General features: G+C 45.0%; 11 protein-coding genes, 4 long non-coding RNA genes and 1 other non-coding gene across 62 annotated transcripts; 7 read left to right on the top strand and 9 right to left on the bottom strand.

Annotated features, from left to right (window-relative positions):
• Positions 1–1,855: 1,855 nt before the first annotated feature.
• Positions 1,856–26,197, top strand: tcf3b (transcription factor 3b). Of its 13 annotated transcripts, XM_057038336.1 has the most exons (23): positions 1,856–2,408; positions 5,551–5,647; positions 7,770–7,842; positions 11,827–11,900; positions 12,597–12,669; positions 13,131–13,171; positions 13,262–13,394; positions 13,832–13,878; positions 16,983–17,082; positions 17,168–17,268; positions 17,395–17,488; positions 17,575–17,633; positions 18,046–18,121; positions 18,410–18,471; positions 18,606–18,797; positions 19,163–19,271; positions 19,450–19,594; positions 19,836–19,889; positions 20,388–20,620; positions 20,708–20,859; positions 21,229–24,665; positions 25,321–25,483; positions 25,976–26,197. In XM_057038336.1, the coding sequence occupies exons 2-20, from the start codon at positions 5,573–5,575 to the stop codon at positions 20,851–20,853; spliced, it is 1,887 nt and encodes a 628-aa protein (XP_056894316.1). In that variant the 5' UTR covers positions 1,856–2,408; positions 5,551–5,572; the 3' UTR covers positions 20,854–20,859; positions 21,229–24,665; positions 25,321–25,483; positions 25,976–26,197. The 13 variants fall into 13 exon arrangements, with proteins under 13 accessions (XP_056894316.1, XP_056894318.1, XP_056894319.1 ...); XM_057038338.1 differs by lacking the exon at positions 5,551–5,647; XM_057038339.1 differs by lacking the exon at positions 19,836–19,889.
• A 306-nt stretch (positions 26,198–26,503) lies between these two features.
• mbd3b (methyl-CpG binding domain protein 3b) lies at positions 26,504–31,218 on the top strand. Of its 10 annotated transcripts, none has more exons than XM_057038356.1 (8): positions 26,541–26,652; positions 28,339–28,368; positions 28,921–29,080; positions 29,213–29,350; positions 29,472–29,562; positions 29,658–29,835; positions 30,022–30,174; positions 30,244–31,218. In XM_057038356.1, the coding sequence occupies exons 1-7, from the start codon at positions 26,639–26,641 to the stop codon at positions 30,167–30,169; spliced, it is 759 nt and encodes a 252-aa protein (XP_056894336.1). In that variant the 5' UTR covers positions 26,541–26,638; the 3' UTR covers positions 30,170–30,174; positions 30,244–31,218. The 10 variants fall into 10 exon arrangements, with proteins under 10 accessions (XP_056894338.1, XP_056894336.1, XP_056894333.1 ...); XM_057038353.1 differs by having other exon boundaries at positions 26,542–26,652; positions 28,339–28,407; XM_057038357.1 differs by having other exon boundaries at positions 26,565–26,652; positions 28,342–28,368.
• LOC130528690 (uncharacterized) lies at positions 27,383–28,925 on the bottom strand. Its single transcript, XR_008951354.1, has 2 exons — positions 28,179–28,925; positions 27,383–27,770 (listed from the first exon to the last, which is right to left on the bottom strand). It is a non-coding gene; the product is annotated as an uncharacterized LOC130528690 (long non-coding RNA).
• A 226-nt stretch (positions 31,219–31,444) lies between the features above and the next one.
• Positions 31,445–41,579, top strand: si:dkey-110c1.10 (unconventional myosin-Vb). Of its 4 annotated transcripts, none has more exons than XM_057038325.1 (35): positions 31,445–31,579; positions 32,038–32,148; positions 32,219–32,387; positions 32,577–32,721; positions 32,788–32,944; positions 33,021–33,164; positions 33,265–33,346; positions 33,425–33,532; positions 33,661–33,773; positions 33,856–34,124; positions 34,206–34,287; positions 35,023–35,163; positions 35,256–35,387; positions 35,473–35,556; positions 35,631–35,747; positions 35,818–35,915; positions 35,999–36,085; positions 36,228–36,548; positions 36,660–36,816; positions 36,958–37,197; positions 37,273–37,482; positions 37,566–37,659; positions 38,038–38,186; positions 38,272–38,481; positions 38,566–38,666; positions 38,740–38,854; positions 38,942–39,038; positions 39,139–39,267; positions 39,651–39,802; positions 40,017–40,106; positions 40,184–40,316; positions 40,394–40,691; positions 40,828–41,002; positions 41,082–41,162; positions 41,236–41,579. In XM_057038325.1, exons 1-35 carry the CDS (start codon positions 31,553–31,555, stop codon positions 41,395–41,397), a joined length of 4,980 nt encoding a protein of 1,659 aa, XP_056894305.1. In that variant the 5' UTR covers positions 31,445–31,552; the 3' UTR covers positions 41,398–41,579. The 4 variants fall into 4 exon arrangements, with proteins under 4 accessions (XP_056894305.1, XP_056894304.1, XP_056894303.1 ...); XM_057038324.1 differs by having other exon boundaries at positions 38,933–39,038; XM_057038323.1 differs by having other exon boundaries at positions 33,856–34,287.
• Positions 32,534–34,282, bottom strand: LOC130528691 (uncharacterized). 2 transcript variants are annotated; one of them, XR_008951356.1, is made up of 3 exons: positions 34,041–34,282; positions 33,655–33,943; positions 32,534–33,528 (listed from the first exon to the last, which is right to left on the bottom strand). It is a non-coding gene; the product is annotated as an uncharacterized LOC130528691 (long non-coding RNA). The 2 variants fall into 2 exon arrangements; XR_008951355.1 differs by having other exon boundaries at positions 32,534–33,943.
• unc13a (unc-13 homolog A (C. elegans)) lies at positions 41,580–71,118 on the bottom strand. Of its 14 annotated transcripts, none has more exons than XM_057038307.1 (43): positions 70,733–71,117; positions 67,477–67,506; positions 67,294–67,393; positions 66,164–66,281; positions 65,968–66,091; positions 65,710–65,780; positions 65,467–65,521; positions 65,014–65,043; positions 64,592–64,790; positions 63,701–63,820; positions 61,510–62,313; positions 61,233–61,326; positions 60,612–60,658; positions 60,353–60,431; positions 59,390–59,464; positions 59,078–59,297; positions 58,295–58,522; positions 57,918–58,059; positions 57,666–57,835; positions 57,454–57,569; positions 56,612–56,775; positions 56,386–56,539; positions 56,230–56,298; positions 55,927–56,016; positions 55,645–55,779; positions 54,672–54,805; positions 54,336–54,421; positions 53,930–54,056; positions 53,739–53,835; positions 52,950–53,093; positions 52,804–52,881; positions 52,619–52,696; positions 52,450–52,538; positions 52,233–52,379; positions 51,706–51,835; positions 49,259–49,288; positions 48,385–48,441; positions 48,219–48,299; positions 47,678–47,825; positions 46,911–46,967; positions 44,737–44,829; positions 44,481–44,640; positions 41,580–44,408 (listed from the first exon to the last, which is right to left on the bottom strand). In XM_057038307.1, the coding sequence occupies exons 1-43, from the start codon at positions 70,752–70,754 to the stop codon at positions 44,120–44,122; spliced, it is 5,481 nt and encodes a 1,826-aa protein (XP_056894287.1). In that variant the 5' UTR covers positions 70,755–71,117; the 3' UTR covers positions 41,580–44,119. The 14 variants fall into 14 exon arrangements, with proteins under 14 accessions (XP_056894287.1, XP_056894288.1, XP_056894289.1 ...); XM_057038308.1 differs by having other exon boundaries at positions 51,712–51,835; XM_057038309.1 differs by lacking the exon at positions 49,259–49,288.
• Positions 71,119–72,001: 883 nt separating this feature from the next.
• Positions 72,002–75,377, bottom strand: hmg20b (high mobility group 20B). The gene is given in 9 exon segments (XM_057038088.1): positions 72,002–72,927; positions 73,169–73,301; positions 73,572–73,787; positions 73,951–74,017; positions 74,099–74,142; positions 74,223–74,343; positions 74,449–74,649; positions 74,815–74,925; positions 75,222–75,377. Coding segments are annotated over 8 exon segments (876 nt in total). The 5' UTR covers positions 74,896–74,925; positions 75,222–75,377; the 3' UTR covers positions 72,002–72,914.
• Positions 75,378–75,894: 517 nt separating this feature from the next.
• On the bottom strand, positions 75,895–81,838 carry LOC130528563 (elongation factor 2). Its single transcript, XM_057038087.1, has 13 exons — positions 81,690–81,838; positions 80,363–80,577; positions 79,742–79,923; positions 79,366–79,577; positions 79,098–79,276; positions 78,911–79,016; positions 78,112–78,364; positions 77,830–78,025; positions 77,388–77,754; positions 76,937–77,290; positions 76,661–76,843; positions 76,359–76,491; positions 75,895–76,239 (listed from the first exon to the last, which is right to left on the bottom strand). Exons 1-13 carry the CDS (start codon positions 81,690–81,692, stop codon positions 76,046–76,048), a joined length of 2,577 nt encoding a protein of 858 aa, XP_056894067.1. The 5' UTR covers positions 81,693–81,838; the 3' UTR covers positions 75,895–76,045.
• On the bottom strand, positions 78,438–78,503 carry LOC130529375 (small nucleolar RNA SNORD37). The gene has a single exon (XR_008951570.1). It is a non-coding gene; the product is annotated as a small nucleolar RNA SNORD37 (small nucleolar RNA).
• Positions 81,839–86,655: 4,817 nt separating the features above from the next.
• Positions 86,656–88,858, top strand: LOC130529312 (uncharacterized). The gene is made up of 2 exons (XM_057039396.1): positions 86,656–86,720; positions 87,096–88,858. The coding sequence occupies exon 2, from the start codon at positions 87,911–87,913 to the stop codon at positions 88,823–88,825; it is 915 nt and encodes a 304-aa protein (XP_056895376.1). The 5' UTR covers positions 86,656–86,720; positions 87,096–87,910; the 3' UTR covers positions 88,826–88,858.
• Positions 88,859–102,679: 13,821 nt separating this feature from the next.
• rxfp3.2b (relaxin family peptide receptor 3.2b) lies at positions 102,680–105,226 on the bottom strand. The gene has a single exon (XM_057039279.1). The coding sequence runs from the start codon at positions 105,020–105,022 to the stop codon at positions 103,838–103,840; it is 1,185 nt and encodes a 394-aa protein (XP_056895259.1). The 5' UTR covers positions 105,023–105,226; the 3' UTR covers positions 102,680–103,837.
• Positions 105,227–109,600: 4,374 nt separating this feature from the next.
• On the bottom strand, positions 109,601–114,288 carry creb3l3a (cAMP responsive element binding protein 3-like 3a). 2 transcript variants are annotated; one of them, XM_057039291.1, is made up of 10 exons: positions 114,115–114,288; positions 113,680–113,835; positions 113,338–113,569; positions 112,784–112,905; positions 112,155–112,268; positions 111,973–112,079; positions 111,818–111,886; positions 111,586–111,670; positions 110,909–111,002; positions 109,601–110,340 (listed from the first exon to the last, which is right to left on the bottom strand). In XM_057039291.1, exons 1-10 carry the CDS (start codon positions 114,133–114,135, stop codon positions 110,024–110,026), a joined length of 1,317 nt encoding a protein of 438 aa, XP_056895271.1. In that variant the 5' UTR covers positions 114,136–114,288; the 3' UTR covers positions 109,601–110,023. The 2 variants fall into 2 exon arrangements, with proteins under 2 accessions (XP_056895271.1, XP_056895272.1); XM_057039292.1 differs by having other exon boundaries at positions 112,155–112,265.
• Positions 114,289–119,138: 4,850 nt separating this feature from the next.
• LOC130528724 (uncharacterized) lies at positions 119,139–122,830 on the top strand. The gene is made up of 3 exons (XR_008951377.1): positions 119,139–119,889; positions 119,980–120,197; positions 120,457–122,830. It is a non-coding gene; the product is annotated as an uncharacterized LOC130528724 (long non-coding RNA).
• Positions 122,831–123,925: 1,095 nt separating this feature from the next.
• On the top strand, positions 123,926–266,860 carry celf5a (cugbp, Elav-like family member 5a). Of its 8 annotated transcripts, none has more exons than XM_057038247.1 (12): positions 123,926–124,388; positions 135,069–135,151; positions 201,712–201,760; positions 235,922–236,050; positions 238,208–238,287; positions 244,186–244,332; positions 251,090–251,234; positions 258,743–258,955; positions 259,151–259,243; positions 260,268–260,411; positions 262,505–262,668; positions 262,983–266,860. In XM_057038247.1, exons 1-11 carry the CDS (start codon positions 123,986–123,988, stop codon positions 262,630–262,632), a joined length of 1,614 nt encoding a protein of 537 aa, XP_056894227.1. In that variant the 5' UTR covers positions 123,926–123,985; the 3' UTR covers positions 262,633–262,668; positions 262,983–266,860. The 8 variants fall into 8 exon arrangements, with proteins under 8 accessions (XP_056894227.1, XP_056894226.1, XP_056894220.1 ...); XM_057038246.1 differs by having other exon boundaries at positions 258,740–258,955; XM_057038240.1 differs by having other exon boundaries at positions 251,090–251,255; positions 258,740–258,955.
• A 285-nt stretch (positions 266,861–267,145) lies between these two features.
• LOC130528653 (uncharacterized) lies at positions 267,146–269,541 on the top strand. The gene is made up of 2 exons (XR_008951344.1): positions 267,146–267,468; positions 269,050–269,541. It is a non-coding gene; the product is annotated as an uncharacterized LOC130528653 (long non-coding RNA).
• Positions 269,542–270,162: 621 nt separating this feature from the next.
• rgmd (RGM domain family, member D) lies at positions 270,163–277,080 on the bottom strand. The gene is made up of 3 exons (XM_057038249.1): positions 276,816–277,080; positions 273,616–274,127; positions 270,163–271,713 (listed from the first exon to the last, which is right to left on the bottom strand). Exons 1-3 carry the CDS (start codon positions 276,907–276,909, stop codon positions 271,027–271,029), a joined length of 1,293 nt encoding a protein of 430 aa, XP_056894229.1. The 5' UTR covers positions 276,910–277,080; the 3' UTR covers positions 270,163–271,026.
• Between the last annotated feature and the right edge of the window lie 8,348 nt (positions 277,081–285,428).

Genomic DNA, 285,428 nt, shown 5'->3' with positions numbered 1-285,428 from the left:
TCTTTGATAGCTGTGATTAAGTTCTAAAGCCACAGCATTCTGGATTTTTTTAAATCCTAATTGGTGTGTGAGTGTGAGTGTGTGTGTGTGTGTGTGTGTGTGTGTGTGTGTGTACCTGAGCAGGGGCCTGCATACGTGCACATGTGACTGAATGTGAATGTGTGCATGGTATGTTTGTGGAGGTATTTATGGCCCATATGTGCGTTTGTTCTGAGCAGTAGCCCCATTACATTCCTTCGACGGTCCATGAGACTAATTAATGTTCTATGCTCAGGCTTTTCTTCACCCAGGGGATGCCCAATGGATTACTTACCTATGTGGTACCTATTGACAGCAAATACCCGTTTCCATTTGTTAGTTAACCTGCAAATACGAAGCCTGTATACTATCCATAGGCCACGATGGAGAATTCGCCATTCTAGACACACTCTGGGTATCCTGGCAACACGACTCAGTATAACAGCAAATAACGTCACTGTGTTCTCTGTATTGGTGATCCAAGTATATCTGAAGTATACTTTTTTTTTTTACTTGTCTCATATTTTAAACATACTAAAGGTCTGTATGACAAAACAGTTATTGTACACTGAAGACAAAGAGAGGTTATGTTAACTTCCTTCCTGCCCTCAGGTTAAAAACAACAGCTGTCTAACACCTATATACACATTTCAAGAGAGTGGTTCTCTGTGCGTGTGTGTGTCGATGTGTGTGTCTCCAGGCATATGTGTGTGTGGACACACCTTTCTTCTGTGTTAATCTAATATATCACAACAAAACCAATTATAACCTAACCAACTATACCCGAAGAGTATCAGTCCCTTAAATGTGAGGCTGAGGATGTCCTGATGCATTCTCCCATTCAGTCATGACTACATTTATCTCAAATGGACAATTTAGGTAAGCACCTATCATGATTTATGTATTTTAAAAGGAAAAAAAACATGTTGAATGCTACAAAAGTTTTAAGACTCCCATTTTAAAAAAAAATTAAATCTGCTTACTCTCTCTCTCTCTCATACTCTCACGCTCACACACGCACGCACACATCAAGCTTGCAATTCGTTCAGCTCTGGAGCAGTCAGTTACTAGGATGCGTTGATTTATGTTTCTCTGGCCATTTGGGGGAAAAAAGCTGTCCATATTTTTTTTTTTATTATTATTTTTAAAAATCCTGTAACAAATGTAGTTTTATTTTACCAGCCATTTTAATTGAGTCTCGCTGTAAGCAAACTAAGAAGTAAAACTTGTTAAATATATTCAGCAATTGAACGTTTTTTGACATGACTGGAATTGGACTGCAGATTAGGCTGTCACAATGGTCATTATTTATTATCATTTTCAATTGTACAACATAAACAACTATTTAACTAAAATTATAATAATAATTAAAACGGAAAAACGGAAATGTTTCATGACTACACTGGTGATCTACTCAAAACTGAGTATGCATATGGTTACAGTGTATTTTTAAACCCGTGTTTATAGGACTGATTCTGCTTACTTTTTTTTTTTTTTAAATTGCGATGTTTTATAAACAATCATTTATATAAGTGTCGTCCGTGAAAGTAAGCTTCGGTTTTAAAGATATGTTTCTTGGTAGGAAAAAAAAGAAAATAGAGCACAGCAACCGAAGTAATAAAATGATGTCAGCGGGCATGTTGGAGCCCCCATTAGCCAACCACCCTTAGCACACAGGGAAAGTGAACGTCAAGAAGAAGGCGGGGCCAAATTGAATCCCGCATTAACATTGGCTTTCATCGATGTCAATCACTCACATGCGCTTTCCCATTGGCCAGAGTCTTTCGCATTTATCGTGCCATCTCGTCAAGCTGCTGCTGTGTAATCGCAGGTAACTTTCTTACGATAGCCTTCCGCTGGACGATCTAGTACTCGCAGTGCTCCCGCAATTTGAGGATTACAGATACGCCGTACAAGACGGAGCTCCGCTCTTACGACGATTTATGAGTTGGCCTGCCGCTATACAGCGAGGTTGCATTTTCCCCTCCACATAAACGCCCAGCGTGGTAAAGGCGTTTGAAATCGGACACCGCTGGCATTGAGGCCCTCACTTTTGTGCGGAGGAATACGGTGTTGCGTCTGACAATGTGGACGGAGGTGGTAAAGATGTCTACGAGAAGAATGAAATCATCTCAGTTGTAACAACAAAAAAGGAAGACGCTAGATTACTTACTATAATAGATTTGTTTGCATACACACTTGTTACATTGAGGCAAACACGTGGGCGCTCCCTGGAAAAACAGGCTTACCGGAACAAAAGGAAGACATCTACGGTGCTCCAATGCGTTTCATGCACTGAGGTCGAAATTTTCTTGAAGTTTTATGTTTTTCTCCTCGCTGGTCTCCGCTTTTCTTTTTACTGTCGGATACCAAACACTTGAGGAGGAGAGGTAAAAACACCATCTTTCGCTTCGCCTTTCCGTGGAATTTTCACGAATTCGACGGCTTTCGCTGACAGCCTTTATTTGTCGCCTGCAATTTTGAAAAGTTTTTCGGGAATGTGTGGTTAAAGCTGCGGATGCAAGTTGTTGTTGTTGTTTTTTTCTTCCCCCCCCCCGTCTGGTTTAAGATGGCAAAGTGTGCGATGGGCTCCGCATCGAGCACGGAGAGGAGGAAATTACTTCTTTTGTTCTTCTGAGAGGAGAAAAAAACTCGACTATCGCTTAATGTTGGTGCTGCCGGGGGAACATGGGGTCTTTCCCCCCTCGCCGCGCCGCTACGGTAGCAGCTTTAGCTAGTATGTTTAAATTTATAAGCCAGCCTTGTGTGTTTGTTGGGGGGGCATTTTAGCTAACTTTGCTGCGGTGCTTTCGTGTCCCCCCTCCTCCAGATAGAAAAACAAAACTTTCCGTAATCCCCCCTCCCCATTTAGAAGACCTTTAAACATTCCTTTATGGATGTCTCCGGCCACCAGCAAGACTTTATTTTATTGCACATTTGGCAGGAAATTCCTCCTGCTCCCACCCCCACCGTCTCCTCCACTGACCTCCCTCATAATGCCAGAGTTGGACCCAAATATTTGAAAGAAAGAGCTCCGGCGTTTCTTGCGTGAAGTTTTTTTTTTTTAGGGGAGGGGGGGGTGATCTCCTTCCCCGGGACTGCCGCCGCCGCAGTTGGTTGAATCCACCACCGAAGCATCACTCGGTTGTTAATGCTTATTTATTCCCGTGGATGATGTCAGCACGGTTGGAAATAAATGGGGGGTGAATGGGCGAGTTGTGTGCGGCCGCTCGGCCCTGGATGTGGCCTAGCGGAGATGATCCAATAATGCGCGGCCCGCATCCTGTGGAGAGGGTTTCTGTCACCGTGAGCCCGAGTGTCATTGTTTATTGGGATATTGCTGCAGAATGCATTTGCATGCGTCTCTTTGGGGAGTGTTTAAATCGACTGTTAAACACGCACATCAGTGCTGCTGGTCCCGGGGTGATTCTGTGGAGTGCTGGCTGCCTCCTCCTCTCCTGGGTTTTTTAAAAGGATCAAAACGGCTCAAACTCAAATGTGTGCAGGTGGTTTTTAAAAATTGTTCCTGCCCCCTCTCTCATAATTTGACATCCCGCCTCCCAAAAAAAAAAGAAACTATTTTTCTGTTACACGTTTGTGTGATTAAAAACAGCGAGTTTGTGGTCAACATTTAATCCATTTGGGATTTGTGTGTGTTTTCTATGAAATTCTTGTTCTTAGCCACAGAATTGGCCTTAAAGCGTTAGTTTGGCTCCCTGGAGGCGCAGGCTCTCTTTAGGAGGGAAGACCTGCCTGTTTCTGCCCCGCGTGGGGTGACAAAGACCCCAGGTTCACTTGTTTAAAGTATTGATCAGGAGAAGTCCACGATGCCATTTTGTAGTTCTGGTCTTCTGCCGACCACCGTCTGCCCAGTGTAGATGCATCTTGGGTGTATTTGGAATTGGGGTTTGTGGATAATAAAAGTTGGGAACTCAACGATAGCCATCTTCCTAGTCTGTTTACAGGTTTTTCAGCTTCATTTATCTCTCTTTCCTATGGTTAGTTTGAGTTCAGTGGCTGTAAACAGACCTTCTTCCCTGTGTTTTTTCCACATATTTATCACGTTTCTCCATAATATAGGTGCTTTGATTGTTTTGCTTGAACTTCCGGTCACATTTTCCTTCTCTCCATTCTCAAATTTTTCTCCACTTCTTTAAAAAAAATAAATAAAAAAAAATCTTTGTATACGATTGCTTCCGTTGGGGTGAGGGTCTGCTGGCTGATACGTGGCTGTAAAAGCACACCACCTGTTGGTGTCCAAGTGCCTCTATTGCTCCAGTCGCTCCACTTACCACAGCTTCACAGCGAGGCTTGCGTAACTGGCGCTCGGCGTAAGAGAGCGGCCTCGGGCACGGAATGCAAAACACGGGGTAAATCCAGTATTCATGCTCACTGTGTCATTTGACAAGGTTCTTTCTGAGTTGACATATGGTAATTTGGTAATGATGTGTTTGCATACAGTCATTAGCTCTGCCTTTCACCCCCGTTTCCTTGGGCTAACAATAGTCCCAATTATGTCTGTAATTGTAAATGTATTACGTTCGCTTTCATGTCACAGCGATCGACACGTGCTTGCGTTGTTTTAAGTTTTCTCACGGAAAGTCAGATTTTAAGTAGTCACTTGATCGTATTTGGCTTGCAGCTTTTGTCCTTTCATAACGTGTCCCTTCATTTTTGGATGGGAAAACAGCGTCTGGCTAAAATGCATTTTTAAGACGGGCTGGTTTATGAAAATACTTGCTTAAAAAGCTTAAACTATAGACGGAATTCAATTCAAGTGAGTACAAACCCCTGTGTTCTTGCCAGCGAGACCTAAAACGCTGATTAAACCTTTTAAGTGTGTGTGGATGGGGAAACGGTCACGTAGTGGCCGGTTTTCAATGAAACCTTATAGGACATTTAGTCGGTAGGACGTCTTTCGAGGAGGGCTCTTGTTGTTGATGGATAATGACAAAACTCTGGCATGACAAGGATGAATGAGCTCCTGTTCACGCCTTTTAGGAGGCAATAACTGTCGGTATATGATCGACATGCTACAGACTTTTTAAAGAAAAGGGCTGTTTTATTTTAAGCCATCGCACTGGAAAATATGTTATCGGGTAATCGGTTACTTGTTGAGAAAACATGCAAACGACAGGAGTGAGGTGTTAAGGCGATATTTAAGTTATTAAAAGTGTTTCATTGTTTTCTTGTGTTCGTTGAGACGGATCATCGTAGCAGTTTGCAGGCTTCCTCTGGTCAGTTTTCACGTTGGTTCCGCTACACTAAAAGGGCGTTGAGTCCCGGTGCTCCATACCTGCATGAGTGACGTGCCATTTGTGTTTTTAATCGTGCCCAGCACCTAACTATGAAAGACACAGTCAGTGCCACCCCCTCCAGGGAGCAGAAAGAGCCTTTTAACCGAACATCATCGATCATTTTCTTAAATTTGCACCGAGGGAGTATCAGAGTAATTTTTGTTATTGTTTGATTGCCTGAACTTTTTGTCTGCTAGTGCTGTTAAAATCCGGTGTCTGCAAATTTCTCTTTTAGGGTTTATTAGAGACCGAAGGTTATGAGCGAACAGCAGCAAAGGATGGCTGCAGTGGAAACTGACAAGGAACTCAGCGACCTCCTGGATTTCAGTGCGGTAAGACAGTGGGGCAGCAGGCTGGGCGACTTCTGAGTGGCACTAGGAAGAAGCATTGCGGACGGTGTGTTTGGGGTCGGGGTGTGGGCAGGGTTTTGGAGGTCTGTACTGGGGAGAGCAGACCCATTTTGTATTTACTACGAGACCCTACCTGTTCAGGATATTTACGCCCTTTGCTTTTGATAGACCGTTTTGACGATATTACTCAAAACAAATGCAGGTTTACCCCAGGGTGTTTGAAATTTATTCCAACATTTTAATGGGATTAGAGGATGCTCAGTGATTTAATTGAGAGATCTCCAGTACGCATTGTAAGATGTAAAAAGTGAATTAGAAAGAGAAGCTTTCATCCCTGTTTTTCTTCTGCCTCTGCTTTTCTTTTGTCATATTTTCAAGTCTTATAGGAATATGCTTGCAGGCGTGTTTGAAAAGTAACCTCCAGGTATTAGCTACAAAGAGTATAGCGCCGTTCAGTTGTTGTGAATCAGTTTGTTTGAGCTTTAGTGACAGTTATATAAGCACAATATGCCTTGTTGGTTTTTTTTGTTCCCCCCTCCCATCTTAGTCGAATTGTTGTTAAAATTAAAATTTTAGCTCACGTTAATTGCCATGTATATTGTGGATAACAACTCAAAAATGTTGCTCCTTATAAACATTTATCCTCAGACTCCTTATGATTGCATGATTGTCGGCTTTTGTGTCACGTTGACCGATTGCCTTTGGGAGTAGTTGTATTTTTTTAGCCGTTTTCATTTCTATATTATTTGAACGTTATTAGTGTGGTATTACAGTGATCGTGTTTTTTTAGCTGCTGTTCTCTCACACTGTCAGCGTTTGAAATCAACCTTACCCCACGAAAGAAAAACACTCTGTGTTGTGACGATGGGGGTTGTGGGGGCTCTCATTAGACGGTTGGGTTTGTGTTAGAACCGCTCACATTGATCAGCTGCCAGTTTGCTTCAGCAGATGTTCTCCTTAAATATGACACTGATAATTGGGTGAAAAACTGTCAGACAAGGTAAAAACAAATTACTTCCTCTTTGTTTTCTGCCTGGGCAGAGAAAGCCATGCTAGTTTGGAGGCAGAATAAAGCTAATCTAAAAACGTCCGTGACCAGATGTAATAGACACGAAAAAGGTGTCCAGATCAGTTGTAAACAGAGAAGGCTCGTGGCAGATTGTGTTTTGGTGTCCCAGTTACAGAGGGGTTTGTTTTGTTTGGCGAAGAGAAATGCCACATGGGAAATATCAACGTTTAGTGTTGTCACAAAAAAAACAAAACCCAAATGCATACCTAAACCAATGTGGAACTTTACAAATTGATAACTTTAGTGCACGGTTTGCTATGACTACAGGAGTGAATCAGTGGCAGGATTTTAAAGGCCCCGTTTACACGACATTTTCAGAATTCAGTTCCATGGGCAGACGGCCACGTGTCAAAAACAATCTCTGCTCACGGACCACTGAGATCTGTAGTATGCATTCCAGGGCAGTAGGTGGCGGTAGTGAGTCTAGCATGGTACCAGTATAGAGGGAACATGATCACAATGCGAACATTGCGATTATGATGGTGAGCGCCAAGGTTTTCCAGTGGACAAATGAGGAAGTGGGGTTGCTTCTATTAGCAATTCTGAACTGTAAAACTTCAAGACTTGCAGAGAACGTGAATTGGGAGTCGGTCGCCGGTTTTCTTCTACTCTCAAAGTTCTTCTACGCCTGCGCATTGGACACGACTACGCGTGTAAGCTCAGTTGCCTACAGCTGTAGTGCATGCCCAAAACTGCTGACAACACTTGGTTTTGTGTTTGCGTCTTCTTAACACTCCAAACTGGACTAATTTTTGTATCGCTCCGTTATTCAGACATTTTAGAGTAATTGGACAGCAAAAAACAGAACCACAGTTTTGCGTTTCCACCCGAAACCGTTGTCGTGTAACCGGGGCCCGAGTCATCTGAAGCTCAATCTTGTCGGTACGAGACTGAAAAATCTTTTAAACGGGGGGGTCTTGCATCTATTTCACTGGCGCGTCGCACGTCGGTGCAATGTAATTATCTGTAGGATTGAGACTTGTGGAGTGTGCTGTCTTTTTCCTAGTTACTTATTGCATCGTTCTTCTTTTGTAGATGTTCTCACCTCCAGTAGCCAATGGCAAGAACAGGACAATGACGCTCGCCAGCAGCCAGTTTAGTGGAACAGGTACGTTACCTTCATAGTGTTTGCAAATATTTCCCCCATTTTTCTGTTGCTAAAACCAACCCATTTCCCCCTGTTTTCAACCAATGAGTGATTTAATACTGAGTGATTGTGCCTTACTAAACCTCAGTTGTCTTAAAAGTAGCAGTGATATGAAGCTCTTTGCTGTAGCTTAAAATGTTTGCTGATGTGCCAACGAGTTAAAATAGCATATTTACACCGGAGGTTTTGAATCTGCAATTTTCTGGCTTTTCAAAGTGAAAACTACCTGCACTTACTACCCCCCTCTTTACACCTCAAACCTGTGAGCTCTTCTCTCCTCCTGAACATTATTAGTAAGTCGTGTTACTTGCCGATGTCACCTTGCCAACCTGGCATGTGAAATCGAGTCACACTCCCCCAGTGTTCCCCGGAGTGAGAACTTGGCCACTGTGGAACAAAGGAAGAAAAAGGGGCTTATGGACTTGAAACGACTCCCCCACCCTGAAGTGTAAAACACTCCTCCCCCAACATGGCACAGGGCTCTTACCCCCACTGATCTGCAGGAAATGGCTCGAGTCCGAGACAATGTCCCTCACCCCCAGCCTGCAGCCTCTTAAACTGGCCCAGCATGCAGTGAGTGGCCAGAGTGGAAGAAAGTGCTTGTTGAATAGAGGGATCAGCCTGTAGAAGGCAGGTTTTTGTTTGTTTCTGTTACAACCAGCCATTACTAAGCAGTGAGGAGTTAATTCCACCCCCCTCCCCCCCAAAGTGTGGCTCGTGGTCATTGACACCTACTTTAATGTAGTAGTTCTCATTTGCTGGTGGGAGCTGGTACCCTGTAGCAGTAATTGTGACTAAAAATGCTAATATCTGTGAATTTGACCAGGTGAATATTTTAAACATCTGTGAGATGTTGTTAAAAATTACACTCTCCCGCCTCTTTAAACACAGGGGGGAAATGACAACTAAAGGTGGCTTTTGTAATCGACACCATCATTTGAGTCTTGGTCTTATAAACTGCTCAGAAATGTAAAATCACACATGGCTCCATGCCAAGAACCCCGATTTATGCTGCTGACCAATAACGAGCCCCATCTATCTATGACATCATTTAGGCAGCTTGTATATTCGGGGATCCAGCAGCGCGGGAACAGCAGCAAGCAGCCTGGTGGATCACCAGACCACCTCTATTCATCAACACAAAAGTGCTCAGAGGGGTGCTAATTGCATTAGGCGTCCTTTTCCCTTCCTCAGTGGCCTGTGTGTGCGTGTGTGTGTGTTGGAGGGTAGGTGGGTTGGGTGAAGTTGTGAGAGGAAAGAAGATTGGTTAAAAGTGTGGGATGTTGGAGAAGTACGGGATATGGAGTGTGACAGTGTGGTTTGGGAGCCGGCCAAGGCTTCAGGCAGGGATCCTCTTTTTCACCTCTGCAGCTGCTGAGACACAAACATACACACAAATACACAAAATGTGACAGGTTTGACATCCTTCAGATTGCTACAGATAGTATGGAAAATTAATTCTTGTGGTGTCAATGCAAACAAGAGCAGCGATACTCATATTTAGTGATGTGATGGAACTCAATATGTTGTTAAATAAAATAACGTGGGGGGGCTAAAGAAATGTCTTGATTATCAAATTTAAAAAAAACAATAATCTGGTGCTAGTATACGTGATATTATTGTTGTTATATGTATTTATATTTTTCCATCTAGAGCAGCTCTTGTTTCATTTTAAAGTGCTTTATAAAGACACAGACACACAAAACGTGCCTAACAATATTCTTTAGCCATATTTACCAGTGACCAAATTCAAGCTGTGTCCAGGCTGTACACAAATCACAGTAAAATAGGCCAAATTAGGTTTGCTAAATAGTATCTTGGTTAAGCTTTTGTACAAAAATAAACTTGTAAGCAAATGTTAAATTTAAAGTACATCAACATGTAAATCACTATAATTGGATTGGCTATGAAATTAGCGATAATCTTGTCTTGCCAACATTTATTTTCTCAAGTGCTACATGTTTGCTGAGTGTTGAACAGATCCACTTGTCTTTGGTTTTAAATATTTCTCGTAGTCCTCTGTATGGTTGTTGCAAGTGGTGGAGCCCATTTTGTTTTGTTGAACGGCTCTTCCATTTGTTTTCCTTTTGAAACGGTGTAAAGACTTAGTAATTTGAAATTGCGCTTTTATTTACGATATGTTTCGCCAGCCTCTAATAACAATATTTTAAGTTATTTCCAACCTTGGACGTGTTGACACCCTCAGGTATTAAGCAGACCGCTCTGTGCTGTGTTATTTTTGTACAGTAGTTTATGATGATTCTGTTCTAGCAGTGTTTTGCAGTGTAAGCTGATTGGTCCAAAAGTGTTCTACATTTGCAGTGAGGCTGCTAACAAAGCATAAAACTGGTACTACTCGCTTAAAAATGATGTAGGAGGTTCGGTGGCTCTATTTTGTGAAGAAGATTCTTCTGTTCTCAGAGAAAAGCGACTCTCCAGCAGTGGCTGGGTTCTTTGAGGCTGGCTGAGCATCAGTGTCACCTCAGCAGCACTCCACCTTGTTTTAATTGCCTGCGAGTTAATTACTCCAGTAAATGTGACACAGTGTTGTCAGATTTCTCCTGCACAGCCATGCTGTCACTCCATCCTCTGCACCCCCACTGGCCAAATGGAAGCTTGAGAAGTGTTAGTCTTGCACTGGAGAAAAAAAAAATACCGTTACACATGTTAATCTGTAATCTCTCTGCATTTTGTTTGTAGAAATATGTCTGAGAGGAATTCTGATGATTTGGATACTCTCCAGAACTCTTGAATTATGTAGAATGTTTGACGTGTCAATGTGGACGGACACCTACAAATCAAATACACAGCACTCGAAATGATGTTTGGAGCCACTCGGATGTTCCTGAAATGTCTCCTTACAAAGTCTGTCATCTTAATTTAGCCGCCCGCCTGTCACCGGTGTCCTGAGCCATTGGACACGGTTAGTGCTGAAGCAGGGCTTCATGATTGTTGCGGTGTTTGAGCAGGGCAGATCTGTCAGCCACAGAGGCTGGCCTTCTGAGGCACGCTCTCCTCCTGCTCGCCTGATTCTCCATGCCACTGGCATCATCTCCATAGATCACGGCTGTCGCAGCGTGTGTAGGTGGTTGCACCGCTCTGTTAGTCTCATCACTCATTCTTACTCCTCATCAGGCAGGCGCCTGCTCTCGCCCAGACCTCTCCGGCTCTGTCTCCCTCCTTGTTCCTCCCACTCTCTCGCTCTCTCTCTCCTGTCCCCTCGTTTGCTCTTTCCCATGCTCACTCTCCCATTTGCTTCTGCGCGCACATTTTTTAATTAGAGAAAAACCAAAGTCGAATATGAATATTCATAAGGAGAGCACATTAATATGCACAATTATGCAAATCAGCATGCAATTAAGGCCTGTGTCTCCAGAGAGCCTGGATGGCATTAGCGCATAAGACTGGGAGGAAAGGATGATGGGGGTATTTTGGAGTTTTCTGCTCCATTGGTCTTTTGGCTGCATTTTATTTTCTTTGTCACAAATCATTCTTTATCTGTAACATCCTCTCTCCTGGTTTGGCTTTATCTTTTTATTTCTCATATTTATAGACTGACCCAGTGCAATTTGATGGAGCCATTTTATGTTATGGTATCGATTTGCAGCGGGAATCTGGAGGGTTAATTTTCCGCCAGTCAGTCAGTGACCGTGGTAAACACTAATTGGTACATTGAGCTGCCTTTTTGTCTTTCCATGGAGAGTGTAATATTGCATTTGGAATGCTGACAGTGGTCTGTCTGATCAATAATCATGTTCTCTCCTGGGTTGCTTTTGACCGTTGTGGCCACTTTAAGTCTCCGAATGATTAAAATTAAAAACTTTCTCTAAGACATGACTGCACGTCTACAACCCTGCAGTCATGCAGGATGATTTTTGGATTTGGAGTTGAGAAATGTGTTCAGGTTTTATTTATTTATCCTTTTTTACTCCACCTATTTTTCAGCAATAGATGAGCGCAGTGGTTCTGGATCTTGGGGCTCGGCAGAACAGGACAGCCCCTCCTTCAGTCAGGGACGGGTAAGATTTACACACGCACACAATTTATAAAAATAAATAAATACAGTTAACTTGTGCTATTTTATATCAATGTTTTGTGTTAATTTATCAAAAGTACCTGTTAATATTGGGGACAGGCACATCATTTTATATCTGGAAAACCTGGCATTGACTCCAGGTGCCTTGATCTCATCACTTACTCGATTGTCAACATTGATCTTTCTGTCGTAGATCAACAGGCACCTCCTGTTACCGCCACCACAGCTCAGTTTTGTCGCGCCATGTGCGTTTTGATGCGGTAGTTTTGTCTTGTTACTGGTAAACTTGGCTCAGAATCCTGGGTTGGCAAGCCCCATGCTAGTGTAGAACCTCTGTGGTAGCCCATCAGTAATTGCAGCTTCACATCCGCTTTAACTGTCTTGGCACATCTCCTTGTATAAATACAAGGAACAGGGGGTGAAATACATGCAGCAGGCTTTGATTACCACAAGTCGATAATTAAAGTCAGATTAAATCCTCCAGCTAATGGAGGTTTGTTTGGCATTGGTGCTGTTGGAAAAGCAAAAGGAATGAGGGGGAATGTTGAGACCTATAGGTAGAATCATAAAAGGAAGGTATTTGCGGATGTGTGCGTATGGTTGAATTGTTTGTTTTTTTTGTGTTTTTTTTTTGTTTCCTTTTTCCTACAAATCTATTGTTTTTTACAATTCCCCACAGGGCTACCCAGAAGGATCCCACTACAGTGAGCATGAAAGCTTGTCCTCTCCGTTCATCAGTTCAGGGGTTGCAGGTAAGATGGTTTTAAAATTTACAGTAATCACAATTTTAAAGTTATGACAAAAATTACTTGGTCATTTCAAAAATATTTCTTTATTTTCATTGAAATGATGTATGGCCCCCGCTTTGGGAAAGTCATGTTGAAAAGTGGGCTGTTATGCTTGCTTTATGGCCAGTTGTTTTCTGTGAGGCAAAATGCGAATATGTCTAAACGCATGTGTGTGTCCGTGTTCATTCAGTGTTGGGGATGTTAGGGCAGCGAAGCAAAAACCCTCCCCAGGGTTTTGTCTGGCAGGCAGATTCATGCAGCTGAGCATACTGGAAAGAAGGGGAGGGGGGCATCTCTGGACTTTCAGTCCTTTAGAAACCTAGTTTTCATTTGTTTTGGTACACATGCTTGGCTCTTGTTATGCGTGCAGTTATCTCATGATTTCCTGTACATTAGGAAAATAATATTTGACTTTAAACTTGCAGGTAAAAATGAGAGGCCACCTTACCTTCCCTTTGGAAGCCAGGTATCTTGCTTTTTAACCTGTTGTCAGTTTTAATGGAAGTCTCGCTCGCTTTTCTTACCATTAATTTTTTTAAATTTTTGCATCCATTAGCCTGGGTTTCTTCCCAGTGAAATAGCAATGCCCAGCCCTGATGCGATGTCTCCCTCTGGCCTAAAATCTGGCTCCCAGTTTTACCCATCGTACCCCAGCAACCCCAGGAGAAGGCCCCCAGACAGTGGCGTAGGTTAGTTGACTCGACATGTGGGCTGTTTTGATTCAATTTTTTTTTTTTTTTTTTTTTTTTGCAGTACGTGTCGAGCTTAAATTGTCACGTTTTAAAGATGATATCATTAAGATTGTCCTGTTGAAAAACACTTCACCTCGGCAATAAATGGATTTCTTGGAACAAATTAAATTGCACCGATCTGCACTGATTCAACTAACTACATAATTTACGCTCCTGGTATACTTTAGACGCATCTCCTCAATCTCCAGTCATTCTGACAAATGTGCACGTACATCCGAGTGCTATGTGCTTCATTTTATTTAGTATTTTTCTCTTCTCTGCTCAGATGTTTAAATTATACCACATCAGTTGACAAAATAATGGCAGAACTGGTGTTTCGCACTAGTGTGTTTGTCTCTGACTTTTCCTTTCTGTTTCCCTCGGTCTGCCTACAGACACCCAGCCAAAGAAGATCCGGAAACCCCCTGGCCTGCCGTCCTCGGTGAGAGCTTATTTCTGCTCACCTTCCTCACACGCACACACGCTCACACGCACAATGGCGAGCACCGCTCTAGCTGCTCTGCTCCAGCAGTTTTGTGACGGACGCCAGTGAAGACCCTCTGCTCTGTCAAACTCCCTGTGAGTGAACTGACAGTCAGGCAACTCGGGGCCCCAATAAACATCATCACTGTGAAGCCTCTACACTCAAGTGGTTTCGAGTGGTGTTCATGGTCTGGTTGTCGTGTAGATGGGTGAATTTATAGGGTTTTTAGGTACTGTGATGTCTGGTAACTAACAATTGTGAGTCATACCTTGTATTACAGCAGTTATTCTGGATCTGGGGAATGAATGTGATGATGGGAACCTTACACACCTGGAAACACAATACTGATGAATGAAAACTGATGCAGGAAAATCGCAACACCTGCATGGTTCCGATATAGTTTCCTTTGTCCAATCAGCGTCTCCCTACAGGTATGAGTAGGCATTCTCTTGTTTGTAGATGTTGCAGAAATCTGGAAAGGTTTGTCTGAAATGGACTGTTCTGTTCTGAGTTTATGCTCAGTTGAAGTAAATTGAAAGGAATATTTTTCCGGCTCACTTGGTTCAGATCACAGAGCCATGGATGTGTAATCTGGCAGTGAATGAAGTCAGGCATTACTGGTGCTGTGCTCTGTTGTGCTCTCAGATTAAGCTGCAAAAGATGGAGCTAAATGTGTTGCATGTATTCACATCAGTGCCACTTTAAAAACAATCAAGAATGCTTGTCTACTCATTTCTTGAGACATCGATTGTTGCGATTGAAAAATAATTCTAATCCTGTCGGTCACCTTTAGGTGTTGAGCAAGTCAGATGGCAAATGGTCAGTGTCTTTAAATACATCGCCGCTAAGACTTTATGGACACTCGGGGAGGAACACTCAAGTCTTACTTTATTTTACTCTCCAAACCTCATAATTTCCCACTGTGTGAGTGATAACTGTGCGGTCTAAGCATGAATGATGAGTTGTTCAGTGTCTACATGTGCCCCCTCCCCCACCACCACCCATCCCTGTGTATACGCTCTACCACATGATGGCCTGGGTGGGCCTCCTCCTGTGAGTGACCCACTTGTGAGGCACAGCACTCGCGAGGCCTCTTAGCCCCGTGTCTGAGCCCAGATTAATGACTACTGATGATGATCCTGTGGTCTTTTCCTCCCTCCCTCTTTGCTTCGCTTCCCCACCCCTTCAATATAACTTTTCCCCCCCTTAACTGAATTTGTCACCATAATTGCATTGCTGTAAATCAGTAAAGAGACAAATAATAGGTACAGCACAAAGACCATTTACTCTCCATCTCAATGACATTGGTAACCCAGAAGGTCCTTGTCCTAAATCTTTTTGCACAGCGTGACATCAAACAGTTCACATGGACAAAGGCAGTTTGCTATGTCAGTTCTGTGCCAGCTTGGCTGCATCTATAAGCCCATTTCAGCATAGAACACCCTGCTCAGGGCTGGTTTATGGTTGTTTTTTTTTCTTATACCTCAGATTTCTTTATTGCTGGGATTTTTCAATAAAACGAATGGCCTGTTGGTGTGGTCGACACTTCTGCCCTCTGCAGTTATATGGTGAAAACCGTTTAAACCTCTGTGGTTGAAGTAGTTTGAGGGTGTCTCGTGTTAATCTTCATCTCCTCTCCACCCATCACAACAAACCGTTTTTTTTTCTTTTTTCGTTTTTTTGGTGTAGAGGCCTTTACACGGTCGTAACCTGAATTACGTTAAACCCCTATTAGTTGAGGATTTCACCCTAGAAATCCCCTTTCTTCCAGAGAATACAATTATCCAGCAGCAGCCATTGTGTAGTTTTCTGTTCCCATCTAGTGCAGCAGGATTCGCACGACATTGTTCCCCGTGAAAGAACAACTCAAAGCCTTTTGTTAAATAAAGCCATCTCCATCATGTTTTCCCCTGAATTAACCATGATCATTTTAAATCCCTTGTTTCCTTCATACTCCCTTGGCCATATCAAGCTTTGTTTAAGTCATTTAGATTACCTTCCTTGGTCCCCCCAACACCCCTTATCTCTCCACCCATTTCATAAATCATCATGGCCTTCATTTTCCCCCTTTCAGTCTTCCCCCTTGCCCCATCTCTACCCCTTACCCACTGTAATATCTTTCTCTCTTCCTCTCCATTGCTCCCTCATTTTCTCTTCTCTCCCTCTCTCTCGCTGGATCCCAGCCCCCATCTCTCTCCCTCTCTTTACTCCCTCTCCTCAACCCAGCTGCCTGTGGAGTTGGATGTGGTCCAGGAACAGGCAGATGGCTCTGTAATTAGAAGTGCATCTCTCCATTCCCTTTCCACTTCTCCCTGTTAAATCAAATTACAGAAAAAAATCCCTTCTCTGGATTAGCATTCTTTGCAGCATAGCTCCCATGCTCTTTTCTGTCTTCCTGTGTTGGCCACGTCCTCCTGACGAGGAGAGGAAAAGATGAGTTCCGTGGTTGATGAGGGCTTCTTGTGCCAGTCTATAGATCTGGAGTCGGGATCTGTGTCGCCCTCTGAGCCTGGCATCCATTTTGTTCTTAACAGGTAGACTGGATGTGATCGCGTCCATTACAAAAAATGGAAACGGAGTTATAGTTTTTCCAATTTTCATCAATACAGACCACGGCTGATGCCATATAGAACTGAAAGTGCTGGGTGTTGCTAGTCGACCGTTCACTGGTGTGTGGGTGTGTTGGCTCTCTAAATCCATGGTATGTGTGTGAGTTGATCCTGAATATGTACTAGGGAGGGGCTGCAGGCCAGTAATTGCGATGTCACTGGGGTCTGTACAGTTAGAGGAAGTGCTCGCTGTGCTGCGGGATTCATGCCGTCACTGTGCCCAGCATGGCATGGCCGCTGTGTTGTCCTCTACGGGCAATGAGCCGCCCTCTTTCCACAGCCAGCAGACTCCCTCTTGCCATCTTGTGGCCATGTAGAGCTAGTTTCGGAGCCAGTTTTCTTTTTCAAGCTGAGATAGTGTTGATTTGTGTGACCGTAAGTTTTAGGTTGTTCATTCAAAATCTGTAATTGACCAGTCAAAGAAAACCAGGTTAACTCAACCTATTCCCCCAGGTTTATGCCTCCACATCCAGTGATGACTTTGCCAGAGACAATGGAGGTTACCCCAGTGCAAAACCAGGAGCCGTTTACCCAGGCTCCTTTTATATGCAAGGTATGAATGATAATCATCAGTGACTCCGTGATGTCCTGTTTGGGAACGTATATTCAGAGTTTGCATATGTGTCCACGATCCTCAGAAGACCCCTGGTCATCTTCTGGCTACTCTGCCATGCTGGGACATTCTCCACACATCAGCCAGGCAGGCACCTTCTCTGCTATTAACCCCCAGGACAGGATGGTGTGTAGGAAATACTGTCACTTGTGTTTTAATTATATTTTTATGGAAATTCAGCATCTATTCCTCAGTTAAACATGTTTATGAGGAGGGGAAATTTGTATGATTGTCCCACTCGTGTCCCGACAGAATTATCCTCTTCACGGCAGCGAAGTGAATGGATTCCACTCAGCCCCCACTACTTACAATCACACATCTACCATCAACGGAGATGGCATCATGGGTAGGATGTCTGAGAAACCGAAGGCATAACACAGCAGATATGTTTACCTAATGAGTTAAATGCCTAATTACTCTTTCTCCCTGCAGCTAACCGAGGCACAACTGCTGGAAGTTCAGGGGATGAAATTGGAAAGGCTCTTGCATCTGTGAGTTCCTTTTGTTTTTCTGTGTTAAAGTGTCGTAAAAATGAAAATCTAACACAGACTGTGACTAATTCTGACTGTGGTATAATCGGTGGTTTAGCATTCTTTGTAGTGCAATTCAGGACAAATGAGTAATGCGAAAAACACTGGAGAACAAAGCAGTGCATAAAAAGAGCCTTATAATTATTTCATATGAAAATCTAGTTGCCGCACACATTTGACAGGAAATGGAAATCGACTCAAAATGCTGAAGTTAACGATCAATAACTATGTAGGTCAATTATTTAATAGAAAAACCTTTCCAGTAGAACCTGGCTGGTGGTATTGCCAAGGGACGTCGGTGAAATGTGTGTTTGTTTTTTCCTTTTGCTGTAATTTTCAGATTGTTCCTAATCATTTTTTTTTCTCTCCACAGATTTACCCATCGGACCACAACAGTAATAACTTCTCCTCAGCTCCATCTACTCCTGGTTCTCCTCACACGATTGCAGGTGCATCATACACAGACAATCCAAGTTTTTATTATAATGAATCCACACACAAGCATCTTGATTTGTTTAAAAAAAAAAAAAAAAAAAGTTGCTAAAACTCCTGTCACCCTAAACTGCAAGAAAGGAAATAAAAATCTGTCAACTTGACATGTTGGATAACCTTATTGGTTAATACTATAATATGTTGAGTGTGTGTGTGTTGGGGGGGTTCAGAAGTGTGATTATAGCTCCATCTGGTGTGAAAGGAAGAATTCTCAGTTTAAGAGCTTTTAATATTCCTCCCTACAGGAGCCCAGTCTCAGTGGCAACGACCAACCACACCCAACTATGAAGGACAACCACATGCACTGGTATGATTTAAATAAAAAAAATAAAATAAAACAATTCTCAATGTTGGAGTATTTTTAAGTGGGTTAGTGTTGGATAGATTGTCCAGTGAAACACGAGGAGGTTGCCTTATGTACACTCTTCTTCACTTATATAGCAGAGTAAAATGGAGGATCGTCTGGAGGAGGCCATCCATGTTCTGCGAAGTCACGCTGTGGGCCAAGGTCCTGGCCTAGAGGGTCCACACTCTGACAGCTTGTTGCCTTCGGTACACAACGGGGGTCTCGGCGGCCTCTCCCCAGCTTTTCCCAATGCTAGCCTTGCCCTCAGCAACAGACATCCTGCAATGGTGGGTGACCTTTAACCTCACTCACTTTGGGAGTTTTTAATGTTGTCGGAGGGAGAAATTGGTTTATCACATCTCCGATCCTCCAGTGCCAAAGGAATCTCATATCACACAGTAAATCAAACAACTTTAGTCACCTGTTCCAATTGGCCCGAAATATTGATTAATTGAACTTAGTCTGTTATTGGATCCTTTCTACCATCCCTTGGTCATGAATAGAGTTGCTGGTTTGAAACGGTACCTTTTTGTCTGTAGTAAGCGCGTTTGCACAGATCTGTTTTTGTTGACAACCAAAGAGAATATCATAAGCAACCGTATAAATTGTGTTGTGACATTTCTGGTCTTGACAAATGGGTTTTCACCACCAGGGAGAAAAACACGAGGAAGCCGCAGGTCTTCCTCCCAGCAGCACTCTACTGCACGGCCATCATGCATCTGGACCCACACCATCAGTTGGCCAACCAGAAGGCTTTACCAGTAAGTCTGATGTTTGTTACTTAAATGAGAATGTGCCCTTTATTTTGTGCATATTTGCATGTCATTTGCTTAGCTCTATAACTGGCTTTCATGACATTACAAGAGTTGTTTGCATTCACTTTATTCTCACCTGTTTTCTGAGTTTAGCTAAACCCGATGTGTGCCTTTGTGTCATGAGGTCTTCCAGGTGGTATAGCTCGCTCCACACACTCCTCTAGCAGCTCGGACATCAAAAGAGAAGATAAGGAGGATGATGATGATAACTTATCTGATAAGACGGATGATGAGAAGAAGGACCACAAGGCAGCACGCAATCGCGCAAGGTAAGGTGTTGTCTTTTCTTAGATTCTGAAATGCAAACACATTTTAAGTTTTGGATTTTTTTTATTTTTTTTATTTTTAACAATGAGCAGATGTTCCTGACAATTATCAAGCATGAGAATGTAACAGAGCCCAATTGGGGGGAAATGAAATTGCTGCAAGTGTATCCCACCAATTACCCAAGCTATGCTAGCAATTTAACACTGTTGAATTCCCCCCCTTTCCTTCATCTCACGTTTTCAGAAAGGAGGCGTTGACCCTCCAGATGCTCTCTAGCCTTTCAGACCCGAAAGATGAGTAAGTTTCTCCAATAGGGGATCAATTTCTTATGCTATATGGGCTCTGCAGGCATCACTGAAAGCAGATGTTTTACTATGCTGGTGTTATAAAAAAAAAATCTTTTCACAGATTAATCTCAGTAAAATTGTTCACGTTTGCAAAAACCAGTTTCCTACTTTGACATCATAATGAGACGCCATACTGTGAACAAAATCACACCTCGCACACAATCGGATCTTAAAATAATAATAACCGTAGAAGTGCAGGCCCGTGTTACAACATGTGGGATATGCAGCTGGTTGGATGTTCTTGAAAAATACAGCTTCATCTAATGTATTCTCACGTCTTCTTGTAATGCATCCGTACACCATGTTTGTTCTGTTCACTGGAGCTTATCTTAAGGGCACTAAATGCTACAGTTTAATGTGAAACTGATATTTAATGGTACATTCTTGGGAGCAGTTGGGTTTTTTTTGCTGCCTGTGGCTTCAATGTTTTATCTCCTTCTGTAATTAGTCCGTTGGAAGATGACGAGGACCTTCCCCCTGAGGTGAAGATGGAGCGCGAGAAGGAACGGCGAGTGGCCAACAATGCCCGCGAGCGTCTCAGAGTACGGGACATCAACGAGGCGTTCAAGGAGCTTGGAAGGATGTGCCAGCTGCACCTCAACCACGACAAACCTCAGACCAAACTCGTCATCCTGCACCAAGCCGTCAATGTCATCCTCAGTTTAGAACAACAAGTCAGAGGTGGGTCCCTCAGCAGCACATCCAGGACTGGAATAACATCGGGTGTAAAGTTTTTAGCTTTATACTAAGCTGGCGTTTCTCTGGTAGAACGCAACCTTAATCCCAAGGCGGCGTGTTTAAAGCGCCGTGAAGAGGAGAAGGTGTCTGGGGTGGTTGGCGAAGCACCCATGCAGCTCTCAGGGGGCCATCCTAGTATGGGAGGTGATGGCCACAACCCAGTTAGCCACATGTAACACCAGGTGGGTTTTAAAGGTAAAGGTCGCGGACGTAGCCTCGGTTCCAGTTGAGCCTTATGAAAGCGCTGTGGTTGATATAAAAACAACATAATCGGTTTTCAGGATAGGTCGCTGCGTTTCTCTTACTCACTGCAACATTTAATTTCCTGCCAGAAATTGTGTGATGGATTCATTGTGTTTCGATCTCAAAGCTGCTTCATATGGCCGTAGTTATATTCTTGTGACTGTAAGCGGTGTGTGTGGACCCAGTTATTTGCAACAACAGTAATTTCCTGTTAATATCTTGAAAATACCTCAGTTTTGTAACTATGTGGTGTTGTGTTCACATTTGAGTGCTAAAACTATTGTTCATTGTTTTTTTGTTTTTTTCAGGTCTGATGGTGTTTTCTCGGCCGTCAGAGGATGTGGCCTTACCTGATTTCTTCCACTCATTATTCTCAGTGTGTGTGTGTATACGTGGACATGTCTGTGTATTGTCCGTTCAAGTTTTAAGATGCACATTCACACACTTCTACACACATGCATACTGCCAAAACTGACTCGGCCTGTTTGTCACACTCCCAACCATGACTACAAGCTCAAATGTGAAGAACTTTTTTGTTTTTTGGTTTTTGCTTTGTTTTATACATGTACATTGACTTTCTTTATGGGTTTCCGCAAGATGTCGGAACACCAGAGTACTTTTTGTGTCCTGCCACAGATTGGGACTTCAAACACTGCCAAGAGGTGCTCTTGCGCATTAAAGGAGACCTAAACAAACACAAATTGAATCAAGGATTTGTGCCTGATTGTTTCATGTTTTCTATTTGACATTTAAGCAAATTGCTTTTCATGTGAGGAACATTTATTGTGAGGGATTGCTTATGTGTATGAGCAATTATTTTTAATGTATGTCATTCCCAGCGTGATGGTACAGTCTTACATATGTTATGTAACCGAGCCCAGAGTTGAAGTGGAATTGTCTAAATTCTGTAAAGTAACCCAGAGTTGAATTGTCTAAATTCATTGACCTTTTCTCTATCTTACAAGCAGCTGCAGTCGAAGGCAGCGAAAAGGTCGAGACAGTCCAATAGCGGAACGAGAAAGGCGGTAAGCTTGACCCAGAGAACTTCCTGCCTCTTTCCCCAAAGCATTTGAAGACTTGGACTTTTTGCCATAAAAATTACGAATAATCCAAATAGTAGTCTGTCAAACACAAAACTTGGCTATTTGATGACAGCAAATTAAAAAGTCCGGTACTTCCAGTTGATTGGTTCCATTTTTGTACTGCTTCATGTACCAAGGCACGCGCAGACGAGACAAAAGCACAGTTGTCTAGGTTCAGACTGGAAGTGACGTGTTGACCTACACAACGGGTCTCTCAACATCTTGTATTAAAGCCATTCGAGACACTCGCCAAGTGATCAGCACCGCTTAGTGCTCTTACTTGGAATGGTTTCCTGACAATGCCAGCAGACACCAGAGCTGAGGATTTCCCCCTTAATCCATTTCTTTTTCCTGTGGGTTTTTTTTCCTTCCATTTTTAAATGCATCCGTCTCATCAGTCAGCAGTTGTCCGAAGCCTTTGTGTAATGGAGATTTTCCAAAACGAGCATTCCCACCGAACTACAGCCCCTCACCTTCCTCCAGAGGAAGACGGTCACATTTTGTACTGACGGAAGTGTGGCATGTAAATTCACTTCATACATTACTGTTTCATTTTTAAAAAATTAAATATATATAAAATATATATTTTTGTTAGTCTATACATTGTAGATTTTTTACATAAATGGCAATATTAGTTTGAAGTTTAGAGTGTATTGTAGATGAGTTGAATAAGGGGATATTTGACATTTAACTGAAAATCTTCCGAAATTCAAATTTGAAACGGAAACGGGGCGACTATGGCGTCAATAGATGAAAATGTTGAAGCATTCTTTGTGTTCTTTATTTCAGGTTTAGATGTAAGGCGTATCATCAGCCAGTATGATGAGCTTTTTGGGTTTTTTTTTTTGTTCTCTCTCTACCATTTGCTGGTATGTGGACAGCGTTTTGACCACAGTCCTGCAGTGTTTCTACTGAGAAGTGCTGACGGGTCGCTGTGGGAAGGGATTATTTTTTGTTTCAAACAGTAATTATTATGCAACTGGTTTTTGAATGTAGCGGATACAAATGTCTACCACTTCAAGCTTGTGTTCCTGGTTTTCTTTACAGCATAATAGTTTTCACTTCATCTTTTTATTGATGTCTGCCCTCAAACAAGTGGCTCTCTGTGTGCAGCTCACTTGTTCGTATTCTGCGCATTTATTTTTTCGAGGCAGATTCGCGTTTGGTTGTTAAGGTGACGGATAATACGGAGAACAAAACAGTGTTATTGTGATGTTATTCCCATGTCATATCACGTGATGGATGTTTTTTTTTTTTTTTTTGCCAACATGTAATCACAAATGGGAGCTAGAGCATTTTGTGTGTTGAATTTCTAAGAAAAAGAGATGAAGAAAAATACCTATACAAATCAATAGTGTGGCCTTTTCATTCTCAAGACTTAACGAAGACATGATGGGAGAGTGATAACCTTATCAGTGCCTGAACTTGTATTTTCATTTAACAGTTTTATTTTGTGAACCATATCATTTCACTTATGGAGATTAAAGAGGTACTTGTGCATTCCCCCATCCTCCCTTCTCCTAATGCTTTTTTCAATTTTCAGGAAGAAGTATAAATGGTATAGTTTTTTTTTTTTCCTTTCGGCGTACCTAGTTAAATAAATAAATGTTACTTAGATCTTGTAAAGTTTTTTTTATTCCCTTATTTCTACCTATTCAACTGGATTATTATTGTCCATCTGCTGTTGACGTCATGGGTCATGACATGACTATCTGTCCTATATTGCTTAAGATATTTGATATTGCAGAGATGCATTGACATTGTCAGTGTATGTGCTTTTTTTTTTTCCTGTCTCAATTTTATTTTATATAGAAGTTGGAGCCTCTAATGCTAAATTTCTGTATACAGCATGCAACATCTTTGCTGCCATTGTTCTCAGTATAATCAGTCCTCACCAATAGAGTTCACCTACAAACCTTTTTATACCTTTTGAGTGCGCTGAAAGAACCTGGAAAAGTCTGAGCTTTTGTTACAGTATAGGATGGATACAAGGGAAATTAATTTGGTACAATTGGTATCCTGTGAAATTCTCACTAGTTAACAAGCTGCACACAGTTCTGAAAATGACTTGCTAATCTGCCGAAATTTAAAGAAAATTTGAAAAACAACCAAACCACTAAGGGAACATATTACTGCCCGATGTATAGATATTATGGAGAGCAATAATAAAATGTTTGCTTCCAACAACTTTGTCATTTTCTTGAATTAAAAGTTGTATTCAGTCACTTCTGCATCCTGAGAAAAACAGCTGAGGACTCTCGTGGATATAACATTGTAATGTACAGTTCTATGTCCAATTTTTAATTTAATACGCCTTTTCCCATTTCTGATATTTGGATATTGTATACGCGAAAAAGGGAAATAAATGAATGTATTGTAATAAAGGGTTTACTACTCTCCGAAAATGTGTAATTGTTGTGATAAATAGAAATAATTGTAACTATATTGTGCGATCCAGGATAAACGCAGGTTTGTTTCTGGTTAAATGGTAGAGTAGTCTTTAGCGTGTGGCTGATTTTTGTTCAGGCAGGAGAAGAGGCATCCCGGGGTCCTCAGCAGCCTGCTACTGAGAAAACAACATTGGACTAAGCTAAGGTCAGGATGGTGACGAAAATACTTAATACGTTTGTCGGCTCCAAGTACGTCGCTGTTGTGAGAGCGTGGTAAGTTAGGTTCAAAAGGTGTTCCGAAAATCAATTTAATAACAATTGTCATCTTAGAATTTACTGAAAAGCTGTGTCCTTCTACCTGACCCATTGGTACATGAGCTAATGTTAGCTTAGCATGCCTATTGATTTCCTTATAGTTGAGCTGCCCTAGTCGTCCTCAGGATAACCCTGGGTCGATATTTAGTACCGATAGATACTGTAAAGCTACTCCTAACTCCTTATTAAAGAACTATATCTAATGTCAGCAATGATCAAACTGCTCATCAGACCCAACATGTTTACTGCTACATGTACTACATACTTCAAAGGCATAGAATATTTAAATGTGTGTATATATATCAGTACAAATAAGTCATGGAAAATGTTATCAGCCACCAAAACCGCATAGTTTTGAGAATTAGCCACGCCAAATCGCAATTAACTCCCATTAATTCATTAATTTGGTTAAGTTTTATGACTGAGGGCATTTTATAAATCCAGATTTTTGTCAATTGAGCTGGAATTTGTTTTAATCTATTGTTTTGTCTACAGTATATATACAAAATCAAGACTTTTATTATTGAGCTCTTGCAGTTTTCTAAACCTCTCAGCTGTAGTTTCAAAACAATAATTCATTAACATTTGAATAATAACTTTTTTCCTCATTTAGGGTGCCAAATATGGTTGCCTGGGGGACAGTTGGAGGAGTGGCACTCGTCCACTTTACAGACTGGCGATTATTCCTAGACTACGTGCCCTACATTAAAGGAAAATTCGTCAAGGATGAATAGAGTCCCCCCTGCACAGGAATGTGAGTGCATCACAACCACAACGTGTGTGAGCAAACTTTATTTCCAAAGCTTGTCCATGTTGCTCATTAGCTCAAGGCCCACCCATGTAGTTGAGATAAGGTTCAGACAGGTGGAGACCGCAACAGGTGTCGCAACTGAGCCAAATAAACACACTCAGTGTTGTTTTAGTCACGGCGGTTTGTTGGAACCTTTGTGACACTTCTGCACTGCAATCTTTAAAAAAAAAAAAAAAGCCAATAATTTGAAGTGCTCAGCACAGCTGTGAAAATATCAAGGTGTACTGTTTTAGATTTGGTTTGAAACTAGACTCAGATACAGTTTGTATATGATTAAAATCTTTTTTAAATGTACCTTTGTTGTATGGTGGAGAGTTTGACTGGTTTCATATTAGATTAGAATTCTACACATCAATTTAATTTCAACATTATTTTGCTCCTGTAAATGTATATATATATATGTGTGTGTGTGTGTGTGTGTGTGTGTGTGTGTATGTGTGTGATTTTATTTTTCCAGATGCATTTTTATTTTAAGGTGTGTTCATTTCTTCCAATGACCCGGCTGTGTGTCTGCAAACAGTGCGAGCGCCTGGGTGGGTTTCAGAGCCGAAAGAGGATGCACTGGCTCAGCAATCTGCAGGCCGGGGAAGATTTTGGACCGCCAGATGCACTCTGTACAAACGCTGTTCTTCATGTCATTCTATTTAATATGAATAAATCCTTACCATTTACCAAAAAAGTGTACCTCAGATGTGTGTTCCTTCTGTGACATGCCAAAAAACATTGCATCAAACCTACATGATAATGATGGTGGTGGGTCGAAAAGTGATTGTTGTCAGGATATTGATTATTTTCCTCCTGATTGGCTTCTTCAGCTGCTCACTGTGAACCTGGTGCTTGACCAGTGCGCGTAATTTGTACTGTAACACTGTAAAAAATATTTTTTTTCATTAAAAACCTTTAATCTTTCATTAAAAACCGTCTCTGGCGATATAATTCCTGATCTTTATCTTGAAATACAAGCTGGGCGATGCTGTAGCGGGTTATTTCAGACAGACAGCGACATTTGCGTTGAATATTGTCTTCATTTCTCCCATTGAAGGGGGAGGAGACTCGGCTGAGGAGTGGGGAGAAGGGATTTAACACAGCGAGCGGGTCAGAACCTCATATTGTGTCCAAGATGGATAAAAACGAGTAAGTACATCGTTCACTGCCGAAAGAAACCGTCGAGAATCGTGTTTTTAATGCGGCGTTTGTTGCGCGATGTGTCGTTTTCATTCCGAAATGAGCAAGTGCACTCGGCGGACCCGCATTTTGCAAGGGAAAAAAAAAACCAACGCCGTGGCCTTCAGCTCCGTTTTACGTCTTTTTTATAGGAATTTGCCCCTCAAATTGTAATAAATGTATACGTCGCCGTTATAGCCGGGCTGATATGAAGTATATAGTCGCTGTCAGCCACTGCGACGGTGGGCTAGTCCACCGCAAATATTAATCGCACAAAAGTGTTTTTTTTCCCCCTTTTGCAATTTTGTTACATAAGAACCCATATCAACATCATAGCTATTCAAAAACGTCAGCGTGGATTTAGTGAGGTTTACTCTGCTCGGACATGAAAAGCCGGCTGCAGCTCTGAATGATGGACGTTGTGCTTAAACGGCTCAATTTCAGGGAGCTAGTTTACGCTAAAGTTGCATTAGTGTTGCAGGCAGAACAACACTTTTTTTTTGCAAATATCCCTCGTTTGTCTTGTTTTGCAAAACTAAATTATGTTACTTCATGTGTTGCCACTGAGCTCTTCGCGTATACATACCGGGCTCTATTTGTGACAGGAGGGTAATTTATGTTTCCCATAGGTTAACGCTGATGTAGTCCCGCTCAGTAGCATCAAGGGGGACGCAGACGAAACAAGACTTCCGGTTTAATATTTCGGATTACCACCAACATCTTCTTTTATTTTCTATCATTAACTTGATCCAATTTGGGGGGAAAATAGAATATTAAAATGACCCCCTTCAGATTGCTTGGAGACTTCAGGAAAGCTTGGTGAATTTGCAAAATAAATGTTTTATTTTCTGTTTTACCTTCGTGTTACATAATACAGATGTATTAGTAGGCTGAAATACGCCGGGCAATTCGAATTCCCGAAACAAACGTGTGCTTTTATTGTGACGTTCAGCACAGTCCACTTCCTGTCCTGTCCTCGTTGCCTCGCGGTGAACGTCCGTCGTCGAGCGTCCTCCTTGCGGATGTAGCCCTCGCGCCCCGCGCAGGCAGCCAGGTAGTGATATGGCTCAGGTCCGCGGCGGAGCGATCTGCGCGACGACAAAGAAATATGATTAGCAGAGAGCTCGTTAGCCAACACGCATGTTGCGATATGGTCCGAACAAAAGCGTAAGGCGACGGGCTTCCACCGCTTTAAAACCTCTACATTTTAAACTCTAGATATCTACTTTTAACGGTCTTAAATAGGTCACGCGTGGGAAATGGAGAAGAAAAGGTGGGATTGCACTGCTCTCCCCAAGGGCTGGAAAATGGAAGAAGTGACCAGAAAGTCGGGTTTGTCAGCTGGAAAAAGCGATGTCTATTACTTTAGGTACTGAACACACGGGGCGCTTGCGATAACTAGTATATGCACAAGACACCGGCACACAAAGGAGTGAGATGAGGAGGACGGGAGGACGCTATAAAGTTTGGGAGCCAGCCAGGCCAGCTGCACTCACCAGTGTCGGGATCAGGAGTTTGTCCGACCGCGCAGGCTAGTAGTAGCAGCGGCTCCCGCCTGACGCGGCCTGCGATGAATAAAAACTCTGATTTGTCCTCAGTCAATGCAATTTTCTGTCCTGTTGAAGTGAATCAACGCCAGACTTGTGTTTTATTTAGCAGAGGAGAAGAGCAAGATGAGGAACAGAGGCAAGAGAGGGGGGAGGCGGGTCGGTTGTATAGTCTGTGGTAGGCTAACTGTACCATCATACCGCTGTTACTGTGCTGTGTGCTAGATCAGACATTTGCATGAGTTACTGGCACGTATCCGCCCACGGTTCTTCCTTTTGTTGCTCATCGCTCAGGCTCAAACATTGTTGCTCCCGCACGTAGGGTTGCAATGGTTCCATGAGACATCTGGTGAAATGTTGGCACCGCCATGTTTACATCGTCTTCACTGTCCTCTTCGGGGGGTCTGGGTCAGGGTTTACGACTCGTACATGTGTGCAACCTGTCGTAGGGAGCAGGGCTGAAGTGGAGCATTCATCAAATACTGCATCCATTTCATGATGTGATTTTTGGTGTTATCGCCTATTTGGATGTGCACTGCTTCTGTTTGCTTCTGACTTGTTGCATGTTGTGGTCGCTGGTTTGTGTGTGTGTGTGTGTGTGTGTGTGTGTGTGTTTTGGTCCCCTGTGTCTGGGGGTTTTATCCCTTTTCATCAGGTGATAACAATAATACGGTTTCTTGCTACTTGTCAGTCCGTCTGGGAAGAAGTTTCGAAGCAAGCCCCAGCTGGCACGTTACCTTGGTAACCAGATGGACCTCAGCTCCTTTGACTTTCGCACAGGGAAGATGCTCATGAGCAAACTGAACAAGAACCGTCAGAGACTGCGCTATGACAACAACAACCAGAACAAGGTGAGACGAGGATGCTGCTGACCTCCTCACGCAGCAACTGTGTATCACCCCAGAAACCGATACCGTCAACTTGCTCAGCGTCCATCTTTTAATTTTCCTTTAATAAATCAAAAACTGTTTGAAATCTTCCAGGGCAAACCTGACTTGAACACATCACTGCCTGTCAGGCAGACGGCGTCCATCTTCAAGCAGCCCGTCACAAAGGTCACAAACCACCCCAACAACAAAGTGAAGTCGGACCCTCAGAAAGCCGTCGACCAGCCCAGACAGGTCAGCTTACAGCCGCTCGGGAGAGTTGCTCGTCTCTGTCGTCATCCAAAACCGGACCTGGACGTGATGTTTGTAGACCAGAGACCTTCTCGCAACTTCAGTGAAACTCTCTTTTCTGCAGCTGTTTTGGGAGAAGAAGCTCAGCGGTCTGAATGCCTACGACATCGCCGAGGAGCTGGTGAAAACAATGGAGCTGCCAAAAGGCCTTCAAGGTAACCACGTAGATGTTTAACGCTCATCTGTCACCCATAATTGCTAAAGGCCGAGAGAATCATGGACTGAATGTCTCATCGATCGTGTCCTTCAGGCGTCGGCCCAGGCTGCACTGATAAAACTCTCCTGTCGGCCATCGCGAGCGCTCTGCACACCAGCGCCGCCCCCATCACTGGTCAGCTGTCTGCGGCCGTGGAGAAGAACCCTGGAGTGTGGCTCAACACGGCCCAGCCGCTGTGCAAGGCCTTTATCGTCACGGACGAGGACATCAGGTGACGTGCAGAGCTGCAAATGATGATTATTCCAGCAAGAGCGATTCCACGCGATTAAAAACCTGTTACGAGACGACATCCTAGCTTCACACTCATTGATAAATTAAAAAAAAACAACCAACCTCTGACTGGTGGATTCGGCTGTAATTGCCCGCTGTAACGGCTCCTTGTGGTGTTGGTGTGTAGGAAACAGGAGGAGCTGGTGTACAGCGTCAGGAAGAGGCTGGAGGAGGCACTGATGGCTGATATGCTGGCCCATGTCGAGGAAGCCGCCAACGAAGGAGAAGCTCTGAAGGAGGAGGGCAACGGCAGCGAGGAGATGGAGAGCGTATAGCACAGGTGCGCGTCTCCGTTTCGCCATGTCAAGCAGCCTGAGAAGGTCTCCCCTGATTCTGGTTGGGTTTGCAGGGTTTCACATCCACGCGCCTGCACACACGTATGACCATGAGCAGCGGGAACCCCACAGAAGTCGAGCCCCGGAGAAGCCGTCCCCTCATACCTGACTCAAACTTTAACCCAACATCATGCACAAGCGGAAGCAGAGAAGCTTCAGTATCAGAGGTGTCCATTCATCATTGTCCACCGGAGTGGAACTCCAGCTGACCAACGCATTTCTGAGCTTTTTCAGTGTTCACCGTGACATTTTGGACTTTTTAAAACTGAGAAATGCAGCTCTTTGAAAGTGACTTGCTTACAGTTATATTCAGTGTTGGGCCAATGAGCCTGATTTTTTTACCTAAAGGCTTTGACTATGTTCTTATTTTTTTTGTGATCATCCTGTCAATTCTTCCATCACTGCAACACTAATCTGCTTAGGCCAATTGGAAATGAATGTTTTCCATTTTTGTTGTATCCTCCTTGATTTAAATCATACACTCCTTTTGCTAGTTGGACATAAAACACTGTGCTGGTGCCAACCTACAGACTGTTGGTCACGGATGGAGCAGCTTGAATTCCGTTTATATCCACTAGAGGGCGACAGAATCGCGTTTTCTTGCTGCAGCGTGAAGGAAAAGTTCTCGCCATGTCTGCTGTGAGTCAGTGCTGACCAAAGAGGGGACATTTTGAAGAGCATGGTTAGGTTGTGTGTAATTTAATGTCTCCTTTTTTATTGCGTTGTTCAGATAAAAATGGTACACATAATGGGGTCGAAGCCCCAGGGTCAGCCATGACGCATAAACCTTTATTGTATTGTTTTAAACTCATCACAGGTGCTCAGTGACTTGGTTAAAACATGTTTGTGTCAATTTTCAGTCACACCATCAACTTATTTTAAAATTTGTTGCCACACTAGCTGCCTCCTCGTTTTCCCACACAGGCAATCAGTGACGGCAAATTGTGTGTTTTATTGTCTTTGTATATTAAATGGAGATGGATGAATTATGTATGTGTATTGCGTATGTTCTTTTGAATGATTTTTTTTTAATGTGTGCTTCCAAATGTGAATATTCCTAAATGGCAGCAGGAAAAGCAGCTGAAACTAAATAAGTCAGTGAGTCAATGGGAGAAGATTAAAATGCCAACTAAGATAAATCCCTCCATCCTGCCGCTGCATCCCGTCACAGATTATTAACCCGGCTGTCCTCATGCCTCCCTGAGCCTGGACAAAGTGCAGCTGACTGTCTCAGACAAAAAGTGCTTCTCACACAGGTGTAGGGGGGACACTCAGCCTTCCTGTAGATGTCTGGGGGCACGTCTCGGCTTTGGGGCAGTTAAAATGTCTTCGCTGGAGCTGTACAGCAAGGTAAGACTTGACTTCAGAGCTGTGTTGGAGGAGGTAATGGACCCATTAACATCACCGCTGATGTCTTATTTAAAGAATTCTGATTTTAACATGAAGCTCATCACACCTCTAAACTGGTAGTTCTTTGTCACCTTTCTGTATTTTATGTTGTATCTGAGAACAAAACTAAGAATTGGATTAAAGTTTAAAAAAAGGGTTTAAAAGATGGTTTAGATATGTTAAAAGGCAATTATGGCTAATCTGTGCGTGTGTGATGACCAGTGTTAATTTTTAACACCGTTTAGGATCCTTTTATGCTGATGGGTGACAAATATCTTGCCTGGGAGAGGCCAGGAAGTGTTTCAAGAAAAGTCTTAAAACAGAAAATGGAATATTGCACAACACAGTCAGAGCTGCAGAATGTGCTGCGCCAGAAGGCTTTTCTGGGTTTGATATGTCATGATCTGCTCCTTTGTTAGGGCGCAAGCGTGTGGGTTCCAGACCCAGATGCAGTATGGGCGTCAGCCGTGATCCTTCAGGACTACCGTCCTGGGGGCAGGACGCTACGGCTGCAGCTCCCTGATGGAAAGGTGACAGTAGATCTAAAAACGGGAAGAAAAAGAAATCCCAGAAACTGCTAACCTCCATCACCACTGACAGGAGGTGGATTACCCTGTGGCGACCCCCTCTGACCTCCCACCCCTGGGCAACCCTGACATCCTGGAGGGTGAAAACGATCTGACGGCTCTCAGCTTCCTCCACGAACCCGCCGTTCTGCACAACCTCCGGGTTCGGTTCCTGGACTACAACAGCATTTACACCTACTGCGGTGAGCTCCCGTGTGCTTCTGTGCGTAATTGCAGCTCATAAACTGTGTTATATTGCTCTGTAGGTCAAAGGTTAAATCCGGGACACGACTCCAGCACTCAAAGGGCTCAACCACTGTGATATTTTAAATGAAAAATAAATAAATGATTTCTGCTGAGCAGACTGTGGTCACTTTATTCTTCTCCTTCAGGAATCGTGTTAGTGGCCATCAACCCGTATGACCAGCTCCCCATATATGGCGAGGAGGTGATTGACGCCTACAGCGGTCAGGACATGGCCGACATGGAACCGCACATCTTCTCTGTGGCTGAAGACGCCTACCGCACCATGACCAGGTCAGTGGTCCAACCCTGGGAGCTGGGTGAGGATTCGCTTCCTCCTTTCATTGTCTGTCTGTGCAGGGAGGAGAAGAACCAGTCCATCATCATCAGCGGAGAGTCTGGATCGGGGAAAACGGTCTCTGCCAAGTTCACCATGAGATACTTTGCTGTGGTGGGTGGAGCGGCGCAGCAGACCAGTGTGGAAGAGAAAGTCTTGGCCTCGAACCCAATAATGGAGGTGAGGGACGCTTGAGCAGAGTCATCCTTGAGGACTGAGTGAGCGGTTCTGGTGCCAATGGCGTGTCTGTCTGCAGTCTATCGGGAACGCCAAAACCACCCGAAACGACAACAGCAGTCGCTTTGGGAAGTATATCGAGATAGGCTTCGGAAGAAAAGGAGACATCATCGGGGCCAACATGAGGACGTACCTCCTGGAGAAGTCAAGGGTCGTCTTCCAAGTTAGTGCCTCAGCAAGGACGATGCTAAACTCTGGTCCTTCTGACCTTTGTTGGGTTGGTGAGGTGAGATGTTGATGTCATCCGTCTCCCTCTGCTTCAGGCTTCGGCAGAGAGAAACTACCACATCTTCTATCAGCTGTGCGCTTCCAGAGAACTTCCTGAAATGAGATCCTTGAAACTCGGTGAGACACGTCACGTCACCGGGACTCCTCTCGGTCTCCGGCCAGTCGTCCGATAACAGGTCAACGCCTTTCTTCCAGACGCCCCCCAACATTTCCGCTACACCAACCAAGGTGGAGAGATGCAGATCCCTGGCACCGATGATTTGTCAGACCTGGAACGCACCCGCAGTGCTTTCACCACTCTGGGTAGAGACAGTACAGACCCACAGACGTTTCAAAACTTTCAAAAACCTTCAAAGCCTACATTGGTTGATACAACTGGGGGATATTTTGGAGACTTTAATATCAGTCCGTTGTATTTGTTAAACCTGCAGGTGTTCAGCCCGACCAGCAAATGGAGCTCTTCAGGATCCTGGCGGCCATCCTGCACCTGGGAAACATCACCATCCACGCCAGCGGGAGGACTTCTGAGCGGAGCTCCATCGATGTCAGAGAAGCCTCAAGGTTCCTCCGAGACTCGGCCCCAGCGTCTGTAACACAGGCTAACCGAACCGTTTGTGCTTTCCCAGGCCGACGACCGCTCTCTAGCCGTCTTCTCCAAGCTGTTGGGAGTGGAGGGACCACAGATGGCCCACTGGCTGTGTCACCATAGGCTGGCTGTGGGAGGAGAGATGCTGGTTAAACCCATGTCTGCTCAGCAGGCCGTGGAAGCCAGAGACGCACTGGCTAAACACGTCTATGGTCAGCTGTTCACCTGGACCGTCCAGAGGCTCAACTCTGCCCTGCGCACCCAGAGAGGGAGGCCCAAGTCCTTCATAGGGGTGTTGGACATTTATGGGTTAGTCAGGAGCTTCGTTTCTTCTTTAGTAGTTGTTGAAATACGAGTCAATCTTACGCCAGGTCTTCTCTGTCGGAGCAGCTTCGAGACGTTTGAGCGGAACAGTTTCGAGCAGTTCTGCATCAACTACGCCAACGAAAAACTGCAGCAGCAGTTCAACAGGGTGAGTTACGTGATAGGCCGCCTGCCCGCCCGCCCGTCCGCGCGCTGGCGCGGCACCAGATTAGCGCCCACGCGCATCATCTGCTGGATTTTTAGGCGTCGTTTGTTACATCACAACCACTTTCAAACCTGTAGTCGGGTCTCTTACAGTAAATGCCAGAGTGATGGTTTTTTCCCAGTTTTTCTGGAGCTCAGGGGGGTTTTGGACTCATTCCAGCTCATTTCTAGTCTTGATGCACCCGCCTGTCACATCTGAAAAGCATCAGTTTACATGAGTCCATCTGGTTTAAGTCCAGTTTATTGGACAAACTCCAGCGTGTGTGTTAATAACGAATCCTCATGTGAACAAATGTCCTGCACGAGTCCGTGCTAGGTCTCTTTATATGCGCTTTGTTTACATATTGTCTCAAAAATAAAAACTGGACCAACACCAGTGATTTGCAGTTGAATTCAAACTAAAATAAAACTAACATTCTTGTCTGTCTCAGTTTTCCACTGTTAATTTGGCAACCATAGGTTGCTTTGTGATCGAGGAATCTTGGCTTTGGTCGTTGGAAGCTCAAAGGCCAAAGTCCCTCCAGAATCTGGAACTCTTCCTTGGTCCATTATCCACATTCCTGCAAAATTTCATTAAAATCGAATAACTTTTAAATTATTTTGCTAACACTCAGGCAGGCGATGACTTTGTCATCTCTGTGCTCTGGTCTCTGAGCGTCCTGTCGTGTGTTTCCTGCAGCACGTGTTCCACCTGGAGCAGGAGGAGTACGTCCGGGAGGAGCTGGCCTGGAACAGGATCGAGTTCAGCGACAACCAGCAGTGCATCGGTCTCATCGAAGGGCAGCTGGGCCTGTTTGATCTCTTAGATGAGGAGTGCAGGGTCAGTCCGCCACGCCCCTGCCTCTCTTCTCTTTCCTCCAACAAAGATGACTCCTATGATGGAGCGTCAACGCTCTCGTCTCTGACCCGCAGATGCCCAAAGGCTCGGATGAAAGCTGGGTGCAGAAGCTGTACGACCAGCACCTGAACGGCAAACCTCACCCTCACTTCCGTAAACCTCGCATGTCCAACAGCGCCTTCATCGTCCTGCACTTTGCCGACACAGTGAGACTCAAACACTAAACGTTACTCCGTACCCGAATCATCTGCTAGTAAAGCCAGTTCAACATTCAGAACCTGTATCCATCAGGTGCAGTACGAGTGTGACGGCTTTCTGCACAAGAACCGAGACACGGTCTTTGAGGAGCTGATCAACATCCTGAAAGCCAGTCAGGTAGCTTGTTTAACACTGGACTTCATTACTTCATCCGTGTTTTTAAGAGCGTGCGTTGTGTGTCCGTGTGTTAGTCTGAGCTGGTGGCCGAGCTGTTCCAGCAGCAGGGAAACCTGAGCTCGGGGGCTAACGGGAGCGTCCGCTCAGGGAAACGAGCCGCCAGAGAGCACAAACTGACCGTGGGCTTCCAGGTGAGCTCTCACGACCGCACTCATGTGCTTTACGGGCTGGATTTGCTCCTAACGGCGTGTGTTCTGGCAGTTCCGTCAGTCCCTCCAGATGCTGATGGACACCCTCAATAACACCACTCCTCACTACGTCCGCTGCATTAAGCCCAACGATCTCAAACAGGCTTTTTTGTACGTCTTTCTTCTTCTCTTTGTTATTTTGTGGTACCTCCGTAGGGGGAGGGGGGGTTAGCTGAAATCTGCTGCTTGTCCAGGTTTGACCCCAGGAGGACGGTGCAGCAGCTGAGGGCCTGTGGTGTGCTGGAGACGATCCGCATCAGTGCTGCAGGTTATCCATCCAGGTACTGACCTTCTGGGTTCTGACTCTTACCGATGTAGCTGATACAGAAGGAGTAGGTTTGTTGCCTGTTGCTATGCAACAAGGATGCTGCTGCACAAATATCTGGCTGTTAGAACAACAACTTCACTTTCTTTTTTCTCCAGATGGACGTACGAGGAGTTCTTCAGCAGGTATCGGCTTCTGCTCCGTGGACCTCAGAACCTGGATCGGGCCCAGGCCCTGTGCAGACAGGCCCTACCTGAGCTGATTCCGGACCCCGACCAGTACTGCTTTGGGAAGACTAAAGTGTTTTTCCGGGCCGGTCAGGTGGCTTTCCTGGAGAGGCTAAGAGCCGAGAGGTTGCGCGGCGCCGCGGTGATCATCCAGAGCCGAGTCAGAGGGTGGCTGGCCCGGATTAGATACACCAGGCTCCAACAGGCGGCCGTCACCATACAGAAGCACTGCAGAGGGGCCCTGGCCAGACGGTGAGTGGAGACACACGTCTAGCAGGGAGAAATTTCCACATTTCTGCATTTCCAATTAGTCAGTTTGAAGATGAACTTTTGCTTTTGACCCCTCGCTGGATTTGGATGCAGCCTGGCGCAAACTTTGCGCTACTCCAAGGCCGCTCTCGTGCTCCAGAAGAGCTACCGCATGGTTGTGGTCAGACAGCTGTTCCTCATGATCCGACAGGCCACCGTCACCATCCAGGCCTTCACCAGGGGTGCGCTGGACCGCCGCAGATACAGACAGGTCAGCGTTTAACCCCAGTGTCGGCCTCGCCATTAGCTGCTCGCGCTGGCTTTTCCGGCTTTGTGTTTGATCGTTGCTTCTCTGACAGTCTGAATATTGACATTATAAATCGGTAAAGAGCTGAAAACTCTCCCTCCGCAGTTGGTGGCAGAGCGGGCTGCCGTGTCGCTCCAGGCCAGGGTGCGTGGGTGGCTGGCGAGGCGCGCATACAAACAAGTACGTGCAGCGGTGGTGTTCATGCAGTGCTGCGCACGCCGCAGGGCCGCCAGGAGGGAGCTGCTGAAACTGAAGACTGAGGCACGCTCAGTGGAGAGGTTCAGAGAGCTCAACAAGGGCATGGAGGTCAAGCTGATGCAGCTGCAGCTGAAGGCCGACTATCAGGTGGGTGCAGGCGGCTGGAATCTGGGATGAGGTCAGCGGGAACATGATGGCGAAGCTGCGTTTCGATGTGTGCAGGCCAGAGAGAGCGCAGCTCTGAGAGAGACACTGCAGGTGGAGCGAGAGGCCTCCTCCGCTGAGCTGGAAGCCCTGAAGGCGATCATCCAGAAGCTAGAGGGGGAAATCCGCGAGAAGCCTCCGCCCTGCCCCGTCATCAGCGAGGATGAGGTGGAGGCGCGCAGGAGAGCGGAGGAGAAGGCCGCCCAGGAGATCCTTCAACTCAAAAAGGCACATTTCCCCATCCGACAAACGACAGTGGTTTCATTTCCCTGTTGTTGTTGTTTTTTATTGTCTTTTCTCTTGTATTTAAGGAGGTCCAGGGCCTGCAGAGAGAGAAGGAAGTCTTCTGCAAAGAGGCAGAAAACCTCTCAGCTCGCTTGCTTGAATCAGAGAAAGAAAAAGAAGGTAAAAGTCACACAAGGGATCCACAAGGGCCCGACTGATGCTTAACAGAGTGCAAATGCAACCCAATACTAGGCTCCATATTTAGATAAAGGAAAGAGAAAATAAAAAAGGACTGGACAAAAACAGGCAAATAAACCATCCTAGAATATAGATTTTTCAATAAAGACTTTCAATGTTAATAGATGAAACACTTGATTCAGATTTGAGTTCTTTCTCTTTCAGTCCCTGAGCCTGGACTAGAAGGACATGAATGAATTTTTGGTTGTCTCAGTTATCTTAATATATTGACCTGAAAAAGCCTAGTGTCCATCTGCTACCTAGAGTATTAATCAATGAGTGTGTGTGTGTGTGTGTGTGTGTGTGTGTGTGTGTCCTCAGAGCACATGCAGCAGGCTGTCTCCCAGGAGTGTGCTGCTCTGAGGGCAGAGCTGGATGAGGAGAGAAGGAAGTACCAGGGTCTCCTGAGAGAATTCAACAGGCTGGAACAGAGATACGACAATCTAAGGGACATGAGCCTGCTTACCGAGGTTCTCTCTGGCTCTCACACACACATGCGTGCACACACACACACACATAGAGTCTAAAAACCGTCTCCTTTTCTTCTAAAAAAAGGGCAACAGAGGTCACAGACGGACCGACTCTGCTCAGAGCCTGAGCATTGAGCCTCCGTCCCCCACTCTGCTGTCCCCCCAGTCCAACACCCCCCTCTCTCTCTCTCCCTTCCCCTCTGCCTTTCCCTCCCCTGAGGAGGTCCGCAGGGTCAGCGTGACCTCTGCCAATGATGAGAGAAGAGTTTCAGTGTGGCGGTCTGACGCACCAATGGTGAGTGAGTTCAGTGAAGAGAAAATTCCCTTGCTGAGACCTTTTGCTTCCTCCGACCTGTGACATCGTCTCATCGTGTGACAGAACCAACTGATGGAGAACCTGGATGTCTCCAGAGACCCAGCCGTGAAGCTGAAGGGGGAGGACCTGGCACTCGCTTACGATGCAGTCCGGGTGGCCAATAAGTCGGTCTTCTTCTTCTTTCACGTCTCCAGAACCTCAGTTTTGGTGTGTGGTGCTGTGATTTGTGCGTTCCAGGTTCCTGGAGAGTCAACTGCGTGGCCAGCGCTGCCAGCAGGAGGAACAGCTGAGGTCTCTGCAGCAGCAGCTCAGCCAGGCCATCTTCAGCTCCTCTGCTGGTGCACAGACGCAGGTATCAGCTGTACGGACAGGGATGACGTTACATATGCCAGGAGCTAATAGACTGTAATACATATGCGCATGTGACAAGCACCTACAGGAGCTGTTGGAGGCCAGGGAGCAAGAGTGCATCCGGCTAAGGAGGCAGCTGAAGGAGCTTAAAAGCGCAGCGTCGCTCCGACAACTCCTGACACACTGTGAGAACTCCACAGATCTGAAGCTGCGTCGGCCCATTTCTGCTGGGTCTATTTCTTCACCTCTGCATAGGTAACGTTGGGTTTATTCGTTGGGTTCCAGCTCTCCCATCCACTTCCAACCACGAGACGACCCCCTCTCTACCCCAGAGGAAGCCTGCAGCAGCAGCAGGTGGTTTACTGGAATGTAGGAAGAGAGACGAGAACAAGCTGATCAAGAACCTCATCACAGGTCGGACCGAAGCCTCCTTAGTTGTTAACATTCCACATGAGCTGTAACTTCTCCTTAATACTCCCAGTTTGGGCTCTTCTTAGTCTGCATGAGACACCTTCTCACTTGACCTTGTTGCTAAGGTTTTTAGCAAAACATTTACTGTGCTATTCACTTTTCAACAAAACCACAACACCAACAGCCAGAAATGGCATCCCTGAGATGCTTTCTGCTCCCTCTCGTGTTTTCCTTGTTTCTCTAAAATCGTTCCACTCGTTCACTCGCTAAATTCATGCTTTTTAAGCCTCGTTATGTCCGTGGCTCGTCAGAATCCTTTCCATCGCTCTTCCGATCTCTCCTCTCACTGTTTCCTGCGCTCCCCGACCTCCCCGTCTCTGCTCCAGACCTCCGTGTGGACAACGCCCTGGCTCTGCCGCCCGGCCTGCCCTCCAGCGTGCTCTTCCTGTGTGTCTGTCAGGCCGACTGCAGCGGAGACCGAGTCCAGGCTCGATCGCTGTGCAGCGCCGCTGTCACTGCTATGAAAGCAGCTGTGAAGGTAACCTCAATCTGCTCGAGGCGCCGTAGGACCAGAGTTTGGTAGCGTGAAGGCTCGTGCTGGGGAGGGCGGGAGGGTCTCACTGACAAGGATTCACTGACAAGTGACTTTAAAACCCTTTTTTTAACCTTAAATGTCCAATATTGTCTGAAAAGGATGCAGGCTGTTGCACGTTTCTATCTTTGCTGAAGCTTCACCTTCACCTCCCCGGCAGAAACATGGGAATGATTTGGACATGACTGCTCTGTGGCTGAAGAACGTCTACCTGTTGCACGACCTGTTGACGCAGCACTCCCTGAAGGAGGTGAGATGTGGAAATATTCACCATATTACCGACTGTAAACTGAATCTCTGTTGTGCTGGGGGGCCACGACTGTTCAGACCCTGGACTCAGATGACCTGGTTCCCCTGAGCATGGATGTGAGTGACCTGATCCGAGCCCTGAGTGACCTCTGCATCCAGGCCTATCAGCAGCTCCTCTCCATCACTGAGAAACGCCTGCAGAACATCATAGGTGCCGTGACACTGGCCGTGATGTCGGCGCTCTACCCTCTGCTTTTTGTCCAACTGCCTGTTTTGCCCTCCCCCCAGTTCCTGCCCTGCTGGAGAGCGAGAACATCCCGGGTCTGTCAGCATCTACAGTCAAGCTGGTGACATCCAGGAAGCGCTCTGGCTCAGACCCAAGGCTGGTTGCCGGCGAGGTTCCCACCATGGCGTCGGTGCTGAGGGAACTGGGAGCCCTCCACACGGCTTTGGCCCGTCAGGATCTGCCCAGGACGCAGATGGAGCAGGCCTTCCACCAGCTCACCCACCATATCTCTGCTTCTGCCCTGAACAGCCTGCTGCTGAGGAAGGACATGTGCTGCTGGAGCCGTGGCATCCAGATTCGGTAGTAAAACCTAGTGTGTATGATGAAAACACACACCCACACACACACGCCAGATTATCTGCGGGGGTCAGAGCCACGCATGCCACTGCAAATTTGGTAACCATTTATTATTCAGCCTCTTTTCCCTGACATGCAGATACAACGTGAGCCTGATGGAGGAGTGGCTGCGGAGCCGAGGCGTGCTGTCAGGGGGAGCTGTTGCAGCATTAGAGCCCCTCATCCAGGCGGTTCAACTGCTACAAACCGGGAAAAAGACCGAAGCGGATGCGCAGGCGCTCGTTCAGACCTGCACCGCCCTGTCCAGCCAGCAGGTGGCCCTCTGCTCATCTACGCTTACACTTGTGACTTCAGCGTGCTTGTCTCTCTAATGACCTCTGGTTGGTTGTACAGATTGTGAGGATTCTGACCCTGTACACCCCCCACAGTGACCTCGATGAGAGAGTCACGCTGAACTTCATCCGGACCATCCAGGTACGTTCACGATAGTCGCGTTTTGACCCGCGCTCGACTTTGTGCGCCTCACGTCAGCGGTCTGTCTCGGCAGGGTCTTCTGAAAGGACACTCTGATGGCCAGCCCCCGCAGCTCCTGATGGACGTCAGACGAGTGTTCCCCGTCACATTTCCCTACTCGCCTCCCCCCGCCCTCCACGCCGAGCAGTTAGTCATACCAGACTCCCTCAAGATCTCCTTTCTACGCAGAGTTTAGAACATCCTCTTCACCCTACAGCAAATATTAGCTCATTTAAATCCCAAACTATTTAATTTAGTCATCTCAAAGGTAAATTTATTTAAATTCCTCTCTCTCAGAGGAGTTTATAGCACCAATATGGCAACAAAACATGGAGAGTAACACCTTTTTGTTGTCAGAAATAAAGTTTTGACAAACTATGCAGGTTTTTCCCCATCATTTTATTGGAGGCAAAAAGACAGTCACACTGGAGACCCTGTAACCTTCAAGCCCCAATAAGAACAACCAGAATAAAAAACAACAACCCAAAATTAGAAACATCTCGTGTATAAAATAAAACTCATGCGAGTACTTTGTACCACTACACATCATCAGTAATACATATTTATATATTCACAAACATCTAAAAAATAGAAAACAACCATTAATGGAAATATCAAAAGAAAGGAGACAACACCTGGCATCAAACATCAAATAATTATGCGTGCTGGCACAATATACATATTTTTTGTTTGTTTCATTGTTCCTATCATGCACCTCATGCTGGAAGTAGCGGCCCAGCGTTGCAGTGCAGATGTCTGCGTGTCCTGGACAGAACATGCACGTCTGTCCACTCTGTGTTCGTGTGCTTTTCCTTGTGCTTCGAGCATCGATCCTTGTTTTTGGCGCCAGGGCGGCGTCCCGACGCGCTGACTGAGCAAACCGAGGGGCGAAAAACTCGCTCCACTGGGGTTTCATTGTCGACAGCAATTGATAAAGATGATTTTTCGTGGCATTCGGAGTTATGCGACAATTGTGCGCCTGCTATTTAAAGTTATTACAAGACTGTGCAGATAAACAAAAGCTTGTACGCACCAGAGTGACTCCACTTTACGTTCAACCGTCCATTTCTGCCTTGAAGAACTAGCTTCCATTTATTCACCTGCGGTGAGTACGCGACCTTCGTGTCCCGTCAACAATAGCTACATATCCCCACTGGGGCTCACGGGCACATAATTCCTGACTGCCCGGTCACCCAGAGTGGAATTCAAGTCTACAGAAGAGCAGCAAACTTCGCTCCTGCGTCCGTTCCACCCTGGAAACGACAGCTGACCCCCGTCCGAGCCAGATTATTTTAGGTGTTGTACAAACAGATGTCAGCTCAACCACAGCTGCAGTATTTGGCCCGTTACTATAGAGACGGCATTTACAACGTTATCAGACCAAACGGGTGTGCTGATATAAGAACAATCCACAATGTAAACATTATAAGACTGCTTGGAAGGACTCATCTACATGGATTTCTAGACATTAGATGCATAGAGTTCAGGTTATATACCATGTTCAAAGGGGGGAGGAGTGTGATTAATTTACCAATGGATTGTTGGGGGGGGGGGGGAGTCCTCAATAGTGGCTACTTCATTAAAAAAGGATACTTATCACTGTCACGCAACAAGTCTTTATCAAATGATATTGTGGAAGTTTTTAAAATCTTTAAGCTTTTATCCTTTTAGTAGAAAGGTTGAAGTAGACCTGTTATCAGGGCGTATTAAAAGCCCCGCGCTGTTAACCGTCGGAGTCTTCACTACACTACCCCTCTAGACCCTCTGTTAAATGTCAGGCCCAGACTTGGTGCTGTCTGGGTCTGCAGCCCTTAAACTGAGGTCTGAATTCTGGACCGTCAGAGTTCCAACCTCTGCAGCTGGATCCTCTGGGACCGGGGATCGTGGCTCGATGATTGGTGCCTTCTGAGGTCGGTGACCCTCACCGGCAGTGAACCTTAGAGAGGGTCGCTCCTGACACAGAAAGCTCCAGTTTTATGAGCACGTTTTGAGTTGGCAAATTGCTTTTAACAACGAAGTAGCAGCCTCACCGTTTCATAGAAGAACGGTGCCTCCAGCCACTCATAAATCGGTCCTTCTACCCACCCAACGGGATTTAAAATACAAAACTCTCACAACAAAAGACAAGTCTCTCAAAGTAATTCTGAAGTTAATTATGTGCACGGCTCATTTCTTGGTGATGGCTTCCTGTCTGCACATTTACAGGTAACAGGCAACACGGATGGCTACGATAGGAAATGTTACACCAGTAGAACCGCAGTCGCACTCAAATCACACACACCCAGACAGACACACAGAAGAATCTCTCGTTCAGGAGGGTCAACAAGACAAAGGCATTAAGGGTGTCAGGCAGTGTGCTGTTACAGGGTACAGACGGACAAGAACAATCTGAAGTCCTGCGTGTGTGTTCCCACTTCTATTATATCTATTTTCTATCATTTGAAAGAAACTAAATAGTGCTTTGTACCCAGTGCGTGTTTCCTACTGGATGTTTGGAATGTCTGAGGCCTTGCAGCTGCTGTGTTCTCAGTAATGGGTCAGTTGGACACTTGGTCCTGTTGCGTTGTGCTCTTGGCATTTTCTTTCAATATCTGTTGGCACTTGCGGTCCCTCCTCTGAGTGAGTGAGAGGATGTGGGAGCGCTAGCCAAAATCTTTAAGGCTACGAAGAAATCCTCACCCTGTGTGTGCGTGTGCGTGCTATGAATTGCTCACCAGCAGTGTGTACTCTGTAATCTCAACCTGTGGTGTGATGTGTGGTCAGTTTAGCTCTGAAAATATTTACAGCGCTGGACGTGTGGCGATTCTCGTCATCTCTGCTATGAAACACGGGCTCGTCAAGGCAGTGTTTAGCCGCGGCTCAGCGGGACCCCTGCGGCAGCCGTGTCTGATGTTACCCTTACGGAGGCGGTTGTTGTCTTAGCTGCGGCCCTCCTCTGCAGAGCGCTGGTCGGACTTGAGCTTGACGAACTCCTTGGCCACGTCGTCGTTGTTACGTTGGGACAGGATGCGCAGGACGGTCAGTCCGGTCTCGTCCATGTGGATGCGTTTGCCCAGCGGCAGCCAGCAGGCCACGCTGCCCTTGGAGGCCACATCCTTCAGCTGCAGGACAGCCATGCCCACCGTGCGGTCCTCCCGGGCGAAGCAGTAGTCCTTCACACACACCTGGAGCTCGTAGCACTCAGGACCCACCTCGTTGCTCAGGGTGCTGCGGAGGAGAGGTCAGTCGCTCACGCTCTGGCTTTGACGACAGCAAACCTAAATCAGCGTCATTACTCACAAGGTGAACGTTTCGTTGTATTTTGGGGCCCAGCTGTTGTTCTTGGACTTGGTGGCGTACTTCCTCTTCTTGTCGCTCAGGTGGGGGCCGATGATGAAGACCTCCACGAAAGGACGGAAAATCCCCTGAGTCTGCCAACGCAGGTCGTTGGCGGCCACCACTGCGAGAGACGGAGAGAAGAGAGAGTGGAAAGAGCAGAGCTACGATGCTGGACTGGACTCTAAGAAGAAACCCAAATATTCACCCCCCCTCCTACCTTTGACCGTAACCTTGTGCTCTCCAGTGTTGGGATGAGTGAAGATCTCCACATGAATGGACACCTCTCCCACAGCATCCTCCACCCCCGAGCCTGACAGGACAGAGACGGGTCACAGACGGGTCACAGACCACTACCCCACATTCCCCTCCTCCTGCTGCTAGTTCAACTCCCCATTGATAACCATCCAATGGATTTGTTTCCTCCACTCCACTAATTCCTGAATAATCACCAGGAGGAGCTGAAATGTGGCGCGCTGGCCTCTTTTAGGTTTGTTTCGTGGTCTGGAAGTGACAGACAAAGCTGCTATGAGGGGGTAACTAACAAACAGCATCAATTACATCTGTAATTTCACAAATTTAAAGATCATCCGAGGGGACAAAAACTGCTTTTTTTTATTTTCCAATGAAGAGGTCATTTGGAGAGGACAGTCTTTTATACCCCCTCATAGATGCACCGTGTCTGCTAGGATGTGGGGTGGTTAGTAAAGAGGAAGAGCCCCCCCTTCATCCCCGACATGCTTCAGATGGATCAGGGCAGGTGGACACACCCATTCCGGGGTAAATCCCAGCATGGCAAGAGGGAGGATGAGAACACACCAGCCTCTGAAGCAAAGCCTGTCTGAAAGGTGCCGTATTAATATTTTACAAAGATGACTAACATGCTGTAGTTGGAAAGTGTCATTTATAGACAGAAGATTTCTTCCTGACTGTTGTGGGCAAATGGGAGTTTATCCAAGGACATTTCCAGAAGGATCCAGAGACAGATGGACATTGGTTTTCAGCCTTTTAATGAGTGTCTTTGCTCTGTTGCCGGTGTCTTTGTGACCAGCAGCACGTGTGTGTTTTTAAAACAGCCTCCCACTGAACGCGGCGTCGGTGGGAGATTAGATGGCGGAGAGACGCTGGCACGCCGTTCTTCGTATCTCTCCAGGGAGCATTATGGGCTTGTTGGTCTGGTTGCCAGCGGGACCAAAGAGAGCAGCAGTCATCCATCTGGACTTTTCTGCTCGGAGGAGAACGCCCACGAGAGATCAGACAGAAACTTCGCCGACCTTTCTTCTTCTATCACAGGCGGCTTTCAAACCTTCAGCAGAGATAAAATCTTGACAAACTCGGAGTGGGGAAAAAAATGAGTTTGGACGCGAATAAAAGTCCAGGAAGCCTGAAATCTGTACGAGCAGCCGTGCGGCTAACGAGCATCATCGCTGCTTTTAGTCAGTGTTTTGCTGTGTTTGTCCAAATTTGACCGGGCGCAGGAACAGCCCAGTATTTGGATAGTTCACCCCTGCTGGAAGGAGTAAACGTGCGCCGCTGTTGGTGCTTCACTGTCAAAACACCGACCGTCTAAAGCCTCCGCGCTTTCCGGGGAGCACGATTTAAACCCTTTGATACTTATTTAAAGTGTCAGGAATCAGATCACCTGACCCGAGGGGCTGTTTTCCGATTGGCTCTGCCTGTGTGATGGATGGTGAGCTGAGCACCGTTGCTCATCGCCACTGCCGGGGGCTGCGCTGCACGTGGGAGCGGAACACGTGCGCGCGTCTGCATGTTATAATAGAGCACTCAAAGACGGGGCTGGGGGAGCCCAGACTGACATCATCGTCACTGCGGCCTCGTTCCTTCCAAACAGTGCAGGACGGTTGATGACGTCAGGGAAAATGACGTCCTGTTGGATTTCCAGAGTCGGAGCTACTACGGACCCACTCAGCCTCACACAAACATACAGGTTCTCGGCCCGGGGGGGCCTCTCTTGATGGTATCATGCTGGACTAGGGTTCCTCCATACTTTAATGCATTTCTGTCTCCATGGCTGATGTCAGCACGTCATGCTTTGGCGTCTGCTCATACATACGCTCCACCGCGTATGTATTCAGTGCAGCTCTGTTCATACAGACATCAGTGTGTGCATTACATGCATGAAGGCATAAAGTCTATGTCTTCACTGTCGCGGTGGGTATGTGGAAGAGGGCGTGTGCAAAGAAGATGCAGAGATAGAAGAGCAGTGGGAGTATCTGTGCATTGCATTTGTCTGTTGGAATGAGTCTGAACAGGCAGGGGGGAGTTTCAGGATGCACATGAGGGGTGTGGAGGGTGGAGGTAGTTGGGCATTGGTCTGGAGGGGTTTTTGGTGGTCCTGGAAGTCTCAGGTCCTGAAGCTGAGAGGCAACATACCCTTCTCTGGGTACACATCCTCACTAGTGGTGAATCTCACCCCCTTCCCGCCGAACACTGGCCCACAGATGGGACAGTAGGAGCGAGCAGACAGAGAAAGCAGAAACATGTAGAAAAATACAATGTTGGAAAGGTTGATTTGATGAATTAGAGTCACAAACCACTTTTAAGAGGATATTGATTTTCTAACACACATTTATCAACTCTCTTTCAAATTGAACAGATCTAACAGCTCTCCTCGTGGAACATGCACGCATGGCTTTTTTTTATAAAAGTGCAGCTAATTAAATTTTTATCTACCATCTACTAGATGATATTTCTAGCAGCGGTGCTCAGGGACAGGGAGGCAGCATCCCTGCTTCCACAAAGACGACGACTGTTACGCAGCCATGAAAAGCTGAGCAACAGAATCAAAGGACCGAGTGAAAAGTGGGGGCAGATATTTGTTTTGTTTTTTTCTTTCCCTCAGCAAATGGCTGTCAGATCATGTAAAGACCGGCCTTTGTGCGTCCAGAGACGGGCTAATGGTAGACTCATCATTTCAGAGCGAGTAGAATCTGCTGTGCAGCTGCAGCCTTGATGCTTGGAAGAACCGTCGGCTGGAACTGCTGAGCAGAATGCACATGGTGTACAGACGGGCGCAATTAGATAATCGTGGTGCCATATATTACATTTTCTAACGACACACCTGATAAATGAGAGTACTGGGAATGTAATTGTCTCCTAAAAGAGAGAGAAAAGGGAAGAGCGTCCGGTGAGGATATTACCTTGGGCGTTCTGCGACTGGACAAAGGTCTTAATGAGTTTATCTGTAGCCTGGGTGTAAAGCGACAGGGCGTAGTGCAGAGACAGCAGGTCAGGACTCTTCTCCAGGAAAGTCTTCTTCAATCCGACGCCGCCAGCATGGAAATATTGCTGTATAGATAAATATAAATCAACTTTCTCAGTCTCACAAACCTTTTGTAAATAGATGTACAAATAAAAATGACCCTTGATAAAGTGTTATGATTATCAATCGACCCCAAGTCTTGATCATTAAAAAATAACTCTTACACCACTTATTCCTAATCAGGATAGTGGGGTGTGCTGGAGTCTATCCCAGTGGTTTAGGAGACAGGAATCAGGTCTCCAGTTCATCACAGGACAAACAAACCACTCACACCCTCACATCTAGGAGCCATTCCTCAAATCACAATGTGTGTTAATGGGCCGTGGGAAGATAGGAAGCACCTGGGCACTGGGAGAGTCCCATAATAAGCTGCATTCACAAGATCTGCATCTGACTGAGGGTGCTGGTAAAATATGTACCTTGATAGTATCCAGCGCCAGCTCTATTACAGCGCACTGCTTAGGAGTGAGTGCTTTGGCCTCTTCACGAACCATGTGCTCCTGGAGGCCAAAAAAGAAACCACACATCAATGACCCGTCCACCTGGATGAAGTGATACCAGGCCCAGAGCCATGGGGTGCTGTACCTTCAGCTTGGACAGCTGTCCCAGCTCCTTTGCAGCATTAAAGATGAGCTGAGTGCCCTGGAAGAGACAGAGACAGTGGGGCAGATGGAAGAAAGGTGGAGAGAAGGGTGCTGTTGTTATTATCATGACAATAAAGGGCAGTAGTAAACAGCTTAGTGTCACACAGAAGACGGCGACATTTCTGACACACTCGTTTACAGTCACTCTGAGCCGCTTTACAGACGTCAAGGTGCTTTTTCCTTCAAGTGCTGCTATCACACTGATCTGGGTTTGATTTGTTCCAAAGAATCTCTCTCTCTCTCTCTCTCACACACACACACACACACACACAGAGTGAGACACTTCAGTGAAAGAGGAAAATGACTCAGCTCGCATTAAGGCAAACAGAAAAGACATCTCATGCCCCAGACACGGACGCACGCACGGACGCACGCACACAGCAGCAAGTTGCATGGTGGCATACAGGTGTTATTCCCCGTAATAATTCCAGCCTGATGTAATATTTTGACAAGTAATTTTATCATTAATTTCTGATCTTTGATCAGATTGCTACATGTCTGCAAATGATGATATTCTAATTCCTTGAGTCGCCCCATCAGGTGAGAATTGAAGTCCTGACAGGGTACATCTTTGCAAATAGCTGCCTAAGATTCTAAGCCGAATTTCGAGGCTGGGAAGCATAGGTGGTCACTGCGGCAACATTCCCCAGTATGTAAACAACATACACAGAGGGACGCCGTTATCTAAATACAAGTGGAAAATCAATACCTCCACTGCTTTATTTGACTGTCGAGCTGAGGAGGAGAGACGAGACAGAGAGAAAACATAGAGGAGAAAGACAGGACACACTGATCTTAAGGGGTTTAGTCCTTACATCACTGTGAGAAGCACTCTTCAGCCTCCCCTGGAAAGAGAGTGCGTGGTTAATACTTCAGTCCTTGCATTCTCACTTCACTTTCACTGGCTACATAAAAACCATCAAAAGTGTATATCCTAACTTGTGAAATATTAGGAAATGGAAAGAAGATTGTTATCACCACAGACACAGAGGTTTGGGCTGCTTTCATTTCACTAATTAGCGTGTTCACCAAAGCAAAGCTGATATTTGGTTCCTGCTGCTTTAATATAGGGCAAATAAAATACAGTTTAACAGCTGGTGTACAAAGACGCATCTTTCATGAGGGAGGAATGTTGTTGTACCTCTAATGATATTAAGAGTCACTTTTACTAAGCTTAAATGTTATTTACAGGGAAAACGTAGAAACAATGTAAGCACATATGATGATTATCATGAAAGATAACCCTGTAATAACTTCAATACACTCTTAATTTTATGTTTTTAGGAGTGAAAAAAAACAAGAAATTATATAATCCGTTAACTAAAGGACTTTTTGTCAACCTCACACCAGTGGTAGAAGGGCTATATGTCTAAAATATTAAATAAATCATTAATTACCATGAAATTAAGTATCTATATTTATGTTTTTACTTCTTTAACATGCATGAATACCTTCTCAATCCCCCTTCAGAACTGATACATGACATGACTCCCTTTACGCTGCCTATTCTAAATGGTGTTATGTTAGTAGAGAGCTGCTATAAGCTGTAAAGAGCATGAAGGGGATTTTTTTTTCATGGTACATTAAATGCATCCTCAGTCATAATTATCAGTTCAAACCAATGATGATTTTCTGTGCCATAATATAACACCATCAAAGTGACAAGAGAACATGAAATCAAACCAGGACAGACCAACAGGGTGGGTCTGCACAGACAAACAGCACGATGTTGTACAGTCTCCTGAGAGAAGACTGCAGGGTTCAAATAGATCAGATGCAAGCAATAAACCCACAGTGGGTAGTGCAGAACAGGTGGGACAGGAAGGGATAGCTGGAGGGGGGGCAGAAGTTTAGAACAAGAGCAGGACACCAGAGACCGAGCCACCAAGAGGTCAGAATCACCTCACCAGAGTCTGAATAAAAGAACACAATGCACGAGAAAAGACAAGGCAACACCGGGCGCAAGACAGGAATTCCACTTCCTGTTTGAGGAGAGTGTTCAGGTAGGGGGGGGGACTGTTGAGGGAACCTATCAGAAGCAGTCAGTAATGCACCATGCTTCTGTCTTCTCAGGCGAGAGACAGTGTTGGAGAGGAAGAGAAGAGAAGAAGAAATACAGGAGAGATGGGACAGTTCTGTGAGGTGAGGCTGTGAGGAGGGACAGGGGGAATGTTGGGCATCAACAGGGGGAATCACAGCCACATACAGAAGAGAACCAAACCACTGTTGACGAACAGACAGACACACACACAGGAGTGCTGTACTTACAATCATCTGTGGAGGGAGAGCGGTGGGAGCGGGATGTAATAGTAATCACAACAACAACCAGAGAAAAGGGTCAGTCAAGCTGCAAAGAGCCCCACATCAGTTAAAAAAAATCCAAATAAGCAAACTAGTCTGGGCCCGGAGCTGAGGCTGTGTGGACCAATTAAAACACCCAGCTAAAGCTAACATAAAAGGGTTTTGTCCTATACTTTTGTCTTATAGTGTATAAAATGTGAAAGTGAAATACACATTTTTCAGCTTTTCACAGCAACTCAAAAATAAGAAAGGTCAGAGTTCATTGTACCGCCTGATATCTGTTTTAGCCTTTTGCATGAGGGCTAAATGCAGACACAATCTGAACTGGTACACACAAAGCTCTTTGCTCGAAAAACCAAACACAAAAGGGCTGACAGATCAGAATCAAATAAAAATAAATAATGGCCTCTTTCCAAAAACGGGTGATTCTATTTGGGTCAGGTCCCCGGAGAAAAGACAGTAAATAAACATAAACAATATCCTGGCGGTCTGTGGAGCATTACTCATGTATGGAAATGAGGTATCTTTCTAAGTAATTCCAAAATGACAGCCATGGTGAACTCCTTTTATCACCCCCATCTTTGTCTCAAGTGTTTGAATAAATGTGATGTAAAAACCTCCTGTACGCCGTCATTAATGGGCCCATCTCCATTTGGACAAAACATTCCTTTGAGTCCCCTTATTCCCTCCTCCTCCTACTTTCTGCTCATGCTGCAGTCAGAGTGTGTATTGGTGCAACATATAGATTCGTCCAGCGGTCTACCTTATAGCTGCATTCCTTATGGAAATACAAAGTGAACCTCTTTGTAGCAACATTTACATATTTACGCGATGGGGAAGTAGAGCGGGCGCAGCGGCGACCGCCACCAGCTTCGCCCAAGTAGCTCGTCATTAAAATCTTGCACATTTTCAAAGGTGTGTGTGTGTGTGTGTGTGTGTGTGCGCGTGTGTGTGGCTATACTCTCACTGTTTGATCTGTGAGTGGCGGCAGGACGATGGTCTTTTCCATGGTGTTCATAACCAGCTTCCACAGCTCCTTCAGCACGCGCTTCAGCACAGTCTTCTCACAGATCTTGGCAAACAAGGACAAGCTGGTGGGTGAGACAGAAGGAAGACGCGATGAATAAGGCAGCAAGCGGAGGGAGCTTCGTCTTTCACGAAACGAAGGACTCACAGCTCAGAGAGGAGCTGTGCAGGAGGAACACAGTTTGTGTTAAGCCCTTCCCTGCCTGGGTGCCTTTCCAAGGTCTTTGTGACTGAGACTATAATATGATCATTAAAGCAATCCGCTGATAAAAGGTGGATTTAAAAATAAGACCCAAGACATCTCTGGTTGCTCACCAGTCTTTTCCACTTTTTTTGGAATCACTGTCCATTGCAGACACTATACAGAAATGTCGGTGCTGCTATAAGATTCATATATAAAAAAACAAGCACTACGACAGTCAGAGTGTGTTTGTGAGGTATGAAAACGAATGACTGTCTCACTTGCTATCCAGGAACTCCATGATTGGCTGCAGAACGTTGTCAGCATCCTGGGCTACGCTGCTGGCATTGCCCACGTTTGAGGTTCCCTTCACCTGAGCCAAGATGTCTCCCATCTGCTTCACATTCTCTTCTATGTGCGGCTGGAAGCTTTAGTGGAAAAGCACAGTAAAAGCCCTGTGCCTGTGTGCGACACGTGAATGACTAGGTGTGTTTGTACCTGACAGCAAAGACTCTGCTGAGATCATCCATGACGTTGTTGAGCTTCACCTGCAGGTCTTTCAGGATGTCGCTCGCCTCCACACACAGCTAAAGCACAGACACGGGAAATGCTTGAATGCTGAAATATGGATCATAAATAGAGCTGCTTAGAGCGTAAAATAGCGCACATCTTTCCCTCCCATGGCTTCAAACATCTTCTCCAGCTGAACCCTCAACTGCTGGATGTTGTTTATCAAGATGCAGGGCTGAGGACAGAGACAGAAATCAGCTCAGGAAATGGCACCACTGCAGCCTTTCACGTAGTAGCAATCTACAAACCTGCTGAGGAAATTTGTAATGTTTGGCCACTCACCACTTTCTCCATGCTGACATAGTTGGCGAACAATTTAGAGATGATGTCCGCATAAGACAAAAGGACATTGCTGATGGTCTGGAGGGGGGGAGGCAGTATTAACTCACTGGTTCCATTTCTACCTTTAGAAAATTGCGGTTTCTCACCTTAGCAAATCGCTTCATGTAGTGCCCCACGATCTGTGGATCGGGACACTCGAGCTTCCTGATAATCTCAAAGCTCTGGTTAAGCTGGGAGAACACATCCACGACGGAACAGGAGAACAGGGCGTGTTCTGATGTGACCTGGAACTGTGAGGCAAAAAAAAAGCAAAATGACTTAAAGTTCAAAGCGGCGTAGGAGTAATGGGCAATTGTGGAGTAGCGTAGAAGTAATAAGGCAAAACGAGCGGGGCTGTAGGCTTCAGAGAAGGCAGCAGCAGGTGTGAACTGTCAGTACCTCGGCCTATTAGAGGCTATATTAAACCTGAATCTGGATATCGTTCAGAACCCACACAGTTAGACAGCCGTCACGAACACGGTTGGAGCTTCCGTCTGTCAGCATGTAATTGGCTGCCGGTCACCGTCTGATTCCTAATTGGCCGGAGGTGAACAGGAAGGTGCTTCTCTGAATTCTTGGTAATGAGGTGGGGACAGCACACCTAAAAGCTCTGAAATGAAGTCACTGTCTTCCCCGTGTCACAAAGTTTTTCTTTCTTCCTTTAGAACAGAGAGGCCTTAAATTACTTTCTTTGAACTCCCAAAGAAAGACCACCTTTATTTAATGGGCTCCCTGCACCCGACCTTCTACCGTCGCCTTCAAAGGATCCAGGAGGTGTTATAAAACTTGCTAACTTTGATTAGGACAGAGGACCTACCAAGGATAGATGACAGGAATCATGACTGGACAACAACATTTCTACAGGAGTGAGGGGAGATGAGAGGAGAAACTTTTACCCCATCTTTTTTGTCTCTCTCCAAAGCGCCATGAAGGAAATCTCGAGACACTTCCTCGTTTTCGTCCAACCACTGAATGACAAAAGGCTCAAACCAACTGCGGAGGGAAGAAAAACGTGTCTGTTACAAATGCAGAGAGACAGTTTTGCTAAGGTTGCTGTAAAGCCGCTTGCGGGGGAGCTGTTACTCACGCAGGATATTCTGGCACTCTGCTCTTGAAGAAAGGTAAGTCTTTGCAGTACTCATTGTACAGCCACTTGACCTTGAAGTGTAGGTTCATGTAATCCGCACTCTTGCACAAACGATTTTTTTCATGCTCTAAAAGAAAAAAACAGTCATGCAGAAAAAATACACACTGGTGTAAAAATCAGACGTGCAGCGGTACAAACCAAACCCATGCACACTGGTGGAATATAATTGATGTTTATCTAATTCTAAAATTGTCTATTACCCTGTCTTATTTGAGGTAACTATATAAACTAAATCAGACAATTATTTAATGAAATAAAGTCTTATCGCATGATTATATATCTAAGATATATGATTATATATCTATAAGATCTAACATGTCTCAGCACATCGTTTACTAGGCCTCACCCTCCATTGCATATTTCATATCCTGAGCAAACAGGTTCCACATCACTTCAGCACTGATTTTCCCCACATTAAGCTCCTGAGGAAATCTGTGGGAAACAAAGAGGCTCGGCCATTAACCATGAATATAGACAGGATTTGTGATGTTGAACATTCGGCTATTTTCTATACGTTTGCCTCAGATGCCCTGATCCGCTTCAATAATTAGATATTTCATTTTTAATTTACCATGAGTGAATATAAAGCACCTCTTCTTTATTAAATTGAGGAATCAGATAAGCGTCACAATGAATTTTCACAGGTATTTACCAAATGATGATTAATAATTGAAAGACCTACTGGTTTAGACAGGGAGTATATGAGTTCTTGTCCTCCTCGATAATGGAGACGATAAGGGTGATGAGTTTGGACCAGAAATCCAGGTTCTTGATGCTTGGCCCCTGCTCCTCTGGAGGCACAGGGCCCTGTTTGGCCTGGAAAAGTGTTGCCACATTACAACTCCTGTAACCACAAGTGTACTATTCTCCTTTTGAGCTTTCAAAGCTAAAATGTCGTAACTCAGATTTTAACCGGTCCTACATCCAACGAGCCTCTAAGAATCTGTGTGACCGCTCGTTGCTTTTCAAGTCTGAGAGAGTCCAAAATCCTCCCTGCGTCCTTAACTCATTAACTCGTGCGACTCGGCGGGACGGCTGTTGGGGCAGCTGCTTTGAAACCACTGAATATATGCTGAATGAAAGGCTCTGCAGGGGTTGTAGAGCGAAGAATTATCTTGCAGAGACTTGAACAAAATATAGCAACATCCCCTCAGGACGGCCTGTTTTATTCAAAAGAATGAAAATGGCTATTTGAAATACTCAGGAGGGGTGGGGAGTGGTGAGGCTGCTGCTATAATGAGGACTAGAGGCAAGTTCTAGGGATCCCTGCTGAAATCCAACATGGGATGATGGACAGAGGAGCCCGGCTGGCCGACAATAACTGGATAACGATGACTCACCACAAGCAAAAACTGTCATTGTGCTGTTACATTAAGCAGATACAGAAATGAAGCCGAGAAGGTCCAATACCAGAACCGGGGAGTGTCTGTCTCTCTAATGATGGTTAATGATGAGAATAAAAAAAAAACCCTGGCTGGGATTTCAACGATTATCACTAACCTAATGGCCAGTGCTGCTTTTTCCTTAACAGAAAATGAGCCAGTGGCAAAGATGATAGTGAATACATAAATATTTAAAATAGTTTCTTGCACTGTCAGAAACGGGAATGGATCAGTTGTTAATCTGTTTATGAGAGAAAGACCAAGAAATCTTACGGGATTCGTCTGATACTCGCGGCTGTACAGCTCGTGACAGTTATTGAAGATGTACTCGTAGGTGGAGTTGAGACAAGCTTTGACGCAGTCTTTGACGACCTGACTGGCTCTGGGTGGGGACTGGAGCTCTTGGACCTGAACAAAAACATGTTACGTTGCACATTCATACTCAAGACAATTTAGAGCTTCCTACATGGTAGATAGACCTAAATCATTAATAGTCCTGAATCATTAATACTGAACTATATAGTTTAGTTAGGCAGCATTAGCAAGTGACAGCACCTTCATCCTGAAGAAGGTGATACTGGTGAGGAGGTCCACCGTAGATTTCAGGTCCTGGAGTCTCTCGGGACTGCTGGCAGGGAAATTGTTCTACAGTAGAAAATAAAAACAGGTGCAACAGAGGATATTAGATTCATTGTTTTGTTTGCCAGGATAAAACACAGCAATGCAACTATTGTTCTTGTGTGGGTGTGCTTCTGAAATACAAGAAGTAAAAATCATTCTTAATGTAAGTGTGAATATCCAGCTAATGAGGACAATTTTAAACTGGTAAAGAATGCAAACAGAGGATGGACCACTTACTCTGTACATGGACAGGTCGATCCTTAGAGAGTTGTGCAGCTGGTCTAGAAGTTTGACAAACCGCTCCTTCTGTAAACGTCAGGGGGATCACAATTACTAAACAGCTGCACGGACACACAGAGGTCCTGTGAGGTCCTGTAAAGGAATTTTACTCACTCCAAAGTTGGAGGCAGCAAAGCGGTCAGAGGCAGAGACGTTGTTGGTTGCCTGGGTGGTGTGAGCGTAGTAGGCGTTGATGTTGGCCAGTAAAGTGCTCATGACGGCTGGCACACCCGGGCACATGTACTTGGATGACAAGCAGGCAAAGTGCCTGCGAAAGGGAGGCAAATGTGTGAGGAAATGATGAGTGAAGCAACTTTTGAGGTCCGGCTTTGACACGTACGTCATGGCCTGGTAGATGGATTCCACTCCATAACGCATGGCAAACTCATCCACGATCTCCTGAGGAGTCTCCTCAAAATAGACTTTCCAAGCATCATCACCTTTGGCATCGGGGATCTTCACCACGCCATTGTTCTGGATATCTGTCACGAAGTGGAAAAGGTTCTGCCAGAAAAGAGACGAGAGTCCACGTTGGAGGAATCTGTATTTTACAGTATTTTAGATGTCAGTGTGTTTGTGAGTGCTTTTGTTAAGCAGCAAATAAATGTTTACTAATCTAACCATTAAGCATTTACACTTTTTTGTAGCGGATTGCAATTTGTGATCAGACATTTCTCGTATATTTGCGCTGTGAAAGAGCCATTAAAACTACATTAAGACCACAAGGATGCGTTGTACTGGTCAGTGACGTTGCTGCAAAACCTTTCAAGTGGCTGGTGGGGCTTATGGCCGCTAATGTTCAGCATTAACACTGTTCACTGGGCCACTTTGGTTCAGCCAGTCACCGGTTGCGTAATATAATGGCCCCTTTGACTGATCATCAAGCAGAGTTTTCAGCGTGAGGAGGGGCTTGAAATCTGTTTGATATCTGCATGTGGTCTTTGTCCTCATGCAGTATTCATTCCAGCTAAACCCAAAGTGAGCATCAGTCAAGCAAATTAACCCGTTTGGCTGGTTAATCATCGGGACCACTTCGGACAGAGACATACGCAATCTGCATAATTGAGCCTATTGAGTGGACGAACTGAGGAGGACATGTCCTTTTTTTGCAGGGAAGGTATATGATGTTTTGTCAGTGAGATCTGATTAAATTCATTTCCGCCAGTATCACAGTGATCTTACTTCATGCAGACAGGTGTACTGAACATGATAGGGGGCGACCGTCTCCTCTCCTTTGATCTCCACATTAATGTGCATGCGTATCGCTCCAGACACCGCTGATTTGTCTGTCCGCTTGTCTGCGAAGAGGACAAAAAGGTATACAGTTGGATCAATCTGCAAGGTGATCTGAACGGACGGGGAGAGGCTACGAAGGAGAACATAATCCCACCCACCCAGATTGTACCAGACGTCCATCTCTCCGCTCAGGGTGCGGACCTCGATAATAGTTTGGCCCAGGAAGTCGTCGGACTCCCGTTTGAACTTCTGCTTCACTCGAGACTTGATGTCATCATCTTCATCCCACACACGTACCTTGATCCGGTCTGAGGAGTTGTGACATTCGCTGAGGAGACAAAAGCTGGTTACAGATGAATCCATCATGGCATCAGTATAACACCAAAGGCAGGAAGGTCATCTCGGCTCACAAATTAAATGTCTCCTCCCAAACAGGGTTGAGGTTGCCATAGATAGTCTTGGTCCTCTTTTTCGTCTTCCCCACCTGAACAGTAACATATGGGTCACTGGAGCCGGTTTTATCCTTCGCCTGAAGACCTTGGGCACACAAAACTAGAAAGAAGGGAAAAAAAGAACAAAAGGGTCAACTACAGTGTGTGTATGTGTGTGCACGCGTGAATACATGGGCGTGTGTGTTCCACCAGATGCTCCCTAAATCATCTGCCCTTCTGCTCTACTGCCCCACAAACGACACCTGCGGTCTAGTCTATTTTTTACAGACAAAGTCCCGACGTGCACCGTCTGCTGTGTCTGGAGGTCGAGGGTGTTCCACCAATAGCCTTCGCACCTGTGATGCTGATCTTGGCCGACCACTTAGAGGTGCCGTCCAGCACGCTCTGCTTGATCTGCTTCATTTGGGTTACATGAGTAGCCTTGATGACGGTGAACACTTCCTGAATGAGCTCAAAGATCTCTGGTTTGTTCCTCTCACGGATCTTCATACGGTCTTTAAGAACCATGATAATGTTCTGGGTTCGGTCCTCTGCGCCGTGTTTGGAGCTCTTCTCAGCTGCTCCTGGTGGAGATAAGAAACAGAAGCTAATACAAGGGCAAAATTACAACATGGACGCTGATGGTTAAATCATTGGATGACAGAGACAGGCAAACAAGTTTTTCTTTTACAGCAATGAGAAAATGCTGTACATGCTGAATATTGCCGTTATAGAAGAACACAATAGCAGAGCTATGAAAAACCGGGCAGAAAAGAACGAGATGACAAATGCCTTTAATATCCTCAAGAAAATGAACAGTATAGGAAAGCAGGCGTAAGGGGACAAGGGTTCTGTCCTCAGTAATGACAGAGATATGAGAAAAGATGGAACAGATAAGTTCTTATAAGCAGAGAAAACAACAATGATGCAAGGCAAGAAGTCATAAATGATCCTCCAGCTTCCAGAAACATCATAAAATATTTTAACAAATGCTATTAAAGAAAAGTGTGACGAAGCTGCTTTTAAACCATGTGGTAAACATGTAATACAAAAGTAAGAATAACAACAGATATGTGTTAATATGGCTTTTCCTCATATCTTAATCCAGTCTCTCAAGTGCTGAATTATGGGGAACTTACTCTGCAGACAGTCAGCGTTGAGTAGATCTTGGCACTTCTCGTGGCATTTGACGCCACACTCAGTACAGCGCATGCCCTGGCGAGCAATACCCCACAGAAGTCCCTCACACTCGTAGCAGTAAGTGGGCGTTGTGGCTGTCCACACCTCGAAATTGTGTGGGGTCGTGCACGAGATAGGATATATGAGTGCCTGGAGGGTCTTCTTGTAGACGTGAGACTTCTACACGGGCACAGAAGAGGAGAACAGTGTGTGAGTGTCTGTTTTACAGCACAGCAAGAAATAATATCCTATTTTATTGGAAAAGCACCGACCAGTTCTTCATTATGTAGGGTGCTGGATGTCAGGGCAGATGTTATTCCCGCCTTCCTAGAATTCTGAACCAAGGACTTAAGAGACAAGCAAAGGTAGTCAGTTTGTACGGACTCTCACTTTAATATCTATAAGATAAACCCACAGTGCAGCCCGTGAGGTCAAGTGTAATATTACTGGCGAGTGCATTCTCTCAAAAGAGTCATCATTTTGGCGAGACAGGAAAATGAAATGCTTTCACGACAAATGATGTTACTCACCATAGCCTGTAGTGGTGTGGTGAAGGTGTGATGAACAGGGAGAAATTGAACATCAGTAAAATAGAAACAGAGAAAACAAAGAATTAGAAAAGCCAGACAGATGTGAAGAAATGAAGTTGCGTTGCGCTGATATAAAAAGGTAAGCACGTGTGACTAAATAGGATAGAAATGAGCAACCTCCAGCTGGAGGGTCTAAAACTGGTACACATGATGAACTCACACCCATTGTATCTTGGTGAAAACTATATTTCAGCTCAGTTCACTTCACTAAAGTGACTCTAATGTGACTTCAACGTGCATCCGTCATTTAAACAAAGGTAAGTAACAACAGTGTGACTGTGTAAGTGACTGCAACTCTCTAGAGGATACGTATTACCCACGGTATCATCTGTAATGAGGCAGTGTCAGGAGGGACCAGGGGCAGTGGCGAGGGGTAACAACTGGATTGTTATTTGACAGTACTAAGCAGACCTTAATTGTCAGGGACAGAAGACCTCATGCCCTGTAACTATGCAGCTCATGCAGAGGGGAAGGTGAAAATGAATAAGAGAGGGGACAGAGAGAGTAAAAGAAGGAAACTCTGCAGACCATCAGAGAGAAGACAGTAGTTGAAGTAGATGAGGTCGCTGACTGTGAGCTGATAGACAGACTTGGGGAGATATGGAACAGTCGGGGGAGTATAAATAGATTAGTGCAGAAACTCACCAGATCACTGACCAGAGGCATAGCCTTTCTCTTCCTGAGGTCTGGCATGCTGTCGATGCTGTACAGAGCACCGCCCATTCTACAAACACAAACAGCAACATCAACAAATGAAACAAAACTGATTGAGTTCGCCATCAGCTTGTTAGACTTGGACTCAATGAGTTGTTATAATGACTGTATTTAAATATTTAGGCCACACTCCTGCCTTCCCGGTAGGAGGTTACAGATTCTCATTGATGGCAGAGTCTTGATGACTTACCCTGCTGATAAAAGCAGAGAGGCGATTCCAACGCTCTCCCCTCGAGCCTGAGGGACAAAAGCAAAACGAGATAACCCGGCTGTCATGAGAGCAGTGATCAGAAAACTGGAAAGCACAGCAGATAACAGCTGTATAAAAGCTGCGGAATATTGAGAACCAAAAAGCAATTTTATGTTGAGTTTCACTAATGCCCACGAAAGATACCAATGAAAGATACAAACACGGTCAAACTTTGACCAACAGCGATGGTGCTCGTGTCGGTCACGCTGGGCTTAAATAAACACGAGATAAACACAAACCTAAAGGTTCGATCCAGCCACGGGAAATCAGAAAGAACCACATGCATATTGCTATGAGGGTGGCAATCAACCGAAAAGAGAATAATAAAATAGCAACCCAGTCGTGAAGGGGGAGGTTAAATAAATTAAAAAATAAATCATAATTTAATTAATAGGCCTGTGCTAATTACACCAGGGAAACAACAACAAAAGTTGGCGGTGACAAAAAAAAAAGCACTAACGCAACAGCTCGGCGGGATCAAACAGGCTAGCATTCATAAAAAACTGTTTTAAAAAATCAACGCTGCAGGAATCAGGCGGGATTCAAACACAGCAGCTCTACCTCTTGCAGCTGTAGTCGAACTCTGCTGAAAAGTCGCAGCCAGTTAGCTTTGGCTCTAGCAGGACCAGGTTCCATCATTTCTCTCTTCAGGAAGCTTCAAGGAAGAAATGATTGAACAACACACAGTATTTACAAAGGTATTTACACACTCTACCCATTCAATTTATTAACATATGATTATCAAATACAGAGTGTAACATTTTTATCTTAACCGTGAGAAGTGCTCCATGGGAGTGATGTGTTGGGTAATCAGTTATGTATGACGCTGTGCACAGACCTCGGTACAGGTGGCTCCTCTGGTTTCTCCTCAGGAGCTGGAGGGCTACTCTTCCCTTCAGGGGTCTGCTCTAAGGCCTGAGGCTCCACCTGCAGCGGCTCAGGCTTGGGCTCAGGCTCCGGGGGCTCCGTATCTGGAGTTGGAGGCTGTGGCACAGCAGCAGGGGTGTGTGTGGTGGGTGTGGACAGATCGGTCTGGGCAGGTGTGAATGGAATCGTGGAAGAGTCTGTGGGGAAAGGATGTAGCTGGTCTTCCTGCTTAACCGGAAGCTGACCAGTACCCATACTGGGGGGGTGGAGATGGTCATGGGTGGGCTGCTGCTGATGCAAAGATGCCTGTTTTTCCAAAGGTGGCCTGGTGGTCAGTGCGCTATCAGAGGGGGGCACCAGGGTGGGGGCGGTGCTTGTGGGTGTTGGTGTATAGGGTGGCTCCTGCTCTTCGCTCATTGTGCCATCAAGTGGATACATATCTTCATCTTCCTCATAAGGCATCTCCTCCTCATCCTCATAATTGTACTCTGCATACAGGTCCCCCTCCTCTTCTGCATACAGAGCTCCCTCTTCCCCTCCGTCTCTGAGGTAACCTCCCTCGTCGCTGTACATGCCTTGGGGATCATCACCGTCCCATCCCGGCGAATCCTCTTTGCCGTAGCTGACAGAGGAGTGGCAGGAGTGGTAGGAATCATTCTCGTCATAGAACTCTGAACCGCGCAGGCTCTCACCATCCTCGGGAACAAATTCTTCACTGAGCTGAGAGCTACCCCGACTTAACTCGCCAGAGGAGGCGTAACGGCTGTCTGTCGGGCTGAAGAGGGGAGAAAATAAGAGCGGCTGTTATGTGAAGTCACACTGGTGTAAATATAAACTTTAATGAGGTTCCCACACTTAAACAAAGGGAACTCTAACTCTAACAGTGACTCTTTTGAAACTTGTGTTGTGGCCAGCAAGACAAACACGGAAACCAGGAAAAAAAGACTGGATTGACTTCAAAACAACCATTAAAAAAAGCTGAAAAGTGGAGATTGTTTGTACCATTAAAGAAATCATTATTACAGCCACCAGTAAACAAGCAAATTAACACAGAAACACACACGCTGAGCAAGATTTCAATAGATCTATTCAAAACGATGGGACTGAAGCTGGGAGGGTCAGGGGTAATTTATTACCCAGGTGGAAAAAAGGCTGTGAATCATGATGATAAATGAGGTTGTTAGACATGGAGGTGGAAACTGTTTCATATACACACACACACACACACACACACACACACACAGACACACACACATTATTGTTCCGTTCCTATTGATTACAGTCAATAATGCAAGCGCAACAGTGGAATAAGACAGGACTCTATAATATTCCGAAGCCGTGAGGCCAAAGTGCAAAAACAGAACAAAAATTCAATCAGGAGACTCGTTTCCTTTTCTATTCCTCATTTATCTCACTAGCACAATCTCAGCCAACACAAAAGTTGACACAGGCCCTGACAACCGCTTGCATAATGTGTGCTTACACACACACGACGGTGCGCATTCTCGAAAAAAAATTGAAAATAACACAGAATTTGATAGATCTAAACATCTCGGTTTCTCTGGAAGGGCTCCAATCTTGGACCCGCAGGCTTCCTGCCGCCTTAGAAGTGGAAGTGAAATGTGTGTAATTAGCAAGTGTGGAACAAGATAGAGCTCATCTTAACGTGTCAAATGCAGAGGGAGGCTGTACTAACAGGCTGTCGTGATCGCACTCACCCACCCGTCCACGCACAGTGGATGGATGCCACCACTCCTTCCAACCAACAGTTAACCTGTCTATTTCTGCCACCGTTATAAAACAGCGCACAGAAATACACACATGCCCTCAGTCTATTGCCCACTTAATCACACCACAACACACACACACACACACACACATACTCACACACACATTGTAACAACAGTGAAGATGAGTATGGTGTGTGTGGATTTGTAAGTATTTTTCTTGGAACACAGCAGATATATATGCAAGTCAGAAGTTTTCGGTTCAAAAACGTATTATAAAGAGAGCAACAGGGTAAGAGCACATGCATGCAAGCACAGTGAGCTAGGAGGACGGGACAAGTCCACCACTGACGTCACAGCGAGACGGAGTCACAGGCCGGAGCAGAAGAGGAGAGGAGAAGGAGGAGGAGTGTGAGAGGAGGTACAGAGACCCACCTATCGGACAGCGAATGCCTACTGTCTAGAGAATACTGGCGACTGGTGTGTCGGCTCGACCCTGAGCCTGAGTCGATATCGCTGCGCCCGTTGGTGGCCGAGTCTAAACTATCATAGTGTCTGGTAAAAGGAGCAGGGAGGGAGGTGGGGAGGAGGGGAGAGGTGGAAGAGGAGCATCAGTAGAGCTCAGTGCAAATCTCTGAAAGAAGATCCCGACCAAAGCGGAGCATCTGCAGGACAGGTTCGCATTTTACTGGCACGTCGCTCTTTTCAGTCCAGCAATATACAAACTTTTCCCTTAGTCAATCAAGCAGAAAAGGAGGAATCTCACTTTTATAATCTTCACATTTTTAAGCATTTAAGAATGTGAAGTCGTCCTTTCTATTCCTCCAGTTCTCTCCCTTAGATCGAGCATTTGAAAGTTGCCCTTTGAAAGGTTTTTCTGAAACATGCGTGACCCCCTGATCGTCAGCTGCCTCTGAATGCATGTTTAGAAATGGTGAGCAGTATTTTCTCGTCTGGCCGGTTGCTCATTTTGGGCATAAGTGAGAAGAGATTATTTATTTGTGATGCTCTCACGTTCAACATGCATACAAAGTACACACTCACACACGCAAATAAACACAGCAGCCCACTTCATATGGGACCTGTATACAAGAACTGTGTGCCTCAGCAAACCTGAGACCTGGGTTATTCTCTAGAGGACGAGAGCACAGTGGGACATGTTACTATGTACAATACAAGGATACAAAACAACAAGGGGGGGGGGGGGATTGAGCTGAGCTAAATATGCCAATTTTATTTGTTTAAGAAGTGTGAACATTAATCTGACTAACAAAATCTGAAACCTTCCTCTGTGCACGTAGGTGGTTTTTGCATGTTTCTTTTTACCTCATGGCTCTATGGTCGCCGTAGTCCAGCTCATGGATTTCATCATCATAGGGGCGTCTGTAGTGCTGTTGCCTCATGGGATATTGGTGCATGGAAGCGTTGGGCTGGGAGGTGGTGTAGTAGGGAGGAGGAATGCTATTACTGGTCTCGCTGCGGTAGTCGCTGTCCCTGTCGTCTGCAGCACTGTCTGGGTCCTCGTCTGCACGGATGCAAAACGAGGTGTGAGGAACAAAACAAGGAAGCCACATTACAGCCGTGTACATTTTAGTATCAAAGTTTTTTATATACTAGTGAATAATAATCACTCTAGGATGGGTGTGTATCACTTGTGCTTCCGGAGAAAAACAACACCGTGGAATTAAATCAGACCCGGATAATAACAATGAATCTCCATCACACAGAATGTCTTGAGATATACTTACTTGGCTGATCTCCCCACAAGCTCCAATTACCTGGAAAGAAAATGAAAGAAGGTATATGAGTTTTGCTGCTGGCCTCAGTGCCACCCAGTAATAAAAAGAAAAATACACACATTCCGCTTTCATATCTGGTGCACAAGCGTTATGACACCAGCCCCATGACCAATGAGTTGTACTCCACACACTAGCCCACCTGCTCCCCGTGTCCTCTTCATTACACTGACAGACAGGGAGGTGTTCTGCCATGAGTATGACATCCCAGCATCTGCCACTACACATTTATCACATATCCAGTCCCAACTAGTCATTCTAATATTTACAAAGGCATGCACGCAGGGTTTGTCACATCAGCTCCTCTCCCTCGACTCCGTCATTAGCCTTGAGTACATCAATAGATGTGTGGTGGGATAATCGGAGCGAGGGACAGGGGGACGTGTCCAGGCATTTGACACTCACAGCATTGTGTAGATGGTGCGTGGAGCGGTCGCTCCTGTTCCTCCTGATAGGCATACTGCGGGTAAAAAGAATGACAACAACAGACTTTTTAGAATGCAGCACCAAATAAAATAAATGATCCTAAATAAATAAATGTGCGTGTGGAAAATAAGATATGCGTGTAACTTGGAATAAGCGGTTGCTTTCAAAATAGACCAAATGAATAAGTAAACAAGGATAAGAGATGTTGTGGAACAAGCTTACATCTTGATCTCTCATGGCATTGAGTTGTTCGAGTTTCTTGGCCCAGTATCTGGCCTCTTCCTCAGGAATGTCTGCAGCACGCAACACAAACACAGCATATTTCTCGATTCAATGCACCCAACAATTTGTTTGGAGAATACGGCTGAAAATGAACCAGATGTTGGGTAGTGTTGCTCCAGTTGCAGCAAAGGCACCGGGCAACAACACTGTTTAACAAACCAAAACAAAGCTGCGCTAACTACGCTAAGGAAGTCAAACCTAGTGGCAGTTCAAAGCGGGTGTCGAGCAGCAGCCGATGGAAGGTGGGGTCTTTGGTTCCACACACTTCATTCTCAGCCATGATTGCATTGGAGTCCAAGGTGACCCACTGACCCGGACCCTCCTGGAAAACGTGGAACAGTTTGATCGATGCATTGATGACGCTGTGGATGGAGGTGGAAGAAGGCGCGGGTACCTCATTGGACTGCCGTATGCTGCGCAGCGGTATCCATAAGGTGCCCACCATGGTGTCCCAGATCAGTCCTTTATTCCACACCTCCACCGTCAGGCCCAGATCAAGGCGGTTTATTTCGCTGCACGGAGAGGAAATGGTGGATTAAGAAAAAAAAGCAGGAGAAAGGCAGTAAAATAATAATACAGGAAGAGCTGTTCTGTAAGGCAGACGCCTCACAGAGCAGATGAGATTCAAAAGAAATGCAGCCTAGAGTCATCTGTGTAAATCTGGTGATGGATATGCTCTGTGATTCAATCTGCCGATGGAAATGAGTAATACAGCACCAAGATGGAGAAAGCAGGTGATCATCAACTGGGCTGTTGGCACCATATAAGAGCAGACAGACAGACAAAACAGAGGCCGTCTGTGTGTCTGTATGACAAACAAACCAGTACTTTTTACATTAGGCAGCACTACTATGGCCAGTAGCTATAAACATTAGGTGTTATAAAGCAGATCATCACGTATCTCTGACTTTGTAACATTAGCTAATAACCACTCTGCACTGGTTGTTTTAGGTGAATCATATTTGACATCATGCTTGAATCTGAAGATTTAATCTCTTTTACTGTAGAGCTGAGAAGGAAAAATCATCCCATCAAATGGATTCTGGTGAAAGAGACGGAGCAGCTAAGACATCACAGGATTTATCCTCCCTCAGTCTTCAGGGGACGCAGACAGGAAACAAGTCGAAGTGAGCAATGAGGGGAAAAACCCCCCAAACAAAACTGCAGTTGTGCTCCTGCTGCTCCAGTTGCACAATGCCTGCATCTCGTGTGATGGAGCACTGCAGAAGAGTAATGCTGTCGCTTTCAAGGAGATCCAATTTAAAGTAAACCAAACAGACGTGGCTCTGCTATCACTATTATCCGAAAACTCTCTGAGGTCCCCACAATGTGATGGACAGGTTGACATCCTATGAGGTTCCCAAAGGGTTCCTACACCCACCAGCACCTACTGCGTGTAGCCTAAAGCTTCTTTGATTGTGTTCTTTTATTATTTTTTTTACATCATCCTTTCACAAATGGATCCATTCAAAAGCAAAATACCCCTTCCAACCAACAATGTGACAGAAGATAAGACACACTCACAACATAAAATCCTGCTCCCAACATGGTTGGCTGCCACGCACGGCGATTGTGGTGCTTTTAACATTCTGCACCTTCAGGGTCACGTATGTGTTAAATTTCTCTGCAGAGAGCACACCAACATCATTAGTCATGCCACTGTTTACTCCACATCAGATTAGTGGGGGAAAAATGGTCACAGCTCACCTTGTGGTCCATCGAGCTTGGCTTTCTTCACTGGAAATAAACGGAGAGAACATGTTTAAGGAGAAAATGACATTTCGAAACACGTTAAGTGAAAGGCTGGGACTGTTCCCAGTGCATATTACACACTAAAAGGCTTTTGTTATCCTCTTTTCCTTCATTTCTCTGCCAAGTACGGTGTTTACAGAAGCATATTTGAAACTTGAAAATACACTGATAGTTGTAGTAGAAAGTAGTAAGAAAAAGCTAATGTTCCCAAAAAAAAGTCTTGTTGTATCTAGACGATGTGTGCTTGTATTTTTGATGGGTGGGAATTGGAGAAGACATGGAGCGAGTGAAGTGTCTTGTGCAGTAGAGGAGGTGACTTTTAACACCAGTGATGTCAGCAGCCTATTTATTATTCATTTAACCCAGCAGCCTGCTGCTTCTCAGCATCCCATATTCAGCAAAGAGCTAATAATACTCTCAGCTCTGATCCCTTTCCCACCAACGTTACGTTTCAGGAAACATACAGTAAAAACATCAAATACAGCAAATAATAACATCAAATCTATTTTATCAAGGCTGATGAAAATGAGCCAGTGTCATGCATCATGAGGGGTGCAATAAACCTAATGAGAGGGTCATAAATGCACACAAAAGCATATTCTGCCCTGTTTAGAGTCAACTGCTTTGTAAATTAGCATCATGGGAGTAAAGCCCAGGAATCAGGGTTACCGCTTACATTTAGATGGACAATTTCTTTGGGAAAGACAGATTTGGGCAAATGCATCCTCATCAAGTCTTCCTCTCACACACACTGTCCTCTACTCATCCTCAGCCAACCCTCGCCCCCCCCAAGCTTCCTACAAGCTTCCCCATCCATGTGGCATGCATGCACGTGCAATCCGTTTCTCTTTCTCTCTTGCTCCATTAATCTCTCTGTGCAGCCGGATGTGGGCAGAGAGCTGCATCCCCAACACTAAAAATAACCACTTCGGTGGTTCGGGGGGGGGCTGAAAGGGGTGTGTGAGTGTGCAGATGAGCAGAGGTGGCGGTGTTGGGGAGAACTCACAGCTCACAGGCATCAGACTTAACTGCAGCTACAGTAGAAGGGGAGGAAGGATGCCGATAAAAGGTGCAATATATTTTCTGCAAAGCCTCGCCAGAAAATGTCAAGTGCCCGCGCCAGTAAATGCGGAATCCCGATCCTTTTTTATGCATTCAATCCCGGCCTGGTGCAGAGCAGCTAAAGGGGGACTTTTATTTGCCGAGATATTTTAATAAAAGGCTTTCAAAGAGCGCGCACATCAGACGGGGAACAACAATACAAACCTGCAGGCGGGGAAATACTGAAGCAAATGTCAAGTTAATGACTTAAAAGACGCTGCGCAGTCACACAACTGCATCACTGTTGGGTGTGCATTGATGATGCTAATGACACACTGACAAAAAATGTGGTTTGTTGGTAGTTGCCAAGTAATAATCATTAGAGACTAAAACCACAGTATAGTGAGAAGCTACAAAGCCAGACCCTTGTGAAAAGAAGGAAAATAAACAACAAACAACAGTGTGTTGCTGGGTGCTTTTCTCATGATCTATAGGCATACAATTAATTAAAAACACTATAAATGTTCAGTTATTATGGTGCTACTCTCTCCATCTCTGTATTTAGCGCAAAAAATCCTCCAAAGACATCTCCACCAAGAAACAGCAAAAGAAAAAACAAGCGAGGGTCACGGGTCAGCAGAGCCTCTAGGTCCCACCTCGGTAGGCTCCCAGCCACTCATTTGGCACTGATCCACTGGCTCCTGGTATTTGGACAGCTTACACTCAGCTGCTTCGCTGAAACAGCCTTGCTGTTGGAGCTGCCAGCTCTGTGAATAGCATCTACTTTGAGGAGGTTTACCAGCAACACATGGTCCCACTGATGTGATCTGGGAACTGGCGGCAGATCGGGGCTGCAGCTGCTGGCTCAATGTGGGTGACGCTCCAACGGTGCATATTTTGGGGTTACTCTCTACCACCATTCTGTAAAGGGGCATGAACTTCCTCACAGATTCCTCGGAAGCTCCGCCTAATAATTCAGCTTCAGGTCCAACACCCAGCAGAGATCTAAAGCGCTGTTGGGGTTGCTATGCCAACGAGGCATCGGGACATGGAGGAATCAGAAAACTGCCTGAATTTCAAAAGTGACATTTGTGCCATCACCTGTGTACACAACAAGCCCCCAAACCTCTCTGGGAAGAATTTCCCCAAAGACCGACGGGTCGGTAACAATAGTCTTGGTTAGTGTTACCAAACAAACTGATTAAAAATTAGAATCCTTGATTAAACCAAATAACAAACTGATAAAATCCTTGTATCATCACTCATATTTTCATCCATTTAAACTCCAAGTGATGCAATGTGCAGCTTCTCAGGGGGAAGAAATAGCCAACATATCTGATGGACAACATATCTTATGCAACAGTGGTCAAATGGCCATTAAGTCGCCTTGATTAATCTCTTATCTTTAAGGGAGAAACATACACAATGATCAATGTGAATATTTGTGAACGAACACATGCGTCTCAATGTGCATCACGCTAAGAAATCCAGACGCTGGACGTAAAGAAATCCCTTATTAGTGAAGTTTAACAGGGGAAAGGCCTTTGGTTGGTAGCGGAGTCTAAAGGTTGAAGCTAATGAAGAGTCATGTGGTCTAATGACTCACTGATTAGCCTGTTGCAAGATGACGGGTGCTGCAAAGAGACATTAAGTGGCAATGAGCACTGACAACAATAAAAACGAGAGGTGGAATCATACAGGGCTGCTCCAGGTTGTCAGATATGGCTCAGCAAGCGTATACCTAAAAATGACCAGCTGACTAACTGAATGTACGAAATAGTCCGTCCAGAATCAAATCAAAAGGTGATCCAACCATGTTTTAAGTGTCTTTTCGGGGATGCAACAATGCATAATTGATGAATGTTGGTGTTCTTAAGTTACTGTATGAACCTTTTGATAAGCCTCATGCAGTTATGTATGAACATCTGCACCAGGGAGTTAAAACCTAGTTTTACAATATTTTAAAACAACAGCCAAAAGTGCACGTATGCCAAGTGTGTCCCTAAATCACGCTAAATCTCAGCCTTACTGCTGTAATGGAAAATCATTCTAAATATGAGAATTCTCGGGCAAAATGGCTGTTGCAAATTTTGATGGAATGTAAAGCCTCCACATAAACCCCCCCAAGACCTCTTCCACTATAAGTCATGTGGTTTTAATGTTGCCTTACCTCCAACACACAACAATGACATCTCTCAAAGGCGTCTCTAGAACAAGGGTCCAGCTTCCTCAGCTTCTCTAACCGAGCCAATGTGTGCGAGAAACATAAAGCCGGAGAATGAACGCTGGGTCCTGGGGATGGAGCGCCGCCTCGCCTCCCAGACGATGCCCGACGGAGGCTCGTCACGCCTGGCAGAACTACTGGGGCAAAGAAGAGGAAGGGGGAAAAAAAGACCCTTCGCACTTTCGCGGTGGAAGACGGCGTCGCTCTGCTCTCTCGGCTGCTTTGCGTCGCGTCTGTGCCGAAACGAGAGTTGTCTCCTCCTCTCAGCTCTCCGTCCCCACACACACAGCCATCTTGTTCAGCCTCAGCACCACGGCTCGTGCGCGCTCCCCCTGCTCGTGACGTCAGAGGCGGCGCTGCCAGAGATGCTCGACCACACAATTAGCTTATTAGCCTATTAGCATCCGGGCTTTTCCGGAGATTTCTTTCTACGAAAAACTTGGTTTAAACGCATGGGTGGTAATAAATCAATCGTTTGCAAACATCACGGCGAGTTACGCACTAGTTTTGTGAGTGGAACTATTTTCATTTTGCAGTTAAAATTCAGGATAGATTTAGCGCTCATGTGTATAAATAAATATATTTCCACAAAATCTACCGGGCACTTATCCCTCGGCATGACTTATTATCAAACTTTGAGTAAGTTGTAATCAAGTTAAACAAAGTTGCCATTACTTTAATCTTGAGAAATAAAGCTCCCCGAGTTTAGACATAGGCAGCAGCTCCCCCTGCTGGACACATTGCATCACTACAGCATAGTCCGCAACACCTACAGAACACAAATGCATATTTGTCGATTCTCCAACAAAAATGCCACCGACGTTGTGGAATATGTTAACGGAAAATCAACCCGACTGCGCTGGTGTAGAAAACAGTGGCATTTGGCATGGTAAACATAGCACATTACATTAAAGCTAGTTGAGGTCAGAAGAACTTTACCTGATTGAGAGAGAGAGAAATCGATACAATTCCCAATTCTAAATTTGGCCCATGTGTGTATAAGATGGATGGTCCTGCTTCAATTTGGGCAAGAAGATAATTGAGCACTTGCCACAGTCTTTGATAAGAGTCGTAAGCAGACACCAGCATTTGTGGATCGGTTTATATTGTCCTCGATGTATATTCAAGAACTGGAGCATAATTTGTAGATGCTGCATACATAATACACAGTTGCCTCAAAGCAGAAAAGACCACGACTAGTCTGCTTCAACAAAATTCATTGACTTTGTGTAAATTTATTCTAAAGTTTTTAAACTGTATTAAGCAACAAATCACAAACTTTGCTGCATCACAAAGAGAGAACCATCAGACATCTGACCACTCAGCATTTCAGAAGGTTTGAAAATAATTCCTGGAAATTAAGTTAAAAAACAAAAACAAACAAAAAACCCTCTAGAACCATTTTAGACAAAAGTTCAACAATTTAGGAAAATGGCCAGCCATCAACAACCATGGCCGCCTTCTGGAGAGGAAAATGTAATTACTAGTTAGATTCTGCTTTGAAATACTAATAAAACTTTCATTAATAGCAGTAATACAGGGTTCTCTAACAGCCATAAAAAATCAAAATTAAAGAATTACAAACATTCATTCATTTATTGAAGACATTTTCTGTGCATGTTTATAAGCATTTCAGAAAACGCTGCACAAATACATAATATTCACAAGACATGGCCCGTCTGTTCAATAAGTCACCAATGTAAAAAAACAAAACAAAAAAACACGTAGAAGCATCATTTCATTTTCAACCCTTCCTGATATATCAAACAAAGCTACAGAAGCAGATTTAATATCCCGTCTTCTTGGCCATGTGGTAAGTGTTAACACTACACACTATGGTTAAAAGGTACTCGAAAGTTACAACGCACAAAACAGTGAAAAGTTAAAATTACAAGACATTTTAGGAAATTCTGACCCGTTTGGACACACTCACCACTTGATAGTGTACATGAAGATATATATTCTGTGGAAAGAACACACATATTCATAGAGAAGAGGTATAATTGTTTGTACCCTCGTCTTTATTCCGTCCTTGAGATTTCCGCATATTGTGGTGAACGGCACCGACTCGACCCAGGACCACCGAGGCATCATCAAACAAACGTTGGGGTCTCCAGCCGAAGGCTCCTCATAACTTGTCACTAGTCATGAATCAAAACATATGGCAATAAATGCACTGGTAACTTTATAAAGCAAAGTTTGCGTTGCATCAACCAGTGATTCGAAGAGTTATTTCATACACAGCAACAGGGGCATTAAACTGTATACAAATACAGCAAAAAAGTACACAGACGCGCCCCCCCAGGCCCCAGTGGGACACCAGCACGGGACCTTCTCGCTGTACTAACCACTGCACCACCACATCAGGCAGTTAGGACTTACCTGTCCAGGTGGGCGAGAACTTCACAGAGCTGGCTGACCAGTGCACGATGCTTGTGTGGGTTTCCCTCCAGCACTCCACTGAGACGACTCAGATATGAATCCAGGTTTCCAAGAGACGCTGTCTCGCCCGTACCTGTTCAAAAAGACAAAATAGCTGAGTCCAAACAATTTAAATACTCTCATGCCCCCAGTTCTTTGAAAATCGGTGTAAAAAGAAATATGAACGCGTATCAAAGGGATTGATTTGAGATATTTTCTTTACAAACAGTAAAATTACAGGGGCGTTCGTAGTGTGAGGTAAAAACAAACAAAACGATCCCATAGGAGTACATTTTAACACATTGCTGCTTTGCCTTCATTTTACTCTCACACTTCTATTTAACAGCGACGCCGGACTGCTGACCTGGTAGGGGAACTGTTGACAGACTGCTGACCAGAGTCTGTTTAATGGTCAACAAGTGTTGGTGAAGAGCTTGGGTTCGTTTCTCATCCATTCCCAGTTCAGCCTCCAGCCTCTCTTTAGCATTGTACATGTCTTTAATGTGCCTCTGGAGCACTCTGTTCTGCTCTTCAAACTCAATGTTGGCCTTACGAAGCCGGCGCAACTCAGCCTCTCGAGCTGAAATGGCAGAAATAGAGGAAAGAGGAAAAACCGGGTTTTTAAAGAAGATTATGTGAGGTATTTGTTGTTAAACTGGAGAAACTTGTACAAACACTTTAAATGTAGGCTTAATATTCAAGCATGATTAGGCGAGAAAAGACTGACAGATTCCTCTTTCTACCTTTGTTCTGATCCAGGAACTCTTCCGTGAAGATTGGCATATCGAATCTGTTCGAGAGATCAGAGCCCTAAAACACACCACACATTTCAGCTGCACAGCCACGAGAAAATGCAGATACTATAGCAACAAGACAAAATGTGCACAATACCTTTGAAAAAGAGGACTCTAAACCGCCAATACTGTTGGCATCTTCTGAAAAAAAAAAGAAAATTATATGCATATTATTGCTCACATGGCACCGAAAGTACGCAAAAACCAAATTGGTCCCTCACCTTTTTTAATCCTCTTGTCATGTATGTTAGCACTGGTGATGTGATAAGCCTCAGTCTGCTGATATTCCTTAAGTTCTTGGGCATACTGCATCTTCTCCCGCTCCGCCTCATCCAGATAACGCTGTGAATCCCCCCAGGACGCCCAGAAACATGAAAACTTTAAAATGATGTGTTTTATATTAACCAAAAGTATAACAAGCACATATCTAGCAAACAATCCCTGCACCTGTTTATCACTCTGGGATAACCGTGTCCACTCGGCCCCCAGTCTCTTGGTGATTTCTGGGAAGGGTAGGTCAGGGTAGCGAGCTCACATGTGCTCTCGACGTTCATTCAGAAAGCGGACGTATCCAGTCACTGGAGCCTTGGGGCCATTTGGCAACACCTTCTTTCTTTTCTTCCCCTTTGGCCAGCCTCTCTTTTTCGGCTATAACAATAGGAAGTAATATGATCAGCTGCAGCAGAGAACTAGTAACATAAAATAGCGTAATCAACTATTTTATTCACTGAATTTGAACAGATTTTTATATATATATATATATATATAATAGTTGAAGACATTAGGTGTGTTGATGGATGGACCAGCACCCACCTCATCAGCTCGTTGATCAGCTGAATGTGACGGTCTGGGCTGCTGTGCAACATCAGTCTGCTCTTGTTTGATCCCTCCCATGATCTTCGCCTTGGAACAGTTTTCTTAAAGCTTAGGATCACAAAATGAGAATTGTGTGCTAAAAAGACCAATTCCCGTTATGGAAGAAAGCAGAACATTTAAAATTGAATTCCGTTGTATCACGGGGTGCTATTGCAACTATTAGCACTTCAGCGCGGCTAACTGGTCGCATTAGTCAGCTCTCACGCGATCGGGTCAACGTAAATTGTAGAATAACGGAAAACGCGAGAAAACGTAAGTATTTGCACCACACATTATTCATTAACCCCCGTAGCCGAAAAATTACATTGATATTTTTTCTTTTTGAAAAACCAATTTAAACTCACTCGATATAGCGTCCTCGGCTAAACAGGAAGTCAACACCAATCTGCTGTCTGATTGGTCAGCAGGAAATGACGTGATTGGCTGGCTCCGATCGGTTCAGCTGGATCCTGTGTGCAGTCTACTGATATACGTTTATACTTTGTCTCAACTTGCACCCTAAAGTTATGTTGCCATTCGTTCTGGTCCCAATTCAGAAATGACATGTGCCGAAATCAAGTCCTTAATAGGAATAGCAGGCGCTAGTTTTCTTCGTACCTCAGTGGCAATTGACATTAAAAATAAAATGGCGGAAAACTAAATACGCGCCCCCTGTAGGTAGCGCTGTGAAACATCTTATAGTTGAGAAACGCTGAAATTAGAGGCCACTTGAAAAGTTAAGAACTGCCAGCGTGGCATTGAGGCTGCTCACCACTCCCATACTGGGGATAGCTTCCATCCAGGCTGCAACAAGCGATGTAGAAGTCCCTACTTGTATATAAAGGGTTAGGGCTAATGCTGTAATATAATGCACATCAGCCATGTGAGTATGCAGTCCTAACTCTAGCTAGTTTCCCCATTAGTTTAATACCTGGTACCTTTGGATAATAATCTAGACTATTCCTTAAGAGTTCTGTGATTTCAATACTAGATGCTTGAGCTGGACAATCCCAATCCACACACAAAGAATATACTGTGCAGGTTTTATTTTCCTTTATTGTTTACATTTTTTATGTTGTTCATTTATCAATCTTTTTAGCCAAGAGTGCTCATTGTGTTCTGTACAGTCCAAGCCCCAGATTTAAATTTGATGAGAGGAATGAGGAAGAGTCGTGACGGTGTCGCGTGTTTATAATTTGTCCAGGTAGTTGTCCAGAGCTGGGATTTCTTCCTTGAGACCTTTACGCTTGCGTGTTTCTGCCACAACCAGACCAGGCTTGCTGTCAGCTTCAAATGGATTTCCTGGTAGGATCTGCCAATGGTCAAACACACACTGAGGGAAGGCCTGGCCACCGGTGCTGGAACGAAGGTCGGCAGTGAAACCTGGGAAAGAATTGGGCAAAATGGACATTAAAACCACAGCTCAGAGTATATGTAATGACTCGAGGAGCAGCAAAGACAGCATTATTTCGTTGAATGTCGAGGGACACAGGAAAACTTACCAAATGATTCATTGACAGGCAGGTAGGCCTTTACCAGATGCATGGGTGTTCCTGTGATATTAACGTCATCAAACAGATGACCACGCCTCTTGTTCAACACCTGATAGATTCCACCCAGTGCAGTTTCAGGACACTGGAAAGAAAGACAGATTTGTACATCAAAACACCACATTTGGTGAGGATGTTTGAACAGAACTCGTGCACTGAGCTCTGTGACACCGACTGCATTTCACAATTTAAACAAATTACTCCTGAAATCCGCAACCAACTAAAACACAACATACAATTCTCATGTGACTTACCTGGATCTCCACCAGGTAGACAGGCTCCATAATTTTGGGCTGGGCCGTGAGCTCACATGCGTACAGAGCTCTGCGTGCGGTTGGAATAATCTGACCACCACCACGGTGAATAGCATCGGTGTGAAGGGTCACGTCGTGGATATCAAAGCGGATGGCGCGCATGTTCTCTTCACACAGAACACCCTAGAGATCACATTTACACAAATTTAGCATATCTAGCTGATGACCTCTACATTGAGGGAAGAAAAACAACAAAAACAAACTTTGTTCTCTTACCTCCTTGACAGCCCACTGAAACCCAGCCACAACGCTATCCTTGATCTCATTGAGGTACTGGACTCCCTTGGTTACATCCACCAACAAGTTTGGTCCAGTTCCATCAGGCCCAAAGCACCAAATTTTTCTCGCCTCACCGACTTCCCAGGAATGCTTCTCGACAAGGTGACGGGCACGGGCCTTGAGCTCCTGGCGAGCGGTAACGTCACCCTTTTCAATGTCTTCTGCCAGGCCATCCTCGAAGGGGCGAGCCTTCATGAACAGACGGTTGTGCTTGTTGGGAGACTTTGACAGACACATTACGTTGGACTCCGCAGAGACAGTCTCTCGGTAGGACACCACGGGATCAGATTTCTAAAAGAAAATTAATGTCAGATAAAGAAATGATCTACTTTAAGGATTTTGGGTGCACAACTGCAAAAACACTACACAACTTAAGTAGCCTACTGACCTTGAGTGGAACGCAAGCATGATCCTCCTCCAAATCCTTCAGACAGATTTCAAGATGCAACTCGCCAGCACCAGCAACGATATGTTCGCCCGACTCCTCAATGATACACTGCACCATAGGATCAGACTTGGACAGACGTTTCAATCCCTCAACCAGCTTGGGCAGATCTGAAGGATTTTTGACTTCCACAGCAACTCTCACTACGGGGCTGACACTGAACTTCATCACTCTCATGTTGTGTGCCTGCTCGTAAGTGGTGATGGTTCCGGTTTTGACGAGATACTGGTCAACTCCAACCAGACCCACGATGTTACCGCAAGGCACATCTTCAATGGGCTCAACATAACGACCCATCATCAAAATAGTCCTGGCAAAAAAGGTTATGCAAAGTTAGTTTTAAATGATGAAAAATATAAGAATGAAGTCAGACGTAATTACATACCTCTGGATTGGCTTAGTGTAGAGGTCATCCTTTTTGCCAGGGACGTAGTTGGGCCCCATGATGCGTACTTTCAACCCAGTAGACACGGACCCAGAAAACACACGGCCAAATGCATAGAAGCGACCCTTGTCACTGGTGGGGACCATCTTTGAGATGTAAATCATCAGGGGAGCCTTGGAGTCACAGTTCTTGATACCTGATTATAAAAATACACAAATCCCTGAATTAACAGTGTTAAATGCATCAGTAGATGTAATGCATCCGTCAAACTAAAATATTTACCCATGGCAACATCGTCATCTGGAGGTCCTTCATAAAGGAACTCGCAGCGATACTTCTGGGCAGTGACGGGGGAAGGCAGATGAATGGTGATCATCTGCAGAAGAGCGTCTCCAGCGGGCAGCCAGCGGCGCATCACCGCCTTCAGGAGGGGCTTTCCCTCCTTGTCCTTATCGTCAGAGTCCAACTTGATGTCAAGCTTCTGGATCATTTTTGCCGTCTCCTCCTTCTTGAAGTTCATGATGGCATCGAAAACCTAAAAGGCAGTTTGTGTTTAGTGACCAAGTCCAACAAAGACGCAAGAAAAGCAAAAAAAACAACCGTGCCTGGTTCAGTCAAATTTATCATCACCTGTCAATCAGGTCAAAGTGAAGAATGTTTAACTCATCATTTGCAGGCACAGTAACATGAGATCAAACCTAAAGTAACTTCAGACTGATGCAACAAAACCTGACAGAGCTATTGCCCTTTAAGATCCATGTTTGTATTTTTATGTTAGCATTTTGAATTTACGATGAAAGAAAAAAGTAAGAGATCTTTTTATTATATACAAGACCCATTTACAGCATATTTATAGGCACATAATACAGCAAACTATTCCTTAAGATTAAAGCTTAGGCCAGATGCTCATCAACCCAGACCCAGCTGGGTGTTGAGTTTGCCTTTTTATTACAAAAACAAAGATGGGGACCTCAGGTCTGCGTTGATGACCATCTAAAGTAATGTACATTTCTGCAGTAAATAAATGACACTGGACTTTATATTACGAGGCTGACAAATAGTTTTGTTAAATATTTGTTACCTTGAAGATTGGGTCCAGGACAAGTGCAACAAATGTACGGGGGAGCTTGGTGCCATCCGCTGCAGTACTAGTCTTGAGAAACTTTCCGTTCTTTGCATCATAGTACCTAGTGTGATGTGGTATAGTATTTCAGAAATGCAACCAAACAATGCCTCATAACTGGGGCCATGTATTTATTAAGACTGACCTATCACCCCAGAGTTTCTTCATCATGTCTTCCACCTTCTGGCAACGTTCAGTTGCTGTCATCTTATCAGCTCCCTTGGCAAGCATCTTTGATGTATACATCTCAGCAAACTGCTTCAGCGTGAATGCCCAGCCATGGAGTCCAGATCCAAAGCCAACTGTACCACAAACTGGCTCAACCTAGTAGCATTGAAAACATCACGACAATGTCACTTGGCTAATCAAAAACTGACTTTGGGCAAAAGAGTGTAAACCCGTTTCCTTCTCACCATGACATTGCCCATAGGTCCGGTTTCGACTTCTCCGTAGGTACAGATGATGACATTGACACTCTCAACAATACGCTGGAAGGTTTGGTACAAGTCTTCAGGTTCAAGCTGCAACTCCAACAAGGCACGGTCCATCTTGTTCATCATCAGAACTGGCTTGATACGCTCACCAATGGCCTGACGGAGCACTGTCTCAGTTTGTACACACACGCCTGTGGGTAACAATGAAATTAATTTACTGTAGAACAGTTTAAATTTCAGAAATTACCATGTACATGCTGTGATGCCAATACAGCAAATGCAGGAAAAAAAATGTGTTAAAAGACAAGAATGACAGGTTAGCAATTGTATGTTTTCAACATGGCTATATTCTTACCAGAGACGCAGTCGACTACAACCAGAGCACCGTCAGTAACACGAAGAGCAGCAGTAACTTCAGACGAGAAGTCCACGTGTCCTGGTGAATCAATCAGGTTGATCAAGAAGCCAGAGCCATCCTTGTCTTGCTTAATGAAAGCCAGATCATTTTCAGCCAGCTCATAGAACAGGGAGATGGCGCTATAAACAAGGACAACAAAAGTAAACCAGAGAAAACAGCAATCGCAAAAACCTAAAATCCTCACAAAAGGAACAGCACTCCAGCCCTCACAACAATCAACGCAACATCGTAACCCTACACAACACCATCCCAGACAAAAAGACAACTACTGATGTGGAAGGTTGTTTAATATTCAGGGAAAACTGGAATGAACTTAGTGATGGGAGCACAGGTGCTTCACTATCGGTGAGCTGACCCCGGACTAAGATCTTTTACAAGCTAATAAATGTCTATTTTCATCTTTAAAAAAAAGAAATAACAGGTTGACGAGAATCTACCGGTGATGCAGAGACCGTTCTAACCCCACAATGCTGGCCTCATGACCTGTGTTTTGCACTGTGTCAAATGACAAACTGGGCAGTTTATAATTCCCGCTGAGAAATCTAACTGGACACTTACGTGGATTTGATGGTAATGCAACGCTCCTGTTCGTCTTTGCGTGTGTCGGTGAAACGAGTCTCTCCGGCACGAGCTGAGGCAATGATTCCAGCCTTTGACACAAGCGAATCGGTCAGAGTTGACTTTCCATGATCGACGTGCGCGATCACAGACATGTTACGGATGTTGGCCTTCTTGTCCATGATGGCACGGATCTGGTCGACTGTGAAGTTCACCTGAGGAGTGGAGAGATAAAATTAATACTCTGTCACAACGCAACTACCATACTGGCCGTTGAGAGTCCATACATTTTATTTACAGTTAATTCAGATGGCAACTACTGACAGGTTTTGCAGCGGGATCTCGTCTCTCCACAAAATTAAAAGGGCAATATTCAAACCAATCACTGTCTACAGTAAAATACAGGCCATTAATAAAGGCTCCAAGTTAAAATCCACTTATGTGCAACGCATCGATGTACCAATAGTTACGGTCGTCATCGTCATTTATGGCTCACGCCTCCCCAAAAAAGGAACTCTGTTTTGCTGTTTGACGCACTAAGGATTCAAGTGTCCTGACCAAGTAAGACGAGGTTCCGACGGTTACTGGGCGTAGCGGCGCAGCCATAGATATGGCTGGGGCCTCATCTGTAATCACCAGACACGCTCCCTTTAAACCACCATCTCCAGATGCTTGCTCAAATAGGAAACTCAACTTCGGTCGATTTAATAATGTTTGGTTGAATAATTGTAAGAGGGCGCGCGATACGTGGACGCAGAAGAGCCACGTGTCCGGACTTTGACAACACGCTAATGCTAATGCTAGCGCGCGGGTCGAACTAGCCGGTAAGGCCACGAATACGCAGTGCCGGCAAATGACCGCAATACCCAATAATGGTTTCAATGCGTCACCGCTGATCCCAGCAGACAACACTCAACACCCTTAACGCTATTTAACTTGGGTTGTCATCGCCAAAATCCTGACAGAAATATCCATATAGATGCTCCGGCGCGTTAAGCAACGACGCAACACCATGTCGTCATCCTACATTAGGCGTTTCGACCTTTAAGAATTGTAACGCAACATGTCAAAGGGTTCGAACGCGACTTATTTCGGCACGGAAACCACACAACAACCATTTAGCCTTGAATTTAAGATGAAAACAGCTGAAAACGGCCCCATTACACAAGAGCGTCGCTGCCATTTTGATCAAAGCCTAGCCCATGGACCGTCATGAATGTAACACGATAGCGCAAAAACACACAAATACGACATTTATAATACCACCACGCGCACTTTAAGAGTTCAGTAACCCATAATCTACGCAACGGAATGTAAAAACACTCACCATTTTGACGGATGGTTTAAGATTCGCTTAATGGCGAAAAGACACTTGAAGTTTTACACTGCCCACCACACGAGGGCACAGGCAGGGAAGAGGCAGCTGACGTCAGAAAGCAGGGCTTTATAAGGCGTGCGTAATGCACGTGCGTGCTGACGCAGCGACGTACCGGGATGTTACGTTTTGTGGAACTCTAAATGTCGATCAAATTCCCCCTAAAATATTATTAGGACTGTTTTAAATGTAAATAACGCGCTGGTAGTTGAAGAGCAGATCGCTCGTGTGTACTGCGTATACCTGTGCGTGTGTGTGTGTGTGCGTGCGTGTGTGAGAGAGATAAGCTTAATTTCCCTCTGGGAATAATAGTTTAGCGGTCTGTCTACGATATGTTTGAGTTTATATGATACCAATTTTGTTTAGTACAGGAAGAATATTCCTGAGAAGAGTTCAGTTTGGTAGAATTGAATATAATCAGATTTATTTTATGCCTAAAAATACATTAAAAATACATAAAACCAGGGCACTAATTTGCATCTGTCAATACATTTGAGAAGACACCAGCATTCAGAAGCTCTGTACAACATATTAGATAAAAAGAAATGGAATAATACAGTTTATATTAAATGTAATGTGTCGGAAAAAACTGGGCAATACAGAAACATATACAGAAGGTAAATGTACTGTGAGGAGGGAAAAGGCGACCTGTATCTACAGCTCTGCCTGTATATCTCCTGCAGGGATGACAGCAGGGTATCGATGACCAGTTCTGCTGCTCACAGTCTCAACTCTGCTGTCTGCAAACACAGTGCGTGAGGTATTGTGCTGAGGTCTGCGTGTCTGTTGTTATGAATTCAAGCGCAAAATCATTGTTTGTTCTTGTACTTCAATCCCTTTCCCCCTTTTTCTCATGGTGCAGCTACTACCAAGTGCTATTTGGAAGGAGGTCGATGCAGAAACCTGCTGCGTTTGTCCAGTTTTACAACTTTCTACCAGATGTAAAGCGCCTGCTGGAGGGATGGTGTGGGTCCTTCATAATGGCAGGAGCTGTGGAAAATACCATAGATGAGAGACAGGAGGACATCATTTTAGCTGTCAGAGCCAAACCAGAAATGATTACTTTGGAATAAACACATCAGCTTCCAAGAACAATTTAAGTTGAGTCGCTTGTAATCTGGTAATGTTACCTGATTTCCCCCCCCCCCCCCCAACTTGTCGTTGGATTTTTAAGTCACTGTTGGCTGATATCCAGCAGATGGCAGCATAGAGTTACTATACATGTTCCAACATCACTATTTCCATCCAGTAAACTACATGATCAGATCACTATATAAGAACAAACCTCCTAGATTATTATTATTATTATTATTATTATTATTATTATTATTATATTATTATTATTATTATTATTATTGTAATAGTAGGAGCAGTAGTAGTAGTAGAAGTAGTAGGAGTAGTGGTAGGAAAGGTGTGATTAAAGAATAATGGAGGACTCCTCTTTATAGGATTTCCACACTAATTTGAAATTATAAATGAAATATTTTGATCTGGATCAACATTATAGTTCACATGTGACATGAAAAGTCTCTCACATAAAAGCTGCGCTAAAATTCAGAATGTGGATGATTATATGATGCTGTTAGTTTGGGAAGGTTGGAGGAATCGATTTGGATGCTATAGTAACTAAAGGCGGATCTCCTTGAAATGGATCCAGGGCGGACAGAGAAGGGTAAAAGGAACTCTGTGATTCAAGGAGCTAATATTTACACAGGCCTTCTCATTCTGTCCGTTGTTCTTATCAAAGTTTACTACCCCAATTTAACTGTCAGACTTGCTGTCAGCGTGATGCCACAACTGGCAACGAACAAATGGGGACAGATTGACAGGGGGAAATGGCAGGTCGGCCACTCTGAGTGATTGACTACAAATTCAAATGACACCAAAGTTATAACATGGGTGTCACAGCATTTCTTCCATATCTACCATCTCTCATCATGTGCTAGTTTAAAAATTCTTTGTTTACAGATGTGGCCTGGATTCTTCATGCACCACTGCCTAAACACCAGCGATGGGAAACAGCCCAGGTCAGGGTGCACGATTTGAAATTAAACCGAGTCATCTTAATGGGGCTTTACCACTTCATGGAAATGAAGTTTTTGTCTCTGTGATGACCCGGTTCTCTGGTTCTTACGCTGTGATGACAGAAATAGCTCCAGTCCTCTCTCATCTCTCATGCGGTCCTGATAGCTGGGTGGAAGGGACGATAGATGATTACATGGATGCAAATTACAGTGTAAGGAAGTGATTCTAAATCGCAATCAAGCCTATACCGCTGCATGAATATCTTACAACAAGTCGTTGTTTAGTCATTGCATGATTTCTTTTCGTTTTATTTTATTTTTACATTTCAGCTAAATGTGTTTCCTTAATGCTTCCTGCTGACATCATAAGTCATTCTTTTCAGCGTCGTCCTTGTGATGAACCTGGGTGAGATTGTTTGTGTTTTCAGCTCTGAGTATGGTTTTCAATGTGAATGTGAATTGGAATAAATTTATATAATAAATTTACTGTTGCTCACCTCTTGCGGTCTGAAAATAACTAGTATTTGCATAAGTGTTCTGTTGCTAAATGTCCTTGGCCTGTTCCTCCAAGCCACAGTACAGTAGTTACAGTGAAATTCTGAACAACCTCCCCCGAGGACAATATCCTTGTCTTGATGGACTGATTCTGTGCTGTAAACTTTTGCGGTTTGCTGTACAACTGAATGCTAAAGTCGTAAAGATAGATTTAGGTGTAACTCCAATCTGAGGTATTTTTCCAGAGTAAACTGTTGAACACCTGCACAGGCTCCACAGATTAGCTGCCATTCATGGCCAAGGGCACATGTGTTTGTACAGTGTTTAATGTTTGATTTTTTAGGTAGGTAGGCAACCTGCCTACCTACCTAAGGTGGAACAACCTCCTGAGCTCTGTCAGTGCAGGGATGACCCTCATGTCCTTCAAAAAGCTCCTGAAGACACAACTCTTCCTTGTATTTCTCCTCCTCTCCCATCTCACCTCCTCTCTCCTTCTCTCCTATTTGTATCCCCCTTCCCTCCCTCTCCATAGCTCTGCATGGTTAGTGGTTAGTTGCCCTTGCACATGGTGTACAGTACAAGTTTATTCACACAGGTCTCAGATGGACAGTGTCTTGACAGTGTCTCTCACTATAAGTTGCTTTGGACAAAGGTGTCTGCTAAATGACTAAAATGTAAGTGTAACTCATCAGTTACCTATTTGTTTTATTCACAGGGGTAACCCAAAGTATTCTTTAATTTATAATGCACAGCCTTCAGGTGGAGGGAACACAGTGGTCATGAAACATACTCACCCGCTGCAAAAGTGAAGGAAAATAAAAAGACACAAAATGGTTTGAAGACATCAAGGTGAAGGTCCTGGATCCGACTGAGTGGAAGCTCAGACCTCATCCTGATGGCTGTGTTTGCGTCCTCTTTATGTACTACAAGTATCTTTCATGCTAGTCCAAGTGTGATGATGCTTGTTTTTGCATTTTCATCCTCCTCTCCTCTCTCTTTTGTCCCTCCATTCTCATGTCTTTTTTTTATTTTCCTTTCACTGTTGCAGTTTCTGACCCTTTTTGCTCTCCTCAGGTGTGGAAGCCTGGCTCTGTTCTGATCCCACAGATCCCCCAGACCATCCTCATCCTGATCTGTAGCTTTCCTCCCTGACTTCTGAAGCCCATGTCTTTCCTTTACCTGATGGGAAATCTACTCAACCTAATGTTCATGTTTTTAGGCTGAGGGCACAAACTGGAGAAAACCCCCATGGGGTTCACTGGGTGAACCTGCAAAGTCCGCATAGAAACCTGAACTGGAATTTAACCCAGAAACTTGTTCTGATCCTACACTGTTAACAATTCTCCTTTTACTTGTGCAGGTCTAAGTTTTGGTTTTGTATATGTAATATTTAATATGAGCTCAGCCCCCATTTTCTTTATCTTGGTTTCTCTTCTTCATTTTCTATACACGTTTAAAGAAGACATTTCCACTCGAGGACACATTATTTGCCTAGAAGTCATTGGGTGGGCTGCTGTGCCTGCATCACACTGAAGCATCCCTGACATACCTTGCCTCCATATTGCAATGATTTAAGGCCCATTTACCGATGAACATGTGGGGGACGCCTTGCACAATTATTTACGGACAGAGTTCTTTTTAAAAAGGGTGAATACAAGAAGATGCCACTTCATGCATGACATCCATTGGGATGCAGAATCCGTGCAGACACACAGGTAGCCTTCAAAATTCATTTAACTGTGATAATTATGTTCAACACTTCCATGTGTAATTGCAGCCGATCAGCCTGCAGCCATTAATTTTCCTGGAATGCAGGAGTTTTGATTTGCTGTATACTAAATGATTCAATCATTCCATATCTCCACTTAAATTCCCTGATTATGCAGTCAATCCACTTCACTCTGCAGTTAAGAATACTGCACATGGAATGCCTCCAGTGAAACACTGGAACACTACAAATTAAATTCACTTCCAAGATGATAACAATAGTACTATTGAAATCTGTCAGTCCTGGGCTGTGAACAAAAATGGAAAAAAAGCCTATTGCTATCGCTTTTGCTAAGTCTATTGTCTATTACACTTTTAAAATGCATCAGTCGGTGCATCTTTTATGCAGCGGCCTAAAGACAACAGGTAATACTGACAGGGCTTTGGTACACATTTGCACATCAAATTATGCAGGAACTCTCTGCATTCCCACCATATTGAGTCATTGTTATGCTTTAGGTCCACAATGCTCTTTATCCATTATTGTAGCTCTACATCTATTACAGTCTGCTCCATCCAGATCAGAGCCCGTATCTTCCATTAGCCTGTTGGCTCAATGGGGCACACCTATTTGGATCTCAGCTAATCCCACCCCCTGCATCTCACTCACACTTACCCAGATGGTTTTCATGCCAGACTCTCCAGCATTCTACCTTGGACTGCCTGTTCCTGACCAGCCTGTCCTGTTCCTGTCCTGGTAAACTACTCTTCCTTCCGTTTGACCAATTCTCTACCTAGTTCTTCCTGTCCTTTGACATATTCATCTCTGAGGATTATCAACCTGTGGAATTATTTGAACTGAAACTGTTTCTTAAGAACACAAGGTCTCTCGCTAAGTGCTGTATCTGGGTCCTCCTCCTGCCCTTGACAATATCTGCTCCCATCCGAGATGTAATGCGGCATGTCAGTAGTCCAAAGGGTGGAATAAGATCTTTTCAAATGGATTCCATGAAGAAATGTGTAGTCCCAGTCTCAGTTATATATGCATGCATGTGCACGTGCTTTGAGAGTGGCTGTGAGAGATGTATGACTGTGTTTTGTCCCCCCTCTGTGCCCTTCACTTCTGGGACAGATGCAGAGACTGTGACGGCAGCAGCACTTTACCTGTCCCTGTGCAAACAGCAGTAATCCCCATGAGAGAGAAAATCCATCTGCTGCTCACACAAGTAATGTCAACAACTCAGAAATACTGGCAGATGTTTTAAATATAAACTAAAATCTGTATATCTATTTGTTTACGCTGTGGTCAAATGCTCGAGGTTGAGACTGAAACCTGCAGTTTCACAGGTGACAGAAATTCAGTTGTGATGTCTAAGATGACAAAAAGAGATGGATGGAAACCCCAGTGTCTTGGGTGCAAAAGTAATAAAAGACTAAAGGGAAGAAAAATGTCCCTAAAGGAAGATAAGGTGGTCGTTTTAAATTGGGCAATCTTTGTTTTCTGACTGAAGTGGAACACTTTCATGGAAAACATTTTACCACATAATTTAACTCAGAATTTCTCACCAAAACATCCACATATGACAGGATAGGATAAGGATAAAAGACTTTATTGATCCCACATCGGGGAAATTGCACGTTACAGCGGTAGCCCGTGGTGTACAATACAGAAAAGTACTAAAATAAAAAAATAAAAAGACTCTTATATTATGTACATTGCTATGTACATTGTACAGTATATACAGAAATTAAAATCATGTACAGAAGGAGTGTCGGACAGTGTGAAGAAAAAAATAAGGTGCAAAATGGAGCACTTTTTGGGGAAAACCTGGTCTGATTAGGAGAGACGGTGTTCATCCCACACGAGATGGTGCTTCTCTCATTTCTAGTAATCTGGCTAATTTTATTAGACCCAAAGTGACCTGACAATCCAGGGTCCAGACCAGGATGCAGAGTTGTAGTCTTACACACCTCTCTGCTGCTTCCTTAGAACCCTCATCCACCAACAATAACATATTTAACACTATAGAGGTAGTCTCTGTTCCACGGTTAAAAGTTCACCAAGCACAGAGCAGGGGAGCGGTCAGTCACCATAATCTTATTAAAATTAATACTGAAGCACAAGTTGGAGAAACTAATATCACAATTAAGTGTGGACTGTTAAATATTAGATCTCTTTTGTGTAAATCCCTGTTAGTGCACGACCTGATAGCGGATCATCACATTGATTTATTTTGTCTTACTGAGACCTGGCTTCAGGAGGAGAAATATGTGAGCTTAAATGAATCTACTCCTCCTACCCATCTTAATTATCATATTCCACGTGTTACTGGTCGAGGAGGGGGAGTGGCAGCAATCTATCACTCCAAGTTATTAATTAATCCTAGACCAAAACATGGCTTCAGTTCATTTGAAAGCCTGACTCTTGGCATCACTCATCTGAACTGGAAGGCAGAAAAGCCACTTCTGTTTGTAGTTGTATATCGGCCCCCTGCTGGTCCACATTCAGAGTTCCTGTCTGAGTTCTCTGATTTCTTATCTGACTTGGTCCTTAGAACGGACAAAGTCATTATCATTGGAGACTTTAATATCCATATAGACGTTATAAATGACAGCTTTAGAAATGGCTTAATTTCATTACTTGAGTCAGTTGGTTTCCTCCAGCAGATAAACCAACCAACTCATAGCTTTAACCACACCCTAGATTTAGTCCTGACTTATGGTGTTGAGGTAGAACATGCGTCAGTGTTCCCTCAGAAGCCACTCCTGTCAGACCATTCTTTGATCACTTTCACATTTAGGATTCTTCTATGCTCAGAACAAAGTCTTACTATAGCAGATGTCTTTCAGATAATGCTGTAGCTAAGTTTAAGGAAGTGATCCCTGTGCTGATCCCAGGACCACCGTGTGTTTCCCCAGGGATCAATCATTATAATCTTAGCCCTGCTGAGGTTGACTCTATTGCTGAAGGTGCAGCAACCTCACTGAGAATCACGCTTGATTCTGTTGCCCCCCTGAAAAAGAAAATAGTAAATCAGAGGAGGTGTGCCCCCTGGTATAATTCACATATCAGGACCCTCAAGCAGAAAGTGCGAAGACTGGAAAGGAAGTGGCATTCTTGTAAAATAGACAGCTATCATGTAGCCTGGAAAGACTGTCTATTAGGTTACAAAAAGGCCCTTCGCAAGGCTAGAACAGCTTATTTTTCTTCTTTAATTGAGGAAAATAAGAGCAACCCCAGGTTTCTTTTCAACACTGTGGCCAAATTAACTAAGAGTCACAGTGTTTTAGATCCACGTATCCCTTCTTCCCTGAGTGGTGAAGACTTCATGAGCTTCTTCACTGATAAAGTTCTAGCTATCAGAGAGAAAGCTAACCAGGCCATCCCAACAACTGGACCATCACCAGATTGTGGGAACATACAGGGTCTCCAACGAGCCCTTAAACTCCTTCAACCCTATATATTTTTCTGAGGCGTCATCGCTAATTCAGAAATCCAAGACCACCACGTGTCTTTTAGATCCCATCCCAACACACCTGTTGAAGGATGTTTTACCATTGATAGGCAGTTCTATCCTGGACCAGATCAATGGTCCTTTAGTGTCAGGTTATGTACCCCAGTCCTACAAGGTGGCAGTGATTAAGCCGTTGCTTAAAAAACCATCACTGGATCCTGATGTCCTAGCAAATTATAGGCCAATATCCAACCTTCCTTTTATCTCTAAAGTTCTAGAGAAGGTGGTGGTGACTCAGTTACTGGAGCACCTGCAGAGGAACAGCCTGTTTGAGATGTTTCAGTCAGGCTTTAGAGCTCACCACAGCACAGAAACAGCACTTCTTAAAGTCACTAATGATCTTCTCATAGCTTCCGATCATGGACTGGTCTCTATGCTGGTTCTGCTGGACCTCAGTGCTGCTTTTGATACAGTTGATCACAGCATCCTGTTACATAGACTGGAACATGTGATTGGGATTAAAGGGACAGCACTAGACTGGTTTAGATCATACTTATCTGATAGACACCAGTTTGCTCATGTCCATGGCGTTCCCTCATCATACAGTAGGGTTAGCCATGGAGTTCCTCAAGGTTCTGTACTTGGACCAATCCTCTTCACATTGTACATGCTTCCCTTAGGGAACATTATTCGGCAGCATGGGATAAATTTTCATTGTTATGCTGATGAAACTCAGCTCTATTTATCCATGAAACCCGAGGAGACAGAGAAGTTAGTGAAGCTCCAGACCTGTCTTAAAGACATAAAGTCCTGGATGTCTTCAAATTTCCTCCTCCTTAACCCAGGAAAAACTGAGGTCATGGTGTTTGGTCCTGAACCTCTCTGGGATAGATTAGATCACATGATCTAGATGGTATCTCACTAACATCTAGTCTCTCTGTGAGGAATCTAGGAGTAACTTTTGATCAAAATCTCTCCTTCAACTCACACATTAAATTAGTCTCTAGAAGTGCCTTTTTTCACTTGAGGAACATCACAAAGATCAGGAAGCTACTGACGCGGCATGATGCTGAAAAGTTAGTCCATGCATTTGTTACTTCCAGGCTGGACTATTGTAATTTCCTTATTATCAGGGTGTCCAAACAACTCTTTAAGAAGCCTCCAGTTGATCCAAAATGCTGCAGCCAGAGTTCTGACAGGTATTGACAAAAGAGATCACATAACTCCTGTACTGGCGTCGCTTCATTGGCTGGCCGTTAAATTTAGAATAATTTTTAAAACCCTTCTTTTGACCTACAAGGTCCTCAGAGGCCTAGCTCCATCCTACCTGGAGGAGCTAGTGATACCTTATCAGCCCAATAGACTGCTCCGCTCTCAGAATGCTGGTCTACTTGTGGTTCCCAGAGTTTCTAGGAGTAGAATGGGGGGCCGAGCATTTAGCTACCAGGCCCCCCTGCTATGGAACCAGCCCCTGTCCAGGTACGGGAGGCTGACTCCATCGCCACTTTTCAGATCAGACTCAAAACCTACCTCTTTGAAAAAGCTTATTGTTACTAATTCAGTAGTTCCAGTTACTATCATAGACAGACAAATGATCATACTTAGGGGGTTGTCTAATCGTTAGGTCACATCTCAGCTATGCTGTTATAGGCCAAGGCTGCCGGGGTCCGGAAACATGATCACCTGACAGGCCTCTGTCACCCCACTGGGTCATGGTTTCCCTCCTCTCCTCTCTCTCCTCTCCTCTCCTCTCCTCTCCTCTCCTCTCCTCTCCTCTCCTCTCCTCTCCTCTCCTCTCCTCTCCTCTCCTTATCAAGCAGACTAGTTATGCTGATTCTTGTGTAGTTTTTCTGCTGCCCCCCCCCCCCTCTATTTATTTACAGGTATCGCCACCCTCGGAGCTGCATAATGACCTCTGGCCCCGCTGAAGTGATTGTATATCATATTTTTTGTGTGTGTTTCTGTGCTCTGTGCTCTCCTCCTCTCCTCTCTCTCCTCTCCTCTCCTCTCCTCTCCTCTCCTCTCCTCTCCTCTCCTCTCCTCTCCTCTCCTCTCCTCTCCTCTCCCCCTCCTTCTCCTTCTCCTTTTCCTCTCCCTTCCTCTCCTCTTTCCCCCCTCCTCCTTCCTTCTCCTTCTCCTTCTCTCTACCCCCTCTCTACCTCTACCCTCACCTCTACTTCTCCTCTCCTCTATCTACCCCTCTCCTCTCCTCTCCTCTACCCCTCTCCTCTCCTACCCATTCTATCCTCTACCTGTCCTCCCCCTTCTCCTCTCTCTTTACCCAGCCCCCCATCAGCAGGAGGGTCCCCCTACATGAGCCTGGTCCTGCTCAAGGTTTCTTCCTGTTAAGGGGAGTTTTTCCTTGCCACTTTTGCTTGTCTGGGGTCAGGCCCTGGGATTCTGTAAAGCGCCTTGAAACAATTTTGATTGTATAAGACGCTATATAAATAAAGATTGATTGATTGAAATAAGATGTGCAAATAAGACCTTCCAGAGGTAGGATGATTAGTTAGTGCAAATATGCCAACCCTGGGTTATTGGTGTTACATTGAGTGTGTCTCACAGTGCTCCCGGTGCCATGACAATGAATAAGGAAATCCCCATAAATAAATTCACTGCTGAATGCTAAATAAACTGACATGGGACCCAAAGTAAATCAGGTAGAGGCTGCAGTAAATCAGGTTAAATCAAGCTGACATTAGTTTCCTATCCTGGTCTATTGCAACACAACTTTGGAATTCAAGGACTTCAAATCAAATCTGATGTGACCGTGTAATTGTGTGATTTTGCTGAGGAGCACTTGAAAAATATGAGTCAAAATATTCCTCTTGCTTGTGATCAGATGGATTATTATAAAATAAACACAGAGGGACACATCCTGTGGCAGTAACTCGTTATCTGTTTTTATGAAAACAAATTGCTTTACCAGCCACAGTTATCAGAACGTATAAGAGGCATCCTTCCACTCTTCCGCTGTCGACATATTGAAAGATAACAATGACTGTTAAAAACAAATGTCTGACAGAGTTAATAAAACCCAAGTTTTTCCTCAAATGGCAGCCTGTCTGAAGACCCCCCCCCCCCCTCGCCACATCTCCACAGTAAGACTGTTGTTGTTACTTGTTGTTAACCTCCCTGTCAAAGCATTTTGGACTCTGTTCTCACACTTTTCTTTTGACAAATTCACAAGAAGGTGCTGAGTTTAAAGCAGACTTGACCCAAAGCCAACAGTCTACAGTTATTTGATGGCAGAAAGCATTAACAAAGGCAGCATGATAAAAGAAAGATTTATCCTTAGGGTTCCGGGTCATGTGATGATGACAGTTCATTGCACTGATAACGTGCATAAATGCTACACAATTATATCCAGCAAACACCCTTGAAAGCTGTAGTATAGCCCCCCTAGCCCCGTTACTTTCAGCTGAAAACAAATGATTTGGGTATAAATAGTGTTGTTGATGGCTCTTGGATAAAACCCTCGTTCCACCCTCCCAGAAACAACACAATGTGTATGAAATTGTTATCCACACTTTCTTCATCCTTTGCAAAAGAGAGCAGAAACCTTGGATAAATCAAAGTGCCTTCAATAAAAATGAAGAAAATATCTGGTCACATGGTAGCGGTATTCATTTATTAAACTGATGACCTTTCGGTGGGCGTGCATGTGTTTAGCTTGCACAACAGCGGCAATTTGCATGGCTGAACAGGTCAAACTCATCCCGCTTATCGTTAACATCTGATTTCAGCGTTGGTGGGAGTGTCTGCCACCTTTTGTGTGAGTTACGTCATGGAAACCAGCGCTGTCAACACAGCAACATTGTATAAAGCTTCAGACTTGGACGCTTATATGCTTCTTTCAAGCTGGGTTTAAGAATATGCAACGAAGGAGTCGATCACTTACTAATAACATCTGAGTCGGCCCGTTGGTCTTGTCTGCCTCCTGTGTGCTTTATAACAGCCACCATCCACCATTGCTGTTTCAAAGAAAGACAGAATAACAACAACCTGGATGGTGGAGCTGGTCTCCCACGACATGTTGCTTTGTTGTCGGTTTCTGGGTCCCACAATCAGGACTGTAGAGCCGCTCAGGGCTGCTGCACCTGTCGCCTGTATGGACACTCTCAGAGGTAGCTCAAGGGGTGATAAAGTGCGCTCAGGTGGATGCACTCTTTATATTGTCCAGATGTGTGATGGATCATTCCAAACACGGACGGCCCTTCAGAGGATCAGGGATGTGTACACGAAACAATTGTTCCTTGATTTTCTCCATAAAATTATGCACTTCTGCCCATGATTCAAGAATCTCTGATCCATTTTGGTCAATTTAATCAATGTCAGAAATAATGTTATCAGAAATCTAAACACCAGGCCCCCCTAAAAGGCTTGATTTGTAAATATACTGCATGGTAACCACACATACATGCACAAATGAGCTAAAAATGGATTTTTACATCCATCTATAACTGAGAAAAATATGTGAAAGTACATCTGAATGCATTTCTCTACCTTTAAGGAGATGATGAAACATAGAAAATCTGTGCATCAAGTCTTAACGAGGCCTTTGCTAAGTGCCCCTTGGCCCTGACACTCAACAATACAGCAGCTCGTCAGACTGGAGTTAAACCCAGCAAAGAGAAATATAAATTATAATGTAGACATGTGACAGACTGATGTGTAAAAGTCAAAAGGGACATTTTTTGACTTCTCTGACACTTCACTGCCTTGCTGTTTCATCATGATAGTTTGATGCTGCCAGGGCGTCTAAAAAAGCACACAATGAATCCGAGTTCCCCTTTGTAGAGACAGGAATTAGCTGCAGATGTCATCTAAAACACCACTGGATATAGAATGCTTTCATATCACGACCTAATGCATCTCATTTTAAAACACCTCATTTTAAACATCTCAGCAAGGCTGCAGCTTTCTCCACATTCTTAATGGCTTGTTTATAGAAGCTGCATTTTTTTTTTATGCACAGAAAAAAAAATCCAAATTCTCTCATCAGGAGTAATCTGGGTAATGAGACCACTTCACACCCAGACTGGTAGCCTTGTTTCCAGTGTTATTCTCGTCCATCACATCACCGTCATCAGACTCCACAATCAATCCACTTGTTTCGAGGGGACACATTTCCTTCCACGGGTGGCAGATGTTTCCGCTATAACGGCTTTGCTGTATTGGGCAGGTGGTCCAGGCATGAGGCCCCGTCTTTACGCGTGCGCCCTGTACCTCACCATCTGGTCGAGGCGGCATCACTTCCCCCTTCACGACGATGCTGTATGCGTGCTACTCCCGTGTCTTTACATACCCCCGACTGACTGATTCTGAGACTTTCCATGTTGAGAGCTGAATTTTCATATGCAGTCAGAAATTTGACCTACTTTGCATCGCCGAAACTCTCTGGGGAAATCCGACTTATGAATCCTCATCTGTTTGAAAGTTTCTGACTTATCACAGAGATGATGTTTTAAAAAAAAAAGCTGTTCATACTGTTAGTACATAGCATTGAGAATTTACAAGAAAAAAGTTCAACATTTAGAAAAAAACCCTATTGGATCGTTAGAGCCATATATTATGAACTATTGTAATCAGACATCCCTGATTTTTAATGCAAGGTAATAAAACGATTTTTGGCTTTCTGGAAAAACAGGATGTTTAAGGTTGTTTTTTTTTTTCCGTATGGCTGTTAAGTGTTAAGACTTGAGACTGCAAAATGAGTTTGCTCAGCTACCATCTACAATAAATGCCCAAGGACATGGAAACCTTTTACACACAAGTGACAGCAATGTCAACAGCTAGAATGACAGGAATGAGCACCTGTAGCTGAAGGTTAATTCATATGGCCTTCAGCACACAGTGATTGGAGGATCATGTGTATTGTGCAACCATTTTATATTAACACACTTGAATGCAAATATATCACTGAGGTCAAAGAAAAGCACATAGGGAATATTTGAATGAGGAACCTTTTCAGAAAAAGGCATTGTTAACGAGGAGATAAACTTTGTGTAACGTGTTGTAGGCCTGCAGTATCTCAAGGAATGTGTGAGGAGAAAACACATTTTGGTTGGTAAATCCAACTGAAAGACTGTCAAACTGCCAATGTGGACATCTTTTTCCCTTGGGTCTCCAAACAAGACTTCCTGGGCTTTGAGACCAAAATGTCTCCAGTTATGGATGTCCTGCTCTCCCCCTTCCTCATGACCCATGGGCCTTATTAGAAGTGAGGTGAAAACTGATAAAACTGGCAACATTTTCAGTTATGTGACCCAATCTGCGTCTGTGGAGGCTGAAGAAGATCCTCATCTTCTTCAGCAGCTGCATTGAAAGGTCAGAGAGAAGGCAGCATTCATGCCTGCAGCTGAAGCAGGAGAGAGAAATCAGCCCTTTGTGATAAAGGCTGTGAACAGATGGGTTTAATGTTGAGCTGCGGCACGTGGTGTGGCGTGGGCTTTGGAAGACGTGGAAGTCCGACTTCATCCACGCCTTATTGGAAACCTGGAGCTGCTGAAGACCAAGCAGGTCCATTCATGCGACACCAAAGTCCGACTTAGAGCCATTGTTTTTCGGCCATGATGCCTCGGGGGTGTTGGAGGTGCTTTGTGCTCACCCCCCTCCCATCAGTTCTTCTTGAGAGACAGGAAGGTTCTGCCCCTGCACAGGGATTCAGAAGGCTCTTCTACATCGAAATCATCTTATCTACCGTCTCTGCTGGAGGAAAGAGCTCGAGGCCCTTAAGTGATTCTATTGCATCCGTGTCTGCAAATGTCTCCCGAGCAGAACAGTCATTTTCAGCCTTTCTTTTAAGAGTTGATGGGACTTTGAGGTGTCTGGTTAAAATAGTCCCAGTCTGCACACGTGACACAAGCATTTGGGGGAGAATGAAGAATTCTCCTCTTTCCTACCCAGCTTTTTATTCATAGATGCTCCCTTTGAAGGTTTGAAGGAATTGTCCGCCATCAGATGAGGGGCTTGGATACAGATGATCTGCTGATGGGGAACCTTTTTAATATAAAGACATTTTTCGGGTGGTCCTTTTCCACAAAAGCTGTAATAACAGATACAGAGCTGTGTGAAAGAGCTCAGCCTCAGAGATCTGTCCATCATTCTTACCAACACAGTTTTTGAAGAAGTCAAGAAATCATATCACTGCACTGCAGAAATCGATACTCACAGCAGAGGGGACAAGATAGGGTGCCAGCCGCTGCAGCTCAATATCTGGGTGGAGAGGATTTCTAAAAATTATTCGCCCACAGATGAGCAAAATCATCTGATGGCATGGTTACACCACATTTTGGGCCTCTTTTCGTTCAACAGTGTTTCCTTATTTAATAGCTGCGGCTGTGTTCATCCCAGATACGCCTAAACACAGCGTTCACAGTGGAAAGTGGAGTTTCTGTCCCACTGAGATTACACCATGAAATAAATAAAATGCACAGGCGGAGCTACTTTTATTAAGGGAGGAGGGGAAAACGTCACCCCGAAGCAGACTGGAGCATCACAGCGGCGCAAATGCTTTCCAAAAGTGGGAGTCTGAGTGAAACATTTGCCAGTGCGATGTAAAGGTTGGTGGATGAGTCAGAGAAGGCAAGGCAAGTCTTCAAACACATTTAAGCCGCAAGCTCCAGTAATTGTGATGTAAAGCATCGGCAGACATCTTCAGAGTCCTAAGAATATACTGGGCAGGTGTTTTCCTCTAACAAAGAATAAAGACGCAATCTTTAAATGATTAATGTGTGTTGAGCCAAAATAAACCATGGCCAGGTGAAGCCAAAGAAGTGGAAAGTGTTTTTGTGTCGCAAAAGTGCTCTTGCTCAAGAGAGCTTTTGGAACTAAAGGGCCTCCGAGGGGATTTGTTTTTAATGGCTCTCATGCTGCACAACTCTTGGTGGGGGTAAAAAGATGAAATAGCCAGGAAAGAGAAAAACGTATTTGGTAGAGACTAAAGGTTAAATCAGTTAGTACAGATAAAGCCACATTTACGTGAAAGGAATTTCAGATGAGTTTATTGGGTAAACGTCTGAAATATCACCACAAACACTGTAAACAACACTGTAAACAACTGCCTCCTCCTCCTCCCATATTGCCCCCCCCCCTTATGTTTCCTCACACACGCCCATCTCTCCTTCCTTCACCCCCTTCCTGTCAATGTGGAAAATGGTGCAACCTCTGCTTGGCTGTGTTATTCTGCAGAAACCATGCAGCACCTGCAGGAATATAGAGGTTTTGTTTATCTGGAGAGGTTTGCCGATGCTTAAACTCCAAATCAGTTAGAATATGCGATTTACTTGTAATTCACCTGAACACCCGTCAGTGGAGACAAACCTCCAGATCATTGCTGGCTCAGTTTTAATGGACTGAATGAAAATGGGCAGGCGCGCTCATTCTGGTGCTTTGTTCACATCTGCTCTCTATGCACAGCTTGAAGAGAAGAGAGGAAGCTGGAGATCCACCTTGGCTGTGAACCATGTCTTTCCTCTTACCTTGGATGTTGTCTAAGGCAGCGAAGATTTCTTCTTGCTGGATCTACTTCACTGATTGCCGAGCAAACAATACACTTCTCTCCACTTCCTGTCTCAACCGGTGCGTCCCAAAGGTATGGAATAAAGGTTCCGCTTCAAAACCAAGCGGAGAAAAGCCTGTCTCTCTGAGTGCAGGTTTCTGTTTTCATATAACGTCCCTGCTCTTATCATCACGACTCTGCATTATTTCACGCTCACGTTCACACGCTGGTGCTGGAGCCCCACTGGCAGGGTGCAGCACGCTCATCTGTAAAAACTATGTGCGCAGGAGTCTTGACTTCTTGTGTAATTTCATTCTTACACTTATCTGATATCCACCAGTTAGAGCTGACCCAGGAAACCTGCTTCACAGGAGTTACACGTATATATACGTATATCTTTATTTGCATATTCCAGTGTATAGCTTTCACATTTCCTTCCTTAGTTTTGCTAAATTGGACATCAGTTCCTATTCAGCGGTAAAGAAAATGGAGAATTGGTAGCAGAAAATGCAGAGCGGCCTCCCAAGCGTCCACCGCTACTACCTGAAGAGAAAATGATCACAGACTGATGATGTCACATGAGGTAAACCACAAAGAGTAACGGCAGGTGTAGCAGGGAGCAAAAGGCAGAAATAGAAAAACGTGTTTGGCAGTGGCTGAAATTGAAAACAGATTTGCAAATGAGCAAAATTCCTAAAATCATCGCTGCCCTTTTGAGACATCAACATATTTCGTTTCTCTCGGTACCTCAGCCTGCAGCTCTCACGGGCTGTCAACTCTCCTGGCTGTCATTTTGGAACCCCGTTGTTCACTCTGATCTCAGGAAATGCATTCTGCTTTTAGACCCTGAATGTGTTCCGGAGCGCCAGTAAAAAAAACAAATGCATTTTAAACACGCAGCTTGTCTGTATCCCAGCCTCACTTGGATGCTCTCTTTTATAAATGCCCTGAATACAACTCCAAATTGAGATGTTTCACATAAAAGCCTACAATTCTCTGAAGTCTTTCTTCCATGAACCTCCCCTCTACCTAGTAAAACAACTGACGTGTTGCTGTTGTTGTTGTTGTTGTTGATGGTCCTATAGAAATCTGCCTTTCATGTGCTGCTGTGCTTTACATCTATAAATAATAACTGTAGCTGTATGGAGTCGATCTGGAGCCTTTGATGAAAACTAGGTGACATTAGCTCACTATGAGCAACACCTTCTAAACAAATCTGTGCAGGGCTGCAGAAGCCGACTCAGCATCCCTCCAGGATGAGCTAGTGTATGGCTAATTAGGGAGGTATTGTACAGATGCAAGCATCATAGGGTTACTATGACGCGTCGGGGAAAGGTCATCACTAAGGGTGTTTCATAACCTTTGACTATCACTTCCCATCCTGGGGCAAACATGGAGGATTATTGATTACATATGGTGTGCTTATGTTGAGGACATTTGCTAAATGTTAAACAGAGAGAGAGTGGCACAACTTATAGGTGTGGGTTTAGACTGTCTGGGTGACTTATTTTTGTATTTATTTATCGCATAAGAGACTTAAAGCAAAGACCTTTTGGCACTCTGTGCGACCCTTTAATACAGTTTGAACTTAAGTATTTTCAGAAGCAATGGGGCATTGAATACTGGAAAAACATTATTAAAGATAAATCTAACAGATTTGTGATGAAGGGTGAAAAGTTCAGTTGTTCGTTATGAGTAAGCGATCTCGCTTTCTTCGTATAAAAGCAGCAGGAGGTTCAGGGCCTCAGGGAGGAAATGTGACCGTAAACATTCAATGGATAAACATCAAGGATTTCTGTATTCTGGTAATTGTGTTTACATGGTTAAACGTAGAAAAAGCAGGAAGCCAGTGGAAAAATACATGCCAGGTGCGGCAGCGATCATTGGCTCATTTGGGGCGAATGAACCCTCATAAGCCCAACACACAAAGGAAAACATCTCTCTATGGAACCTGTTTATAATTTAAAGAGCCTTTAAAACTGAGATATCACTGCAGGCTGTCAAGGACCTGTCAGATTCTCAGGGTTCCAACCATTCAGAGATTGTGCCGCAGAGATGATTCATGCCGGAGCAATTACAGAACGACCCACAGCTAAGACCATGAGAAGGCACGGTGACAGGGTCTATTTGGCCCAGGCCTGGACGGGGCTGCTTGACTGAAAGTGCGCCGCTGTCTGCAGCGTTTTGCACAAGGGCAGAAAAGCCAGCGGTCCGTCCAGCCTTTTCTTCCATTCACTTCCAACGTCTTTCATCTCACACCTTTTGTTAATCCTCCCCAGAGCCAAAATGCGGCGACAAATTGCAGAGTTAGGTGGTTTGACAGATTTAGACAATAATTTGGTAGACATTACTGTCTGCCCCACAGGGTGGCAGAGATTCTTCTCTGACACATCCAGAGACAGTAACAGGCTGCAGTGCCTTCTCCACATCCCTACAGGAGAGTGAATGAAAGATTTATCGTAAATGTTCTTGTGGGCCAGAGGTACTTTATAACATCTACCCGATTGTAGTAACATGAATGAGTTGTGGAGTGGGCGTGGAGGGTCCGTGGATTCAGTGATTAACCTGTATTCCAACACTGGTGTACAGGTGATGCTGGAAGTCCTCAGATTTGTCTGCAGGTGGAGGTGCTGTTGTGCTTTTTTATACAGAGTTGGTGTGATGGGAGAAGGACAGGCAGGTGTCCACCTCTGTCCCCAGATATTTAAAGCCCTTGGCCTCCTCCACCAGTTGACCCTGGATGCCGAGGTGCTGGAATACGGTGATGGAGTTTTAGAGATATTAAGCTCCAGACAGTTTTCAGCGAACGTTTGGAGTCGGACTGACTGTCTACTGGGGTTGGGACAACTCATGGGTTTTCAACTGGCAGCTCCACCAGGGCCTCTAGAGATGTTGTTAGTACTGTATAGACAATGAAGCAGATGGGAGACAGAACGCAGCCCTGTGGGATCCCCTGTGTGTGGAGTCAACGTACTGGATGTAAGCACCTGTTGTTTTCTTTCATTTAAAATCTTTAGGGCAGTAAATAGGGATCCTGGGGATTCTGATGGCCAGGTTAGAGATTTCACCATTGCTCACAGACCGATTGATACGGAGAATGTTTTCATTCAATTAATATTTATTTCAGTCATTTTGCGATTGTGCAGCCGTGACATCAGCACCATCTTTTTCATGTTGGAATCTTCAATTTCACTATTATAATTGTATATATAATTATAATACTACTGCGTTGTAATAACTGAGTGACAGCGGTCTGCTCTATGGATCCTTTGAGACAAAAGAAACAGATAAGAGTCTATTTTAGGTTTAAAGTTTCCCAAGCATTTAGTAGGGGACTGATCGGGCCAAGGGTACGAAATGCGAAGACTGATCCACTTTCAGATGCTACAAAACCACAGAGAAAACAGTAATGGCTGAATCTAGCATGACCTTTTATTTTATTTTGCAAACGCAGCCTTCACATGTTGCACACAGCGGTGGCGACTTCCAGACAGCTTTGTTTTTGGTTTGCAGCCTCCACACACACGGTCACTGGCGCTTGTCGGAGGATCTACCGGTAATTGAGCAGCAAGCTAACAACGCCAGGTGGAAACTGAAACAAACAAGAGTGGGGGCGAAAGGCCGGAATCGTGAAACATAAAGCTCTGGAAAGAGGCACCAACCAAAGTGCCACAGATGGCAACATTTTTAAGATGATAAAGGCTGTCTGTCTGTCTGTCCGTCCGTCCGACCGTCCATCTGCCCGCCTGCAGGCTTGTGAAAGGATTTATACCAAAATCTTCAGGAACTGTTGATAATGGACCAAGGAAGAGCTCATCAACTTGGGTGCTGCTCTGTACTTTGACCTCTAATCCTCCAAAGCTTGGTTGTGATATTCTATAACACGGGTGTAAGATACAATACGTGGGGGAGAAAGAGCTGCTTGGCGGGGGTCCGAGCCCTCCGGGACCTTTGATTTCCTAGTTGTTTCTTATATAGAAGCAGGGAAACTGGAGAACGTGAGAAAGAGAGCTCCTGATTAGTGATTGCGGCGGCAGCAGCCTCCTAAATCACAAGTTATTTACGACAAACATGTCTGTTGAGTGTTTTTTTTGATTGCACTCAGTCTCCAAATACGCATGTGTACTTTTTCTTCTCATCCAAACTACTAATAATTAGGGACCAAAAAGTTCTCAATAGCAAAGATGGAACCAACTCGCTGACGTACTATGAAATAAAAAAAAAATCATTCTTTGTTCTCTCTGTTCAGACTGACAATAACAAAAGTAACGAGGTGTTTTGAAGTGATCGTGGATGATTTAGAGAACAGTGTGCTGTTGTAGACTTAACATGTACAGTTGCCATGACATTATTTTAGTTTAACAGGTTGTGTTCTGAGGCGCCCGTGCTGAAGGTGAATCCTCTCCAAACCTGACAAGACAGTGCTTCGCTGTGAGAGTGGCCTTCACTTTAATTATGAGCAGTTATTTTAATTTTTTTTTGTCAAAAATGTGCCCCTCTATTGTGTTTCTCACACTGATTATTCACATGGCTCTTGACCACCGTGTTGCTCTTGACGGAAATCAAAAATCAAATTTGTTTTAAACCTCACCGAACGGAGGCGTTGCTTAGTGGCAGTGCTCCTGTGGGCCGACTGAGTGCTCAAGAAATTCTAATCAAATCCCTTCAAATGATTCATCTCATGATAGAGGAGGAGAGTCAGCACATTATTATTCTGATGCGCTCTGAGCTGAGCTGATGTCAGGAATTCCAAATATCTCCGGTCGCCAAGCAGTCCAAATATTTTATTTCTTTTTTGACTCATTTACAGTGGGAAATTAGCAAATACACATATTCACAGAGTTCATGTTCAGGTCACACATGACTGTTATTCAGAATCACTGGAAACCTGCCATTTAAGAACAGGCTGGCTGGAACATGACACACATTTAATATAAAGGTAATTTTCAGTACAGAGAAGACAGCTGCATGTGTGTGTGTGTGTCTCTGTGTGTGTGCCTCCTGGCTTTATACACAAGGTTACTCTCTGTGTCAGTCACCTCTTCCTCCTATGGTGTCCTTGAGGATAAATTCCTCCCTTCACTTCCTCCCTACCCATTGTGTCCTCTAGAAAACAACATGGAATTGTTTCACATTTGCCAATCAAACCCTGCCATTGTCACATTAATTACCTTCTAATTTCTGGAATAGACCACATGCAGCACTCGGCCCTGCTTTTTGTCAATGAATATTCAACATTTTAGACATTTAGAATGCCTTTCAAGCAAACAAAAAAGACAAAATATCACATTTTCTAAAACAGAACTCATGCTCTGTTGTTTTTTTTCCGCTGTATAGAACAATGCCCAAAATGACACCACAGAACAACAGCAAACACAGGAACTCGCCGTGCGTGCCTCCTCGTTCGTCACATTCAAATGGAAATGAATCTTGCAGCGTCCATCTTTGTTATACACAGTCGGCCACTGAAGTTCTGCCAGCGTGCTGGCGACGTGCACATGCTGGAAAATGTTCAGGTTCACCATTAACGTGATCAGCCGATTCTTGACAAGCTAACATTTAGTGTTTATGACATTTATTTCTGATGAAATTGCTGCTATTACGGCTGTGGTTGCGCTGATGTCAGACATGGAGACACGAATAGGGAGAGAAAGAACAACAATAAGACATTTTAAAACAGATATTTTTCATTTTTAGCTCAGACTGAATCTTGGAGCATGTGTTGAAAGTGGGCCATGTCCCACTGGGTTATGCATGGGGATTGTGTTGTTTGGAAAAGCCAGAATGATCTTTCATATTCTTTGTTTGGCTTGAGATGTACACGACACCTCCAGTTCCAGATATGATTAATTGGCTAATGCGTTTAGCTGAAATAGTCTCTTCGTACTGCTCAGGGAGAGCAAGGCTGAGTCCAGTTCAGGCATCCATCTGGACCAGCACCAGAACTGGTGGTGCCTCAGCCACTTTGGTTTTGCGCCGCAGCAGTTGGGTCAGGTTCCTAAAGACTGGGGAGGTATGGAGTAGCAGCTCCTTCAGGCCTGCCCGGAACTCACGGCGAATCAGGCAGTAGAGCACAGGATTTAGGCAGCTGTTGGTGTGTGCCAAGCACACCGTCAGGGGGAACGCGTAGGCTTGGGCGTTGTAGAAGGCCTTGCTGAAGGGTACCAGGTCAAACTTTATCAGCACTCCCCACAGGGTCAGCGCCTGATTGGGCAGCCAGCACAGAAAGAAGGAAAGGACCACGATCACGATTGATTTGGTTACTTTGGAGCGGCGGCTCTGTCGGCCATGCTCGATCTCCGGGTCAGCCGCGCCCGTGAATCGCCGGCCGAGGATCAGGCGCAGAAGCAGCAGGTAGCACACGGTGATTATGACGAGGGGGATGAGAAAGCCCAGCAGAACCTTTTGCAGCTGGTACAGACCCAGAAGAAGCTGCGGGTTCCAGCTGCCCGTGTCTGGGAAGCGTACAAGGCAAAGCTCCTCGTCTGACACCTGTGCGCTGGTGGAGTAGATGGCGTGGGGCAGCGTGGCCAGCAGAGAGGCAGTCCAGATACCCAAGCTTGTCCACTTGGCCCTGGTGGCTGCAGCGCGCCGGCTGTGCATCTTCAAAGCTGATGAGATGGAATAATAGCGCGCTACGCTCATGGCGGTGAGGAAGTAAACGCTGGCGTACATGTTCATAGTGGTGACAGAACTGATGATTTTACACATCACCTGTCCGAACGGCCAGCGGAAGTCCAGGGCGGTGTCCACCGCCCAGAAAGGTAAGGTCAGAACAAACTGGAGGTCAGTGACCGCCAGTCCCATGACGAAGCAGTTGATGGACGACTGCTTCTGCCTGTGCCGTGAGTGCAGAAGATAGAGAGCCAGCGCATTTCCTACCAACCCGAGTGCGCACACGATGGAGTAGACGCACGCTATCATCACACGCACCACCAGGCTGGAGCTGTCCGCCTGAAATTCCATGGTGGAATCCTTGGTGAGAAGCTGCAGCCAGCAGTGCAGCGACAAGTTGCTGCTGGAACAGTTTTCAGTGTTCTCCTCATGCAAAAACTGTTGCTCACATGGAACTGAGCGCACGCCAGTTTCATTCGCCTGCATGGCCGGAACTCCTCACTCGCACAATAAAAGTTAGACGGCTGTGCCCGGTGAAGGCAGTTGGGATGGCAGCATTTCTAAGGATTCGCTCTCCCTCCGTCAGCCTTTTCTCCCACGGTACTACTGATGTAATCCTCCGACAGATAATTCCATTCTCCTCTCTGCTCGAACACTCGCAGCGCTGCGCGCCACGGCCGTTTATAGGTGCCACGGGAGCGCGCAAAGCTCAGCCTCGAGGTCGTCTCTCTCCTCAGCAGCCAGATTATTGGACCAGAGCGAATCCACCCTCTGATTGCAGCATCCACATCAAAGTCTCCCATCGTGTCCGTCAGGTGAAGTTAACGCGTTTTGACACCGCAGCGGCACCTTCAAGATAATCACGTTTGCGCCGCGCGACCTCCAAACGGGAGCTTTTTAGGGGGACGCGGACCGTGAAGAGAGAGCCGGCGATGATCAACCTTTATTTTACACTCAGGGATCCTATAAACGCATTCTGGTTCAAAGACATTGAAAATGTCGCGTTCCGCGTTACCTCTGGTAGAACTCGTTTATGGGGTGGAAAGAAGTATTTTTAACCACTTTAGAAGTACTTTACTGCGTCGAGAAACTTTCAATAAACGCTACACTGCCCCTACGTGAGTGTTCAGGAATAACAATATTAATAATGATAATAATAAATAATATTGTAATCATTTAGTGTGACAAATGCTGTAAAAAAATAAACAAAAGAACCCAAAAATATTTCGTAATTCTTTTATTTTTAAAAATAAATGTCATAATATTTGTGTTTAGAACCTCGCAAAACTAAAATATGAAAAATCTTTCACAGTCAGTGAGAAAGGCAGACGGACGGACGGACAGACAGGTGTATGTAGGTTAAGATGTTTTTTTTTTTGTTTTCTTCACGTTGCACGTTCCGAGCAAATCCAAAAAAAAGGCACAACTCAATGTAAGAAACACTTTTTTTTAATCCCTCTTAACCTCACTCTTGCCGTCTCACCGCCGTCTAAACCCTCCGAGGACACGCGCTGACACATGTCTGGTCTCATGTTCTACACCCTCAAACAGGCTTGTGGCGCCCCATGGAACCCGGGAACACTGACGTCACGGTTGGCGACCCCGCGACCTCCACACCCAATATTCTTAGGGTAAAAGCGAAACTTCAGTGGCATCGAAGAAGACCCAACGCCCCAGCCTTTGCCATCACAGGCAAGAGTGAGGGTGGTTATCGACTACCTGTCGCTTGAGTAGGCGGAGCAGTGGCAGAGCTGCGTAACAGAAGACAGGACGACTTGTCTCTCCTCTGTAGACACAAGGTCAGGGAAGGTGTCATCTCAGTCAGGTTGTTAACGGCTGTCATCGATGGACCACATTTGGATTCAGTGAGTGCGTGAGAGGCAACGTCTTTCTGATGGTGCTGTCCCCCGGTGACCCTGGTCACTGATCCGTGGGTCCAACTGGACAAATGTAAGTGAAAGAACGAGTGATAGGTGAAGTTGGAGCCCTTTTCAATGTTCTCCTGTGATTATCCCAGGTACACTGACCAAATACTTACAATGGGGCTCACGTAGGATCTCCAGGATATCTGGTTCGGAGCGGTGTCCTCGGGAAGGGTCATCTTCAGGATAATGACTGCTCCAAAAAGTTCTCTGTCAGCCAAAAAGATGGTACGGGCACATTTGAAAGGAGGATTGGACAACGCTCCTTTTTTCTCTGGGCTGTTACTGAATTCTCTTCCATCTGTCGTCCGGAACATCCAAGGGTGACATTCTCTTTATGCTGAGTTCCGCATGGCTGTGGAATGGATGAATTCATGCATTCCAAATCTTCATTTGGATGAGAAAAACTTTCTGTGTGTTTGTCAATTGCATCTGAAATACAGGGACCACCTGAAGAAAGCTGCCGATGAAACATAGTCCCACAGGTCACAGCAGCTGCAGCCCTGCTAAACGTGCTAAACCTTTAAATGTTGGAAATCGGACTGAATGTGATGTTGGGTGATGTACATGAAGAGATAGATATGCAACCGCTCGCAGTTAAACAAGACCTGGTTTGACCTTCTTTCTTTTTCCCATCAGCATTTGCAAAAGGAGGACAAAAACAGTTCCCTCCATTAACGTCCCTGTCTACACATTCTGTCAGTGTGCATCTTGTGTTTATTATAGAGGGGTCTGAACGGTGGATGGCATAAATGTAATGGAACGCATCACATTTATATTGCTCTCCGTCTCCCTCCCTCCCCCAGAGCAAAACAGAAAAATGGCAGCGTCACACTGGGAATCAGGAGAAAGACCTGACATGTTTGTACCGTGGGTAGCTTTTTGTCAGCATATCATGCACCACGATCAGAACCGATGGGTGCACGCTGTGTATAATGAGTTGTGTCCCCTTGGAAAAACCGAGGAAGTAAATCCATAAAGACACCGTGGTGAAAAAAAGAAATAAAAGAAATAATGGCTCTCAGACACTGGAACAGCTCCATGCGGAGAATTTATATGGAAAATTAAGGCAAAATTAAACATATCTGTGGAAAATTGGGAAAGAACATTTAATCAAGAGGGCTCTTTTGTATGATGTGTGTCAGAGTAATATAGAAGATAATTTCCTGTTCTCCCGCAGTCTGAACTCAGGCACACAGTAAAGATAAAAGACCGAAAAATTGGCTGTTTGGCATTTAATTTAATGATTTCCATCGCTCTCATTTTCCCCCCAATTGCTGTGCCCTGTATGCCTTTTTCCTGCACATTGGAATGAATTTACCCATCAACGTGCAGCATTTTGTCATGCCTGCATCCTCTGTGTTTCATATATTCGTATCCCTTCTTGCTAAAGACGCATGCCACGATACAAAAGAGTCAAAGAACAGGAGCGCTGCATAACAATAGAATCCATCTCTTAAAAGCTCAGAGTGTTACGAGGTGTATTAATCCATTAAAATAATAATTTTGTTAATACAAAAGTTTTGACTTGGTTGACAATCTCAAACCAGATAAATTAATCTAGAAAGTTGATACACGTCACAAGACAGCAAAGGAAAAGCCAATTTAGCAGATTAGAGAAGATGCTGAGTGTATTTGATAGACTCGATCTCTTCCCAGTGCTCCCTCGTCACTTACCACCTCAACAGGCAGCGATCTATATGCAGAGAACTCCCGTCTCCACGGGGATTTTTGCAGTCAAAGCGACGGCGTAAAGTGATGATTAAAGAATGTGTTGGTGGAGACTTTCACAGTGATTAAAAAACAGTTTCATTTAAGAACAAAGTGAGGCTGTCCTCCATCACTTCGTGTGCATCCAAAAAATCTCCACAGCAATGGACGAAATAGTGGAATTTGTTTATTTAGAACAACAAGATTGGACCAAAATATCTGACTGAACAAGTAAATCAGTCAAACAGAAAGCTAATTTAGATGCTAGCAGCATTTATTATATTAATCTCTTCTGGGTTAAAGGGCTAGCCCACCTGTGTAAGCTGCCTGATCCATGCTGGAAAACCTTATAGGTGGTGGAGCCTCGGGAGAATAAACCATCACCAACGTGCTCTTTAACCAGATCCGGCTCAAGGGCAGAGTTCTTTGATTTGGGAGAACACAGTGTGAGAGTTCTCTTCCCCACGATGCAGCTCTGAGGGTCTGTAGGGTGTACAAAACCCTTGACCCTGATTAGGTGGCACTTCGAATTCCGCGTTTGGAACACCCCCAGTTTAGGAGTGAAGGAAAGGAAATGGACTGAAATGAATGTGTGTTGATGGTCCTCCCTCAAGTCCTGAAATCAGAAGCTGGAAGGAGCCCTGAATGAAAGGTTGATATATTTTATAACGAGTGCAGTATTTTGTGTGTGTTTTCTTTTTTTATGTTGTATTTTTTGTCCCCATGTTGTAAAATTTATATAAATATATCTTTGAACATAGTGATGCCTTTGCCTATTACACAGTCGGCCTCTTGATAATTAACCAGTGCAGTTAATAATAATGATGACAATTACTATAATTTTCAGAGAAATTCCCCCTTTCCTGACAACTCAATTAAATTTAATGATTGAGAGAAAAGCTAGGAAATTATAGCTATATATAAATATTTTGGGGAAGAAAATTGCCTCCGTATTAAATGTGGTACATTATGAAAATGGTCCACTTCTGTGGCTGCTATTCTGCTCATCACAGTAAGTACTAATATGCCTGCTATTTTATAACTGAGGCTCAGATTGGTTATCGCGGTTGTATTCATTCAGACACCAGAGACATGAAAATAACCAGCATGTCCTTTTCTTCTGAAGGTTTAATCACAAAATCTCCTGCCTTGAAATTAACTCCAGCGGCCCGTGGAAAATGTCAACAAGTCACACCTTAAATGTTACATCAAAATATGCTCCAAGTGGCAGTGGGGATAAGACCTGGGGATGGCTGTGGACACACAGGGCCCGTCTTCAGTGAGCAATGCGTCAACATGTCAATTATTGTCCCAAGAAGTCTGAGTCATGAGGCAAAAGGTCATCTGTTCGACCTTTAGCCCAAACTTCCCGTGCCCTGCTCTGTAAACCGTCTCCACTCGCATAAAAAAAGAAAAAAAAACACCAGACAACTTGAGCAACCTTATTTTGGCAGGTTTTTTAAAATGTTTTTTTTTTCAAATTTGGGACAATTTTACACAAGAAAGAATGCAAATATATCCAGTCAAGGACGCTTGTTCAAAGTCATGCTCTGACATTTTTTAAATTACAGTTTGAATCAAAACATTACAGATGATCTCAACTCTATTTAGCGGTTTTTAACACAACAATTAGCATTTTTATCAGCACAGAGGCAAAGGTTAAACAGCGGGACGGGCCGCAGCCTGAGATACAAAAACACGATCAGCAAAATGTCACAACGCAGATACCCAACAACTGTAGATGATGGGGATTTATACACAAACGCAGAACAGGACTGATTAAAAGTGGATTTCCCTGTCAGTATAAACAGCAGCCGTAGACAGACTAAGAGAATTCCTCCGGGCTAAAATTAAACTACATGTCGTCGGCGTGTGGCCGCAGCCTCTCAGACTGCTGTGGATCCCAGGTCAGAGCCGCGATGTGACCCGTAATTGGGTCTACGTGGAAGTGGCCCAACCCTTCCTCCTGGCTGTAGTTCTGAGACACAGACTCCAGGCTGGAGCGTTCCTGGGTCACCCTCAGCTTTTCCATTCGGGCTGCGATCTCCTCCAGGTCCACCTTTGTGGAAGAATCCCGAGAAAGGTTCTCAGCCTTGTCTTCGGCGGGATATGGAGGTTCGGGGATGTGCAGCACACGGGAGGCCTGAATGTTCTGTAGAGACCGCGACTGGACTGCGTGAGAAAGGAAATAACAAATACGCTTATCACTATGTGTGTGTATGTGCATATATATATATGTATCGACGGACGGACAGACAGACAGACAGACAGACAGACAGACAGACAGACAGACAGACAGACAGATAGATAGATAGATAGATAGATAGATAGATAGATAGATAGATAGATAGATAGATAGATAGATAGATAGATAGATAGATAGATAGATAGCATTGGGGCTGCTTAATTGTCTCTTACACTTGTCTTGATGAAACAATCGGAAATCTCTCTGGCCAAATCTCACCTCTTGAAAAATTGATATTACAAAGAAATCTAATAATAAAGGATTGCCTGGTAAGGAGTGACGGCAATGGCAACATGTTTTTCTGCGGCAATAATCTTGTGTGTCAACAGCAAATCCTCAATACTTGGCAGAGATAAGCGTGACTCTCTGTGGAGGCACGTCTTTGAGACGGGCGAGAGGGTGGTCCTAGCTAGCCCCGCGGACACGGCCACTGGGAGTCGGATTAGATGTGAGGCGTGCCCACGAAGCTGTTTTTTTACGGTTAAGGTAACTCACTTCTGATTGCACTGAAGTCTCCTTCACTGACCTTGGTGTCAGACAAGGGCTTGAGGCTGGGGAAGAGGATTAGAGAGAAGGAGAGCAGGAGAACCTAAGAGAGAGGGAGAGAGAGAGAGGCTGCTGCTCAAAGTGGAGAAATGATTAGCATATACAAAACTTCCACTGTTGAGATTTTAAGTGAATTTGTGTTTTAATGGCTGCCAGAAGAACATCCCTTAGGGAGGTAAAATTGCTCCCATGTTGCCTCACATTATGCGTTTAATTCCAAAGACACTGTCATTTAAACTGTGGTGTCAAATTCTCTACTTTTGTTTCTCTTTTGATGGATATACGGATACGGAGCGCTGGTAGCTCAGTTGAGAAGGGCAACTTTTTCAGTTCCCGGTACTGACAAAACCTGGAAGGTGTCCTGGAAGCAGGGGGAGGTGCCAGGGCACCTTGAACGAGGTAAGTGAACCCCCAAATGCTCACATCGTGACTCATTCGGGGGTGTCCCCTGCATTCGCCCACATGCAGCTGGGACAGGCTCCAGCATCCTCCCTGCGATCCCATGAGGAAGAGAGTGGCCAAGATACTGTACTGATGGATAATCCAGCTCATATATATTGTATTGGTGGCCTCATTTGTAGTGTATTGACAGATGATGGTCTGTTTTCCGCAGCAGACATCCATACCAGTACACATGTCCCAGTCTGGGCTGGCTTGTTAGATGTATTCATGACCAGAGCCTGCAGCCTGCGCAGCTGCTCCATCAGTGACCTGAGATGCAAACAAGAACGAAAATATTAATAAGGACTCGCGGCAAGTCCAGATGTTCGCAGCAGCTCGCATGGGGGAAATGTCATTAGAAACATCGCCTGCAGATCTGAGAAAAGCGTGAATATTGGAGAAATTGAAATGTCTCACATGTTGCATTTCTCCAGTTGGGAGACCTTCCTCTGCAGCTCCTGGTTGTGCGCGTTGCAGGCCGCCATCCTTCAGGACACACAGGTGACCGCTCAGAAAAGGCAGGAAGTTGCAGGAAAAGGAGAAACAGCATGTGATCGGGGCAAAAATCTCACCTGCTCTCCAAGCCATCGATGTACTCCTTTTTCTTCTTCCTGCTCTCCTGGGCCGACTGCTTATTGCGAATCTTTCTGCGTATTTTCTTCAGAACCCGCTCTTCGCACTGATGGAGGGAAGGAGATGTCAGTGACGCGCGGGATGGCGGCCATTACTGGTGCTGTTACTGGTGGAGGGTTACCTTTGTGAGGGGCAGCTGGTTGGGCAGAGTCACCCCCTCTTTTGCCAACAGCTTCTTCTCATCTTCATTGAGAATCAGCTCCTGTACGGACTGTTGGGAGGTCTGCGGCGCCTGCTAAAGGAATATACGGCGTAAATACAAATGCCTAAAGCGTGTCTAAATTCAAAATTGGTTGGGCGCCACAAGCAAAGAAACTTCACGGACTTTTCACCCATTGATATTTAAATGAGAGATAATTTTTGATAGTCTGAGGATAAGCAGTAAAATAAGTAGCGAGAAATCTTTGAATTTATTCTCAGGCCAGTCTTGAATCAACCTTGAAAGTTGTATTCTGCCGCTTGTTAGCGACATGTTTACAGAGAGAGCAATAGTCAAGCTGTGTCCTGACTCTCAGGGGAATGTTTTCACCCTGCCCTCCACCACTCCATTTTGAGGGACAAGGGTAGATGAAAAGGTAAAAAGAAAAATTGGGATTCAGCCCAAGTTCCAGGGCCTTGATGAACAGGATCCTGCTGGATGGAATAACGCTGTTACTGACTCTAACCCTCTTTTGTGTGGTTTGCTGGGATGCATCCCAAAAACTCGCACCCCTGCCCTGTGACGTGCATCCAGGGTCAGACAGCACTTACATGCTCCGGTGCACCAGACAGCAGCAAATCTTTGACAGTGAGCGGGTACTCAGATGGCAGCGGTCTGTGTGCATCAGAAGGACGGAGATACTTGCTCATGGAGAAGGTTTTATTCCAGGAATCTGCACACACAACGATGTGACAGCATGAGATGACCGTCACCAGTGGCGTAGCTTAGAAACGCTGAAGAAAGTGTTGTTGCTAATCACCCGTATTGATTACCTGGACTGTGCACGTTTACGCAACAATGTCAGTATGACCAGTGCGGGAACAAATGCTAACATGTTGTCCAGCACGATAACTCATCTGTTTACAGAACATTTAAAACCTTTTTTAAAATTTAAAAAACGGGGTTACTTCATGTCAACTGTTGCTTAGCACATTTTTACTTAAGTAGCAATAAGTAGCAATAGTCCTGCTGCCACTATTAATGTCTCCCAAGGACATTGATTATATTTTCACTCTTTTTTGGGACATTAGATCTTTAGATACACTCCTGTAGCGGGCATAATCCATACGGAATGACGACCGTTGTTTCAGAACCTGCGACTCACTGCGGTCTGTGGGGAAGTTGCTGTCAGGGCTTCTCTTTGACCTTGGAGCAAAATATGGAGCATCTCCCTGGGGGCTCTCGGGACGCTGAGGGCTGTCGACCTGGTCTGACGGGGGATCCTCACTGATCCCACTGTCACTGGGGTTCGGGGACCACACAGGTGAGTCTGATACGGAAGCACTCAGGAGAGTGTTGAGGAAGTCACTGTCGGCCTGGTTGGTCATCTGCTGCATCTGTCAGGCGGAAACACTGGTGATAGGTTTTGTTGGGCCGTGGAATGATCAAGACCAAAGACTTGCATAGTCTGTCAAGGATCGGTTGAAACAAATACATAGTCACGCACATTTTCTTCTGAGACTGGCCAGTTTTGATGGTTGCTATGGTTCCCTGCTCCCTCATGCCGGAGACTGCTGTCGTTTGGATCAAACAGCCATTCGAGCTTCTCCACGGTGTCATTTTGATCAAACAGCCAGTCGAGTAGCTCGGCACCGTCACATCCCTGAAATGACATTTGAGGTCATGCGTGGTTCGTCAGTCAATCGCACTGTGAGAAGATCACTGAACTCTTGATGGGTTTTTAGACTTCACAGCTGTACTGTAGAAAAAAGTGGGGTACCAGAAATCTTGTCACATTTTCAGTTTTGACAGGTTAAGTTTTAGAATGTAGCAGACTTTCAGTTTGATCTCAAAGCTGAACCTTGCTCAGCAGACTAGAACCCGACTAACCTACATCCGTCTGGCCGCGGTACAGATTACAGGATCCTTTCGGGTCTTTTACCTGCTCTGGGTAGTACTCCATAGTTCCTCGGTTTGGCTTTCTCTCCACAGGTTCCCCAGGACTCTGCTGATCCACCCAAAACGTGTGATTCCCTCTGTTGTTGTGTGGCGTTCTCTCCGCTCTATCTCAGCTGTTCCTGAGGTCCAAAGCTCAAACTCCAACACAACACGCCCAGCAAATGACACCACCCTGCCCCCACTGGCTTTGACCAGATAAAATCTGATGGGTGGCCAAGAGTCCACAATAAAAGCCTTAAAATATTGGTCACGCTGAGGAAAGAGGGTTTAAAGACATCATTTCCATCATTTAACCAAACCGCATCATTTTACATGTTGGATATTATATCATGATTGATATTTCATCAAATTTTGGGGGAAAAAAGTTAATCCCTCGTGCCTAAAAGCACCAACTTTCCGTCTGAAGTTGTTTTTAAGGTAACGTACAAACATAGTGTGTTCAAATAAGGAGGAAATTAGAGCGCTGAACCATCTCAGGAACTTGCTGAACAGATATATTGTTACACCTGTTTTTGACATGAATATTGGTTGTAGTACAGACATCAGGGGTGCCTCTTCTACCTCTTAGTGCTCTGCTCCGGGCGCAGTACCGTCCTCTTTATTGTTTCCATGAAGCTGCAGCTGTCAGTGATGTTCGGGCACATTTAGGCACATTCAGTTGCTTCCCGTGGATGTTTGATGCTATTCCACATGCACAGAGAAGGTGAACAAGAGAATTAGCTGCTGCTAATTACAGCTTTGAGAAGGCGAGGTTTTTAATGACACTGAGAGGTACACTTGATTCCTTCCATGTCAACAGATTGTTACTGATATGGTGCTAAACAAGGTAACAAGACAGGATTCAAGGTAAAACTTAAGACAGGTATAGTGGAAGAGGACAGCATGTATGAGAGCCGGGTGTATTTGGTTTCAAGACGGCTCAAGGACGCTCTGCTCCTTAGCTGTCATCAATTAATAAAAGAAAAGTTAAAAAAAAACTATAACTGGATGTTCATTATGAACAAATGTAATTCAGCATGGAATCTATTCAGGGAACTAGAGACGTACAGACTCCATTCTCTGTTATTTATTAATCAATTTGATCATCAAGCTCCTGCCAGCACGCAACCTGAACAGCCGTTATCAAGTTGTTTAGTAAAGTGCAATCATGCCAGAAATTATGCAAATTCCTTAGTTGTTGCTACTGCGTTTGATCTAATTGGCGAGTGGTTGAAATATCCCCCAAATCATCCTGGTTGATTTATTCCATATTTCATATTCACAGTGTTTCCATTAGATGGAAAATAAAGCATCCTATGAATAAACAGTTCCTTTGGCAGCGCATCATTTCATATCCTTCACAATACTAATTACTATGTTGTGTCATTTTGTTAGATGCGGCCAAGACGGATGAAAAGTCTTTATCAGAAGTAAACACAGTGGTGCGGGGTCAAAGATGGACTGGACATTCTTAGATAAGCACAGACCCGATGAAGGTTTCAGTGGAGGAAAACCAGCAGAGAACGATCATATGATTCTTTTAGTTTGAGTGATGGAGAAATGAGGGTTAATGCCAGTATTTAGCTTAATTGCTCAGCTAATGTTCCCATCACGACCTCCACCAAACACACTGGAAAGGATGCAAAGTGGTGTTCAATATTCATACCGGTGCGCAATTTGGCTAGTTCCACCGCCATTTAAAAAGGACAAAAACACACTTTGAAATAGAGGATTCAACACCAAGACACAACATCTGCTTGAACATAGCAACTTTGCAGTAACCTCGAGATATACTGGTGTTATTCCGTGCCTTTTGAACTGGAAGATTCTTTTCACCAGTTAAAATGATTTTCTCTCAACCAAAGGTAGGTATGGGTAGTTACCTCAGCAGAGAGGGTAAACCAGAAGGGTGGAGACAGGATTTTTTCAGATGGCATGACAACAAAGTGAAACAAACTCACAGGTAATAGTAAAAAAAAGCAGGCAGTCAAATGCAGGAAACACAGTTCTGAAAGTTCAAGTTAGGCAACAACCTTGGATGTTCAAAGGGAACCCATCCAGAAGGAAGGAAAAGGAGAGGTCAAAAATAGCAAAAGAGTGAAGGGAAAATGGCATTTCCACCCAAGAACAGCACAAGGTTGAGCCACAGCACTCCAACCTGAGGCTAGCTACATTTTTTTACCCTCCAGCTTGCCTAACTCACCGGTCAATATGTGCAACGACGTGAACAACCAGATTAGAATCCAGAAGTTGGGTGACTCTGCTTTTGAGACACACTGGAAGGTTGGGAATGAGGAAAAAATGCACAATTTCCAGACAGGGTTGGGAGATGAAAACAAGAACACACAGGGACAGAAATTCTTCCAAATGGATTAACCAGGCAAAATAAAGCAGAGTCCAAAGACTAGAAACTACACAGGGCCAACACCAGAGCAGTGAGGCACAAAGAGAACACAGAGGACTGTCAAATCCATCTGGGAGGAAGGAGGAAAAGAAGATCTAAAGTCGAGGAAATTAACAAAATCAGGAAGGTTTACAGGGAAAACACAAGAGGGAAAAGCTTCAAAGAGATATTTAAGAGCTTCCTTATGAAACATGGCAACGTTTGCTAGCCGGAACTAGTCTGCTGCATTGTTAGAACACAAGCATTACGTCATTATTATCACCACCTGGTTATCTGAAGGAGGACAAAGGGCAACAGCTCCATAACTTCTTTGCAAGCAGATTTGGATAATCCCAACTATAGAGAGACTCAAGACAAACTCAGAGGACTGCAGCAGTGATCTATTCAGGTTACTGACGCTTATAATTGCCTGTTTTTACCGGCTCTTCCTCACCCGCTGCAGAATAAAACAAACAAACAAACAAACAAACAAATAAATAATCAAGCTGTTTAGTAAAGTGTAATCATGTCAGAAATTATGCAAATTCCTTAGTTGTTGCTACTGCGTTTGATCTAATTGGAGAGTGGTTAAAATATCCCCAAAATCATCCTGGTTGATTTATTCCATATTTCATATTCACAGTGTTTCCATTAGATGGAAAATAAAGCATCCTACGAATAAACAGTTCCTTTGGCAGCGCATCATTTCATATCCTTCACAATACTAATTACTATGTTGTGTCATTTTGTTAGATGCGGCCGAGACGGATGAAAAGTCTTTATCAGAAGTAAACACAGTGGTGCGGGGTCAAAGATGGACTGGACATTCTTAGATAAGCACAGACCCGATGAAGGTTTCAGTGGAGGAAAACCAGCAGAGAACGATCATATGATTCTTTTAGTTTGAGTGATGGAGAAATGAGGGTTAATGCCAGTATTTAGCTTAATTGCTCAGCTAATGTTCCCATCACAACCTCCACCAAACACACTGGGAAGGATGCAAAGTGGTGTTCAATATTCATACCGGTGTGCAATTTGGCTAGAGCAACAAACAAACAAACAAACAAACAAACAAACAAACAAACAAACAAACAAACAAACAAACAAAGACTTTAAAATAATTCTGGTGCTTCATTTCCTGCTTTGGTTTGTTTGCAGATCACAGTAGCCTCAACTACAGGTTTATTTTTGTCCAAGTCATCTTATTTTAGATGATCCTGGACTTCAGGAGACTGAAACCTGATGGCAGGGGAGTGGCGCTCGTGCAGGGTTTACATTAGCCTGGATGGGATCTGGACCACCAACAACATGGCGAGGTCCAAGAAAGGGCTCCAGAGGCTTCCTCGAGTGCTTTACCGTACTGGACTTGTACGTTGATAATACAGATATAGAATATCTTCCATTATCCATAATATCCTAAAGTTTCTATGTTCGCACAGGGACACAGGTCGCCTTTGCTGCATGAACAAAAACTTCCAGAGCGTCCAAAAACGATGGATTTCATGAGCTTTGGCCATTATTCTGTCCATCCGTGGCAGCATTATATTTGTTTCGTTGTCAAAGAAGATCCCAATGAGAAAGAACTATGAGTATGATCTCACCATTTCCTTTTGCTCAGTTCGTAAGGAAGGAAAAGCGTATTAAATGCTCTTCACAGCCGGGTGGAACAAATTGACAGATTAGTCTTGTGATTGTTTGCTGGAGACCATGGAAGATTTCAAGTGCAAGCCGAGCACAGCCTATCGGCTGCACCTCAGGAGAGACTATCTATGGGGTCAACAGCCTGTCAGCATTCTGAAATATTCATTTAAAGGTGTGCGGAGGGATGCAGCCAGGCGCCTGACCCGCAGCTACCGCAACTCCTCATACTCCTTATTAATTCCCTACTTGTCAAATTCCAATTCCCAAATGGGAGGAACTGTTCGCCTTCTTCTTATTGTTATGATTATCATCTGTAACCGAGCTTTTCCATCACCTTGACAGCTGAGGAAGGGAAATCGGGACTAAATATGCATGAATGTGGCGGAATGACTGAACGGAGCCGACGTGACATTTGCCAGAGCGCCGCCTGCGTGTGCCGCGTCCTCGGCAAGCCCGAGATGAGGGTCCGGCGATAACATAGTCCTAATTGAACTCTGGAGATTGTAGATATGCTAATAGCGCCCTAAAGACACCATGTAAAGATGCTGAAGAGCAAATGCCGATCATTGGTGTATTTATCACCCCGACAGCAGCCGCCGACGCTCATGCACACGCTTGATGGATGCGTCACAGAAAACAACGCGGGCTTTAGCTGGAGAAGTATCCCTCTATTCATTAGATATTAAACACCATAATAGAGTCTCTTGTTATGCTGGTGTTTGCACCCCGCATGTGTCCTAATAGTTATTGGTAAACAGCCAGTATTTGGGTTGTTGAAAGAGAGCATTCCGACTGGCTTTCCCGATCTTTGCGTTGGTTCCTGGCGGAGTTACATCCCGCTGTTGTGATGAATCTATTTTGGACACTTGACAAGAACACTAGGAACTGTTTAATGGGCCCAATTTAACGGAGCATTTCTGTTGTATACGTGGTTTTTCTATTATATCTATTATATTATATATAAAATAGGATCTGACCGCTGTTGCCTGGCAGCATTGTTGCGTTGCTGTATGCTATGCAGAGCTATTTCCATTAATTATTTGGCCCGGATGTATCTAATTTAGGAGGATGAATGAATGCTCAGAGGCCTCTGGATATAAATTAGTGAACGGAAAGTGTCTTTATGCGAAGCATGCTAATGAAGCAAATGACGGATTATTATTATTATTATTTTTTTAATGACTGCAGTGTTTTGAATCTTTTAGGTGAGTTATTCTGACCCCTCTTGCAGGGAGCGACCACACTTCCAGGCTGAAGACTACATATCTGAGGCATTGTGGAGCTTCTGCTCTGAAGGACATTTTCCCTGGATCAGATAGTGACAGAGCAGATTGCAGGAGATGTTCTAAGTGACTTTTCTTTATCTTACATTATCGGGCAGAGAGCAAATGTTGGGCCAGCACACAGATGAGAATCACGGGGCAGCAAATGTCCTGGGGGTGTTTACTCTGTGCCGCGCTGCACACACAGGCCGCAGGCAGAAAAGTGACAAAAAAAACAACCACCTCCTGGCAGGTGAAGAAATTTCAGCCAGCAATTACCTCTTTGTTCACTCTTTCATCTGTGGGTTTTTCCATTTTATTTTATTTTTTGCTTTTTCTGTACTTTGTTGTTGAATATACTGTATGTGTTTGTTGGGGGAGTTCAACGAAGGAACCATAGAGAGAGCCAGAATACACAAGAAGCACCTGTTGCCTGGCTTTGGAACCTAATGAGGAGCCCTAAGCCCTGCCACTACCTTCAACATGATAAAAGGTCAGGACTTTGACAGCACCACTCTAAAATGCACCTTCCTGTGCAGCTGACTTTTGAAATGCAATAAAAGTGAAGCTTGTCCGCATGCAGAGAGACAATCGGCTGAGTCTGGAGGCCAAACATCCAGAACTGGATCTGCTGGGCCCCGCTTCTCCATCTGGCAGCCTCTAACAAAGAATGACTGACTTCCAAGCGGATTATTAACAGGAAATAGGATGCTGAAAACGCAGTCGGGCGCGCTTGTCCACGTCTGACTGGTGCAGAGAAAGAGTCCGAGGAATGCAGCTTCCATCTGGTGGCCTCATGATGTAAGTGCAATTTATTAATTGTGAGGCGCTGCTGGAAACTGCCCTCATAACGACTTATAGTCCAGCTGCTGCAATATATATGCATATATGTACAGAAATATCAATCATTTTTTTTTAAAATTAGCTCTTGGGTTGAAGCAGGTAGGACACAAACAGGACCAGGAGGCATCATTGCCAATGCTGGCAAACCGGATAAGAGCTGATGTGACAAGAACAGTTGACCTTGTGTAAGCAGGTTTCCTGTTTTTCACTCGCGCAGCTTCAAATCGAGCGAAGCACCTTCTCAGTTCGGATCAGATCACTGCAACTGACCTTTGGTGCAGCGGTGTTAGTCGGAGTCATGGCACACCGTGATGGCTCAGTCTGTGGTTCCAACAGTCTCCCTCCCGCTCTGAGCTGATCTGGGAGTCCAGCTGCATCACTTGATGGCTCCTCTTCCCCGAATCACCAGCAGACGTGGAACATTTACGGCTCCATCTGGAAAACACTTTAAACTCCCTCCACTAGAACTCTTGATGTGGTGTTTAAAGGCTTGTCTCTGAGAGGTTTTTTTTTTTTTTTTTAATTAAATCTGTTTTTAATGAGGATTTTGCAGGAATCAGATAAATTCTAGTATCTCATCTTAATCACAGACAACATGTGTTTGTGATTTGGGGCCAGAGAGAGGATGCGCTCTTATCACATCTCATCAGCCTGTTAGCTCACTGGTGCATAAAAGCGTCTCCAGCGTGATCCACCGTCATCCCATCAGACTCTCATTTCCTCCAACACCTCACACTCTGATAGGCACACTTTGCAATCCAGAACCAGAGTGAAGCGGTGAATGAGGTACCGGGGGGGACACCTCCGGCTCTCATTAAACCGCAGCCACGCTTTCAGAACCTCAGCATGCCAGGCCGAGCAGAGAAGGAGCTCCGCTGCCTTTGTCAAGTGCCTCCCTCAATCACTTCCTTGAGCTCCTAAGCAACATATGGCAGCTTTAATTGAGTGTGCTGCTATTCGCTGTGTGCCATTCGTGCTTATTTAGAGCTGCAGTGTTTGCACAATGTGCCCGTGAGTTACTAGATGAGAAGATGATGTTGAGGTTGGTAATTAGGAATCGTCTGCCTCCCTGTCTTTACTGTAATGTCAGCCAGTGCGAATGCAAAAGCGACTCCCTCGGCTGCCTCTGCCTCCCCCGTGGGCATTCCGGACAGATCAGGCTCTCTCCAGGTCCAGGCTGGTTAACAAGCAGCAGGATAAACGCCGGCCAGTTAAATTGCATGTAACTTTTCAGTTCGCACTAATAGTGTGACCTTTATTGATTTCTCGTCTCTGCCTTCAGCTCGGCGAAACACTAATGGCATTGGTCAATAAAAAGCATGAAGTGGAAGTTCTCAATCCCCCCCCTCTATGGCCCACATCCCTAAAAATAGCCACTTAACCTCCCTGGAGCCTGTACCATGACAGCTCAGTCTTATTCAATATGAGCCACACTGTTTGTTCCTGTTTGTTGCAAGTGGGCCAACATGCTGAGCCATCAGCCAAACGTCCATCTCATTCAGGCCGGACACATCCAGCGAGCCGCCTGCTTTTTTTTGAGATCGATATATCCGGAAGGAACGATGAGTGACACACAGCAGCAACGGGACCGATCGAAAACAAACGGGGATTTTCGAAAGCGTGGCCTACGTTTGGAAAGAACAAGTGTGCAGGAAGGGGGATTATATGTAAAAAAACAAAACCCAAGCCCATCCATGTCTGTGCAGCAGCCACCACCCGCTGCTTTATTGACCCTTCATGTCGATGTGCCCCTGTTCCTCCAGTGTGTCTCCTTACACACTTATTGAGCTTTGGAGAAAGAAATAATATAGAAGAAGTGTCCAGTGGGGCTGAAATTATCTTCACTTCCTGCAAACAACAAACAAACATCTACTCCAGATCCCCTCTCTCCAAGCCCCCCCCGCCATGTCGTCTACTGATCTCTTTCCACAGCAGGCTGATGTGGGCCTGTGGGGTCTGGTCCTCTCCTCTCCTTTCATGACACGCAGCCAAATTCAAGGCAACGGAGGCAGCCGAAGGCGATTCCCTCCCACGGCGACGCAGCCATTTGTAAGTCACAGCTCTGGATCTGGACCCCCACCCCCCTTCCCATCCCACCATGCATTCCCCCCACAGCAGGAGGAGCAGCAGCCAGCAGCGGTATCGATTCGCCCCATTCGACTTGAGCCTGCTGTCACAGACTGTATATATCACTTGATCTAATCCACTGTTAAATAGGCTGTAATTAGAAATCTGTCCAGCAGATGTGCTTTAGTTAAAGGTTGACGCGGCTGAGTCACAAGTCAAACTGATGTCTTCTGGGCTTTGTCAGCGCTTCCCCCTCAGGAAGAGTTAAACGAGATTTTTATTTTATCGGTGATGGCTTCGGATCTGGAAAGAGAGCAAATGATGTAAATTAAGCCCCTCTTGGGGGATCAGCCTGCTTGCTATTTGAAAAGTACTTACAGTAATCTGATAATTGTGTTTAATGTTTGCACGTCCCCTGACTCCATATAATGAGCTGATATAGCTTTTCCTTATAAATAGCTCATATGTCACTCGTAGCGGCTTTTCATGTCCACTTACAGGCTAAGAGACATTGGAGAATTAGAGCTATAGGTCACAATATAGGTGAGGTGTTTTGTGTTTTGTTAAGTTTAGGAAGAATACCAAATCCCACCTCAGACGTTCAGAGGCAGGTCTCATCTCAGCAGTTATTGTGCAGCTAATCTGTATTTCATGCACGGACGGTGGACAGCTTGTATCATTAACACTCAGGAACCCATAATTGTGGGCCTACTGAAGAGGTCTGTGCACAAGCAGTTGATGAGATCTGATCAAGTACCGAAGCAAAAACCAGGCAATTTGTGTTCCGCTGGCGTTTTATCCTCTTGTCCTGTTTTGCATGGCTATTATTACCATCTGTAAACTTACTCTGACATCAACATATGTACTGATATCTCTTCCATCTCTAATTTTGCATATTCCTTTTGTCCTCAGGGTAAAGTTCTGACAATATATCAGCACAAATGCATCTTATCTTATTATAGTCAACATACACCCGCTACCTTTCGAGTCAGTAGTTTGTAACGTTTCTTTCCACTTTTCCAAAACCACATAAACCAAACAGATTGTTGACAGGAAGAGCCCTGCTGTACAGGGCTCCACAGACAGCACTCCATCCTCACCCATAGTTAATAGCCCCTTTATTTATTCCCCCCCTGATTGGAAGGATATGATGAATCTGTGAGTAGAAGGGATGAATCACATGTTCAACACTCGCAACCTGTTTCTTGTCAGTCTAATGTTAAAGTGAAAATTCTCTGCAAGTGTTTGTATGGTCAAAAAAACACGAGTTACCTTGAAATAAAAATGGAAAATGGCCAAGTATTTCGGCTGTGATGTGTCTATTTTTGATGTCAAGCGACTGATTTGACATCAAAACATTTGACATCATTTGACATCATTTGACACTGTGGAACAAAAGCACACGGTTGCTCTCAAAAACTACAGATTTGATACAGCATAATTACAGTTTGATATGGTTGCAGTACCCCGTATCAGACGCTGGGTGTCGCTACAGAGCGTCTAATATCGCTCCAGCGCGTTTATAAGGAGAATAACACTCCCTCTGCCTTGGACTGAGTGCGTGTGCGTGCGTGTGCGTGTGTTCATGTGTAGGCGTGTGTGTGTGTGCGCGCGCGTGTGTGTCGGATAGAAAGTCAGCCTGGTTTCCAGCTGAGTGCTTGCTCTCTCGCAGTGTGTGTATGTGTGTGTGTTGTCATTATTATCCACTCCGCTCCCAGCTCAGAATGGCCAGATTCACTCAGACTGAAACAAGAAGGCAGCACCATCCACAGCAGCCCCAGCTCGCACACTCCAGCCTGGTTTTCGCCGGACCGGGGGCACCGCCGACCCAAGCACCACTCCTGCTAATCCCACATCAGCACCAGTACCCTCAGATCACACTCCCGAAACCCATGAACGGGTCAGAACCCATTTCAATTCATCCGGAGAGCGGCAACATGAAAGACCAAGATGCCATTAAGCTGTTTATCGGGCAGATACCGCGGAACTTGGAGGAGAAAGACCTGAAACCGCTGTTTGAACAGTTTGGGAAAATCCACGAACTGACAGTTCTCAAGGACCGATACACCGGCATGCACAAAGGTAACGTCGCCTCACGCACGGTTGTCATCTTCCCCCTTTGACTATTTTGCAGGCTTTTTTAAAAAATGTGTCTATTTTTTGATAAAAAGAACGCGTCACTTTTTCAATCATTTCACTGATTCCACAAAGCGCGTGCGCCATCGATCTTGTTTGTGATGTGAATGCAGTTGTTTATGTTTTCAGATTTCACAGCTTATATAATCGCGTGCATTTTATTTATTTCTCTTTCCTTATATCAAGTTATTGTGAGGAGAAACGGGAGGCTGCTCATGTTTTTCTGTGTTACTGGGATGAACAGGATCAGAACAAGCTTAGAAGTGGGGCAGAGGCGCTCGGAATGATGCATTTTTAAAGAGACCCCCCCCCCCCCCCCCTTCTCCTGCCAGTCTCCTGTACCCCCCCCACCCCCCGTTTTTTTTAAGGGGGTGGGGGGTAGGTACATCATTTATTCATCCACGAGCTTCCTTTAACATCTTTCCAAATGGGGCTTCACGGGCAACGGAGCGACGTCGGTTCAGTCCACACGGAGCTGGCGCAGGAGCTGGCCGTGGCCTCAGAGAGGGGGGCCACGGGTGGGAGGGAGAGGGGCTACACCCCCCCCAACAGACACACACACCCACCCACACGCACACACATAGACACGCCTGCACACACGTGTCTGAAGCTGGTTTTTGAAGATCTATAGGGGGAAGCTGCTCTCTTGGGCGCTACTAACGTGTCACGCAGCGCACACGACACCACCGCCACCATCGTCATCATCATCATCATCATCATCATCATCATCATCATCATCATCATCATCATCATCATCATCATCATCATCATCGGCGTCATTATCAGGAACTTTTCTTGTATTTGCCCTTCAGAAGTTGGCCTTTCAGGGGCCATCTCATAACCCTTTCATGAGCAGCGTCTGCGTCTGAAACACGCGCACTCGGCGCGCCACACGCTCAAATATCACAAGGAACAAACGGGCTGGATTTATTGCCGTCTGATATTTGGCTTTTTGCGCCTTTAACTGCAGAACCGAACTGAGATTTTAATCATTTTGTCACCGGGTTGATAAAAAAAAAAGGAAGAAAAAACCGGCTGGATGTGGACGCGGGACAGATGTTAGCTCAGGAGATAAGGCTTTTATTGCGGTGACATTTCAAAAAGACAAATGACAAACTGTGGCAATAATGTAAATGTCATTCGGAGACGCTGCAAACAATGTCACATCGCCCAAGACACAATCAGCACCACATCTGTTACTGTCACTGCTGTTTTTATTGTTATTACTCTTATTGTCGTTAGTGTTATTACTGGGTCATGGCACTAGTTATACATGTATTTATAAAGCTCCAGTGGATCCAAACGTAAAAATGAGCAACATCAGCTGTAGTCAGCTTGGGAGGACTCCCAGAGACGACTTCAAACATTCCTCCAAATAAAAGTTGCTACCTTTGCTGGTTACCTTCCAAACAACTGAGCCTAATTAATTTTGAGATAAGCATGGCGCTCAGTCAAATTAAATGGCTTAGAATGTAATGAATTCAGGCCCTGCAATTAACAATATGTAATCAAACCCTAATATGTCATTGATCTCTGATGAGGCCCTTTTATAGTTAATGATGTTATTAAGCAGAAAAGGATTACGAGCGTGAGCACGTTCAGCCTGTAAACCACAGCGTTATCTGTTGGTAGCCACAACACTTATAGTCCATGATTCAATTTTTCCCCCTTAAAATATTTATATTTATCCTCATAGTGGGGTTGTGTGTGTGTGTGTGTGTGTGTGTGTGTGTGTGTGTGTGTGTGTTTGCCATTTCATCTGTTCTCGTGCAGCTCCGTCTCCCCTCGCTAATCCTGGCGGGAGAAACACGGAATTAGTTTGTAAAGCGTGATAATAACGCACGGCCATAATAACTTGACTCAAGAGGATTAGCAAATGTGTATTGTCTGAAGCGGCGGTCTCTTGGGTGATCAGCTGGTTGCCTCCACAAACACTGGCTGCCTTTGCCAATTAAAAACCCAGTCTAGTCGGCTCCTGCACACCATTAATTCTGCCCACACCGTCGATGGCCTGCCAATTATTGTCACCCGGGCGGCATTAAAAGGTGCTGGAGATTTTATAAAAACTTCCCCCTGCAGGTGTGGCTGCCTGCTATTCATGTGCTGCCTCAGAGCAAGAAAGCGTTGCTGCCCCTCATACTGGCACTGCTGGGATTGACCCCCCGAAACCAGTGACCCTGATCAGGAATGAGCCGTGGTTACCCGACAATGGGTGTTGTACTTTTAATGAATCTTCAAAACAAAGTGGGTTCAACTCATCTTTTCCCTCCTTGCACAAGAGCCCCCTACAGGTGTGATGCAGCACAGCAGCCCAGGCCAACAACACCCCCCCCCCCCCCCACCCTCCCCCGGCTGAAGCCCAGCTCATGCCGGGTATCAATATTAAACTATTGTCGGATATGCTTGTGTTAATGCATTTATAAATGGAGCAGAGATATTGCCCTAGACCTCAGCCGAGCAGAAGCACATTAAATCACAGAATAATCTAATGAAATATTTATTTAAGTTTTTATCCCCCCCCCCAACACCACCACCACCACACACACACATACTCAGAGCTCGTCTGATGGATGGAATTCCTCCGAGGGCTGCCTGCCCAATAAAAACGGGAACGGGGGAGGGAAAAGAGCTGTTGATGCTTAAATTTAAATGGTATAGCAGAAACATGAGAGTGCAACCCCCCCCCCCACCTCCTTCTTCATAAAATGATACCTGAAAGGCAGGAACGTTGAGTCAGAAGTGTGTTGCAGCCCCCCCCACATTTTATATGATGAAAAAATGAGAACATCAACATGTCTCCACATTGTGAGTGCCTTATGGAAGGTGTCAAAGATCAGAGTAGCGCTGTAAGGCAGTGTCTCCCCCGAGGAAACAGATGGTATATACTCACCTAAACAGGCCTCCGAGTGACACCGCCCTTCCATATACCGCACGCCGCCACTTGATAGACATCAGTCACCTGCTGAATGATTGCTGATGAACATAAAGCGGCGTTTTCAAGGTTCGGAAAGCGAGTCGACTCCCTTTCAGGCGGCAGCGCGGGAGGAAGCACAGTTGTCAGCATCCCTGCAGTTTTGCGCAGTGATTCGATTTAGCAAACGTCAAATAAAATCATCCGTCAGGGCGAGTGAGCGAAGGCCATCAAGCCACAGCAGCGCGGCAGAAACACTCACTTTTTGATCCGCGAATGTGTGTAAATATTGTAATAAGCAATAAGGTTTCGCTCAGAAAAGATGCAGGAGCTCAAACGCCACTGACAGGCGGTACGGGGCGGCGACGCCGTCTTTTCTCCTATTCTCGCTGGGTCCCGAGTCTCAGATAAGACGGCGCCCTGCTGGAGGTCAGACGCTGCACAACAAATCACCTGATTTTTTTGTATTTCTCTCCTCAGTTGGATTGGTTTCCCTCGCCAACTCAGTTGGGTTTACTACTGATCTAAAGTTAGCTGGTTCTCTTACTAAAACTATCCCATAGATCACTGGTACAAGCACATTGTTACGGCCGACAGCGCCGCTCTCACGTTGTGCAGGAGTCAGGCGCACAGCGACGATCTGTGGCTGGAAATAACTGCTAGCTTGTGTGCAGCTAGGTGCCGTAGATTTGATAGAAAGCAACCGATGTAGCATATGGAACTATATGTAAAAAAAATCACGATACAACTCTAGAAGGTTGTGTGTGCGCTCAAAGCTTCACTAAAATAAAACCTAACCCACGTCTCCTGCTGCCAGTAGGGGGGCACGTTGCCCCTGGTGCCTCATGTTTGTCAGAGGACATTTTGGTTCGGGTGAAAAAAGTTTTGTGTTGAGTTTGAATTGCAGTTAAAGCCCAAACACAAACCAATGTGCTGCTGTCATGCTGTGTCCAGGCATCTTTGAACCTAATGGGAAGGGTTTAATCACTTTAATAGGATTAGATAATAATGTCATTCATGTATTTTAATTAATAATATAAGTTCAGCCCATACATTTTAAACATGTGTGATCTTTATTTAACGTTAAGACATGAAGAAATTGGATTAAATCTCCAAAATCTGATGAAAGAGGGTTTTTTTTGGCGTGTTTTAGCTCAGATGTATCTTATAAAGACCTGCAGGCCTTGTTTAAACACAAAGGTTGCAGCTATTTCCTCTGCCTAAATCGAAGGCTAGAAGCCTCGCTGCTTTGTATGGGCAGCTAGCAGAGAGTGCCGCTGCCTCCAGAGCAGACCGTCCTCCCAGGGAGGAGGGCCACAAAGGGAGGAGGGGAAGGCAGGGGGCGGAGGGGGGCTGGTGGTTTCTGTTTGAATAGCATGAGGTCTTTAATGTTGTGTTTGAGCCTGACTGGGCACAGATTCATTTTAGAGGGAAAATGAAATAACAAGGGAGAGGGAAGAGAGGAGATTTTAATGCAATGTTTTGCGATAATCCCTCTCCATTTTGGAATGGTTCAGGAGAACTCATGCGATAAAGCCTCATACAAGCCCTGAAAATAATAAGTTATTTGTCTTGCCTTATAGTGTCGAGCTGCAGGACGACTCGCCGGGGCCCCCGCGCTTTCGATTCACACGTGCTCTGTTATCTCTGACGGAGCGCTCCCCGACACGCAGCCACATGTCACTCCATCAAATTAGACAGCGTGGGGGAAGGTGGTAGTTGGGGGGAGGGGGGTGACAAACACATGGGCATCAGACTACAAATGCAAGAGAAAAGATTGAGTTTTTTTTTTCAGAGGCGCGGGAACAAATAGTCTCTTTTGTCCCGAGGCAATGAGGGAACGGAGCGACGGCTCAGCCCGGGACCTCCACCTCTACCCCCCCCCCCCCCCCCACCGCCAACTCCACCATCACAGCCAAGACATTGACTGGCGAGACCGATGATGGGGGAGTGCAGGCCAAGGTTTACCCGATAGAAGCGCCTCTGACAGCGACGGCGGTGCTCGACGAGTCTGCCGCCTTATCTCAGAGGCAATTTCCCACATTATGGCTGTGATTATTTCCAAATCACCAATCAAAGCAACAGCGAAAGAGCCCTCATTGGCAGTTCCAGCGGGCTACAGATGCTAGCGGGGGAAGCGCTGACAGAACAAATGTCAAACAACACCCACATTAGCTCCTAAAAATGTCTGTTCGCAAACAGACGCTAACTTGTGATGAAGAAAGATTTCAGGTTGGAAAATGTCTGCGTGCGCTCTGGTCCACCGGGGACGCGGAGGATCCGTGCTGCTCAGCAGGGTTATAAATAGAAATTCTGTGGTATTTCCGAAAATAGGTTAAGCTGCCATCACTGCACTGCTGGCATGACATCACTGATTGCCTGCCAGTCCCCCCACCCCCCCGCCCCAAAAAGACTGCTGCCATGCTGCGCACAAAAGGAGGGGAAGGATGGGGGGGGGGCAGAGGGAGCATCTGTGGGCGGCCGCAGGGCCACGCCGCTCTCCCCGCCTGGCCTCCCCCCCCCCCCCCTTCACACTTCATCCCCTCCATCATGGAGCCATCTCTCCACGTGCCCCCTTCCATCCATCTCCCCCGCCGGAGCCGCCACGCCGTAGCTAACAGTGGCGATGCTTTACGGCCGCGCGCACAAACCGGTCAAGGGCTTTGCGCTGAAGATGTATCGCGCCCACGTTTGTTTGTGTTCTTTATTTATTGTTTGTGCCAAAATAACACGTTAAACGCACGATAGGAGAAGGATCCGAATTCCTCCCCTTCCATCGAACGGCCTGGATGTGCGGCGCCCAACATGGCGTGCTTTCAACCCCCTGCCGTTCCACGGCCGATCTGGCTTAACTTAAATAGAAGGATGACTCAAATTAATTAATGGCTCATTTGCTCTTATATGTGTTTCAGGTCTCTTCTCCAAGCTCTTTATCTGCAGCCTATCTATTAGCGGAGTTTATTCATTAGCCGGACAGCATTTCTAGCATCTACTGGGCTGAAACTGATTACCAGGAAATATACGTGAATGGTTTACACCCCAGTGCCTCCTTGTTAGTCAGACCATTAGTGTTAATTATTGCTCCTCTCCAGCTCAGCAGTGACATGACATAGATAAAGAAAACTGGGACAGAGTTGTATTTTCCCAAGAAATATATTCAATTCCGACTTCAATGACTCCCCGGAAATACCTTGTTTGCAGGCAGAGATGTGATGTAAATTGACAGCAACGTCCCTGTGAATGTAGGCCGCGTGAGGGGGACGTGCGTGCGTGTGGCTGTGTCTCCGCCGGAGCCTCCTGGACACCTTTGAAGTGTCTTTAAAGGCATCTGAAATCAAAGCGACTGAAACCCGATCCGCGTCTCGGCCCGCGATCGGTTTGTAGCCGTCAGTCATCTCTAATTGCGACTTTGCTGCTTTCAATTGATCTATAAGAGGTTCCAAAGCCTTCCGGAGCACGAGCGCATTAAACACACCTGTCACGTGCATTCAAGGGAGGACGCGCAGCCCAGGTCCAAGTATGAAAACGATTTTCGCCGCTCTTGTTTGTTTTCCGGCGCCGTTAAGGAGAATATGCAGTTTTCTGACTTTGTCGGGGCGCTCAGGGGGAAACGTTTATTGATCTCTGCATAAATTCCAGGCCGGCCGGGTGGGGGTATGATGGGATGGGGAGACAGGGTCTTGGCAGGTGCCGCACTCGCACAGGCAGCACAGTGGGAGGCGACGAGTGTGAGCGTACACATTATTTACAGCTCGCTGAAACTCCATCCATTAGCAGTGACAATTAGCTGGCTCTTCTGGGATGCCGGTCGTTATATGTATTTATAGATTAGGTCCTGGCTTCAGCAGCGGAGGAAGAGGAATAAAGTCCACGGGCCACTCGAGTGAAGGCTTACTTTAAATTCTGGTGAGGAAGGTGCCAATATGCTGTAAACTAAAGTCTATTTCAGAACTGTATATTGAAAGAATTCTCAGGGACTCGGGGACGGCTGGCCGGTTACGATCAATCACTTTGCTCCTTAAACGGAGCCCACTGCCAACAGAACCCCCACAGGAACTGACCGGACCCTACTCTTTTAAATGACTTCCTTTACAGGAGATACGCCGGCGCCGGAGCATCCGGATGCTGACCAAAACGTAAATGTTTTACACATGTTGGAGCCGGCACACAGGTGGCCCTGTGGGACGGCAACATATGGATCCGTTCGACTGCTGCCAGGAGTTCTGGGTCGTCTGTACGAGCGCATAGCAACAAATCAATCTCAGGTCTCCTCCTCGGGAGTTAGAAGGGATCCTCTGGATGGTCGGGGGGACGAGTTCTGGGTCTACTAGTGGACGCTGGTGCTCAGTGTTGCTCTCCGTTCCCACCCGTTGCTCAAGGTAAAGGGATGATGGGGAGTCTAGGGAAAGGGGAAACGCGGAGGATTTGGAGCTGGATGCAGCAGATGAAGGGATGGAGTGATTGATGACAGAGAGACGGGGGAAGGTATTCGGTTCAGCGTTCCGAGATGGTGACCGAGCACTCGCTGCCTTTAAGGTGGATGTCTGACTTAATTAAGGTTAACGGGTTACGCTAGGCTATACTGCTTATATTACAGCGGCCGTTACAAGCCCATTAGGCCTGGGCAGAGGAAATATTGTTGTCAGAACAATGAATGAGAGCGTTTCAGAGAATGCGCTTGTTTTAATATACCTTTGTGTCTGCCCCCCCCCGGTCTCTCTACCCTGACACGATAGCTAGTGGAGACTTACTTTTTTTTTGCCAGAGGTGGGGGAATGATTATGTGAGCTAAAACTTCAGCGAGAACAGACTGATTACCCTCCTCATGGTCAATCTGTGCCACTGAGCCTCCCTCCTCCCCAGCTGGCAATGATTCAGGCCATAATCACATTGTTTCAGTGCTGATGATGTGTGTTTCAGCGTCCGACATCTCCAAAAGCCTGTTAGCTTCCCCGGTGCCCCACATAGCACTAAATGAAGTAAGCGAGCGCCCACAGCGACCGCGTTTTCCCAAATAGTGCAAATGATGTGTGAGGGTGCAGGTGGGGGGGTGATGGGAGGCCTGGCTCTGTTTCTGGTAGCTTCACACTCCCACTAATCACTGACACACGGAGTGCAAGGTCACACTTTTTGTCCAAACACGAGTGTGGTTTAGATTGACTGGAGCGGGGAAAGAAAAGATACATTTGGTTTAAGTCCATATATATAAATGTAAATATAATATATATGTGTATATATATATATATATATATATACTGTATATATCAGGGTAGGTCAACGTGTCTTCCATGTTATTTTAATTGGATTTATTTCCCCTGTGTTTCCGGGATGTTATTATCTTTTTAATAATTTGTGAGAACAAATAGCTTACACGATAAAACACTGTCAGCGGAATTATTAATAAACCGTTATTAATTAATAAATAAATTGATTAATTTCAATATATGTGAAATGGAGAGGGAGATTGAGGTAGAGAGAGGGAGGGAGGGGGAGAACGAGGGAGAGAGGTAGAGAGAGGGAGGGGGAGGGAGGGAGGGAGAGAGAGAGGGAGAGAGAGAGAGAGAGAGGGAGAGAGAGAGAGGGAGAGAGAGGTAGAGAGAGGAGGGAGGGAGGGAGAGAGAGGGAGAGAGGGAGGGGGAGGGAGGCCTCGCGCTGGTGATCATTACTGTGTTTGTCAAGTCTGAGCAGCATTTCTCTCCAAAATGCCTCAAATATCAGGTCGGTGTTGGCGAGTCAGGACAATCAGCCGATAGTTTTCATGATTGGGACCATATTTCACTGCTGAAGCTGAATTTAGCTCCGGGGTCACTGAAGCAGGTGATCTAACATGTTTGTTGACATTAGCCTCGCGGTGGCTAACAAGCAAAGCTAACAAGCAGCTTTTAAAAATTAATGGGCACATTTTACAATAGTTGTACGAAAGTCATTTTCAAAGTTAAGAGTTTTATTTGAATCCCCCAAAGAATGCGTGGTAATTCATGGATAGCGTGGTTCTACATTTCTATTTAGATGGAATGATTTTTGAATTGAATTGAAAAATGTTTTGAAACTTGGCTAATGAATTAGTGGTGATTAGTGATTGTATAAATTAATTTCTTCGATTTCCGCCCGTCAGTATTCCCGGATTGTTGTCCGTGATCAATTCATGGGCCCGACCTTTTTAGCTTTGACCATAACTTATAATCTAATGGCCGACATATTGCATAAAGGGGACAGAAGCTATTTCTGGTCTTTGGTGATGAAACCTGTGTGAGATAAGAGTATCAGGTGATGTAGAGGATCATCTGCTCGCAGGAGGAAGGCTTCCCCCGTTGCTGTGTCAGCAGGCTCTGATTACAGTGGCTTTTTGTTGTATTTCAAACAATTTCATCATGCTCCCCCTCACACTTCGGTATGCACTGCAGCACTGGCAATTTGTACGTGTTTGGCTTCCAATTATAGAGCTTCTTCTTTTTGCCTTTGGCCCGCACGCTCTTATTAAGCCATACATTGAAACCATAAAATAACGGCCTCTGTGTTTCTTCTTTGTCGACGCTGGGGTGGGTATTAATTTATTCTAGTAGCCTGATGCGTTACACATTAACAAATAAATTGTGTCTGCGATTGTAATGCAAAACACTCATTTCTTATTCAGAGTCGGGGCCAGCATTTGTCAAGTAAACCAACAACAAGCCCTTAGAGACAGTGGGGGGGGGGGGGGGGGGGGGGGGGGGGTCTCGTGGAAACAGCCTCCAAAATGGAACGGTTCTCCACGATTATCCTCGTGTCGAACAAACAAACAAAACTAACATTTCCACACACTTTATGCCACTGCGCTGCTGCAGGAAGCTGGAGAATTAGAGTGCAGCCTGAGTGATTGAGTGATGTGATGGTGGCCATTGGAAATCATTAGGTTAAGGGGGGTGATGGGTGGGGGGGTGCTCCAGCCAGCTACCTCCCAGGTCACGACTCCATCGCAATACATCTTCTGCCTTTGAAATAAACACCGCGGGGCGGCGAGCGAGGGAGCGTCCCAAACAAAAGCCCCCCCCCCTTTTGAGGAATGGGGCAATAAGCAACAAATGCAGGTTTTTATTGCTCCCTTCCTCACGGGCACGCGAGCGCGTGACACTTAAGCCCTTGGGCGCCCAGATAAAATGTTACAGCCCAATCAATGAATCAATCTGGAACACGGCATTTTAACCTCCTTTTTTGTGGCTCTCCCGTGGAGGTCACCGCGGAAACGCAGAGTGCAAAGGTCACTGAGGTGTCAAGAGACGCCACGCATGCACAGGCACAAACCAAACACATGATGAATATTGAGGTCCTCTTAAAAGAAGAGAAAACCCCCCCCCACCGTCCAGAGAATACTTGTGTTGTTGTGAGATCCTTAATCTGTCAGGTGCAAATTACTGAGTGTCCAGCCTGGGGAGCGTCCCTGTCCTCCGTGTCTCTGCAGTCCTCTGCCTTTTGTGGCCCCCGCTGTCACAACCGTTCAGGCGGGCGGATCCTGGCTAGGCTAGCAGGAGACGCTGACAGGACATGGCACTCGGGACAGTCGAGTCGGGCGGATTCATCCGCGGAATTCTCTGCTCATCTTCCTGTTGTGTGTTGTTTTTCAGCCCGGCGCCACAGGAAACGCCGGGCGACGTCATCCGTCGGGCTCTTCTGCTCTGTCGCATTGTTCCCCAGCCAGCGTGTATCTCACGAGTTCCCCCGGTGTGTCTCTGTTTCAGGTTGCGCCTTTCTCACTTACTGCGCCCGGGAGTCGGCCATCAAAGCCCAGAACGCCCTCCACGAACAGAAGACGCTGCCAGGGGTGAGTCTCCGCCCTCTCCGTGGCTCTGTGGTCTCTCTGTGGTGGCTGGCCAGGCCATCTGTACTCCTGTATATTCCCAGAGATGAAAACCAGTTTGGGAAGCAATTCAATCAATAGCTCGACCATTTGAAGGCCCATTTTAACTGTTCTATGTGTGTGCTCTCGGGGGGGATTTGGCCAGGGTTGTTCTGATCCAGTCACAGCCACAGATGGTAGCATATAAACCTCTGCACCACACATAACATCTGGATAGATCGGGAATTTGTTTGTGATACAACAACACAGCAGTGATGACATGTCAACAGTGTTGGCGGACCTGTGAAATTGGACCTTTGAGCCCGGCCGACTCACTCCTGATGGGGACTGAGAGCGCCCAGATCACACCTACCAGTACCCAGAGAGGTCTCAGCACGTCAGTCCACACGTCCTGTCGTCTTCCGTCCACCACGGTACAAGCCTGAGACGGACACACCGAGGTTATTTCCTGTGGCCTCCCTGGAAACATGTTTCATTTTCCCTGCAAATTGGCCCAGCAGAGGCTGAAGGCTGCCCCCTCCTTCATGCTCTGCATTTGAATACTATAACGGTAACCACACACACCAGATGTCTCCATGAAAGGTCATAATTGTGTCCAGCATTGAGTGTGGAGGAAGTCATTTTTTTTTTTAAAAAAAGGATCTTTTATTCTTTTGATCCCTTTCCGGTTTTTGTCAGAGATCCGGCGTTCCCGCCAACGTCTCTCTTGTTAAAAAAGCCCCCCCTTTGCCAGCCTGACCCACTGATGGGATTCAGAAGATGATGTGGCTGAGCGCATAAATGAGGGGCACGGGGGGCAAAGACATAGGCGCTAACAAGTCTAAAGCTGTCGCCTCCCCCCGCGCCCTCATTTTCTGCATGTTTCCAGCGTCAGGAGCAGAGCTCCAAAGCAGCTGGGCTCTGAAGGGTTGAACAATCCGAATGGGGCACCAAGAACAACTTCAATGTGCACCTCATTAATTCATGCTTAAAGAAAGAAAACATTTGATCAGCATTTCCAGGATGTGTGAGCACAGCGCGGAGACACGGCTCCTTTAAACACACACTGTGTTATGGACGCGCGTATTAAATGATGCCCGTGAACCAGTGAAAAGGCAAATCTTAGTGGTAGCGACTCCTGTGATGTAAAACCCTTTTCTTGAATTTCTCAGTCCTGCTATAGCCTCCCCGCTGGCGTCCCTGCACACAGCGTGGCACCCCCTCCCATCCTGCCGCCTCCCCTCTGTCCCCCCCCCACGCTCCTCTTCCTGAGACAGAGCGTGTCATAGAAATGTAACAGGCAGGCGCTGACGGATGTCAGGGCTGACAGAAGAGGCTTCTTCACTGGTCGCTCCTAGCTTCACACACACACACACACACGCACACACACACACACACACACACACACACACACAACACACACACACACACACACACACACACAATAGAGGTACATAGTGTTCTCCGTAAGACCGAGGCTACAGCACTCGCTACATGCAATTACAGCTCACAGCTGTTCTTATGTTCCACACAAAGAGCTTGTTCCTGAAACCACGGAAGGTAACCAGATTCAAGAATTTTTCCCTAAACAACAACCAATTGAAAATCGTAATTCAGTGTGTGTGTGTGTGTGTGACTACCGATGCATCTGACATTGCTCCACCTGTCCATCTCTTGGGTCTTCCTTCTCTTAAGATTTGCTTCTGGGGTCCCCTCATGTGATGGTAAGTTGACGTGGCAAACATTCGTCTGCAATATTCTGATTAAAATTCCGTCTGCCAACGGCTGGGATGTCATTAATAGAAACTAGGAATTCTCCAGATATGATTTATGAGTTCTCAGCTTCTGTGGGTTTGCGTTAACCCTCACGCTGCTGTTACCCAGCCAGCGCGTAGTGTCGATGCACGTTTTTATTGTTATTTTAAACATTTTGTCTGTGGTAGCAAAAGTAACTCGTATGAGGATCATTTTTGAGCTCAGATAATTGAAAGTATCTTTGTAATGACCCTGAGGGCAGGAAAAGTGTATTGACAAGTTTTAGGAGTCGTTTAAAAGAGGAACAGGTTGAGGGGGACTTGGTTGTTTAAACATAACCATGAACCCAGGACTGATAGCTTCATATTAGCATTTAAGATAATCTGGCAACATAGAACATACTGTATATATTCATGAATATTCAAAATCTGCAGCTGCTTAAAAGTAGAACTGACCAAAGGAAAATGAATGCCATTATTTACATAATTAGTGTCACGTGGAGCATCCCAGACTATAAACACAATCTGGAATTCAGCAATCTAAAAAAAAACCCCTCCAAACTCCACTGTTGACTGTGGTTAAAACAACTTTCCACGTCTGCAGCCCTGCAGACGTCATTAGAGCAGAGATAGTTCCAGGTTTGCGCCTGAATGTCACCTAAATACTTGTCATTCCAGAGGACGTCAGGGGATTTTGAAAGGGAAATAAAACTCACATTTCATGAATCTCTATTGCTATACACAAAAAGATGTGCGCTGCATATTTTCCTATAGCATTGCTACGGAGCCGAATCTCTGGGGCTGACATCATGTCTGTTACACGTGCACGGCACCAATCAACCTTTACACTAATTACACTGCCTCTAAATCAATGCCGATGGTAATTAATTTATTTAAAGTTTATTTGAAGCATTTAAACTCCTAACTGTTGCATAATTGGTTAGTCTTTGGTTTCATTCCAAAATTAGTATTAATTATTCCAAAACAATAAGAAAACATTGGCTACCAGCATAGGATCGTCTTCGTACAAGAGAAGACGCCAGCATTCTTGGATGTCATTACCCACCTCCCCTGTTACACATTAGCAGCAGAGAGGAACAGTACAGCCTATTGGAAGTGTACTGGACAGGAATATAGATTCCTTCAGTGAAGTATGATGGGAACCTTGGGGACACCAGCGCCTGACATAAGTCTGCCCACTGAGTAGGAGAAGCTCCCACAGTTTACATCGTGTTTCTTGGCTCTATTACTGGCGCGTCCTCATATGCATGTAAGCGTTTCAGTGCAAAACCTGATCTTAAAAGTGTGGAATATGAACAGCCGCCTTATTAAGAGCCATAGGCTGCTCCTACAGTTGGTGCGTGTGCTTGACAGTATTCCCATTCCTCCACACAAGCCTGTCGGAGATTTACTCCGCTCTCTTTCAGCATCACAGCCAAATCCTGCATCCTTCACACTATCCCCTTCCCTTGGTTGACTGCTTCCCTCTATCTCTTCAAATCCCAGAGATCAAGGAAATAATCTCAGTCACTGCAGCAGGTCTGCTTGCTCCAGCATTCCGCCCCCCCTCTTTATCATGCTAGCATTTGTGTGCAACAGTAATTGCCTGGGAGAGGCTACGATGAAAACGCGTTTGCTGCCTGCGTTTACTCAGGTTATTTGTATTGCTTGACCTGGAGGTAGGGTAAGACACAGGAAGTGATTTATGGAAACAGCAATAGCATTAAAAACCCAATGGGAGAAGATTATGCTGCAGCACACGCACAAGCTTTCAGCAGTTTTGAAGCATTAAGTCGATCTCTTCCCTCTCCATTAACTCTTTCTCCCTTTGTCACTGCTCCAGTGTCTCTACACCCGTTTTAGCACCCATTCCTTGTATTTTAACAGATGTGGGTGCATGTATGTGAGCGTACAATATAGATAAAATATAGATCTCCTAATGGTCTTGTGTAACCTTTCAAGTCCAGGTTCTCTATCAGAGACCTTTTATTGGGTTATTTCTGGAAGCTGCAGGAGGCGCGCTTTAATTTGGAGGTCCTGAGCTCCAGAAATGTTCTTTTTTCCCCTGACGTTGCTTTTACTTGTTCCATCTATCACTTTTGCTTGCTTCTGCTGTTTATCTACCACTGTGTCTTGTAGAATGTTAGCTGGGTGATGCTATCCGTTGCAATTAACCCTTTCACACACACACACACCCACCCACACACACACCCACCACACACACACACACACACACACACACACACACACACACACACACGCCCACACACACACACACACAGATACACTCACGTCTATTGTTTATAATCTCCAGCAGACATGCTGACCATGCTACTGCTAAGACCGAATGACTCGGTGTTACTCTCTATCAAGGTTTGAGGATTCTGATTGTATGACTGTGTGCATGTGTGTGTGTCTGTGTGTGTCTGTGTGTGTGTGTCTGTGTGGGCTTGTGTACTCTCTTGTGTGTGTTAGTGTGCAGGGGTGGGGGTGGGAGTGGAGAGGAATGGTCAGCATGAAGCCAATCGGTGCTGACAAGAATGGAGGAGGAAGAGGGGACTCATTAGCCTCTGGATGACAGTGCATGTGCGTGTGCGTGCATGTTTTCAGGCAGAAACTCACAGTGACAGAAATGTAGCTAATTCAGCTCTGGATTTTAAATGAAAACCTTTTTTTTGCTGCCAGTTTTATATCCACATCTGCTATTTCTAAAGAGTTTTGCTCTTGTAAGACATCTGAAGCACAGTAATTAACAAACATGTCTGTGAGGACTCAGGTGAGCAGAATCCTGCTTCTAAAGGATCTAATTTCTACAGTTAGCTGAGTTTAATGAGTTTAAACCTTTGACCTGGTCTTTGAAGAACACATTCTTAAAAGGAGAAGCAGGTGGTGCTATAATACTCTGACTCTTATGAGGAGACAGTCATGCAGCTGTCTGAACAATCCTTTGTTCCTTTGCCCAGCAAGGAACCTTGGAGCTTGACTATAGTTTCATTTTGCTGCACAACCTCTTTACTCTTGGGTAACAGTCAGAAAAGGTGTGTATTTCACTGCCTACTGATGCAAACAGTGGGGGACAAAATGGGCTCTTCAGTATTTAAGCACACTGCAGTGTGAAACATACATAATTCTAATGTAAAAATGGTCCCTCTGTAACATCGCTTCATTGTTTAGATGACTTCTTTGTCCAGCAACATTGCACTGGGAGGACTCGGAGGGAGGATTTATCAACTTTAGGGAGAGTTAAACTGCCAGAAAAGTGTTGAGGAAAAGGGAGCAGGGAAGCGTGGGTCAGTTGACAGCTTCAGGCCGGACCTTTTCCAGCTGGAACGCACAGCGTGCTGCGTCCCCGCGCGCTCAGAATGGCCCGGTTGCGTGGTGGAACCGTGGGGGGAGCTCATTTGTAAAGCAGATTTACAGTAAATGTGCTTTGGTGTAGCGTCCGCAGAGAGACAAAGGGGCTGCGCAGCAAGACTGCGCGCATTTGTCAGCAAAAATCAGGGCTAATGAAATACAGTACACATGGCTGCAGGGCACCGAGCTGAATGTGATTGACAAGCTGTGTGAGTGGAAACAGCCCGACGGCCCCCACCTCTGCCGCCACCGCCGCATGAGGCAGCCCGCCCGGTGGGTTCCGAGCCCCGGCCCCCTTCTCGTCAGATAAGGGAGACAGCGTGAGTCACGGGGACCTCTTATGTGAGGGTCCCTTGGGGTAATGACACGGAATATAAGCGTGCGGGCAGAGCTAGTGACGGACCTGCTCATGTGGAAGTATTTGCATTGCAGAAGAGGGTTGTCAGCGGAGCGCGCTGAGGGAGCCGGTGACGGCGTGATCGCGGGCGCTGGAGGCTTCTGTCGTCTGCATTCAGGACGCTGGATACAGCTGAGCTAGCACCGGCGAGATCAAGCGCGGCGACGCGCGCGGCTTTCCTCCACGTTGGGATTCGGCAAGCATGTTTGCCGAAGCTTTGTGTTTTTCATCGATATCAGATTTAGATTTTCACCTGACACTTCATTTTAAGTGGCCGCGTGCTTTGTCTGCGGAGGCGGCCTTAAAGCCTTTGGAACGTAACAATAAGCCGGGCGGCTGCAGAAGAGTCGGGAATATGAATTATATAGCCGTGTGCCAGCAGCTGGATGGCAGACGCGGGCTTCTAAACCATTTCGGTCTCAGGTGCAATAAGAGGCAGTTTTTAATAATTCACAGTAAAACAGTGAACTCCATGTCTTCCAGGCAGCAAGCTCACATTTAGGAGAAACACTAAATTCTGCTTTCTCGCACATTTTCAGGCCCTGAACCAGAGTGGGATCATTGGCAGTGGCGCACACGGGTCATCTTTGTCGGGGTGTGCACGTGATACGTGTGCACGTCCATGATAGGAGGGTTTAACGTGGCCACCTGAGCCTCAGAGTGACTCTGCGTTTTGCATGATTTGACGTGTCTCCAGACAGCCGCTCTGACCAGGAAGTCACCTCAGCAAGAGGAGAAGCGAAAATGGAAACGAGGTAGAAACGCGAGGAGGGGAGGAGGCGGAGGGTCGGGCGGAAGACGGGGAAGGTCCAGCCGTGAGAAGCAAGAGCGGAGCGATTTGAATCGCGGTGATGTGAAGATTAAGAGATGAGACAGGAGTGAGAGGGAGAGGGAGGGAAAGAGCAGGAGGTACGATGAAGCCTCGCCACTGGATCAGGACCGGCAGTCCGACCGCTGTTTTCTATATGAAAGGGGAGAAAAAAGCGGGCCGGGGCTGCTCTTTTGTTGAACTCCATGATGAAGTGTGGAGGTTGCGGGGACATTCATTACGCTGGCAGTGTGGCGTCGGCTGCCTGCACATCCCCTGCCTCTCACATTGTCCCATCAGAATGGATGCAGCGCTCCAAAGAAGCAAAAAGGATAATCAAAATGAACAAAAGACTTAAGAGCCAATGCAGTGATGAAGCTTTGATCCATGAACATCCCCAGGATAATCCGTGTTTTGCACACGGAATGCCAGTCCTTTGTTTGCCCTGGTTTCTGGGAATATTAATATACTACGTGATATTGATGGGACTTATGAAACCTCCCTCGTCAGCAGTCCCTCTTAATGAAAGCAAAGATGTGGAAATCATTCATTTACCTCAGATTGTGTTTCGCTGACCTTTAAAAGGAGGTATTTATGGTTTGAAATAACCACGGCAACCTGGTCAGCCGTTCTGTATCGTGTAGTCGTGGTTTTATTTCTTATTGAAGTGAAATCAAACGTTCTCATGATGATAATTTATCCGATGAGGCGGCAGCGACTGCTTGTTACACTGGCGAGCCTCTGGAGATGGAACCGTAGGCAGACTTGTTTGTCTGCCACAGATTGCTGCGTCTCTGTCCACATTGGATGCCTTTTATCTTTCGCACAGTCATTAAAACCTAAAAACTATCGATCTGATTCATTTTGATGGGATCTCTTTGTGCCCGCTGCAGCCTCATTAGCAGCGTCCGCTTCTTCCCGTCTGCTCCGCTTCCCTCCAAAATATTCCTTTATCCGTTTTTTTTTTGAGCCTCATCCTCCCGGCCGACAGGTTTAAAGACGTTTTGGAAGCGGAATTTATTCGAGCAATACATCTGTGAGATGCAGCAAATATAAATCCTGCAGCGCGTTTCTGCATGCAGGCGGCCCCGACCGGTGCATCGTGGACCGCTTCCAGGAAGTGCGGCGAGCGTCTGCTCCCCAGCGAGAGAGTTCAAGCAGTTCAAAGCAAAACTTTTTCACCATCAGAAAGCGTCCTTGTAGAATCCTCGCGCTTTATGCTGTTGACAATACCTGTTTCTGCTCTCCTGCCCATGTCTGATTCTGCTCTCTGCTCGGCTCTTGGATTGTTTTGGCGCCGTCCCGCTGTCAGAATACAGCAGCCAACACACGTCAGGTGTGCTGTCATCGCCCCGTATGTGTCAGGGTTCTTTTTAAGGATGTCGGGTTTTAAAATAAACACCCCAAACATGCACTGTAAGGAGATTAAAAGGAAATGGAGCCCACTGAATTTTACGGCCGTCTGTCTGAATTAGCGAACCCGCCGTTCAAATTCTCTTACCTGTCGGCCTGTTTTTGATGATAAGCATCCGTGTTTGTTTCTGCTGCGTTGGGATGTCCAGCTGCTGTGGAAGGCTGCAAACGTTCATGTGGAGATGGTCCGAACGAGGGAGCTTTGTTTGGAGAAAGAGATGCTAATTGCTAACTATTAAAAACAAATTGAAACAATGCTCATGCTGTGGTCAGAAAAGCCGCGCTAGCTTGTGCTGCCAGTGGAGCTACAGTTAAGGGATGTTTCTGGCGGTGACAGGGAACAGAAACTCTAACTTTTCCTTTTCTTTGAGTCTCTACAGCCCTCCAGGCTGTGTTTTCTTCCTCATGACTGCCATCTTTTGCTGCCTGACCTCCTTTACTAAAGATTTTGGATGGCGGTCTGGCCAAACCTCAGAGAGTCAGAACATCCAGCAGGAAGAGGTGCCAAGGTTGCAAAGAACCAGCTGAAAGAAAATAACTGAGGGGGTTTTTCTGCAAAAGGAAAAGCAACAGCCAGTCCTTCCTACACTGAGGGAGAACAGCGCCTCTGATTTGTGTAACCTTTGACCCTCAACTTGATGTGGGTCTTATAGTCAGTATTTAGTGATGTTTTACTTCATCAGAGGTGAAGATTTGAAATAGGAGATAAAACAAAGGTCCTTGGAGTAAATGGAGGCCTGCAAAACGACCTAGATTTAATATTTTCCCTCCTTGTTTCCTCAGAGTGGCAGGACACAGTGTGAGAGATAAATCCTTTCTAATAGAAAGCCTCTAGGGTCTGCAGAGGAGACGTGGTCGATACGGATAGACGCGGAGGGCTTTGAAGATGGCCTCTCCCCTCCATCCATCCAAGCAGATGGAAAAGGCGAGAGAGGGGCCCACAGGGACAGCCAGGCTAAGTTTCTGATAAACACCCTGTACGTAACACCTAAGATGTCCCCGTGTTTAATGTGACAGCATCAAGATTAACTCACATTAGGGAGCCCTGAAAGCTGCAGCTTTCATCCGTCCTGCATGACAGGAAGAGAGGGACCTGGAAACAAGGACCTACAATAATGGCAAACAAACATTCGGAATTCACCATCAGCTCCCAGGAATCGCTCGACTTTTATAGACACGCGGCTTCATCGGGCATAAAACGAGCTCCAACCAACGCGGAGGCAGACTAACTAAACAGGACCCACTGAATGATGCAGACAGTAATCATAACCAACGGCATAAACTGTTCCTGAGATTTGAAACAACACAAACATTTGAAGTACACCCTCTGGTGATTTCTAATGGTGCATTTCTCTGCAGCAGGCAGGCATTATTCATCACTCGCCATTTGGAACTAAAAGACTGCTGTGGAACGAATCATGTATTTCCTTGTGTGTTTGACAATATAAGTGAAGGTGTTTAGTTGGCCTAATGGATTTCTTTTGACAGAGAGGCGTTCGGTATTTTGTTTTTGTCTGTCAACATGCAATTTGCAAGCTCAATGAGCAAAATGGATACACTCGCGCTTCTAGGTGCATGTTATTATGCTGCTAGCATCCTCAGAGAGCGCTAACGATGTCAGAGCTTCATGCTGTGGCGATGCCTTTATTTTACACGAGGACATTTAGACCGTAATGTTGGAACAGAGCCCTCATAAATGAGAGCTTTGTCTCAAAGTGAAGCTGTTTTTGAATAGACCAGTAAAACAAACCAGACCAAGAATGTTTTCGATAGATTTATCTGAACGTGATCATGTCTGACATTCAGTTTAGTTCCTTTATTTCATTAAGATCCCCCCCAAAAAATCCTGTCATCTCTTCCTATTGTGTTGCTGAGCCCAGGGAGGGAATCCTTGAGGCCCACTTTATCCTCTGAGAGACTGAAATTAGCTTCATCCCAAAAGTCATTGTTGGACTGTCAGTCACTCCGGGTACCTGGGATTGTCCCTGGTTCAAGAATGAAGGTAGATTTCTTTTCTTCCCCAGCAGTGTTGGTAATGGCTGTGCCCCTTAAACCACAAAGGGCTCTAATGCATCGTCTCTTCCCTTTGATGATGACTATAAATATGAATGAATTAGGGGCTGTGGTTATTGTTGTATACAGAGATGTTCGTGGAGTGGGGCGCTGGCAGCAGGGAGCCTCTGAACACCACCAGATTTAAGGGCTTGGAATATCCGGCTTCCTGGCGTTCCTGCTGCTCACTGTTATTTATTAAATTATTCAAATTAACACTTGCAGCAAGCGCGGAACATTCGGGAAGAGATGAGCAGGAAATAAAGAGGAGGAATTGGGGGGAAAAAGAGAGAGAAAAAATTGCATTGTGGGAGAAGAGAGTGGTTGCGGCGCGGTAATACGAGCGCCCCCCCCCCCCCCTCCCATCCCCGTCTTGCCTAAAAAGAAAGAAAAATGGAAGAATCCTTCGCAAACATCAAATGACTTCCTGAATAGTAATGGGGAGACAAATGTCTGTCGCTGCATCACAGGCATCATTTACTCTGCGTTTTCTGGAGACAGACGCTCCGACTAAGAGCCGGTGGTGGTCGACCGTCCTCGCAAACAAGGGAGGAAAGAAAGAAAAAAGGGAGCCGATTAAACAGCTCTGACAGATGCCACCGACTGGGCTGTTTCAAGCTCTTTACAAGCATTTATCATGATTTTTAGCATCTTTCCTGTCTGTCATCACACCTGTAAACCTTGTTCTTGATCCCAGTGAAATATTGTCAGATTAATGCATCAGCCCCAACTGGGATGCGTTCAGGGGCGCGAGTCTGGGATTAAAGAAGAACTCGGAGAGTTACGGCCGTCCTAACGTTCCAGAGCTGCGAGATATTTAAGCATCTTGCATCTTGAGCTTTCACCAGCCCACACGCTCCCACATCAAGCCTATATATATAGCCGGGGAAGAGCTTTTTTCTTCAGTGCATGCTGTGTTGCGAGAGGTTTGGAAGTGTTTGTCTTTGTTCTCCTGGCAGTTTTGGTATGTGTGGGCGTTCACGGTTCTTTAGGAGCACCTTGGGAATGCATTCAAACAGATGGAGGGTTAAACCACAGCGTTTCCTTCCAAATTCAGGGTTATGTGCTGTTTTTTTGTAGCCTGCTATTTTAGATTGTTTGTTTTCCTGTTTGTTTGCATTGTTTTTTAGCAGGATAATTAAGGGTTGTGTAAGCAACAGTGGACCTTTAATTATGTTGTCATATGGCTGCAGGATTAAGCTGCTAATCTGGCATTTTGGCCTTGTGTGAAGATTCATTGTTGCTGATTATAAGAGAACAGCTGATAAGAGCAATGTTCTCAGCTCTGACACCAGAATCTTTGCTGTCCATGAGCCAGTCCATGAGCCAGTCCATGAGCCAGTCCATGGCCAGTCTATGAGCCAGTCCAAGAGCCAGTCCAGGAGCCAGTCCATGGTGCTGTCCATGAGCCAGTCCATGGTGCTGTCCATGAGCCAGTCCATGAGCCAGTCCATGAGTCGTCCACTAGCCAGTCCATGAGCCAGTCCATGAGCCAGTCCATGAGCCAGTCCACTAGCCAGTCCACGAGCCAGTCCATGAGCCAGTCCATGAGCCAGTCCATGAGCCAGTCCACGAGCAGTCCACTAGCCAGTCCATGGTGCTGTCCATGGTGCTGTCCATGAGCCAGTCCACGGTGCTGTCCATGGTGCTGTTGTCCATGGTGCTGTCCAGAAGCCAGTCCATGGTGCTGTCCATGGTGCTGTCCATGGTGCTGTCCAGGAGCCAGTCCATGGTGCTGTCCATGGTGCTGTCCATGAGCCAGTCCACGAGCCAGTCCATGGTGCTGTCCATGGTGCTGTCCAGGAGCCAGTCCATGGTGCTGTCCAGGAGCCAGTCCATGAGCCAGTCCATGGTGCTGTCCATGGTGCTGTCCATGGTGCTGTCCATGGTGCTGTCCAGGAGCCAGTCCGTGGTGCTGTCCATAAGCTAGTCCAGGAGCCAGTCCATGGTGCTGTCCATGGTGCTGTCCATGAGCCAGTCCGTGGTGCTGTCCATGGTACTGTCCATGAGCCAGTCCAGGAGCCAGTCCATGAGCCAGTCCATGGTGCTGTCCATGAGCCAGTCCGTGGTGCTGTCCATTAAAACCAGACTGTAAAACAAAGATGTAAATGTCTCAGTTCACAGCCAACATGCCACCATTAGCTAACATGTTCCTTGTTGATTTAGTGACCTTGTTGGTCGACCCTGAGAAGGTCACAGGCTGGAAGAGGCCATATCTCACCTGTTGATCCTCAAATACCTGCTCATAAATGGAGCCAGTAAATGAGATATTTGTGTCCTGGATTGGTTCCGGCACTCTTAAGATGTGTACTTGAGCTATAATTGTTGGGTGGTTTAAACATGGCTGGCTCACAGGTTCATAGAGGCTGCATGTTTGCCCTCTCAGTCAGAGATAGGCACATCAGATCTAATGGAACTGCAGTGGCTGTGAGTGATATGTACGAACTGTGTGCTTTCTGGAAAATCTGTCCACTGGAGAAAGCCTTTTCTGCCAAGCACCACAATTTTTACCTCCTCTGGGCAAAGCTGCATGTTATGACACTCATCTATTTGGCTGCTTGCCGTCTTTTGTCTGCAATACATTTGTTATTTGATTTGACAGGCCCAGAAAAGAGTAATTGCTTTTCTGACCTGTAATTTTAACTCAGCCAATGTATTAACCCAAATACACAGGTTTGATTTATGTCTTTTTCAGTCTGCTGCTTTGCTTCGAACAACCTTCCCACACCCTCGTTGCACCTTTTTTGTTTTATTCTGCTCGGGCCTATTAGACTGTACTAAGTTTAATGACATGACATTTTATGAGTGCTGTTGGGGCTTAGCATCATTCTGAATTCTTGTCTTCTCTCTCTTTACTTCTTTTCTTTGTGCCTCAAAGTATCTCAATGCTGTTTTTCTCCTAACTCAGCAGGGGTGGCACCATGCGGGCTCCCGAGGAGCTAAACCCCAGCCTTCAGATATCTTAAACCAGAACAGGCTTATTTACTGTGTGTAACTATGGTATAATAACACTTGAAAATCACCTTGTTAGACTCACAGTCCAAGATGTCTCCAGCACTCTGTGTGTGTGTGTGTGTGTGTGTGTGTGGTGTGTGTGTGTGTGTGTGTGTGTGTGTGTGAAACATTTACTTGCTCTCATGGTGGGCAGGAGCCATGGCTGCTGCTGATGTTTCAGATGTTAGCAGAAATACTTTTTTGGGTTTGTTTCTCAGTTAAATATGAGACACCATCTGTCTCGGCATTCTCCTAATGGTAAGATTAAGCTGAAATTTTTATTTCAGATATTTCTTTCTTTGCATTTCACCCACAGACACACCAACTTCCTAATTGAAAAAGTGACGGCTTGTTTAGTGGATGTGATTAATTGCATGCACCCATACGTTCCTATAAGGAGCCGACTGTAGTTAATAACGAGGTTTAATTTGTGTTTTAATCACAAAGTGCCACTGGGGGGATATCATTCTGAAAATGGCCAAAGTTGCCTCTAGATAATAGAAATGAAATGTAAATAAGGATTCTCCTGATGATGTCATAATGTTACATTGCAGTTCGCTTTAATAGAGTCTGGCGGCCCGCAGAAAAGTCTTAATTGAGAAGGGATTTTGACACAAGTTTGGTGTTTTATAACAATGGAATCATGCTATGTTTATGCTGTTGTAAGTATTCTATGTTGTGCAGGGCAGGGAAGTGAGCTCCACAACAGTTTAGTGTTTTTAATAACGGTGTAGAATCTCCCACTGCAATATATCTCCCCAGCAGCAGATAGCCCCTACATACATTAACAGGATGTGAGGACATTATAAGCAACCAAATAGCACGTTGGCAGTCCAATAAACTGCTGTTATTAAAACATCCGTGTCTAATAAATAAGAGGAATTGAATCTGCTCCTGCTCACTGTTTAGTCTTCCTTCAGAGCTGAATGAATGCATGGGCTCAGCAGGGGCAAAGTAGTCCCTGACACGAATAAATGCAGACACGAAGGGTTATTTATTAATGTGCTTTTCATAACCTGCTCTCCATTAGATGTACTTGCCCTCTGTGCACAAGTTTTAAGCAAAACTCATTAATATCTACGTCTTCATCTGGACAGGGAAAAAAACCAGATCCAACTGCATTTAGTTGATGATGAATAAAGAAAATGTTTTGAGTGCTTTATAATTAGAGCGGGGTAAAAATAAAAGCCACCTCTTCATTTCAAAACAGCCTTTTTTTATTTTCTCATCACCCCTGAACTATTTCACTCTGTTCACCACATTGGATGAGAAATTAAATCACTGTGTGCCCACTCGTTCACGTGGAAAGACCCTTATTTTTAGTAGGCTACGTTTTGTTTTAATGCAAAGAGACAGCTCTGTCCTTTATAGTCAGGCCCTGTTCCTGACAAACGGACCTCGAGCTCTACACAGCCAGCATCTATATTCACTAGCTTTGCGTTCAGAAATGTCAGAGCCGCCAGAACGTTCAGATTTAGATTCCTCAGATTCTAATGCCACCAGAAATGGATCTTGTTCTTCGACGGAGGAGGGGAGGGGGATCATCTGAATGGCATGATGTTGCAATACGAACGGAAAAATCTAAAGATTCAGTCCGTGTTATTATGGCCTATTAATACATTCTGCCCTGGCAGCTACACTTTTCATGGCTGTCTTGACACTTGCTAAGCATTAGTCTGCACTTTATCTCACACAGTGTCAGTATTCATTCACGCTCTCCTACAGCATGATCAACTCTTGGTCCTGCTTTTTTGAAGTATAGCTGCGCTGGTGACGCAGAGCCTCATCCCTCTCATGACCCAGCAGAGACAGGCAGACTGGTCATTTTTTTCATACCGTCCTTTCATGTAGCTGCTCGCTTTCCTTGAGAAGAAAAAGCAGATTGTTTGTTTTGCCGAAGCCTCTTTCATTTTACACTGGAGGAAGAGACCATTAATATTTTTTCTGCCATACATCTTATCCGCGGATAATGCGGGCATTGCTCATAGATGAAAAGAAATAGTGCATTACTGTCACGCTGGCAGATGACACATGAAGCTCTCATCGGGCGCCTGCTTTGAATAGCTATGATACTGCAGGGGCGGCAGAGGCATTCAAAATGGGGAGGAAAATAGAGGACACACTGTGGGCAGACGGAGGGTGATGATGAGAAGAGTGGAAGTTCTTTATGTTATTCATGTTTCGACATTTAAACTTCCAAGTTAGTTGGTGACACAACACGAACCATATTGTCACTCCTGTATAAAAGACCTGTTTTCACTGTGTTTTCAGTCTTTTTCATGATGTGACGTTAACTGTTCTCAAAGCATTCAGTTTTTGTGCTCTGCAGCCTTTAATCTTGCAGAATGTAAATACTTCACATGGTGTATTGATGCATTTTTAAATGATCCGACTAAAGAATAAAATAATCTATCAAATACGTTTAGTTTCAGTCCACAGCAGAAAGACTTCAGAGGGTTGATTTTAAAGTGAGGGAGCGTCATCATTTATACAGTGTATCATACAATCAAACAATAAACCTGTTACAGCTGCTTTGAACAATGGGATGGAGCCCACACAGGACCTTTAATGGAGTCAAGCGTGCAAACCATTAATCACAAAGCTATCGGATTTAAAAAAAAACCTCTGTTTGAGATGTATTTGCTAATAAATTAGAATAAAACGGCATTTATCTGTCATTAATCAGTCAAACATGTCCATCACTGAGGAATGCCTGGAAGGATAACATCGATTTTTTATGGGTTTCATTGCATGTTAGCTTCAAGTGCATTTACAATTGCATGTATAAATCCATATGTATTCATACTCTTTGCTTTAACAACACACAGACTTGACACTTGACTTTCTTAAAGAAACATCTGCTTTGACTTTTATGACTTTATCTCTGGTTTCATAGACCAGCTGTCTTGATCTCTGTGGGCGTGTGACCTAGTGGCTGACTTGTGGGAACCAGAGATGCTGTCAAGCTGAAATCCTCCCCAGTGCTGCAGAGGAAACAATGGAATAAAACATGTAACAACCCCAAAATGTCGACACAAACCAGCGTATTTGTCAGGGTGACCCGATTCCAGTCAAAGCCACACTCCTCCTTACAGTTTTGCATTTTGAGAGAGGGAGAACCTGATGGGTTTGACGCTGGGAGTGTGCTACAGATGCAGCTGTGCTTGCTTGTAAACCTGCATCATTAAGAGCAGGAGGAACTCCAACCAGAGCTCTCAGTGTTTAAAGACAGGTGACGCTGGGGGAAAGGTGGGAGAGACACCGGTGTGTACTGACAAGCTCATATGCACTCAATAAAGCTTTCACTTCTGTTAGAAAACTAAAGTGAGTGCAGCAGCGAAAACATTCCCCAAACCCGCCGTTCTGCTCTTTAGCGTTTCACTTTCCACCCTCTTTCACCAAAACCCCATTCTGGCTCCCCCCCCCCCCCCCCCCCAGTGGCAAATGGTGGTTTATTTCCCTGGTGGAAATATTGGACTGTCAGTCAGATCAATTGTCAGTGGCCAGGGCACTTCATGGTTCCTCTAATTATATTCCTGTGCAGCTGGCTTGGGCCCACGTAGCTGTGGGGCAGCCATTGTAATAGAGGCATCACTGGGTTATAGATGGATAGAGCGAAGTGTTGGCCAAAGCCTTGCAGTCATTGCTCGCGTCGGTGGAGAGGCTTTACTCCAGCAGTCAGAGCAAGGGCCAGGGTGTCTTATCTGGCTTCTCCATGCAGCTCGCTGTGTGCAGGGGGAGTGCATTACCAATTCTCTACCCTCTCTTTCTCTCCTCTTTGTCCCCCATGCTTCTCCTCACTCCTAACATCCTTATGAGAAGTCTAGGCACACTGCCATGTTCGTGTGTGGAGACAGACGTGCTGTCTTCCCCGAGCATTACGGCTCTCAGGACAGCATCAAATTATGACCGCTTCGATTGCAGTTTAAAGAGCTAAAATAGCGGACACAGTAATGTTTCAAAACTAATTTGCAGGGTAGAAAATGTTCCTCCTCTGACACAATGTTATTATGCACCCCCCCCCCCCATGTTTACGCATTCACGGGCTCCTTCATACTCATCTGACTCTGTGGCGATGTTGCTCCCTCCTCTGCACTGGTGCATCGGTAACTATATAACATAAAACACCCGCTATGCAAACCTATTCAAACCTTTTTGAATTATAACCATTGGCTCTAGGGGTTTGGTTGGTCACCACATAGCTTTAAAATATAAATAGCTAATATAAAAAGCTAAAAATGAATCTGACAGCAGTTGCATGAAGATCACGAGCCGAGTAACATTCAGTTTGTGTAGCATGTGAGAAGCATTGTCTCTTTCATTGTTATATCATTGCACCATCTCACATCCTCACCATTTCAAAGTGTGAATGTTATGTAGAAATGGCACCCCCCCCCCCCCCACACCCTCACTGTTTTTGTGTGAATCCCATCTCTGTCTGCTGGTGGAGGTGTGAGAGGGGAAATCATGTGAGAAAGGAAAGTCTGAAAGGAAGGAAGAGGGGGAGCGTGTGACAAGCAAGGAGGCAAGAGTGGAAATGAAAAGACAAAATGAAAATGAGTGCAGACAGCAAACGTGTGGGGGTGGGAATACAAGGGAGCCAGGCTATAAGATGTAAAAGAGGAAAAAGAAGACAACAGTTGTAATACACGAAGACATTAAATGAGAACGTGTGGAAAAGGGAAGGCAGTGCTAGGGTGATGTGTTCGTGTGCGTCAGAACATCTCAGTCAAAGTTACGAGGCGAAGGACTGTTGAAAAATGATGGGAACCAATCCAGCATCTGAAATCCAGAGGCTAACGGAGTTATATAAGCAAATTCAGCTCCCCCTGCTGCTGCTGCTGCTGCTGCTGCTTTGAGGGAACCGTAGGTTTCTGTGAAAATGAATCCAGGCTGAGAGGGAGATGCTAAGAGGGTTTAAAAGACATCAGCCGCAGACACAGGAGGAACAACATCATCAGAGGCTGAAACTTCCAGGCCAAGGAGACAGCGGAGACAAGTGTGAGGGCATGTTCCACACCAGCACCGGGACACGCCACCTATAACTCCACTCATATATTAATAATTCACATAACCTGTAATACTCTGCGGCAGTAAAATATCTTCGATGCATGCAGGCACCCCACACGTGCATGTTTTTAGCATCTGCCCGTCCGTATTCACCGTGCACTGTAGCCAACTGCGTGTTTTAGTATCTTTATGCACTTTGGCTTCAAACATGAATTTTGAAGTAGGAGGCATGGGGGGAGGTATTTAAGCTGCATGGTCTGGCAGACCAAATAGACCATGAAAGGGAAAAACAACAAAATCTGACCCCCCCTACACCCCCCCTTTCCCACTTGCAATTCCCAGTTGATCTCAGACTGCAGCTTTATTCATACTCTATCATGTTTGAAACACTTGCTGCCTTTGCTTCACTTTAGATTTTATGTAAGATACACACACACACACACACACCACACACACACACACACACACACACACACACATACAAGTACACACAGAATCACAGACACACACCTCTGTATTTATGTCTCTGTGAGGACTTTCAAAGACATAATGCATTACTCAGCTATCCTACCCATCACAATAAAATGCCCACACACACACACACACACACACACACACACACACACACACACACAAACAAATACATATTTTTGCTGCAGATTTTAACTTAATATCACTTTCCCTGCCTCTCTGTCTCCTGCCACCGTTGTCCCTGCGTTCTACCCTTTTTGAACTCTCAGCCCCTCCATCCGGACTCGTTCTCGCCAAGGCGTGACAGGTGTGTCACGGCTCTCTCCATCACTCTCTCGACTTGTTGACCTTTGTCACAGAAATTAGTCCGCTCACAAGTCTCGTCTTGCCAGCCAGGACTGACAGCAGTGCCTTACATGCCACACATACCGGCTTCCTCTTGAGTGCCTGTCGAAATAAAAATCATACATTTAAGTTTGAGCAGGCAAGCTTATATTTATATCTGTGGATGTGTATGAGTGTGTTTAAAAGCTTTTTGGACTTTTTATCTTTTATAGTAATGTTAGAGATAAAGTGATGCAGATACATAATGAATGTGAAAACAGACGCACAGCATTTAGCCGATGTATAGAGAATAAGGATGCTCTTACACAAGGAGAAAACAGAAGTGACGGAAAAGTCTTTCAAGCCAGAAACCACTGAATTTTTCAGCACCGGGCCTGTTAAAACTTCTAGAAGCCTGAATAAACATAGGCAGAAAGCCTCAGAAACAAGCAGAAAATCACAAGCAACAAAAAAATGTTGAGGTAGGGGGGGCAAATGTGTGATTTATTAGTAAAAATGGGATACAAACTGAAACACTGTGAACAAGAGATCACATGTACATTGTAAAATAGAGAAACCAAAAGATCTTTAAATACAAGTACAAATAGAGGATGGGAAATTAGTGAGTATTGATTTAAAGTGACTGAAGGGGACCATGGAGTTTAGATAATTCCAGAGAGAGGGACGAAGCAGAGAAGGCCGACCTCCCAAACACAGTAGGGATTTAAGTTGTAGCCAGTTTCTTGAGCGGGCGTTTTAAGCATTAAAGGACTTAACAATTAATGAAGAGATGTAGTAGAGACGTTTGCCAATGAGGGCCTTATAAAATAATAAATTAATAAAAACATGTGGAAGTCACATGTTGAGGTGATGCCGAGGCAGCTTGTTAGACCTCCTCCAGTCCCTCTTTCTTCTTCCCTCTGTCTTTAAAGGAGCCTCTCTCTCTAACTCTGTGCAGGAGGGAGTCGGTCCCAACATTCCCATAACCAAGGATATCAGGACCCCAGGTGGTGCAGATCCACCCCTGCATGCACAGCCTACCCGTGTAGCTTTTAGCCTGAATTAGAATTAACAATAACGAAAGTGCGGTCCATGTGAAGGTCTCAAAGTTGGACAGTAATGGGGACTGGATCCCAGGTCCAGATCGTCACATGGAGCTCTGGTTTATTTATTCCATCACTCTGATGTGTAAAATTTTCAAATCTCATCCGCAGCTCTTATTAATAACTTAACGTCATCGCGTTTTACTTATATTTGTGAAGGAAAAAAAAAAAACGCAAATCAAAATCATGACGGTGAGATTCATAATGACGTGTTTCCATGGCAACACTTATTTATAGATCGCGCCTGCCCTCATCCCCAGTTTGTTTGCCATTACTCTCACTTTGCTCTCTCTTCTCTCCCTTCTGTCCGTCCGTCCGTCCGTCTTTAGTTCCTCTCTTGCTCCTGGAGCACGCTGGCTTCCATCTGTCTGTCGTGTTCTGTCATGGAGATTGATATGCTGTGGGGCGATGCTAACCTTCACCTGGTTCTAGCATACATTTACTTCTTCTGCTCTAATCTGTCAGAGTAGATCCACAGCTACCTGCCACCTCCATAAACACATTTATTCAGAATTTCAATCCTAACCCCAGGCCACGATTCAGTAAATACTTTGAAGTGCGACGGCATAACGTGATTGCATTATTAAGTGTTCTTATGCCGGATATAAAGCAGGCTCAGAACAAAATCCAGTTGTGTTGCACAGTTTTAGGCTCTTTTAATTTATTCTGTTACCGATGCTGCTTTTACCCCCTGAGATTCTGTTGAAGGCCCATCAAACACATGTGATCTCTTGTTATTTTTGGGCAGCCTTTGCATGAAGTTACCTCCTTTTCCAAAGTTGCGGACAGAATTTAACAGCATTTGGTTCCGCACTGTTGGCTAATCAATCAGGTAAAAATGCATTAACAACAAAAGTATTCTAAAGCCATTCTCTTCAACCTTGTGTTTATTGAATATTTAAACTTGTTGCACAGCAGTGGCTGAATAAATTGAAATGATTTAACAACAACAACAAAAAAAACCTCCTCCAAACATTAAACATATCTTTTATTTCCCCTCCAACTGTGATGACACTCTCTTGTTCTGTCTGGGCACCGCAGCACTCTTTGATATATCTTTTGGACAGTAAACTGTACCTCAGAGGTTTGTGTGTTGCTGAGTATGGCGAGTGTGTGTGTGTGTGTGTGTGTGTGAGAGAGAGGCATCATTACACACAGACTGCCATCGGTGACGAGGCTGCTGGAGATGCTTTGTCATCGTGCTTCATCAGGCTGTGATCTGTGACATTTTTCACAACAGCGAGTGATTGACCACAGAGTCTGATTAAAGTCAGACACGTCCCTGCAGTCCGTTAGTCTTTGCTTCAGGGATTCTAGAAGTTCATCACACCCCTAGTCAGCTTCAGTAGGCGTCTGATGCTGTGTGTCAGCATGAACGCCTCACATCGTTTCATGTGTGTTGGCCTCATGTGACATGTTAGATCCATGTTACATCCGCTAAACTAATGTGGAGGTAAAATTGCAACAAATTCTGCACCTTTAGAGTTTATAGTGTTTTATACCAGCTTATTTTCCATCAAAGCAATATGCATACTCGATTATTACCTTAAGATTAATTAAATTCAATAGCATATATTTCCATGTGGTGTCATATTAACTTACTTTAATGAATAATCTTTACATGCACATCCCTCTTAACTAAATCCCTTCAGTAACCAGTAGGTTAACATGAATGGCAGGTAGAGGCCACACTAGTTTATGCAAGTTTCTCACTAAGGATACAACTGGAGTCCTAACAAACGTACACAGTCGAGCAGTATAGACACCATTTACATGGCCCGTTTCCTCATCCTTTTTCCCGACAGGGCTGTGACTAATACATGAAAAATGGCAAGAAATATTTTAAGTGTGGAGGAGGCATTTTTTTTCATGGTCCAAGGAAGAATGCATTTTAAAATGGAATCTGCACCGGCAGCTTGTAGGCCGCCCACACAATAACGCCGTCATGAAGCATGTGTATGTGTGTGCGCATGTGTTGAGTAGGAGCACGGATATGTGCGTTTCTAGACCTTCGGTGGGTGGTTGACACGTCACGTTATTCCTGTTAATACACACGAGCATCAATACATTTTAATTAAACTGATCAGCCCAAACGTGCAGCACAGTGCTTGACAAGGGCGCTCTTTGTGCTCGCATTCACAAGCTTAAACACTTTCCCAATAAATGATCCTTTACTGGGAACGGCATGACTGTATTTGTGAGTCAATCTTTACTCATAGAATATAGCTGACACACCTATGTCTATACTCCTGCCTGCTTTAGTCTGTCCTTGCTGTCTCCCCCATCTCCCCTCTTCCCTGTCTTTCTTTGCTGTATTTCTCCTGCTTCGACTTTCCTCTCTTACTGTAGCTGCCTTCACAGCATGACAGTGGGATAATGAAAGCAAGATAAGTGCACCAGGCAAACAGTTGATTTCAAATCATAAAAAAAAACAAGTTCCCCCCGTTATCGTTGCTGTAGTCCACCCTCCTCGGCCTCTCCCTGCCTCTCCCTGGCTAGCCTGAGCAAATTTGATTGGGTCTGGATAGGAAGAGAATGACGGCAGATAAAGTACCCGAAACTGTCGCCAAACGAGGCCTGATGCAGCTGAGGATAAGGCCTGAAACGCAATTATACTGGCAGAATTCTCATATTAAACCCCAAACGCGGCTGAGACCTCCAACACCATCTCCCCCCACCGTGTTCCTTCTGTCCATCCACCCTTACTTTTTCGGTGAATGATGAGTGTCTAATCTGTGTGGGTACAGATCTCTCTCAGGTCTTAACGTGGCTGTAATCGCACCCCTCGGCCCTTCTCTCCCTCACAGTCTCCCCCCCCCCGGCCAGCCCTCCCTGCTCAGATGGACTGTGTCTGATAAGGGTAGCATGGCAGAAACATTTTTTCTGCTGGGGAATAAGCCAGCTCTCCTGTCAGCTCGGAGATACCACGGTTACAGCTGTTTCTGTGGATCTGTAGGGCTGTAATGGGGAAATGCCGGTCACAGTTAACACATGCAAGAAGAGTCGGAAGCTCTGATTTTGCCACCCAGCCGGAGCAGAGGGGGGGCTGTGTTGTGTCCAGGTGGATCAGGTGTAGCATTACAAAAACTCTCAGGTCAGTCGATCCGGTGAAGAGGTCATCCATGTTGACCTCTCCATCCGGATCGATTAGGTAACAAATGAGAATTTTGTCGTTAGCCGGGAAAAAAAAGTCCAAGAAAAAGGATTCGAGTGTGTTTGACGAGGCCTCGGTGAGTGGTTGGCCTGGTATTTGCTGGACAAACAAGCCTAATCCACAGAGGCTCCACCTGAAGACTCAGCACTGCCAACACAGTGGTGCCAGATACCACAGCACACCTGCGGGGGTCTAGCATGTTGTGTATGGGCAAGTGCCCCCCCACTGTGCACTATTGTGACATATGTTGACCAAGAGTGGCTCGGAGAGCATACGGAATTGCAGCTGTAGCATTTCGAAACGGTTGGATCTGAATTCGACCGTGGGTTTGAAAAGATCAGATCTGATCTGTCTTTTGTTCTTCACGCTGTTGTGGAGAAATTAGACCTGGGTCACATTAGGGGGTAAAAACAGGGTTGATGCCTCGACAGACCGGGGGTGTGACCTGGGCCGAGGGTTGTGGAAGGTGTGGGAATCCATATAATGGTGGAGGGGGCGGGACGGCCAGCGTGCAGTTTTGTGCTGCTTCCTCCCTCCCCTGCTGCGAGGCCCACGACTGTCACATCACTATTAGGGGGTCTGGGTCACCACCTGCTGAGTGCTCCATTGTCAGCTCCCTCCTTAACAGAAACAGTGAGGTCCAACCTCTATTGTGGCACCCTTGCTAAACAGCAGAAGACTCAGAACCCCCCCCCCCCCCCCCAACATCTGATGACTGTATAATTATACTGTGAGTGCAGTCCTCCTCCAGCAGCATTTTTCCCTTTCATTCCCTTTCTTCCCCTGTCTTTTTCTTTTTTCCCTGATAGAGTGTCTGCTAATTAAGCACTTCCATTAGGCAGCCTATAATTGGCTTGAAAAGTAATGACAAGCAAGTTTATTTACAAGGTAATTAGAATAAAGGCAGGCTTTGTGGCGATAATAATCCATCCTATCTGCTATAAGACAGGAAAGCAAATACATTTGCGTTATCTGATGGACAATAGTCTGAGAACATTCGCAGTGTTTGCTCTGATTTTTGTCATTGGGAGCATTTTTTCATGAATTGATCACAGATCTTAATCAGATTCTGTGCTGGCTACAGCGCATCCCTATCAGCAAAACGTTTTTGAGAGGACACATAATGCTCAGTCACTTAGACATATTTGCCCTTCATTTTCCAGGCAACAGATGGAAACAGTGTATCGAGGCACCCAGGGGCAACCCTGGGCACCGTGGCACAGCTAAGGCATGGCCAGGTTCAGGGGTAGCAGGTGGGCATCTGTTCCATGCCCTTAATCGCTTGCAGCACCCACCATTCCTGTGGTGAGCTTGGCTATCTGTGTGCATATGTGTGTTTACAGTATCTGCATGCAGGATGGCTCTCTCAGTGTGTACCCGGCCTACTGAGGCGGATTTACTGGCCGGTTAGAGGCTGGTTTCATGGCCTGGGGGCTGTGAGCTACAGGACGGCTGCTTTGTCAGTGGCCACCTTTAGTGCACGTTGGACTAAGAAACACCTCTCGGCCTGTTATTGAAGGATTCGAGGCGTTTTTAAGGCAAGGAAAGTATGGTGATCCGCAGGACTGTCTAAAATTACATAATCATTGTTGGAAATTGTAAATACGACACAGTGCTGGATGGCTCTTGATAATGAAAAAGCTTTGGAGGGCTTAAAAGTAGAGACTATTTAATATTCACTGGAAGTTCTTTTCTTTTTCACAGCAAAACGACAACACACAATTGAACATACGCACAATACAAACCATCTTGTTTTCCTCCACCCGGCATTTTGCTGGATTAGTAAATGACAGCCAGGGAAGAATCACTGTTTTTATTAAAATAATAGTGAGATTTGGGGTCTGGCTGTTATAATCTTGGACAAAATGTTTGTAGTGCGTGTGCAGCTTTCAAATATTGAAAATGGCTCTATAGAAAACATAAACAGCCTTCAGTAAATAGGATTGGCAGCCATGTTTCAAAGCCAGGCTAATTCCATTATGCTATTGATCTCTCTACCTCGGCTTTTGCCATGTGCTGGCTATGAATACCTGTTTGCTTCGCCCTGGCCCTGAGCTCTAGCTCAGTTCCATGCTGCCTGCCCATCTGCCAGTCTTTCTGTAATTCTGGGGACCATAACTTCTGTAGATATCTTTTAACATTCAGATTTTCTGCTGTGTTTCTCTGAAGCCATATTTTTAGACCTCTCTCCCAAGGCCTGATATTTCTCCCTGCCCTTAATGCTCATTATGCAAACTTGACAATGCAGCCCCGCAGCTCTCTTTATTTTAGCGCACATCAAAACAATGCAAACATGCATTTATACAGAACACGTATAGCACGTGTATAAATGTAAGGTAATTAATGTGTGACAACACTCGCACTCAGGACTATTAAATTCAAATACTGCGTCAATCTAAAAGTAGGATTTTTCCGGCCTGCTAGCAACAGTTGAGATGTTTCTCAACACTCTCTATGCAGATATGTGAACATATGGAGCACACATGTGAATATCTGTGCTTTGTAGCCCATTCTTTTCATCATTGCTGCTACTGCTGTCACTAGTGCAGGTGAAATGCACTATGGGATGCATAGCTGCCCCACCTTCAGGCAACTTCTTTCTGATGCAGACTTGATGAGCAGGGGGGCAAAGTTGGAGTACTTGCTAGTTTGCGGACTTGGGATTTGGAACTTGGGTGGAGTCTGGTGATGTTTCACAAGTGCAAGAATGCAAGAACCGAGACGTAAACATACTGGGAAAGGGACGTTTCTTCAACACTACTGCCTGTGAAAGCGTGAGCCAAGAGTATCTACTGCTTTGATAATAATTCATGTGGTAAAACAAATCCAATCCAACGATTTTTTTTTTTTGGCCGGGAATTCTGACCCCCAAACCGTCTCAGGCTGTAAGTATACTTCTGATATCAGTATGCATTGAGGTTTAAAAAAAAGAATGATGGTGATTTATTGATTACAATCTAACAGAAACAACATAAAACCATGTTAAAGTTTGTTTCTTCTGAAAGTGCTACAGTAATTCCACATGCTCTTTGGAAGGCTGCTGTTGTCTTTCTTTGGTACACATTGATACACTGTATACTTCTTTTGACTTCTGGCTATATTTTAGTCTGTAGTAATTTAAAAAGTATATTACTAGCTTCCGTTGCCTGAGCGGCGCACTTTATTGCTGTCAAAGCGAGCCTGAGATCTTCTTGGAATGAGGCACTGACGGGGACGGGGTATGGGGGGGTTGAGAGAGAGACGTGATGGAAGAGGGAGATGATGGCTGGGGTGCCACTGGAGACTTAGCTGTTGTTCCACACGAGTTTTATTTTACTCAGCAAATCATTTGCTTGACTGACATTTTGTACTTGGTCTTGCATATCCTGTCGCCTACTGCTGCTCATCCAACTTGGTGGGGGGGGGTTCAGTACTCGAAGGCAGGCTTTTCGATCAATGTTACCTGACCACAGCTCCGGACCGCACAACCGCGCTGGCTCAGCCATATTTGTAGCCTCGCTGTCGAGCGTCATCCAAATGAAGCGAACTGTCCTACTTTACCAGGAATGTGAAGCTTGTTTAATTTTCATGTTGGTTCTATAAGGTTTCCTACACACACTACACATACGTGCACACGCAGGAGCCGGCCCACCCCTGCAGGCAAACACATAAATGGCAGTTATTTTTCTGTGCCCTTAGGTGTGCTCCGTAAGTCTCACAGCATTTCCTGATATATGGACTGAGGAATGAAATGCTCCAGTACTTAGGAAAGCGTGATCTTATTTCTCCTCCGCCTGCAATTAACTGCACACAGACAAAAGAGACACACACACTAACCCAGGAACACACACACTTTCACCGAGCTCCGAGGAGTAACGAAGCAAACAATGAGTTTCCCCAGTGCATTGTGGCTCGGCTGCCCCGCTTTAAATGTAAGCCGAGTCATCAGCGCTTAAACGCTTGATTGATGGCACAGGAGTGAAGATGATTGTGGGAGATGCCAGCTACAAATGACAAGCAATTACTCATTTTGTGTAATGAAAACCTTAACACCAATCATTGAAGGTTTACACTATGCTAACACTTTATGTAGTATCATAGCTTCCCTTCATCCACCCGTACCCCCCCCCCCCCCTCCCCCGATACCGCCGCCATCCCTCGGGTGCCACAGCAGACGCTTACTAAATAACATAATTTGTATTGGCTGGAGTGATGGCATAACAGGCCTACTAAGAGACTGCAGAGGCGAGTGTTTAATAGCAGAGGGCGGCCTTTTATTTAAACCTTATTTTTTAATTAAAGCACATCTATACAGTCCTGGACGATCTATTTGCAGCAGGCTCTTCCACAACCGTGCCTTTAACTCTTCAAGATTACAATTATAAATGTTTGTACCGCTTCAGCCTAACGCCGTCATCTGCTCCGCAAAGTGTTGCTATGGCGACCAATGCTTAATTATGGTTTTCACATGTGTGGATCAGTTTGCGTGCCTCCGTGCATGGCCCCTCGGCTCCAGCCAGCGTCCTGGCTGTGTGTCTGCACGCACACCGGTGCGCGTGAAGTGGCGCGCTCGTCAACAGCTCTGTGGCGTGAGATAGCGAAAGTGCTGTCCTCCTTTCTCTCTGCCAAGACTACAATTACCCCTGCGCTCCTCTCCTCCACAAAATCACTGTAATTATCTATAGCCTGCACGGGCATACTGGTTGGCAACAGGTGCCCTGTGAATGCTAATCACCTCCCCCTGGCCACATGCTATTCTTTTGCCCGGGCCCAGATGAACCAACTGTCACTGACAGACGGAATGAAGCGGCAAAGCTGCACGCTAGTTCAGAACAGTCTTCATGTGGTCAATTATTATAGGCTGGCAGGAGATGATAAGCGGCGTGTCAAGTGTGGCTACAATGTATGGCCTTTGCGGATCGTGCACTTTGGGTGCGTGCATACGGATGAGTTACGGCGTTGTGGTCTTTTCTCCTTACGGTAATGTGTGTACATGAGCCCGTGTGCTCATACATAAACATGAGTGCAGCCACACATGCACACACACACGGATTTGACATCAATCCATGGGATTAAATGAAGTGTGAAAAACAGGTCAGAGAGGACTTCCTGTCTTTATAAACAGCCTAAACGCTATCCAGATGTTCCATGCCTTTCCCGTCCCCACCAAATCTGCTCACGTCAGCGCTAAATGGCAAAATATAGCCTCTTTAAAGTGATATACACTAACTGAGGCAAGGACATGAGTACACACTTCCTCACTTTGCTGCACTTTGACTATGGTCTAAAGTAAAAACGTCAACTCCGTGAGCTGTATTTATGGTGCGTTTGCTGTCGTTGCTTGAGTGCCACCCCCAATGAAAATGAGCAATATCTCTTTTTTTTACTTACTTTTGCGTGGCAGCCTCCGTCCTGGATGAGCGGCTTTTTTTTTTAGACGTTACCTGACGTGACAGGGTTCCACAGGAGGATACAGGCCGGTCCATTTCCTGTCACCTTCGCTGAAAAAAGAGCGCAGGTTCAGGGGAAGATAGAATCATCTGGAAAGTTGTGAAGGCATCAGCTGCAGCGGCTTTTCAGAGCAAACAAGCACAGGATGTGCAGCACAGAGAACATGCTGTTGTCTGAAGTGTAGGATTAGCTGTCCCAGGTCTCCTCTTGTAGTAGAGGGCTTTCACCTTTAGCTCTCGAAGGTATTTTCTAAAGGTAGCACATTGTGTAGCTATCCTTTTTACATTGTTACAATTATGGGATTCATGATTTTGATGCTATATATGTTAAAAAAACCCCAAAAAAAACAGGTGTGACTATGGAAAAACTGGCTTGAATATAGAGGGATTTGTTTAGGGATTAAAGCGAACTCCCAAAAAGTACATCTGAGGATATCATCCTCGACCTTTTCATCATTCAATGACACCATACAGAGTAAATTACTGATTAATTAACCAGTTTAGCCCTCGTCAAAATGATTGATAATGCAAATATTGCACGACAGAACTTTTAATTGATGAATGAAGGCAGTTGTCCGTCAGTGTAATTGTAAGTAATACCAGTGTGTCGGTGCTGCGAGTAATGAAAACATATCATTCAGTATTGATATATTGATATATTTGACACCACTGTTGCAGTCAGACGGGATCAGAAGGAATTGAAATGAATTATACTGACCCTACAACAGCATCCTCGGCTGCAACCCCGTGGTCATTATTCACACATGAAAGCATTTCCAACCTGTCAAAAAACAAAACAAAAAAAACAGCCTAAATTAAAAAGATCTATTTTATTCACCCAACTTTTTATTCATCCCTTCTCCCCTCTTAATGCGCGTATTATTCCGACCACAATCTTTTTGACACGAGGGTCGTGTTCAATGTTTAATGCTGTTTGTTTTATATTCCTGCCTCATTTCCTTATATAAAAATTTATGGTGACATTCTCTACCTTCTATAAAATATTCATAAATGTCATTACTAATAACATTCATAGATCACCTAAATTGATCCTTCTGTCAGGATTTTATCTGTGCTGCCCAGCATGGATCCATTAGTTTGGAGCGGACGACAAGCTCATCTTGTATTTGGTTTTGTATCGACAAGGGGAGAACTGCTCTACGTGTGTGTGTGTGTGTGTGTGTATATATGTGTGTGTGTGTGTGTGTATGTGTGTGTGTGTGTGTGTTGACAAGACTGTGAGATGCATTTGTCGATCAGAGTTTTCCTCGCCTGGGATTTAATCGGTTTATTTCACTTAATCTCTGTTTGCAGCCCATCAGCTCTCCTCGGTGCGAGCACCACTGACCACCTTTACCCACAAATTTGTACATCCCTGTCAAATTAGCAGCAGGACTGGGCCAGCAGTCCTCCCAGTTCCCTGTACCTTGTTGGAACATCTCGTGTAATGAATCATTTGCATTTAAAGCTAATTTACACCAAATGAGCGTGTTCCTCGACTGATATACTCATTGTACAGCAGTAAATCCTTATTTTAGGGCCGGTTCTGCTCTTTAATACGTAGATTCCTCTTTTTTAAGTCCTCGTGGTCACTGCGAACATTTTAACTATTCACAGCCTAATTTCACTCATGACATGAAACAGACGTGTCACACATGTACTGTTTATCTCTCCTCCACATGTGCGAATGTATATACATTTATTTTGTCGTGCCATCACCTAATATAAAAGTTAATATTATTGGAATTACTGTGACATAAAATGAGTGAAAGCATAAAAGCGTTCTTCATCTGTGTCAGGCGTGGGAGGACAGCACTGAAACGCTAAAACCGCGTTGAGCTGTTCGCCGAGAAGGTACCTCTGGACCTGCTGCTCGTCTGTTAATGATAGGTCTGGCGCTCCTGAGTGTCCTTCTGTCTCTCGTCCGCCACCCTGACACGGAGATGAAAGATGAAATGGAGATTGTGACTGATGCAATTACGCTGCTGCTGATTGAAGGAGAGGCCAAATTATTACCGGCCTGATTGGGCTTTGTCTGGACTGAGCCTATGCCACGCTCTGATTAAAGTGTTGCAGAAATGCCTGAGTGTGTGTGTGTGTGCATGTGTGTGTGTGTGTTGGTCAGTAGCTAGGCTTTAAAAAGCAGATAGGCACTTTTCGTCTTGTTTGACCTTCTGAAAAGAATCTTCCAGCATATGTTACACTGTAATCATGCTCAGTTTTACTCCTATTTCTTAAATAAACACCAGAACGGAACCAACATATCGTTCCAGTACAAGAGTCATGACACGCTCACGGTTTTCTGTGAGGAAGGCTCTCAAGTGTTGCTACCAAAGGTCCCCACGCTGCGATTCTTCCCCACTGTTAGTGGGCGCTAAGAGAAATGCGTCAAACCAGAGCGTTTCTGCCTTAAACCGCGGACGTTTACAGCGTTTAAGGACGTCCCTGATTTCATCGCAGGAGGAAATAGCAGTGGTCGCTGCTGATCAGGTTTAGAACAGCAATTAGTCAATAATGTCATGAGGTTGTGATGGACATGTATGTTGAACGGGATGAAGCATAAATGCCCCCTCTGTCCGTCACTCTGTCTGTCTGTTGTCCCATCCAGGCAGATGGCCCCCTCCAGAGCCAACATCTGGCTGCCAAAGCTGTTCAATGTTGGTTCGTTCTGATTAACAGCAAAACCGACTGTGAATGAACGAGTTAGCTAGAGAGCAGCCACACGTGTGCTGTTCCATGACATTTTAGTGGTGTTGTATAAATAAAATGACGTTGCACCGAGCTGAGTATTCGCTTGGACCGCAGCATTGACCTTCTACCAGAGGCCTTCCTTCTGTCTCTCCATTTTTTTTCTCCTCCCTTGAATTACAACCTTGTGCTCCCTCCATTTATTTATCACACTCTCTGTGGGTGTTTTTTCCCTCCTTAGGATCGTTTTCTGTCTTCCACCGTCCCTCCTTTCCCCTCTCCCTCTTTTCTCTGAGCGCTCTCATCTTCTACTCCACTCTTGCATCAGTCTTTTTCAAACAGCTTGTATTTGGCTCAGCCCCGTCTTCAAACATACAGTATATTTTAAAAGAACTGAGATCTCATGTTTTCGTTTTAAAGCCCCTAAGTTATCTGTGTCCAGCACTGCCTCTCTCTCTCCCTCTCTTTCTCTCTCTCCACCCTGCGCTCAAAAACATTTCTTCCAACCAAAATGTTGTTTGTTAATCATCATTGGAGCCCTGTAGCTCCAGGTTGTTGCATCAGAATTAGCTCCACGATGACGTATGTATGCTGTGTGTGTGTGTGTGGTGTGTGTGTGTGTGTGTGTGCAGTGATGTTGAACCATCTGAATTCACAGGGAATGTATTCATCCCTGTGGCCGCTCCCAGGAGCCCGCTGTTGGCATGGCAACATAGAGATAACACAAGTCATCCCCACCCCTTGTTTTAAAACAAACTTAAAAGGATTTACTCCTCTTCTTGGCCGTCCATTCCTCCTCTCCTCTGTCTTGCCCCATCTGCCTCTCTCTGCAGTATTTAGCGCTTTCAAATAGGAACTTCTGCGAGGCTGGAATGAAAGACCTGCGTTGGCGTCACCCGTTCAACGGACATCACTTTAGGGCTCCTTAAAAATGGCTACTGATAAGTAAAGCCGTGATCGTCTCCTGCCCTGCTGCTTCAACCCAAGTCTGATGTAATCTGTGGGAAAACAGTCTTCCAGTGACAGAGTATCTGGCTGGAGATCCCCTGGCTTTATCTGTAAAGGGAATCTGTCGTCTGCGAGAGCTCTGAGTGACAAGATCTTAAAAAGTGAGGATGGTCGTTACTTAAGAGTTTAGACAGATCAGTGTTGGATTAGTCTACGGCAGTAGGACGATAAGAAGGTTGAAGGCGTAAGTGCAGAATCACAGTATTGCTAATTTTCAAGCTGTATTCTTCATATTCTTCTGCTCTAGCATAAACAAGGGCCGATCTATGACCTTGCAGCTTTTATCGGTGACTCTGTACTCCATCATTTGGCAAATAATTCTTTTTCTTATGTCAGAGAAGCTAGTTTTGGATGGGCTCAACAAATCAAACCCTAGAAAAACAACAGCTCCCTTGAGTCTTGGTTTTAGAAGTCTGCGACGTAGGCGTGAAAAACATCTAAAGCGGACCTGTTTCAGCATATGGGGGCTTTCTTGGCCTATATCTTTCTGACCATTGTGGCTGCGTGATCACCCGGAACGCTTCCACAGTAGAGCAGGAGCACAACTGACACAAACACCCACAGAGTTCCAAGCGAAGATCACGTGGAACAACTACATATATGACATTGGGTTATTGTACTGTCAAGAGTGGAGCCGCTCTCTCCAGCGTCTCACTTGCCAAGTGTAGGTTGCTTTAGAATTAGTTGCTGGGATTTGGCTCCATCCTGGCTCACACTGATGTGTACGAAAAGGGTTGGTGGATGGAGCCTTCCTCACAGCTTGAGTCCTGTTACTGCAGATGGCTGCTTTTGCTGGCGTATGGATGGGGTTTATGTGCAATGCCAATGAAGATTTATGTGTTGAAAGCCCATTTGTTGTGGAAGGCACCTGTGGGTATGAGAACAAGAATCCCACTCACTGTGAATATCAGGGAGGTGTTAGGGGGCATTGAGGTGTAGCTTAGAGGGAATGAAGATTCCCATTCGGGTCTCTTTATGACTTAAAATGTCTTTATAGCTGTGACATGAATATGCAGCCCACGCTGTGTTCTGTAAAGTGAGGGTAGTAAACCTTTCTTATTGTTTATTGCATATTAAGGTAAAGGTGAACACGAGGAACCCATCCCGATGCAGGTTTATTACCTTAGACATAATATTAGCAGCAAAATGAAGTATTCTGGGCATCTGGACATTAATGCATACATGCCGCTTGATCTTCATGGAGGGGGAGACTTCAAAACATGTATTATATATCGGAATGTTCTAATTCGACCGCGGAAGAATCCCAGCCACAATGTTGAAATTCACTTCTGAATATAGCCTGAGCAGCGTAGTAATCAAAATGTCCTCTTATTTTCTCTCCCCCACGCCATCGCCTCCGGTCTACCTCAACATCAGGTAAGAAATTGTCCTATCATTCCTCCAATCAATAGTAATATAGCTCATAGCTAGCTACACACTGACACTGTCTACACTCAAAAGATTTAGATGTGCACAAATGGCAGCAGTGATATTTTATTGCCGACACCAACAATATTATTGAAGCCCAGGTGGGAGCAGCACAGTAAATCCACCTCTCCACCATTGTTTGGATCTTTTATCAAGACTGATACTTCCCATATAATGAAAGTTATTTGGCAACAGCTGTCCCCATGTGTTGTCCTGTGAGGGAGCTAAAGATGCTCGCAGTAAACGCAGCTCAGTCCTGGTCTCTCTCAGCTGTGCTGCGCCTGAGCCCACCTCTGACAGCTCCCTGCCCCCCCCGGTTAATGACAAATGCCGGAGCGTTGAGTGGGCTAATGGTGAGGTAATGCATGTTGGCTTCTTTAGTAGGCCAGGTCGCTGTGGGAAGGACAGGACCTCACTTTCAATAAATTCACCTATTTAGGTTGAAAATGTAAAGGTTTTAATGGGACATGCTGACTAATTTGACCAAAAAGACTGATTAAAAAGTTGCTCTGAAGAGCAGCCTGAACTCCATTTATAGCTTATTCATGCAATCAATAAGCTTTCTCAGCATGATCTCTCTGTATGATTCATCCATTTGCTCGGCTGACTCCCCCCAAACTCCTTTTGTCTCTTAGTCACTTGTGCATGCGCATGAACTCTCTTCATCTTAATCTTAACTAAAGGCTCTCAGAGGGCCACGGTGCAAAGTGCTGGCCTGCTCGTCTATTAATAAATGGCATTAACCACCTGGCCCTTCAGGGACTATTCATTGTAAAGATGAACTACCTTAAACTACAGGACAATGCCGTCTCATTTTTAGGGCCTGCTCATTACTGCTCTGGGCGGCTCAAGACTCATCACCACAGCGCCTCTTCCGCCCCCGTATCCCACTGCCATTCTATCTTCTCTGCATCCTCAACCGCAGCTTTTTCCAGTTGTCCTCATAAGCTGAAGGCAAGCGGACATTTCACAGCCGAGTCAATAACACAACGAGTAAAATGATTACGATCACAAAGTTGCCATTCCTCCACATGGATTTTCAATTTTGCCAAACTCCGCTCAAGTCAGCAGTTGGGGCTCTGAATAGATTGTCAAACCCGTGGATGCACTTAGAGTACTTGATAATAAATATATATATATTCATATATAAATTTAGCATCGCAATCAGGTTTATATTTTGTCATGCTATGCAGCGCTATTGAATTTCCAATTACAGCTTTAAAAATGCTCGAGTAGCTCTGTACAGCAAGCGACACAATAAGCTGCCTAAGCTAATTTTGCTGTGATTCATGACAGTGCAGTTGACTGTTCGCCTGCTGAATCGTTCACAGCGTAACACATAAGGCCTGTCTTGGCTTTAATTACTCTCACTCTAAATAAGCTTCAGCGTTATCCTGACTTACTCCGTTCAAACCGCTAATATCAGGATCAAAGAGATTCCAACAGTTTAAAAGGAAAGCGAAACCACCGCAGTCATTTGATTGGCTTTTGTTTTTCATTCACACGCTTCTTCTTTTAAAGGGATTTTCTCTGTGTTTTGTAGAAGATGAATCACCATACTTGGAATCGCTGCACACATCTTTCCTCGTGTCTGAATGTCAAAATATTTGTTACGGGTTTGTTTTAAAACCCTGGCAGATGGGTGAAGGGAAGGTTTGAAGTTGTAGAGGAACAGCCTCATTATACTCACCAAGCTGCACAGTTATTCTGTATGAAGTGGAGATAAAAGTGAGCCCAAAGCTGAGAGCAAGGGAAAAAAAGAAGAATGCGGAAAAGGAATATAGGAAAAAAATGCGTGATGGAAGAGAAATGCGGAAAGAAAAGGAGAATGGATCAAAAGAATCGGGGGGGAAGGAAGGAAGGAAGGAAGGAAGGAAGGAAGGAAGGAAGGAAGGAAGGAAGGAAGGAAGGAGGAAGGAAGGAAGGAAAGCACCGTATGTTTCTAAAAATGAAGTAAAATACAAAGTGAAAGAGATCAATTATGGCTGCAGATAGCAACTGCACTGGTATGACTGCTCTATCTGCTGAGCTTAATGCTTTAAAGTCTCTTTTTCTCTGATGTCTTGAAGACATCCTTTTTTTTGCTGATATATCTGGTGTTAATTAAAAGCTGAATGCATCCTCCCTTATTTTGTGTGAGACTTAAAGTGTCACAATCTTTGTTTTATTTTCTACATTAATACAAATACTGACAGAAAGAAGGAAATTAGAAGTAAACTGAATGTGTCCTAGCTGCGCCAACAGCGTCCGCGCATAGAGTTGGGTGGAAAGAGGATCTGCTTCACCCTGAACATGATCTTTAGTTTTTGTTTTTAGCATTCGTACAAAAGATTCATATGTGAGAAACCATAACTGTAAACACTGATGTCTGATGAAGTAATGAACACATTAATCTCCAGAACATGGTTTTAGACCATGTTAATTGAATCACACGTCATTTATCTGAACAAGCAGTTAAATATGCACCATTATGGTTTAAAATTAGCTCATCTTAGTCTACAATATTGCAATCTAGTTTCTGTCTTATTAGCATGAAACAGTAGCTGCTGACTGGCTCATTTAACAGATAACAACACGTAACTTTGCGAAAAAGCTAAACCTTCTACAAAATTCACCCCCAGACGTTGCTGTTTGTGTCAGAACCGTGATGAAGTCCGCTAGCCTCTGTTCTCACGATCTGGAGGCACTTACGGAAATGTTAGAAAAAATGGCGGCATTTATACAACGTCTTTGTTCATATCGGATGCCACAAATAATACAACAGGACAATGTCAAAAACTTCAAAAGCCTCCGACATCATCCCGAAGCCCCAGCAGGATACCATGTAAAGATAAATAATTTAGTCATGATCTAGCTGTCTTTTTGAGACGAGGTCAGAAACGTCAGTGTGTTCGCGTGTTTGCAACACACCTATGTTAATTCTGTCTTCTGAATACCCAAAAGAGACAAACACATGCAAATACTGCCATTATTCTTCTGCACGTCAAACATGAAACATACACACACACACACACACACACACACACCGGTTTTTATCCTCTGCTGCACACGTAACACACAGGGGTGGTTGTATTGTTATTCTTCGTGTTTTGGTGCGTGGATACATCCATCACAGTCGACAGTATGCCATCTGTGCAGCGAGTACATTGGTGGACGGCGTAATTCTGTTAAAATGGAGAATTTGTCCAGACATTGCTTCTTTTAGTGCGATGGCGAATTACCATCGAAGCTGAAGTCAGCTGGAGGTCAAAACGTTTACGTGGCCGCATGAAAACGGGATTTTGGACTCTTCAGCATAGGAAGATGAGAAGTGATAATTTGGCACCTCCGAAGATATTCTGACATATCAGAGCGACTGTAGCTGCCTGGCTTGACATTCTATCATGTTTGTATCCTCCCACATTGAATATGCAATCAAATCGCTCCCCCAGCAGATGATTGACTCTCATATCCCCCACATGCATGATGCGAACGTGTGCATCTGCGCGTGCCTGTGCGTGCGTGTGATGAGAGGGTTGTACCAACCCCTGGGATCTAGTCTGTGATGAAACATTCAAAAGGAGTTGCCAGAGGAGTGTATTCAGCACCAGGCTGTAAAATGAAGCTCTGGAAAAGCAATCTCCTCCACTCACGGAGACCTATTGCTTTCATTACCACTGAAGCTCTGAAGCAAAGGCTGTATTTTACTAAAATAAACATTACTGTTAGCTGTTATTCTCCGACAGTGGGTGGGTCTGATGGTCATTTGCATACCTTACACATGCGTGCTCCAAAGTGGCGCATAAAATTTTGCTGGGGTTGTTTTTGCAAAGCATGTCGTATGTACAGCGTTTCCATCCCACACACAATAAATTAAGACAAATAGATTGCATTAAATGTAGAGTATCTGTGCTAAAGCCATTGATTAATGCTGCCGTTTGCTCATTCACACCCTGCACTGATTTATGAGCACTTTTACAGCTGATAATTTTCAGCTTGCACATTGTTCATTTAAAAGTGCTGCATCTGAAAATAAGAGTGTGGTTGTGTGGCATGCACATAGGTTACACACACACACACACACACACACACACACACACACACACACACACACACACACACACACACACACACACACACACACACACTGTAGGGCCATGTACGGAGCAAGGGAGCACTCCCGTTCATTAGCAGATGGAAGGATTGTGTATCATAAGGCTAGCCTGGGGGGGCTCAGAGGAAGACCAAAACAGCCCGACCCCTCCATGTCAAACATTTCAGCAGATGCACATTGACAGTGCTCTGACTGTCCAAGGTTACTGGGTCAAGGTCAAACCTTGTAAATCATGTCATATTGTTTTATGCAGCCTACACAACGGATCTCTTTGCCCGACCCCCCCGATGAACTGCAGTACATTTGCTATTTGAGGCTTTAAAGAGGTCATGTGGTGCTGCTGCAATCACAAATATGCTTGTGGGCACGTGAACTCGCTACACACCATGTTGTCTGTCTACTTTGGGGACTTGGGTGTCGTGTTCTATGTTGGAGACAGAGACCAGGTCCCAGAGGGGAGTTGCTGGTTACTCTGACAAGTTGCTCTGAATTAGAACTCCTCATCCTGTCACCATCACCACCCTCGCTCTTTTCCCGGTGTCCTCCCGTCCGCACCTCTTCCTCAACCAAGTTGCAGAGTCGTAACGCCGATAATGGCCGTTTAATAGACTTTTTTTGTCGTATTTGCCGGTGTCGATGCAGTGCGGGTTGCTTCTGACATGGCTATTGATTTCAGATTCCACCTGCTCACTGGAGAGGATACAGAGATTGCAACAGGGATGCAAGGCCAACCCAAGGGCTTACAGGGCAAAGGCAAGGTTTGAAGGGCAGGGCCAGGCTCAGGCTTTCAAAATGTCACCCCCCCCCAGTTAAATGACTCATATTAAAACAATTTACCCTTTCTGTTTTCTGCTTCAGTTTAATTTTATTTTATGTCGCCTTTGTTTCCAAATTGTCTTTCTTTGCATCGACCTGTATTGGAGTTGTGGGCTGAAGCAGGTGGTCATAACTCAGGTCTGCTCCATAAAAGTGTCAGACACGCATGAGCCCTGCATTAAAGGGTCAGGCTGGGCTTCATTATCAGAATCACCCTGATGTGCTGGTAGCCTGGCCTAAAGGGTCGCACTCCTTATTATGTGCCACCATGTATTTCTGTTTACCTCTAAATGATTGGAAACTGTGTAATGCTGCTAGCTCCCATCGCACAGCCTGTTCTGAAACACATGGTTATTGTTGCTATGTCCACTGCCAAAAATTAGCCCCAAAGAATGAATGATTGCAGATCAGCAAGCCAAATGGATCTGCAACAATACAAGGCTGCCAGAAATGTTGTAATTTGCAGTCGGTAGCACTTTTGGGGAGCTTTTTGCTCAAAAGGTTCACAGAGAATAGACTAAATTTGATAGATAGATGAATAAAGAAAGAAAGCTAGATCTACTTTAATATGTGAATGACTATGGGGGGGGGGGGGGGGGGGGGGGGGTATGAAAAGCAATTGAAGGGATTAAGTGAAAGGCCAGATGGGGGGGGGAAATAAGTGTTTTTGAATGTGAAGGGAGGATGGAGAATGAGCCAGCACTGATAACACCTACATAAAGCCAGACATTTCTGCATTGTTTCTCAAACCTACTCTGAGGCCTGTGAATGGGTTGCTGGCGTCAGTGATTGACCTCCCTGCTGCTGGGATCCTTCATTAATTCATAGAGCATAGGACCCAGGTGCTTTCAGTGCACCAGTTGTGGCCTTGAACGATGCCTGTTTAAAAAAAGACCTAATTTCCATTCAGGGGACTCTAAGCACTTATGCTTGTTATGCCCAGGAGGGCAGTATGGTGCTGTACGGAGTTCCAGAGCAAGCAAATCAGTCTGGGAACCAAGGCATGATGACTTAGGGAGCAGGTAAAATAGGAGTTGCTTTGGTCATTGTTACCTCAGTGACTGACTTTATGGACTGACTTTATTGTTCCTTTTCAAATGTCTTTATCTGACAGGTGACAAATGACCCCCCCCAAAACTGTCATTATTAATATGCACCACCAGCGTTGCCCGTATCCCCTCCAACACCTAATCAGGCTTCATTCAGATTTGCACAGATGTAGTTCATGTATTATGCAGAATTAATTGCTACTTCAATAGTCATTAATAAGGAGTAGGTCAGTCCCTGAATAAGCAATGATACGATTGTTGATGAGGCACATCGCGGGTGATCCTGACGCTTTATTGATCAGGACAGTTCACAGGCTCTATTCCTGACTTTGATACCCAACACCATTTGACATACCTTTTACCTCAATTCTTTTAAACCTGTGCAACAACCATCCCATGGTGACCGTTGTATTTGGGTGGTGCGTTTATGTGCTATCGGATTCATTTGAGCTCTGTCTCAATGCTTTGTATTCACACTTCATACCAACTGATCAGAGCACCCATGGGAGAATAGAAAAGGAACATCAGCTGTTATCTACGGCTCCTAATTGCTTTCATTCTTTTCTTTATTGTGCGACGTACTTTGATGTCACCATTGAGTTTGATATTCTGTATATCAGTCGCAGGTTTGGGGAAGTGGTTGGAATTCCAGGATGCCTGATGTGCTATTGAAATATTTGTTTGCGCAGCTCAGCGACATTTAATCTCCCTCTGTTTATCAGTTTCCGCTTGATTTATTTCTTCACCTTCACGTATTTATTGAATTTAATTACCCCTTAGATCCCAAACACAAACCTGCTTCTGTTTCGGGCTAAGATGTGAAGGAGGGCCGGAGAAAAAGGGAAAAGGAGGAGTTGGCATGGCGCCGGGGAGAAAACAAGATTCAGATAAATAACCCTGTTAAAAGCAATAGACTATATGTCCGGTTTTATATTAACACACACACACACGCACGCACACACACACACACACACACGCACACACAAAATTAGCCAAAGAGGTAAGTAAATCAGCTTGATAGTCGTAAAGTAGGACAAGTACTCTAAAAAATGGTTAAACATTCTGTAATCTGTCTGCAGCCACATTGACCACAAAAATATCATCCACTTAATTAGACAGTAATTGTGAGAATGGGCTTCTCTTTTATGTGCTTTGCATTTGGTCATAAAAACAATTGTATACTATTTTGAACCAAACAGTGTGGCCAGAGTTCACTCTAGTCACATGGAAAAGCAAGACTGTAATTTATTTCAGTCTTCAGTCTTCTGTGTTCTGTTCTGTATTTAAAAAGTTTATTTACTATATTTGCTGCATATAGTGAAGAGGGAGCAGGCTGCTGGATTAATTATCTTCATTCAATCAGCAGTGGAAAGAACATAATCAAGAGCATTTCTATTCCTGGGATGAAAAGCATAATGGGACCATTTCAATAGTGTGTGTACGTGCGCGTGTGTGCGCGCGCATCTCTGTGTGTGCGTGTGTGTAGGACGTCTCTATGGAGGAAGCATGCGTATTTGGCCTGTGATATCTCACCCTGCATTTTATGTCTCCATGTGCAAATATATCCTGAAGTTGGTTTCATGTGTGTATTTAACTGGTGTGTGTGTGTGTGGTGTGTGTGTGTGTGTGTAAACTGGGCTGCAGGGCTAGCAACACACGGGAGTGAGACACAGATGTGACAGTGATGGCTGCAGAGCCTCAGGCTACAGCTGGGAGGCCTGAGACACACCCACATTACTGACCTTCACTGTCAACACGGACACACACACGCATGGCGCGCACACGCGCACACACACACACTCCTGTTTTCTGTTCTTCAAAGTGAGTCACAGCTAATCAGTCAGAGAGCCGAACCGTGATTCACCACTAGTGTGAATAAGCTGATTCTGACATCAGCAGCTCGCAGCTTCATCATCATCTGTTCCGACTGACCCAAACTCATCTAAGAACTGTGTCATCACACACCCACATTTGTGGTTTTTGGTTCAGCTGTGCTCTGGTCCCTCCTCAGTAGTATGCAGCGCTGTGCCAGTCACATCTTTCTTCCAGGATCTCTCTTAAACGTGCTTTGCAAGCAGCAACCTACAACAGCAATAACTCTGAACCACAGAGATGAAGAGGGAAAATCTCAGAGATGCTTCACGCCGCTCGACGTAAGGTTAGATTCTCCTTGGCCCTCTGGTTCCTCTATAAATATTTATGCCTGGGGTAGTGATCCTACAGGTCGCCACGTTCTGTGCTTGGTGCCTCTGTCAAATCAGATGTCAGACTCAAGCATGATGTGCATAAGTATTCAATGGGCAGATGGGGGAAATTATACATTTTACTGGGACAGCTACAGCTATGAACTTCTGACCCCGGGAACTTTAAAAATTCACATTTTGTATTTTCTCCAGCTCCTACCTTATTAATACTGACGTGAATGACACCCTTCAGACTGTTACATGCAGCATATCTCTGTTTGCATGCCTCGCCCAAGTCTGATTGACCTTTTCAGCGCAGGGTTCCCACCAGTGTTGCATATATGGGACCAAACCAGGGTGCCTGGTCTAATTTGACTCCCCCAGGCCAGGTTATTGCACCACTGTCAAAATCTTGTGTTGAAACAAGATCCCAATAAGCACTTTTAAAAAACAAATACAGTGTTTATTAAGACTAAGCAAAGCTTTTTACTTTCAAGTGTGTGAAACCAATCTTCTTTTTCTGTGCCTTGTTTGGAGTCGCAGTCATTTACATTCAAATACTGTTCTACTTATCGACTTAACACTGAAGAAAGCGTAACATTCTTGTCTCCGTATGAATCAGCAATATTTATTACCGGGGTGATAAAACGTTGTCTTTTATGCAGTAGGTCAAATAAGTATCTGGTTATTTCTGAGTTAGCTTTTTAGAACACTCTGCAAAGTGTTCATAAGTCCTAAGAAAATGGTTAAGACCAACTGAAAGTGTGTCGCTAACCCTACCCTTACGTTAATGCAATATTTATTGTGTGCAGATTTACATTGGGGATCAGAATCCGTGCACTTAATACTTTGTTAAACCACATTTCACTTGATAGTCCAGACTCAGCTCTTCTGAACCCATTTCATAATCCACTGCAAAATCCGCTGTCCTCACATGACTGCAGTCCGGCAGAACTGTACACTGGAACTGTCACACAATGCTAAAGTGTTGCACGACAGTAGCCGACCAGTCATAGCTCTAAGTCCACCTACTTTTCCTGTCAAAGGACTGTTTGCCCATTATGACAGTGCTGCATTTTTTTTAAAGCAGGCTAAAAAAAAGTCTTTCTGTCCATTACACCCAACTACATGGAAGTATTTTATTTGTATTATCTGGTATACATGAGAAGAGGTTTAATGGTAATACGACACAGGAGGCATGCATATTTGGACCACACCAGTAGCATTTTTGTGTTTTGTGCATCCTCTGCAGGCTAGTCCTTGTCTCTTATTTCATTCATGAATAAATGTTGCACAGAGCACATGAGAGTTTTTATGGTGTCTGCATTGCAGGCAATTTCTCAGAGTTTGAAGTCCTAAAGTTATGAAACTTTGTGTTATCTTAGCGTTGCTGCTATTGGGAATTAAGCAGTAATAACTGATTCTTTGTTGAACCATTGACTGTCTTTAATTACCTGCGGATGTTTAAAATAAAGCTTTGTGACTTGCAGGGCTTTCTGTCTGTGCTGCATGTGCGAAAGAGACTTAATTTATTACAAGGAATCAATAATTCTGAAGTTCATTAGCATTTTCAATATTGAGATTGTCTCTTATATATAAGTCTCATTCCACATTTTAGCATATCATTTTTCCTTCATGCTAATTTTAGTGCATTTTAAATAGACAGATACTGTTTACTAAATTGGGAAGGAGAAGTGTGGTATTTTGACTGTTTAGCAAGGCATCTGTCAGCTACAATTGAGTGTTATTACAGGCATGTTGCCTTCTTTGTGTGTAAATACAATCATGTCTTGTATGGGAATGTGCATATATCCACGTATGTTGACAGGTGGGCCTACCCCCATGGACGAAATACATGCAACTCCCAGCACACTCTATCAACTCCGTGTAGTTTCATTAGATCTCTCGATGACATTTGATTTACACGGCTTGTCAGGAAGCCCTGTGGGGCTCACTTTGCTTCTCATGAGCTACACCTCCGCTGAACAAAGCTTTGCTATGAGGACTTGATCTGTCTTACATCCAGTGTGTGGCAGAGACACGCATAAAGGAAGAAAAAAAACAATATTAAGCTGAGCAAATATTTGTATGCATTTGTGTGTACACAAGGAGTCAGGGGTGTGTGTCACGCAAAAGCAGAAAAACACAAAGATTTGGCTCTAGCGTGCATTTTGTCCATCAGCGAACTGGAAAGGTTGGCCTTCTGTACTCTTATTTTCACCCTAGTGGATTAGCAGCCATGCTGTGTTTGGCATACAGCATGTATCCTTGCTGTAAGGATAATGATGTGATGAATGGTGAGAGCGAGGGAGAGAGTGGGAGAAAGAGCGAGCGAGATTTCAAGGCTAATGCCTGGGGGATGTCAGACAAACCTGTGTATGTGTAATAACCACAGAGGTTAAAATGCTACACTGGTGCTGGAGATGGCTGCCAAATATTTTGACACTCTACTCTCCTAACCTCCTCCACACAGCTGCTGAGGCTGAGGTAGAAAGGGATGGTTTACAGGAGAGAGACAGAGAGAGATTAATGTCATTGAAGGAAGCAGTGGACTAGAATATGAAAGAGTGGGCAACGGAGGTGGTGGTGTTCAGTCAGTGAGAGAGATACGGAGAAAAAGAACGTTAAATCTGCCTTATTTTATCCAGCAGTTTCTTTCTCTCAGCACTCCGGACTTCATGACGTGCCCACGGAACCATCATAGTGATTTTCTTCAAGGTTGCTCTCCACGAGACTGATGTGCACTCAGCAGCACGGGAGCAAAGAAAAAAAAAGTCTCGTGTGGCAAAAAAAATACACACATAAATTAAAACGAATCTTGCCTCTTTTTTTTTTATCTGGGTGAGCAGGTTTGTGCTCCTACAAATCTCAGGAATGTGCTGCAAGATGGGTTATATGATGCCCAATGTTTATCAGGAGAGTTGCGTTGCAGCGCGTGTATCTGTCGCCCCTCAGGGTGGCGTATAAAGATTGTGTCTTTCATGTTGTTTTTTTCCAGTGTATATGAATAAATAACTCTTGTTCCCTTCGGATTATCTGTGACCTCTTTACCCCCTCACGTGCAGCTAACGGCCCCCGCAACAATCCGATGATTGCGCTGCGAATCGGTCGTGATAACAGATGTCAGCTCCATCGATTGGCCATCTCCACCCCAAAATAACAGACATCCAAAATGGAGGGCGCCGGCCACTGTGGCCTGAGGGGTCGCTCGGCTGGGCTGAAAACATATGTCATGAGAGATTGCAGAGAAAATAGAAAACCTTACTCATTAACTTCAAGTCCACAGTCCTGAGATTTCATGGATTAATCAATGCTAACCTACTTTATCAAAGACACTTATCTTCCGCATGCAGAAATCTATGCATGTCCCCGGCCAAGGGGTCGATAGTAGGAAATATTTCACAATGCCCACCTTTTTTTTCCATTTTGAATTCTCCTTCTCTAACGTTCTCTCTCCTCTTCTGTCTCCATCATGCCCAGCCTCTTCTTTTTTTCCCCCTTAAATGTCCTTGGGATTGGAGTGTGTGTGGGGAAGGGAGAGCCTTATTAGATAACTTATTGGTTCATTTTGCCCATCTCTTTCCAATAATGTGTAACATTACCAGTGTTATTAGATAGGAGATTAATGGTGCTTGGACCTGCTCCTCCTTTCCAGGACGGGACGCAGAGGAGAAAAGATAAAGAAGGGAACAAAAAGGGGAGGGGGGGGTGAGAGAGGTGAACACGGAGAGATGAGCCGCATGAGAATGAGTGAATCCTCTTTGACTCTGGAGGCCCTAATGTCTGACTTAGTCCAGCAGTTAGAGGGTCATTTCTTGGTGTTGACTGATGGACGGAATCCCCACACCCCCCACACCCCCAACACACACACTCAGGCTTTGCCTCCATTCTCCTCCCCCCTGCTCTATCGCTCTATCTCCCTGATTACTACTGTTCAGCAGCCTTTGATCCTCCACCCGCACATCAATCAATGCAGACAGCAGAGAAGTGAAAGAGAGAGCAGGAAGATGACTAGTCTTGACTTTCAATGCTTCAGGTGCTGTCTCCTACATGTCAGCCAGATGTCTCATGCTCTGTTTATTTATGCTCTTAGTTATGTATTTATTAGGCAGTGCCACTCCCTTTATGCTTTCCATTATTCCCCTTCATCCCAGCCCACTTGCTGGTTGTCAGGTCTTCAGCTTTTAACTTGGTTTAGATGTCGACGGTAAGAATCCATCTTCCCCTGCATCAAAATCGGATGCCGGTTGCATAATGTGGCGTGAGGAAATCATTCCTTTTAAGCTTGTCTTAGTAATTATTTACTTTAGTGGAAGATAAAGGTTTTATTGCCCTCTGTTTAAGGTTAATGAGTGGACTGTTGCTTCATGCAAAGAAGCGTATCCATCCGCGGGTCTAGTTTATGAGAGATGGGACAACAGTGCATGCTGGTTAGTTTGGCTGTATCAGCTGGAACGTGCACATTTAATAGAGCTCTTTCAGAATGAATCTGAGGCAGAGTGCAGGCAATTGGATCTGCATTCCAAATCCAAATGATAGCCTTGAGCTTTACTGACTGACAGAACATGATCAGAGCTACAAGTTTGTCTTCACTTCAGAGTGACTAGTCTCAGCCTCAGCCTGGAGAAAAGCGTAGATATCTGAATGGAGTTTGAAGAGCAGCCTCGGCTCCTGCGTGTATAGAGGAGCTCGGAGATTTACTTGGAACATATGACTGAGATCATGCCTCTCCGCCCGGCGTTGGGGGTCTTCTGGGCATGTCCAAGATGGACCCAGAGCTCACTGAAGGGATTATATATTCCGTCTGGCCTGGAAACACAGCAGGATACGTGAACGAAGGCCATCTGGAGTGATTTAAGTGATGATTGCTTAATTGACTGTAGGTACTTATTAGCATTCAAAGAAAGAAAGGTTGTTTTGCAGTTTGTGGGACCATCTCTCCGTTCGATTCCAAAGTTATAAACTGATTCACTGACTTTCATCACAGCTTTGCCTGAAATCCTCAACTTGACGCAGGATGGCTTCCACTTGATGGGTGATATATACTTTATTGCATATGTCCCGAGGCACTAAAGCTAAAAAGCCAATCAGACACTGCTCTCTTCGACACCAGTTCAGCATGATGAGTCATGGTAAAAACTGCTGATTAATCAAGTCACAGACATCTGATTAGTGCGAGACACACAAAGCCCATTTGGCTCAATGAGTCCTAACGAGGCCTAACGGCCGATTGTGGAGCAACAGGCTTCAGGGGAGTTGTCTTAACATTAATGTTCAGTCTTTATGATGATTTCTTTGGTTGCCTGGGTGTTGTTTGCCATGATGGTTATATAAATAATAGGCTGCTCATTAGGTATCAGAATTATACCAGTAGAATTGATGAAGCAACTGATTGAACTAATCTACTAATTTGAACTAATCATTGCAAACAACATGGAAGTGAACACAACTTTTTAAAAACAAGTGTCCTTTCTACCTTTTGGTGCTTCGTCATTATATTTTCTCACTCTCCTCCCTTTTTTTTAACCTTCCCCCTCTCATTGCTCTGCCCCCACCCCCCTTTCTGTTGTATAGAGTAATAACTTGCTCATTATTGGGTGTAAGAAATATCTACTAAGAGATTATGCCAGATATAAAAAGCGCACAGGTGATGGGAGTCAGAACCTCTTTGCATCTCTAATGAGGTCTGGGGATTGCAGAGCACGCTCCGTAGAGACTGAGCATCCTCCAGCAGCCCTGCTCAGAAGCCTAACTCAGCTTACTGAGAGACACGTTGGCCCAGCTCAGCCAAGCTCAGCTCAACTTGAGCTTGGCACGGCTCTCGCCCCACTTGGACTCTGTTGGTGTAATTAATGCGTTTACTGGAAGCTCATCTGCTGTTGATCTGTCAGTCACTAGAACTTGAGAGGTTTTTTTGGTTTTTGTTTTTTCTCCTCTTTGCCCACTTCACCTCTGCCCTTCTCATCGGGGACATGAAATGTTTAAGTTTCCGGAGTTCTGTCAGATTATACAGAACATCCCTTCTCTGACTTTAGTAGGGTGCCCAAAACCCCTGAATCCCCCTGGTGGTTGTTTCCAAATACAGCGTTTCTTTCTGTTCCTGGGCTCTGATTGATATTTTTCCAAGTCATGGTGATTTATTTGGCAAGTCACACAAAGTGTGCGTGCAAAGCTATAGTTTAGGATAAGGGAAAAGTCAGAATGAGAAGTTGAACTGAATGCCAGGGCAACATTGGCCACCACAGGAACAGTGAAGGGCGAATGTTTGAATCATTTAAAACTCCAGAGACGCGGATCTGTTACACTGGCCAATTGCAACACAGTCTGTCTGATGGAGTGCTTGGCATGTCTCAGGACGTCGCTCTCCCTTTCTGGCTGTCCATCCTCACCTCGTCTTTGCTAAACCCACAGCAGACATATAGACCTGCTGGCTGATAGTGCAGAATGTTTAAAAGTCACATAAATATGCAGTTGTTCAGTCAACAATCTATGAAACTAGACTAGGAATTCTTTCATCTCTCTAGGCCTCTGGCTGGCTTTTGTTTGGTATTTGTTCTCCTCTTTGACCTCTCACGACTGCTAAATGTCACCTTTGTCAGACTGAAGGAGAAACACAACTTCATCAAACTTTAGAACACTGTTAAAGGTCAGAAAAGTCTTTTGAGACAATTGTCACTCTTAACAAACATGCACTTACTACAGAAAACCGAAAGTTCAGATAGTGGTTCCATTTTACTCTTAAATATACCTTTCCTCCATTGGTAACTGCAATATTTTTAGGGTATTGTTTCTTGATTTTGTTCAAATAAAGTAGTGCGGAGAGAACTTTCACAGGAACCAATAAAACACCCTGACACATGAGGACTTTCCGTTTTGATTTTATGCTTTTTCAAAAATGCTTTTTTCATGTGCACCCTTACGGTAATACAACAAACAACAAATTGGATTTAGATGATCAAATTTGCTTGTTCTGACATGACGGGAAATAGAGAAGTTTGGCATTGTGTCTTCATCCACTTGTCTGGTTCAGAATTGTAATTTTAAAAGGGCAGATGAAGCCTCACTCTTTCCAATCTATTCCACCATTCATTTCCTGGATTTGCCCTCCTCCCACTGGGGACGTGACCAAAACATTAAGGAGGTGACCTGCAAACTGATCTAGTGTCAGCTGGAGGTCACTCATTGCCATGACTAATAAAGCTGCACCATCTGCTAAATGCAGGGATGGAATGTTAAGGCTATCTAGCTCCTAACACCTCACACTCTCCAGCGCTCTGACCTACCCAAGCATCTTGGACATCCCTGGCCTTTGTGGAAATGGGTCTGTGTTATGGAAACCAATGTAAACCAAGCTTTTGCTGTAATGATATAGATTAAATGGCCCAAAGCATCAGACCTCGCAATATTCCTGCATAGACACAAGCATGAGTCCTTGTGCCTCTTTCTCTGGTCCAGTGTTGCATAAATGGAAGGAAAACAACATTATTTATCATGAATCCAGAGGCTGATTGACATCTGGAGTCTCCTCTCTTGCTCCATGGGGCCGCCAGAGCCGTAGCCCAAGACTAAAATAATTGCCACATAATTAGCATCTTCGCTCTTGAAAAACTGTTCTTCATCGTTGATATTTTAAAAATAACTGTAATAACAATGCTAATATACTGACACTAAAACTCAACATCGTTATTTTTTTTTTAGCATCGTCCCGACAAACATTCCTTCCAGATGACTTTGTTGTATATTTCTTCGCCTATTAAGCTCTTTGTTAAAGAACGGGTTTGTCTGGGCCTTCATGGTCTGTGTGTGTGTTCTGTGTGGGTGTGTGTGCACGTGTGTGTAGAGGCAGGTGCAGTAATGTGTGTGCAGGATGTGAGGGGGGTACATATTTGTGGATACAAGGGAAATGCATATGTACATTGGTACATTGGAGCCTGGAGGGAATGTGTGCACGCACTGTATGTTGTGTTTGCATACTTTCCTATTATTCACGCGGTTGCAGCACTGTTTGGATTTGTTTCTGTCAAGGTTAATAAATGAAGAAATCAAGGTGAGCGTGTCTCAATCCAGACAAAAAGACATCAGGACAGGGATCAGACACCCAGCTGGCACCTCTGAAATTTTAATTAGCCCCGTTCTTTATTTTCCTGCCACTGTCTGATATTCTGATTGCATATTTAGTCTGTTTTCTTGTCTTGGTAGGTTTGAGTTCAAAGACATGTTTAATTGGTTCAATAGTTTAAAAATGGCATTCCAAAACTAGTTTCATCATATTTTGTTCTTTTTAGAGCTTTAATGGCTCAGGTACAGGCAGCATTCTGATGATGATGATGATGATGATGATGGGGTAATGGAGATAGTGTAGAGCCTTATGGGGTGCTTGCTTCATTAACTTACCAGTTACTGTGTTGATGCAGCCCCGAGGTTTTGTGCTTGTGACACCATGGCTAATACCACTTGTATCAATAATGAGGTATGGCTTTTCCCACGACCAGCATTATGGAGCGCTCCAAATGAGATTAGGATGAAGACACTTGGCAGGTATAACTATAATCAGTGATGTTCCCTGGACCACAAATTGGATTTCATGGAAATAATCACTGAACGATCAGAAATGTACATCTTTTTTTGCCCTCATATAGGAGGAAATAGATCACCAACCACACGCAAAAAGTACCTTTTGGAATCATTGGCTTTCTAACCGACAACCCTGCAAATGTCCAAGTGGGCTTTTATGTTTACTGGCGCAGCGCATTTATATTTCGCGTAGCCTGTGAGTCGTGTTTATTTGTCATCATTAATTCATGGGAAAAGATGCCTTTGATGATGCATCAATTTCATTATCCAGATCTTTAAGATATCTTTCATCTAGACTGTTTTATTTATGATTAGTCTTCAAAGCTGAACTGTGTGGCAAGATTTAATCGGATTTTCTGGACTTAATGGTTTGATTTAAACTTTAGTAAATAATTCACATGTTGAAATTGTTCCATCTTCTGTTCATGTGGAGAAAGATGAGGGGGAAGAGTGAAGGTTTCTGATGTGAGAATGAAATACCTTTAAATAAACTTGTTTCTTTTGTTCTACTCTTTGGGGCAGGAGATCTGAACAAATTCACAGGCTGAATCCTGATCTATTCCAAGTATGATGATTCATTTCACAGGCAATTTTCAATTGGTCTTGATTAAATCTGAATTCTTTGTGCGTGAGAGAGACTGTGTTCATGAGATAGAACACAGGACAGAATCGTTCTCACAAGTTCTTTCCTGTTTTCTGGCTCTGTATATTCATCTACTCTCCAATTGCTTCACAGCTGAAACAATGGCCTATTGAATTTTTTGGACACCCGCACACACACTTCCACAATTTGCTGACATGTTTTTTTTATATGAAATGAAATTACATCAAAAAAGTGCAGATCTGCCTTTTAATCATTTATGTTCTTAATTTGAAACTTAGGCACTACTGTTGATCCAATTCTGGTATATTTGTATTGATATTGTTTATTTCAAGCACACAAAGAGACGGATCTCACCCTGAACTGGCCAGCAGCCAATTTCTGGACACCATTCATTCACATGCTCACAGCTGCATGAAGAGAACCCATATAGACACCAGGTCAACCAGCAAAAGACACAGAGTTTAACAAGAACTTAATGAATACAGTGTAGTAATCTGAGCTGTAATCTGTAACTTTATGCTGATATCCACATTTCCACCAGGACAGACTTCTCTGCATACAAAAAAATGCAGAAACGAAGGCCAAAGTAAGAGGTAGTAGCATTACTATGTAAAGTTGGAGGAAAACTAGCTGAAACAGACCATCCCACTAGCTTCTCTCCCAGGCAAGGCATTTCTGTGAGTACACAGACTTAGCAGCAGTTTCCACAGCAGCTGCTGCAGCAATGATGGGGCATTTACATATAAATGAAAGTTGCCGATCACACGCTGCTGACCCCATTTATTTCAGCAGACAGACAGACAGGCAGGCAAGGCAAGTGCCTACGAGTTGCCGAATTACTCCAAATTACCGCATTTCCATCTCCACATCAGGCCTGTCAGGCCAGCAACCATCGACCCAGTGGGTTTCCCCCCCCTACCTCCTCACCTCTGCTGCCGCCCACCACCAGGTCTAGAGCGACCCTAATTGGCAGCGGGGAATTTAAAATACCCGACTGTGACTGAGACTGTCACCACCCTGGACAGCAGTGCAAAGCAACAACATATCCCTCATATCACAGAGCAGCACAGCAGAGCAGAAAGCCAGACTCAGGTTATTGCCTTGCAAACAGCACCGTATACTTCACACATCGCTGTGCAAGAATAACACAGCTCTGACTTATAGGCAGGGAGGGTACCAACGTCTGAATCACCGCCGTGTTGCTGCTGCCACCAATGCCAGGGAAGCAATGTTTGATGCAGGAGCTTGTTTTTCACATGGGACATCTGCTGATAACTGTTAATTATTGTTATCATTGTTGATGTTCCAGAGGTTATTGTAGAATTTGGGCATATTTGATCCACCATTTGATCAGTTGTAATTCCATCTAGCATGCACAGCTTCTCCACCATGTTCTCTGACGTATAGCCTGACACCGCTTTAAGTAGGCATCTGGATTTGAATTCAGAGCCACGTGTCCTTCCGACATCTTCTCTCCCCCACCCCACACACACACACGTGTGCGCATTTGAACACACACCCACACACGCTACTGGAGTAGATCTTAAGGTTTACAAGACAGATTCATGCTATAGGCCCACATGAGCTTAATGTGACAGCTGTGTCCTTTATCAGGTCCCAACAAACACACACACACACACACACACACACACACACACACACACACACACACACACAATGTTGTATTCACACTTTCTCCTGGTCTTAAACCAGAGTGATACACTCTTGTGGAAAAGGGTTTATCTAGCTGGTAACAAAGCCTGGGTCTTGAGTTATTAGTCTCTTTCCTGTCTTGTTCATGGTTAGCCAACCACGGGTTATTAGTTCATTAATAGGACTTTGGTGCTGCTGTTTCCCTGCAAGCAGGGGAACAAGACAAAAGGCGGAAAAAAAAGGAGCCAAACAGCAACAGAATTCTTTATTTACCGGAGAGTGAAAATGAGTGAACATTTCGGTAATGAGTGTTGTATTTATTTGTCTAATGTTCGGACAGGGATCACCTGCTGACTGCCCCTCTGTGATCATTAACTGAATTAATGCTGGCAAAAGCACGCACGAGGCTGCTCGCACAGGCTGAGCGCATGTGTCCACTGTTTGTCATGAATGTTTGTATGTGTGTGTGCGTGTGAGTATGCATTATCATTTACATTTAAATGTTATTGAGCACTAAAATTAACCATCCGTGCATTTGATGCATTGCATTTGAATTTATTTTAAGGAATGAATTCTCTTATGATCTCTGTCCCATCTTGGTTCTAGGATGATTAAATAGTGGAATTAAATGTTCCAAACAGGAAAACACAGGGAATTTCTAATTTATGATACTTGGTGCTCTGGTGGAGGACAACAGCAATAATAATAATAATCGCAGACATGTAATAATAAAAATGCGGACTTCTGATAGAATTGTATATGGTTGGCGCAATAGGAACAAATTACTATAATAGTACAGAATTCATAACGTATGAATTATTTAATATTGTTTCAGTTAGTCACATCAATTATTTTAAATATTTACCACGAGGACACACCATACCAATCTTTAAACTGGTAATGATAAATGATACTTGCTTCTTGTAACTTCTTTGCTTATTTATTTTAAATAGTAATGGTAATAGTCACCCCCCTGTTTTTTAACTGGTGTTTTTGAACATTAATGAATGTGGTTTTCCTGTGAATCTGTAAAGATTTGTAACAAAATGCAGCACTATTACTCCCAACCATGTCACGTGCATTATGTATGAATGGATGGATGGTTTGTACATCTGCAAGGGGCAATATCAATTACTCCATTTTCAACCAGAACAATTTGAGCTTTAGCTGAAGTCATGATATATGAGAGGAAGAGAGGGATGAAGGTGAAGCTTGTAAGGATGGTTCTCTAATTTCATGTTAATCAATTAACATACAATGGCTGTTTGCTTGGGATCTCTAAGTGGTCCCGGGGGGGATGGCCTGTTATACAACTAGAAAATGTTACGACTCCCACTAACAAGGCTTACACTGGTTAATGGGGAATTCTAATTATTACTCAGATGGAGTGCTGATGAACTAGCCTAGGCCGTTTTGATTGTGAGAAGTGGCTTTTATACTGAGCCCCAGGACCCAAAACAGATCATCACAGGATAGCGTTTTAGCGTGAGCAACCAAATCAAGAGGTTGAAGTGATAAATAGCCGATTGTTGTAATGATGCAATATTAATAAAGTTTGTCAGACTTTCTGAAACTTTATACTGAATGTCGATGTAAGATAAACAACATAAGACCTGCTGTCAAGAGCTCTTTGGACTCTCTAAGATGTGTTTTCGCTGGTTTTCGTTAGCACTCAGACATCTGAGGGCGTGTGCGAGGTCTTTATAGTAGCACAAGAGCCTCGGCAGCTTGCCTTCAAGTGGACCATGTGAAATGATTTGTGGACTGAATCACGTCTTTCACTCTTCTTGACTATGATGGGATGCTTGTGGTGTTAATAAAGTCCTGAAAATTCACCTCTTTGAACTAATAAGGGGAAAACTTTTGGTGGAAAGATTCAATCCAAAAGAATAAGGAACGTAGATTTAGCTTAGAAATTAGCCATTATAGGCATAGTTAAAGGTTTGAGAAGGGTAACTGCAGCTAAGGCTATACAAAATATTTTTAAATCAATATGTTGGATATTTTCTTACATCTACAACTTTCAGTCTTCATCTTTTTAAAGTCTTGCTGCAGCACGGGAAACGAGCAGGAACCAAAGAGCATTAGAAACCGCTGTCCTACTGTCCTACCTCAGACTAACCTTTAGCAGCCCTGGCAATGTTGTGTCAGCAATGACATTGGGATTCTATTAGCAGGTTGTGCAAGGCCTTGGCCTCCTGCCCTGTGGTGAGACCTACCATTGATCTGTCATGGGAGATGGAAGCTCCCTGCTCCTCGATCCCACAGGGCTCAATTTGAACCGTTCCAAAAATCTGGACCAGACCCCACTGCCGGAAATCTACCTGAGGGACAGAGAGAGGGGGAGAGCGGAGAGCTCAAGGTCGGGTGTGACGCCCGTGTGCTGAAAAAGACGACTCGCTATGGTTGACACCAACCATAATGGGCGTTGAAAAGTGAGGTTATTTGTTATCGATTCCCAATGATGGGAATCACCAGGTCTATATATGCCTGTGTATGTGTGTACACGATGGTTAATGTAAGACTAAGAGCTTCCTCTGAAGGACAGAGAAATCTCATCCAAGTCCTCTTTCTTCCTATTTTCAACGTGCACGTGGCGGTGGATTTCCCAGCCAGTCTCATTTGTAACTTCACTGAATTACCCCAGATGCGCAACCTGAACCCACTTAAACATGTCACTTAGCGTTTGTTGGCGTAAGTCGAGACAGGGCCCTCATCAGATTTCAATGAGGGAGGCTGTGGCTAAAGTGGCTACTTGTCATGTTTATTTATTCGAATTCTCCCCCCCCGATTCTCGCATGAAGCCAATTTTGCCTGTCCAGATTGTTTAGAAAGACACCGAAGACCATGGGGGAGATGAGGGCCTGCGATGGATATGCAAGTGTGTTGCGTTGCTGTTAGTTTTCCAAATGGAGACGTCCACTGTGACGGGACGCAAACAGATAACTGGGACTACTTTTCAGCACATGTGGAGATGGATCTTTAGAAACAGGGAATGTGTTTGTTTGTCAGGGAGGAAAGGGCTTTCTGGGCTCGGTGGGACAGTTTTCGGAAAGACTGCTGAGGTGTAAAGAATTCCTCATCATTAGTGTCCATCGTTGTTGCTACTATAAGTCAACCATCCTGATAACGTCTATAGGTTATTTATTTCATGAATCTTTGTAATTAACATGACACCACCCCCCCCAAATAATAGGACAGAGCACCTTCACTGAACGATTGTGGTCCAGCGCAGTAAGACATTAATCTCCCTTTTACCATTATTAGTGACAGCATGTGGCCCCAATTAAAGGAAATCTAGCCAAAGTCATTGTTTATGTCATTAGCTAGATGATTTTCCTCTCTCGGGCCAGTTTATTTTGTTATTTTGTTACCAGTCATAAAAACTGGTCAGAGATGTTAAGATTAGAACAGACCATACCTTGTAAAGAGATTGCGCAATATCACCTTATGTAATTAATTGTGGTGAAGTAAATGTGTTTGCTTATAGTCTTTTAATCCTTTTTGACTTATACGGAATGAAGTTATGCTAAGGAACATGAGGCTACACATGAATTAGCAGAGGAAATACAAACAGAACAGAATATTAAAATATCCCCCACAGGCGATTCCCAGCTGTACTGTGGCATCCAGACACCTCGTGGTGCTGCTCCATTTTATATGTATGAAAATCTCTCATGGATCCATGATATACATTATATATGAGGGCTCCCGTTCTGCACTCCAGTCACAGGAACAGAATTTTCCATGATACGCGCTCCCCCTCGCCCCCCTGCTGCCCACTGCTCCCCCTCGCTTTCCCTCATCCCTGATTTCATTCATTTCTCTTCCACATGCCCTCCGTTTGTAGCGTTGTCTCATCCTGCTCCAAGTCCCTTTCATCCCGCTCCAGCCCTTTGGTCTCCAACCATTTCATCTTTCCATAAGTCAAACTTTACATCCCTGCATCCTCCCCATCCTTCCATCATTTCCCTGCCCCTCCCCTGTGTCCTGGGGTGCGAGCCAGGACTGTGTGACCACAAATGTGGCCCTGCTGGGCCTCTCTCTGCAGTACGTTGATTTGTCTCCTTCGGTTCCGTATTGATTTCCTTTAGTACATGGGAAGAAAAAGAAGAAGAATGAGATGGCGGATGTGACATTAAGAAAAAAAAAACATGGAGGAAAAAAAGACAGTCCAGGGAAAAAGACAATGAATGGAAAAATCTGTCGGTTTCAAGAGTTGGGTTCTGGCCTTACGGGGACGTTACCGGGTAGGTTCAAGAGAAGACGAAGCGGAGGTGAAGACAGAGGGAGCATGCAAGTGAGGTGTATTCCTTGGATTAATTTTTTTTATTCCAACACTTTACTGTGCTTAATGGGTTCATGGTCTGGATGTGTTTCCCACCTTAAAATGATTCTCTGCTTAGTTCAATTTAAGTTGTGTGCAGCATAATCGATCTCCCCCATTAATTCTACTTAGCTGAGCTTCACTGTACAAGCCTGTGCTTGACTGGTCCACCAAGGCCAGCCTGCTGAAAGGCTGACCTTTACATGCCTTGGACGGCCATTGATTTTCAGCAGGACTTATTTCATGAACCGGGGTTTGGGACAGGGCAGCCAGATGAAGATGAACTATGAGGCAAAACCTGCTTCTTTTTTTAGTTTCTCCGCATTCTTATTCCTCTCCTCCATTCCTTTTTCCTTTTCACTTTAAAATCGGCAGCTTACATAACATAGTGGCCGAGCTACGGCGGTGGCATATCCGTGTTTTGGTCTGTGCCGGAGCAGATGTAGGTTACTTTGTTAAGTACTTTACGGTGGCTCTCTCTATAACATGGACCCTTGGTATTTGCAGTCAGGAAATAATGTAAAGCACAGAGTGAGAACAAGCCATTAGAGCTCCCAGGGCTGCTCTCAGAGCCAAAGAACTGAGGAAAACAACCCTGACCCCTACGAAAAGCAGATGTAACATCCAGCTCACCGCTGCTGTAGGGTTCAGGAGGAGGGAGAAGCAAAAGAAAGAGGAAGAGAGGATGCCATCTTCAATCCCAAATGTGATTTCGATGGGATTTTAAGGGTTTTATATTTCAAAATATAAAATCTTGAAGCCCTAATTGTTAGATTAATGTAGTTGATGATCATTAAAATGAAAAAGGGGGAAAAAAGAAGATAAAACAAGGAGGGACCAAAGTGTAGGAGGCTTTTGTGTGATTAAGTTGGAGTTCATGCAGAGTGCACAGTCTCTTTCTTCTCGTTCTCTCTGTCTCTTGCATTGGCCTGGATTAGCTCGAAACTATACCAGCGACAGTTGTTTACTGTATTTAGAGTTAATGTATACGCACAAATGTCCTTCACTGCTGGTGGATGCGAGATGATGGGCTGTTGGTATTATAAATGGGGATGAGGTAATAACAAGGTGTGTGTGTGTGTGTGGGGGGGGGGGCATGTGTCTTATTGAATGTAGAACATGCATCGCTCATTTGAGGTTGTCAGAAGTGCAAATGAAGATCCAACAGGGAACACAAGCTACTCATGTGTCATTTATATATCAGCTAGCACATGTAAGATAGATCCCTGGTGATTGAAGGAAGCGGACCTGATGGATCACGTTGGAGACCAGGTCCTGAACCCGGTGTTGATGGACCTTCTCAGTTATAATTTCACCCACATTTCAGAGACATTTCATTAAACCAGCCTGATAATTACCAGTGATTCACCTACAGGAGGAGCCAAAGGTCAGGTTTGGTCATATGGTAAGTTTTAATTAAAACAAAACAACTATCAAGCTCTCCTGATTAACCTTAGCAATCCGGTCCATTGGTTAACAGTGAGGGTAACAATGGTGGAATATCTACCTGAAGGGACTGTGTAATATAGGCTTAACAAGCAATTAGATGCATTTAGACTGCTTAAAGTTCAAGCTGGGCATCAGAATGTGTTCAGTCCAATTAGACTTTCTACTGCTGAGGGCTGTCTTCATTCACGACGGCGAGGCTTTAATGTCTCATGTAAACAGTCGCTCCTGCCTGTTTGTTGTGCTGTAACATCTGGATATGCATCTTTATTCAGCCCTGCTTAACAGCACATGTTAAAATTAGCATTTTGTTTTTGTGGTTTTATGGAATCACATTTATGCTTCTAAAATATATGTTACTTTTTTTTAACACGGATAATACGGATGATTTTTTCAAATCTGCAGTCATCAAATGATCAACATCTGTATGTATCTGCGAAATTCGATCCTGAACCACATGTGTTCAGCCAGTTAAACCCGACCAGTGGAACCCAAGGCCACAGGAGGTGGCGTGCTGTAGGAGCTGGCAGACACGTCCAATGTGTTTTCCACTCCAGTGCTTCTTGCTCTCTCTTTGTCAAAGTGTATTTGCTGCTGATTGGGAGAAATGAGGAGAGGTCAGGGCCGGTGTAATGAATGTCTGGGCTTTCTCTGTACGCCTGAAACACAGTCATAGGATTTATCATTAAAAAATGCTTAAAATGCAATTTTTGTTTCTGTAAGGAAACAGCTTCTGTTTTGTAGTGCATTAACGCAAGTACGTAAGTATTGAATACTGCTGCACTGCATGTGTGTGTGTCTGTGTGCGTGTGTGTGTGTGTGTGTGTGTGTGTGTGTGTGTAAAGGGGAGACTGAGAAAGAGCCAGAGCTCACAGGATAACACAGAACCGGCCTGTTCTGTCCATCTGCTCAGAGCTTCATTCCCAGCATATCAATAGGCCGTGTATTACATGCACCCGCACACACACACACGCACACACACACACACACACACACACACACACACACACACACACACACACCTGATTACCAGGCTACAGTGCAGGGTCCATATTTTCCCAACATGATAATGGTCATTTTGGATAATAAATTCATCCTCTCATCAATAAGCAGAGTGTCAGACTGATGTGCGGCGTGAACAGATGTGGCCGGTTAATGATCCTGAATGCACAAGTTCCGCGTTTGTGTTGGTGAATAATTTGTGGCACCAGGCTTTAAAACTGGAAGAATGTATTAGAGTTGAACGTGTGTTTAAGGGGAATGTTTGCGAGTTGCTGTATTTACTTGCATTTTGTATACAGTTTTTTTTCTTTTGTTTACTTTATCTTCACATTTACTGCTCCGTCCATAGACACCTAAAAGATAAATTCCTCACCCTTCTGTCTAGTTTAACCACATAATGCATTCAGGGCAAGTCATGTTTCACCGTCTCAGCATGTGAGGGGCTTCAGAGGCTCAGGCTCCATGCTTGGCTGTGTCCTATCTTTCTACTTCCATCTATCTCCATCATTCCTCTGCTTTCTTCTTATTGTCCTCTCCTCTCCTAGGATGGGTGGCATAGGGAGCGGAGGAGCAGAAAAGTGCAAGTGCTGGTGAATTTGCTAATAGGCAATCATAGTGCTCAGGACAAGAATGCCTACTGGAGGTCTGGGGACCATTAAAAAAAACGTCAACTCGGCATAGGTATGCCAAGAATTATGAGTCAGTGGGCAGGCAGCCCTTCTTGGCTCCTATTGGTCCTGGTAGTGGGCCATAATCTGTCACAATCCTGGAGTTGCTGTGACAGCAGCAGGAGCATTCTGGGCTCAACACAGAGGGGGAAAGAAACACGCAGCTCATGGGGTGTGTATTTCTGACCGTGACTCCAGCTTTAAGCCAGTATGAGTGGGAATGAGGACACGCAAGGCTGTGGGATAGGTGGAAAAGTCACAGGAAAAGAGACCATTCTCAAAAGACAAACATCCCATAAATGAATCAATAAAGCACTGATAAAGTAGTTTTACTAAGAACTGATCATTGGTCTTATGTTAGATTGCTTTTGATGCTGGGGTTACTCAGAGTGTGGAATTCCTTTTTAATGTATTTTCTTTAATGGTATTTTTGTTTGTCTGAGCTTCAGCTGCATTTATCTGCCACTACAATGTTTTAGTGTGGAAAGGACTCAGTAATACCTCTCATCATTTAGAGATTAAAGTAATAACACAGCCATTGTGAGGCATGTTTCATGCATTTTCTTCATCACATTATAGATTATTCCACTGAAGCCACTGCTTTGTACTTTATACAACTTTGTTCTGGCTTTCCGCCTGTGTTAGTAATTTAGTTTTTTACAAAGTCTATGAAAGCAGCGACAAAATGAATTCCCTTTTTATTTTGTGCCTGGCTCAATACTTCAAACTACTACTAAAAAAATAGTAGCAGGCCAATGTCTAATTTCAGTGGCACAATACAACATGAAAACCAACACTCCTGAATGTGGCTACGTGTGTGTGTGTGTGTGTGTGTGTGTGTGTGTGTGTGTGTGTGTGTGTGTGTGTATCCCTGAGTCAAATCTGAAAAACAATTTGCAGAAACCCCAGTATGAGTCCCCATTAAAGCCAGTTACAGGTTGTTTTCAAATGAGAGTGTCCTCATTATTTTTTCATCACAGAGCTTATTGAAAGGTGAGTGAAAAGTCCCCAAAAGTGTCGTTTTTCCAGAGGTAAACAGAGTTGCAGCCAAATTCAATACAGCCGAATTAGCCCGAGTCTGCTTCTTTTCCTTCAAAAGCTTCTCTCTGTTACTGGGCTTGCTTGTGTTTTCTTTCCTGCTATTTCAGTCTGCCACACAGACACACAGCAAAAGTGCTCCACAATTCAGATTAATGGGCGTTGCAGTTGCATCAAGGCAAACTTCCTTTGTTGGTTGATTTATGAGACATTTTATGTTGTTTTTATTTTTTATTTTTTTACAATGCCGTTTATATTTACAACACAGCACTGCTGCCTCTCAGAAATGGAACTGCAGCGTGTTTCTTACCCCATCGTTTCATTAAAATCAGAGTTTATCCTATTATTCATACTGTAACATATGTTATCATTGCACGTGCTCGCCGACGGTCAGGCAGAACCTAATCTTCAAAGCAAATATCAAGGTGGTAGCGAGATAAGTGGGACCTGTGCATCGGGGCATCTTTAAGCATTAAAGACACACATCTTCAGATGAGACGAGGTCGCCCTTCTGATGCCACTGGGTTTCTGCGTGTCGGACTCTTATCGTGTTCTGGACATTTCCTCATAATAAACTGGAGAACATAAAAGCACCTCAGACAGCGAGCAGCGCGTAGGAAGCAGAGTGTGTTTGTGTGATGTGTGAGGGAGAGCTGTGAGGCCCCCAAAAGCCTAAACCTCTGGTGCGCTGCAGCGATAAGATTCATTAGATAGGTCGGAAAATGCAAGAGAGAGGAAAAATCAAGCAGACACACACACACAGACACACACACACTCTGCTCCCACATTTGTTGATACAGATTCACGATGTGTCACACATTACAGGAAAAAACCATGTCAAACGTACAGAGGGCTTGAGAAGCAGCCATGCCAAAGGTATCAGGGAGTGATGCCCTTTTCCAAATATCCAAAGTGTAAATCACATGTTGTAAGTGAAGTGTGTCAGAAAGAGTCGGAACTTGAGAGGTTTTCATCTTTTTTTTGTTAGCGATAGATCCCCACCTACTCTTTCTTTAGCAATATCTTCTAAAGCAGATCTTCATTAGTTTTTCCCTTCTCTTTTTCCCTCTTTCTGACACATTTTTGATGATCCCCCTCCTCCTCTCTTCTCCATCTCTCAGTCTCACCCCGCTCTCTTTTTATCTTTTGGACGCCCTGCTACAAGCTCAGTAGGACAGGATTTAGGCATTAGCTCAATCCTCCTATCTACTCCCCCTCAAGATTGCACACTGTTTCTGTCACTCACATAATTCAGTCCGCTGCACAGGTCTTGTAGGACGTTCAGCCGCTAATATAAGCATGTGTGTGTGTGGACAGTTTGTATTTCTCAAGACAGGAAACATAGCGGAGCAGACACACACCCGTGATGTCAGGGAGCTGCACTGTCTGCGTGGAGCGACAGGACGCTAGCAAACTAGCTGAGGGATAAGTTATAGGTGATCAGACACGTCAAAATTGTACAGAGGTTGATGATAAACATCATCAGCTATCTAAATGCTACGCAGCCCCTCTGCTGAGTCACGGGGCCCATAAAGGAGGTGGTTTTGATGTGTGACATTCACCTTCATGAAATCTTGATGAACGCTGAGTTGTGATGTCTGTGTAATGAGCGCAGTAGCAGCCTGACAGCTGGCCAACCACTTCAGCAAGTCGAGGTAGGATAATGGCGCAAGGATAACCTCAGGCTGTTACTGGGAAGCAGTTAGTGTTTTGGGGAAAGAGATAAAACAGGAAGTTGGATGGCATCAGACAACAGAAGGTCTAATGGTCTTATTTAAAGATGTAGTGGCACTAGTAATAATGGTACAACAGATTGCACGTTTGCGAGTTAGCTGCAGCCTCATGGCTAATTTGTGTATTACAAGACACATCCAATGTAACAGATGGACGTCAACACTTTTGTTCCAAAAGGAGCAATTCAGCCTTTTAAAAAAAGTCATACTCAGACATGCAAAATAACCACAAAGCAGAAGGAAACGGCACTATATGGACAGAAGCTCGTGGCTTAATTTAGAATGCTAAAATCCACCTCTGCGGGATGTGAGTTAAAGTTTCCTCCCTGTTTAAAGTGGATGTAGCATGAAGGACTACAACTTTGTAAGTGCAAAAATCGCACAATCTATCCGAGGTCTGCAGGTGTCCGCCAGTCCATGTCGATGCCTCCAGCTCTAAATCCTGCTGGAAATGAAAGGAATCCCAGAGCTTATTTTGGCAGCCATCTCTCCAGCACTGACCAACCCTTGTTATCTGGACCAGCACCCTGTGCTGCAGGCACATTTCCACATATGGAAAAATTAAAACTCACTTTGCACAAACATATTCTCCCATGCCTCCAAGTATGTATTTGAACACGGTCACGTTAATTATTTGTTTCATGCAAGCAGGCGGTCTACAGCATCAGCGCCTCATCCAGCCTTTCCCGCTTATATACATGCCTATAGTCCATATGTAAAACAAGTGTGATACCAATTATGGTAGTGCATCTCAAGTTTTTTTTTAACTTTATTTAATAATATGCACAGTCGAGGTGATTGAAAGAAGCGTGTCATTAGATCATAGCTCTCTCCAGTCTGTCTTCTGGATGCTATATTCAGTACAGAATCATTAGTGGAGGCTGCAGGCTCCAGAGAGTCAACACGCACAAGCCTTCCGATCAATATTAAGAAATATTAATTATATGTAAGTCCGCTCACTCCGGAGGGGGCTGTTTATGCTGCCCTTACAGAGTGGTGCAGTAACAGGAGCTCTGATGACCCACTAATATGTAATAATGATCTCAGTACCAACATTACTCTCTATTAAATCTGAGTGAAGGCCACGATACACAACACACACACGTACGGCTCTTACAGCTCTTGCGCTGCACCAACTATAGAGTTTCTTTTTTTTATTACTGAGACGCAGAGAAGATTTATAGTAATTTTAATTTAATAGACTGCTTCTCCTGCAATGGAGGCTCCTCCTTGTGGATAATAAGAAGCTCACAGACTAGCAAAGTTTGAGACTTGGAAATGCAGCAGCTCTTTAAAGCACTTTCCAAAGCAGTATTGTTTTCTTGCTTCTGGGGAAGCAGCGCGGAGTCTGGGACTCTGCACTGCTCAATCTCGCTAACGTCTACTAGGTCTTGAAGTCATTACTGCCGCAGCAAGTGCCAAGAGTAGGAGCTAAATCCTCCACACTGCTAACAGGCCAAGTCCTGACTACAGTTCCTTCACTTGCTCTGTGTAATTTGAAATCAGACAGTGGAATGTCTTTTGTGACCTGAGCCCTGATCCTTCTGTGTTCTCAGACTCAGACACTGGAAAGTTTAGCCAGGTTCTGAAGAGACAAAGAAAGTACAGGTTTTAGGTCCAGTTCATCTGTTATCATTATTGTAGCATAACAAGGGGACAGATTCAGTCTTATATAAAATAAAGACTTTTCTCTGTTGTAATCATCTTGAAATCTCTTTATTTCCTCATTCTTTTTGTGATTATTTGAAATCTTAAAACCACATCGATAGTAATTTGTAAAGACTCTGATGTTGCTGTGTGACTATCATCAGTATTGTCAAAAACTTACTCTTATCTGGATGTAATTAATGGTGTCCTTGGCAACAGCAGCCACCTTTGTGCATTTGCAAATTACACAATTTTCTTAATATGTGTTCAAGAAGGATGGCATAGACAGAAGCATCAATAGCAAGTGTCACAGACCATAATGCATTGCTCTCTGGGAACTAAATAGGCCATTAAGCTGGCATGATGGAGGCTGAACTGTAACTAGCTTTGGAGAGAGCTGTGACTTACCCACAGGCTCCCTGCAGAGACAGCTGAGATCATAGCGCGGTGGACGAGCCACAACTACAGATTTAGCCTCATCTATCATACCCTTAAACACAAATCAACGGGAACAAATCGTGCCTTTCCCCGCTTTCAGTCTCCAGAAAGACAAGCAGATCCTTTCCCGTCGCGTTTTGCTGCCTGATTTCTTTTAGGTATGCATACGACGTGCGCCTCAGAGCTCTGTCTTCATGTCCCGCCTGAAACCAGGGGCATGTTGGCTTCTCATACACGTGTCGTACGAGGAGATGACCAACGGCGGACATTCGTTTCGCTCTTCCGAGCTTTTCAGATGCACTTTCCGGACCTACCAGCAGCCACCGCCGCTTGTGCTGCCTAAATGGTACCAACTTATAGAAAGAATCCTCGTCGCCTGCACGTTGACACTGAATAGGCGCCGTAGCGCCTTCATGACACCACTAGCACTAGTCAACTGTGTATATTTATACGTCCACGCTCCACTTTCCACCAATGTGTAGCTTTTAACATGGACGTTTGTACAATGTATTACATTTTTGATACGTCAGTGATCCTGATCTTTTCCACCCGATTCTGATGCTGTTTGTGATCGCCCCCGATTTCTGATCACGTGATCGGATCGGGGACATTCCTGGCTAAAACTGTAACCTTCACAGGGGAAACAACCTCCCCGTTTTCCCACAAAGACCTGGACAGCGCTAGTTGTTATTTACGAGGGATACATTTATGGAATGACTTCAGTGTGATGAGGGAAGGTTACTCAGTTCCTCAAGGTGAAAATAGATGCATTTAACACTTAATGATTGAGGCCTGGGTCTCTTCCCCCATATATCATTGTGTTATTAAGACATTTTAACATCTCATTATGGTGTTTCTCCTTGAGCATGCCGCGCTTTTATTGGTCTGCCCTGTCTTTAAAGCTGACCTTTTTATCTGCACTGTGGAATCGAACAGGAAAGATGTGACAGAATGATGGAATGCAACATATATAAAGTATGTATATACCTGTGATAACCCTGGGGTGCTCGGTAAAGGCAAACAGTTTCCTAAAATAACCTGTGTCTGAAAAATCATCATCATTAAACCATAATGTGTGTTATGCTTGTATATTCATGCCCCTTTTGGCCTGAATTTACAAAATCCTAGAGTTTTCTATTTGGGTAAATGTGTTTTTAAGGTGCATTAGATTTGTGTGAATTAATGATCTTGTGAGCCTTTTGCCCTCTAAATAAAGACAGATTAGAAAAATGAACACAATTTTGCAGCGAAGCCAAGCTCTCAGATGCATCATGAATGTGTTTCTTCCAACAAATCGGGCACCAAGTCTGGTGAAATTGCTCAAGTTGAACAACAAAGATGAAAAAAAAATGTGGAAGATAAAATTGGGGGAGGGAGGAGAGCGTGACACAAAGGCTGTGATGACAGAGGCATCTAATCCAGGCAATGCCATTCGTATCAGGGTCCAGTGGATTAAAGTGAGGCTCCTAACCAGAGAATCCTTCCCAGCCAGACACTCTCCTCAGCCCAAGGGCCTGGATCAATAGGCCTGCATTGATCTTTCTTCTCTTGTGGCTGGATTCACTTTTATTAGGACTGCTTCGGTCTCAAGACTCATACATTCAGCCTCGCAACCCCACCGTGCCCTGCCTCTTTCCCCGTCTCTCTGAAACCTGATTGATTTAGTACATACTGAATCACCAACAGAATAATCAACATGGCATTGTCACATCAGCTGGGCTGCTCAAAGGTGTGTTGGTTTGTTCTCCAGTTGAGCTATTCGGATCTTTTTCGGGGTCTGGGACGGGCGGGGGCAGAACACTTGACACGCTGCTTCTTGGCTTCTGTCACAGCAATGGCAGTTTTCAGCACTAACCTCTGATTTACCTTTTCTGTTCTCCCTTTTAGATGACTCGCCCCATCCAGGTGAAGCCAGCTGACAGCGAGAGCCGTGGAGGTAGTTGTCTTCTTTTCTTCATTATTTCTTCATCTCCCTTTCTATTTGGTCTGCTTTTTTTTCAAAGAATATTCTCTTTCTTCACACAGAATTTAACTTTTTGTGTAGAATTTCTTCGCCAAACCTTTAATATTTATTAATTGTACACTTCTATATGTCAACGCACCCTCACAGAAGCAGTGCCATGAGCATGCTGTCAGTGAAGGATGTTTTGCTTTAGAATTTGTTCTTTTTTATTGCCTTATAGGTTGTTATCGACACCCCGGAGCCGGTGTGGTCCTGATGTTTAAGCCCACACTGCTCGTTCTGTTTGCATTTGAGACAAGCAAAGGGTATATCGAGGGAAGGGGGGAGTGGAGGAGGAGCAAACGCAGCTTGCCAATCAATACATTTGCAGCTGTTCATTCTAAGATCCTCATTACTTGGCCTTAATTCTGTCGACTTTGATCTACCCCGGTTTGCAAGGCTTTCATTTGCTCCCCGCCTATCTGCATATATGTGAACGCAGGGAGGAGGCATCCTTCATGTCAGGCACTGATAATGAACCTTGCATTCAGTTTATTTTCTCCAGCTTTTGTGTTGCCTGGCGATGAAGCCAAGTGCCTTTTTGTCGTCGCAAGAGGCGCACTCTTCTCAGCCTTTTACCTCCCAGAAGCAAAAGAGAGATTTGTAAGTAAAAAAAGCAGGCAGTGAGAGCAAACACAAGAACAATGCCAGCTGTATATAGCTGCTGCACTTCTGAACCCCTGATGCTACACCTTAAAAAAACAAGAAGACTGAATGAGAAGAGTGAACGAAGGTGGTTGGCCTCTTTGGTTGCCTGTCAAGTGCACACAATCTTCAAAGGACGGTATAACCCTGTGACATGGTTGGGAAAAGGGCCGAATTATTTCATTCCTTTTGCTTTCTTCCTTTCTTTCGGTGGGCGTGGAGCAGCGGTGAGACAAGCAAAGGGCTCTTGTGTTGCAGAGATTGATGTCACCTATAGCTTCATTGATTTTGCCATTGTGGTGCTGTGTCCACATTAACAATGACACTCAGCTGTCTCTTTACTAGGTTGTGAGTGGTCAGTTTTAGAGCTCCCAGGGCACTTTGGTCAGTATGGGATCATCTTACCAGCTGCCTGGACCATACTGAGCAACAAATGAGTGTTAAGAACAGAGTTGCACATCATTTTAAATGAACAGGTTGGAGTGGCACCACTGGGGCAATCAAACACCAGCGTGACTTTAACGCATTGTGGAAAGAGAGAGTGAAAGATGGAAAATATGGAGCAAAGGCTCTGAATTCTTTTTTTTTTAACGATGCATTCTCATTCTTGGCTTAATTTTACGGCTTTAATTCTTTTGTGATTGTCATCAGCAAAGATAATTTTTGGCTTACTCTATATCTGCTATATCCTGTTTTTAGTCACTATTGCCACTGTTAGCTGACATGGTGTGCTGATCAGGCTCCGTTGTTGGCCTACTTTTGCCAAAAAGGCTCTTTCTTTGGCTGTAAAGTGCAGAGCAAAAAGGTTGTAAAGAGGATTTTCTTTGTGCTCTAATTTTAGTGGTGTGATTAAGGCTCTTGTTCCTTGACTGCTAATGCTTTTTCTTTACATTCTGCTAGAATCCAGATCTTTCTAAAGACACTTGGTGCACAAAAACCTAAAGAGGGGAGGCAAAAACACAAATCCTCTGTGTGCTATAGAAGGAGGGACCCTGGGGACTGAACCAGTGTGGCCTGCTTTCTCGGGGCCACGCTCTCAGTCCTGAAGGGGACCAACATGTCTCAGTGCACACAGTCACACTACGACACATGCACACACTAATTACTCCTAATCTCATTACGAGGACTGCTCAGATGTCCTTGTGCTAAAATGACTGTTCATTAGGGAAAGCCCCATCGCTGTGATTTGATGCCTACTGGACCTCTGCCCCTCCAGAAGCACCTTTTTACTATTATTACACCAGAAAGGCCCCCACCAGATATATGTGCTTCCACCGCTTGCTGTAAATTTTGAAGCAGTCTGCACTGTTAGTTCAAGCGTTGCAAGTAGATGCACTATATATCCTCAGTCAATCTGCCAATCCAGCCTTTTGAACGTCGTCATGTAGCTTTGCAAAGGCCCCACAGCTATCTGTGCCTAAAGAAATGGAAATTGTGTAGGGTAAATCTATCCATGCACTCTGTTAGCCGTTGCTGCTGTGCAACAAAGACACACTGCGAAATGAATATTAATGGCCAATCACCTACCTAATCTAGCAGAACAGCAGCCGTTACGCAATCAGCCACAGGCCCCGTGCACGTCTCCGTCGGCGATGACGCAGATCATCCTGGAAGGTCTCTGCCGGGGAGCCACGTAAAGAAGCGCAGCAAAGGGGTCCCGTCTCTCTTATTTCTTCCTTCAAACGTCTCTGAAATGAAAGTGATTGATTTTCCATCACACTGGGCATTGATGACTGGCACTGACTGCTGCTGATATTTCATTTTGAGGGGCTGTTCAGTGGCTCCTTAGAGAGCTCTAACCACTTTGATTTGATCTTACCCCATTTACCCTCTCAGAAATCTATTTTTTTCTAACTGTCATTTCTGTTTTTCTTTCCTGGCACCTGTCATGTGATTTCAAATCTTCTTTTCTTTTTAATTCTTAATTTCATTATTTTCCCCTCACGTTGCGCAGCTTAGCACATTGCTAAAGTTTAGTGCTGGGATTTGTCAGAAAGTAGAGAACTGAGCAGGCTAGCTGTCAGCTGGGACTCTGCAGGCCTGCCTGGCACAGCCAGAGCTTCAGCCCACTGAGCAAGCCTGGATTAGAAACAAGCTGGTATAATGAAGACAGGCCTGCCGCCCACGCTTCCACCCACACAGAGAGGACATCCAGGCAAACACATACACACCCATGCGGCTCTGACACACACATACGCATTATCTCCGACATGCACGGTGGGAAGTTGGATGTACATAGTGGTCGGAACATGTGTGCGCACAAGTAGTCGCACCCAGTACATGTTACATATTTACACGGAGACGCCCAGTTTGTACGGGCCAAATAGAATGGGAACGATTTCCTCTCTGTGAGCTGTTTTCAAGGTTGTAGGCCAAGCAGGAGGATTGCTTTGTGTCTGTGTGTTTACTCCGACTGAAGGACAATGAAAGAGGTTTGCTCCAGTTCACTGAGAAGTGACAGAGCGAGCGGCAATAAGTTAAATGGAGTGAGTACAAGAAAAAAAGAGAGAGATTTGGAATTTAGATTGACAGAGCAAGTTTACATGCTCTGTTGCTGTTCCACACATTTTTCTGATGATGAATTTATCTGGCATGAAAGACAACAGCGGTCCATGTATTAAACATTAGTGGCACTCTCTTTTTCTTTCCTTGAGAGGAGCACTCCCCAACAGCTCCGTAATGAAGCAAACAGGAAGGCCTCTAAGCTCCACTGATCCCCTTTAGTAAAGACAGAAGGTATGGAGGAGAGAGAGGTAGTTAAAAGGAAGAGGAATGAGCTTGGCAAAGATGGATGGGGAGAGTAGAGGGTGAAAGAAGGGAATTTGTACTGACACTGATTGCGGGAGAGAGAGTGGAAAATAAACAGAGAAAATAGTGGATAAACCAACAGACAAGGAGGGGGCAGGGGCGAAGCAAAATGCTTTGCAGTATATCTTCACCCGTTGGAGGGGGGGGGGGGACGGACGGTAGATTACTGCTCACAATGTGCTTGGCTGGGCATAAATGGGCAGATCTTGAAATGGTAGGGAGCGTGTTCTGGGGTTGTGGGGATCAGGGTGAGCTAATCCGGTGGTAAGGGCAGCTGTGGGTCACACATGCAGGGCTCACACTCCTTGTTTAAATCCCCTCTGGCTGCTCTTGCACAAACAGTACAGATGCCCAGGCCTCGGCCGGCCCGAGTTCTGTCAGCTAAGTCCACCATGTTGGCCCGGGATGTTTGAAAAGCCCTGCCCCTAAGCTCTTAAATTTACTCTCACATCAGCAATAGCTGTTTTATTTTTGAACGGGGGGGGGAGGGGGGGGAGAGGGGGGCAAAATTATGGAAGACACACAATGTGAGAGAAAGACTGAGAGCAGCAGATAAACCAGCCCACACACACACTCACATACACACACAGAAGAGAGAGAGCAAGAGAGAGATGATGAAATCATTTCTGTAGGGACGCGCTTTGCTCCTGAGAGCCAAAATGTGCTGAGGCTGTCGGAGTTATGCAGAGTCAGTGGAACAAGTAGATCAACACCGTTCGCTAATACACTGAGTAGGTGGAGATCAATTAGCCTTATCTAACAAACTACTAATGATAATGCCAATGTGAAACTTGCTGACATGGCAACGAACAATAACAGAAAGTGGAGTGATGAAGTGTTGAATTTAGCTGGTTGAGTCGCAGAGGCCTCAAAAGCCTTGGGTTGTCTTTTTACTCCCGACAAAATACACCAAACCTGCAACCCGAGACAGTATTTCAGTATTGAGACGGCAGAGGGGATTCTACCGTTAACAGTTGTTTGGTTATTCACGACTTAACAGTGAAGACTCCATCTACACCCAGTGTCTCAGGTGTCACTTCAGACAGACAGGGAGACGATGACAGAAGCCCAATCACTGGAAGCTAACTGACATTTTTCTAGAAGTTGGAGAAACACCGTTAACCAATGAGTGAATATATTACATAAATATGTCCAGCTAAACACACTTTTACCCTTTCTTTTTTCCTTTCTTTATCATTTCCTCAACATAAATCCCTTCTGCTCCGTCCCTTGTTCATCAGCGGTGGTCATGTCGCGTAGGCGGTTCGGCAAAGGTTACTGTTGAACACAGAAAGGAAAGGTCAGAAATCATGTTTAGTTTTCCTGTGGCCAGGAGGTAATTCCAACCAGCAGCTTATGTTCCGGCGAGCAAGCAGTTCGGGCAGGGCTAGGCCAGTGGTGGAGAGGCTCACACAGAAGGAAGCAAGGCGGAGATGGGGACAAGGTTATCCAGTCATCCACTGCCTCTCAGCCCCTCTGCTGTCACCCTTAATAACACCCTCTCCCTTATCAGCGCAACAATCACCTTGAGAAACAAACTTGTCTTCTCTCAGAGAGGGCTGGAGATGGGGAAGAGATGGCCGCCATATGCATCGGCTCTGCCGTTCTCATTACAGCGCTTCAACCTCTTCGGGGACGGACAGACTGCAGATCAATTTAGCCTTCAGTTCTCTACATTTTATAAGTCCTTCTCCCTCCATGTCGTTCTACGTGTGTCCCTCTGGTTTACTTGCCCTTCTCCCTCAACCTTTTGAATACCTCTCAGTGTTGTGCCAAGCAAACCTGGAGCTACTACATGATTGTTATGTATGTAACGTTCTCATATGAAATTGATATTAACCAGATCACTTTGGATATCTGTGGGCAAAAAGGTGTTTTTATGATTCAGCGCTGATTAATCAGCATTCTGTAATCTGCACTCTGTAATCTGCAGCGTATTGTAGTTTGTGAACTTGATTTTATTCATTTTATCCCTATTCAGTTCTTAAAAAGGCCTAAGACAATGAGAGGCTCTGCTGTCGATGTGAATTTGCTTATGTGCGTCCTCTCTGATTACATTAAAGGCTGAAGAAGGCTGAGGAAGGACTTTGATTGGAGGACAGAGGCAGCCTCTGTGCCAAATCACCGCAATCACCCCTGTGCTCCTTCTCTGTTTTAATGACACCACTTCATGAGAAACTGGGCTCATCAAGCATAGGCGCTAGTATGTGCACACATAAACACTCAGGTCAGATACGAGTGGGCACAACCTCTCCACAGGAAGAAGAGTTGTTTGTTGTGAAAAGTGACAAAGGCCATGACGATGTTTCACATGAAGCAGACCGGTTCATTATCATATATTGTAATTCTTTATCTAAAATGAATATATTGTGGGTAATTGCCTGAGAACAGTTGGGATTGGATTTTATCGCAGAATAGAAGCTTTAAATTCAGATAACCCAATTAAGCTTCTATATTCACATGGAAACTGTTTTAATTTGTGTCTCTGAGCAGTAAGAGAACAGAAGCATTTGAGATGATGTGTGATGCACCGATAAAGAATGCCGATGTGGAAAAAGCAAGTGGAACAAAGGCCAAGAGCATGTGATCTGGGCTGTTTTCAAAAATGCACTGCATGTATGGTACAGGCTGGCTGCAGGAAAAAGGGGGCAATTATGGCCATTCCTAAAGTTGGACCTTATAAAAAGGTGTGTGTGTGTGTGTGTGTGTGTGTGTGTGTGTGTGTGTGTGTGTGTGTGTGTGTGTGTGTGTGTGTGTGTGTGTTTCCTGACTCAGTCATTGCTGTGACATTACTGCCTGAAGACAATGGTTGATCTGGTCATGCTCTGAATGTCCCGGCCTTGTCGTGGCTTTTGATAGCTCATAATAGGAGTTTGGATTTTATCCTTCTAAAATACCCTTTAATACCCTCTTTCTTTCTCACTACATCTGCAATGCAATCTCTATTGTGTCTTTTATGCGCTATTATTTTCTTTCCTAACTCCGATAATATCCTCCCTGGTCACCTGCGCGCAGACGATCTGGGGAATGTCGGGGACTGTCCACAGGGTTTTGGCCATGTCAAAAACAGACTAAATCCTGGTTACGATAAAATAAAGGAAGGTTTCTTCAAAGGAATACAGAGGCTGAATCTCACAGGAGAATAACTAGAAAGAGGAACCAAGCATCAAATGCTGCCGTGCCTTTTTGCTTTGACCTGACACTTGAACCAATTTCATACAATGTGAGCTTCAAAGTACACTTTAATAAGGGGGGAGAGTCATTGGGTGAGATCTGAGGGCCAGAGCTGTCTCAATTTCAGACCTCTTGTGAGTTAGACATAGACTAATGACAGACGTGCAACAGCATCTTCATAAGGAGATCTCATCTGAAGGTGGTCTTATTTGCTGCAGACCTGCTGCAGGATAAGATAGCCACTTTGGAGCACCCCCCCCCCCCCCCCCCCACACACACACACAGGTAGCAATAAACCTGTCAGAAGCCAAAATATGACACATCTTTGCTTAAAACATAAATAAGCCCATTCTTTACCCATTGATTTTTCTTCCATTAGGGAAGCACATGTTTCAGGTGTCATTGATGTGGAAGAAATTGTGGGTCAATACTGTACGAAAGGCCACTGGAGATTTTCAGGAAATTTGGTAGAGACAAAGAAAAGAGGCCAGTCTACAACAGAGATATTGGGAAAAAAAATGTCTGAACTAGTTCAGGGACAGCTGCTTGGCATTAATGTTATCAGGGACTCGGGGAATGGTGTCGGCACATTGTGCTTTAGGGAAAGGTACAGCCCTCAACAGCTGCCTACCTCCACCGCTGGCACGCATCACCCAAAAGCACTGGATTGGAAAAAGATGGGCTTTTTTCAAATGAAAGCTTCTAGCTGCTGTGGTGACCATCTTCCTCCTCAACCTCATCACCTGTTTTAATCTGTGGTTTCGAAAGTTAACAGACTGAGGAGAAATAATCATCATCACCAACTGGAGATCTTTGTCTCTGGTCAGGTAGGGAGATGGTGGATGTTGAGATGCTGAGGAACATTTTTGTCCCCTTCTGATAGTTGTCTCCGTTCCCCTGTTGGTTTAGGAGCCTATTCTTGGCTGCCGAGCATGTACAGCCTGAATAATTTATTCCCAGAAAGAGGATCCTTGCATGACAGGAGTTTACTAGTACAGTACAAAGTACATGGACAAGTTTATTTTAGCATGCATTTAACATGCTGCTCTATCAGAAGTCAATTGTGATTTTACTTTAGCAATATCATGCAACTTTAAACTTTATCTCACCTTCCCCTTCTCCATTTCTTATCACTGCTTCTACTCTTCCATAGCCATCATGCATTTTATTGCTTTTTTATGTGTGGTTGAGGCAGCGACTGCCCGCCTGCCACTCTTTAATGTCTTTTTTGTCTTTATTGCACATGAAGAGGGCAACTTGATTATTCCAGTTCTTATCACAAATAAAGGATAAAAAGGGAACAACAACGTCTCCACGTCTGTATGAAATGAAATCTCACCTACTGCAGAACCAGAATCAACGGCTTAAGTGGCGTTGTACGAGCATATAGGGTGCCCAAGGTAAAAATATCACCAGACACTGAAGCTTGAGTTGTATTCACATTTACTGTAAAATGTTATTTGTATGTAAATATTTCTATTTACATTTCACATTAACTTCTAGACTTTGGCCAATTTAGCTAACTGTGAGAAAGCTGCTGGTGATAATCATCATTCGACTCCATGCTAGTGTGCTGCATGTGTGTCAAGATGCTGTGGGCAACATCTGGATAACATTAATGAAACGTGAAAAGCAAAATAATCCAAGATCGCAACCTTTCAGCCTGGATACAGATGTGTACACAGGCAGGAGTCGGCTCCACGCCGCTCAGAGCGGCTATGATCTGACATTAAGATTCGATAGATTGCTCTCTCCATCGCACTCATCTTCCTCTTTTATTCCCACTGTGCCCCCGCAATTCCCCCCACCCACCTCTGTCCACTAGGCCTGCTCGCCTGACTGCTGCTAAAGGGTAAATTCAGCTCTGGGGAAGTGCGCTGCCTCCACAGGATGTCTTAGGGCCCATCAAACGACCTTGACCTCCCAACATTTTGCTCTTGTGCTTCTTCTTAACCTTTAATCCTCAAACTTATTCCCATTTGTATTTCCTTTATCCAAAGAAAATCTGTTATTTACTTTTTAATTTGTAGAAAACCACTTGTGTGACTGCAAAAACCACATATACTTCTAACGTTTCAAATTAACACACACACACACACACACACACACACACACACACACACACACACACACACATATACATGGTTTCTAGGCAAAAACGTGATTGTGTGTATTTGTTCCTTCCACGTCTACTCACAAACTTTTTTCCGTTGCTTTTCTCCTTGACACAACCGCTGTTGCAAAGTTCTGTGTGGGAAGAACAAAAACATTGCAAAGGTCAAACGGGGCTGCGAGTGAAACAAAGGCATATACAGTCTATATGGCTGCTTCTTTTTGGGGGGTGGGCTACTGTAAGATAAATAAAAAATAGTTTGGAATTGGTAAGGTCACAGTGAGCAAAAGCAAGCAACATATTTGTGTGTGTGTGTGTGTGTGTGGTGTGTGTGTGTGTGTGTGTGTTTAGGCTGAAGGACATCTATAGAGTGCTAGTAGACCATACGGTCATCACTGTACTTCTATCTTTGTGAAGACTTTCAGTGACATAATGTGTCACCATCTCCTGATCCTAATTCAACATTTTAACCATCACACAACCTTTTGAAGTCAGGAGCCAAAATGTCGTAGCTTTCCTCTACTGTCAGTGTTTTGACGCGTGTCTCTGTTGAGCTTGCGGAAGTGCAACATCACACACAAAGAATTGTAAAAAAAAAAAAATCATTCATTCGTGAACGTGGAGAGAACTGTGGGCATCCAAAGTTTCCAGATTTTCACTATTTTCCAGCTGCTGAGACTTCTCTGGGGGGAAAAAAGCCACCTACTTGCACCTAAATTGTTCAATAATACAACTTTCAGTGGGAAAAAACAATCTCTATGTTTGCAGCCAGGTGCTGGCCCTGCAAATTATACATGAGCACAGGTTCTATTGATTCACTCTTGTTTTTCTCTGTCTCATAACACATTGTTAGAGGAACGTTGCTTCAGCGGACACTCACAAATTGTTTCGTAAATGTAAAAAAAGAAAAGAGCCATCCAGAAACTGTCATGTCTAACCATATTTTCTCAGCCTGTGATTCCAGATTTTTCCTCACATCCGGGGCCAGAGCAGCAGTTCAGGCAGCTGAAAGCATTTCAAACAAAATGTTAGCTCCAGTTGCTTGTGGTCAGTTTTCAGTAGAATAATGGGATATATTAGCAGCTGCTACTATATTTTATACGCAGTCCTATATGCAGTTTAGATGTTTGTGCCACAATCATTCCTGTTTTTGAAGTTGCTCTGTTTATTCTGACCTCCATGCAACTTTCCTCTGGTCCTGCAGTGAAATCTGAAATGTATTTCTAAACGGTGTTGGTGCTGCAAGACTTGTACAAATTAGATGTGGTAAAGCACTGTATATGCATGTCATGGATGGAGGGGAGGCTCACTGGAGGCGCCGTGCTGCTTATCTGAAAAGTATAAGAACGTGGACAGAATGATTAGGTAGCACAACTATAGACATCCTTCCCCCTAGCCTGGCCATTTTCATTTCTTCTAATGCAGCAGTTTCTCTTTCTGCAAATCGTCTAAAGGGTAAGCCTAACCAGGGGCCATGTGTGAGTGGAGAGAAGACAGAGAGAAACAAGGGCTCTAAACGGAATTTTTCTCTTTAAACAAATTGGTTTGGAGAGAATTAAATAGATTTTTTCTCTCCCCATATGTGCCGTACTGTCACAATGGATAGGGAAAAACAGCCTGACCCATGAAGCACGAGTGTAACCGCTTACCTGTAAAAACCTCTAAACCTGTGAGAGGACCCGACGGCGTGTGGTCCCCAGGTTCTCCATTAGAGAGCCAGCTTTGCATTTGGTGGGAGTAATTGGCTGGCCAGGGTTTCAGCAGGCTTAGCCACCCTGCTGGCACAACAAGGCTGTGTGTCCCCATCCACGAGTGGCTGCTCTGCTAGGCAGGACTGCAGCCAGCTCCACTGATGCCACGTCCCCTTCAAAGCCTGCGGAGAAGCTGAGGGTGGCAACAGCTGTTGTCCCGGGGGAGGATGCAGAAATTCAGGGCCTCTGGTCATTAGTGGAAAGGAGCACACTTGGACAAGCTGGGGTGCTAGACAGCTGGGAAACCTCTGTCACCCCTCGTGCCTTCTTTTTTCTCCATCCATCCATTCATTGACAAAAGGATCGTGTATTCTCAACCTGGGGTGAGGTTCATTTCATTTCATTCGTGGCAGGTTGGTGGTAATAATAGCAGTTATTCTTAGCATCATCAGATCACGAAACATCCAAAATGTCTCCGAAGGAAAGGTCTTTTGCTCTTCTCCACCTCCCCTCAATTTCCTCTGCTGACTTGCATGCATGTTAAAAGGGCCTGAATATATCCATTCTTCCCTGCGCTGCCTGGTTAATTTCTGTCCTCTTACAAGTACAGAGATGTCTAGCAGGAGCAGCAGGCTACCTTAGTCTCCCCTGAGGGCACTAATCCTTCGGCTGGTGATGTTCCAGCCTGCATTGCTCACCTGGTTGGTAGCAATGCCAACAATCCGCTGGCACCATCTTCTTACTTCTGTTCATTTTAGTTTCAAGTCAGATCTCATAACTAAGGAAGTCTGATTGCTGCTGTGGAGTCCTTAGCCATGCAGAGCAGAATAGAGAAGAAATCAGAGTTTCCAGTTACAGAAGATGTGCAGAGCTCTCAGCTGAATAAAAATTCTCCTGGTCTATATGCAGCTGCCAGAGACTCCTTTTGGTGATGTTTTCAGCCTTTTTTCTTAGCCGCCACTTGCTAACTGTTCACTACACATTATGTTACTCATAAGATTCAGTTGTGAGTGTGGACGTACAATTACAGTTAAGAATAATGGTGAGAGTTAACCTATTTAGCCTACTTTGGAGGAAATATATGACCACGTCTCTTCAGAGATGGGGCCACCTCAGATGGCATTAATCCATAACTAATCTTCCTTCTTTTGAAGTTTTCTCTTTTTCAAAATGGGCACTGTAAAAGGGCAACTCAAGCTCGTCTCCGTTGCTGTTAGTGCGTCCTGTTGCAGCACTTACCAGTTGTGCGGCACTTTTCAAGCAGTAATGACACACTTTAAGAAGTTTTTTGTTTTAAAAAAATATCCGTCACAGAGACAGCCAACTACAGACTGACCCTGGGATGCTCTGACACTTGAGGCCACTCATCACATGGCCCCGCGCTGCCGCAACGTTAACATTTTTCTGCGATTGCATATTCTGACAAAGACGCACAGATCAACAGAACAGGGCGCCGCTTTGCCCTCCAAATTCCGAGGGGTGTTTCAACATGAAAGTGATGAAGTGGCACGGGGATGAAACTCACTGAGATTTGTCTGTGTGACCTTCACAGGGCAGCCTTGTTTTAAATGATATGCACCTTCAGAAAAAGGACAGCAGTTCAACAGCAGCAATGAAATTTTCCACCCTGACTTTTTCATTATAGTCTTTTAGTTTTCTCAACAGAGATATTCCTTCCCCCTGACATGCAGTTTACATAATGGTAATAGGTCGGATTGACAGGGATTCATCCTATCCCCCAGAGCAGAATGCATTTAAAGCATTGAGTTTGGTCTTTATTAGCCAAGCTAGGCTTCATCGCTGCTTTTTTGTTGATAAAAGCATTATCTAGCTTTTGACATTACCAAGAACTGCAAACTCACCTTCACATTGCAGGGTTGATGGTTAGAAGCCCTCGACAGAAAATTTGCTGCAGTGTCCAGAATGCTTCCACTCAGCATGTCATCCAACCCACAATCCAGCATTCTGTGAAGATAATGATGAATCTGTGTGTCTGTAATGGAAATGACAGTATGTGTTAACAGTGGAACAATAGCTCTCCGCAGCCTCACAAGCTCAACATCAATCCATGCGCACCGAATGCGCGACCACTCGCACTGTCGCTCCAGCTTCTTTGATATGAAACGGCTTTGAGTGCATTAAAAGCAGCTTTAATAAGAACCATTATACTAATGTGTTTGTCGTAGTAAACTTTAATGATGATGCTGCAGACCTGAGTATCATAATTACACGCAAACAGGTGGACTCCTCTCATGCAGTTTAGCTTCTGACCATTTTTTAGGAATGAAACATTTGCTATGAATTTCTAATTACACATCATTTTATTAACAAACCTAAAGAGCAAATCAGGCATTCAAAACATACATACTTACAAAACAACTTACAAAACAACTTCCTGATTAGCATTCTGTCATATAGTATAAATATATTTATTGCCAGCCAATAATATACTGTAGGTTGAAACATAATGGATACATAATGGAAATAAAAAAGTCTGCAAGTTTTAAGGAATGAAGGATGAAAACAAATTATATCAACTCCTGAGCACTTCCAAAGTAATCAAACCCACAAAAATTAGCCTGGGAGCCTGCACACAGCTGTGCATGACATCATTAAAACTGCAATTTCAGAAGATAAATCCATTGACGGAAAAAGAAGGTTTTCAGTGTATTCCGGTAGTCAACTGAGCATTTTTGGGGAATTTAAGTGCTGAACCAACCCTGAACAATTAACAAAAAAGAAAAAAAAAATCAAAACACAGCTTCCACACCACTGAACAGTTGCCACTTCTGCGCCACTTCAGCATTTTTTCCTCACCCACATTCCCTCCTTAAAATGATGTTCCTGTACTATCCTTTCAAGTTTTAATAATGCATTGAGCAGTTGCTAACCCACTTTTAGAAGTTTCAGCAAAACCCTTGCTTGTCGTTTTGCTTGATGTGGGGAGACAAAGTAGCCTCTATTCCAAAATCGGGGGGGTTGTCTCTCAGCATAGCTATTAAGAAATAAAAGGGATGCTCACAACATGGTAAACATCAAACCATGTGGCTTTTTTCATTTTTTTTGCCAAAGTGATAAACATGATAGTGATTGAAATTTAAATGGACCATTGTCTTCATGTGCCTGTGTCGAATAAATGATTAAACAAATACACAGTGGGCACAACGGTGCCTGCTCATTAGGGCATGTCAGTTGACAAGACCACTGCTTCTGTTTACCCAAAACCCTTTAAACTACCTATTCTGACAGCACAGGATCTACTTAAATGTAGGATAATTACAAATCTTTCCTCTCCTTGCACACGTTCATCCTTTTTATACTCTTCTTTCCCTGATCTATCCAGGAATTGTTGATAGAACAGATCAGACACATTCAGCAGTGTAAACCGGGGGAGTACTTGTGGCTGTGGAGGTACTGAGGGAGTGGGGGGGGGGACTTTAGATTACCTTTGCAATTTCAGGAGAGAACGCAGCCTATAATGATCCGGGATGTTCTCGGGAAAGGTCAGCTGAAATTGCAACAAGCGTAATTAGTAGCTTATCAATAATGCATCCAGGGGTTCAGTGGGTGTGCAGACTCAGACTGCCTGTGTGTGTGTGTGTGTGTGTGTGTGTGTGTGTGTGTGTGTGTGTGTGTGTGTGTGTGTGTGTGTGTGTGTGTGTGTGTGTGTGTGTGTGTGTGTTGGAGAGCAGGCATGCATGGCTGAGCAAGCGTGTGTGCATGCTTAAACACAGGCCTGAGCGTAACCAGGGATGACCAATGGCATCTCTGTGTGTGACATTTGAAAACAGCCGTATTTCTCACAGGGGAGCTGCTGTAAGCAGGAGCACGCAGGTCTCATGTAAACACAACACACACAAATGTACGACACTGTGGACTAATGCAAACAGCTCAGCATAGATGAAGACTAAGTTTATTACTATCGACCGCAGGGTCAAAATTATGGGTCATAAGCAGGAAGAGGGAAATAAATATGCAGTATGAGATAAGGCAAGCTTCATTTTATTTATTTATTTATTTATTTTAATAATTCTGAAAATATTGGCTACCATGTCATCACCTGCTGATTACCCAGCGGGGAAGCGAATCCCTCGGGGCGCCGTCCTGGTTCAGTCTGTATTATTGGCTGCATTTGAATTATCTTCAAGTCTGAAGGTTTAATGCTGGACAGAAACCGGCTCAGTAAAGCAGGTTTGCGGCTCTGCTGTAGCTTTGCAGCTTGACACCTGACGAGGCCGTAATGACGCTCAGTCAGGAGCAATATTGACTGATTTCATTTCATGGCCTTGCATCAGAGACATGATCAAAAAGGATGCACTCATTTAAGATGCCTCTCAACAGATTTCACTGTGATGCCGTCATGTTGCACATGCAGCCAGGCCGATCAACTAGCCACCGGAATCCGTCTTTGCATGATTTATGTCAGGACATGCGGCTAAAATATTAAGCTTAAAAGGTGAATCTTACCTGTCCTGAATAAATCATGAAGAATAGTCTGCTTGGTTTGCTAATATGCACATCAGTACATTTGCAGGTAACACCTGGGCCGCACTCCCAGCAAGGAGCTGAGCTCTTAAGATCAGACATGAGGGAAGAGAGAAACCTCAGGTGTGTAAGTGGTTGGGGGGAACATTGCAGGAGTGAAGTGGACCTCAGGGATCACGCATATGAGTGTTTGTAGAACTGTTGGCCCGTGAGCGTAATGATCCCAGGTTCCGTGGCAACCGCCTGTTGATAAGTTGCAGCAGAGCGCGTGAACGGGGAAAACAGGGAAGCGAGCGAGATGAATGTGATTGGATTGCTGGCCGACTGCAGCCTCTCCCATCTGTCTGAGACTGTACCATCCCATCTCACAGGCGGCAGGAGGTAATTGGGTTCATTGTTCTCACCGCAGGATCTCCTGGATTGAAAGTTTCATTATCTGGATAACCATGAATGTAAATGAACCCCACGTATGCACTTGGGTAATGGGGGAAAATATATCTCTGCTCACCATAACTGCAACATACAGCACACCCCCGAACATCGGCCTTTGTTTCGCATCATGTCTAGAAATGCCACACGTGTGCAAGCATGTAACATTTCCTCAGTCTGATATTGCCTGATCTCTGTTTTTTTTTTTTTCCAACTTTATTACAAATGTAGGAATAAATTGCTATCGCAGAGGTCAACCTGAAATCCGCTTTGAGGATGTCTGTGACTTGAGAGACAATATCAAACATGCACCGTTAGGATTTCTGATGCGTGCAGGCTGGTAGCTACAATGTACTACTCAAGGCTGCAGCTAAGAGAAATCTGTGACGGTGTCATGAGGAGCAGCTTCCCACATAGTGTGTGTATTTGCATGAGTAGATGCACAGGAGCCTGTGCACACTGAGGGAACCTCTGCTGTGAATGGCAAGAGAGGGCTGGAAGAACAACAGTAAGCATTCTGTGCTTTGAATTATTCATGCAAAACAAACGTACAACAGACACCCCGGCACATCTTTTCTCTAATTAAGCAGAGATTGTGGTTGCATGTGGGGCAAAGCCTCTGGACGGTTATGTCACACTCGATGACGCCGCACCCCCCATCTCTAACCTTCACAGCCCGGGAGTCCGAGCATGCGGCAAGAGAAGCCTTAACATGGCCGCCTTCGCAAGATAAACAGGAACTCACGGTGGGCTCGGCCCGTACCTCTCACACTGCAGCAAGCCCATCAATGAGCTGTGTGTTACTGCATGTATGTTAACAAAAGCCCGATCTGGCCTCTGATGAATTTTGATTTTGCTTTTTCCATGAGGGATATTGGAGCTTGTCAATCCTGGGATAGAGACCTGAAACTCGCCACTGATAAACTTCTCCAAGTGTTTGCCTGATCTTTCGCTTGATCCGTTAATTTATTTTTATATCTAAACAAACTTGTCTGAGCGATGAAAACTAAATTCTATAACCAAAGCATCCAGATGAGAGCTGAAATGCTGTGGACCTCAGTATATTTTGAAGGCCGGGAGTTCAAAGGGACGTCCTCGCTGAGTATTCCATGCTGTGCCTTTTTGTCTGTAGTAGAGCCCCGTCAGATTGTGTTTACTTTGCTGAAGGACATTTCACCTCTGGAAGTCTGGGAATGAATGGAGAACTCATTTCTCCAACAGCGACTAGTCAATCACTCCACATTTATTCTCCCGCGGTGACCTCTCCCCAGCCAGGCAAACAATGGCACCCATGTCTACTGCAGATGAGTGGGCCTGAAAGCGAGGCTCTATATACTGGCCACGTCGATACTGCAACTACAAAAGCTCAGCGAAATCAAATAAAATCATTTCACTGAGTCTTTCTCTTGGGTATATAATGTAATAACATTTAAACTGAACACTGGCCGCCGTAACCTCAGTTTGTTGTTATGCAACTGAAACTAAGCTATTATTCTGTTGTGCTGTGACTTTTCCTTTATCACCCGACTCGCTGCTTCATCCAAAGGAGGGTGGGAGCTTAGCATGGCTGCATGGTTGATGTCATGACTGGGGTCTGGCAGATGGCAGAAACAGTTTGGGATCTCATTAGATCAACCAAGCGTCAAGGCTTTTCGCAAACCTCTCATTTAAGTCGCTGGCCTAATATTCTCCTGCAATATTGGTCAAGTTCAACAGAGGATAGAGCAAATTGTTTAAATGCAGCATCTGTGCAAAGCGACGAGAATGGAGTCAGCGTGCATGGTGTGCAGAAACGTGCGTGTCTTTAAATCTATGTGTTTCCATTTATCTGCGCATGTGTGTATGTGTGTGTGTGTGTGTGTGTGTGTGTGTGTGGGGGGGGGGGGTGATGAGTGGAGCATCCTTACCAAGTATAGCAAACAGGATTGTAATGGTCACACAGCACATTTTGTACCATTTGCCTTGTAATTATCTGGAATTCGTTGAGCGGAGATGCACTGCAAAGGTGGGCTGAGCAGAATGCTGTCTGTTGGTAGTTACTTCCTGGTTTCTGTTGGGCATTTTGTGGAGGGGGATTCAAAACGACTTTAACACTTATTTTATTTGTATTATCTTTAATGACACAGAGGCTAAATGTACCATAGAGGGAACTGATTAGCAGCAGCCGACGGCTTGACAGCCCTCAAGTCTCAGCTGATGTTTTATGGGTTTTTAAAAGACATTTAAAATGAATTTTCATATATGGTTTTAGGCACTGGGCTAATCGCAGCAAGCAGTCTTCTTGTGATTGATGCTTCGCCCTCTGAGAATCGGAATCAGAGTCTGGCAGCAGTCATTACAGAGAAGAAGGAGCATCATGGTAGAGAGGATGAAATTAGACGAGGCCATAGACAAAGCAGCAGAAGGGAACAGTTCTCTTTAAAAGCACATTTCCAATATCAGGTGACGGTACCATTACTTTTAATGTTGACTGATGCTGTTTGAAGGAGATGGAGACCAGAATGATTCTCAGTTCTTTGGTGTTCCTCCAGTTTCAGGTTGATTCATCTTCTTTTCCATTTTTTGGTTTCGTTTAAGTATTTTAACTTTACTCTCTCTCTCTCTCTCTCTCGTCTCTCTCTCGCACACACACACGCACACACACGCACGCACACATCAGAGTACTCCAAGTTGTACATCAGAGAACAGTGTTGTGTTGTTGTTGTTGTTGCATTATCGATATTCTTCAACATCCTTTATCAAGAGCGTGTAACATTTGGAAAGTATATAAAGTTTCTTGTTTTGTTTGTCTCAGTCTAAGAAATTTTTTTAGACTCTTCTCTATTCTCACCATTAGACACTACTAGAAGCAGCCAAAGCCATCATAGTTGAGCTTCATAGATTTTTCTTTTTATAATATTTCAATGTGAGTTCATGATTTCTATCTCTTTTTTTAAATTAAAAATACAAATGTCAAAAGGAGGCCCTAAATTTGGAGAACCGGAGGACAGGACAGCGCAGTCAAACATAGGACGAGAAGTTTGATCTTTATAACGAGGGGCAGAACACACCCCGGATGGCTTCAGCCGTTCAGTTTACTACCGATAAACAGCCTGGGAAAGCAACTGGCAGAGCTCTAATGCACAGCAATATTTTGCCCCCTCTTACCTCTGGTGATAGGAGAGCGTGGTGGGCCGTGCCCATAGCTTTCTTGTAGACGTTGCTTTGCTGGAACCAAAAGCCAAACTATTTACAAGGAACACAGCAGCCTCAGAAGTAGCTCCTGGCCTCGGGCTGCAAAACACTTGAAAATAAACTCCTGGTCTCTTTGATGTGTGCATTTGTGTGTGTGTGTGTGTGTGTGTGTGTGGTGTGTGTGTGTGTGTGCGTGTGTGTGTGTGTGTGTGCGCGTGTGTGTGTGTGTGTGTGTGTGTGTGTGTGTGTGCAGGCACCAAACCTAAAGACATTTTAAGTCATACTGCCTTTGAGCCAAGGACAAGTCTAAATTGTCTCATGAAGCTGAAGATGGGTGAGGCAGGCAAGACCAGGGTTAAGTTAAAATCAAGAAATATATATTTTGTGAAGTTGAATTACCATAACGTACACTTCACACGCTTGCTGACAGGGGGTGGTCCCAGCGGTGTTTTTAACGTGGCTGTGAAGGCTGCAAGGATCACCAGAGGTTTATCGTTGGCCCAGAGATGAGTGAAGACAACAGCCTTGGGAGGCTCTTCTGATGAGAGGATGTTATTTTTATGGGAGACACAACACTCTGCCGAGTTAACAGCACCGGCATGACGGAATAAAACTGTTCGGAAGCAAATTGAGTGGTTTATAACATATGCGCCTTCATTTTGCCATTTCATTCTGTATTGCTGTTGCATTAAAGGTTGTGCGTGTCAGCCTGCTGCTGCTGCTGCTGCTGCTGCTGCTGTGGCTCAACACTACAGTATTTGTCAGAGCAGATAACAAATGCAGAAGCCGCCATCGGAATAGTGGGAATTACCAAAGCTGCATCACATATGCAACCACAGTGACATAAATATACATCCTGCAGATACAGTGCCGAGGAGACACAGGGAGGAATTTATGCAGGGCGTGATTTGAGTTAGAAAGCTGCGATGGCCCTATAGAAGACTTATTAGCAGGACAACAGATCGGAAATCAGTAGCGCTAGATAGCTACTCTGCATTCTACGATACAGCATAAAATGCATTGGGGAAGGAAATGTGGCAGCACGCTGCTAAAAAACCTTTTCCAATTTCATCCGTGCAGATACGGTGGGATTCACGCCGCACAATGCAGAGGATCCCAGGAGGTGTGACTGTGCAACCTCTGGGGGGGGTGGGGGGGGACCCTTTCAAAAAGTCATTTCAAAATACGTTTTGAAATGGGATGGTTACTAAACTGCTGTAACCGCCGCCTTTCAGGTTCCCGCGTGGCTCATAGGAGATAGATGAAAAATAACATTTGACGATCTCTGAACCTTGAAAGCTTTCTTCTCCTCCAAGAGGAAAAGGGAAACAAAAATTTCAGACTTTCACGCTTTGCCAGTGTTCTGGCCTTTTTCTCCCCCCTCTTCTGTGGCTCTCCTCCCTCCGCTTACACATATTGGAACCAAGGGTTTTTGTCTCTGTTTGTGAAGACAAGTGTTGCTTGAAAGGCATGCTTGACAATAAATTCAGAGGAGCTATATTTCATCCTTTGACAAGAATGAAAGAGCCCTCTAGCACAAAAACAGAAGCTGTGTGGACCCTGATGGAATTACATGGTCAGAGTTCATATGTAATGTACCAAGGCTGTTTTGTCTCATCCAAAAATGGCACACTGAAATTGAGTTCACAACTTTTTTTTTTTTTTATTCCCCCCACAAGGGCTTTGCTCGCTCGTTGCAAACTTTTATCAAAGGCTGGGTTGCAACTTTGACTTTTTTGCACTCCTTATAAAGGCCGATCGACTGTTTTCGTTGCATTCAGTTGCACCCCAGCACCCCCCGCCATCACCTCTGTGGCTGGTCTATGCCGGGAAGATTCTGGTAAAGGAGAGAGCTGTAGTGTCTTTGGGCAAAGGCATTGCAACTCTCAGGAATCTCAACTGCCCTCTGGTGGTAGGCAGCAGTATAGGAAATGTCAACCTTAGAAAATCAGGACAGATTAAAAACAAAGGATTATCTTCAAATAAAGATGATGAATGGAAGCAGCGTTTAGGAAATGATGACTTCCGTAACAATTTCGATGAGGGACAAAATAACTTTTACCCAGTTTGAGTGGAGTAATTGTTAGTTTTCTTCAGATGCACAGAAATACTTGGCCGATACAAGTTAGCCCTACCAGGCTAAGCAAAAGTGTCTTTTTCCCCCTCCTCCTTTTAGATCTAAAGTGTGTCCTCTTATTTCGCTCAACAGAATGGCTCTACAGCCACTCCTGATGGGTTGATTTCTCTTATTACTGCCGGTCATCTGGAGAAAATTTGTAGAGATTTTTCTTTCATTTTCCGGCGGTTGTGTTTTTTCTCCTGCTGCATTTTCTGTAGTCAGCTATTAAAGTAATAGGATGGGAAGTTACTGTCAGTTGAATCACCACTTTGACTTTGGCTCCTCTAATAATATTATCCTCCAGTGCTAAAGGTTACGTTCACCCCTGTGGTTTCAAACCACAGTGGTTTACATTTACGAAAGCCCTTTCTCCTTCTCGCTGCTGTCTGCCCTCCGTCTGTGCACATGTGGTTTGGTCTGCTCTCACACTGAGAACATTTGGTCAAAGTTTTGCTGGATCGCTTCAAGGGATATTTCACCTTTGTGGAACCCTTGTGGTCTTAGAGTAACACTGAGCTGAGTGTGTGTGTGTGTGGGGGGGGGGGGGGGGGGGGGAGAGGAGAGGAGCCGGTCAACCTGATGGTAAAGTCAGGGTTTGCTGAGCTCACCAAAGCCCCGACTGAGCAGGAGCAGGCGAGGGAGATGGAAGGCGCTGGAGAGTAGGAGCAAAAATGTTGACAAGACATAAACTTTTTCCTTTTGATCACAAAGCCTAATTTAGCTCCGTTGTGGGAGTTGTTCACACAGCAGATTAACGGTGCTGCAGAGAGGAAGCTCTGTTAACAAGTGTGACGATCAGACAGAACAATCCATCTTCTCTACTGGATCACCTTTACTCTGGAGCCTGCAGCCTCACCCTCCATTATCAATATGAAGACATGTAGCTTCCATCCAGGTGATAACTGCGCCTCATATTTGCTCTGGCTGCTGTTATTGCCTTTATGCTACAGTGACTAAATAACAATAACTATTACACATGGGTGAGATGAGCATGCTCATTTAAAAGAACTACTGTTTATGTTTCAGTTTCATCTTGGTAAAACTGTCCTACTTTCTCTTTGTGATGATGAGCCCGCTCAAATAATAGCGTAACAACCGTGAGCGGCTCCGTAATCACCTTGGAGGTTAACGTGCTTTTGTTGTAAAGCTGTAATCGTGGGCAGTAAATTTGAAACCTTCAATTCATATATTTCAGAATAACTAAATAACACATTGAACGGTGGGGCAGCAATAGCTCCTTTACATTGATGAACAATGGATTATTACGGTCTGTCATCAGCGTGGTAAACAAGAGAACGGCACTGAAGAACATTTCCTTAAGAACTACAGCAGCAGCGGGGGGGGGGGGGGGGTTGAATTTATCAGTGTAATAAAATTAAGCCAGCATTAACAATTTCAGTAACATTTTTCCTTCTAGAGTAAAATGTTGCATCGAAAATAGCCTCAAAATATTATGTTCAAAAATAAGAGCATAGCCGATGCTAACTGAAGTTCTGTAAATACGCAACCCCCTAAATGAGGCCATATTAATTTATGAGGCTGTAGCCTCCAACGACCTGCCTTGTTGCTGTAGCCCATGGCTAAACGCCACTGTTACTCTGTCTGCTCCCTCTTCAGCTTTTCAAAACCTATATTTGCTATAACAACTTGCTACTGATACGCTGCTAGTAGCCAGAGAGAATTATGCAGAATTAGCAGCCTAATCTGCATGGCGTGAGCCTTAAAAGACATTTTTTTGGTTTTTGTAACACACACACACACACACACACACACACACACACACACAACACACACACACACACACACACACACAACAAGCTTTCATTTTATTTGAGAGATATAATGTCTGTTTGGTGTGAGGGGGTGGTGGGGTTGGTATGAGGGGAAAGGAAAAGGTTATAAAGGCTGAAGGTGCCGGCTATTGTCACAGCCCCAGCAGGATTTTCCGTTCTGAACATCTAATCAGGGGCCGGTTCCCATCTGGGATCAAGGTGAGCCTAATTAACTGCAAATACAATAGAAACTGGTCGGACTGAGCACACCTGTGGTTTTCTGAGAAAAGAGCTAACAACATGTTACATACATTAGCAATGGTACCAAGGCTGCAGAATGGCTTTGCAGTGTAATGAGAAACTTAAAATCATCACCAAATGCTTTTAAACATCAAGACCACCAGGGAAGGCAGAGTTTTACAGCCAAATATCTTTAGGTTTTTTGTTTCTCTCCCGCAGGTAAGATGGAGCATCCAAACCTGTGCTGAAACAAGTTGGAAAAGCCTTTTTTGGGATGAATAAGAGAATATAAAAAGCAACATTGCCAGACTACTTTCATATTTTCATATTTGACTTCAAGATCTGTCTCTATCATTATGCAGCGGTGGACAGTGGTGGTGATAGTGATGTAATCGCAGTATGGATGGGACATTGGTCCACAGGCCTGTTTTTCAAGATAAAATGATCAAAGATCTAATGATTAGTGGTTATGTCACAGTTGGTCGCAGAAGTTTGACGTGAAAACCAAAACACGGTGTGATTAATTAATTCAAAAGCATCAGGGAGACATTTAAAACGTTCCAGTCGTACCACAAAAGCAGTCAGAGTTTCAATGATGAAACAGTACTTCGCTGCGTTTCACTGACTGGGTGTTCTCAGCAGTTTCTGCATTTAGCCGCATTCAACAGAGCTCAGTCCTGTATCGTAGCAACAGAAGAGCCAGAATGGAAACTTGTGGATAGGTCAATGTGATGGTGTCCACTTGACCCCCCTCCCGGTACAGCATCGATTTTTCTAAATCACAATATTTGGGCCCATGAAAACTAGACAGTGCGTCCTCACACAGCCAGACAACATGCGATCCTTTCATGTGTTATTGGGCCCATATCGAACCGACTGTGTCCTAATTAGAAAACATGATTTTAATACGACAAAGTTAAGGGGCGCGTCTCTTCATTTCCTCTCCCCTTCTGTATTTTTCAATTTCCTCACCTTGCTGCAGCATCTTCTGTGCGCCTGTTTGTCTCTAATCCTATTTCCTCTCCTGTGTGTGCATTTCATGTTGGCCTTGTTCCTCTAGAGACAGCCTCTCCAGGGGAACTTAATTGTCAAGTGTGCACTACAGCTAATCAGTAGCAAAGAAAATGGCCTTTAAAAGGATATATTATTGGAGCAAATTCAGATCATCCCCGCTCATACTCAACTACAACGACCGCGCCACTTGTTTGGGGATGTCTGGAATGACCCCCCCCGTTGTTGACTCCTGTGGCGGATAAATCTGTGTCATAGCGAACTGATGTGTCTTGGCGCATTTTGCGGCGCCATCTTGTGCGGGTGACGGCCCATAAATTGGGGCTTTTCCGCAGGTGTCTAATGTTCACAGTGTTTCTATATCATTGCATCACCTGTGCATGCTGTGAAGGCTGGATGGGCGGATGAGAGCCGCTATAATCACAATATATTGCACCTCTCACGGCATTTGTTGCATGCTTTGGGTTGTTTGCGGCTCTGTCCGTTATGGTGGTTTACAGTGTCTGCTCCTTGTAAATCACAGTATTTGCGCGGAGCTGCTTAGCCAAGCAAGCTTGCATAATTAAACAGCTATGTCGTTAGCAGTGACAAAAGTATAGTTTCTTTAGCAGCATAATGCTGGTACATCAAAAATGTTTATTATAGGTTTGGGGGATATTGTTCCACTTGTGTGGTGTGCTTACTAACTCCACATTGTACCTCCATTTCTTTTTCTCTTTACTTCAGCGCTGACATGAGTCTCAGAGGATCTCCATGATGTAGCGCCGTGTCAGGGTATAAAAGTGTGCGTCTGAAGCTTGTTCTCAGTGCTGTTGGGGCTCTGTCGTTCACACAGATTTGATGTTAATAAATAGACACATGGCTCATTAATAGTTATTAAATAGACCCTTGTGTTTATTTAAAATTCATCTGTATCTCTACGTCCGTGGTCAGTGGGTCCTACTCTGCCATATGTTTTGCCGAACAGCGTAAACTATTTAGAAAGTCTGCTTTCCTCACCGAAGAGCAGGCCTACTGATGGCTCAAGTGATGGCAGATTCGTTAGTGCATGTCAGCAGGGCTGCATCAGCAGTCTCTGTAAAGTTACGTAACACGCACATGCACATAGGCTTACCAACAGCATGGAGATGGACACAGAAGTGATGTGATTGCTGTGTTGGGCTGGTCTGTGGCCCTGACGCAGAGCTCCCGCCCGTCACTGGTGAACACGGTGTGGTAGTAACGGTCTGTTGCTATCTTACACCTGGGCAAAGCCATTTTTATTATACACTAGTTCATGTTGTTGGAAGCTCAGGCCCAGTTTAAAGGTGCAATTTAAGTCCCGCGTAAGAAAACAATAATGGAAGTGTGTGGCCAGTAGGGGGAGACCTGCAGGGGTATTTTTAAAGACGGGTGTCGAGGAGCTGCTGTCTTCCTCTCTCCAGGCGTTTGGTAGCACGCTTTCATTTTTAGAATGTTCACACTTTTCCTTCCCTCTTAACCTCAATCAGGTTCCGGCTGATGCGATCTTTTCAGCTTTGCACACAACCCCTCTGATACCGTGTACTGAAATGACGGCCTCCGTTTGTTTGCGTGTGTGTGTGGGTTTAATGCTGTGGTCTCCACACAGTGGGGGAAAAGGGGAAGGAAAAGGAAGTTAACAGCAGCCAAACGACAACAGATGAGCTGAGACTCCCTGCAAAGGAAATGATCATTCTTTAAGATATACCAAGCTGATATACAAATTTTATTTTGTTTTGGCCCTGAGCAACTGGCAGAACTGCCTGGGTGAACTGAGTAAAGGTCAGGGGGAATTAAAATGCTTACTGTATGGCTCGTCCAGGAGAGAGCCTGTGAGCTAGGTGGAGATAAAAAAGAAAGCCAGAGGAAAAGGCCATCTGTCTGATAGTTTAGTGTAAAGTGGTGAGAGAATGAAACATCTTTTCTTTTCACAGTCTAATGCTATTAGGTTTTGGCATTGCAGGTCTACCCCCCCCCCCCCCCTTCCCTCCTTCATATCTATCACATTCAGCTTGAGACGCAGACTCCATTTCTAGGTTTCCCGTGTAAAATCAGACCTCACGGTTCAAGGGTTTCATCAGCTCCATTCAGCTCTTCGCAATTTACAATACGCTCCTCTGCATGTCGGGAAACGAGATGTTCTGCTCCGACAGTAAACATATTCAATCCACAGCAAACAGTAGAAAAATGTCATCTGATGACGAATTCCATCAACATCCACACGCAGACACGTTTCGGAGTTCAGCTTATTTTTAAAATTGCACAGCTGTCTTCATGCAAAACGACCGTTGTTTACAGTTTCCTAAATTGTAACGCGTCTCATAATGTGTTGGAAAGTTAATGTTTTATATATTATCTAGGCATTTTATAAATGGGATCGCTGCTCCTTGAGCTCCACTTTCATCTTTGCCTTTGGCTCCCAAAATACTGTGCCTCATTACATTGAACTACAGCATTTATTTGAAAAAGAATAAAGTGCTTATTGACCCTGCAGTTTAATTAAAGCGCACCATTATCTCCTGAAAGCAGATAAGATAAATGTCTGTTAGCGTGATTGACAGGGTTAGGTTGTCTCCGTGGGTCACAGCGGCACTACAGAGGCCATACGTGCAGCACAAAAGCAGCAGCACAAAAGCTCCAAGTACAGCATGGTTCCAGATGTCAAAAGCTCTGCTTGAAATCACGATATGTACGTGTTAAAATAGAACAGCCCGCCTGTGACTCGCTTTAGACTTTTAGACTAGAGAGACGCTCCGAACAATGATAGGAAAGCTAAGCTGCTGGCTGGCAATATGCACAGAGCAAATCTGAATCTACTTTCAGCCATCGCGTGTCTAGACAGGTAAGTGTTGCGGAAACACAGCGCCGTCCCAGTCAGAGCTGGGGGAGGGGGGTGGCTGACATGCAGGGTGGCCGGTAAGCCTCTTTTGTCCATGTGCAGCAAAGTCATCTGCCAGCTCAGTTGCTCCAGCAGACAAAGCTTCAAAGTGATAGCTCACATTCTGCTACATCCTCGCTCTTTCTTCGGCCAGAGTTTGGGCATGGCCCCTCACTCTCTGCCTAAGCCTCCTCCTTCCATCTCCTTCTCTCTCTCCCCCACTCCCTGTCTCTCTCTCTCTCTCTCTCTCTCTCTCTCTCTCTCTCTATTTCACCCCACTGCAGCTTTTCCCTTAGTTTCTTTCTTTCATTTTCTTTTGCAAATGTTGCTTTTCTCCGCCTGTATTGCCCTATCTATTTCCTTCACTCTGTAGCAGGAAAGTAGCCATTGTAGCATTTCCAAAAGTCCGATTCTAGTAGAATTGAATCTATTTTTGTTTAACTATTTATTCACTTTTCCAATTTTCCTTATTGAGAGGATGCATATTAGGTTTAATTCAGGAAGATGAGGGGGTCAAACTGGTGTGACAACAACGTGTCAACCATCGAGCTCATCACTAAGTTATGCGAGATGAGAGACGGCGAATCGGGAATAATATGTCAGCGGCGGTGAGGAAAGAAAAGAGCTGCTGCGCTCTGAGAAGGAAAACCGGAGAAACTGCAAGTCTGGAGAGGGGGGAGGTGTTGAGGAGGGGGTGCTGGCCGAGGGGGGTGTGTCCGACATTACCCTCATGAATCAGTGTCAGCGGAGCGATGAGAAAATAATTAAGAAACAGGCTCGCTCTGTGTTAAATACTGCCAAAGGTAAAAGGCCCATTTTACTGTACTGGAACTCTGTACGGATGGAAAAGAACAGCAATACATGGGAGGGAAGGCAAAAGCGGTGCTGGGGAGAAAAAAAATCCATATCATAAATGATGCCAAAATGCCCTTCAGGTGGCATTATGAAAGCAGACAATATAAATAGCAGTGCCACAGTGTAAATGTTTATGTACAGTATACACGTTGCACAGCACTTTCAGGATTTATGGCCCGAGCTGTAATATAGTGAATTCCACACAAGGCTGTGAGTAATATTTCACATTTGTTATCATATGGAGTGTAAATTTGCTGAGACGTATACGGCGGAGATAAAATATTTTAAGCCGTCGCCATTCTTCTCTGAGTGGGTGGGTGGGCGGGTGGATGGGTGGGGGGGGTGGGGGGTTGCATGGAGGCTGTCACGTGTGCTCTGAGCGACCTGAACACACACGCGCCTGTAAACATTTACACACGCCGTACGCACATCAGAGGTTTATAGGCATGTTTAGGCGACGGGGACAGGCCAGAGGAATGCATAAAGGCTCTTTGGAGAATATCGGAGCCCTTTGAGCCGCGTGGGCAACGTCTTCCTATGTCTTCACATATACGTGCACGTACAGATGTGTGTGGGAGTCTTTGGGGCCGTCACATGTAATATCCATCATCCTCACTGCCAACGGCACGGAGAGATTTCACAGGACTCCAACCCCCCCACCCCGAGCAGGAATTCGCTCAGTTGTGGTCCTTGTAAGATATTTTGGACTGCAGGAGCTCACTTCCCATGAGGCTCCTGCTTGGTAACACATTATAGTCTTATCTCAAGCTATTGGCCTGACCATTATGCTATAGGCAGGGGGTGCGTTGAATTACAGCATCCACCACATTTCAGACGTTCTTTGTGATGTTTTACACATCTTCATGAAACTAATGTGTGCCTTGACAGCGCAGCAGGTAAAGGTGGTGGGTGTGGGTCTCTAATTTGCTTTCTGATGTAGTGAGCGCACGTATGCTATAGCCGCTGTGTGACAAGCGAACAGTAATTATATTTCTATGGTTAGATAATTGAGTCTATGAATATTTGAGCAACCTCCTGTCAGTGGATTATGTGTAATTACACGTATGTGTCATCAGCGCCATCTATTTCAGAGAAATGCTGATGCTCATGCTGCTTATCAAGGCCCTGCAGATAGTGCTGACTTGGGTTTTTACCTGCAGCTTCAATGGGCCACAGCTGAGCTGCAAACAGCCACAACGCCAGTAAGGTGACATCGTAACATGAAATCACGGCGTGTCAGATGATGCTACACTCTGACGCTAGAGTCAGGCAATAATTCTAAAGTGAATTATAGGTGGAATATAAGCCGAATCTGGCGGTGGACGTTTACGGGCAACCTGGGTGAGCATAGGGGTGAAATATAGCAGGGTTAGCATTCATATGTGATTAAATATCTCGGTTCTGTGTCAGTAATCCTCTTTTTATTCAGTGTTTATGCTTCAGTAGCAGTGTGCGTAGCATTGCTTTGGTGATGAAATTGCACAACGGGGAGCGCAGGTTTGATAACATTCTCTCAGAACTGCATTACTGTTTTTTTGTTTGGTTTTGTTTTTTGGGGGGTTTTATGCTTCTGTTTGCAAGCAGCATCTCTGAAAAACAGCGCTAATAAGCTACCTCATTAGAGCCGCTTCACGGTAGGCCTAGCAGTGTGCACTGGCCATTCCGTGAGCTATAGCATGCAAACTTCAAAAGATGCTTTCAAACACTGAACAACAGTGTTTATTTACTGTAGAAACGGTTCTGCTCTTTTCTTAATCCACATTATTTCTTTCTCTTTTTTTTTTTTTTGGTACAGGCTGCAAACTCGGTTTTGCTTCCAAGTTGCTCAGCATATAAAGGTCATTATTTAGTAGTTCATTTTATACCCTTAAAGCCCTTTCATATCTTTGGAGTTATATTGGAACTTTTCTCTGATTTCTTTGCAAAGCAGAGAAATATCTGAAGGGAGAAGCAGGTGTTTGGATGTCTCTGGCCTCTATACTGATCCCTGACTGTAACCACAGTAGGGTTCACCACTAGAGCCAGCACTCTTCAGATCCTGTATATTGTGCACACGCACACACACGCCCGTGGTCACTGACTTATTAGTGCAAACACAAGCCCAGTTAGAAACCTATATGTAATAAATTGGATTAAATTCCTCTGGCTAAGCACCGTGAGCTCTTCGGGTTAATTAATTCCGTTCCATTCTGTCTGTATTTTTATGCTCGAACACATGCTGACACTGTTATTTTGAAGCAACCCGCTTATTGGAGGAGTATAACAAGCCCGTGTCAAAGTGAGCGGAAGCCGCAATTCTTGATATTCCAGTTACAAAGTGATTTTGATTCCTGCTTTTCTCTCAGCAAGAACCTACGCTACAGTTGGTAGCGCTAATATGGTGGATCCTTCCCCTCCTCACAGCCTTCCCTCAGCTCTTATCTTCCCCTGCAAATGAGAAAACCTGGATGGCTTCTCAGCCCCAGTTTCTGCCTGGATGCTATCTCACTGAGTTTTAATATATTTATCCATTCATTATTGTCCTCTTTTATCAGCCAGCTAATATTGTTCATAATTTGTCCTTATCTCCAAGCCTGACAGTCAATTTTGCACTCTGCTTCAGCAGACAGATGGAAAAATGACCCTTGTCTAACCCTTCCTTCCATAACTTCTCTCCTTCCTTCATTGCGCTCCTCTTGAAGCCCCAGTGAAACACGGTTGACAGCCTGCTATATCAGTAGTAGTCATAGCAACCCCCTCCCCTCCCCATCCTCATGACAGAGCTTTTTCTCTTCAGTGCGCGCTCTTTCTCTCGCTCACAGAATGTCGTTAAGTTGCAACCACTGGGGATGAGACAAAAAAGAGGGGACATTTTCAAAACCATAGAACCCCACAGACTCCCCATCACTCCTCCCCTTCATCCCCTCCCCCTCGGATTTATTTTTCCCTTTGTTTTTTGACTGCATCATTCTGCAGACGCTGTATGTCCACACACATTTCACGTCGCTGTATCCTTCCCATCAACTTCCTCAACACTATACTGCCAGAACGAGACTGTTGATGATTACTGTATGTCCCCCATACGTTAGGCAGAGTCAGAGTTCAACGCAAAGAGGAATTTCCACTTCCGCCTCATCATTTCAGATAAGGGCCCTATGATAGTCGCCCGCTCAGCTAGAAGCAGATACGCCCACTCAATCCCAACTTGAATGTTGGTAGAGACGATGAAATCACCTGACCAAAGTACATGGAAAACTGGGCTGCAGAACTAACGAAAATTACACTAGTGTGGACGTAGCCTAGTCCCACATATTCGCTCTCCCTCTCTCCCTTTCTCTCCTCTGTTTGCTCCAGAACCTCCTCTGCTGCCGTGTTTCTATTGAATAAATCACATTTCAATGTCACAATCTCCAGCAGGCTGCAGTGTAATAATGGAGCGTGCAGTAATAAGCCCCCCCCCCACCGCATGTTATGGTATGGTGGAGCAGGAAGTGTATTCAGGCTGGACAGGAAATCCTTCACAACTCCAGTGGAAATCAACATTATGTAACCAAAATTTGGACCAAAATTTAGAGCACATTCATACTGAAGGAATTACACTAGCATGGGAATAATAAGAGCACAGCACGAAGAATGAGACGCAAAATATTACTGATATCATTTGTGTCAGCGCCGTAGCTCAAAAACTTCACTCTAGAAGAATGAGCTCCCAAGGGTCCAAATGGACCTCGTAATCTCCAGTCTGCATAACCAGGCAACGCTGCCATTTCATTATTCTGGAGTATAATTTCCAAACAAACATCTGCTTAGTAGCTATGGGTAAATGAAACGTGATGGGGGGTGAATTTCAGCAGGAGCGTGGCGTGCGTCACATACAGCCCCCTCTGACAGTGTGCTGTAAATGCATCCTAATGCCAGCGTGACGCGCAGTTTCACAGTTAAGCTGCTGCTGCTTATTAGAGCCCTGAAATGTTTAGGTGATGGCATTTCACTGTAAACACTATAGCGAGCGGGGAGACGCTCTAATTAAGGCTGGTATTTATGTTGACTGGGCTCTGTTGTAAGTGAAGAAAGGCAGCTCATAATTCCTTGTCTTGTTATATATTCATCTGCGCAGAAGGTGTCAGTTACCACAGGCTAGAATCGGTAACTAAAACATGACTCAGCTGCTTTTTTTGAAGGCTGCCTATGAGAAGAGCAAACCAGGGCAGAATTTGTTGCTGCTCACGATGTGACTTGTAATCAGAATGATTCAGGATCGAGTGTGACAGACAATTCAATTGACTCGATCTGAAACACTCTTGACACATCTTGCTAATAGTCCATTTACTCTATATGGATTGTCATGACGCAGGCGACGCAGAGGCTTGTTGGGGGATAACTATATAGGAGGTGAGGGGAGGGGGTTAGCGCTAGGTGGTAAAATGAGATGATATTTTAGTGGGACATATATTTAGCATGGACTCTGTGTTTGTGTTTCACTAATGGTCCAACAGTTCCTGAACAAAAATGAGCTACCCTGAAGAAAAACTGGATTAATGGTGTACAGAACAGTTGAGAGAGGGACGAGCAACTTGAGTCGCGTATTATTTTTGTGTGTGTGGTCGCGGTAGAAGATCTGTCATCCGTAATCCTCCGCGTCAGGATTTGAAAGAACACTCGTTAGTTTCCCTCTCTGCCTCTCCCCTCCATGTCGCTTTACACCCCCAAGATATGTGCAAATGGCTGTGGGTGTTTTGTACTCCGCGCGTGTCTGTTTGCAGCCTTTTCTGCAACATTGTAGATAAATGAGATAATGTTTCAATCGGCGATGACCGTGGCCCTGACATTTCCAATTGCATTTTTGTTCCGAGCAGCTACAGCAGAGCTCTGGACGGCAGATTACTATCTGGACTCTGTTTATTTTCTACATTCTCTCTATATCTGTCCCTCTCTATGTCGCTGTCTTTCCCGCTCTCTCTTTCGGACAAAGATGAGGAATTCCTCCTAAATCTCATAGTGCATACGCCTCCATATAATCCACTTGGCTGTAATAGACAGAGCCAGCAGCTCTGTGCTGGCCAATAAGACACATAGACCTGATATATTTTGTGTATGATCTGTCGCGCTAGAGGTGACATGCTTGCTAGCTGGCTTCTGGCCTGAGGGTGGATGCAGAGCTGTATTTTAAGGCATGCCACACGCCGGCTCTTGAGTGCGTGACCGTCAGACTGCAGCTCGTATGAAGATTGATAAAGGTCATACATTAATTCAGAGCTTGTCAGATCCCCATCATCTACATGATGAAGGGAGTTGGAGCCAAAGACCGCAGTGAAAGGCTGCGGTCGCCTGGGTGGTCCTGTGTGCCGTGTGGCTCTACAGAAGTGTATATGAGATGTGGCATTCAAGAAAATTTGTGCAGGCCGGCCCTTCCCCCTCTTCCTCGGCTCATCTCCCCAGCCAGCCTCAGAATTTATATTCACCTTCCAGCAAAAGGAAGGACCATCTTGGCCTTTCATTTTCCAGTTCAGGGCTTTTCTCTTTTTGCAGATAAATGCTCTCCAATCCACCCTGACAGATGTCACATTGCATCACTTCCATTATGATACATAGCCTCTGATCCTGCCACTTGCAATAAGGAGTCGGCACCAGGGACGCCGCTCCCTGGACAACATTCTGACACGGGTGATTATTTTAAAGGTGCATCATTGTCGGCGCCGAGTGCGGAAACCCTAGCTGGGCGCCACGTCCACAAACACTAGCTGCAGGAATGTGGGTATCAGCTCGTGTCTGGGTCAGGCAACGACAACGGCATGACACACTCACTACTCGTCTCAGGTCACCCTGACGCGGCGCAATATCTTCGGTTGGGATTTATGCCGCTCTGTGCTGCAACGGCTGCGACTCTTGTCCCTCATTCTCTTCTCCGTTGTGACTTCGCAGGTCAGAGCAGCAGAAACAATCTGTGTAAAGGGAAGGGTTTAATGCTTCTTCTGCCAGCAGAGGCACACTTCACTCTAGCATTAATCATCCTGGGCCGGAGTACATCAGTAAACACAGCGTGTCAGGTCAAGGTAGGGATCACATCCCAGCATAAAGCAGGACTCAATAACACATGGGCCATCAATTGAAAAGTCAGTAATGTTCATTCCATGTCTTCAAGCCTGCTTTTCTCCTGGGAGAGGCCCAGCATTGTTCGCCAGGGAACACACTGAAATATTTCTCTGGCTACACAAAAAACACTACATCAGCAGCAATTAGTCAAGTAAGAGAGAGATAAAGAGGAAAAGGGATGGGGGGAATGTAAAATCAGCGAGAGGAAACGATGAACAGAAAAGAGAGAATGTGATGGTTTCTAACCAGCTGTGTGTGGGACCAGGGAGCTGCCTCAAGCCCCCGGTGCTTTTAAAGGACCAAAGACTTGTTCGTCGTCTTGGGTCTCTGTGCCTGTGTGTCTGTGAAACCTCTTCATTAGTCCTCCCATTGCTCTTTCCTGCAGCCTGTGACCACTCACTTACCCCAGCAGCTACACTGCGGGTGCCCATATGGGACTAAACCTAGTTATAGTCGAGATTAAAATGATCCGTCTTGGCAAAAAGATCATTCGGTGTGACTCAACCCGCACGTTTGCTGCTCAGCACCAAAGCTCTGCCCGCGTTATGGGTGCGTATTTTATTATAAACCTTTTACCAGCAGGTTCAAAGATATAAATCAACGTTTTTGTGTCTGTGTGTGCGTTGCAGAAGACAGGAAGTTGTTTGTTGGGATGCTGAACAAGCAGCAGACGGAGGAGGACGTCTACCGCCTCTTCGAGCCCTACGGCGTCATCGAGGAGTGCACAGTCCTCAGAGGTCCAGACGGAAACAGCAAAGGTACGAAGCCTTCCACAGTTGTCATTGTCATTTAGGTCACAGCCAGAGGGGGGGAGGGGAAGGGGGGGGCACGTGACTGCCATGTGACACGTTAAATATATATGAGCCATACATTACATATGGGTCGGATGGCATTTTAGCACTTGTGCCACCATGTTGACACTGCTGCAGGAAGTGTCAGTCATCTGTAGGCAGCAGGGCAAAAGCTAAGCTAGATGTGTCACTTACACTTTAATAGATGTCTGATTTGCTCATTAGAATGCATGAAAGACATGAAGTGAATGGCTTCATCCTGTTCTGTTCGGTTTGTAGAGAAACCATTGTTTTGCTTCTGTGTCAGCATTGAGGTTGTTTAATTACGTTAATGATTTCAAGGATGCAATTAAAGCCAAACAGTGGAGTCTTGAACAGATATGGCGATGGTGTGTGATCAGACAGGCCGGCTGCTAAGTCATGACGCTCGGATTTCTGTCTAACAAAGTATGACAATCCTGTCAAATTCAGAACTGGCTGAGGAAAAAAAGCGCTGACTGCGCATTTCCAAACTCCACCGCGTCTCCACTACAGTCGTTAACAGTCCTGTGCCATTTTCATTCTGTCGCTGTGTATTAGTGAGAATTATCTCGATGGATGCGCTGCGTGCCTCTACTCCAACCAGGTACTTTCCACTTGATATCTTGCGGGCCTTCCGCCGACTCCGAGAAACTTTTCAAGACATCGCTTCCTTTTGACAGGCAGCAAAGCACAGAGGGCCTAGTGGTTCTAAACCTATTCCCCAGCCAGTGCTTATGGAAATTGTTGCTGGGAATTATATCTAAAGGGGTTTGAAGCCAGAGTGCTCTTACTCTGCAGTGGTTTAAAGGAGGGGACGTCAAAACAATTCTCGTGTCCCCGCTGTGAGGAAGAGGGCAACTAAGGGAAGTTTCCAGTCATGGACAAAAAAATGCACTCAAATACATCGCTGCAGTTTTGAAGCACTTTGTACTTTGACCAATTTGTGCTGTAAAATGTGATAACTACGATTACAATTAGTTATACAGTACAACGGTTTACGGCTTTTAGGATATCTAGCGTGTATTCCAAAAAAGTAGGCGTGGCTAACAGCCCCTGAGTCAAAAGCATTTTTTAAGTTAGTAGTAGTTAAGAGAGGTGAAGTTGCGGCACAGGTCATGCTGAGTTGTGCACACATCTCAGGAGAGGTGGAGGTTTGATAGCCGAATGGGCATCTTGATTGGTTTGTGTCCACAGGGGTGAGCCCATTATGAGGAGAAGAAAGGCAGGACGTCGAGGTCAAGCGGGTTACACGATAAGAGGAACAGAGCAAGAACGATTCAATAAGAAGTGAAAGGAAACTTCAGATGAAATGAAATTAGCTGAAACAGGCTGGCGCAGGAGTTAGTTCTGCCACTATACTGCAACAGCCTTGGCTGGATGCTGTTGTTCCTCTGACTCCCGCTGCACACGTCAGCTTTGATAAAAGAACTCCACAGACGTCCGTCAGCTCGCTAACGCCGCACGTGTATGACAGGCGTGCATATTAAGTGTTTAATTGACTGAATGTTGGTACCACTGAAGGAACATATAGAAATGATGGACCTGGAACTGCACATTGTATTTTATTTTAATCTCAAGCTTATTGTTGAATAAATGTGGTTTCTCAGCCTTTCTGCTTCAAAACTTGTGCCGTGCATCATCTTAGTTTGTTCCAGCTCACTTGATTAATGTACTTTTTCAGCGTATCTGCTGCTTCCAGAATTCATCAAGGACATCCGAGTGGAAAAGATGGGCTCTGGAGTTTCTGAAGAACTGTTTGATGTTAGCGGAAGCTTCTGTTATAGGCTGTATGCTCAGCTGTATGTTTTATTTTAGAGATTTGTTACTTCCATGAAGGGGTTGAGCTACTATTTTATATGCACAGACAAGCATGTGGTGCTAAATAGCATGCTTTTCTGCCTCATCAGTGCAATCTTTAGCCTGCAGGTTCTGCCTGCCGAATGCTCAGAGCGAGGCGGCCTGCTGAGCCTCTTACTGCACAGCCATTTCTGCAACGTCAAATATGATCAGCTTTCTTTAATAATGTACCATAGGCCTTTGGACACCATTGATTAAACTGTAATATGTGTTTAGCTACATATGTGCATCTGTTCCTTCCTCTAGGCTGCGCTTTTGTCAAGTTCTCCACACACACCGAGGCTCAGTCTGCGATCAGTGCACTCCACGGCAGCCAGACCATGCCAGTGAGTATGCAACACTCCCCCACACGTGCACAACACGCAAACGTGCAGGTGGCATCCTTTGCATGCTTTCACCCGAGCGGTGCTCACTTGCGATGGGAATTGACACATGGAAACACTCTCTTCCTTCCAATCCTGAGCTGCTAATCCTTCGTTTTTAACCCCTAACTTCAAAGGTGCAATCACCAGCCGGAGATGTGGATCCATCCTCCCAAAATATCCCAGATTTAAAATCAGATACAACAAGAATCAACCCTCTTTTTAATTAACAGACTGCTTTAAATAACTCCAAATCTAATTTCCAGATAAAACAGTTTAGAATGATAATTGAATTTTAGGCAAGTCATCAATCAGTACTTCTGCTTGTATAATCAGGGAACGGAACTCCAGTGTGAGATTACATTTGCTCCTTATGTAAGCACACTGTGTCCTCCGAATCCTCCCTGTATTGGATTTATTATGAGCTCAGAAATGGTACCGCTCATCTGTATGAGTCTCTCATGTTTAGAGACGGTGCCGGTGTAGCTGGTGCTGTCAATATAAAAGCCACTCTCTCTGTACTCTGTAATAACGGCGTTATTCCCTCTCTATTTGGCGGGTGGACAGACACTCGGGTGTGCTATTACACGGGGACTTGATGTGGAGTCTGCTTTAATCCCCTGGCTTGGTTTGAGACTTCTGGCCTGGACAAAGCAAGCGCGTAAACTTAACCGCCCTCTCTCAGGTGTTGTATTTCTCTCTGTGATTTCATTGCTGATATTTGTCAGTTTGTGGCTCGAGAGTGGAAAGCGCCGCGAAGCACGAGGAGCCAGCTGTGGCATTTTGGCACGACCTCAGAGTCAATCTATGTGCAAATGACTGCAGGTCATGAGGAAAGGATGCCCATTCTCTATCCTCCCATTCTGTTGCTTTATCTCCCTCCAACCCCACCATTTCTGTCCTCACTCGTCTTTCTTTGGCAGACTCCAGGGATATTAGGCAATAGACTTGTTTACTCCACCTTTCGTCACATTAGCTACTGAATTATTCATCTATCTTTAAGTAAAGGGGCAGAAGGAAGGGGAGGCTAAGTCAAACAGAAGGGGGGTAAAGAGAGAATGAGTGAATGGACAGGATTTATACCGCCTGCTCTGCTAAATTGATTATAGAAATTTGATCAGCATCTCATATCCTGTGGCTGCTGGAGGAGAGCACGCAGTGAGCCTGCCTTGCTGGGATTAGTGGACCACCAGTGGACGATTCCGCCTCAGCGGGTCCGTGCCGGTGAGGGCGAGGCGTCTATCAACGTAGCAAAAACTGTCAGAGCGGACTTCCTGTTTTCGTGTGAGTTCATCCCGCAGTCAGCTCGGACTGCAGCACATTCAGGACGTGGCTGCTGGACACCTTACTAAAAGAGGAATCCAAGCACGCCAGCAGTGTCACGCTCTTCACACACCACGCAGATGTCATGTGAGGGTCAAAGTTTGAAAACAGGCAGGTGCAAAGACAATGGCTGATTTTAAAGCAGCAGCTAGATGGGAATTGTCCGATCATCTTGGGGTTAAGCAGCTTCGGATTAGGACACAAGAGAATAAGAAAGCAAACTGAACCCGATGGCCATTTAATTGTGTGTCAAAGAAACCACACTCTGGTCTCTTCAAATGTAAAGTCCTGGCTCCCAATTTTAAGCTCACACTGTTCAGCAGTGTTATGACGGCCTGGCGTTGTTCTTCATAAATGCATTTTAATCACAACAGTGCAGACATGGGCCTTTGTTGAGAGAATATTGCAAACTCTCTATTAAATATGCCTCATGAAAACATCCAAGCCAATGGGATCTCTAACTGATGGGTTAAAGTGCCTGGAATATTAACGCGGTAGCTCGATAGAACCACTGCCAATCTCCCAAAGCACCAAGACTGGTTGTTCCTGTATCAGTGAGCGCTTTCACCCACACTTGAATGCATGCGTGTGCATGCATAAATACCAACAAACATGCACACGCATTCCCTCTCTGTTGTGCTGCTCTGTGTTTCAATCTCATATACTCGAACAGCCACAGGCTATAGGGTCAGAGGCTCGCTGACTGATCTTGTTTTCCAGCTCGGAGGACTTGACTTGAATACATTTGTGTTATTCATGGAGAGGGGGAGTGTGCAGTTTGTATGTGCTGCATGTGTAGGCCGGGATAAAACAGCAAAATCAGGATGGAAAGTGTTGCTCACACGTGCAGACTATCTACGGTTGTAAATAAATGGTCGGTGCAGGCAGGGGGGGCGGGGGGTGCACAGGCAATGTAGATTTCTGGGAATTCACCTTCATTCTCCATGCCTACAGATTTTAAACTTGATTTCGTTAACGAACGTAGACCTTTAGGTTATTCAGGTTAGCCAAGATTCCCGTCAGCGGCCCATCTGGGTGTGAATTATAAAAGTTCATCAGAAGGTCACATGGAAAACCCAAACATCACATTTTAAGCACGTAGACCTTTGGTTCCCAGGCACAGCCATCCCTGTTAGAAACACCTCCACAGTTTTGGATGCAAATGACCTGATAAAACATGTAAAATACAAGCTGTGAAGCAAAGAGCCATAGAGCAAATTGGCGGGACTCAGCAGGCACATGTAGGAATTAAATGCTGGGACAGAGTGACACAGCAACACTGCAGGGGCTGAGGCAGGGGTCAGAATCACAGATTTTTTGCTCTCCATATCTGCATCGGCTCAGCTGGTGTTTGAAGCTGACTCAGCAAACTCTAAACACATCAAAGCTGTGGAGCAGGATGATTTAAGGATAAGAACAGAAGAGGGGAGGTAAATAAGGGGAGGGATGACTGTAAAAAAGATGTGTCAATGAAAGGAATGTGAAACTGACACAATAAAGGGATGAATGAACATTACAAGACTGCCATATAATGCTCAATAGAACATTTTTCTTGCTGTTTTAGTTTTACCTTCCTAAAAAACCTCATTTCATATTCAGCAAGATGTATTTTTGGTCAATCTTAGATTCCTATTAAACACTCTGTCTGCGAGCTGCTGTATTAGTGACGGCAGATCTGCTGTACATTCTAATAATCTGGAATGAAAAACAAGGTGGCAGATCTTTAGAGCAGGAGTAATGGCTCATTTCTGCTGCAGAAATTATGATGTGATGAATGTAAACTGTTAGCTGCACTGTAGCAGGAACATTTATTTACAGCGGTAATGTTTGAAGAACAATAAATTATTCAAACTTTGAAATTCCGATAGGGGAAATTCACATGTATTTTTAGTAGAATGGTAATCGGTCAGGTTGGTTAAAGCCTAAAGGCAAATAATAAAGTAGCTATATACTCGTAGCTATGCTTACACATGTTAAAGTCTTTAGTCAGACCAGTTAACTCTTAATAAGCTCTGTGAGCGCTGTGAATCCAAAAGTCAGGACAAGCTCGGCCTCTATATGCATTTTGAGCTTTATTTTTATACGAGACCTGGCACCTGAGACAAAAACAGCACAGCAGTAAAGAGTATCAACCTTTGCATGGGCTTTGACGTGCACTAATGCAAACTAGCACTGAAAACAAAGCCTCCTCTGCAGTGAAGTACAAAGAAGCAGACTTCCTTTTGCTCCTGAATCTCAGCGGTGACCCCCCCACTTCTGCGTTTTTCATTGGCTTTCAGTTCATCAGGTGGGGGAGGGGTTGTCTGCTCACTCTTGGCACCTTAAAAATTTAATGAGACTTTTACTTCACAATTCATCCCCCTCTGTATAGCGATAGAGATCCTGCCCACCGATAAGCTGTCAGACCTAACCGGACACACCTGGGGGATAAATATATCGAGGCAGTGGATCCTTAGCCAACAAGCACCCGGTCCAAGTATATAAAGGAGAATCAGTGGGGTGCAGTCAGTGTGTGTAGTAGAGTGGGACAGAGATGTTAACGTACACAGAGAGCATCCCTGAGAGTACAACCAGACGAGTCCATTCACAATAACCCACGTATCAATTATTGAGACGGGCACGCTCCACTCTAGTACAATTTGGAAAAAAGATGGGCTGCAGTGTTATAACTTAATATCCTGAGATCATAAAACCCAGCTTTCACTGGCAATTAAAAAAGCACAGTGGGAAGATGCAGCTTTCGTGCCCAAAGACGGTGTTGTGTGAGGTTTTTTTGTGCAAGTTAGTGTGCACCTGGAAGTAAAAAATGCTCTCCATTTTTTTAATGGACTTTATTCAAACCATAATGCCATAAACATCCAAAGTAGATTTACCGAGCTTCTAGCTAATCTACTTTGGATGTTTATTATATTAAAGTGAAAGCGGATTTTTACTCACGCTGCACCCTGCAGTTTACTTTGGGCAGGCATTCAACTTTAAGTGAAAGTAAAGTCATCATCAGATTTTTAAGATTACGTAATGGGACAAATACACACGTAAGAAACAAGCACAGAAGATGCTTGTTCAAGTTTCACATAGGACTATAGACAGTGGCAGGTTAGCATGTCGCTAGTTATAAATGAGCAGAGCTTATTTGATCGACAGAAATGCTGCCTTTCCTGTCTGAAACATAAAGGTAAGGATGCCAAAAACCGTAGGCTACCATTTTTTTGCGTTTCTGTTAGTTAGACTAAGGACTAAAGAACAGAATGAAGACCACAATGCTGAGCCATCTGTTTTACCCACAGTAGAGTCAGTCAGCCAGCTTGACAGTCTGAGTTAGCTTGTCACCATTTAGCCACGGTCTGGCAGCTAGCCTGCCAGTCAGTCTGTCAGTCACTTCACTAACTAGACAACCAGCCATTAACTCAGGCAGCCAACTAACCAGCTGGCTGCTCAAATTCAATCCTTCAAGCCTGTGAAAAGAACAGTGGAGATACTTAAAGAATAGAAAAGCACATGAGGAAATATGTATTAGAGACCAAAATCCAGGGGATTTTCTATCAAACCCCCTTGTTTTCAGTAGATGTCCTAGTGAGCAGGGCAAGAAAGTTCACCCTCTCGAAAACAAACAAGGGGAAATCTGTTTAAAACATTAATAAATAAGGAGAATTAATAATTGAATAATTTGTGGGCAGTGAAACAAATATCCTGTCAGAAGAAGCAAGAAATAACCTGCAGCCTTCAATGGAATTTCACCAGTAGCTGTACTTACCAACAATCTTGCATCAATTCCAGGCCTCTCCCTGTGACTCACACACAACCACATCACAGTAATCTTTCACTCTCTTACTTGGATTGGTTGGCAAGTTTGAGGGGGCCGCTGAGGGGAGATGGGGGGGCGGGCCATCCAAAAGGTCAAACGTAGAGCGTCTTAATGAGGAGTGTTGTGCAGACACACCTGCTGTGTCATTATTGAGCTACAGAAGGTGGCATTAGTGCTGATGAGGGGATGGACGGTAAGAGGCACAGGAGGAGGACAAGGCGAGAGAAATGGCTGGGAAAATGCCGCTTTTTTCGAGAAGAACACGCTCACAAGATTAATATTTAGTGCTCATCATGCAGGGGATAGCAGCATTTGCAATCATCATGCATTACAGTTGCTTTAACCTTATCGGCGGGGTTACATGTGCTGGCTGTATCAGAAAGGCCAATCTGGGGGTAAATATAAAGTATTTATGATGTGCGCAGCATGACTGCAGTTTCCCGAGTGGCCTTTGTACAAACAGCATGTTAAAGAGAGGCTGGGGGACTGGAGCGTTTCTGCCTGCAAAGCCTCTCCCTCCTCACTTCCACCACTTTTACGTGCATCTTTAATGTGTTATTTATCTGTGTGGTGGATGTCTGTTTAAAAAATGTCTCAATTATTATAATCACTGACCAGCCAGGCGAAAAGGACGTTGGGGGTAGAGATGCGCGAGACTCTCTGGTGTTAAAGGTTCGTGCTGTAAATGAGGGTTAAGTACACATTCATTTATTCTGTTCTCTCTGCCCCCTCAGGGTGCCTCCTCCAGCTTGGTGGTCAAGTTTGCAGACACAGACAAGGAGCGCACCATCAGACGTATGCAGCAGATGGTTGGACAGTTTGGCATCTTTAACCCAGCCATCGCCCTCCCCTTCAGCACCTACAGCTCGTACGCACATGCGGTGAGTTGGACGGCACTCGTCCAGGAAAAACTGACTGGACCGGACCCCGGCTTAGATGCTGTGTACGCTTGCTTTTCAGTGCATTCCTAAAGGCTGCTGTGTTGGTATTTAAAAGGTGACATTCTCATTAAAATATGAACACAGGAAAAGAAGATTGGGGAGATGAATGAGAGCTGCGGTCCTCCACAGAATAATTAGAATTTTTATTATTTGACTTAGCATTTCCTCTCACCTCTGCGCGCCCTTTCAGCTCATTAGTTTGTTTTTGGAGCTCGCAGTGTGACTCCTCGGGCTTATCTTTCCAAGGCCTGCTCCAGTTTTGATCACAGTAGGCAGTGTTTTGTGACCAGTAAAATCTCAGATCAAAATGTCAGCCACAGCCACGTTTGTGAGCACCGAGATAACATCCAATAACATTCAAGAAGAGGCAGGTATTCAACCCCCAGGACTCGTCAAAGTGCAACTAAATGAAAGAAGGAGTTCATTCCTCAGTAGCTACAGTAGCAAGGTAACTGTTCAAAGCCTGGTGGGGCCAGCAGAGGTTAAAAATGCCCAGAGTGTGGCAGTTTCACTGGCAACAAAATGAACAAGCAATGGAATTTTAATGGCCTGAATAATTGATTATTCAACTGGATTAATTAATCCCACTGTTAACATCAGACTAGCTGTCAGGAACATAACAGGTACACGTTTCTGTAGTTTACAGGCCTTTTGATGGATCAGAAAGCCCCTTCAATAAGCCGTCTCTAACCTGGGGACAAATCTATCCACACATGTCAATCAAATCCATCCTCTGACATGATCTATGGACGTGGACAGGTTTGATTGGCACAGGTGCTGCGATGGCTGTCTAATCAGCTAACATGCTGCTAGCGACAGACGCCACAGACTCACTCATGATCTTATACAATTAAATTCTTTTTACTGCTACTTCATTCTTCTATGTCACAACATGACTTGACTATTATGATGCCCTTTATTGTTGTGTTAGATTTTCAAATTAAAAGCACAACAACTTACTGTATGACGACATACCTGAGATTCATCACGTCCCACTTCTGCCCTCAGAAGTGCAGCCCAAGACGTTCCCTACCTTATTTTCTTTGCTTAACAATATCGTGCATTAATATACATCTGATATTCAAATCTATCCGTAAGAACTTGTGGGCTCCGACGTTGTTTTTCTTTTTTCTTTCACTGCCTGGTAGACTTTCATAAGGAAACTGTCATCTCCTTTTCTCCCTTTGCAGCACTTCTCCCTCTGCTCCCCTCTTAAACTCTGCTGCCTTGCTGTTACATCCAGGCGCTCACTATCCACAGCACGTAGGCACGCACACACACACACGCGCGCGTGCACGCACACACACACTCTTAGTTAGCTTGTACCCTTCAACCCGTCATCTGCCTACCCCTGCCCTCCTACCCCCACTCCTCTGCACGCCCCCTCAGGGTATGGCACCAAACACACACAGCAGACCCCCAGCCCTTTGATGAGCTCAGACAGCCTATGCAGCCCCTCGCTCTGCGCCCCCTCTACTCTCTATCACACCGCTGCTCTACTCTCTCCCTCCCACTGTCCCTCCCTCTGGGCCCATGAAATGCTTCAGGGGCCACAGTTGACTCAGAATATTCCATGGGCAACTTATCTGCACACAAAGTTTCTTCTTTCCTGCTGAGGCAGGGCAGATACACACACACACACACACACACACACACACACACACGCATATGTTACCTACTTGAAACAGGCCAAAAAGAATTTACGAGAAGTGCAGGAGGCATACAAACCGAGCCCTTGTCACAGCACACTGCATAAATAGACATGAACATGCACTATTTATTCATGGCGAAGGAGGGATTCAAACTGTACTTATTTGTATGGTAAAATTCTGATCTCTTGCTAAATCCCAGAATTAATTGTCCATGTTAGTCAGGTCTTGAGGGTTCATCCATTTCACTAATTTTCACATCACAGCTGTGGGACCCAGTGTAAAAGGTGCAAAGTGACCACGGCGGAGTAATTGCGAGGTCATCTCTAGTGCTCTCTCCAGTCATATTCCCAGCTTCATTACCATTCATGAAATGCAGTCCTATCCCAGGAAATCTGGAGAAATGCAAATCTGGGCTGGTGGAGGCAGTGGCATTCTGCTGGGGGACCATTGTGCCCCCGCTCAGGTTGGCCATGACTCTTATTTACTGTGGCAGGGGCCTGTGAGGACTCATGCAGAAGCACAATAAAATCCGCACCCTGGCATCCGCTACACAGCAAACACTCTCTCCTCCTGTGGCTCACTGTCTCCTCCCTGCTACACATACATGACATCAAAAAGAGCAGGATGATGCCCAGATTTGGTTTGGACTAAAGTAACAAGGCCACCTGGGACGCTCAGAGGAACTCTCACTGTTGAGACCAAAGGAGATGGTGTCTGTATGCACAAGGATTAAGCAGCATGAATGCCACTGAAGGTTGAAATTTCCTTCCCAAAATCAAGGGAATATATTAAAACAAAGAATATTTCTATTAAAAAAAACCTCAAAGGCAGAGCAACCTTGGAGATAAACTTACCTGGACTTCTGATAAAGTCGTGAATGCGCAGGAGGCGGTAACGGCTTATCAGCAAGGCACTTGTTTTCATATCTCACTCAAGATTTATGAAATACTCATTTAGACTCAGCTCAATAATGTGGAATAACGGGAGGTATTCGTTATCTTTAATGTTTGTGTCCAGCTTTTGCGTGCGCGCGATTCCATCGTAGCCGTTGCTGCGGGCTGCGTGTGCACGCTGCGCAGCCTTGATCCCGCCGTAGCTACCGGGAACGCACTGAATTTAAGCAACGCGTGTTTCTTTATGGAGAGATAAACTGCACACATTCCCCCAAGACCAAAAACCTTCAACGACAGAAAGAGGACTTTATCTCCAAAGGCACACTACATGCTCGCCCACTCTCTGTGCACACTGGCCATGAGGAGGTGGCACGATATAGAATACCATGTTGGGTAAAGATGGTATATATAGTTATAAGCAAGAAGTACAGTAAATGTTAATTCAAAGAGCTACCTCTCCAGTACAGCACAGTAGATAGGATTATAGAGTTGAGCTGACAGCCAGTAAATTGGATTTTATTCAAACCAGGAGAAGGAGGGGGATCTGAACACAAATTGGAGGGCTACAACACTGACAACATATGCCAAAAATGAGAAATGTGTCATTTTCAGTAGAGACACTGGTGTGCGCTGACAGCAGACAACCTATTTGCAAAAGATGATTTCATAAAACACAAGCCGAGGTGACGTGAGATCCCCAGTTTCATTCTAGCGATAGTGCAGGGCGATAATAGTTCTCCCATGAATTCCTGAATAAAAGCAATAAAACCGGCTTTTATTACCTTTTGTATCTCCTTCCAAGGCACAAATGTCATACGTGTACACGATTAGATTTGACGCAAACACTTTTTCTTCCCCCGTCTGCTGCGTCCCTCTGTGAAGGCAGCCGTTTAGTCTCTCCTCAGGTGGAGGGTTACGCGCCGTGTCAGAGGACCAGAATCGAGTTATAGATTTAAAGGCGCCTTCGGTACCGCGCTAATCTCGCCTCCCTAAAAGATGCATTAGACCACATGTGAGATAGATGAAAGGGAGCAGAGAAAATGGCTTAACTGGAGCTAATAGTGAGGACGTGTGGGTGGATGAGAGCGAGGACGACGACTGTAAACTGGCATTAGGAAACATCTCCCCCTGTTGGAGGGACTCGCATTCAAACAGATGACTGCGTCCTCTGACTGTGTTGGAAACGGCCAGCACACAAACACGCAGGGCTTAACTGTGCCGCACAAAGTCACACACAAACACTAAAGACATAAAAATCTTTCTTTGGAAGCAAAAAGCCTGATAGCATGGAGGTAAGAAGTGGCACGCGGAGATTTAGAATTCGCTTTTGTTCTCCCACAGCGGCCTCAGGTAGATGCACGCGGCCCTATACTTGCATATGTGACTCGTTGGGCTTTAAGGGGTCACGTGTGGCAGTGCTGCGAGTGTGCAAGTCACAGAACAGTGCTACTGAGATAATTGCCATGTGATAAAGAGGTGATAGCCTGGTGGCACCAGGGGAGAGTAATGCCATCAGGTTGCAATAAAAAAAGCAGATGTCTGACACCAGATGAATGCCACTGGAGCCAGGACATCTTTCTTTGCTCCCTTTTCTTCTCTCCCTGTTCTTTTTTATCCTCTTTGTTTCTCGCCGGCCTCCTTTTTCTCCTCTCCTTTCTCTGCAAATGGCAACAGCAAAGGTTATGTTTGTGATAATGAAGATCTACTTCTGCTCATTCATCTCTGCTACTCCCTCGGTAGCGCAAATATAATAACAAAAAGAAAGCACGGTATAATTTAAAAGTTTAAAAAGGAAGGAGAAAATCTATACTACTGCCTTTCTTATCATTGCTACACTTAGCTCTGTTCTGTTCTTTATTTATTTAGCCAAAGGCCATTTGTATTAACCACTGCTATTCCACATAATTACATGCTTTGGTTTCAATTTGTTGGATTTTGATTTGAACTGTTGTTATCTATGACACCCTGCTGAGAGTTAAAACATGCATTGTGAGGAGCTGGAGTTGCGAGTATTCACTTCTTCCTTATTATAACTCCGGTTTGTGTAAGACCGCTGGCCCCTGCGTGAATAGGCTGCATCTGATTAGAATCAGAGCCGTCCCGCCACTCTGAACACAGCCATCGGAACCTGATAAAAGACGGAGGCAGAATTTCGCAATGCCTTCCCAGTAAGACGCTTCATCATGGAGTCCAAACCTATTCGCACCCCAATCAACAAGTGCACTCACATCATTGCTAAAACAAGACACCCTCTGGACCTCTTTGTTTATATGTCATTGCTTTTGTTTAGTTTTTTGTCCTCTCCTGCCTTATGCAGCTATGCCCCCTTAAAAGCTCAATTCATCTTCTTTGGAAATGAATGTGCCGTCCCCATTTGTCACATTGAAATTATGCAAATGACAGACAGCATTAATAGATAGCAGTGGCGAGGTATCCGGCTAATGGATGAGATGTCGGCACTGGGCATTTTACAGACACCCACTTTCAGGTTACCTGACAGGGGCATTGAGGGAAAATAATTGGCTTTTCTATTGTTGGGTCCATGCAAATGCAAGGTGAGCAGCATTTTCAACCTCCACCGTCTCGCAGCATCATCATTAGCATTAGCGCCACTGGCAGAATAGTTTGATTTCGGTTTATACGAGTCATTCTTTGGCCGTGGCCATCATCGTTTCCCCGGAAATGCAGCAGCCACCACGTGTTAAACTGATACAGATGCAGATCGTGCTGGTATTCCGTTACCACGCGGGTCGACGCGGCTGCATAGCTTGCATAAAATTTTTGATTGCTTGGATAAGCCCACTGGCTCACAAGCTTCTGAGCCATTGTACAGTGATGGATTTTCTTCTGAATTAGGCATTCAGCATGTTGTTTGCACAGGGAGAATTTAAACTAGAATAAGTGCAGACACACCGAAATACTCTATCGCTCTTCATGCATGTTTTGTGAGCATGTGCGTGTGTTTGGTGCAGGGCGGTAGTGCACGTGCGCGTATCTATGCATGTGAATAAATCTCTCTCAGGCTGCACTAAGGGAAAATAGTTCCAGCTTTCTCTTCTTAGCTGATGCTAAGTAGGAGAGTGAATGAAAGGCTATTGATTTTCTTTCTTTGTGGGACCGTCCAATGGGTGGAAATTGGCTGTCACTGCAATTTTAAGACCAACATACAGTATTAGTAGCATAGTTGGGATCTGGTGCTGCTGGAGCTGCCTGCTTTAAAAAAGGCTCTTATAATGTAACGTCTTGCAGACTGATTCAGCTGATGCAATATATTTATATTTCTGAGAGTTTGTCTGTGTGAACCTGACCCAACAGGAAAAAAAACAAAATCTCAGGTACAATTGTAGGTAAAGATGTGTTTTTGTTTTGTATTAACAATTTAGTTTGCTTGAATGATTTTATTTCTTCTCCAATAAAAGGATGCGGTCTTTTATCCCAATGGAGTTGCCATTTCCAGTCATGAGTCGAAATTTAGTGGCTTTTTCATATTTACGGCCAAAGTGTGTGACTAAGGACCTCCGTTACACACCAAATTGCACCCAAAAAGACGACAATTTTGATTGAATTACCACTGAGCGCAAATTCCAGACACGCAAAACACCATTTTAATGGGTAAATAACGTGCACATCTGAGAGTGTCAGGCTGCCGCATTTTTAATGCGGCCCAAATTCATATTGTGAAGTTTGAGGGTAGTAAAAATGAACAAACTTGTGCAGACTTTGGCCATCCTCAGAGCGCAGCGATAATGTGCACATGTCAATGCTTTGATTTGTTTGAGACCAACAGACAGCTATTAAATCGTTTCTGCAGCTGCTGACAGGCTTCCTGCTGGGAGAATAGACAGATTCACTAAACATAGGTTGACAGGCTTCTTTTTTCTTCCCTTTCTTTTATTCCGCTCTACTTTCTCTCTACTTCCTATGCACCATCCATCCATCAACATCAACATGCATCCCTCCCTCTGTTCTACTCTTGCTTCTCGTTCTATCGCTCCCCTTCTACTGCCTTTGTCTGACTCTCTCCAAACTTACTATATTTTTCATTACCATCTGTCCTCCCCTCGCCTCTCTCGCGCGCACTCTGCCCGCACGCCACCCTCCGACTCCCCCCATTACCCCCTCCACCCATCTCCCCGTGTCCCTCTTCTTTAGCTCATGCAGCAGCAGGCAGCCATCATGGCAGCAAGTCACGGAGGTTACCTCACACCTAGTGTGGCTTTCCCTGCAACACAGATACACCAGATGGGGGCGCTCAACATCAACAGCCTCCCACCCACCCCTATGACCCCGGTGTCGGGTGAGTTTCATCAAACCCTGGGTGAGCACTCAGTTTTTTTTTCCTTGCCTCTGTGTGTGTGTATATGTGTGTGTGTGTGTGTGTGTGAGAGAGAGAGAGAGAACGATGAAACTAGAGCAGCAGCTAGGCCAGAGGAGAGGGTACCTGCGTACGGGTAATCCAAAATTATTCCAGCTGAGAGAGGGAGGCTAATAAAAAAAAAATTCAGTGGGATTTGCATGTTTATGCTGTTTGCGCGTAGAGAAGATATTTGGGAATAGCAGCAGCAGAATGAAGAATATCAATAAGTAAGTTTGGAGATAAGGCGCTAATTTCCCTGTAGTATTTTGACCTTGGCGTTTGAAGCGCTCGTGCATGATCTGCATGCACTGGCTTTTGTTTTCCACAACAAACATCGCCTATGCAGATACATTACAGAGGCAGGGAAGGACTTTGAAATACCTACCCGCCGCATAACGTTTGCTTATTCAGCACTGCTTCATTTTCCTTGAGACAGAGGAAACTTCAAGATATTCCGCTCAACAAAAGCATGAGCTGAAATAAATAATAGAGCATCCAGCTCTTTGTTGTGCCTCAACTCGCCTACTTTGTCAACACCGCAGTATTGAGTTCTTTAAGGTGACGACTTTGGTAACTTTAAACCAATCAGTGTGAGGGAGTGAGCTGCTGTCAGCGCCTGTTTTAGGTTCGCTTCATAGCCATCTTTGGGGTTTAAACTTTTCTTCACACTTCTTCTTTATCAAATTCTTTCTGCTTTCTGCTTCCTGTAGGGAAGATAAATAGCACTAAATTGGTAATCGGCTCACCTCTTGATCCAGACTCACGCCGAAGAACAGGCAGTGTTATTTGGTTTTCTTTGCAGACATTATGATAAATGAGACAGGCAGTAGATCCAGCCAGGTGAGCAGCTGCACTGTAAATACAGTGGACGCCTTTTCTGTATGTATGCGACGTCGAAGCACTGCAATCATTTATGTATACCGCCGAGCCATATATTTAAACAAGATGCCACTTTGTCAAATATTCATGTTGACGTTTTCAGTGCAAAGTGTGCACTTTTGGGTGGGCATAATCAATCAGAGAGAGTGATTGAAAGTGGAGCTCAGGCTTGCTGAGAAGCCTCTTACTTTGATGGTTAAAGCACCGACAGTATGGTAATTCTCATCTCTGCGCTCTGGATGCATATACTACCTATTTGAAATACAATAGAGCTGATGAAATATAGTGCAACTATATAACAAAGAAGTTGTTTTTGTGTGCGTGCGCCTGTCTGTGTGTGTGAGTGTGTTTGTGTGTGTGTGCGTGTGGTTCTATTTGCTGTTGAAAGTAGCCTCTTCTTTTGCACTACATAACCTAACAATGTTTTTATCACTGAATTTGTTTGCTTTTAATGAAATCTTGTGTCGATGGAGTCTCATAGGGTGGCTAATGTCAAATCAACATCCGGGAAAATATGTATGAAAATAAGTTGACTGTGGTGACTATTGTGCTCTAGTTTGTTTCACTGTTGAATTTTAGCGCCTTCAGAAACGTTCTGTGCTGCCACCTCAGGCAAAATGTTCCAACAAGCTGACTTAGACTAAGATACTCTCCCTGTAAGACACACTGGCAATTATTAAAGGCTAAAATATACACTATCCATATTTAATACTTCAGCTAAGGCTAATGAAGTAGCTCTTAGTATTCGACTACACTTTGGGTACAAACATATGTGTCATCTTTGTTCTATGTATAAGCTCATCATCTGAGCGCTGTTTGCTTTGCTGTCTCCTGTCTCTTTCCATAAATACCACTGTGCCTTACCGAGAATCAGTCATTTCAATCATTGCTTTATATACTGGAGAACAGCAGTTTCCCGTAACACCACTATCTCCGACTTTGTTAAAAGGGTACAAAATGTGGAGGAAAACAATCCATTTATACAGAAATGAGGAGAGTGGACAACATGCAGGGAAAAGCCATCTGTAAACCAGAGTTCTGGGAGGATATTTACCCGCTTTTCTCAATGTTCCTGCTGACTTGCTATTGAAAAATGTGACAAAACAGTGGCAGCACATTTAAAAATAATAATAATGATAATATTACAAACCCAAGCAGCAATAATACTGTTAGAAAAGTTTATTTCTCAGCAAATGTCCCTTCCTTAATGCCGCCACTGTCAGAGACGTTCATATATGCACCCACAGTACTTCCTATCCAACATCTCACACTTGCTTCTGTGACTTATTTAGATTTCATTGAAGGAATCCACAGCCCTACTGGCAAGGCTGTCTGAATAAGTAGGCCATGAGCCTCTGACACTTGTGAGTGGATGTAACACATCTGCCACGAGCGAGCGGAATAATTCATTGTAATATGGGAGTCTGTTTTGAGGGTCTCCGTGCAGAGAGCGCCTGTGCCGCAGCAGAGGATTTATTTATACGTTACGTTGTTTCATTAAGTAAATGAGAGCTCTGAGCAAATCTATGAATCCTGACGTTTGCCATCTGTGTGAAAAGCACAAAAGGCAGAAGGGTTAACGTTTCCTGCCTGAAATGATCAGAATATCCTCCGCAACATGTTTGTGACAGGAAGCCGGAGTGCAGCGAGGCTCAGGGGTTAAGGGCGATACACTGGGAACAGCGAGGCATCCATTTGATCAACAGATGCAAAGCATTTAAGCTTGATGGTGCATACGCCGTTTTCCAGATGGCTCAGCTGATTAGACCGTGTATCCTCACAATGAAGCATGATGATGCTTTTTAAAAATAATGTTCACCGGGTGCCACTTTCCGCGCAGCGCAGAAGAAATGAAAGTAAAAAACCCGACACAAGAAACAGAAGTGGGGTAACAGGAAGTGGGAGATAAAGAGGCTGAGGGAGGGGAAGGAAGGCAGGAATGAAGAGAGCCGTGGATGCTGCTCGGTGTCTGCGCGGAGGAAATGTGTGGTGTCAAGCGAGCTTTGTTAAGATGTGAGAAGTGTGTAATCAAAGTCAGGCTAGTGTTCTGTTCTTCGGCGCCGCTCCACACTAAAGATGTACGTGCACAAGTGTGTATTACACCAGATAGAACGCAGATGCTCCTCAGCCAGAGAAAATCCACACCCCCACAAGATCAGAGCGCAGTTCCACCATTAATGCAGAGCACTCTCACCGAGACAAACACCCCAGAACCAACGAGCTGCTCGTCTATCCAACTTTGTTTCCCTGTCCACACACAGTTAATGTGTAGATGACTTGTTTCGAAACAATATTAAATCAGTACCAGATGGGTAACAGTACAGCTAACCAACAGTTTGGTTTTGAGGGCTTAAATGGGCCGTGAACGTTCCACACGGAGGGCGGACAGAGGACACGTTTGTGTAAGTAAGACCTCACTTCACAAACTGGTCTGAGAGTCTGAGATGTGGACCAGACAAAGTACCCTGGAATGAGACGGATCTGAGAGCAGATGAGAAGTCTAGTTCCATTTCAGAGTGGGAACATGCAGCCAGAACAACACCTGGGTAAAAGGCTCCTACAGAAACTACTATCCGTACATTTAATTTAGCTTACGTGACCCTTTTCAGGGAGCTCATGCGAAGGAGTGTTCAACAAATGATTGAGATTATTGGATTAGTGAATTATGCTGATCCTAAAGCCAAAATCTTCAGGGCTCAAAAGGTGAGACTTTTTTTGGATTTTTTGAGACCACCAATAACAGGTCAGGACATCATGTTAGGAGTTTAAATTTAAATAGAGCATCAGAAGTGATGCTACTCTATAATTAATGCTTTTCTGGCTCTTTTCTTAGATTCTAAACCCAGCAAAAGCTGAACTTTCTGAGCTATATATTAAACAATGGTCCAGGTATTGATTCTACCTGAAGGACAGCTTACAATAACTTGTGTAACATAAATGCATCCATGTGAGGATGCACTAATTTGGCCCATCTTTCAGTTAATCTGAAGAGTCAGTTGGGAAAGCGAGCTGTAAATGATAAAAGCTGAGCATCTGGAGACAGCCTTGTATTTTTTTTCATGTTTGTTTCTTGCTGCCAAAATTGTGACTGAGAATAAGAGAGGTTATAAAAGCGATCCCTTCCTCTCATGAGTAATATTCAAATAAAAACAATCATTTCTCTGCGATCTGGCCATAAAATGAAATGATTGTACTTCTCCTTCATAACAGAGCGGGGTCATAACCAACTGTGGCTTACTATAAAATGTTTAAATCAACATGTCAAGTTTAAAGTTTAGGAGCATGAAGCTGTCCCAAGATATAAAATCAATAAAAGTGCTGACAGCAGAGTAAAGTTAGAGGTGAACACATTTTATGTAGGAACATTCACGCCATTAACAACTTTCTGGGAGCGTTTCAAACTTGCATTTCTTGCTGCATTATTGTGTTTAGCCATTTTTCGCATCGCTGGCTATTTAAAAACCTGCTTCATAAAGTCATTTTCAACAGGGGCTTCAGGTTCTGTCGAGCTCTGAATATGGTGCCATTTGGAGCAGCTGTCATCACCTTATAATTCCCTGATAAAACTGTAAAAAAAAAAAAATGTTTATAAAGTGTGAGAGTCAACAGGACACAAAACACGGAGGCCTGACAGGTAATCACATAGGTGGGAAATGTGATGGAGCACAGGGAATGGCACCAGACAAAAAAGAAAACAGAAATGGAACAGAAACTCTGACACCAGAGAAGCTCTCCCTTCAGATTTCCCGTATGAAGACACCTCAGATGATGAACATGTAGTGCAGCGAACATAAAAGCCAGCGTAACCTGTCAATTACAGACAAAACTTCAGAGTGTAATTAATGTTTCGGTTTTTCCTTTTCCGCCAAATGCCCATCAAAGTGTATTAATCACACGGGAACAGATGGACATTTTCTCGTTGAGTGCAAATGCATCAGTATTTTTTAATCAACCAGTTAAAAGCGCGTTTTTGAAGCGTATAGCTCGCCGCCGCGATAGGCAGACCTTGTGCTGGTAATGATTGCTGTTTCCTGTATGGCTGTAACATCCTTGGTTGATTTGAATGTATAATTAGCATAATAATTCATCTGTCATGATTTCTTTCATGGCGAAATCACAGCGAGGAGCAAATCAACAGTTTTCGCTCGAGTGAAGCAGCCTGAAAACAGCACAATTACGAATTTAACGCCGTGCGGCGAAGACTCTTTCACTGCAGTAATGATGGTGTAAAAGTGAGTCAGGAGCCGGCCCTATAGAACATGTATATAAACTGCTGTGCCATACATTTGTATTCACCCAGGCCCAAGTGGGGAACAACAAGTCATTATTGCTGGCCGATACAGACGGCAAACACAGACACCCACGTGCCTATTGGCATTCTCGCGTGTGCATTGTAAGCAGCCTATGAATACATTTTCCACTATGCAAAAACTACGTCCGCTGAGGTATGAAATGCTAATTTATTTCCCAGTTCAGGATAGTCTGTAAAACTTTGGCACTTCACCTCCGGAAAAAAGCATTTGCTGCTCCGCTCCTGTTCACCGTGACAGTAACAAACAGCAGCGACAGCTGGGACGGTCACCTTTCTGCAAAATGGGTCCACTTTGCCTCGTTTTCAGAGCTTCGCCATTTGCGGATGTTGATCGCAACATCCACGTCCTTGTTTTTAGCGGCGCTGACGAGCTCAGTGTGAACGCCGCGCGTTCGCCGACAAAGTCGCCTCTGATGACCCCGAGAGACGGATGGCAGATGTTTAACACGAAGGTGAGGGAGATGCGGGGACGTGGAGCGCATCAGAAGGCTTTTCTACGACGAATCCTCCAGAGTGGCAGCAACAAGAGACAGAAAACACATTACAAGCCTGCTGTAACCAGATGTTTACAGAATTAAGAGCTCATGTGATTGTTGTTAAAGTTGGCCAGTGAGGCACATGAGTAAACCTGGCCTTATTAGTTCTGCTGGAAACTTTGGGATTCTTTATTATTCATGTATTCCATGCTGCGAACTGCATGAAAACGACCGAAGGAAGCTACTCCTGTTCTGTTCCCATGTTCTCCTTTGCAACAGATGTTACCGTGTGACCCCAGAGCTTATGCAACGGTGTGTAATGGCTCCCCTCCACCTCTCACTACTACCTCTGCTGCACCCATCAACACAGCATCTGCGCACTCCGAGGCGTGCGCTCCCACCGTGCCGCTAAGGCTCGAAAAACGAATCTGCCTTATGATGGAGAGGGAGCATTATCTGTGTGCACGCGTGTGGCCTGAGCAGACGAGCTGCCTCTGGCCCTCTGAAAGGGAGCGGCGGTCTCCCAAGTCCTGGCAGCAGAATGGGCTGAGGCTGTGGTCTAATTCATCATAGCTCCACGGGAAGCAGGCAATTGTAGGGCTGCTTCGAAGAAATATTAAATAAATAGAGGTAAGCAGTGCAAATGGCACAACTGCTCTCTCTGGGCCCAGGTAATTCCCCCGGTCACTGCGCTGGACTGTCAGACTCTTCATGACTTTAATGCTGTAGCAGGCTGAGGAGCGCACCAGGCAAAGGAGAGGGGAGGCGAAGCAATAGTGAAGCTGTTGCTTATGGACGTATAGATATTACACAGTGGTCGGAAGTGGCGGCGCCTGATTTTCGCCGTCTTTACCACGGCATTAGCATAAATCCCAGTAACGTGAAGACTGGATGTGATTGTTTACCCGATCTGGACCACCTCTCACAAGCGCCACCAGATTGTTGGGATATGGCATGCTGCGGGGTTACCGTGACAACCCAGGCTTCCCGTCCAATCGGGGCGAAGCTTTTCTAGATTGAGAGGTTGTCCTCGGGGGAGCCGCACTTCAACGAGCTCGGATGCTTTGCCACGGAGCGGCCCTTTAAGAGAGCCCATCACACAGTGAGATTCTACTCAAAATGGGTACTTTGATGTTCCCAGCATAATTGGAAACACTTTTCAAAGGAGGGTCCTTTTAAAATGCATTGAATGAGAGAGGACAGGGGAGCATCCAATTTCTGTTCCACTCATGAAGCCTCCTGCAACTGCCTTTCAGGCGTGCACCATATACAATATGTTCTGACCCACCTATTTGTCAAACTGCCAACTGTTGTTATTTTGTCTTTTTTATGATGTATAAAAGTGAGAGGCATCTCCGTGTTTTCGCTACCTGCTCGCTCAGGCGGTTCTTCCTCTGTAATCTCCTCCTATTTAGCCCATATTTTTCTCCTCCTTTTTCTCTCTCAGAAGTTGCATAGAGGTTTCATCATCTTTAGCAGTGGGAACCAGCAGGGTATCACACAAACACTCTGGACAGGCTCATTTTTCACAGGTTGCTCCCTCAGCTATCCTGCGGGAAGCGTTGCAAAAAAAACCCAAAAACCTGTGGATTGGTGATAGACTCACGCCGTCGCCGTGTTCCTGCATTAGAGCGGAGACGCGTGCCTGTGCTGTTTATGTTTGCTCTCTGTAGACGAGAGGAGAGTATGCGCTGTGTACGCTTGCATCATTTTGTCTCAGCACACAAAGTGCTTTGCCAGCCGGTAAAGGCGGACCTGTTATTTTTCTTTGCTCCCAGCAGGCCTCAGTTCTCCACCAGCCAATATAACCACCTCCGCCGTGCCCAGCATCGTCACGCCCATCGTCAACGGCTTCACCGGCATTCCGCATCAGCCCAACGGACACCCCGCCGTGGAGACCGTGTACACCAACGGCCTGCCGCCCTACTCCACTCAGAGCCCCACGGCTGCCGACACCCTCCAGCAAGCCTTCACCGGAGTACAGCAATACACAGGTGTGACACGGAGCAGCTCCGTGCTGCATTTCTCAGGTTTCACAGCCAGTCGTAAATGCTGCATATTTACAGGGCAATTACTGCAGGGTGTCCCCCCGACAATGATTGCTTTTCACTCTCTTACATTTGACCTCTGGCGCGGCGGGTACCTCGGTATTTCACAACCATCTTCTCTCGCTCTCTTGCTCTCTGCAGCGATCTACCCCGCCACTACGCTGACTCCCATTGGCCAGACACTGCCCCAACCACCTCAGGTCATCCAGCAGCAGCAGCAAAGAGAAGGTGAGGGTGAGAGAACATTATTACTTCTACGCTTCACACACTTCTCCCTACGTAATGGGTGTATAAAGAAGATGAGAGGGAGACTAATATTACATTAACCCAGTGCACACCTCATTCTGGGGTAATACATATATAAAGAATAGGATCCGAGGCAGGTGTATTATGTCTGTATACATCAAATTCTCTTTAATTGATAAATAGCGGGAAGCAGTGGAGAGAATCCCGTCATCTTAGATAATAGGTATATAAAGCATTAAGAGGACTAAGCTGTACTCTACTGTACTTCCTCAGTACTGTAATACATCACTGACCTGCAACACGTTCAGGACTCTCTTAATTACAGTCCCTGAAATGAGATCCATCACTGTGGATCTAGATGGAGAATTTAAAGTTGGAGGTAAACTGTGGCGGCCTGTTCCAAGGTGTCAACACACCGAAAGAGTCATTTTTAAATCAGGTTGTTATTAAGTGTAGTTTAGTTGCAGTTGTTTAGTGTTAAAGTGCAATATGAGGATTTTTTTTTTCCTCTGGTGCTGCAACAATCCAGCTGGACGTTGTTGTTCATGCAAAGTACGGAGGGGTCAAAAGACAGCTGCCACAGAAGCAAAGGCAGAGCCCAAAATTAGACGAGCCGGCGCCCCCACATGGTGGGGGCTTTAATGTTTACATTTAATCTGGAAATCTGGGCAAATGTAAATAGATATTTTTAATACATTCTGTTTATCAGCAGAATATCAGCAGATCCCAGCAATGACTTCTCAGCTAGTTTCTGTGTTGAGAGTTTTATCGCTGTTAATTTCACAGACTGTTGTGAAAATCGATTTCAACTTATCTCGATTTAGCCGACACGAAACACAGTGCTGATCAAAAAAGACAAATATGCAGTTCTCTCTCTCTCTCTGTCCCTCTCTCTCTCGCTCACACACACGCACACACACACACACACACACACACACACACACACCACACACACACACACGCGCGCATGCTCCCCTCCGGCTCTGTCCCATGTTTCGCCTCTGCTCTGCAGGTCCAGAGGGTTGTAACCTGTTCATCTACCACCTGCCACAGGAGTTCGGAGACAATGAACTCATGCAGATGTTTCTGCCCTTCGGCACCGTCATCTCCTCTAAGGTGTTCATGGACCGAGCAACCAACCAGAGCAAGTGCTTCGGTGAGTCGTCCATCTTTGGAGCGTCCGCGCTGACAGATGTCAGACGGAGCCTGAGATATGATGACATCGAGATGAGGTCAGCTGGGTGGAAAAATGAACTCTCCCCATAAGAAAATGCGAAATTGATGTTATCAGGAGATGGGGGAGGGGGGGGGGGGGTCTCGTTTGTTCTCTGAGTTCAGGCCGTTTACTTCGAAACGTTCAGCTTGTGGGGGTTGTGTAAAAGCTCCCAGCCGAGGTGCGGCGCTTCGGAGCTGGCCCAACGATGAAGGCTTTCGTTCTCGTGGCTAAACAAGAATCCTTTGCAAAAACAAGCCACTGTAGCGGCTGTAGATCCTGATGGCGTTTGACATCAGCAGCTATGAGCCACGACGGGCTGTCCTGCTTCAGCGTGGCTGCTGAGGAAGAGGAGGGGCGCAGTCGATCGGAACCCACGTCCTTGCTTCTGTTGGGTGACTGTGTGACCTGGAAACCTGGAGGTGCTGTATCAGCAACCCCATCAACGTTCTCCCAACCCCATCAATACTGTCACTGCTGAGGCTGATTCACGCGCCTCCACGCCTCCCGTCTCATTTAACTCCATCAGTCTGCACGCCGAGCTCGCCTCGGGGCTGAGACAAACTTGGAGGAGGCTGGCAACAATGGCAGCAGGAGGGGCCGGTGGAGCGAGGGTGGGTAGGTGCTGGTGGGGGTTGGAAGGCAAAGGACAATTATGGATCAGCATTTGTTTTTACTTCAGGGAACAGCAGAACCCAGGGCAAAATTGATTGCCAGAGCCGTCTCCCCAGAGGGACTTAATAACATATAAATTCATGAAAGAAGAGCTATTTGCAGTATTGACGTGTACACTGTGCATTTACAACATAATGTTTGGCCTGGGGAGGGAGGCGGCACAACGGTGTGATTAATCCAGAAAGAAGAAAGAGGGGATAAACTTAGATTGATGACGCGCAAAAGACGGGGAAACGGAGAGAAAGCATCCCGGTAACGCGTGTGAGGGGGCCCGGCAGAAGGCTCGGGCCGTCAAACCATCGCTCCACTCCGCTCCTGAGTAACCTGCTGGCAGGTTAGGAGGTCACCTCCTTTCTCAGCCTCGATATTTTCTTCATCCCTCCTCTCCCGGTGCCCAGGCTTGGCCCCGACGGGCCGACCCACGGCCGAGAGAGGGGCGGGCAGACGTCTCTCCCAGGTGGCGGCGGATGTGCGGAGACTCCTGCTGTTTTTCACGGGTCACGGACTGTTCCTAATGACACCACAGACGCGGGGGAGCATGTCAGGCGGAGACACACTCCACTGCAGTTTCTGGTCACTGAATCCTCAAGGCTTTATTTATACCCATGATGAAAACAGGATGTGCAGCACATATTGGAGGGGGGTGTTCAGTGGGGTTTTTGGCAGACGGATGAGCTGTTGGCTTTTGTTTCGTTCCAAATACTCTGTGACTCGCTCATTTATTCAAACTTTTTTTTCCCCCCAATTCTTCACGGGGATATTATGGAGTTCTAAACAGGTCAATTGATCAGGAAGCTCTTATTGCGCCTTATTGCCAAACTCCTCCAAACTCCTAGATGTAGATAAGTTAGCGGCGGTTCATTAGGTCTTTAAGCCCCCTCCAGAATGTGCAGCTGTGTTTTTCTTAACCTTCAGAATTATGTGTCACTTCCCTGCACGCCTCAGTGGAGGAGCTCGGAACAGCTTGATGTTACATCACTCCCAGACAAAAACTGTCAGCCACGAGACGTCGTAAGAGTGAGGCCTCATGACAGTTACACGCCCACGCCGGGGCCTTGAAGTCAGTTATTTTAGCTGTAGCAAAAAGTTGATGAAAAGGAAGGGGGGAAGCAAAGAGGAACTGCTGGTAAAAATCCAGTTCTGACATTATCACTGCTCACTGTGGGTAGAAACAAAAATCACGCTGACGGAGTCCGGAGGCGTCTCAACATCGCCATCTAGTCTCCTCCAGGAGGTACACAAACCTGCAGCTAGTGCGTCTGTCGTTAGAACTCAGTTTCTGACTGGTTTGGAACTGACCTGGATGCTCCGAGTCTGGCTGCATTCTGCAACCAGCTCATAAACCTGTGTGTTTTTCCCAGGATTTGTGAGCTTTGACAACCCTGCGAGTGCGCAGGCAGCTATTCAAGCCATGAACGGCTTCCAGATTGGGATGAAGAGGTTGAAAGTCCAGCTAAAGAGACCGAAGGACGCCAGCCGCCCTTACTGACACGACCTACCTTCAGTATTCACTGCAGCAGCACAGGTGAGGCTCGCCTGGCGCGTTTCTGAATATAAATCCAGTCCGTGCATTAAAGCGCCTCATATGTGCAGACACGTAGAAACTATAGGGGCCGATTTCATATGCAGCACAGCGGGGGTATTAATTATAGAAAAATCTGTCATCATAGTGATTGACAAAGATTGATTGGAGTGCCAGCGTGGGTTAGCTCTCTGCAGACCATTACACAGATATAATAGAGCCATATTGAACTATCCAAAGTAAAGAAATGGATCTCGGGGATGACAGTTTAATGAGCGGTAAGGTCTGAAATTGCCTTTTTTCTTCTTCTTCTTCAGATTTTAGAGGACACACGAGGAAGGATCTCTGAGGAGTTCAACTTTTTTTTTTCCCTTTGAGCTCAAAACATGTTTCAAAAAAAAATCAACACGTTAAGGAACTTTTGAAGACATATCAGCATTTACATACGGAGACGTAGGTTACAGACGAGAGCGGAGGAGGATCGACTCCGAGGCGGCCAGACGGCAACAACCTGGAGCGGAAGAAGGAGAGAAAAATAAAACTGGGGAAAATAAGACGAGACAAAAAAAAACAACAAACACTTTTTTTCTTGTTGAGACTTGAATTGTTAATTAAGCAACAAACTTACAAACAAAAAAGCAGCAAGAACAGATAGATTTCTATATACATATTATATACACACATATACATATATATATATATAAATATATATATATATATAAGGAAAGCAGCGCTTGTGGCTTTTACTGTACTGGACAAATGAGGGTTTAAACTTGAAGATCAAGAAAAACTGGAAAAAAAGAGAAGCTATTCTGTCCGTCCGCAGACACCTCCTTTCTCTTTGCCTCCCTCTCTCCCTCTGCCACCGTCCCGCTCAGCAAGCGCAGAACCACGACTCTCGGAGGTCACCGAGGGTCCCACTGTCCAACAACTGCAAATACTTCAGCCTAAGGGACCAAAGGACCAAACATTTTTATTGTTCCGAACAGTAATATCAATGATACTAACACTAAAAAAAACTGCTACTAATAATATTACAATTTAAGCTTATGAAGAAATATTAGCTTCAGGTTGAAACTAGAGGGAAGGTTTTTTTTTTTTCTTTTATGTTTATGGCTACTGGGTTTGAGAATATTAAATCAAAACAGAAAAAAAAAAGTTTTAAAAAAATGAAGCTATACTAGGTAATAAGTATAGCACTAAGTTAGTGGTGTAAAATATGTGGGTTAGCCTTCAATTTGGGCATGTTTTTATTTTGCCCCCATTGCTTCATGACAGCATTTCATCCCGGTTGTGTGTGATGTGTCGGCGCTGTTGTCGCTAGAAGAAGAAAACCGTCTCCCAGTGCCAAAAAAAGTGACACGGCAGCTTCTTAAACAAACCCCCCCAACTGATCTGGAGTGTATGCAGCCCTACAGAGCTGTCTCCAGCACCTCCCAGTCCTGACGCCAAACCCGGGCTGGTTCCTCAACATCGATATTACCCAGCACTCGCACGTGCTTCTGACTGTTCCATAAATTATTCAAATGAGCCCCGATGACATTTGTAAAAATATATCCCTGCTGGGTCGCAGCCTCTCCCTCTGCCAAGCTCCTCCAGCTGCTCTCAGCAGACGAGAGTACGACCCCACCGCACCCGCCACCGCCGCCGCCGCCACCACCCCACATCCTAGTGCCAGCATATCTCCCTCCTAATAGGAACCATCAGTTCACGGGGGCTGAGTGCTAACCCCACAGCATAATTAGGATAATGGTGATATTGATCAGATGGGGAGCAGCACCTCGGGGCAAGAGATGGACAATCAATTACACATTGGCATTTTCAATGAATTGACTGAGTGACAGAGTCCATTTTTCCTCCCACATCGCCACCGGCGGCGCTCCGGAGGGACCCCCAAATCAGACCTGAGGCCACCACGCAGTGAAACCTTCGGCATCGTGAAGGAAGTTGCCGCCGGCGGGAGTCGGAAGCGTGTTTTTAAAGGGTGGAATGGCGCAGCGAGAGTTTGCATAGATGAGGAACAGCCTGGCCCCAAAGAGGTCAAATTAAGAACAAAGCCATCCATCAATTAGACGGCAGCAGGCTTGTAAGTGAAGCTGCTACAGCTGCTGCTTCAAAGGTATGACAGCTAGCTATTAGCGCCGGTCACACACCGCTCCTGCCTCCAGTTTCGGTCCATTCTGAGCTCCGATTCCACTTCTCTGTCCCATAATGCCCTTTGTTGACGGCGCTTGCAAGAAAGCACCCAGGAGTCAGAGGACCGCTGTCGCCTCGGTTCCACTTCATTGGTGGGATTTCACGTGAGCAACGACATCAGAACTCACTACAAATGAACGGCGATGATCAGATTCTTCCCTTCGCCAAATTACCTGAACATATCTCGTGCCGGATTTGGGTAGATTAACCAGTGTAGGTCAGGTCAGGTGAGAAGTTTAGCTTCCATACAGATAATTGGCCCAAGCCTCTTCTGTTTCCTCTCTGGAACGTCCTCGTCCAGTCGGGGTCATGCATATGCAGGAAGCCGTGATATACGCTCCCCTATCCTGAGGCGAAACAAGGCCAAATAAACCCAGTCAGGAATCTTATGGGATTCCTTCTGGAATGAGGTTTTTTTTTGTTGTTGTTGTATTTTCTTTTTTTTAATAATTCAAATCAAATGAAATTTGGCCTTCACAACAGCTCGGGTAATGCAAATGAAAGATGCCAGCTGTGGCTGGAATGTAATGAGACTGGAAAAAAAAAAACCCCATGGAGTTGATTTCATTCTGCCCGGAGATGGAGATAAAAAAAAGAGTGAAAATAAAAGAAATTTGATCGAATGCAGTAAGAACAGACGAGGTTTGTGGATGGAGCCGTGCGTAAGCCTTAATATACAGACCTACTGTGAACATTTGAGGAGGAAGCTAATGAAATGGCCACAATCTGGGGACGGATTGGAGTTTAATTGCAATTTGTAATTAGTAGGAACAGGAAACCCACTGAAACAGGAAGGAGAGGACTGACAACGGCATTTGGAATGACCTGCATGTGCTCTTTATCTCTTTTTTTTCCACTTTTGCCTCCATTTTTGTCATCATAACGTTAAATTATCACCCTGCCATTGTGCCCTTTTGATCTCAGAGCATGCTCAGTGGGGGCTGGGAGGGTTAGAGATTAACGATTATGGTACTACTCGTGTTAGCGCTAACAATTCTTTACCTATGGTTTGAATGCTAAGGATAGTAACTTATTATAAATATGAAATCTGTATAATATGGAGAATCAGCACAGGACCTTTTTATTGATACCTAGAGGGATAGGAGTTGACCTGTTGGGGGAGGGGCGGGGGGGGTATCACTTTATAAAGATTTTAACTTTGTGGTTTCTCAGCACAAAAAGTGGACGAAACGTTGAGACAGCTGGAAGACTTGTGTGATGAGCGGAATCTCAGCGCGATCCTTTCAACCCCGGAGGAGGACACGTCGTTTACAGCTTGGTCTCTCTCGCTCTTTCTTTATTTTGTCCCTGCTCATCTTATTTTTAAAGGAGAGCGCCACCTGTTGGCGTGGCAGCGTCAGTACAGCATGGAGCCACTGACAGGGAGAGCAGTATCTTTTTATAGAAAAAAAATACACACGAAAAAAGAAGAAAAACGCTGTGTTCTGTATTAGCCTGAGAAACCAAACTTTTCCCCCCCTGTAGAAATTTCTTAATACTTGCTGCTTAGATTAATTCATATTACTGATTGATAATTTTTTAAAATTAATTGGTCAAGTGTGTAACTTGATGTTAATTTATTGATCTATTTATTTATTTATTTATGCTCATTTATTTATGTTTTCTTTACTTTAACGGTAAGATAAAGATATGTATCAAAAAGACAAACTTATTGGGGCTTTTCTCTCTTTCTCTCCTTTTTTTCCAATTTTACAATAAAATTTCAAACTGGTTCCCGGGTTGTGTTGAATGATGGGGAGGTCGGCGGCGCCGTGAAGGACCACCGCCGGGGGCGAGGAGGCGCCCCACATGATGGCCAGACAATTGGAAAAGGCTAAGATGGGTCAGCGGGACCATCAGCGGCTCAGCTGAGGGACATGATGAAGAGCATCTCTGGGTGTGAAATCAAAAAAACATCAGGAGGGACTCAAAACTATAACCACCGGCCTGTGAAATAACGTGTCCCAATTACAATAAAGTGTGGCTTGTGGTCAGCGTGCGCGGCAGGCAGTTCATCTTTATTACTATCAGTTAATGAAAATCAATCCCCTCACTGATAAACTCTTAGCTCCCCCTCCTTTTGAGGGGAGGTAATAAATTAGGGTAATATTGCTTTTGATGAGGGGGTGAATTGCAAATTATTGTAACTTTCCAAGATTTATGATGCTGATACTTAATTTTCTAAGCAGGTCCTTTTTTGTGGAGGTGGGGGAACACTTGGGGGTGGGGGGTGGGGGGGGGGGGCATTTGTTTGGGGACAAAACACATGGTTACAGTAGAGGCGGCGACACCTCTGCAGTGTGAAGCGCTTCGCCCAGAAGATGCGAGGAAGCAGGAACCCGGGGGAGGCAGCATGTTTACTGAAAGTAGGCCTGCCAATCACACTTATGTTTCTCTCTCACACACACACACACACACACACACACACACACACACACACACCAGGAGCGTATGATTTGATATGTAGGTCAGTACCCATTCTGGAGCAGCAGTAGGTGAGACGTGTCGTGTTGCTTCGCTGTCACTCTGATTACTGAGGAGCAGCAGAAGGATCAGAGCTGCTCACCACCGAGGCAGATGCACGAGCGCGCTCGCACGTGCACACAGGTGAGGGCTTCCCGCTCTTTGTTCTGCTGCGCCGATCCGTGTAACGGCCTGTTCATGTGTGTGCATGTCGAATGTGCTCGGTGCAACAGTGGCTCGGGGGGGGGGGGGGGGTTCAGCAGGGAGAGCAGCTCAGAGGCCTCACAGGTGTGCCCCCCCACCCCCCGACATCACTCACATTTCTCTCCTGGCCAGGTCTTGTGAATCGGTGAATATATGAATCCGATTTATTATCTTTAAAAACACAAAGTGGGGCCCAACTAAATGCCAGCAGAGGTTGTGGAGGCGAATATCATGTGTAAATATGCTGGTGTGTGAATGTCTCCTCTTTAGATATCAAACCCGTTTGTCTTCTCCATCACCTCATGGACAGTATAGACCATCTGCCCTCATGGAGGCCGGCTCATTAAAGGCTGAAGGATGAAGACAGACGTCAGTCTATCAATTATCAATCAAGCTGAGGACTTGGTATTTATCTTGCCAAGTGCTCTATTAATATCTAATTAATTTCCTCCGTTCAGAGGATCAATCACTCCTTTTCTCTCATCCCATTAACCTGATAATTGTCCTTGTTTACTGGGAAAGTCGAGACAGGTGGGGGGGTCCAGCAGGGTGGTCTGTGTCCTCGTCCTCCCTTCTAATAAACACGGACGGCACCACGGACCGGTCCATTTACCTCTTCATCTGACTGACCGGTGACATCTACTGAAGACAGGGACTGGTTACACTGGCACAGAGGGAAATGGACTGGTTATAGTGGGACAGAGGGGATAGATGGACTGGTTATAGTGGGACAGAGATAGATGGACTGGTTATAGTGGGACAGAGGGGATAGATGGACTGGTTATAGTGGGACAGAGGGAAATGGACTGGTTATAGTGGGACAGAGGGGATAGATGGACTGGTTATAGATGGACTGGTTATAGTGGGACAGAGGGGGTAGGTGGACTGGTTATAGATGGACTGGTTATAGTGGGACAGAGGGGGTAGGTGGACTGGTTATAGATGGACTGGTTATAGTGGGACAGAGGGGGTAGATTAACTAGTAATGGTGAGAAGAGCAATTATGTTTTCTGGTCATAGTGGGACAGAGAGATTCAGTGGACTAGTTATAGTGGCGGGTAGGGAATAAAGAGACTGGTCCTAGTGGGACAAATAGGATAAATTGACTGCTTATAGTGGGACAGAGGGAATTAATGAACTAGCTATACAGGGACAGAGGGGAAAATTGACCGGTCACACTGGGAGAGAGAATAAATGGACTGGTTGTACTGGGAAATAGAGGACATGTGGCCTGGTTGTTGTGGGAGTAGTTTTTACTTCTTGAACTTGTTATCTTCATATAATATTTAAATCGGTCAACCAACAACATGTTTAATTAAGTGAGTCAAATGTAATTTTTTTGGTCTTTTTGTGCCTAAAGAAATAAGGGAAAATATTAGACTGGTTCCGTTTTGTCAGAGCTGGGTTTTATTATGACACTGGACCTTTTTTTCCAGTTCTTCTCATGGTGGCACCCTTTAAAGAAGTTTAAAACCAGCTCTCAGCTTCATACACTCATCTCTTTATTGCATGTGTGTTCAGCCTGAAACCACAGCCTCAACTGGAAACGGCTCAGACGGAAACCAGTGAAGGATGCAGCCGACAGTCCTGCTTTCATTCACAGTGTGACAGCTCTGACTGGACATCCATGACCACCTCTTTTCCATCTCCTCATCCCTCTTTCTCTCCACGCTCCTCCTCATCCTGAGAATGAGGTGATGAAGCCATCCGAGGAAGACTGGAATCAGTCCAGGACCGGGAGAAAATGGTGATATGTTTCACTGGCCAGCTCATTCCCCACCTCACTGAGTGGGACTGAAGGAATATGGAGAAGGAGAGACGACGCTGGGATGAAACATGGTGCCACTAGGTCACATTAGATTCAAAATACTTTCTTATAAAGCTATTTATACGTGCGCTGTTCTAATTGCCACAAAAGATGATTACTTCCCTGTTATGGGTGCAACAAACATCAAACTAACCACAGATGAAACCCTGTTGGGAGCGTTGAGGGAATAAAGAGCTCAAATGTGACATTTCTGCATTTATTCTGAGGAACTGAAATTCAGTCTGCTGTCAAAACGGTCTCCCAGCCGACTGATGACTGAGGACCCCTTCTGGACAGCTGCGGTACTACACAACCATTACTAGCGTTTTGCTGCATCCGAAAGGGCAAAAGGCAGGTAAATAACTTGAAAATGCATTTTAAAGTAAAATCCAGAACCTTCCAGGTTTAACTGAAGCCATTTAAGAGGTCCATATGGACACCTCATTTAAAGCGTGTATGGTATATCCCGTTAAATCATTAAAGTACGGGGAATTCGCTTCCCCCCACCGAGTCACTTTATTTCACATATTGCCGTTAATCCTTTTTAAAACTCACTTCAGTTCAGCCATGTTGCCACAAAGGTGACGTCACTCACTTCATTACTGGGAGAATATTCAATGATAAACTAACAGGATTAAAAGGAGTAATCTTACTGTGACGTCTATCTTGACTGTAATTAAATCTTCTGGGTGAAACGAAATGATGATGGAAGACGTGGCGCACCACCAGGGGGCGCCCGTGCTTAACCAGTTTTACCCATGCGTGGATCGTTATCAAATATATGATAACGAGCCTTTGGGACAGCAAAATAAATAAAAACGCAAATCTGGAGTGTCCAACACTTTAATACAAGAAATAACAAATACAGCACAACACATATTAGTTTACTTTTCTTTCAAAAGAAAATCTCAAAATAACCTAGTATTCATAAAAAGTAAAACATTACAGTTAAAACATCTATACACAGGCAAATGTACACATATATAACAGCTATATACACTCTTTTAATATATTATTATATAAAGATTTGTGTTTTTTTTCCTTTTAAAACTGGAAGACAAACAGCTTGAAGAGGAACTGTATGAGAGAAGTGATGGTATCACACTGAGCTGGAGGATTAGGTAGTTTTTACATACAGTTGTTGGATCCTGGATACTTTGCATGCAGATCTGTGACGCACAAAAGAACATTTGCTGCTGTTAAGTGCTGCTGATTTGTACAGATTCTACAGACTAAAGCCAAACAGCTTCCTGACAGCACGGACCTGCACATAGGGAGGAGTGTCTGAAGGTGGATTATTTCTCAGTTAAACTGAATTATTTACAAAGAAACAAAACCCTGTTTTACATTGAGCCTCTTCAAAGACTGTTGCTGACCAGTTAACACTGAGTTTCTGAACGGTGAAGAATGTTGCACTTTGCCTCTTATCTGCATTTATCTTGAAATGATGGGACTCATGTGGGAATCCAGAGACGGGGTGAGTGGGGGGGGGGGGGGGCAGCGAGCTCCTTCAAATGACATCAGACTGATCGCAGCATCCACACTCCCCCTCCCAAAAACAAAGGACGCGTCTGGAGATGTCCGTCTCTGAGGTGCGAGCTTCAGTCGCTCTCTCCTCAAAGCTGGTTGTGCTTCCGTGTCCTTTTTTAAAAAAAACAAAAAAACAACAACAACATTCTGTTGTTTGACTTCTACCAAAGCAGAAGAGTGAGGAGCAGGAGTGAGAGCAGGGGGGTGCCGGCTGACGTGTGCCACGCCCCCTGGTTGTGAGGACCGGGAGTCCGGGGGGAGTTCTGCTTTAGTTTACTTGGCGGCAGCGCCTTCAAGTCCTCCAGAGCGCCGTAAGCTGCTAAAGAGAACTCGGGGTCTCCCGTGGTCAGCAAGTCAAACACGCAGGACTGGAAGTACACGTCCTCTACCTGCAGGGTCTCCCTGCACTTGGCCGTGGCGCGCTCCACCGTGTAGACCTGGCGAGGGGGCCGCAGGGGGCCCAGCTCTGTGTTGGTGCCCTGCACACGGGGCTGCTGGCCGTGGCGGCCCAGCATGTGCTCTTTGATGAGCTCGTTGCGCGGGCAGCCGTGCAGGCAGAGCTGCAGGCCGCCATTGTCCTCTGAAAAGTCCAGAGTGTCCTCTGGCACGCGGATGGCGAAGGTCAGGTAGCTGCCGACACGCCGGATGATGATGGAAGTGCCGATGTAGCGGGCCTGTATTTTCACCTGCCGGCCCGCCCCCGAGCCGCCGCGCTCTGCTATAGTCAGGCTGCCGCTCTCGCCGCCAGTGCGAGTTCCGTCCTGAAAGGCAAGGGGCAGATCTTCTGTGGTCGCCTGGTACACCTTCTGATCTGTGCAGCCCTGATATGACTTGAAGATCACAGTGATCTGAAAGAAGAAAAGAACAGTTTTAATCTGAAGACACAATCTCATCATTTTACAGCTTTTTCATTAATAAAACCCACGTCAACCCTGATGCGGACTTGCAGCAGTACCTATTACGGCCGGGAGGTGGCAGCAGATCACTTCTCCACAATAGCAGTGATAAATCAGTAACTACAAATGTCCTCATTTCTTCAGTCAGAGACCCAACTGGGCTGTTATCACTCACATAAAAACTAGGTCTATTCAAAAGAGGACAAAAGAACCAAGACAGAAAGAAGTGGTGAGAAATCTGCTGCAGCTAACTTCCTCGTTAAACGTTGCAACAGTGACAAAAAGGCATTTTAGCAGCGAGTAAACACAAATTAATCCTATAAATTTAGGCCCCCCCAAATGCCACATTTCTGCAGGCTCCTCTGCATAAATGGGGTTTTAATTGTCAGTTTGTAGTTTTGGCGTCATTTCTTTTGGCTCTCCTTACAGAGTCTTCTTGTATTTCTGAATATGTGATCTAATGCATTTAATTATTATTTTTTTTAAAACACGTTTGGCTTTAGCTTGTCAAGCACCTGCTTGTCGGAGAGTTACGTGATCACACTCAGACTGTGTGTGTTATGGGTGTGACAAAACACCCTGCACGAATACTGAAGTCATCCAAGACGAGGAAAAACTACTTTGTACCTAATCTAATTTCAGGTAATGCATTTGGGAGTTTTATTGGATTAACTGAACCCGACCTGCTCTGCACATGCTCGTCGAGCGCTGACCATCGAGTCGGACATGTTGTAAGCGTAACACAAGAAGCTGGTGGGCCGGTTTAACGTAGCTGGAATCAAATGTGGCAAACAGACAGGAGGTGTCTGCACATGTGCACTGGAACAAAGATCAATAAAAAGGACAAAAGCCCGAGTTGGGAATCACACCTCGGGTGTCCTCTTCACTCTGACAACCGTCTTATCTAAAACAAACATTGGCAGAGAAACGGCAACACTCCCATTGTTCTTCCGGCTCACAGGACAGACTCTCCTTCTGCCGCATGTCTTCCAGATGAGCTTTTTTTTTCTTAAAGTCCGTCTTTAAAGTAAAGCGGCATCGTTTACACTTGCTGCAAAACTGGATTTGATGGATGATTTCCTGTCTTAAATCTGGCAGATGAAAACAACAGCAGAAAAGCATGACGGGGCAGTGCGGGTGTTGGCACAGATAAAACTGGGGTTACATTAGCACACGGAGAGCATGCTGCTAACGCCTCAACGGCGCTAAAGCTGCCGCTTTAATTAATGGCATCAAAAAGCCTCGCTGCTGCCCAATTATTCCTTTATGTTTTTTTCCATATTTACACAAAAAGCAGCCAGTTAATTATTTGACCAGAGGGGTGAAAAAAACATTCCAAATTGCGGCGGTGCAGGGAAACGTTGGAGTGAGCGTTAATCACTACCATATGACCACCCATGTGTTAAAGGTAGAGCGCTCAAGCATGTCTGTGATTCAACACCGCTGAACGTTCCCCTCCCCGCCGCTCTTCTCCCCCTCTCTCACTTTTCCCTCGCAGATCTGAGGGAACTCCAAGACGAGAGGAATGCTGCAGGCTCCACAGACGCCATGGAATGATTAACTTCAGGATTAGCTTCACGTTTGATAATTTATGGGAATACAAGAGCTAGCAAGTCCGCACCAAACAGCCCTCGAATATCGACCGGTTCTCTCTGTCCTACCAAATTTCGGCATTAGCCTGAGAAAATATCCACACGCTGACGAAAATAACCTCGAAGTTGAGCGGAAAATTTACTTTTCCTTTTGGAATCTTTGGGAAAATTTGACAGGTAACACATTATGAGGCTTCAATAAAGAAATACATGATGATATGTGAATCGAAGACAAAAGAAACTACCCTCAATCCATCCTTACCTTGCTGGTTGCCGTGGCGCTGGAACCCAGGACGACGGGCACGTTGGTCACCTGCACCGACAGGTAACGGTTGTCGATCAGAGGCCACGCCCCCTCTACCTTGCACGTCTGAAATTCATCACGAAATGTCCGTAGGTGCGGGTCTCCGAATAATCCACAGTGGGCGTATTTCTTCTGCTGCGAGGCCGATCCCATCACCAGCACGCGGCTCTCGTAGTTGCACAGCTCCGGCACGGCGGGGCGGGAGGTGCTGGGGACTTTGGCGGAGGAGGTGGGCCCATCGCTGGAGCAGTTGTGTTGAGAGAAGAGCTCCTTGATGCGAAAGACGGCGGAATGGTAGACCAGGTCGCCCCTACAGCTACGCGCCTGCCGCCTGGTGCACAGAGCGTAGGCCCGCAGAGCAATGCAGTAGTCCACGTCCTGGGTCACATCCTCCTGTAGGCCACTAGAGGGCGAGGTCGAGGACACATACTCTGCATTGCAGCGCTGGATTCGACACTGCTGGCAATGCGCTGGAAAACAAAACCAATCAGCGTTAATATTTTATGCTGTTTAACCATTAAACCATCAAAGCCCAACACATTCGCTTGTGGGGCCATGGTCCTGGACCGTGGTCCAGAATCAGTCCACAACTATGACAGAGTAAACCGAACAAAAACTGCAGAGTGTGGACACTTCACTATTGTATCCAAAACATTACAGTTTGGATGGACAGTCCTGAAGTAGAGGCTATTTATTTGGTATTTGCCTTGAGCCACCCTGGGACATTCGTGTTTAATGTATTTTTAAGGGGGGCGGCTGTTTAGGTGATGTCACAGAGCAGGTGAACTCATTTACAATTCTGACCTTTTCAGTGATGCTGGGAATTAGATGTGTTGTTTTTAAACCTGCATGGTAACAAGTAATGGCTAAGCAAAACGCTTGTTCCCGAGACCCCATTTACGCAATGCAATACTTAAATTCTGGTTGGACTGTTGACACCAGAACGCCCAAAACCAGAGCGATGTGAAAACACTGCTGCATCCATCCATCCGGGTGTAAAGGTAAAGCGTCTTGGGGCATGCACACCACAACTTCAGGCAACTATGTTAGCGCGAGGAGATGTAGTGCAAACATAAATGTAGAAGAAGACCATTGAGAGGAAAAGACTGACACCACTCCCAAGCCACAGTCTTAGCGTGTTCTTAGTTTTAGTTGTCATGGTTGCTCGTAGAAGCAACTCCACCTTCCTCAGTCCACTGGAAAACTTTGGTGTTTCGAAAATGTTCACTGGTGTGATCATGCATTTTATTCATAGATGTACAGTGTCTGTGTCACTACCGCCACCCACTGGCCTGGCGTGTGTACTGCACTAGAATTCTGAAAACATTGTGTAATTGGGTTTTGAGAGTTTCGAATGTTGCCTGGCTGAATGAAATCCATTAACCTACAGAGCAAAGCACAGCAGGGATTTCATCAGGACTCACTTCTGGAGCAACTCCTGTGTCTAAACTGTGGTTAAGTGTGTGCGTGTGTGTGTGTGGAGGGGGCTTGAAACATTGCACAGCATGTGATATTTGGGAGGTATCATCCAATTTCAGAACTTCCTGTCAAGTTCTGACTCACCAGATTGATATTTGCTGACAAAGAAAGCAGAGAACGGCTCCTTCAGACTTGTTTTCAGTGTTGGTTCTCAAACGCTGCCTCGAATGTTCTTAAAAGATTTAACGCACAACTTCACAATAGCTCCGTACCATCTCGGAGCAGCTAATGATTACAGCACATCCTCCCTTTAGCATGCAGCCGAGGCACCGAAGAGGCCACGACAGAAGATTAATGCGCCTCACAGTTGCCGCACTTCAACACAAGTGCTGATAAAACCGAGATGGAGTGCGAGAGGTCAAGTTAGAGGCATTCGACATCCCTGCTCTGAATTCCAACGAGGCCTCCCCCGTCTCCCCCAGGGGTCACCGAAGTCCAGCGTGATTGACACTTTCTGACAATCGCTGCTTGCCCAGCCATCGACAACCGAGCATCTCCCAAAAGGGTCTTTATGTTCTGGCACTTGGTAAGCTACCTACAAATGTGAGGAGCGTGTGGGAGCCTGGGAAAGGCTCCCGGTGACCACGCAAACAGTGATGGTATTCAGGTATTACAATTCAATTGGTGCCGGACACAAAACATTCCTACAGCATGAGCGGCATGGAAATCACTCCAATAAAATCTGGGACTAAATCTTAAAGTTGGAGAGTGCCAAAAATGTCCTTATGTCCATGTATTTCTAAATGTAAATAAAACTACTTACCTATAAAGTTTGACCTACTTTTATAGTACTAAAACAACAGCCATTACCTCAAATAAGGTGGGATTTTTGTTGATTATTTTATTTCATTTTTATCTAGTATTTCTCCCTGTGCGATTGTGACGTATGTAAAAAAAATAATCAAGACAAGAAGGATAAATCAGCGTCCTTGGATAACTTGGATAGAGGAGTGATCAACACGTTCAGAGGCCAAAGAGTTGGACCCCCGAGCATCATGGTGGTTAACAAAGTTAATAAATCAAGCTGGGTCGTAACTCGGTCCGCTTAGCTTCACCAAGAGACAGGGGGGAATCCCGTGTGATAAAAGCAGCCTCGGTGATAATGGCTGCCGCTCGGTGTTGGATTAGCGGGCTGGTTAAAAACAAACTCGCTGTTTTTCCTGCGGCTCCGTCTGCGGGAGCTGGACGCCAGGTTGCTAATGAGCTATGCTAACGGAGGAGCTAACGCGCGGCTCCGCACGACTTATAAAACATGAGCAACGGCGCTCTGCTGGCTTTCTATCACATTTAGGCTCCCGGTGGTGTTAGCGGAGTGTTGTTATGGGACGTTTCAAGCAACAACGGCTGGAATGTGTTTTTAAAAAAAGACGCCCGTGGAGTGGGCGAAGTGGTGCTGCTCGGCTAGCTGCGCAGCGGGCTGAAGGCTGGGACACTCCGCAGCAACAGGGCTCTGCTCCGGAGTGGACGTGCAACTTATCAGACTTTTCTCCCCGATTAAAACAACCCCCAAAACTCCAGATCCCCCTTAAGACGTGCATCGGGAACAAGCATTGTGTCCAAAAAGGTTAGAATCATCTGCTCAACATTTAAAAAAAACACTTTTTTCCCGTGAAGGGGTCGCGGCTCCGCACGCAGCGCAGAGTGGAGCGGCACAGATTGGAACAAAACTCGGCACTTACCTGGTCGAAAGAGCAGCGAAAGTAGAACCATCGTCAACGTTACACAGTCCAAAAGCTGCCGCTTAGCCGTGATTTGTGGTCCGCTTCTCCCCATACCAATCCATTCAGTTAGAATGGAGTTCCTCGACTGCTTCTCATCGACGCTGCGGCTGCGGGAAATCAGACAAAAATTCGTCTTCCTTCCAAAGCACTGTCATTCAAACGGGGCCCCTGTCTTCAGGGCGGCTCTAGGGGGAGGGGTCTGCGGCGGAGACGGGGCCCAGAGGTGCTGGCTGACCAATGAAACACTAATTATTCACTAACAACCTAATATTTACATGTTGTGGCAATTATTGGTACGAGGCGCAGAAAAGGGAGGGCGAGGGAGTGTGAAATTATAATTGCCACGATTAGAATCGGAGGATCGCAGCTTCTGCTTCTTACTGTCTGCAGGTCCGCGACTTATCCTGAAGTAGATGTTCATCAATGATCACTTTTGCAACCTTTCTCCCGCGAATGCTATGTGAGACTGCTGGAGATCCGACCATAAAGCTCTGCAGGGGCCAACTGTTCTATTGGACCCCCACCCCCCCTGACAAATGCTGCTGTTATTTCAGCGTTAAGCAGGATTCTCCCACCTGTTGCTTCCTCACTCCACATTTAGAATTGTGTGAGCAAACAATCAGAACTCGCCTTTCTTACTTTATCTATCTGTCACTTTTCTAACAGGCCACATTTGTTATTTCAGCTCATTTCAGCCCATATTTCAGCTCATTAACTCCAATCTTTGTTATTTTCTACATTGTGGTTTAGCCTCCTAAAACACTGACAACAGGCAGAGCTGTTCTCTGTCACATAAATACTAAGAATCAAAAGAAAAAGCACAATTATTTTCTCTCAGCAGTTCTCAGTGCGCCATTAATTTTTCCATTACAGTTCCTGTTAGCAACTTCTAGCTCTACTTTTGTGGCCAACTTTCCACCCCTCTCGCTCCTCCAACAACACACCGTCTTTCATTTGCACAGCTGCTGTGAGGCCGGACCATCTGCGAACCACACACACTTAACCCGTTTTCAGCCCGGGATGCAGATTTCCACGATTTCTGCGGCCGCCCGACTGCAGCGGCGGCCATTTACTGACAGAAATATCAGCACTGAGAAAACTGTAGCGTTCTTTTGTTGCTTCTCGGGGGTTTCGGGAGGGGAGAGCGTATGTTTTGGTGCAGCTGTGGGTCTCCCTCTGCGCCTCCCTCCTGACTTTATGAGGGAGAAGTGAACCCAGACGGTTATTGGATCACTGGTTTTTCTGTACACATGCAGGCTCCTCCGGCCACACAATTGTGTGATTCAGGTGGCCTGTCAGTCTCCTGAAAGGTCCTCACAGAGCCGTGTTGATGTGGGGCTGATATATATAGTGGAGGGGGGTAGACGAAGACAGCTCAAGCCAACTGGAACGTTTGGATTGTTCTGAGCCTTGGTCACACTGGACCCACTGTGCCAACTTTATCCCCCCCAGAGGGTTCTACCTCACTGTGTTTGTTCAGCTAATTTTGGAGGCTGCTTTAGGTGATGTGCTTTATGGTCGTGCTTTAGGGTCCCGACTGAAATCCCCTCAAACATGTTACACTCGTGTGTTGCCGGTGGTGGGGTGGGGGTGGGGGTAGGGGGGTGGGGGTATTGCAACTGTCTGTGTTTTGCAGCAGATTAAAATAAGGTCTGCAGGACTGCGTCTCACCTCTTGCAGGCGTTGTCCTCAGGACAGAGTGATGACATTTCCTGTAGAAAGAAAAATAAAACAATTACTTTTTTTTTCTTAATTCTTCCATTCGACTTCCATCCTCTGAGTGAAGGTTCCACTGAAAAGCAGTGAAGCAAACAGTTAATTGATCCAAGTGGATGCAAGGATGAATTCAGCACATGAAAGGGACTCCAGGGCCGCCTGTCAGACCTGATGGTTCAAGAAAGACCTCTTTCTTCCTTATAATATTGCGTTGCATGACCCTGCTGCATGTGCTGCAGTGATGCCAAGTCTCTATAGAGGGTGGGTGAAGAACAACAAGAACAAAAACAATGTAATTTAATAGGAAAGTAACAGTTATGTGGAACCCTGACAATAATATGGTACATTTGTGGGGGAAATAATAAGAGATAAGAGATACATACAGGAGCAGAGCAGAAGTAAAAACTAGCCTGGAGTAAAAGACAGTCGGCTAAAAGAATAGGGGAAAAAGGGGGGAAGGGAAATGGAAAGGGGGAGGAAAATCAGGGAGTAAGGGATTGAGTTTCCTCTGACTGTGTGTCTGGGCAGCTCCACATGTTCCTCATTAAAGTCCTCACACTGTGGGACCAGCTCCACACCGAGATGCTTGTTTTTGCTATTAGGCCCAATGTGCTGTGGTCTGCTGGCAGCCCCAAAACACGGCCAGCACAGGACCATCTCTACAACTGGCTGTCCTCAAACCGACGGGAGCAAAAAACACCCAACGGAGGTGACCTCCCGCGCCACAACCCCCCCCCCCCCCCCCCCAGATGTTCGGTAATGCAGCGGCGCACACGTGCTGATAAACCCGGACATATCAAACCCATAACTTTATTAACAACAGCACAGTAAAACCAAAGCACGGCTGGAGGAAATCGTTGGAGCGCCACGCTTCCGATTTTTGTTCAATTTCATGCCCGTGGAAGTTAGTTAACTGAGACATGTATCGTGTTTCTTCTGCGGCCTGATAACATCAGAGATAGAAATCAGAGGTGGGGGGGGCAGCCTCTGTAGCCTCTGCCAGCACCAGGGCTGCAATATAGGAGCCACACTTATTGAATTTTAAAAGGGAACCAGAGCAAATTGGCTGTTTTTTTATCCCTTTTTTTCTGGGGGCCCCTGACTGAAATGAAGTGGCCTGTATAGAACTGATACGAGAGAGAGTGAGAGACAGAGACGCACAGAGAGAGAGAGAGAAAGCGAGTGTGTCTGGTTCAGGCCTCGCGCTGTTAGCAGGGATCTGTTATCTTAGAGAGATAAGGGAAGCTGCAGTGTGAGTGTATATGCGGGCCGACACTGATAGCATCTACACTCAAGGATCACACTTACGACACCTTGATTGATGGCTAGGTGGGGTGGGGGGGCTTCTGGATTGTTGTGTTTTGTAGGTAACCCTCTCTAAGTGTCCATGCAGGCATCTGTTTACTGTGTTCCACTGAGTAAACAGGAACTATCAGGCATCCATATCATCTGTTCTGAGAGCCAGAGTAGTGGGAGATCATTAAGAACCGACCGAATTATGTGAATTAATGTGCAGCTTCTAATGTTTGTTTTGCACTCGTCCCACAGAATTAAAACCCCTCTTCCAACCTCTGTTCCGGTAGAACAAATGTTGACAGAGCATCAAGGCCCCTGCTCATGAAAAGATGGTCCTCTGACAGGTAACCCTAGCCCCGGGGTCGAGGGGGTCACCCCGGTCTGATGAGGGATGATGGGTAAAATAAATGGAGAGCAGCACACAGGGACCTCTGATGTCCACAGTCCAGAGGGAGAGAGTTCAGGGCCATTTGACCTCTGACCTGAACCCTGCTCATGTGTTTGTGCGCATGCATGCATTCTGAGGGTCAAAGCTCCCTCAGTCTTGAATTCTCAAATACTTTGTTTTATTTATTATTGGGAGGAGTGGTGACAAAAGTGTGGCTCCTCTGTGCAGCCGTCAAACTGCCCCCGCCCCACTTCGAGCCATCCGAGCCACACTTCAGTATGGAAATGGGCAACAAATTGCTTCGTCATGACCTGTGGCAACTTGCTTTGATCCCAGAAACTTAGAAGTTGAAACGAATATCTGCACAAGCACCAGTTCTGGGAATCAAAGTGCAATATTTTGGTCTCAGTGATGTGAGAAAAAAAACTTGTCTACACGTTCTCCTTCCAAATGCAAATCAAGATTTATCCTTCATCTGCAACTGTTTTTTTTTATTGTTTCTGCAGCGGACCACCCAGACAACCTTAACCCTAAACCAGGAATAGATGCACAACTCTGGGTGTTTAAATTTGGACATTCCAATCAACCAATTTTTTAGGCGAGGAGGCATGTGGAGAATGCTCCCTCTTGCTTTTGTAGATTTAAGACCGTGAAACATGGAGGAGCATAGCCGGCGTGGACTTCTCCCAGCGCAGCATGATTAACTCAGACAGCTGAGGTTGGTCAGGAACAGAAAAAAAAAAATTCCACATAAATAATCTTGGAAATTTATAAAATCTTTCCATGTGTTTACTTTAGAAAATCAAGTCACACTCACAGAGAATGCATTCAAAACAACACGTCGCCCGTTAGGCTGGTGTTTATGGATCCAGTGGATTAGTTTATGATGATTAGTCTGTATTCCAAACCAGTCCAGCAGTGCTCCCATTCAGGTCTTGTGAAATCTGATAAGCATCTTCTGGGAATCTGATGATGTTATGAGAAATGTCATGGAGGAGGAGAAAAAAGGAACTCACCTCAGATGAGTGTGTGTGTGGTATTGTGCTGTAGTGTAGAGAATAGGTCTGCTCCAACAGGAGTTTGAATCAGCCCACGCACGCTTCACAACTTCAGCCGGCCAACTAAGAAGTCGGCTGGCCACAGGCGCAGATAGCCATTGGAATCGCGGCACATGACAACAGCTGTCTGTTTCAAGAATCGGCACTTTGATTAGTGTAGGACGTAGTGAGAGATGCGGCCTAATTCCCACATATCTGGGTAGGGCACTTCTGAGAGTGGAAAAAAAACAAACAGCAACCAATGGAAAAAAAAAAAAAAAAAGAGCATGCATACTCAGAAACACTCAGAAACACACCCACAACTAAACCTGACTTATGCTACATTTGTGGATATTCATAGTCTGCGCACCATGTGTCACGCTTGGAAAGCTTCCCATATTCTCTTGAAGCCCATCAAATGCACAGACAGAAGGATATGAGTGCAGCCAAGCGTTGGGCCCCAGTGTAAGCCGAGCATGTGTGCAACATGAATGAGACCTCTGTCTCTCAGTACGGTCGATCCTCGTCCATTATGCTCCCCCAGCCCCACCCAGAAAGTATCTCTCTCCTGCTTTGCGCCCACTTTTTGAGGTGTTTTCTTTATTATTTCTCTGTTGATCCAACAACACCGCTGCTGTTTGCCACGGCAACAATCGCCAAGACACCGCAGATCCGTGGTGTTACCTGCGCCCACCTGTTTCATGTGGCCCCGCCGTCGAAGCACGATATGAGCAGAATTCAAACAAGAGGGATCATGTCCCATGATGTGTGTTCGTTTATCAGTCTGCTGTCGCAAACAGGCCGAGGAGATGTGAATGTGATCAGCGTTGCCAGACTGAGTCAGCGAGCTCGCTCCGGGATATAAGCCCACATTCCCGTTGATTTATAGATGTGGTGCAACGAGCCACAAGGCCTCGGGCTGAGCGAGAGAACGAGCAAAACAAAAGTGCTCTTAAATGATTCTGGAAGAAGTCCATACATACTTATGCATCAAGTCATTCGGACCCCCTGGAATCTGGATCTCCACACTCATAAACTCTAGTTCATAAACTCAGATATCAGACATTACAAAAGTCAGAAAACATTGTCTGTTTTACTTTTTTAGTACTTGACAACAGCGCACCCCCAAATTCTTCCTGTCTTGGAGAACGCCTCGCTGCAGACTGGGAAATGGGCCTCCAAGCAGATGTGCTTTCCAATAAAACCGATTCTTAAACCCGCGTGCACTCTTCCCAAGTTGCGATATTGCGCAACCTCTCACGGCCCGGGTGTGATTCGCCCCACCTTGCCCTCCTTCCCTGGCGCAGTTTGTTCTTCCCGACCTTTTCGGGCCGGCAGCTGTTTGTGCGGACAGCTGCGGCGGCCATCCATCGCGGCGGCGACGCAATTACAGAAACCCAGCCAATGTGGCGTTTTTTCGCTGATCCCTTTCTATTTCGACGGATAATCCCCCCCAATCTGTGGCCGCGTTCCTTTTTCACACGCGCACAGAAACCATCTCTGCTCTTGAGCGGCCAGGTCAAGCACATGACGCCACGGCGACACGGAGGTCCATTTTTCTTATGAGGACAAAAGCCTTAAATTCCAGTGACATGGCACCATCAGATCTGTGGCATTATTGAGGCCAGGGATGAGAAGAGCCATGTAATCTCAGCGACTTACGGGTCCAAAGATTTTTTCCATATCTTCCTCAGTGGAGGTATGTGGCCACACAAAGCCCGCCTGGCGTCGCAGTGGCATTCAGAGGCGAGTTAAATCGAGCTGAGGTTCTGCCTTGTGCCACCAGCGCTGATGCATTCTTACATGACCACGCACACGTGAACTCTCTCCCAAACACACGCAGACACACATGCACACATTGTCCAGGCCTCCAGTTGTTCCGTCCTCTCACGCCACGCAGCAGGTGTGAGGTCGGGTTTGATTGTGCTGGGCTGAGCTGAGGGGGGGGGGCCGGCCTGATCTGCAGTCTTCACAACAGCCTCTCTATTGTTTCTGAGGTGTGGGTGTGCACAATTTGCGATTTTGAAACTTGAATGGGATTAAACATTTGCCAGTGCAATTTAGCTACTAACTTGTTCATATTGTGGGTAAAATATGTCTAATATAGATTAGAGGTAGTTAATATAGATTAACCAGTCTGCAATAATTGTGACCGGTTCCATTGAAAAAGGTAATTTAGCTGGATGAAAGGCCTCCTCAGGGTGTCTGTCTGCACATTTAGTGAGACAGAGAGAGGATGGTGGCACAGACCATGTCTCAGCAGCTGAAATGTAAAATCACTTAATATTTGAAATTGGCGTATATCTTGACTCAAATATGGGAATAAAGTTGGACCAGTGGAGGAGACTGAGGCAGTGATAGCAACGCTAGTCTGCAGGCTTCACCGTGGAGAGAAAAGGTTTTATTTTCAAACCTGACCTGCAGATGTGCGTGATGGAATGCTGAGTGAGCAGTTATTTTTCCTCCTCCCCAGACACATGCTGACAGTTCCTACAGCTGCAGCACACACCAATCTGGCTTTTATTTTCCAGCACTCTATATGAAGTGTGCCATGATCATCGCGCACCCATGAGGAGAGGAGAGGAGAGGAGAGGAGAGGAGAGGAGAGGAGGGGAGGGGAGGGGAGGGGAGGGGAGGGGAGAGGAGAGGAGGAGGAGAGGAGAGAGGAGAGGAGAGGAGAGGAGAGGAGAGGAGAGGAGAGGAGGGGAGGGGAGGGGAGGGGAGGGGAGGGGAGGGGAGGGGAAGGGAGAGGAGAGGAGAGGAGGGGAGGGGAGGGGAGGGGAGGGGAGAGGAGAGGAGGAGAGGAGAGGAGAGGAGAGGAGAGGAGGGGAGGGGAGGGGAGGGGAGGGGAGGGGAGGGGAGAGGAGAGGAGAGGAGAGGAGAGGAGAGAGGAGAGGAGAGGAGAGGAGAGGAGAGGAGAGGAGGAGAGGAGAGGAGGAGAGGAGAGGAGAGGAGAGAATAGGCAGATATCATGGAAATACATTCAGTGTTTTGCTTTTTTTCATTATTCCACTGCTGATAAAGTGAAGTCTTTTAATATGAATGTGGAAGCTTCCATTGTGTCAGCATATTATGGCCCAACCAGAGAGAAGATCTTTGATTTATGTGAAATCTCTGCTGCACAGACAGACCGTTAAATGTGCTGAGTGACGGGTTTTAACCAGCTGTGGACTTTCCACTCAGATCAAATCAGTTTGCATCCAGAACTGTATCTTCAAGGAGGGGAAGTATGGATGATATGGGATGCTGATTTCTTACTTCCTCTGAAGAGTCTTGTCTAATGATTGCTGAGGATGAAGGGACGCCCCCCCCCCATCACTGATCCCTCTCCAGACCCAAGCACTTCCTGTCTGCCACATGTGCGGTGCAGCATCCAGGCATCTGTTGTGCCGGTTGCGATAGTGAGCGAGTGTGTTGCGCCCTGACAGGTGAAGGCGTTTGCAACATGTGTGGTTGTTAATATCACGTCAGCCGTCCTCCTGCTCCAAACAGGAGTGTCACACAGCTTTGGTTCAGGAGGCTCTCCTGATTGCCCGGCCTCATGGGCTGTGGAGAGTTGGGGCGGGGGCCAGCGGCATCAAAGCCTGACTGATCATTCCTCAGCCTCCCTCTGCTGACAGAGGGGGTCGGAGAAGAAGGAGGAGGCAGTAACACAAATACAGATGGACAAACAAAACGGTCAAAACCGAAGCAGATGTGTGCAGATGGATAGACAGGCACGCCGACGGTGATGGGGGGGGGGGGGGGGGGGGGCGGTATTCTCCTCCTCTTCCTCCACTTAAACACCTGTTAATATTTAGCACGACAATGGAGGTAGAGTAGGAATGGAAAAAAAAATATATATATATTTTTTTTTAAAAAGGCGATGTTGAGGTTACATCATAGATTATTAAGATGTGGGCGGGCTTAATAAGGGCTTGGTTTGGCCTGGATGGAAAGGAGGGCAGGAAACCGAAGCAGGAGCAATTTGAGAAGCTGAGGCCTCAGCGTGCAGCTGTGCATTCAGTTTTCCTCTCACAGCTCCACAGCTGCAGGGCCGACAATACTGCAAATATTTCCCCATGACCTCTCCTCTACTTCACAATCCAGTCCTTTCACACGTATTTCATTTCTAGAGCAAAAGCTCCCTCAAAA

This window comes from Takifugu flavidus, chromosome 7 (assembly GCF_003711565.1).
Source record: "Takifugu flavidus isolate HTHZ2018 chromosome 7, ASM371156v2, whole genome shotgun sequence".
Lineage (NCBI taxonomy): Eukaryota > Metazoa > Chordata > Actinopteri > Tetraodontiformes > Tetraodontidae > Takifugu > Takifugu flavidus.
This window is presented reverse-complemented; position numbering and strand designations above follow the sequence as displayed.

Bases quoted from the DNA above. Each gene is read 5' to 3' on its own strand.
- si:dkey-110c1.10 (XM_057038322.1), top strand. From the start codon at position 31,553: ATGTCTTCGCTGGAGCTGTACAGCAAG. The intron at 34,288-35,022 runs GTGAGTTACGTG...TGTTTCCTGCAG, and splicing joins TGCAGCAGCAGTTCAACAGG to CACGTGTTCCACCTGGAGCA. The intron at 35,388-35,472 runs GTGAGACTCAAA...TGTATCCATCAG, and splicing joins TCCTGCACTTTGCCGACACA to GTGCAGTACGAGTGTGACGG.
- LOC130529312 (XM_057039396.1), top strand. From the start codon at position 87,911: ATGCAGAGTTGTAGTCTTACACACCTCTCTGCTGCTTCCTTAGAACCC.
- LOC130528563 (XM_057038087.1), bottom strand. The intron at 77,291-77,387 runs GTCAGTAGGCTA...ATTTTCTTTTAG, and splicing joins ATGCTTGCGTTCCACTCAAG to AAATCTGATCCCGTGGTGTC. The intron at 76,844-76,936 runs GTAAGAGAACAA...TGTGATCTCTAG, and splicing joins TTCAGTGGGCTGTCAAGGAG to GGTGTTCTGTGTGAAGAGAA.
- mbd3b (XM_057038348.1), top strand. From the start codon at position 27,942: ATGGAGAAGAAAAGGTGGGATTGCACTGCTCTCCCCAAGGGCTGGAAA. The intron at 29,351-29,471 runs GTCAGCTTACAG...TCTTTTCTGCAG, and splicing joins CCGTCGACCAGCCCAGACAG to CTGTTTTGGGAGAAGAAGCT. The intron at 29,563-29,657 runs GTAACCACGTAG...CGTGTCCTTCAG, and splicing joins GCTGCCAAAAGGCCTTCAAG to GCGTCGGCCCAGGCTGCACT.
- unc13a (XM_057038307.1), bottom strand. From the start codon at position 70,754: ATGTCATTGTTGTGTGTTGGAG. The intron at 63,821-64,591 runs GTAAAAAGAAAC...TCCTTTTACCAG, and splicing joins GGCGACCATAGAGCCATGAG to ACACTATGATAGTTTAGACT. The intron at 60,659-61,232 runs GTAGAGCTGCTG...TTTGTCCCTCAG, and splicing joins TTCGACTACAGCTGCAAGAG to GCTCGAGGGGAGAGCGTTGG.
- rxfp3.2b (XM_057039279.1), bottom strand. From the start codon at position 105,022: ATGCAGGCGAATGAAACTGGCGTGCGCTCAGTTCCATGTGAGCAACAG.
- rgmd (XM_057038249.1), bottom strand. From the start codon at position 276,909: ATGGGGAGAAGCGGACCACAAATCACGGCTAAGCGGCAGCTTTTGGAC. The intron at 274,128-276,815 runs GTAAGTGCCGAG...TTTGTTTTCCAG, and splicing joins TTCGCTGCTCTTTCGACCAG to CGCATTGCCAGCAGTGTCGA. The intron at 271,714-273,615 runs GTAAGGATGGAT...TTCTTCTTTCAG, and splicing joins GCGCCACGGCAACCAGCAAG to ATCACTGTGATCTTCAAGTC.
- tcf3b (XM_057038334.1), top strand. From the start codon at position 7,211: ATGATGGTGAGCGCCAAGGTTTTCCAGTGGACAAATGAGGAAGTGGGG. The intron at 17,269-17,394 runs GTGTGTAGGAAA...GTGTCCCGACAG, and splicing joins TTAACCCCCAGGACAGGATG to AATTATCCTCTTCACGGCAG. The intron at 19,272-19,449 runs GTAAGTCTGATG...TTGTGTCATGAG, and splicing joins CCAACCAGAAGGCTTTACCA to GTCTTCCAGGTGGTATAGCT.
- celf5a (XM_057038240.1), top strand. From the start codon at position 123,986: ATGTGTGTGTGTTGTCATTATTATCCACTCCGCTCCCAGCTCAGAATG. The intron at 251,256-258,739 runs GTGAGCACTCAG...CTTTGCTCCCAG, and splicing joins TGAGTTTCATCAAACCCTGG to CAGGCCTCAGTTCTCCACCA. The intron at 259,244-260,267 runs GTGAGAGAACAT...TCTGCTCTGCAG, and splicing joins GCAGCAAAGAGAAGGTGAGG to GTCCAGAGGGTTGTAACCTG.
- creb3l3a (XM_057039291.1), bottom strand. From the start codon at position 114,135: ATGGAGTACTACCCAGAGCAG. The intron at 113,836-114,114 runs GTAAAAGACCCG...ATGTCATTTCAG, and splicing joins TGGAGTACTACCCAGAGCAG to GGATGTGACGGTGCCGAGCT. The intron at 112,269-112,783 runs GTAAGTGCTGTC...ATATTCCTTTAG, and splicing joins TGTCTGGTGCACCGGAGCAT to CAGGCGCCGCAGACCTCCCA.